Below are 281,150 nucleotides of genomic sequence, written 5' to 3' on the forward strand. Positions count from 1 at the left end.
CGACGTGGCTAGATTCGTTTTTCTTAGGCCCTACGCACATTGGTGGGAAGGCGTTGAGACCATCGCCGTGTTCTGTTTTATGTTTTTGCAAGGAGAACCTGAGAGGCACCACGACACCACTCTTAAGCAGCGCATCCTGGAGAGAGCCGGACGACTTGCCGCCTGTGTATCTTTTTGCCCATCTTAGAAACTGGTGGATGTCCGGCGATGGGGTTCGAACCTCTGACGTTCCGGGCCACCATATCCCCTCGTTAGCGGTTAACGTGCCGGCGATCTAAGCGGAGACCAACGCTTTTATTTCCGCAGTGTGTTCAAAGAGTAGCTTGGAAATTCGCCAATACCTTACTTTAAAGTTTAATCACACGTAAAACACGTCATTGGTACATCTACAAGTTGACACGCCACCAGTATTGCTCTTATTTCCTATGAAAAATTTGCAACTGGAATCATGCATGCTTCAAGATCTTCCGAATGTTGCGAATACTTTTATACTTCTAAGATTTGAATCGTGATTAAACGTTATAATGCCACTTTTTCAGTAGTCATACGGCCGTGTTTGCAAGTCAACATCACTTTTTTCTTTAATATTTATAGTTACATTCTAGGCTCCCATTTTCTATTGCTTTTCCTGCTTGATTTGCCATACTCGTCTAATTATCACGAGAGATCCGGATTTTAAGCTTCTATTCGGTGTTGTAGCGCGGGCTCCAGAGATAGCGCCACCATGCTGCCTCATAGGAATAACCCTTGCGTGTGTCGTAGCAGCCATAAAGTTTCGCAAGCATTGCGGCTGAGCCGGCCGGTGAACCTGAGGACAGGCCCTAACCCGTCCGCACGCTAGGAGAAAAATGTGGTGGAAATGACGTTGTAAGCTCTCCTTTTTTTCTATTTTATTTTATTTCTTTTGCTGTAGCGGCCATGCTTTCTGGCAACAATGACGGCTGTGTAATGGTTCTGCGCGCTCACGCGTGTTGCTCCGTAGGTTTCGTACCATGACAAAGGCGCCGTGTGGGCAGGTTGGCGTTAGTCTCCGTGTTTTGTGGCGCTGTGTCGTCTGGACCGTGCTCCCCCGGATGTTGAGGCGGTAGAGGAGGAACTAAAGATCGTGAAATGAACGCGCATGCCCTGCTGTACGCAATGTACCGCACCACGGCAATGGCAACGGCCGAAGGAATGTCACCGGGAAATTTTGCTATCTACGGCGGAATCATGCTAATGTGTCATCGCAGGCAGAAACCGATGCGTTTCAGAATCTGAACAATCACGCCTTGCAGCTCAGTGATTCCTGCTTTTGACAGATCATGGTGCATTTGCGGCACGTAGAAAGCATATTATGCAAGATTGAAGTCCTGATTTTAGAACATTCGCGTTCAGTAACAACTTGCTTTTGTGCATATTAAAACACATGTTGCTTAGCCGTTGCTTCTTTCTCGCAGTACTCGCGACAGCACAAAGTCTTTTAAGCAGAGCGTGTTCGACGTGCATGCACACCTGCACAGGTGTGCCACAGTACAGGTGCTGACAGAGCGTTAAGCAGAATGTGTGCATTTTGCTGCCGTCGGCACCGTGCGCCGGCCAGTCGACGCTTCATCCGGGATGAATATCGCCCTGCCGCAGGCGTATGATATCTGTGAGCCTGAGAAGCGCAGGGAAGTGAAGGTTAACGGATGCGCTGCAAGTGTGAGCAAGGCTCCACAGAACGAACGCCCGCGAACACATGAAACGGCTGTTCCATTGTCGCACCCCTTGCAAAAATCCCCTTGGACTGCCTATTGAAAGTCTACAGACTTTTTATAGACGATCTTGTCTTTCTATAGATTAAGACTTTTGTTGATACAAAGTCTACAGACTGTCTATAGACGAAAGTCAATAAAGTTTCTATTGATGTTTGTCTATTCACAGTCTATGGATGGTCTATAGAAAAAAGTCGATATGTTGTTTGTTTCTTTTTTGTCTTTTTCCCCTCTGTAGACTACCTACAGACAAAAGTCAATAGAGGCTCTATTTATTTTTCTGTATTATTTATCTATAAACTTTCTATAGACGAAAGTCAATAAAGTTTCTATTTATGTTTGTCTATTCACAGTCTATGGATGGTCTATAGAAAAAAGTCGATATGTTGTTTGTTTCTTTTTTGTCTTTTTCCCCTCCGTAGACTACCTACAGACAAAAGTCAATAGAGGCTCTATTTATTTTTCTGTATTATTTGGTATGGTATGGTATGGTAAAACTTTATTAATTAAAGTCCTGCAGATCGTGAGTCTTCACGAAGCGGGCCGCTCCCACGTGGGAACCGGAAGGCCGAGCCTCTCGGCCGCATCGTGGGCCTGCTGGACAGCCCAGAGTTGGTCAGCCAGAAGAGGGCTGCGGAGAACCGCCTCCCATCTGGCCGAGCTGTTAGCGATGATAGAGCGTGACCGAGCACACCGCCAGAGCATATGGTCTAACGTGGCTATATCTCCACAATCGTGGCAGGTAGCGTTGGTGTAAGTATGCGGATAGATTTTATTTAAGAGCGATGGATTCGGATAGGTATTCGTTTGTAGTAGACGGAGCGTTAATGCTTGAGCTCTATTGAGGCGCGGATGAGGAACAAAGTAGGTTCTACGGCTGAGATAGTAGTGTTTAGTTATCTCGTTGTAGGTGGAGGGCGTGTCCCTGTTCTCTAGTGAGTCGGCTTCCGATTGGTCGAGGGTAGCGCGGTGGGCAAGTTCACGCGCAGACCCGTGAGCCGACTCATTGAGGTTGGGAGGAGCACCCTTTATCTGACCCTGATGTGCCGGAAACCAATAAATGAAGTGGTGCGTGATTGCCTTGCCCCCAAGAAGTCTGAGGGCCTGTTTGGAAATAGTGCCTTTTTCAAATGCTCTGACTGCAGATCTTGAATCACTATAGATGGCATCCCGTGAGCTATCTAGCAGGGCTAGTGCAATAGCCATTTGTTCAGCTATTTCGGAGTCCCTCGTCCGAACCGAGGCAGCATTGGTGATTCCTTGGCGACCATCAACAGTGACGATGGTGAACGCCTGACGTCCCTTACAAGAAGCGGCATCCACAAAGCTGACCTGTCGCTGATCATTGTGTATTTGCCTAAGGAGGTTGGCCGCCCTTGCCCTCCTTCTACCGCGATTATGATCGGGGTGCATGTTCCTAGGTATTGGCGCGACCGTAATGTTCTCACGAATCGACGGAGGAACGTCAGAGAACTCTTCTGCTACTCTATCGGGGTGATATCCGAGTTCCTGCAAGATAGATCTCCCTGCCTTCGTTGTTGTGAGGCGAGATAGCTGTGCGCGCTCCTGGGCCTCTGCGATCTCTTCAAGAGTGTTATGAATGCCAAGCTGCATTAATCGCTCTGTACAAGTGTATACGGGTAACCCGAGAACCCGTTTGGTAATCTTCCTAAGCTGTGCATTCAGTTTATCCCTCTCTGCCCGTTTCCATCGATGCATGGCTGCCACGTATCTAAAGTGGCACAGAACGAAGGCATGCATTAGTCGAATGAGGTTATCCTCCTTGAGTCCATGATGCCGATTTGATACTCTCCTGACTAAACGAACAGCACTTTCAGTTTTAGTAATTAGCTTGCGTATAGTCTTGCCATTTGTACCCCCTGACTCAACGATCATGCCCAAGACCTTGATTGAATCGACTTTGGGTATACGACAACCGGTTTTTGTACATAAGTTAATATCTTTGTCTTCTAACGATGTCCATCCCTTGGGCCTTGGACCGCGTTTCTTGGGACTATACAACAAAAGTTCCGACTTCAAGGGGGAGCATCTGAGACCGATGGGTTCTAGATAGGTTTCAATAGTGTCTATTGCCTCCTGTAAGGCGCCCTCAACCTGACCGTCATTGCCTCCTGTGCACCATATAGTTATATCGTCAGCATACATAGTGTGTTTGATGCCTTCAATCTCGAGAAGCTTTCTGCTTAGGTCAACCATGGCTATATTGAATAAACAGGGGGAAATGACGGACCCCTGTGGGGTGCCCCTCTCGCCAAGTTCCAGTAATTGGGATTCGAGATCGGCCACCCGGATGGTAGCCTTCCTATCCGAGAGGAACGATCTAACATAGTTATAAAATCTCTCACCCAGATTGAGCCGAGATATCGAGGCTAGGATATGCGAATGTAGAACGCTGTCGAAGGCCTTTTCAAGATCAAGTCCCAAAATGGCTCGAGTGTCGCTAGAGTCGTTGTCTATGATTTGATTCTTAATCAGTTTCATGGTATCTTGTGTGGATAGGCCTGGTCTGAATCCTATCATACTATGGGGGTAAACGTCGTTATTCTCCAGGAACCGGGAGAGTCGATTCAGGACCGCGTGCTCCGCTACCTTACCCACACAGGATGTAAGCGAGATGGGCCTCAAGTTGTCAACGCTAGGTGTTTTTCCAGGTTTGGGTATGAGTACTGCGAGGGCAGTCTTCCAAGGTAACGGGACGGTTCCACTCCTCCAAATTTCATTAATGTCCTCTGTGAGGTATGCGATTGATTTTTCATCCAGATTTCGCAACGCCTTGTTGGAGATGCCATCCGGCCCTGGTGCGGATCTACCATTGAGTCCATGTAGAACACTTCGAATCTCCTCAACGCCAAACTCTGCATCCAGGTAGGAATTGGCCTGGCCCTGGTAATCGAGATGTACAGGAGACCGCCCTGAGCCGACTGGGAGATATTTGTTGGCAAGCGTGCGGATTAGTTCGTCCTCAGAGGTCATTCGTGCAGCCTCATGTATGGTTCTAGCAATGACATGCCTCTGATTGGACTTAGTATTGGTCTCGTTAAGCAGATGCTTAAGCAAGTTCCAAGTTTTACCATTGCGCATTTGGCCGTCTATCGAATTGCAAACCTCGTCCCACTGCTGTTTAGAGAGGGTTGCACAATACTCCTCAATGTGTTTGTTTAACTCAGATATCTTTTTGCGTAGCGTACGATTAAGTCGGTGACACTTCCATCTGTTGAGAATGGACTGTTTGGCTTCTAACAGATGGGCTAGCCTGCTGTCCATTTTCTCAACAGGAAGGTCGGTGCAGACCTTAGAGGTTGCACGCCGAACGTCATCTTGAACCTGAACCATCCATTGCTCTATAGTAGGTCGGGAATCTGAGGGAGGCCTCTCCTCCCGAAGCTTGCGGAATTTATCCCAGTCCGTGTACGAGAATTCGCGCTGTTTTTTACCCACGATAGGAAGCTGGGCCTCACAAATATAGTGGTCACTACCAAGGTTCTCAGCCAAGTTATTCCATTTGGCCTCAGTCACGTTCTTAACGAAGATGAGATCGGGGGTAGAGTCTCTACACGTGGATGTCCCGATTCGGGTAGGAAAGTTAGGGTCAGTGATCAGCGTCAGGTCCAGATCCATGGCATTCTGCCAGAGATGCTTACCCTTATTGGTATCATATTTATAACCCCAGGCATGAAACGGGGCATTAAAGTCCCCTGCGACAATAAGAGGGCTTGAGCCTGCCATGTCTATGGCCTTGCGGAGCAGAGTCTTAAATCTTTGCCTTTTTTCGTTGGGACTACTATATATGTTAAGAACATATATGCTGCCTCGGTTGACCCGACCAGGTATGACCTCTACCATAATATACTCAATATTACTACCAGCCAATTTGAGATCATGTGTCACATGAGTGAGTTTCTTACTAACAAGAGTACATAACCCCCCTCCCTCCCGACTGCACGGCGACCGAGCAAAACCCAGCCATCGAGATGCCAGGCGAGAGGGTTTCCTGTAATAAGATAACCTGGGGCATCTTTTCACAATTGCGTAGATATTGCTGTAGGGGAGCCTTCTTCCTAGAGAAGCCCCTACAGTTCCATTGCCAAATTCGGAATGTCTCAAGGGGCGGAGCCATCTCTTACGAGCTGAACGCCGACTCTAGGTGGGGCTAGAATCGGGGCTACGTTGCTAGCTGTTGGTTCAGAAAGACGTATCGGCGGGTTCGGTGGCGTTACCGGGCCCACCACAAACTCGAGAAAGGATTCCATTTTGGCCAACCGTTGGTTGGTGTTTGCTTCTAAGGTCGTCATCTTGCTTTGCATCTCAGTGATCCTATCACCTAACTGTTTCAGACTTTCGCTGAGAGCGGTTAGCATCTCGCGCACTTCTGATTTAGCTTTACGTGACACGTTCTCCTGATCACAAGCTATTGCCCTCTTCTTCGGTGGTCGTGACCCGTCGCTACCCTCGGCCATCGGGACCTCCAGAATTTCCGCGTTGATGGTAGCGGTGGGTTGCGAGTTCCTAGCGCCCTTAATCTCTGCTATCTCAGCCATTAGCCTATTAATGTTCTCTCTCATGGCCGCGTTCTCGCGCTCTAATCTCGTGATTTTTTCCAAACTATCATCATGCTCTGGCAGCGACCTCGACATCACCTCTGATGGTCCTCCACGGACCCGATCTGCCCAAGTGGGACGGCCCTCCTTGTGGACCACCTGATGCTGATGAGCATGTCCCCGGGCTCTGGATCTCGACCTGGACCGGTTTCTGGACTCGAAGCGAACCATGGAAGCAGATCGTCCCCTGGAGCGACCACGGGAATGGCTCCGGGATAAACTCCAGGAACGGTCACGATCCCTAGACCGCGATCTCGAGTGACGGCGACCTCCCTCGGGGGCTGTATGCTGGGACCGATGCTGGTCGAGCTCCGGGAACTGGAGCTCAGGACCGCGGTAATCCGGGGTAGGGCTTCTCATCCGGCTCCTTTCGGCTCTGGCTCGTTCTTTTCGGCGACGTCGAACGACGTATGGGATCTTAAAGCGTTGTCTGCATTCCTTTCCTGCCGTGAGATGGCCCTCACCGCACAACTTGCATTTAGGCGTGCACTGATGCTGCTCGTCTGGATTCGAGGCTCCACATCCTCTGCATACGGCTTCGCTGGGTGTCGGACAGACGTCGGCACGATGGCCAAGCCGTCCGCAAACGTAGCAGATGTCGATCTGCTTACGATATAAAGTACATCTGACCAATGCATTGTCATACCTGACGTAGTTAGGTACCCGGTATCCGTCAAAGGCAACTATGACGGTGCCGGTGTCCTTAATCCTCTTGGCTGCCAGCGCCAGGGGGTTTCTTGCATTAACAATCTTGCGCTGCAACACCTCTGGCCCGTCACAACGGGCAACGTCTCGTATTACACCTTTGCACGTAGCATGTGGTGTGGTGCGGTATGCCGCTACCTCGTGCAGGCGACCCGCCACCAAAATATTCTTGATTCTCACATATGTGGTTGCGTTCTCCTCTTCGGGAGTACTGACCACGACTATATTCTGTTGATAGTTAGGACAGATCGTGTCGGCTTCACGCTTCGAACCTTCGATGCAAGCAGCGGTGTTGATAGCATCAGCCACCACAGTCGGGCCTATCTTGGATATATTCAGGCCACCCCTCACTCTGATCACAATTTTGATGTCCTCCCTGGGAAGCGGCGGCATTCTTCCACGACGAATAATGCGGCTCTTGACACCAGCTCCAGTCCTGCCATGATTGTTGTGCCCGGGCACCGCGTTAGGCCTGGCTCCATTGCCGGGCCTGTCTATGGACGATTTCGTCAAATGGTGTCTTCGGCCAGCTAATTGCCAGCCGGAATCCTCGAGGAAATCGTCGGGTGGTAGCTCCTCCCCTTGCACTGTATATTCCATAAGAGGTCTCGCTGAGCGGCCAAAAGGCCGAGAGCGGTTTCCTGCCACGAACACTTATGGTCCACCGGCGACGCGGTCGAAGTGAAACGAGCCGTAAAATTTGAAAAAGTCCACTCACTGGCAACAGTCTGGTATCCAGTTGGAGCTCACAACTTCACGAATCCGTCGACGATGAAATTAGGCACCCACAAGCAAAAAATCCGGTCAGAAACTTCCCAAAAAACGGGAGCCGATGCGGACAAAGCATTGCGTGTTCTCTTCTTCTTCTTCTTCTGTATTATTTATCTATAAACTTTCTATAGACGAAAGTCGATAAAGTTTCTATTTATGTTTGTCTATTCACAGTCTATGGATGGTCTATAGAAAAATGTCGATATGGTGTTTGTTTCTTTTTTTGTCTTTTTCCCCTCTGTAGACTACCTACAGACAAAAGTCAATAGAGGCTCTATTTATTTTTCTGTATTATTTATCTATAAACTTTCTATAGACGAAAGTTGATAAGAGTTTTATTTCTTTTTGTCTATCCGCAGTCTATAGATGGTCTACAGAAAAAATTTGATAAGGTGTTTGTTTCTCTTTTTTTCCTTTTTTTTCCTCTAAGGTGTTTGTTTCTTTTCCTCTCTATAGAGTAGGAATAGACGAAAGTCGATACAGCCTGTATTTATTTTTCTTTGGTATTTGTCTATAGACTTTCAATAGGTGAAAGTCGATAACATTTCTATTTCTTTTTGTCTTTACGCAGCCTATAGACAGTTTATATAAAAAAGTCGATAAGGTGTTTCTTTTTGTGTACTTCCTCTCTATAGACTACCTATAGATGAAAGTCGATACAGCCTGGATTTTTTTTTCTCTGTTATTTGTCTATAGACTTTCTAAAGACGAAAGTCCATAAGATTTCTATTTCTTTTTGTCTGTTCGCAGTCTATAGACGGTCCCTAGAAAAAAGCCGATAGAGTTAATTTATTGTTGTTCATTCTTCGTCTTTAGACTGTCTGTAGACGAGAGTCGATAAGATTGTATACTTCTTGTCTATTCCCACTCTACCTAATTCTTCACAAACACGCACCCGCACACAATCACGTACACCGCACCCCCTCCAAATATATATATATATATATATATATATATATATATATACTTGCGCGAGCGTCGGCTCGAGTCACATGGCATGTAATCGCTGTCTTCTTCACGCTCGGACCAACTTTTCTATGGAGCTCGTATTGAGCAACAGAAAGCTGTATCGGGAGTTCCTAATGTTGTACTACAAGTTTATCATTGAGAATATTCATCTAATTAAAATCACTGAGAAGTTAATTAACACTAATTATCTAATCAGGGGAATGCAAAAAAATAATCTGAGTATCTCCAAGCGATGGCAAACAACATTGCCTTGGTTCTCTCCAGCTGCGTAGCATTTGCATATGTTAAAATCTGGCTGAAATTAAGTGAAACATCCTGTATACTTTGCAATTACATTTATTCGCCACGGTTTCCTATCTCACCGCCGATGAAGGCCACAGGGTGGGGCAACACCAAAGGTCAGGTTAACATGTGCGAACAGCCCGTATACCGGTTGTGGTAAGGCGAGAGGTGAAGTAGAAAACAGCCGATACTGTAAAATTCTTTTTGCTTCAGGTTTACATGCCGTCTACAGATGGAGAATAGACAAAAATCGTTTATCTGGGCCCAACCCGTGTACGCTGTAACAAAGCGGAGGTACCGGAGGATATAACGGAGCTGCGTTTGACATAAGCCACTGAAGTTGCATACTGTTGAGATTGCTGTAGAGCCTATTTGTAGACTTTAGTATACACCTCGCGTACACCTCCACATTTGTTGACCGCATGATATGATCCACGTAGTCGCTCTCAGCAATTCGAAGACAGTCTTCACAGTTGCCATAGCATGACTTTTGCGGCAGTAGAATAAAGATAGCAAAACACCGATCCAATTGCGATAATAGGTGGTATGAATGCCAACTTTAGCTACAAGCGGATTGCAAACAGGCATCAAGCAAACAGCACAGAGACTCGTAATGTTTGTAGCTGACAACGCGGACTTTGTGAGTGTGCGATTGACCGATGTCGCGCATGTAGTGTGCGCGTTGTGTGTCGTCCGATTCTGAGATGATTTTCACATTATTTATTTATTTATTTATTTATTTATTTATTTATTTATTTATTTATTTATTTATTTATTATTACCCTCAGGGCTTACAAGAAGCATTATAGAGGGGAGGGGCATTAGAATATCAGTACATATAAAATATATACAAGAAGAAGTGAAGAACAGTTATACCGCAAATAATATACAGCAACAAATACAATAGCGCAACAATAAAGCAACAAACAAGCAAATAAGCAACAATAAAGCACAAAAGTAACAAGGCAAAAATAAACACTTAAAAATCAAGTAACAAGAATATCAAAAACGAAAACATGGAATAATAGCAATGAAAGAAAACAATAGCAATAGGTGACAACGTGATAGTGACGCAGTTTTGAAGTAGGCTTATAATTCGTTTGACAGTGCTCTGCGAAAACGGTCTTCATATCTCGGCTGCATCACTTACATCGCGCGGTTTTTCGTTGACTGATATCCTGCACTATAAACTTATGAAAGTTTGTCGTTCACTTAAAATATGTGTCAAATTCTTTGAGCCCACCGAGTATTTTGCAGGCGGTAATGCCTGCGCGGCCACGCATATGAGTACCTCACTGGCGTACTGATTGCTTTGACCTATCATCAGAGCGGACAATTAGCACTAACAAACGTGCGGCCATCACATTTGGCGGTACGCTTGAAGATATGCTACAAATGCGCTGTATTACTTATCGTAGCAGGCGATAATGCAAGCGCTTGAGGGCCCTTAAAGGCTTTTAGAAACGGCGCATTCATCCATGTGGGCATTCCAGTCTCATACGACAGCCGACAGCGTTTGTAATGCAACCTGCCAGCGCATTTCCTTCGTTCATAGCAACAGGATGAAAAATGGAAAAGAAAAGCAACAAGTTCCGGTGCGCATGGCATGCAGAGAGAGAGAGAGAGAGAGAGAAGGAGACCAAAAAGAAAAAGGAAAAGGCGCCTACACTCCTCGGAGCGCGCACAACCGGCACGCGCAGCCCGTGCGCATGCGCGGAGCTCTAGCGCATGCGCAATGGTGCGCCCTCTGTCCGCGTCAGTTTGAATCACGGAGGAAGGAAGCTGAGGAGAGGCCTGACGTCACTCCTTGTGAAGCTAAAGTGAAGCCGGAAGTTGGTGTTGCTTATGGCGTTGCTCCGACTATCGGGCGAGCTCTCCTCTCTTGTTTACATTTCTCGCGAAACCACGCCACGTTGCGCGCAACCGGGCTGCTCGGACGCGCGCGCTCGGCGGCAATACCAAACATCGTTAGCACGGCGTTAGCAAGGCGTGGCCGCTACAGCAAAGAAATTAAAAGACAGCAAAAAAAAAGGAGAACCTACTACGTCATTTCCTACACACTTTTCTCATAGCGCGCGGAGAGGGCAGGGCCTATCCTCAGTTCGTTCCTCTATGGTTTGAATTATCAACGAGTGCGCCAGGCACGTAAACGCTTGTAGCAATGTGCGGTGTCTGCCTGAGCGTTGGTGCCTGTGTACGCGTGTCTTCTTTGTGGCATCACACCTCAACTACACTGAACGGTAAGCTTTAGCAAAGATGTTTTGCCTCAACAGATCATGATTAGGTAGGCGCATTTCGTAGCGCAAACCGGTTGCATGTAGCGCAGGCGACTCGTGTATAGTGTCGGTTTGTCGTTGACATGATATGATAACGCGCTCTTGTTCTCGCTTTTACGATACGTTACGTTGTACGGCGAGCGATCGCTCAGGCTTGTTGATATTAGCGTTATAGTTGATGTGCGTAAAAAAAGAAGTACCCCGTGGTTTAACTTGGTACTCAGCTGCCACTAAGCGTATTACTTATTTACATTATCGGGTTTTACGTGCCAAAACCACTTTCTGATTATGAGGCACGCCGTAGTGAAGGACTCCGGAAATTTAGACCACCTGGGGTTCTTCAACGTGCACCTAAATCTAAGTACACGGGTGTTTTCGCATTTCGCCCTTATCGAAATGCGGCCGCCGTGGCCGGGATTCGATCCCGCGACCTCGTGCTCAGCAGCCTAACACCAACTAAGCGTATTGTGTGTGTTGAGCAGCCAGTGTGGTAGATCTCATTTTGTGGCGCGTGATCAGGCCGCGATGAATGCTGCGCCGCATGTGTAATGTAATTCTCGTGAGGCGCTTTACGTATGTACCTGAAAATTGTGTTAGCATGACTTTTCAAACAGAGACGTGTAGTTCTATAACTGCTAGCGTACTCAGATGAAGGGCCGTGTTTGCGGGGCATGCTCCAGCAGTGCGTGTGCTGCCGTTTTCGTATAGTTTCATCGTAGCAGTATTTTTAAGCTTCCTCGCAACCAATCTAAATAATTTTGGTTAGTTACCGCAAGCAAAACGCGAGACTTGAAGAAATATCTAGCAGAGATATCTAGATTGACCCTATCTAAATATATGCAACCACAAACGCTTTTCGAGTATGAGACTTGCGATAAGCTCAGTTACTCGCAGCTTGGCAACTTAGGGGAAAAAATTAGAGAACAATAAATTAGTCGCTCCGGGAAGTACCTTTACACGTTTTAAACTGGATGCATTGTGTTTGACGGTAGTTAGGTTTTTTTTGTCCCTTTTATAAACAGTTTAGCAGCAGAAGTTATCTTTCGGGCTATATGAAAAGCGTTACGTGCCTTCCCATGCTTCGGCGTTACGCAGTTTACGTGCTGTTAATCACTAGGCAGCTGCTGGTGCAGATTCGCAGAGTGCCAGTCGTGCATGGTATGAAGCCCATGTCGTGCGTAATAAGTGTTCCGGTTTTCATTACTGTTGCATTTAGTGCCGTCGTCTTGGACAGACTGCATAATTTATGCGCTCTACAAAAAAAAAAACCAGACTATCCATTTGGTGGTGTTTTCTTAGTAGATAACGCACAGATTATTCAAATAGTTTAGTGGACATTGCACTTGCTCTACCCTTATCAACACACCTAAGAGCTCGTAATATGTTTTAGCTGGTAACCAACCTTATCAATACGTCTCCATTCATGTGCATTCTACTGAAAGTGTGGCAAATGTATACATCTCGAAGTATGACAAAAGAGACATTGCAGACTGTTCTAACCGGAAATAAATTGCAATTCTTATCGTGATTGTTCATAACTGCAGTCACTATGCTGAGCATATTCGTTCGGCACGGGCATATTGCATGAACACCTGAAAAATGTGCACAGTCCATCCGGGTATCTTTGTTCCAACAATTACTATTATAAGAATCGTCTGGGACTTTCGTATTTCTTTTATTTTTGTAAGTACACTGTGTGTCACATGAACGTGTCTTCAAAAGAAACGCACCGTTGCTGGCACCGGCGACCTTTACGGTTGTCTAACTGCTTATCATACTGTAATATACGAAAATGTAATAATGGTACTAATTCATATTGCCATGTAGTATTTAATCAGAGGTAAGCAAAGTTAACTAGAGGCAAAAGTGATGAGAGCCAATTGTAGAGAAAACTACTATTGAACCGTAAAAATAACTCACCGAATAGTTTTCCCTCACCTTCATGCATTTGCTTTACTTGTGTGTCTCAGTGTCATTGTCTTCTGTGCTGTACTCGTGTGGCCATTAATTACGAACTTGCCCAAGCGCTTGTCAGCTTTATTAAACAATATATTCAAGCCAGTTCGATTTAATACTGCATGTCAACCAAGACCTCAAGGAGCACAACGCAAGAGACTGAAATAGTGGCCGCGTCGCGGTAAAAGCTTGTCCTCCCTGCATGGAGGGAGCCTAACCAATTCTGCAGGCATTTTCAATAAAGCCGTTCTCTGTCTCTCTCTGTCAAGTGTATGATGTGTTATTCGTTTTATATAAATATTATGGACTGGCAGTACTTGGCAAGCAATAAATCACAATATTTTTTTATTGCACTTAAGCTGCAGGCGTCATAGATTGAGAGAAAAGTTTAATAAAATAGCTAGTGATGGCTTGGAAAAAGATCGTGATCGTGGCTTGAAGACCGTGATCGTGAAAATGACCACATAGGTTTGCTGTCTTGTTATATTTCATACAAAGTTTCCAGAGAATCGCTCTGGTAAATATATCTTTTAAAACGTTTCACCTCATAAAAGTTCAGGGAAATTTGCCCATCTACCGAAAAAAAAGAAAGTCAACGATAATACCATGGCATTTCTTACTGAATTTATTTTTTTTGCGTTAACTAAAAGTCCTTAAACTCGAAACCCTAGAAAACATTTTCATCTTTCAAAGGCCCTAAATAATTTACTGTAATAGAATTCATGCTAACTGTAGTATCAGTTCTGTTTCCTAGGAGGTGCATGTCTGTCGTGCGATGACACAAAGTGCTCGCGTGGTATTTCGGGTGCTCATGTAGTATTGGCCTCGAGCTCCACCACTGGAAAAGCTGGCGCCACCGTCGGCGTGACGTGCTAGGAGGGATCACGTGGACATAGCGGCCGCGTCGGCTGCTTCGGGCGCGCCGAAGCGAGCTGAAAAAGAGTTTAAATTCCCTCGTACGCTGCGGTTTTCATTTAGTGGCGAAATTTTCCCGCTTCGAGTGTCTCCTTTACAACGCTTGAAAGCACTACAATAGGTAGTGGCTGCCTTTGAAGGCGCGCAACATGGTAGGCTACTGCTCGGTGCCGCAGGGCCGGACGCACGTGACGGAGTCCGGTGTCGGCCTTATTCACACGTAGCCGCAGGACAAGAAGCTGTGTGAAGCTTGGCTCGCGAAACATAAAACCGGCAGTCATCGGCTACAACTCGGGTATGCAGCAAGCACAGACGCGAGGAAGATTTCTGCTACGGCGCCCGGTCTGCGATGTTCTCAAAACGCGCACTGAGACGCTCGCCTGAGTCCGCTGCCCGAATAATGTCATGACGGTTTGGTCTATGAACTTGTCGATACTATAGAGACTGTAAAGTTCAGTGGAGTGGAAAGGCAGCGGTGAGAAGCACATTTAAAGAATGCATAGCATATAGTCATGTTTGTGTTATGAATTAATGCACTGGATTACAAAAAAGGAGCAGCGGGAAATTGCACGCTGAGAACGCCGATAAACATACAGTGCGACGCAACTCGAAAAATAGTATTGAAAGGTCAAAGAATTTAGAAGAAAAAAAAAGATTGCATCGTCGCGACGGCACATCACAGTCCCCAGGCGTCGAAGTCTCTACAATGAAATTATTTTTGAACAGCTCTGATAGCGCCCACGCAACAATGGTTGCCTGTATACTGTCAAATGCTCGTATTCTGCGGCCTAAAGCTCATGGCAGGGTGCGAAAACGCGCGCGCGGAGAAAGCAAAACTGCGCGGACAAGCACGCAGACGCGCAGTCGGTCGCTGCGAATCTGCGCGATCGCTGCATTGAGGCTTCATTCTATTACGCTCCATTTAGTTATACAAACACTATAAGAACATATTTCACATAGTTTGCTCTCGGCGTTTACCTACCTTTCACGCAAGAAGCCGGTTCGGGAGACTCCATCGCGGCGACCGCGCCCAGTGGCGTTCACTGTACGTATTCGGTAAAGAAATAGCGGCTGTAAACGATTGTGTGCTTTCAGCTTGCCCAAGATTATTATTTAGACAGTAAGAAACTTCTCTCGTTTCGAAAGTACTTACAGAAATGTCCGGGAGAGCTCGCGCGTGGTGTTTTCAGTGAGCGCTGACAGCAAAACCTATGAGGAGCGCGTCACGTGATCCCTCATACTACGGCATCGAGGCGCTTCCGATAGAGGGCGACTCCGTAACTCCTCGCCGCCAATACATAACTTGGAAACCTGTTAGCATGCCCAAGAGGCCTCATTACCTGTAAGAAACTAAGTGATCATATCAATACAATCAATCCATCTGCCTTATGTTGAAGTTAGAGCCAAAGACCCATTCATTTAAGACTAGGAGCAAGAGGTTTATATGTGTGTAAAGCAAAATAAATTACAATCTTTGGCATGATACTGTGAATACTCCAGTCACGTCTTCTGAGCATATCCCTCTGCACGGGCATACTAAACTCCCAGCCAAAAAAATGTACAGACAGTCCAACTGGGTAACGTTTCAGCAATAAATAGCGAGATCATTTGAGAGAACCACATTATTGCATCATATATGAACTTGTCATAAAAGGGAACATACTATTGCTGGCATGAGCAGCGGTTGTGACTGTATTATTGTTCACCATACCATGAAATAAAACATTGTATAACGGTACTGATTTGTATTCACAAGCAGCCATCAGTCATAGTTAAACCACATGAATTATTATCTTATATGATTTGAGCAAATATATTAAGCTGCCTAATGAACATACAAAGAATACAAACTTGGTAATTTTGTCTCATATTGCTGCATCTACTTATTTGCAGCATACGCCTTCATCACCTTTGCGTGTAATGGCACAAAGGTCAAGGCCAGCCTGGCGACCATGCTTGCCACGGGGAAAAAGTAAATATTTAGTCTCTTTCCATAATAGCAAAATACATGTATTTTAAGAAATTCATCTATTCGCGCAATAAAAACAGTTATTTCATTGCCGGTGCATTTGTTTTCTTTCTTGTACTGCACGATTCAGCACTCAATTTTTTCTGTTTATTCAACATATATGAGAGTACAGCTGGTTCAGGAGCACTATTAATCTACCAGCAATAATGCGTAAGTTTAGAATAAAAGCAACAGGGGCACATGCATAACACATTCAAAATGTTATTGCTACCACATGTAAACAAAAATGTAAACTAAATTGTAGATAGCATATAGCTATGGACTTATGGCCTTACACACTCTTCGTAGGCTTGTCTATAAAATGTGTGTGTCTATTGAATAATGAAAATTCATGTTTGTTGAAAAATGTCTGCAGAATATTTTAGAAGTGTATAGGATTATATAGTTCTGTTTATAGACTCAAGTCTAAAGAATGTCGATACGCTATCTATAGACATTTCGTGGACTTACTCTACAAAAGTAGAACTACGCAACCCGATGCTTTTGTCTATAAACATTCTGCAGACATTTGTGTCAAACAAATTTTCATTATTCTATAGAGTCTATAGACTCAGACTCTTTATAGACTAGTCTATAAAAAGTGCATGGCCATAAGTCAATAGACTGGTGTACAGGAATAGTCTATAGATAATCTATAGCCACTGGTCTATAGACATTCTATAGACTTCAGTCTACAAAAGTACAACTGTAAGCCTTTACACTTGTCCGTAGACATTCTGCAGACAACTGTCTACAAACATGAATTTTAATTATTCCATAGACACTCTATAGACTCACACTATAGACTCATACTTTTTATAGGCTAGTCTATGATAAGTATGGCCATGAGTCTATAGAGTGTCTAGAGACAGTGTATAGACACTCTATAGACTCAGACTTTTTATAGACTAGTCTACAAAAAGTGTATGGCCATAAGTTTATGGAAAGCCTATAGACTCAGAGACTTTTTATAGACTAGTTTATAAAAATCGTATGGCCATAAGTGTATACACAGTCTATAGACTCAAACTTTTTATAGATACGTATATAAAAATATGGCGATAAGCCAATAGACTGTCTAGAGACAGTGTATAGACAGTCTATAGACTCAGACATTTTATAGACTAGTCTATAAAAAGTGTATGGCCATAAGTTTATGGAAAGTCTATAAACTCAGAGACTTTTTATAGACTAGTTTATAAGAAGCGTATGGCCATAAGTCTATTGACAGTCTATAGACTCAAACTTCTTATAGACAAGTCTTTAAAAGTATATTGCCATAAGTCTATGGACTGTCTATCGACTCGTCTATTGAAATGTCTGTAGCCAGTCTATAGACTTCATAGACAAATGTCTATAGGCTGTCTATGGACTTTCTATAAAAAATTTTGTAAGGGACTTAGGCTAGATCTACGCGCGTCCTGTTCTGCACCATGCGCCGGCTATCGTAAAGCTTCACTTACCATGGGAAGAAGGCACCTCAGGCCGCAGTCAATGAATCTAAACGCCTAGTCAGAAATAACATTCCGCCTACCCGCCGGGGCGCTGTAGTAGTGATGCGCGGCCACCCGGAATTTGTTCAATAAAGCCCGATAATTCCTGAAGTCACAGCGAGAATACTTGTTTGTGCTAAAAGTCCAAACGGATCGCAAATGGTTCGGTGTGTGCAGTGCGTTCCTTCAATGCATTGAGAATGCGTACATTTTTTTCGTATTGCCAGATGTCTTGCTCACAAGTCCTTGTGAGAGCCCCAGGAAACCCAAGCGCAGAAAATCAAGTTGACGGGAGCGATAAAGGTGATCGTTTTTAAAAACACGGAACAAGTGGAAAGCAATCGGTACCTGCTTGATAAAGTATGTGTATTTTTATAAAAGCCAGCAAAAGCGGCCCATTCGACCTCGCAGCTAAATTTGCGAAGTTCCTTATGAACTTCTTTCAACAAGACTTCGGCAACGGCAGTGCCATGAGACATCGCGAGAACAGCCTTTTTCTTTGGTATCGCTGCGGGGTGGGCGCGTCCGAGCGGCCCGTTTGCGCGAGAAATGTAAACAAGAGAACTGGCCCGATATGATGGCAGAGCAACGCCAACATCCGGCTTCACTTCCAAAGAGTGCTGTCAGGGCCCCTGTTCAGTTTTCCTTCCTCCATGGGAAGAACGATGGCTAATTATTACACGGATTTTCCTAAATATATTCTTGTTGTCTTCTATATCCTGTATTCTGTTGTCTATGTTCTCGTCATCGTTTTCCGGGAATACTGTATTAGAAAGCCAACTTGCGCCGATTATGCGCATGCATCTTTAGTCTTACTGGACCTCCTACGTTATATATAAAACATGTTCTGCAAAACTCCGTTCAATAACTGCCAATAGAAGGTATTGTACCTAGCTACAATAACGTCCAACCCCATTAGCACGAATAGCAATATATATATATATATATATATATATATATATATATATATATATATATATATATGTACTAACCATCATTTTCATGGTTCATAAAAGATCGCAGCGATGAACCTCCCTCTAGTACTTATTGTTGGAAACTCAATGATAGCAATGAAATTGGCGAGACGAAGTTTCTCTGTAAAGACCACGTTGTTCATGATGATGCTCATGTTGATGTGCCAAGGTGAGTCTTCCTTCAGAAGCTCTCGCATTGACATATTGACATTAACAGTCAAGGAAGATAGGACCAGTCGGTTACAAACGTCGTGGGACATGCCTTTCCTCTGGCTCAAATTAGGACAGGTCGAATTTTGAATCTCAAGTGGTATTTGTAGCCCAACGATACATGGCCACCAGTCGATCTGCACATCTTGTCAGTGCGCACAGCTTTTAAATTAATCAAATTACAATTACATTATTTAGAACCTGTTCACAGGGTTCGCGCACTCAAGCGAGGCATCATTTTGTTCACGTTTGCTGCTGATTTTCGACAAAACCATATAAGCAGTGCTAATACAGTTTATCTCCCTGACTTGTGCAATCGTCCTGAACTAATTCCCGTGGGTTTGCTTTTTGAACGCTATACGTGTGCCACCCCCCCCCTTCTTGAATCCGCTTTCAGCCCACACATACACACGCACACAGGAGGTACAATAAACCAAGTGATGTAAAGCTAGCATAAGGGTTCTTTTGTTAAAACAAACCGGATGTCGCACTAATGCGTCCGGAAAGACCTTGTTTCTTCGATGTCAACCACTCTTGAGTCGTGTTTCTTTCTTAGAACTGAGGTGAAACAGCGCAAAAAAGACGTGGACACAAGGAAAAAAATACCGCAGACAAGCGCTGACTGCCAACTGGAAGTTTATATGAATATCACCGGACATTTATAGCTTGATCATCGGAAGCATGCGCATATCATTCACAAAAACATCTGCAAATCATCATTTTATACTTTCTTCAAAAAATGTTATTTCTTTTCCCGAAAAGGCAAGAGAGGGAGTGCTTACACATTTATCGCCTTCCTTTCTTGCATGAAAGGCCTCCACTATTTCCCTTTCCTTCTTGCGCTTGTTTTTCCCTATGAATTTTGTCTTTTCAACTATGGGGGTGCATTGACACTTGTTACAGTGTCCAGCTTAATGACTCCCATAGCAATTCTTTAGCTTAGTGCTGTGCTGACGTAAATGACTGTAACAAGTGTCAATGCACCCCCATATTTGAAGAGACTAAATTCATAGGGAAAGGAAAGAGCATGAAGGAAAGGGAAATAGTGGAGACCTTTAATATAAGAAAGGAAGGCGATAAATGTGTAAGCACTCCCTCTCTTGCCTTGTCGGGAAAAGAAATAACATTTTTGGAAGAAAGTATACAATGATGATTTGCAGATGTTTTTGTGAATATGTGCGCATGCCTATGCTGATGAAGCTATAAATGTCCGGTGGTTTTCAAATAAACTTCCAGTTGGCAGTCAGCGCTTGTCTGTGGTATTTGTTTCCTTGTGCACTCGTCTTTCTCGTGCTGTTTCACCTCAGTTCTAAGTATGAACCAACTAGCTCTAATCAAGATATTACTACTGTTTCTTCCCTTCTCATGTCGGAAACACTTCTGGGTTTTACCGAAACTTTCCTTTTGATCTCACCATTCGAACACTATGTGTTCTACACTTTCAGGAAAAAACTTGCAAAACTAGTAGCGAAAGTGCAGCGAAAAATACCATCTTTATGTACGTTAAATAATAAAGTGCAAGAAACAAGCAGACAAACCGAAATGTTCTATTCGGTTGCCTCGCGACGGTATGAGATTTCAGGCGTGGGCTTCTCGCCTTGTCCAGCAACAAAGCGAGCTCTAGTGGTGACGGACAACTTGCAGCCGCCACCCCGGTGAGCGAACGAAAATGCCGCCTCACGTCAGCAGCTCGCTTCTTATGGCTTTCAGTCGAGGGAACTTTCCCTCGCCACAGCTGCCGCCGTAATCGTCCATGTCCACCCGATAGGCCATTATGCCCCCGAATTTGTCTGGAAGGGCAAATACCTTCCGAGAGCCGATCTGGGGGAAGGATCGAATATGAAGCCAAGTTAGCGCGATTGGCGTGAAATTAGTGCTAAACAGTCGATCTTTGCTATAAAAACGCAATCACAGCGAAAGGACCTGTGTAACGGAGGGTCCTGCATTTCCTGGCCGTATTCTTATCTTTATGATTCAGTTATGTATATTGAACGGCACTACAAAAAAATAATGTTAAAGGAGGATCACTACAGCGAATTTCTCTGTACTAGACAGCAAAATGGCGTCCCATATGAGCGCACGTAACTACGCAGACACTGCCCTACCATGGCCGCCTACTATATTCGGTGTGCCTAGGAAGCTCCCGTCGACAGCACCACGGGGATCACGCGGGAGGGCCGCTACTCCGCTGTAGCTGGGCTAGCTTGGTTTTGCAACAAATAGTGCTGCGAACCTCGATGCCAGGATGTAGTCAGGCGAGAGCGTTTTTCCAAAGAAATTTGCCACTAGAAAATTAGCCACTTTCCCTCTGTATTTCTTGAATTCACCTTTCAGCGCCTGGGAAAACTCCTATTGAAATATGCAGGCATTGCCCCAGACACATTCGTACCTACTGAAACAAGGAAAGTTAACAAGTACGCGACTTGGATAACACGTAGTATAATTTACCTCCAGGGCAAAAAAAAAACAACCTAAGAAGCCCCACCCACGCACGAGAGTTGTTACTGAAATAACAAACAAACTGACGTGCGCTGTAAGAGACTCAACAGATTTGTATTTTAATTCAACGTTGCCCAACTTGAAAAAGAACATGCCAGATAAGTTTACGGGATACCTATGTTGTAATAAGAAGTCTGTCACTAAAAGCTTAGTTGATGATACCGTCGGTAAAGAGTCGAATAGAATCGCACTAGCCTTTCGCCATTGTTCTCATAGTCTATCTTCTCGTGCAATAAATTCAGGGCTAACTTTGAATTCTGCTGTTTTTCAACCGCGTAAGTGAAATCTCATCTTTTATAATGTTGTTGTGTCTGTTGTATTAAATTTAAAATCCAATACATCCTCTAGCCCCGACAGCATTCCGAACGTCTTTAGGCGCTACGCTGAAACTGTTGCAAATTCTTATTTGTACTGTGCAGAAACGCAGCCACTGCAAAATTATGCAATAATATGCAAAATTTTCCGAAGATTGGAAGATATGCCAAGTCGTTCCATTTTCTAAGAACGGCTATCGCCTATTGCTGAAAAACTATCTTGAGGTAACGGTCAAATTACTGCTTTCTTTTTGTACTTAAGCAAATCGCTTGATTGGGTAATTCATGAAAAACATACAAACTTACGACGCACAAATCTTCCAACTATCATAATTTTTTGAATTACTGGCTATTTGGTTAATCATGAACGGTATGTTTTAGTCGATGGGAACAACGCAGGCTGTTTACCGCTTGCACTAGGTGTTTCACAAGGCAGTGGGCTGGGGCCACTGCTCTTTTCCGTAATTATGAGCTCTTTAATATTGCCAATCCTGGAACACGATTAGAGTGTCCTAAATGGTTCAGTTGTATTTCGCGCAATTGTGTGTAAGATCAGAGAAAAGTTCATGTAAGCTTCAATAAGATGTTTATCTGCTACAAAGATTGGGACATCGCTGGCAACACACATTTTCCTGCTTACATTTGCATAATGTGCAAAAATATGCATTGGAGCACTTCTAAATGATGGGGCCAATACCGAAAAATAAATTTCACAGTTGTCACCGTACCAACTCGCTTTCTTACAATCCTTGACCTCGTAATAACCAGACAAGTGGAAAATAGGAACAATTATGCACTTCAAAGTATAATTGATCTTAGAATGCTGCATTGTGAATTTTCTTCATCAAATCAAGTTTCCGAAGCAAAAAAAAAGCATATTTGGTTATTCGCCCGCTAAGTCTGAAATGATAAGCAACGAAATGTTATCCTTTGCGGTAGTCTTTTCGTGTTCATCTCATCTGAGCGGAATATATAAACACTGGGGAATTCTTCGAGACAAACTTACCTCATTAAAGCACAAATAGTTACCGAAAGTTGCAATCACATCATCTATACAAAACACCTGGTTAACCTGGAACGTTAAACATTGCATATACAGTGCTTATACTCAAAAGCCAAACTTATGGGGATCTGATTTATCTTGGAAACTGTACCGTGAGCACGCAGAGCTTTGTGAAAATGAAATTCAAATAGCTTAAAAAAGGTTCTACAATCACGAAATTTCCACCCTTCTACGATGTAACCCCCCAAAATTTTGGAAACTCAATAAACCAAGCTACTGTTCACAGATATCTATACTGATTAATAAGAATCGATAGTTTCTTCCCCCGGCATTGATAGCTGAGAAACTCAAAGTTTTTTTTTTCAGCTGCATACTTACTGATGAACTTCCCCTTTCTTTTGGCGTAACATGGATAACATAACCACCAACCTTCAGGGCATATCACTAGCTATAAATCGATTGCCATTTAACTCTTCACCAGGTCCTCATGGCATAAGCCCAAAACATCTAAAATTAACTCACCCTTCCGTGTGCCACACTTTGGCCGCTTCATTCCAGCAGTCTGTCGACTCCGGGCTTGTGCCAGATGACTGGCAGATCGCTCACGTTTTTCACGTAACAAAATCCGGTGACCCTTCACTAGCTTCGAATTACAGACCTATTTCGCTAACTAACATCGCTTGCAAGCTCTACAGCATATCTTATCATCAGCAGTTATGAAACTCCAAACGAAGCAAGATTTTTCCCCCCCATTATCAGCATGGCTTTCAGAAAGGACGTTCTTCCCAAAGGGCATGGTTCGAACTAAGTACTGATCTCCATATGGCGATACATTATTCATCGGAAATACGCGCCGAGTTAATAGATTTGAAAAGAGCTTTTGATAAAGTTTCACATACCCGCTTATTTAAAAAAAAATTCACACGTGAACATAAACACGATAACTATGAAGTGGATCGAAAGCTTTTTAACGAACCGCTCACAGAAAGTGTCTGGAAATCAACCCCTAACTCAATTCGCCCAAGTCAAACCTTGGGTGCTCCAGGCAAACGCACTTCGACCGATGGTATTTCTAATATACGTGAACAACCTAAACGCTAACTTATGCTCTACCGCAGGATTGTTTGCAGATCACTGCGCGATATAAACAGCGGTCACTAATACCGCGGATGTCGACACTTTCCAGGATGGTATGAACAAAATCAATAATTGATGCGAAAATGTCGCAAATGGAAATAAATGTTTTAAAAAGAAAAGCCATTGTGTTTACTAACTCAAACATCGCTGTCGAAATAGGTTACACTATATAAACCCTGCCTAACGAAGTGGTGCCTAATGTTAAACATTTAAGAATTATTTGACATGTACTTCGTGGAATGGCCATAAAGATAATGCGGTTAGAAAAGCATCTCGCGTACTTAAGTTCATTTGGCGCAACCTACACTCTGGTAACACCGATACGAAACTGTTAGCTTGCACTACGTTAACATTAGTACGTTCGAAAATAGTACGCATCCATAGTATGGAGACCTCGCCACTAATACCTAATCAACAAGCTGGAATCGTATAAGAAGAAAGCCGCTCGTTTCAAAGCAAGGAAGCAGTCTTGAACATTTAGCCTAATGGAAAACGTTCGAGAGTGTATGTCTTCTGTCGGTATCATGTGTTTTCTCATCAGACACCGACGTTGCAATGCAGTTTATTTTACTGACAGGCTGACTTAGATAGCCGGGGACGCGGGGCTAGTGAAGTCGTTTTGCTGCAGCTTTTTTTCCTTTACCCCAACCACTCATACGAATCTCCATGTATGTGGTAGATAAATGAATTTGAAATTAAAAATTAAGACATCCCTCAAATTATCTTCCCTTGCAAATCGCAGGCGCCAGGCACTGTTGTCTTTCTTGCAAAATATTTATCACAGTAATTAACCCTTCACCACCGGCTACATTACGTATGCTTGTCGCCTTTTTCCTCGACTAGACCTTACCTTTAATGTTCAGCCTTTACATGCACGGACCAACTTTTTTTCTACTCGCCACTTTTCTTAGCGATTAAGGAGCCATTCATATGAACATTATTGATTTTTGTTTCCTGATTCGGTCACTTTGAAATTCAGTTCACTTGTGTCATGTTAATGTTTTATTTCCTTTTCCTGAAATTTAAATTTCTGATACCCTCTTCGGTTGAGTGTACTGTTCCAAGTCACTGGAAACTGCAGACCGTATTATAGGTTTTTTGGTCATTGTAATTCTTGCTCCCTTGTTTTAAATTCACTGTAATGTGTATAGGATCGAATATTGCGACGTTTGCCTCATTGTGCATTTGCTGACACTTTCATGTCAGCTTTAGAGATTCATTTTCTTGTATCGTGCTTCCTCTACCTCCTTTTTCTGCCGTTATGCAATTATTCGCAATGAGTTACAGTGACTTTTGTTTTGTTATCATTTCCTCCTTATGTAGTGTCCCCACCTGGAATTAAGGGAAACTGAATAAATAAATAAATAAATAAATAAATAAATAAATAAATAAATAAATAAATAAATAAGCACATTGCCGTAACATTCACTAACAACTTTTCTTGAAAACTGCACCTTGACGACGTATATTGTTATGCCTTTCCGAGAACAAGGTTTTCTGCAATACAAGCTTAGAAATTCCCTTTGAAATGTTGAGCTACTCAATAACCTAACATTTATCCAGCCAAAGGCAGAACATACTTTGCACTGCATGGGGCCGGTAGTTTAAAGATAACGTTATCAATCTTGACAGTGTCCAAAGAAAGTCTGCACTTTATAAAGGTGAATCACTTTTTTTTGCGAACTATGGACGTTTTCAGTGTCTGTCTACTTAGAATTGTACGCCCGCCAGCTTGGCAGTGCCTACAAACTTGGGCTGCTGAGTACATGCTCATGTCCGTCTTCCTGGAGTGGTTGCGTCATCCGACTCTAGGCATCCGATACTCGCATCCACCGAGCCAGCTGACCCGCTTAAGAACATCCGGGTATGTCAGCTGCGGAACAACGTGTGTTTGCATCTGTACGCACAGCGATCCAAAAGTAAGTTTCCCACAACTGTGCACGCCAACCGGCTCTGGGCGCTCAAAAAGAAGCTCTTGGAAGACCGCAGCTTCGGCGAGAAATGTGTCAACTGGGACAAAGCGCTCGTCAGAGGGTTAGTTGAGCAGCTTGAGGATGGCGTACTACTGGAGTACTACTTATTCGCTGAGGAGGGCGAACGTTCGCAATAATCAAGCGGGTAATAAAGCAAGCGCAGGTTCTTTCTAACCATGAGCGTGAATTCACACATGAGCGCCTGCTCGAAGTAATGGAGATTGTCAAAGAGACGGTCGAGGTGCTCTGCCGCAGGGTATATGGCGGTAGCCAAGTGCCTGCAAAATAGTTGGCGCAATTTGGATTCTTGCGTTGAATGGGATTTTAATGAAGTTCATTTCATCTGCGTAAAGTAGTTAAGCTATAGTGACTACAGCAGGGAAAATTTCGAGTACACGTGGTTTGAAACTTTAGAAAATATTGCCAAAAACTTGGCACCCTCTTAGAAAAGAGAAAAAAAAATCACCGAAGAATATGATACTCCCTAATGCGAAATTGTAGTGCCGCTAGGTTTTCAATTTCGCGATACATTGCGTGGCGCGGTGAAACATCCTGTGAATTGGAGCGATGTGCGGCGCGAGTAACGTGCTAAATTGGAGATGCGAGAGCTAGCGCATAGATGACGCGTGGGGCGCAATTCGCAGTAGCCGCCGCTGACAGGCCATCCAGAAGACGCGTGCTACTCTGGCGCCATCTCTTAGCTAACATCGCTGCACTACGGTTTTAGTATTATAGCAATTATGTGGACACTCGAGGCGCATTTCGGCCGTCGCCATCGCCATGAGGTTCCTCTGAAGTCCAAGAGTTATGAAATCGCCGCAGCCTCCCTATGCGGTATGTGCGAGTGAAAGCGGGCGAGGGTAAGCCGGCAAACGCGGCCCAATGGACTCGATCTAACCGGCAAGTTGAGCCACTCGGTTGGGATTCGTGGTAAATATGTAACGGCGCAACATAAGACAAGGACAAAAGAAGACGTAAAATGACCAGCGCCATGTCGTCGTTTTATACCTTCTTTTGTCCTTGTCTTGTGTTGAGCTCTAACAAACTTCTTATGGACACGATCTAGCGTGCGCTAGCGAGGAAGGCGGGCCGAAAGCGTGCCCTCCCCTGTCGCGTGCAAAAGATGAGGGTCGGGGGGGGGGGCGGAGGGGGCTTATTTTCGGGCAGTTGCTACGTACAGTGCGGTAGCGCGGGCGCTGCATCTCGAAAGCGATCTTCGATGTGGTCAAATTGTGCGTCCTTAGAGGTTTATCTGCAAAGGGATCTGCGATGTTTACAGAATGCGCGTAGTGCCGGTAGGTTCCTATGCGCTGTGCTTTCGACGTTTCGTTCGCGCTGTAATGAGAGATCAGCAAGGTGAAATCGATCGCAGCGGTTGCAGCAATTCCGCAGTCCAGGGGCCCTATAACGTAAAACTATTTCAATATGTTTTTATTCCAAACTCCTGACGTCAGATTTGCGGAACCGCCGACGCAAGCACCGGCGGTCACCCAAAAGGTTGCCTGTACAGACCAATGAGACACTCTCCTCGTTCATAGGAGGTCACATTTGTATGCTTGAAAAACGAATACCATTGCCTACACTAAGCGGCTTGTCGTATCTAATTGGCTGACAAGAGGCGAGGAGAACGCTCAAGTGGAAAGGGATCCGCTGGGGCAGAGCCAGTGCATTGAAAATCGATAACCGGATGAAGAGGGTGCTGCCGAGGTCCGCGATCTGTCGGCTCTCCCTTTCTTGGCTTGTGGTGGCTGGTCGAAAATCGCGACGGCATGCAACGGAAGGTTAAGAATGACGTTAAAACTGACCCTCAGCAAAGAAGAGTAGGCAGAATGAGGTGTTAAACGTGCCGAAAGTGCTCTAAAACGTTACACGGCCACGCAAGAAGTTTTATTGTACGCAAATATACTCATGCTCTCCGGCAGGTGCAAGTAGCCAGCGTCTCGGCGATCGGCGGCAACCATCTTTTATTCCTTTGCGAACGGGGCAGCCTGCGGCTATTCCGAAGAAAATTCAATTTTTTTCGGCATATTAATGCATCTTTATCGCGTACACGTCACTTTGACGCGGTGAGTTTGTGCGGTTTTGTGACGTCACGTGACAGGCAGGTGTAGTGGGTGCAGCCCGAAAACGTTTTACCAATGGCCGAGGGCAAATGGCATAGAGGGGTCGAATCAGAAATATCTGTCTTTCTTTTTTTCTGTTAAATCATGCATAATCAGTGTGTACATATCATATTTGATGAGGATCTTTTGCGGTTTTCGTGACGCCGCGTGACAGACAGGTGAAGTGGGGGTGGTCGAAAAAAGTTTTTAACCAATCGTGGAGGACTGATAGCAGAATTGGAATCGAAAAGTTTAGAATAGTTTTACGTTATAGCGCCCCAGTATTTCGACCGCGAGTATCAGCGCTAAAAGAGTGAGGTTTGTTCATGTTTGCTTGGGCCCGCGTGACACCGTGCTTGTTGTTTTGTGAAAACACGCTGGCGGGCTAGTTGGTTGGATCGATGGATAGATGGAAAGCTTTATTGGGTCCTGCAAGGCTATAGGGTGACCCATAGGACGGCTAATCCCACGCCGGGACCGGAGGACGGAGCATCGCGGCCGCGCTGCGGGCTCGGTGGACTGCCCAAAGCTGGTCAACCAGATCCGGACTGCGAATGGCAGCCTCGAACTTGGCCAGGTCCTGAGTGTAATCGGCTTTGGTGGTTCGGTCGCACGTCCAGAGTATCTACGATATCTATGATATCTATGATAGCATGTGTAAGTGTGATTGAACGAAGACGTAGAAGCAGACACACATAGACAGCGTTGTTTCTGTCTGTTGTGTATGTCTGGGAAAAGGCATCCATCTAACGTATTCAGCTCGTCAACAGCAAAACCCGCGGTGTGCGCCATTTACTTTTTAAAGTTCGTGCCCGTAATCCTAAACGTACTGTGTGATCTCACTCACTGGAATTTCAAATCTCACAGCGTAGTGAGTTACTTCAACCATATTGAACTCCAGCACGGGGGGTTGGACCACACGCTCACATCTCACTTCGGTTATACAACGCGCCTGACAAAACCGTCTCCTCGGGCATACCAGAAATGATCCGCTTTCCAATACAGCTCGTGTCCCGCGATACATCGCTGCTGCCGCAACTGCGAACTCCAGACACGCCAAGAAACGCACACCTGCTGCAAGCGCGCAAACTCTCGTTGCCATTTCTTTCTACGTCCTCGTTCAGTCACGCTTACACATTCTATCATTGATAATTAAATAGAAGTGCATGTTTACAATATTATATGGCCAATAAAAAACAACTATCCTTTCTTTGTAGAGCTAACTACTAATTTTCTGTCGCAGACGGTGCGCCGCTTTTCGTGCGAAACTGCGTATTTTTCTAATGCTTTCGCCATACCATCCTCCATTTTCCGTCTTATGGTACAGCTGCACTTTCTTCTCCGCTTTCCTCCTCTCGTATTGCAGACCCCCCTGTGCTCCGCTTTCGCTTTCATCTTTCACTACGCTCGCTCGCTCGGCTACGGCGACGGTCTCCGCAGAAGGGGGTGCCTTAATAGTTGCGCTTTGAGACGAACGAATTTGGCACAAAGGTGCCAAATTCTTCACTGAAAATGTTCAATGATGATTACGACCCTTCCTACTGTGAAATTTGAGTGCTGCTTACACGTGTTTTTATTTCGCCATACACTGGCTGGCGCTGACAATCTGTCTATTGCGCCATGCTTGTAATTGAGCGATGTGTAGCGTGGCTGCCTCGCTAATCGGTTTATCGCGAGAGGCATAGCTTTGGTGACGCGTGGGCGCGATTCACAGTAGCCCCGTCAAACAGATCCCTGTTACTAGAGTTTTGTTTTCGTACATGGTATCGTTCGACGCGCTCACCGCGTGCCATCGCTGAACACACCACGCGTGCTACTGTGGCACCATCTTGTAGCCATTGTAACCGCAAAGCGGCACTACGCATTTCTCTTCCAGCTTTCGGTCATACCTTCCTCCTCCGCTTTCCTCCTCACGCTCTCTTCGCTTTTCATCCCCTGCTATTTGTTCCCTCTTTCCTTATTTGCTCAGTTACGTCGACGACGCTGGAGCCGGAGCACTCCGACGCTCAACGCAGACACGGGCGCTTAAGAGTAGTGCTCTGGAACAGGACATCACAGCTCTGCCAACTTGCGTCCAATGGAGCAATAAAAACGGACTAACTTGATATTGTCACGCTGTGGTAACGGTGAAGAACACAGAAGTGAAAACTGATTCACAAAACTGACTGTTATTTGGGCAAATCTGTGCACAGCAAAACAAGTGGACCTCGACGCACAACGATATCGGCGTGCAGAGTGTGTGATCGCGGAAAATCAGTTCTGCGGGTCAAGCGTGTCGGCTTTTATACACGACTATTTGAATGTTCCATCGTAATCGCTGGTGCCCGTGCGCTCTTCCGAAAGTACCACACAATTCGTGTCGCACATACAATTTGATTAGACAAAGTTCGGCGAGAATGTCCACAACAATAGAATCAACGATATCATTTGCGTAACGTATAAATCATGTTGGCGCGTCTTACCATGATCAGTGACATGTTAGTTGGCGGGTGAAGCACAGTCTCAATAAAAAAGGTCCTACCGCCATCTCATTGGCAGTAATCAGAGCGGGGTTAAAATGCATCAATTTTCTTCACACTACACTTATCCTTAGGTGCGGTATTCAGAATTAGCATATTTTTTATTCATTGTTGAGTGAATGAGTTGCAAACTTCATGGCTTCGTGCTTGAAGTTTTTCAGTTTTCATCACTTTTTTTCAAAGGACGCAATATATTAAATAAAAAGAAAGGTTCTCAATATCCATTTTATTTGCGTTTTTTCTTTTATATGCAGCATACCTTATACATTTTTGTGGTTGGCGAGAAAAACGATTGCTCTGTTCTTATGTATTTAGATGGGAGCCCCCCATTTATGAGCGTCCTCTAAGTCTTTCTTACGATTACACGGCGCCAGTTTGTATATATTTCAGTCATTCGTGAGGCATCATTTTTTTGGTGGGCAATGGCAGCAGTGTCAGAAGTATTCATAGTCACCGTAGCGTTGCCTGCCGTGTATGAAGGGCTACACTGAACATCTCCGTTGCCGGAAAGAGGAGGTGACCAGAAATACTGAACACGTATTCGCTCGCCGGCCGATTTTTTCAAAGAATGTAATGCTTGCTATAGGTTAGCCGTCGGTTGTCAAGACATCAGATATGCCAGCTACACAAATGCTAGCCTCACCTTCTCCGTTACATTCTGGGTGGTATCGAACACTGCCAGAAACTGGGTGTTCGTGTTCGCCACGCACGAGGAGCCGATGTCCCGGGCGTCCTGGGTAATTTTGCTGTGTTTGCATACCTGGAAAAAGCAACCCACGAATTCAAGAAGAACAACATTGATACTCTCTGTATGAAAATAACTGGTCTTCATGAAACATGAAACATGTACAAGCGTAATAAATGCGTTAGATCTATTTTATTTTTCGTATTGTTCTTAGCGCTAAAGGAGGTTCGGTAGGTGTAGTGCTCCTGCCATCGACGAGATTGGAGCTCGTGTTTGTCTAGGCCCGTCTTGAATGCTGTTCGTGCTCGATGTCGTGAACCGATTCCTTGAAAACGTTTCGAGGAGGCACTACGACCCAGCGACCTGTCGCGGTAGCTCACTGAATGTTGATTTCGCTCTGCTGAGTTTCTGGTCGCAAGCTCGCTCCCGGTCACAGAAGAAGCCGCATTTTGAAAGGGGCGAAAAGCGAGACACGCTCGTTCATTCGTTTCACACTTCTATCTGTCGTACATCTATCTATCTATCTGCCTTACTTCTATCTTCTATCTTCTATCTGTCGTACATATCTATCTGCCGTTGATATGTACGACATATCAACGACAGCCTGTCGGTGTTAGCGCTACACCAGGTGTGCTAAAGAAGTGTTTTAGTAGCGAAAAAGATGTGCATAGAACAAGACACTGCATTTATACTACTCGACAACGGCGGCTGTTGGCCTCGATGCGATGTGCGATATTACACAGACAAACTAATATAATTATTTTTGTTTTATGAGGTTAATTACACGAAATCATGCAGCCTATTGAACTACGTGTGTGTGTGTTTCCGTTCTCTAAATCCTTTGTGTTGTTCTTGAGTTGTTTGCCGCATTGCGGAAGTTCACGATCTTTGCTCAAAGTAAGCAGGGCGTGAGCCGCTATTTCGGACACCTACGCCAACTGGAGGCACGTTTCCATGGTTTCGATACTCGTCCACGCGAACGAGCGAGCCAGCGGCTGAATGATAGCGTTGAAAGGCCATGGTCTCGCGACACGCAGCGGGCACATAACAAGGCGTGAAATTGTATAGGCGTTACTTTTATTGTTAAATCATCGAGGCGTTTTGATTTATTGTGCAAACGGCTGCCTCTTCGAGCAATCCAGTTGGATGTTTAAACTTGGACGATCTGCAACAGGTAATTATTATTTTTTTCTAAATTAGGCATATTCTTAAGAGCGCCTTGCATGCCGTTTGGTTGGCGACTATTGACTTTCCCTTTCCACTCACCATCCCGTATTCCATGATGACGCCTTTTTGAGCGCGGGTGTTTCTATTGCGGGCGTCAGTCCACGTCTTCGGCATATGGTACGTCCGCGCGAACATGGCGAACGATAGCAGGGCGTAGCGCCGGCCGCTCTCGGTCAGTTCTTGCAGACGCTGCTGTACCTTACTGCCCAGTAACGGCTGGCGCAGAAAAAAAATCGAAACAAAAAAGAGCGTGAGAGAACCTAAATAAATGAAAACAACACGTACACATTCTACTCGCGTTGCGGGTGCAGCGCTAGCTGTGACTCTTACAAGTCATTGCTTATTACTACTATTATTATTACTATGGCAGTGGGTGGCGAAGCTGTCACCGAATACTCATCGCCAAGTTTGTCTTGGCAGGTGCTGCTGCGGTCGCTTTGAAATAACCTTGAACAAGCTTCTGCTGCTGCGCAATTCTTCGTCCCAGGCCTAGCCAGATCGTTCAGCTGGAAAGTTCGAGCGATGTTTGTGATAGCCCGCTGAGCTGCTGTCCAAAGTAGCCGGTGCTAGCTTCGACATCGCACCGAACCATGGCGCCTTGATCTTTCATCGGAACATAAAAGACGCTCCCGAATCAACAGTGCTTCGCAGTTGGTGGCGACGCTGTCACCGAATATTCATTGCCACTTTTCTCTTGGCGTGTTGGCGATTAATTTTAAGAGCAGTTGTTTGCCAGTGCTGCCGATGGACTACTGTCAAGTTATGTTGGACCTTGTACTGATGCTATAAGTATATCGTGCTTTATTGTGTTGAACACTGTGCTGACCGATATTTAAATGCGTACCGATATTTAAATGCGAAGATGCTTCGGAGCCAGAGAACCATCGCCCCATCTCTGGTCTTCCTATCTTAGCGCAACTGTTGGAAAGGGACGTGTTTTAAACGATTGAGGGGTTTGTTTTAAAATATGACATTTTATCATCTTCCCATTATGGCTACGGTTCTAGTAGAAGCACGCAGGCGCTTTTTGAAGATCTGTCTATCTACATTAAACATTTGAACTTAACCAGGTAGCCTGTGAGCTTTTTTTTAGATATATCTAAGACTTTCGATTCGGCAACCCGCAGTATTCTATGTGCTAAACTACCCAATTACGGGTTTCGGGGATATTTCCATTAATTTATACAAAACTACTTGGTACATTGGTCTCAGATTGAATGTATTGGCGACCAAAACACGTTTTTGCGGTTTCCTAATGAAGGGGTTCCACAGGGTTTCGTTTTGTCTCGGCTTCTTTTCAATTCGGACGTTTGCGACTTGGCACAGGTAATTAGATGTGCGATTTTCCAGTATGCAGATGATACGTTGCTTGTTTCTATGCACATGCAGAACGAAGCAGCTGTCGTACTTCAAAGCGACATAAAAAATGTGATGAACTGGGTTGGAAAAAACCGTATACAAGTCAGTGCTCGGAAAACTCGATTAGTATGTTTGAGAAATTCGTTTAAGGCTCTTGTAACAAGTGAACATGCCTTCCTTCACGGTTCTGATTGCTTAGTCTGTGTTTGTGCCCGAGTACAACATGTAGATAGTGTCAAAAGTATACTTTGATACTGACATATCATGTAATATTCAAATGGCTCGTATTTGCATGCGATTACGTAATGTTGCATGTGTCCTTTACCGTATAAGGAGTTATGCGCCTACCAAGATTAAAAAAGTGATAGTGCATGCCGTAGCCTACTCGCATCTAAGGTACGACATTTGCCGTTTTTCTTTATTGCAGCGGATTTTGGAAACATAAAATTGAGCGCCTATTAAGCTTAGTAAAAAGTGTTGCGTACAACCAAACCACGGATAACTTATTTCGAGATTTACAAATGCCGATTTCGAGTCTTTGTTTCGTTCGACAATTCTGATTCATTATTTCTGGTGAAATGCTTTCCGAGAACCTCTCCGTAAAAGTGTTGCTTTGCGTAGACATCCCATACATGTAGTTCCTTGGAGAATAACGCGCTAAGGAAAAGGGCAAAGAAGGTACTACATCCGCCACCTGTTTAATAACCAGTGCTCTACTGAATCAGACAAATTTGTCGGCTTTACAAAAGACCGTAGAGGCAATGATATAATTATTTTCACATGTACAAAGTCTATTGTGTAGTAGTGTGATCTTTGTGAAAATTAATGTGAGACTGTTTCCGGTGTTACCTCAATTTCTTTTCTTTTTTGTTCTCGATAGGTTGTAGCTTTGTTTACATATTGTGCCATGTTTACTAAGTTTTAATGTTTGTGGTTTGCTATGTGTTTTCATTTGAACATTAGATGTTGTTTACAGGGCAAGTTTAACTGAGGAACCTGTGATAGGTTCTTTATATTTTTATTTGCGAATCAGATTAAAGCATAAGCATAACTTGGGGCAGCACACCTGCTTATACGGCAATGAAATACCCCGCTTCTGAATTATTGCGATTCTGCTGTTATGATGGGCAGCATGTTACAATGCTCATAACTGCAGGGAGGAATACAAAGGCAGGGCACACAGGTAACCAGAAACCAGCAAAAAAGCAAATGGAATGGCGTGAAAAAGGAAAGCAAATGCTTATCGCACGATATGAACACCGGTTTAAGGACCCAAGTGAACGCGTTCCTGCTACTCCTAAATGTATCCTTATTGCCGGGCATTGCTGGAAATCTGCAAATTTTTAGGTCTTGCTTATTTGTGCCGTAGTTTGACGTTGAGTTTGTCTGTAAAAAGGTTATATAATGCAATGCCGTGGATGGCAGGTTTCTGCCATTCAAGCCCACAGGAGGCTTCGGCAGACCTAGCAAAATTATATGCACAAATTGATTATTTGTAATATAGGTTATTATTATTATTATTATTATTATTATTATTATTATTATTATTATTATTATTATTATTATTATTATTATTATTATTATTATTATTATTATTATTATTATTATTATTATTATTATTATTAATATTATTCCGGATTATTAACGGGACACTGATGAGAACAACTATTTTACTGTAGTCTACAATAAAAATTTATGTTGATGATTGGGTGACAGTGAGGACGGAAACGAAGAGAAACATGCTCATTTTGTCACCAATATTTGTGTCAATTTTCCTGCAACATAACCCAGTCATTAATGTTTTGATGGCCCACAGCTAGTGTACCTCTGTTCAGGAACCTGTCAAGAGGCAAGGTTGAGTAATGGAAAAAGTTACGTGTCCTGACACGCTGTGACATGATTGCTTTATCTGACTACAAATGTAAAGTTTATTATAGGACAATATGATGCATAGGTACAATTCATGCGAGCCACAGATCTGCTTTAGGGCCAGCACAAGCCACATAGTGTTGCCCACACACGTTATACTTCTTAGCAAGCTACAATGGTGCTCATGGTCATGGTCATGGTGCATTACAAAATCCCTCAGCTGCATAAATAAAGGAAAAGGGTGCAAATAAACGAGCGTTATCATCAAGTGATACAAATACAAACTAGTCGTTTTCGCATCTGTGCATGGGTGCTGCCTACTTGAGATTACGCAGACCTTGTGTCACAGTTCTGCTTTCTTGGCAGCAGATGTGTTGTGAAAGGTATCCATGACATGAGCCGCAGAACTTTTACTGCGGCTCAGGATAGAATTTTATCCTCATCCACCATTGGTTGTCACGTTTAACATTACAGTAGACTCGACATTTCGAACTCGAGGGGACGCCAGAATTTGGCTTAAATTATCAGAAATATGAATTATCAGATTAAAGCATAAGCATAACTTGGGGCAGCACACCTGCTTATACGGCAATGAAATACCCCGCTTCTGAATTATTGCGATTCTGCTGTTATGATGGGCAGCATGTTACAATGCTCATAACTGCAGGGAGGAATACAAAAGCAGGGGACGCAGGTTACCAGAAACCAGCAAGAAAGCAAATGGAATGGCGTGAAAAGGGAGAGCAAATGCTGATCGCACGACATGAACACCGGTTTAAGGACCCAAGTGAACGCGTTCCTGCTACTCCTAAATGTATCCTTATTGCCGGGCATTGCTGGAAATCTGCCAATTTTTAGGTCTTGCTTATTTTTGCCGTATTTCAGTATTGCTGACATCCGTGATGTCCAGGTGATACACACTGCCGAATCCGCATCTAACCTTTAAGATAAGCATGCAATATCATGAGCTCGCAAAGTGTTTTAAGAACCGGAACAAAGTTGTGCAATGACTTTTCTATGACCTCTGCTAATACACACTGTACACCTCCTAAGAATGACATTAGCTTGTTTATTACATTTCATGCTCATTCCTTTGATGACGCTTACTGCTTGCTTAGCAATGGCCACACTTAAGGCCTCAGCGCATGCTTTCTCACTACCAACTGCAGGTGCAGCAGTCCTGAAGCTCAATTCCATGAAAAGGCTGTGCCCTTATGTGTGCACAGACTTCCTTTAAAAGAAAATAGTGAATGTCTGCACACCTGCGATCATGTTTGGATTGTGCCGCCTTCCAAACTTGCTCTCCTCAGTTATGCTAATATTTCTCATGCCGCACACTACAAAAATTTTTGTGCAGTGAATACACATATGGTATTACGGCATAATTTAAAGTGAAATTTTGAGTTTTAGCATGTGCACTATGCTGACACAGCTAAAAATTTCCGCTTGATTTTCTTACATGATGCTTTGGTGTGTAAATCAATTTCTTTCATTTGTGCTTCTGTCGCCTAGAGCCCAAAGTTTGTCACCTACTGTTCGCAGCATAGCAAAAGTTTCACAGTTTGGCAGTCAAAGGCTGAACAGGCATGTCATCGGAAACCAGCCACTGAGAGGCTACTGTTGAGAGTGTGTCTTCCAATTAGTTCTCATACTTGCATTTGTTCTCTCATTGCTTGCCGAAAGCTATGGCTTTCATAATGCTGCACACAGTTCGTGAAAGTGAGTATGGAGCGTTATCACATGAGGTGCCGCTGATTTGTACAGATTGTATGTCTGTTCAATTGGAAGTCACCTTCTTGAGCTGCATCGACACCTGTATATCAGATTATTTTTCTGTTCGTAAGATTCACGCGCGCACTTGCTGTTTAACATGCTCCGGCTGAGCCCTCTCAAAAAACGCCACCATCTCCACCTTTGATCAGCTTAGGTCCTTAGCCACTGCCGCCAAGTGTTCCCACTCCATCTCTGCAACTCTTGATAATCGGTCTTTGAGCTGATGAATTCCTGGCAAGGCTTGCCAATGACATGGATCGGACACTTGTTTTGAACTTGCTCGTTATTGACACGTGTGATGTTCGCGTGTTGCTAAGTAGCGAAATGTGTTCTTCGTGCTTGTTTAGCTAGCGCTGAAAAGTTTCGTTAAATGACGCAATCAGTGCCAATAATAAATGCAATAGCCAGTGAATTATACGAATGACTCAATGCAACAGCTCATGCCACTATTTTACTCAAATTTATGCACTGTTCGCCTCATACTGCTGAGTGCTTGTAGCCTCTGCCTCTGGGGGCACAAGCCATTGCATTTGAAGGTATAGGCCATTCGTTATGATAGCTTTTTGTCTACGTTACACCATGAAGAAATCTCGTGATCCTAGCCACATACAGGTTAGCTGTAGATTAATGAAAATGGGGCAGGCCACGTTAGTGTACGTTCGCTACTAAAAATTCGCTTACCAGTGACAGCGTGAAGTAAGGTGTTAGCAACACATTGTCGGGGTTCGGTGAAACAGGGTACAGCCGACGAAGGTTTCCGGCTCTTTCCGTGTGTACTTTGATAACAATGAGCGTTATATTTGGGAAATCTCTGGAAGGAAAAACAAGGAAAGAAACATGGTGGCGACACAAATATAAGAGCGACAAGACGCTTCATATATATTCTTAGCGAGGTTTGCCCGCCGGCAACTTTGCGAATGTTTGTTATGAAGATAACAGGACATGGCAGGAGAAACGCGTGCAGATCGAGGGGGAAAAGGGGTTCCCTTTTAGCTTACGGCTTCATGCTGAAGTGAGAACTAAAAATTACATTTCTGATTTTATACTGAAACGGAGAGCTACGTATGACTAGTAACAACTGCGCACACGTATGGCATGTAAATGACACCCGATTAGGCGACTTTAACTCGCCCCGATTGCAGTCTTCAGTTACTGCGTGTTGCGGTTAGGGTGGCGTTGAAGGCGTGCAATCCACCAAGCCCATCGACCACGGCGTGAAGTTGTAGAAAATGCAGGAAAAACGGTTTATTACGATTTGTCATCTCGTGTTGAAATCCTTCCTCTATAGCTGCAGGAATAAAGACGTATGACCTCGTGATACACAATTCGGCTGGAGAAACCGAGATTTGCTTTAAAAGATTTAGGCTGGACGTCTGGATTCCGAGGACGCGTAAATGTAGTGCTGCGGCTTATTACCGTCTCAGTTTATTTTCCTTCCGCGGACAGAACAATGTCCATAGTACCTTGCATAGAAAGGGCCTTGAATTTCGGCAGTGTTGAAGCCTCCTGGCACGCCATTCGAGGCTTTATTGGTGAGCTGCATACTCGCAAAGTTCACGTTCTAACCTTACAGCGTCGGTCTATACAATCTCCGACATTTCCCGCCGACGAAAGGCCACGGGGAGCTCTAGCCACGCCCTCCTAGGGTTAACTACCATGCACATAAAAAATCACGTAAGAACGCGGTCGTGGGAACAGCAACCGACAATACACAAGTTGGCACTGCTAAGCATGCATCATGCGGAGGTTGTAGGTTCGAATTGCAGCAGTGGCATGCTATCAGTTTGTCATTTAGGCTTTAATTAATCAAAAAGGATGAAAGGCGCTGTTCACGCAAGTGGTCGCGGAGTCGGAGAAGGCGAAAGCTCGTCGAAGCAGGGGGCAATGCCGTTTTTGTATATGCCGTCTCTTCTAAAATGCTGCCGCCACAGCCGTGTAACGAACCCACGACCTCGAGTTCCCAACTGGTTTAGGTGACGACTCCCATCAGGCAGTTTATACTCACTTGGTGGCTAATTTGGCTTTTTCCAGGATAAGTGTACCTAGTTTTCCATTCGAGAGCCCTATTCCCAAGGCGCAGTGGTGGCCATCTGTAGTTTGGAAATCTCCCACAATCTGGACGAAGTGGCGGTCGAAAAAAGGGTGAAATGAGGCTTCATCCTCTCGTTCTCAATATTATTTTTCTTTAGCGCTTGTTTCATATTCTACGTATAGCGTGACGTACCTAACTGGCCCAGCATACATTTTACTCACGGGTACTATTTTCTAAAAAGAGTTCTACTCCTCAAGTTATTTCCTTCAATGCGTGACATAATCTATTAGCGGCACAAGCAATCAACATCGAGTACCATGCGCCCGCTACACATTTTCTTTGCGTACTTTTCTTTAACCGACCGAATCCGACAGGCCAGTTATTATTCTTTCCTGAAGGTCTCGCGGCAACTATGTTCAGCCAACAAGCTTTACTTTTTATACCGCATATAGTTCACAGAGCATGAGCACGTGGGATTCGGCTGACATTAACTGCTTTCGCGGCGTTTGTCGGCATAATACTTTGCCGATCGAATGAACGCTGGAGGATGTTCACTCTACAACTACGTGATTGCAACGCGGAAAGCTGGCGAAGGGCCCATTAGGACTCTCTCAAGTGCAGCTGCTAGCCTTAAGATTGATATTACTGTACTACTGCTCAGATTCCATTGACTTCTTCAGCCCCACCGGATGTCCTAAAGCGAATCATTAGGGAACGCAAACAGTGAATGTCGTTAACTAGAGCCATTGGGACTCCTGCATTTTAACCTTCCCGGAATAGACTGGAACAACTGCTCACATGACGGCCATGATGTCGCAAGTTCAGAGTCACTGCTAGATGTATCGTTTACGTTTTCACTGAACCAAACGGTAACTGATAAGACCCGTATCACTTTAACATCATCACGGTTAGTTGACTTAGTTCTTATAAGTAGTACAGTTAGAAGTGTATATATATACGCACTGACGTACTTTCTACGTCTTTGCGTTTCTGCGCTCAGGCTCTTTTATAAGCAAGCGGAATGGGTATGCCAACATCAGAGGTATTGTAGCACCGGCCATGGATTGCCATGGGTGTAAGCTGGCCGACTTTGCAATGCAGTCGTACAACCTCGTAAACCTTAGTCTACTTTTACGGCGTATACACCGTGCTGTACGGTCCTCCAGATTCTAGATATATAAATTTAGTTGGCCCAATATGAAAATAGGCATTCTGACGTGGACATGAATACACCATCTTCTGTAAAACTACTCAGTTCACCTCGGCTGGGCTGACGATTCGAATAATGAGCGCCTGCGGTGCGCAGTGCTGTGCGGCAGAGCTGTCTTTTGTGGGTTCGCTACTTTTTTATTTAACGAATAGAAATAGTTTCTTGCAGTACTGACCTTTTTTTTCGGCCATCATAGTGGAATGTGCCGCAATGCTAATAATCAATCTTAGTGCTTTCCTCCTTGTAAAGGGTTAGGTTAGGTTAGGTTCTTACGTAATATGCGTGATATAAATAAAAGTGAATAAACACAAATTGTAAGCGTGGGACTAGAGAAACAAAGCAACTTTATTCTGGTAAAGAAACTGAACCGTGCACCAACATATAAGTACATCGGTGCCCACATTTAATGCAACCTATTTTGGAGTACTCACATTTAATATGCCATTAAGAACACTTAGTGCATTCCATATGCTATTCTACGTGATCTGCAAGTTATGGAATATTGTATATACCGCATTCGGTCTACTTTAGGCGATTACGCTTTACAGTTAAACTGTTTGCATAGCTCGGTCTCCCAATGGGCCTGTCGCGTTCGCAGGCAAAAACAGTAGGCAGAGCTGGGTTGCAGAGCGTGCAGAGCTGAGTTGCTTGTAACACCACTAGATGACTCTCACTTCCTCGCAACCCACCACTGCGTTCCAAAAGGGGACGCTCATAACATCCATCCACCCATCCCCGGCAGCGGCGGCGCCGGTAGTGCGGGGGATAGAAAGAATTACTGCCCAAGCACTCCGTGCGGCGGCGGTGTTATTCACTGAGTTAATCCCTACGGTCCATCAAACGACGGCTTTCGAGGCTGCCACTCCTCGGTACGCAGGTGCTGCTTGTGCTCGGCTGCACGAACATCTTCTTTTGCCCTGGTTGCAGCATCCGTACGGCGCAGACCAGCTCGTTACCGCTTCTTCTCGCGGTGCTCCAGATCGAAAGCTGCCTGCTCCTCAGGAGTACATGTGTCGCGTGGCCAATCCATTAAGCAGCCGGAGAGAAACTGCTGCGCGCGCGCTCGACTGCGATGGAAAGCAACAGCGTCAATACTGGCTCAGCCAATCGCGCGGTTCATTTCTGTTTCGAGCGTGCGCATGGGGTTGCCAGGAGGAGTTTTCGCCGTACAGGCGACAGAGCGACGGACAGATGAACCTGCTAGGCAGATACATATACGCTGTAAGAAAAGAAACAGAAAGCTCGTGTTCGAGCATTGCGGTTGCCGCAAGAAATTTCCGATAAGGATTACGGTTGGATAAGCTACACTCACCAGAAAGCCTAAACTGCCGGGAGTGATTAACAACACTTTCCTATTTAAAAGAAGAACACACCTCGAAACTGATTTGTGTTCTAATATGCCATGAAAAGGCTGTGAAGATTCCTGAAGAAAAGTGTGCTCAAGAAGCACGACTGAAGCGAGGTAAAGTGCGAACCTCTATTCTTTGTTTCACTGCGTCGATGCACTTGCTAGCTGCGCAAGTGATGTCGCAGGCCGGTAAAACACGTTAGTCGAACACAAATTTCGCCATGTGAATAATTCCAGGCTATGTCTCAACGACCAATCGTTTAAGTTCTCGTTTAGGACTTCGCAGTCAGACTACCTTTACAGCGTGCATTGGAGACCAATCTCTTTTTTTCACAAAGTAGTGTCCGAACTGCAGGTGTCGGCCTATGATTGCTAGTGAAGATTTACCGTAACCACCAGGAACTGCCGATCACAGAAGCGCGAGCACCAAGACGAAGAAAAGCAAGTCACTGTTTCGCCCAAAAGGCGGCGCATTGCTAGCGATAGTAAGTTAATTGCCACTTACACCAAATGAAGACTCACGCTTTATCAGCCATACATATTGAAACAAACACTCGCTTACTAAGAAAAAAAATCTAATATCACGTGCGCACAGATAAACTTGACAATATCTCACTCGTTGAAAGCGTGTAGTCGCCGTGACAACGTTGGCACAATTAATAGCGTTGGCAGCGGGGGAAAAACGCTTCTCGCTAATTGGATATCACGTGAGCTTAATGGCGAAGCGGGGATGAAGCCAGAACCATCTCGACTGACCATTTGCCTCCGGACCCGCCGCAGATTACCTCGAAGATCAACGTGCGGGTCACGTGTATGCCGGAAATGCACTCAGGCGCGCGGACAGCTGCAGACATCCACAGTTAGGCTGAATAATGATCTAAGAGTATTGGCGGCACTCGACTATTCCGAAAATGCCGTGTCTCGAACGATGCAGGCGGAGGGTAAAACAGTGTTCTGTGGCTGGAAATCAGTGGTAAAGAATCTAGCGATGTCGATAAAGACGCGTAGTGAAGTTTTCACGTGCTTGCGACGAGCGTCGAAAACGGCGACAAGATGAATGTTTTCTCAGGCAAACGCCTTTATTTTATTGTGAAACGATACCAAATCGAAAGCCGGATCGGACGTTTCGAAACGTGGACTTAGCTTGTTCAAGGTGGCATATGTTTGTTTGTTTGTTTGTTTGTTTATTTGTTTATTGACAAAACAACGCTCAAGAGCGGTTTGTCTTGGTGGCAAGGCAAAAGGCGTCATTAAAAGCCATCTGACTAGGCCTTTGACACCAGGGAGCACGTGGACATGACATTTCCAGGGCCGCCTATACAATCCTTGTATATGCCTCCTTGAGGAAGAGAAGTCCACTTCTCGAAACGTTGGCTCCGGCTTTCACCTTGTTCGCGTTTTGCTCATCGTCTGGAATGTCCATCTGCCTTCTGCCCCGTGGTTTCCCTGCTTGTTTTTTCATGGCGATGCTGTGTACCTCTAGCCCTTGGGTGCATCCCCCGATTGCGTTTCCCGAGGGGGTACCCCAGCCGGCTTACTTCTGTGTGGGCGACAGTAATGTGTGAGCCCTGATACAAGGTACAAGTCGTCACATTGTTCAGCACGGGTGCACGAGGGTGCACGAGCTGGCCAGTTTGCCTTACGCCATAAACGCAGGAAAGAAATTATTAAATTTGGAGCATTTGAATTAACCTCTTCCCGAACGCTTGCTTAGCTTCCGTTGATTCTAAGGTGCGCATTGCATCTGCACTATTATGTTAAAAATTTTCTAACTTTCCGAAATTCGGCCTTCATCCTAGAATCAAGGCCAGCCTAGGTGCCTGTGCATTCGGTTTGACGCTTCTTCGTAGTAAACGTTAGTTCGCCGCATCGTGATGGGAGCTGTACCATGACCCAATTTCCTCGAAATGGTGCAGAATACCTCTGTCGTATTCATTTTGTCTTATCGGTCATATCGCTTGTATAACGCAAACAAAATTACGTCCTTCTCTAGCAAGCCTCGAAAATCGCCGTAGAATATCTCGCTTAGGGATCTGTGTTACCTGCGCGAGCGATTCGAGATAGCCATATTTAAATTCATATGTGCCCAAATATCGATCGACATTAATCACCTTTCCATATCACTCGTCCTTATGGAATGTGATAATGCATCTGTGAAAATATTAGTTACTATTGCATAATTTGATTATTAAATATTATACATGTTTTTCCCTGTTTCTCGTAATTCTTTGTTCTGTTCAATCAAGAATATTTCCCATTTGTGTATAAGCCTCACATTTCCCTACCCTCAATTATTATTAAATTACTATTACCAACAATGTGGGACCATTCCTTCTATAATAATACACCTTGATAGTTTATTAAAGAGTGAAAATGAATATAGTGGCCATGTATACGTATGCTTACCCTCAAGTACTGAAGTGGGCCATCTTTGAGTTTGTCGTAGTCCTCTATATTATCTACATTGAGCATGCCGAAGTGCACGAAGTTGTCGTTGAAGAGTTTGGTCATGGCGCTCTCAATATCCTGCTGTTTGTTGCGTACCAATTCACCGATGGTTCTGCGCAATAAATAAATGAATAAATAAATAAATAAATAAATAAATACACAAATAAATAAATAAATCAATCAAATAAAAAAAATAAATAAATAAAACAACGACAACACCGACACTTCCTTAAGCTAAAGCAGAGGTTCGAAGATCATGCGACCGACACAGATCCCAGGGTATTCGAGAACGCTTTTTTCACTCGGGCTCCACTTCGGCTGAAGAAAGTGCATGGTGGCGCCGCCACTCAACAGCAGTGTCAATGTTCGTCATCAGCGGCTTAAATAATACGCCTTAATATTGGCAGCAAGCTTTACTAGCGAGTGATGTCTGTTCGGTCTGCATTGTTTGCAGAAAATGGTGCGTTGACCCGCTCGGTCAAGCATGCCATAAGATAAATGGTCTTCTGCACCAGTTATGTACAGTCTGAAATGAACTGGAATAAATCGATGGATGCAAGAAACAAACTAATGTGAAGAGGAGTCCATGATATTCTGCCGCACCAGTATTGGACAGACTTGGCGAGAACTCGCGTGCACTTTTGCGTACAGTCCCCGCATTAAAGGTATATAATTTAGAAACAATGCTTTATTAGCCTTAAGAGAGAGCGTTGTCCGTTGTCCCCGAGATATGGCTATCACAAGACCTCTCCGAACCATCTATGCTACACCCGTTATCGACTTCCTAATGCTAGACGTCGTTTTACATCACCGTGCCCCTCGTCAGCTTTTCAAAGATCTGCGTCTGGTGTAAAGTTAGCGAAGCTTTACTTCTTTCTTGTGCCACCATACAAAAGCTTACGACTGCGTACCACACTCATAACAACGGTTTTTTCGAACGCTTGAATCGCACCATCACTGATATCTTGTGAATTTATCTTTCATCTGATAATCGTGACTAGGACACTATGTTACCTTTTCCTGCCTATGCGTATAGACCCTCAGGCCCTGACACCCACGGCTACTCTCATTTGAATCTTCTCTCCCGACAGAAAGCAATGGAGCCTTTTGCAACCTTGTTCCAGTCCCTTCAGAACTGTCGGGTGAATACGCTTCCGACGCCATTGCTACAGCAGAAGAGAAACGTCCGATTGCGCCCATCCATCTGTGCGCTGTGAACGCGCCGAAAGTTGTACAACTCCAACCACCGGGACGCCCACGTCAGTGCATGTAAACTTGACCCTTTCTGGTCCCCTTCTCAGCTCGTTGGCTTCACTCAAAAACAACTATCGCGGTAAATCGGCGCTTACCATGTCCTGCCCAGCAGTCCGTACCACGACAAGTGACAGACGTTACTTTCGGGATGGGCCCCGTTCGATGATACCACGCCCTCTGCTTCCTCACACATGATGTACATTTCCGCCTAAAGCTATACCCCTCACCTACGAACCTGTCTTAGACGCCTCGTCGACGCTTTTTCGGTCCGAGTCAATGTCATGTGACTGCAGTCAATATGACAAGGATTACATTAGTGACGGTGTAGAAGGAAACGAGGATTATAGAGATTTTCCTTCCACCACCTTGGCTGTGTTCGAGCTCGGTGAACAGAGATTTTAAATCTATTTTTATTTATACCGTTACCTGTTGCAGTTTAACCAAGAACATCTATACTAAAACAAGAAGAAAACATGCATCTCTTTTGGCACACGCTATACAGGGTGTTTTTCTTTAGGTGCAGTAAATGTTTTTGAAGATTGCCGAGGTTGATAGCCCAATTCTAACTTTTATTGTGAATTCCGCAATAGGACGGCCAGTACTTCTACGAGAACCAAAATGTTCTAAATATTAATTTTCAATGTGTCCCACAAAATGCATTGGCGTTCCAGTTACTTTTTCACGAAGGCGCTGTTTGCTTCTTTGAAGCAGAAAATTACCTGGAACATGAATGCATTTCGCCAGACGTTTTCAAAATTCTTAACTCGAAAAAGGTGCTTCCTTGACAATTCGTCCCAAGTGGGTACGCCATGTGAGCTTAGCGGCGATAAATCGTAGGTCGACATACGTGGCGTAGAGCGATTCAGTGAAATGTTAATTAGTCTACGTTAATTATTTCTCGTAGAAGCGATGGCCTCTTCATCAAATGGTTTAGACCAAACGTGAGAATTGTGTTACGTGCCATAGGCCTATATAAGAAAATTTGGCGCGGCTAAAAGAAACGCCCTGTATATGATGACAGCCTAGATTAAGAAAAAGCCGCATCACAAGGGCGAAATAGATGTAAAAAAAAAACAAACGAAAACTACAGCTTTCAGCGATACGTTCGGCTTTCAACTCATCTACTGCGACAAACTTATTTGCTCCTCTGTGGCGACCATTCTCTTCCTTTCGTTGCCAGTGTTTTCCGAAAAAGGGGCGGATGCCAGTGACACCGGAGTGGAATATGTTAGGATAAATGTGCGGTATAGCAAAACTAGGCGCATGCCTAGCCGCTATAAAACAATGTGATTTCCCCAGCTATCATATATCGGCTTATTACGTATTGAGGACTCTCTTATATGCTGCTGCTCTTTTCTTTAACTGACAGGCATCAACAGCTCACGCACTGTCATACGCTCGTAGTGAGAAAGCGAAAAAGTAAGGACTGGCGGGCAGGCTTCGCTGCTACAGTACAGGTTATACATAAAGTGAAAATACGCTACACCTTCAAATAGGCCATGATGTCGTGTCTTAGTCTTATACTGACGCATATCCCACTATGGCCTATAAGCTTGTACTCGATGCACGACTCTCCGCTTGTCCTGAACGAGTTCGTTCTTCTTCACGTATCACAGTTTCGCTGCCCTCCCTCACGGAGTTATTAGGTCACGTTACATTGAGCAGTGATAGATTCCTCATATTGCTGGCGGGCGTTTCTGTTCGTCACAGAAGCAAAGGAGATGGAGAGGCACGGACGAGCTCACCCCGGATACATCGAAGTTCCAAACGTTGTCTTCGAGTATGTCGCTGCGGCGGACCGGACCACCTTGAAGGCGGTGTCACTGTACAATGGTTCTATCTTGTTGGTCTTGTCGTTCAAGAAGACGTCCGTGTAGAATATGCTGTCGCATGTTCCATCGGGGGGCACCATATCCTTGATCACGGCCTGGTGCCCGACCGTGCAAGACAACACGGGCGGTTTTACTGCGAAACGCAAAAGCCCACTGTATACACTGTATCACTTTAATTGGCCATTTCGAGAACATTCGTTACCATAATCTGCACAGTGCTTATTGAGCTTTATTGAGTGTGGCCAGGTGTATAAACGAAGTAAGCGTTCAGAGCTTGTTGGCATGCTTTGCTGCGTTATAGCAGCGTGTTGGTATAGACATAATCACTGCGATAGCACCGAAATAACTGCCGATTAGGTTGTGGTAATGAATCTGGTGTTAAATATTAGTACCCTCGCGATGCTGCTAACTTAACCTCAATGAAATTAAGCGACTCTCTTGAATTAGCTTTTCGAAAAAGCTGCTCAATAATCTGCACTTGTGTGTTGCGGTGAAGTTCAACATGTGGCTGAAAGTTGCATGAATGACGTCTAGGCATGAAGGTTGCTGTTTCTACATTTCTTGAATTACCCAGAATATGTTTATATGTTTTAGGCCAACAAGGAAAACCCGTATTTTTCTTCGTCAAATGTAGCAAACAGAAGTCGCGCATAATCAGAACCCAATGAACTAAACCCCAATTGACTTTTCTTCGGGACGAGCCTGTGAATATGTACTATTTGGCAGCTTTGAGCCCCCCAATACGAAGAATAAAAGATTTCAAGGAATTTTCATATACGGTAACCCGCACGTGCGCGTTACTTCGCATCATAAACGTAGCACTTTAACTCTGGTAAACGAGTTTAATAGGAGCACTCTGGTGGAGGTTATTAGCAGTTATTAAGGGTTATATTAAGAGTTGTTAGGACCACATAGATGGGCACGCCGAGTTGTCCAGCTTTCAACCTTTGATGTTGTTATTGAACAACACTGAATTTCACATAAACATGATTTTGGTGTTGATCATCTCTTTCTTGTAGTAAGCTTGTGTACTACCGATAAGGTTAAGCCATATATAGAACCCAATGTGCTTTAGCTCGCCCGATAAGCTTGCGGTATACTTTCGAAATAATTGACTTGAACACCAGTCAGCATTTTCCGCAATATCGTCGCGCAGATGATTAAGGAAAAACTGATGATTACAGCTCAAGGTGAGCCTGGGCACATCAAACAGAGCAAAGCGTCCTAGATAGTGAAAGAAACGACACAAGCACCATTCTCAACTAATTGGAGATTGCAACAGAGCAGAACACATGCACGCCCAAAAAATAGCTTGTACAAGCGCATAATGCCTCGATTGAATAAAGCATAGAATCCGTGTGCCTCTTGAAGTGAATTCTGGAAACTGGTAGCAGCCTTAACTTATTTGATTAGAGCTTTTAAAGAACCGAAATATGGAAGAATAAAAGCAAGTCACGAAAGCAACATAACCTAACGCAGATTCCCACACCAGTCACTCCAGCGTGATGTCCAATGTCGAAGTGCTGGCGGGTACAGAAGCCTCAACTCCAACATGAAGTTTGCTCCAAGAAAAACGGTATCTGCTCAAAGGCGTACCTGTTTCCTCCACTTCATATCTTAATGAGAACCAATCTTCTTTGTAAAATTCGCAAATTTAAGTCTCGCACTGAAGTTATCGAGAATTCCACTTGCCCACAACACAATTATGTAGAGGAAGCATACAAAAGTCATTGCTTGTACGCATGAGGCGCAATTTCGAAGTTTGTTGATGAATCTAGAATGTGCATGCACATCGCATTGAGAAGCATTTCTATTGTTTTATTATTATTATTATTATTATTATTATTATTATTATTATTATTATTATTATTATTATTATTATTATTATTATTATTATTATTATTATTATTATTATTATTATTATTATTATTATTATTATAAGCCTTAAGGATCAAAATGTTGCGTAACTTGTATATATTTTATCAACTTACTCGTGGACTTCACCCCAAAGCGCATTGTTTTTCTATATCGGGACTTCGTCTCCTTTTCATAGTTTTAATATTTTTGAAACTGGGCTCTGCAGTGAAAGTTCATCTTCGGGCCTTTTTTTCTGCCCACTACGACGTCTTCCACAGTGACCGGGCCTTCTGTGAGTTGGAACAAAAAGGTGGTGGCGTATTGACTATCACTGACAATCCAGCGAGGCGCTCCCGGCGAGACAACATAGAAAGTTTGCAGGTGTCGATTTGTTTAGAAATCCGCCTAACGCGCGGCGTGAAGTTGTTCATTGTATCCCTCTGTGTATCGACGAAGAGTCCCCTGTTCCTTTTGGTGAGATCATCTATTGTATTGAAAGTGTATTATCTTTCCATAGCGCGAGTGGAGTAACCATTAACCGTAATTTTAGTATGGCCTGAATTGACTAAAGCAACCGTTGATGTTCTTATTACAAATGCCAAGTGCCACCTGCTATTGGGCTTTCAAGCCTTCTGCTACTTTACGCAGCATATTTCTATCACCAATTTCTCTGGTTACGTCTTAGACCAGTACTTGGTAAATTCTCAAGTTAAACAAAGATATCTCGTTCTGACATTTCATCCGTGCATCCTGTCCCGATATGTTTTGTTGGTTACTAAGAATAACTGCCTCTGTCTTAGCCCTCAGGCAGAGCTCCTCCAGTGGCATAATTGAATCTTTTCGGTTTGCTTTCAAGAGGCGTGGTTATGCTGATACAGACAAAACCAAGGTACAGGACCAAGCAGGTCAGGTAAAAGACCTATTTTGAACACGAGCCGAAATTATCCAGTACAAGGTCGCTCACTATAAATATCCCTTCTGGTTTTTGTCTAAGCATAAAACTGGCCTAAAGTACAATCATGGCGTGCACACAAAATCCAGAAATCCTGTGCCTAATGGGTGAAGTGAAGAATTCCGCTTTATTTTGCAGGCCCTCAGAAAACGCCTATACAAGACGGATCACGACTCATATATAATATTCTTGGAGAAAAACACCATGTGACCACATGGTGGAACATTCGAAGTATAGCGCCCGATTTATTTTGTCCATGGCACATCTATGACTTTTGAGCTTGCCTTTCGCATGTTACTATCTTTTACTGTGAAGATCTCGTTGATTTCGGATCATCATGAATTTATCTCTGGCCGCTCCGCTACGACAATCTCCTAAGTGCCCTGACGCAAAACTCCACACGGGTACTTTAGAGAGGGCAAGGTGAAACTATTTACTGTGACTTCAAGAAAGTTTTCGATGTAGTTTGCCACTCATTGTTTCTAATCGAGTTTCCGCACTGTGTTATTGACTCGTAGTCGGCAAAGCTCTCGCACAGTGATTGTCTCGATAAACGATGTCTTGTTAACGACAATGGTCAACCGTCTCCTTTATGCATGGTCTAGCGAGCTGGTACATGTTACAGGGAGGGGGTTTTCGCGAGATTCATCACAGTCTGCATGGAGCTAGAACCAGATCGACCATCAGAGTGGATCCGGCAGGGAACGCTAGATGATGTGCAACCCAATAACGGAAACTTAATATACCTTAAAACTTATTGTGCGCAACAAACAGGGACGAAGAATAGAAGAAACACAAGGACGAGCGCTTCTATTCTTCTATTCTTCGTCCCTGTTTGTTGCCCGCAATAAATTTTAAGATGAATTTGTTCCAACTAGGCCAACTCGCAGTCTTGCTTAATACACCACCACAGGTGAGCGATGCGCTCCAAGTCAAATGCAAAAAACGTTCGGTGTGCGTGCTCCTGTACGCAAGGGCTGAGATGATTTGTCTTCACGTAGCGTCTCGCTGGCCTTCTTATACCATCCACTATACGAACACTCTCATTTCCACTTACTCCACGATAGCGGGCCCTGTGAGGACACGACATGTCTGCTCACACAGACGGATTCGGGATAAACCATTCACTGACGAGGAGGGGTAAACGTAGGGCGAAAGAGTGTAGGATTTGCACTGGTGCATAATCCCGTCGCACGTCGTTGGTCACGTCGTGCCGGGGACGTTTGGCTTCCGTTGCATTCTTGGCCGAACAAAGTGAACAGTAGCAATGAAAACTAGCGGCGTCCCTCAAGGGTCTGTATGAGGTCTACTATTTTTGGAAATGTTTAATAATGACGTTCTTTCCATTATTGACAAGTCTTCCTTTCTTCTACATGACAATGACCTGAAGATTTGCAAGCAAATTCCTACGGTTTACGACTGTCGCATCGTGCAGCCTCACCACATTTCTCTTTGTAAACGGTGCAATGATAATAGCCAAACTTTCAATGCTCCCAAAATTTATGTGATGACTTTCGTTCGCCAAACAGCAAGAATTTTTTTTTATTTCGTAAGTTCTACATCATAGTTGTCAGAGCCCAAAAACGAGTTCCTTGTGACTTTGTATGTACCATTTACAAAGAGACAGACGACAAGCTGTCCAGAGACAAATATCTTTGGCGGAGCCCTGAGAGCTATGAACATGCTTGAGAACTGTCCTTTGACGGTGACCCAGCGTTCCTGATCTGGCAGGTAGTCCTGAGGAATGGCATTAAAGATGCACGAACTTTGGTTTCTCAGCGTTTTGGCAGAAATACGTCAAGAAAGAAGAAAAAAATTAGGCGCCTTACTTAGGTCACAGTAAACAGAGTCAAGTTCACTCCTGTCTCCGGACTGCGGGACCGCGATAAACCCATGTAGTACATTAGGTTGATCACTGCGCTGCATGCGAATAATGGGTGCAGGACAGACTCGAAGATTGTCTAGCGAAAGAATAGGAGAGATATCATTGTGTAGGTTTGTACGTCTGTTTTCAAACCATACTTGTGGATGAGAGTGAGACGACAGTTTTGCCATTGCATACGAAATATTAGTGCCTTGAGGCAGGTGTTATATATGGAAGTTAGGAATAAACTACGCCAATGTCTGAATGAAATAAATAAAGCCATGACATATTGACAGGTTGAAATATAGTCGAGGTAAAGGCAAAAAGTAAAGATGCGTTTGAGCAAAGGCACGTTTGTTCTAATGATAGAAAACTGAAATATGCATTATTGTTCCACATGACCTCCCTGTACATCAATGCACCTTGGCCAATGTTTCACATGTTTTTTTTTATTCCATCGGGAAAAAAAAAACAAGTCCATGAAGAGAAGTTACAACGCAATTCATGTTTGGATTTCGTTTCTCTAGAACCTATATTAAAAATAACAATAATAATTTATTAATTTTACTGTTGTACTAGCGCACTTACCCGGAGGAAGTGTGGTAGTTGGAGGAGGACGGGGTGGCGGAGGTGGGGGTGTAGGTGCGGGCGGCAGAGATGGGGGAGGAGGTGGGGGTGGAGGTGGAGGAGGAGGGGGTGATGGGGAAGGAGGTGGGGGTGGCGTTGTTGATGATGGTTTCGGTGATGCTGGCATTGTTGAGGATGGTGTCGTTGTGCCTGGTTTTGGTGATGTAGGGCTGGCGACGCCAGGGTCAAGTTCAGTGTCTGTGACAAGATAATGCGGCGTCATGAGAGGTTAAATCCTGTCACGTTTTTCCGTTACGGCTATCAATTATTACAATCAATCAATCAGTCATTCGATCAAATGGTTAGTCATACAACGCTTAGAACCACATGAATGTGTATGAGGCGTGTACGTAAGTATTTACATGTCATTAAATATTTGTACTAAAATATGCTCCGGTAATTTTGTAGTTCAACGATTATTTCGTTTACTCTTCAACCTTCCTAGAAGTTGAATGACTTCTTTATGTAACCTTATACATGCAACCAATTACCGTTTTGATGAAACAACCTACAACAGATGATGCTGTCGCGAGTTCTTAAATTTGGCAGGGACCTGAAATAAATGAGTGGTTTTGCGGGCCACAGATGCGCGCCGCAGTGGAGGACTCCAGAAATTTCGACCAGCTTGGGTTTTTTAGCGTTCACCTAAATCTAAGTGCACGGGTGTTTTCGCATTTCACCACATCTGAATGCGGACGCTGTGGCTGGCATTCGATCCCGCTACCTCATGCTCTGCAGCCAAGCACCATTGTCCCTTCGGCAGGAATAACAGTGTCCAAAGGGGGCAATATTTGCACATTGATTGCCCCCTTCCTGCGATCAGCGTCCAGTAGCTACGCCTGGGTCAACTAAACATTGCATGGGCATCTCTCGTGGAAGTGAAATTTTTGAGCTATTCTAATATATAGTAAGTTTATCTCTCTCTCTTTCTCCTGAAAGCGATTTTAGGTGGCCTTACCTAGCGGTAAGAGCTGCCACTCAATGATTAGTAACCGGAAAATGGATTTAAGAAGACACGGAAAAGAAGGCGACACACACGCTCTACCTTGCAACTACCTTATTTCCGAAATTTGGGGAAGATATAGAGTACAGTTGACACACGAAAATACGGCTACAGCTGCAACCACGCGCCCGTCCGTTTTGGCCGCTTAATCACAACTGCTGGTTTCTCTTAATGCACACGCCAAGAAGTATTTTGCGTTTTAGAGCGCAGTTCCTAGGCGCCTGTTCTTGCGCTGAGCTTCGGCGTCGGTGCCGTAGGTGGAGTAACCGAGAGAACGAGCACAGCGAAAGCCACGTGGGTGCTAGCGATTACATTGAAACCTTCGACGAGTCAAGTATGAAAGCCGACACGCGTGGCCCATAGATCGGATTTCCGATGATCGCCGACCCTGCTAGCCGCTGTCGTTGTGCTGGAGTGTTACGTGTATTGCTGAACAATTTCGCCCAATCAAGAGGGACATTTGTAACTCACAGTTTCGACACCCCCGTTCTTTGCTGTCATTTCCATGCGTGAGTATATTACGAAAAAGTGTCAGCCAGTTATTTCTGAGCAATGAGCTACGCGACCGCTGGAAGTTCTTCGTCTGCCGCAGCTGATAAACGAGATGCCCGAGCACAGGGTAGCGCCACCACCACGAGGACCCTGTCGTTCTGAATCAATATATTAGGAACAACATGTCGCTAATTCAAAGCACGCAAACAGCCTCCCTCGAAATTCGCATTAGACAGTATCGTAGTCGTCTCTGAATTTTTTTTCACTCAGCGTCAGAGACCCCATGCTTCGGCATGTGTCATCCATTTTTTCTATATTTGGTGCTCCGACTGTCACTCTTGTCACCTGGTCACAGGAAGAACTGTAGTACTATCGAAATTGGGTACGCATCCGCAATCCCGTCAATGTAATCCTGAATGCATGGAAATGGCTGCCTTTCAATTTACAACATCGGCCTTTTAATATTTCTTTTAGGCACCTACGAGTTTAAACAATGTATACTTTACCACATGACAGAGGCACAGAGTACACTGCGCTGCCCGTGAAAACAAAACGCGTTCGTAGCGGTGTAGAACAAGTGCCTTCCGAAATGATACTGATTTGAAGATATGCGCCATCAAACTACATGGCGGGTTAAATTTCTCTAACAAAAGGGTCTATTGCACTGAAGGGAAAGTAACCGGAACGCCCATTCATTCCGTCACATGCTTTAGGAAATGTCTGGTAACTGCTGTCATTCTGGCAGTTATTTTCAAGTGGATGAGTCTAGAAAACTCCGTCTACCATTCGTAAATTATAATATGTTGCATAAATTTATCAATTAGGTAGCAAATAATAATTTTCCTAAGTAGTGTTATATGTGTTTAGATATCTCTTGCTAGTGATGTCTGCCTCTTCGTATAACCTAGTTCACCGACAATAATTATGCCATCTGCCACAGCCAACGTTTAAACAATCCACGACAACTTAAATATGATGACCCTGCATACCTTACTCATTAATACGAATAGCATTATGCTGGTTAAATAATATGCAGCTGTATGTCGAAAAACACCACTAATTTTCACAACTTTTCAAGGAAGATGAACAGTTACTGGAGTGCATTACGAACGCTTCCCTTCCAAGGGAACGGAAGCATTGCAGGGGGCGGCAGAAAGTTAGGCGGGCGGATGAGATTAAGAAGTTTGCATGGACGGCATGTCCACAATTAGTACATGACCGGGGTTGTTGGAGAAGTATGGGAGAGGCCTTTGCCCTGTAGTGGCCGTAACCAGGCTGATGATAATAGTTGCGAACAGTAAGTGACACCGGCAGGAGGTGCATCACATGTTGGCGGGTAAATTCAATTCGAGCTACTACGTAGCGCTGACCCCCCTTCGATTGTTGGCCCCAAAGAATCTCCACTTGGCGATTTTTCTATTCTCGACTGGCGCTATCACGAGCGCCTTTCCCTAGCTCCGGTAACGAAGAAGTGCTTCGCTTCATACACGACACAGTTCCGAGCGTCGCGGAGTTTAGTGACTAAATCTCATGCGCGACGTATATTCTTGAGATAAAACGCAGCCCTTATCAACCGCCCGCTCATTATTCGGAGTTTCGCTGTTGCTGCGAATGTCCCCGCATACCAACAGACAGAGGGAGAGAGAGAGAGAGAGAGAGAGAGAGACGATTACCAATTAAAAATTTGAAAGACAGTTCTCATTGAAGATTAGTAAGGTGTGAAGGGCTGCACAGGATGCAATTCAAGAGGAGCGCCAGCTCGATCTATTTGCTGCATTTGTGTAATGGTAATAAAGTCGGCAGAAAAGTAACCGTAAAGTAATCGATTGCTTTTTTGTATTGACCCAATTTATTTTTGTGGGGCAGTAATTGGTAACCGTATTTGATTTGCTTGTTAAGAGGAGTAGTATTTACGATCCGTTAAATTTCTTTTTTTTTCTATAACGAGTAGGAGTGTGCAGCAAGAGATCCCACAGCACGAGGCCGTAAGACGACGTACTGTTACAATATGCAAAACCTGATTTAAAGAATACGGCGCAATATTACCTAGTATATGAGATAACGTTACATTAAAACAATTACACAGTTAATGCCAGTAAAAGTAGTACAAATGTTATAACGGTTACAAGGGTAGAACAGTGAAAAATAGCGGCATAGTTTTGAACACGGGACTTTCAAGGCGTTTGTGAATAAGACGAAAGTTCTTGTTTTTAATGTGATCAAACTCACAATTGCCTAGTACAAGGCTTGTGCAGAAAATTGAGATTTCCATAGCGAATCGAATAATCATTGCTTTTTGAATCGTGTTCAATGCATATTCGATTTCTATCCCATTCCAGAATTCTTTGGTCGAGCTTCTCGAATACCCGTTTCGTTCCAGTACTGTAAAGTAGAGGAACAGTTCTTGCTGCCTGCGTGTTGGAAATGTAGATTCGTTTGAAGGAAACTTTAGCGGGAGTGCTGCAGATGTTGCTAAGATGGTTCAGTTGTTGAACAAGCACGTACGGGCGGTCACGTGTGAATAATTGTTTCCAGCCGTTGAGTAGGCCTGTGTAGCCTTTCGGAGCCCAGGAATGCGGCGTCAATATTTAGATGAAGCAGTATGTCTAGTTCAATGTAAATCTCATCATGTTTGGATATGCTAAATAACAGTTCGGCAGTGTAGTATTGCCCTTCGTACTTTCCCCGAGCAGTTCACGCTACTACGTGGTTCTCGGACGCGCTGTTCCATTTTTTTTTCTTCTGCGCCGTCGTTGTGCCGCAACCATCATCGACTTTGCTTTGTTTAAAATTTTTGTTTTGTGCATAGATGTCATACTGCACTCGTTGTTTCGGATGTACAAGCTTGTAACTAGGTGATACATCATGTTTAAAACCTTGTTAGGGGTAAATATTGATTTGTACTGGGCTTTTGTTGCTGAACGGACTCCTTGGAGCTCACGATGTAATTTTTTAGATATTCTGAATGTTTGACATTCAATTTGCATGCGAAAGATCACTTTCTCGAACATTTGTAATCGGTTTGATATAAAAATTTGGTTACACAATTGCCCCTGCAAAATACGTAATAGGATTGTGTTAGGGAAGTTAGCAGCGTCAAAGGTCGCGCTGCGTTAGCCGCATTTAGTGCGTGCTGAAGCTAAAGTAAATTTAGAAGCAAACTTGCTTGGGTTGAAATGTATTGTACAGCCGTTACGACGGCACCGAAGGGGAAGCTTTGGTTAAGTGTTCTGCAAAGGAGGTTTCCAAGCTAAAACGGGGTTTGAGCTTTACGCGTCTGCTTTGACGGTCGTACCTGCCAAGAGGAACTCATCTGACGTTTTCCTTGACGTATAGAAGCTCTAATTTTCACACTTAGTGTTAACGCTGGAGTGTGTGCTTATGCGGGCTCAGACCTGTTAACGCTGCTTCCGTGGTCGGAGGTAGTGCGGGAGGCGTGCGGGGGACAAAAACGATGTCACCGCCGCGACCGTGGCTGCCACCGCTGCCTTCGGCATCCCCGCCGGTCGTCTCCACTGAAATTAAAACAAGCGATAGAGGAGATCATATCGATTGGCACGGTGTTTTACGGACCACTGAGGATTATTATAACCACCAGGGGTTCCTTAACGCGTCTCCGAAATTCACAACATGAGCGTTGTCGCATTTGAGATCGTCGATATCCGGCCGGAAATCGAACGCGCAGCCTCGTCGTACTCGCACAACATACATGCACACGCGCGAACACACGCCTATAATCCTTGCATCAGCTGCCAGTGAAACGCGCGCCGTAAGATGTAAGGTTTCATAAAAAAAAGAGGTTTAGGCTCATCATAAATTTTTAGGGTTTCTCGTGAAAGTAAAGATGAGGATTTGTAGTGGTTTAGCTGTCATTGAGCGTCCTGCGTCAAGAGCATGCCAAAATGCATCCAGGTTGAACAGATTCACTGAATTTCAATGAAACAGGCACTTAGAACAAACTTAAGAAAAATTAGTTGGGCTCATTTGTCTACTATGTTTAGTTATCACTTTACGTAAATGTAGGGAGACATATATACTCTGTTTAACCGTGTTCGCCTTAAAAAAGGATCGCCACATAGCCATGCTCACAATCTCATTAATTGACCAGTCACCAACTTTACAATAGTGCAGAAATTAGAACTAGTCCTAATTTCAGCACTACGGAAACTAGTGCAAATTTATGCACTCGAACACAGAAAAAGAAAAAAAGCGAGCGCGGAGTGCAGGGGGAAATGAAAAACGCGAGGAGTAAAGCGGAGAGGAGGGTGCACTGACGAAGAGGCGAAAGGGTGAGGTGGAAAGCGGAGGGCTGGCGAGGACGAGGACAAGGCATGGCGGCCAGCGCTGAAAAAAAGCACTGGTGTTGGCTTCGGCCACGCTGCGCATGCGCTACTTCGCTTGCAGTGCCACCGCCACCACTAAAGAATGCGCTCACCGCGAGCCACGCCGTCCAGTGTTTATGCTTTGTTTCGGACAGTGAGCAACGCAAGTGGTGAAAATGCTTTGTTTGCTGCTGCTGCTGAATGAGCTGCCCGAGAAGATAGCGCCACCGCCGAGAGCATCGTCTCATTCAGAATCAAATTCGTTGCCATAATACATCGCGAATTCAAAAGACAAACAGCTACGCTCAAAATTCGCGATAGGGAGTATCGTCTTCATCTGTGAACTGTTCATTGCATGGTTTGTGATTCTCACATCATTATCATTTGTGAGGGAAGGTATACGCATATCCATTAAATAGCCTCATGTTCCCAATCATATAGCAGATTTGTTTTCAAATGTGCTTGGCGCATGCATTTCTTGTTTCAAATTGGAAATCTTGCGATGACCCACCCTTAGTTGTGATTGACAACTTGTTCAACAAGTTGTCAACTGCGTTTTAACTGACCTCAACAGGATTATGACTTTCCGCGGAATTTTGAAGAAACGTTGTAAGATGCCCAAATCAATGTTATTATAGCCTAATATAGCCGTCTACCCTAAAACATGACCCAAAATAAGTTGCAAAGTGTGCGTTGTATCTGCATAATTTTTGTATTTCAATTCAATTGGTGCATTTTTGAAGCATGCTAAAGCATGCGTTCACGAATGAAATAAATAAATGGAAGAACTAACTACTACCATTCGATCGAATGAGAAAAAGTGGTTACACTCACCATCTGAACTTCCATAAAATCCAATAAAATAGATGAATCCGATTAGAAGCAGGAGTAGCACAAGTGCGATTACTATGTACCCCACCTTCGAATCATCCTTTCCCTCGCCGCCACCACCTCTGCGGGAAAGAGAAACGAAATATTTCAGACACTTCTCCCTGTGAAGGCGACTGGTCAGTGAGCAGTCATGACAAATGGCATCACAAAACGAAACACGCACACTCAGGCTTACAATGTTTAGAATAGTTTGATTGAAGAACATTGATTTCTGCTTTGTGATAACTATAGCAAGCACCGACAGGTTCCACCGTAACCATTTTATCGATATTCTTGCACGATGTTAGCCCAGTGCACGCGAGATTAAATGTGTTTGTACTCTCGATTGGTGCGGCAGGACGCTCCAAATTCCATAAAGGTTTGCTGATACGAAGGGTTGTCGCGCCTACGTGGTTGGGCCGATTTTGCAGATAGTTCAGTTTACATGTCAGAGACAGCACAAACAGGCGCACCAAACCACAAACCCGGAAAATGAATCTGTCCTGAAGTACCGTTGATTGTTTTACTGCGAGGTTCCATAGATAGCAGAGGCGTTGCTACAGGTTTTCTGTTGTAAGGTTTCTCCCTGATTCGAAGCTCTCGGCTGGTGAGTGGTGATGGTCGTCGGTTTGCTTTTTTTTTGCTGATAACGATGGTGACGACACAGAAAATTCCGACCAACGTACCACTAAGAGCTTTTGCTTTATAAGTCTAAACGCGTAGCCTTAAAGACAGGTCACGACGGGTTTCTCTATCCTGAATTGAGCCGGTGCAGACTCTTCCTGCTACATATTGTCACGAAAAGACAAAGTAAGATGTGCCTGGCGTCGGCGAGGCAGACCGTTGTACAAGATGGCGTACAATAAATTCAAGCCGGCGTCCTCAGCTTCTACTTCTTCTGCCCCAGCGCCCGTCTCCAGCTAAGCGCGCGTTCCAGTCCCAACTTCTTTTTCAGCGCTGGTTCGTGACCCCTAGTGGCATTATTCCCCCGCCAAAAGAAAGGCATCGACCCGATGCTTACCAAACTAGAAAACCTAGCGGCATTATTCCCCCGCCAAAAGAAAGGCATCGGCCCGATGCTTACTAAACTAGAAAGAGGAAGTGTGGAAGTCTTATGAGACCGGATTGGCGTCGCCTTAACGCTGGATATACGGTTTGAGGCGAATGACATGCACTATCTCCGAGTGATGCTGTCGACGTCGAGACGACGCGGCACCGTCGGGAATGACCTCATAGTTCACTTCACTAACGCGGCGTATCACTTTGTAGGGTCCAAAGTATCTACTAAGGAGCTTCTCAGACAACCCCTGGCGACGGACTGGAGTCCACACCCAGACTTGGTCACCTGGCTGGTACTCCACTTGCCGATGTCGAAGGTTGTAGGGTCGTGCGTCTGTTCTTTGCTGCTTCGCGATGTGTATGCGCGCAAGTTGACGAGCTTCCTCTGCGTGTTGAGTAAGTTGCTCGGCGTCGGCAGTAAGTGATGCGCTGGTGTCGTGCGGGAGCATAGCGTCTAGCGTGGTCTGGACCTCGCGCCCGTACACAAGACGGAACGGTGTAAATCGTGTGGTTTCCTGAATGGCGGTGTTGTACGCGAACGTAACGTACGGCAGGACTTGATCCCATGTTTTATGCTGGACGTCCACATACATAGACAGCATGTCAGCTATGGTTTTGTTGAGCCGCTCCGTCAGTCCATTGGTCTACGGATGATAGGCAGTCGCCTTGCGATGTTGTGTACAGCTCAGCTCGAATATGTCCTCTATCAGTTGGTCTGTAAAGGCAGTGCCTCTGTCGGTGATGACATGTGATGGCGCACCATGTCTGAGGACTATGTGATCGATAAAGAACTGGGCAACTTCGTAGGCCGTGGCACGCTGTACAGCTTTCGTCTCGGCGTAGCATGTTAGATAGTCCGTGGCGACTATAATCCACTTGTTTCCGCTGGCTGACAAGGGAAAGGGTCCCGGAAGATCCATGCCGATTTGATCAAACGGCGCGCTAGGTGGCGCGATGGGTTGGAGTAACCGCCCGGGCTTCAAAGACGGTGACTTCCTGCGTTGACACTCACGGCAGCTTTGCACGTATCGCTTCACCGTGGCAGAAAGTCTGGGCCAGTAGTACGTCTGGCGTACTCTTGCAAGAGTGCGTGAAAATCCCAAGTGTCCAGACGTGGGCTCATCATGGCAGGCTAAGAGAATGTCATTACGAAGGGCGGCAGGTACGACCAATAGATATTCTTTGTCGCTGGCACTCGAGTTTTTCTTGTAGAGGACACCATTGCGCAGGCAGAAGGTCGAAAGACTGCGAGAAATGTGTCGTGGGATTGTAGCATTTTTGCCTTCTAGGTGATCGATGACAGGGCGCATTTCGGCGTCCTCGCACTGCCGTATGATCAAGTCAGATTTGGTGAGGGCCCCAAAGAATGCGCCGTCTTCGTCCATGTCCTCATCACGAGTTTTGATGGGAGCGCGCGACAACGCGTCAGCATCTTCGTGTTTGCGCCCCGATTTGTATACGATGGTAACATCGAACTCCTGCAGACGGAGACTCCATCGAGCAAGTCGCCCGGATGGGTCTCGTAAGTTGGCTAACCAACACAGGGAATGGTGGTCTGTCACCACCTTGATAGGGCGACCGTAGAGATAAGGCCGAAATTTCATGATGGCCCACACAACCGCTAGACACTCTTTCTCGGAGGTGGAGTAGTTGATTTCGGCGCGTGAAAGTGTGCGACTGGCGTAAGCGATGACTCGCTCGACGCCTTCCTGGTGTTGAACGAGTACAGCGCCAACACCGATGTTACTTGCATCGGTATGCACCTCGGTGTCAGCATCCTCGTCAAAGTGAGCGAGGACAGGTGATTTCTGCAGGCGTTGTCGTAACTCGGTGAAAGCTGCGTCCTGCTCATCCGTCCAAACGAAGGGTGTGTCTTCTCTCGTGAGGCGTATGAGTGGTTCGGCGATGCGCGAGAAATTAGCGATGAAGCGACGATAGTACGCACACAGACCGAGAAAGCGGCGTACTGCTTTCTTGTCACGAGGAGTCGGAAAAGCAGCAACAGCAGATGTTTTGTCTGGGTCAGGCTGGACGCCATCGGCGTTCACGACATGCCCGAGAAACTTCAGCTCTTCGTAACCGAAGTGACACTTTTCTGGCTTTAGTGTGAGATTAGCGGAGCGGAGCGCCTCAAGTACCGCCTCTAAGCGCTTCAGATGCTCTTCGAAGGTCGCCGAAAACACAACGATGTCATCTAAGTATACTAAACAAGTGTGCCACTTCAGACCCGTCAGAACCGTGTTCATCATTCTCTGGAATGTGGCCGGTGCAGAGCACAGCCCGAATGGAAGTACTTTAAATTCGTACAGACCATCCGGGGTAACAAAGGCAGTTTTTTCGCGATCTCGTTCGTCAACTTCGATTTGCCAATACCCGCTCTTCAGATCTATGGATGAAAAATACCTGGTTCGCCGCAGTCGATCTAACGAATCATCGATCCGCGGGAGCGGATAAACGTCTTTTTTTGTGACGTTATTCAACTTTCTATAGTCAACGCAGAACCTAAGCGTTCCGTCTTTCTTTTTGACGAGGACCACCGGCGATGACCAAGGGCTTTGGGACGGTTGTATGACGTCATCGTTAAGCATTTCTTTCACTTGTGCATTAATAACGTTGCGCTCTTTCGCCGATACGCGATAAGGCAGTTGTCGTATGGGACGAGAATCGTCATACGTGATTATTCGGTGCCTCGTGATGGGCGTCTGGCGTACCTTAGAGGAAGATGCGAAGCACTCCTTGAACCGAAGGAGCAACTTGCGCAGCGCTTTCTGCTTTTCCTCCGAAAGGTCTGAATTGATGTCGATATTGCTGAGTGTCTGAGCTGGGTTCTCCTTCGTCATAGACGTGAAGCATTCAGCAACGTCGTCTATGGGCTCAGCGAAAGCGATAGTAGTACAACGAAATAGGTGCCGATGTTCCTGGCTGAAATTCGTCACGAGGAGCGCCGAAAGTCCATCTCGAAGCACAATGAGACTGCGGGCTGCACATACACCATGAGTAAGCATAAGAGAGGAATTGCCCTCTGCAACAGCTTCGCCGTCAGGCAGATCGTCGCATACGACCATTACCAGGACACTTGCGCGTGGTGGTACAGTTACACTGTCGGCGTAAACTCGAAGCGCGTTACGTCGGCAATTGTCGCGGCTGTTCGCTGCTCTCTCTGTCGAAAACGTCACTGTGCGTGCCCGGAGGTCTATAACGGCACCATACTCTCGCAGAAAGTCAACGCCCAAGATGAGGTCCCGAGAACAATCGCGGAGTATAAGGCAGCTGGCTGGAAACGTGGACCCACGAATCTGTACTCTGACCGTGCACACGCCCAACGGTGTTACGATGTGCCCGCCAGCAGTACGAATTTGCGTTCCAGACCAAGGCGTGATGACTTTTCTAAGTTCCTTCGCTAGTTTTCCGCACAAGATTGAGTAATCGGCCCCCGTGTCCAATAACGCACTAACGTGGCGGCCGTCGAGCACCACAGGTATGTCGAGCGAGAGTCTGTCGCTGAGTTCGGCTGCAGTCGTCGCTGAATCGCGCTGAATAGACCGTGCTCGCGTCGATGGGAGGTCTTCGGAAGGGCGATTATCAGCGGCCTCGCCCCCGAAGGTCGCTGTTCTTAGTTTTCCCGGTGAGGGCTTGGCCATCGTCCTTGCACTGCCATTGGAGGGCTTCTAGCAGCTGGGGAAGATCGCCTGGGGGACGGCGAGCGCGACTGCCGCCGCGGGAACAGTGGCATACGCTGCTGTTTCAGGTAGTCTTCAATCGCCCTAGGCCTTTCGCCATATCTGGGCCTTGGTGAATCCGCGGCAAAGCCTTGCAGTCCGAGGCGGCGGTATGGGCACTCGCGGTATACGTGACCGGCTTCTCCACAATGATAGCACAGAGGCCTTCTGTCCGGGGTACGCCAGACGTCAGACTTCCTTTCGAGCGGGCGCCGATCCTCCATACGTTGGATCGGTTGCACTGCTGGGAGCGGCGGGCCGTATGACGCGGCGTAAGACGTGGTGGGGTCGAAATGGGTCGGAGCGGGGACAGGGACTCGCCTCAAAACTTCCGCATACGACGGCCGCTGCAACTGTGCTGTCACATGTGGTGCATTGCTGCTTGGAACGAGACGTTGGATCGCTTGCTCCACTTCGTTCCTCACAAGGGCAGAAATGGAACTTAGCGAGGGCTGAGGCGGGCAGGTGAGCCGTTGAAGCTCATCACGCACCACAGAGCGGATAAGGTCTCGGAGAACGTCCACGTTTCCAAAGGCCATCGTGTCCGTCAGTGAAGCAGCATTCGCGTGCCTGTCAGACGGAGCTGAGCGCTGGTCCGAAGGTGAAGTTGCGTTCAGTTGCCTTTCATAGAAAGCTGAACGCTGGTGTAACATCTTTTCCATCGTGGTGGCTTCGGTTAGGAATTCAGCCACGGTCTTCGGCGGGCTTCGAACAAGGCCAGCAAATAGCTGTTCCTTAACTCCCCGCATTAGATGGCGCAGCTTCTTTTCCTCGGACATGGTTGGGTCCACCCGACGGAAGAGGCGCGTCATATCCTCGACGTACGACGTCACGCTCTCGTTCGGCAGATGAATGCGGGATTGGAGCGCCCGTTCGGCTCGTTCGCGGCGATCAGCATTGGTGTAAGTCTCTAGCAAGGCACAACGGAACTCGAACCACGATTTGATGAACCCTTCTCGGTTCTCGTACCAAATGCGGGCACCGTCCTCCAAGCTGAAATAGACGTTCCTTAACTTCGCCGCGTCACTCCATTCGTTTATTTCGGCAACGCGCTCAAATTGGGCTAGCCAGTCTTCTACATCCTCGAAGATATCCCCGTGGAACACTTTCGGCACTCGGAGATTCTGCAGCAGATACTGAGTTGCCGTTGTGGCCGTACCTTGCCTAGTGGTCGGTAGGGACGTCGATGTTCCTTCCATACCGGTGTGTGCGGGCGTCGATGTTGATGCGGAGAGAGGATCAAGCTCCGGAGGCAATCCTCGGATTCTCCTGCTTGCCCGGTGAACAGGGGTGTCCACTAGGATAGGGCTGGTACTCCTGCTACCAGGAGGGGTTTGTGGCATCGGATGAACCGTACCCCGCACCTCCACCAGTTTTGTCACGAAAAGACAAAGTAAGATGTGCCTGGCGTCGGCGAGGCAGACCGTTGTACAAGATGGCGTACAATAAATTCAAGCCGGCGTCCTCAGCTTCTACTTCTTCTGCCCCAGCGCCCGTCTCCAGCTGAGCGCGCGTTCCAGTCTCAACTTCTTTTTCAGCGTTGGTTCGTGACCCCTAGTGGCAATATGTATGAATGCTGCAAAATGGGAAAGGGAAAAATTCAAGTCCTCTTGTACTACGCTGAGCTGCTATCCATGCCTTCGTAAGGTGAAAGCCTGAAGTAGCTGATACCTGTGGTGATCTGGAAATCACGGAGTGCCGTCTAGAAACCCATGTGAGCTCGCCTCGGACACACGAGTGCTTATGCAACTGGTCGCACCCTCATCGTCGGCTTCTTCGACAGCTGGCTCTCATGCCGCTCATCATACAAAACAAAGGCAATTTTAATTGTGATAGAAGTGACTTATGCACTCGTATCCACTATCCTCTGTGGCCGTCGAACCCTCGAGCTCATGGGGAAGGCGATCCCACGGCGCTTCGTAATAAGTCGAGGTTATATAACTAGGTCACTGTTAATAAGAGGTAATGAAGCCACTCGGGCCCGAGACCTGTGGTGGGAGAAAAAAAAGTAACAAGATGTAAGAAAGCATCCGAGCGTAAATGTCGAGTAATTTTATGAAGGTCTCTTGTGTGGCCAGGCTTTTGCCTTCATATTGTTTGGCGTATGCTACAGTGACTGTTTATTAATGTGAAGATCGTTACATGAAAATGCTATATGTTTTGAAGAGAAGGCCTTCTTAGGCGACTTCAAGCGGGTTTGCCCTGCCTGGAATTTCAGTATCTACATCTGAACTCTCGATGATAAAAAATTGTCCCTTCGCTCCTCGAGAGAGCCGCAGAGAGCCGAGCTATGAAAATTTGGGTCTCAGCAAGCCATGCAGCTAGAATCGGTCGCGCCGTGGGTAAAATAGCCGGTACGTGTGTTCTTTGTCAATGTCGCCGAGAAGTACCCACTATGCACGACAGACTTCACCGTGTCCGGGATGCGCGCGCCTGTCCTCTTGGTAAAAAAAACAAAAGCAAAAGCAAGAATGAAAACATGGAAAGAAATGGTAGTCAACCGAAGTAAACGCCAAAAAAAAATGTCTGCGTGCATGCGCGTAAAGAAAAAAGGGAATGATAGGACTCCACAGGAATAACGGAAACCAAGGGGTCCGGCAAAAATTAAGGTCTGATAACAGAATGTACAAAACAATGCGAGTAATGAAAAAACATATCATGCAACTGTGCAACGTTGGATCTTCTTAATTATACCGCGATTTCTGCAAGTATACATACAGTACACCATGCACAACGGCTCGGCCTTTCTTTGACGTCGGCTTTGGTTAGCACGCCTTTCTATTTTCAGTATGCTGCCTAGGGAATGGGCGCTAGGGAATGCCCGTTTGTTCGTGCATGGGCTGGCACCGCCGCTTGACGAGCGGCTGCGAGAAGGCGTCGCTCGGTCTCTACAATAAATGCGTTACGGCTGCTCGGCGCCTATTGAACGCTTCGTCGCCGAGCAACGCCAATGATAGCATTACTCGTCACGTCCTGGCTTCAACCCTGTCAGTGTTCTTCTTTGACAAGGTATATAGCACTTGTAGAGAGACGTGTTGTGGTTTAGGCAGCAGTGTAATATGTCCATATACAGCCTTGGAAACTTGCGCGTTTAGTTAACATTTAAAGTGCAGCAAAAGAAAAGCTTTCACTTTAAAAGAAAGTATCGGCAGAGACACATAACACTGTTTACGTGTGGGAATGCGAAATATTCTACCGAGTGTATACCTCGGAACATCATGAACGCGCTCGATTGATGCACTAGTGACGTGGTTCCCCCTCCTCGCCATTTGCTGCACCTCACAATCACACTGGTGAAGGCAGTAGGCCACACCTTTACTCAGCTAGATGGCTGTGATGTGACGTTTGGAGTGACGCACGCAATAGGGACACCTTTAGTCTTCCACAACCATGGAGCCGTCGCAAGTCGGTGAAGCATGCTCGTCTCACACCCCGGATGCCCTGGTTCAGTTCCAACCCAGACCGAAACGTGCGAATTTTTACTTCCTTTAAAGGAACCTCCCTACGGATTTCGGCGTTAATCAGAGAATTTTTTTCGCTTGTTTTTACTCTTGCGCCGTCGGCCATTTTCGATATCATCTTTCTATCACTCAGATTCAGAAGTATTTTTGCGTGGTGGTGCATATGATGTTTTGGCATTAAAAAAATAAATGTTTCACTAATATGCAAGACATTGTATTTCATGAAACAGCCGCCTACGTCTTAGTATTTATCCAAGTTGGCATAGTATGACAAGAGTGTATGACGAGCATGCATGATCGGTCATGTAATGACTATCATGACACGTTTGACATGTGCGTCATCAGACAGGTGCCTACGTCTTGATGATCTCATGTTTGTCTCGTTAAGTTGTTATGTACCGGAATTTGTATAGCGTAATAGTTCTGCGGAAACTCGCGAGGAGGAGACAAGCAATTAATAAAGGGAAATTGACACATCCACGCAATCATAGCGACTCCTACAAAGTTCGACTTCGCATTGCGAACTGCTAGCCTCCTGGTGAGCTCAGATGGTAGAGGGGCTGCCCGGAAGGGCGATGGTGCCGGGTTGGAGTCCTGGACCAGGAGGAATTTTTCAACGGCGAGGCTTTCCGTTCGAGGAACCTGTATCGGTTTCCTTTGTAGCGACTGCTAAGGTTAGGTGGATGTCTCATCTTCCTTTATTAATCAAAATTGGCATAGTATGGCGGGAATGTATGACGAGCATAAATGAAAGGTCATCCCATGAATGTCATGACGTGTGTCATGTAGCTCTCATCAAACAGCCGCCTACTTCTTGCTATATACCAGAATTGTCATAGAATGACAAGCGTGTAGGATGAACATAAACGATAGTAATCACTTGAATGTCACGACATGTGTCATGTAGGTTAGGAAACCCCCGCCTACGTCTCGGTGGCCTCATTGTGCCTTTGATAACTTGGTAGGCTCCCCACGCACTGCTTCACGGAACACAGATACCCACACGGCGTGGGTTTTGCCGGCATTTTTCGCTCTTTCACCGTCCGCCATTTAGGGTGTAATCTTTCGCTCACGCAGACGCCAACAGATTTTCGCCCAGTGGGGCATGTAATACTTTCACATCAAAAAATAAATATTTGATTGATCCGCAAGAAATTTTTGACATTAGTTACCCGAAAGTGTTAGAAACAACTATCTCACGCTTTAATCATCATCATCAAATTTTTATGTCGCACACACATATGCCACATGCAGCGCTGACTTTAGCTTGGATCATTTTGTAATACTAATTACTACTTTAATGAATATGACGCAACATGTGAGAATGCGGTTTTCGATTTCCTATGCTCGAATACGCATGTAGTCTAGAAGCCACGTAATTATGAGCCGGCAGCTGCACTCGCAGTCAAAGCGAACACCAGCGTACTTGTAAGAATGATAATTCAGCTGCGTTAGTAAAACCTATTCGGTTTTACAACTGGTGGATGATCCCAGTTATTAGCTTGTTAATAACGTGTACTTTACGGTTATAAGCTGTCGCTAGTAGCAGGTGGCTTTTCTTTTGTTTTCATTTTTTACGGACAGTGCGTTAACGGACAACACGCACAACACGTAAATGGACAACACGTAAACAGACACAGTAATAAAGAACAAATGCTGTTCGTAAAATTTATGCTCACACACCTCGTCCAATCTCACGGAAGCCGCATGTTAGTAAGTACTGTGATTTTCTTTATTTAAACCGGCGCCACTGCTTTGGTGCAGGCAACAAACGAAAGAAAAATTTAAAGAAGGTAAAAGCAAGCAAGGTATCGCTTACTCGTTCACGCCTTGAAAGAGAGACAGAGAAAAGGATTTTAGCTAGCTTGGTGCAGCATACGCTTGCGACTAGAAAAAAACAAGTGTCCTTGTAAAAAAAATAAAGAAATGCCATGGTTATGTCTCCGCGTTGATTGTGGTTGACGAATATGCTGAGCGAGTGATTTTATTCGGAGCGAATAATTATTGCCGATCTAGGGGAGATTTCTTTTATCAAAATAAAACAAAGCAAAAGAGATTTGATTGAAAAGGAAATGGCTAGTAGACGAGCAAAAAGATAAATGCTGCTTTGCTACCCTAACTGAATAGACTCAAATTATGAAATAGAGACCATGCACTTAAAAACTATCCAGAGTCCATGACACAGGTTACGTTAAGCAATACTAAAGTAATTTCTGCGGGTATGTGGACTTTAGGAATTGTCAATCTGCCTTGGTCACACGCTGCTGTGAAGGCAGGATTGGGAGAGCGACCATTTCAAAAGTGCTTGGTCACCAGCGCATGCTATTCCGACTGCGACCAATGGTGTAGGTACGTCATATCGTGAAAAATAAGAAATATTGCGCGCTCGGAAACTAACTTCTCTCAGAAGTCATTACATGCACATGCTACATTGCCCCTTTCGCATAGCGGTTTTCTTTTTGATTGAAACTACACATTGCACCACAAGAGGCCCTCTGATCATCTATTACGTTTTAGGACTGGCACCTTTCTGACTTCTGGAATTTTGTCTGCTTGAATCATAAATTATACACAAAATACTCGTCAAGCCAAAAAGAACTATTACGTTTTACGTTATAGTCGAAGGCTTTCAGCTGCGCCTTTAATTATTCACCAAAGTTATTAGAAAGCGTTTCCTGAGTTTTCTGTAGCAAACTCTACAGTGCAGACAGAGTGTGAGAGGGGTTGAGTGTACCCCACCTGCACCGCAGAAAGTATTATATGTGATGTGCAAATCTACTTGCGACTTTCCTCGAAGTACGAAATTACAAGATCAGGCATGTACATCACACGCCATGGTTGCTTAGTGGCTTTGAAGTCAAATCTAATCCCGGCCACGGCGTCCGCAGTTTGATAGAAGCGAATCGCAAAAATCACCCGTGTACTTACGTTAGGGTGAACGTTAGCGAACCCCAGGTGCTAAAAATTATTCCGGCATGCCCCACTGCAGCATGCCTTATAATGAGATCATTTTTTAGGCACATGATCCCTCAGAATTCATTTTTTTCTCATGCCCATTGCCTCCACTTTATGAATAATTGCAAAGTACTATCCTCGTTTCACATAGTTTCGGGGCGTATATACATATTTTTTCATCATTTTACAATTCATCGGGACCTTTTGACAATTTTCTTGGACCAAGTGCACTGTGCAGTTAAAGCAAGTGTACATCGTAAATAAAGAGGGAGGCGGGGCGCGCATTGACTTGCTACCTCCCCCCCCCCATGAAAATAAGAAAAATTGCACCATTAAATGGAGCATAGCCGGAGCATGGAAAAGCCTTATGCAAAAGAACTCACCACTCATGAATGAAATCTCTGAAATTAAAAAAAAACAAAGACATAAAACAATCAATGTGAAGTAAACATATTGTATGGTAGCAACGGGAGTGCCGTAAACATTTCTACGCTGCTTCCAAGCTATAGTCTACATTTTCATACTAAACCCAAAGCTCTCGTGCTTAGATATGCTAGTCTTGTGATACACACACGCGCCTCCTTCAAGCGACACAAGGTGTTAGCAATCTTGTCATGCCCTTGCGCAATTTGAAGCCCTTACCTACGCAATAGTGGGTGTTTCAGCAGACTCTCTCAGAAAGAAATTTTAGCTGCCTGTGGTAGATCCGATTCTAGTCCATGAGCTGGTCTACTCGAAGAAGCGGGCATTACTTGTAGCAAAAGCTGAAATGCATAATCTGCTAATTGCCAAGAATTCACCAATAGCGTTGTAAGCAATTCGCTTTTGCGCATACCTAATTTATAGCGCATAGCAATTTCTGCGCAATGTAATTGCGCATAGCAATGACAGTAATAATTCGCCGTACTTACCTGACTGGGACACTTCGGAAATCATTGATTCTTCTAGAACACAAAGAGAACAGGTGACAGGTTAGACAACTTTAGACCAGATTTAGAAAGCGGATTTAAAGGTGAAACATGTGGAACGATTCTTCTTGCCCACTTGGCGAGGTACAACTGCAGCCGCTGTTGTCACCTTTCTTTAGGCCTGCAGTTTCTGTATCACGAACCAGGCTTTTGAATACGGTAGGCAGTATATGTATACATATATCTTCTTCTTTTTTTTCTTTTTTTGGGGTTTTACGTGCCAAAACCACTTTCTGATTATGAGGCACGCCGTAGTGGAGGACTCCGGAAATTTGGACCACCTGGGGTTCTTTAACGTGCACCTAAATCTAAGCACACGGGTGTTTTCGCATTTCGCCCCCATCGAAATGCGGCCGCCGTGGCCGGGATTCGATCCCGCGACCTCGTGCTCAGCAGCCCAACACCATAGCTACTGAGCTATATATATATATATATATATATATATATATATATATATATATATATATATACACATACATACACAGATAGATATACAAACATTGCTCGCGTATGGCACAACAATCTTCTACATGCGGAAGCATTACTTGATAAGCCAGTGATTACTTGCACAAGGAATCACGTTGAATTAGTCTGAAATTATTAGAATTTTAATAGTCGACCTGTTGGCTATAAGCATTGTAGCGTGCCTTGCAATTTGGAAACTCTTAGTACTAAAGAACAACCGAAATGGAGCAAAATTAGCAACAGACAAGTGAGACAAGTGGTGCCAATTATGTGGTAAAAATAAGCTGCTCTTCCACAATATCTTTTTTTGGCGAATGACACTTTTTTTGCATTAAAGCACGAAAAACAATAGTCAGGTCAATGTATTTCGTCGCATATTTTTTAAACGCATATGTTGAAACAGGTGTCATCATCAGAATTCCTTCCAGTTGTCTATGCCTTGTCAAGTCACCTGTTATGCATAAAACAATTAGGTAAAAAGCTAAATTGTGTTGTCTAGCAGTACAGGCATTTGCAGTTGTGCAAGAAATGTCCATTTCTTCAATTAATCCAGCTTATGAAGTATATTTCTGCTGCATATCGCAAACAATTGTAAAGTATTTTTACTTCCCTCGAAAAAGGAAAAGATTGGTATGTGATCTCCAAGGTGCACAACAAAACATTCAGCTGCCAGGAAACGCTTAAATCTCTGTGTCGTATGCATTTCTTTGCAGTCTATTAAAGTTCCGCACCGAATGGACAAGTCAAAGCCATCGCATTACAGGATATGTTTACGCTACTACAAAGACCAATGTGTGAGATAACGTGAGGCTAAAAACATACTCTGCGTATAGTTCACTACGGTAGATGTATATATTACATTGTCTAGTTTATTATTTCAAGGAAAGTGTTTTTTGTGTCTTCGTCGCATTTTGCGTGTTCTATCTATCCGATTTGTCAAGTGATTGTGCGACTTGGTAAGCCACACTGAGTATGTGACCGAATAGACAACTTGGTCGAACAACTACGCGGAACATGGCATGTGACACGGGGGGTGTGTGTCCATTCTCGGGGAATGACCCAGGATGGGTATCTGGCACTACGCATGCACCCGAACATACAAACAGAAGAGATAGGAAACAAAGAATCTTGCAACAGAACATTGAGGAAGTAGGCTACGCAGAAGGCGGCACTTTTCTGCAATCTGTTACACGCGTGAGATTGCGTTACCTTTGACTAAACACTGCGCTGCTTTTGCACCGATACCATTCAGTTTGCGTAGATATATATTCCAGTGACATCATTCAGTACACTTCTAACATTAGCGTTACGTTTGCATAAGACTCATTTTACCACACCAAGCAGCATCTCAGAGACCTTCGTGTAGCAGCAATGGTTCGCACATAAACACAGGATCCACTTTTTTTGTTGTTGTTGTTGTGAAGGCATTTTTTTCAGCGAAAAATGGCGTGACAGGCGGCTGCTACGCGGAGACTGCTGCTACCTAAAACAACACTGGGAGCGGTTATTGCACCTGTAGTGGAGCAGGGCTAAGCAGGTACCGGCCAGCTGGTCTCTAGTATCCCTAGTTCGAATGAGATGCCTTTTTCACTAGTGCTATTTAATTCCGAGAGATCATTTAACTTGCAGGAATACTCTTATCATTTCGATCCATTGAAACTCATAACTGATTATGGAATTGTGTCTTTTTGTTCTCAGAGAGAGCCCGAAGGCTGTAGGCAGAATCCACTGCGTCCCTAGTTCATGGTTTGCATAGACAGATCTCTACGCGCTGAATTCCAGGCTGGAACTCACTCTAAGACTGTAAGCTCAGCATTTGCAGCTCTTGTGGTGAGGGAAGCGTGAAGGCAAACATGTTGGACTCTTACCCATGGCGAATTGTGGAGAGCGTCAAGCGCTGCTGGAAGCTACTGTTCGGCGACCGTTGTCTTCTTTTGTCTCGTGTCCCAGACAGTGACGCGTACCCACTATCGGGGATTGGCCAAGAAGCAGGCGCTTTTACGTAAGGTTAGAAGTATAGAGAAACTAGATTAAAATAGTGGAGCGTGGGGCGATAGGACTGTAATTTAAACTTGCAATGAAAATATTGTTAAGAATTTTGATAAGATAATTTAACGTAAAGAAATGAAATAATAGAAACTATGGATAAATGTAGAAAATCAGCAAGGTACTCTTTTCGTCTCTCTAATAATATTGCAAACTGCAAGAAAAGCATCCCTATGGCTGTATCCCAGTGAAGTCGCCCCGAAAGAAAGAATAATAAAGAAAAATAATGTTCCATAGCTTCAGGTCCACTGCAAAAAGAACTAAGAGGCGACATTGCGAGACCGGACCTGTGTAAGTAAAAATTTAGAGGACGTATACGACATCTCAATTTTGTAAAAGATACTTCCAATTGAATTGAAGGACACCAATAAATATGACATGGGAAGCCAAGATGGTGGAATTCAGAACACGGTGTTAGCATGGATATTGCAGAATTTTGACATATAGTGAAATTTCTGTACCTAGCCGCGTTGACATAAGCTGATGTCGACAAAACAGATATGATAGGGCCGTTCAGGGATGCTCGCGCGAGTGAATTGGTCTTTTCATGCAAGTGCAACCCATGATGTCCCGTTACCCAAAGCAAACATACCTTTTGTAAGTACGGAGGTACCATCGAACGAAATGTTCTTTGAATTGCTGAATTTAAAGATGCAGTTAGTGCTGTGCATACAGATAGCGAGTCGGTCCCGATAACAGCTAATGGGTCTTTTGGAGGGAGTTTTCGCAGTGCTAATATATTCTGTAATAATTCTGCCTGAAATATAGGTGTGAAGTCGGGAAGGCGAAGGGAGTAGGACCATATAAGAGATTCAGAGAAGATCCCCACTCCTGCCTTCTCATTGCAAACAGAAGCGTCAGTAGCTATTACGCTATGGTCCGCGGCCAGCCATGCAAACAAGAAAAAAAGAAGGCGCGGCTTGACGCAGAGAGACATTAGAGTTTTAGAATGTCCGGTATTCCGAAATACGCAATGGCGTTGGCGCAAATACCGGCTTCAAGACCCTGGTAGCAACACCTTGTGAGGCGTCCACTAACCACATTCTCTTATGGACAAGTTTTCGTCAATAATGAGTGCACTTGTTCGAAAAAAAAGACATTTACTAAGGCAACGTGCCCACGGTTACGCGATTGTTGAGTATTTACACTAGCAGCGAAAGAGAACACACTTAGTTACTGCAATAATAGATCAATATCTGCAATAATCTGTGTTTCTCTGGTTTAGCTTTGCTTCACCAGGCGGCACCACCAACCGGCATCATACACCGTGCTTGGTTCACCTTAATGTTGAGGACAATGGCATGCTTACAGACTAACTAGCTGCTCCACGTCTAGACCTGGCGCAAGATAAAATTGTCTAAACATGCATGAAACATGAAACATGAAAAAGGAGAAGCACTTGACCTGTGTGGGGGCGTCGTGCTGATCGGCGTGTGTAACGCGAATTGAAGGAGACGGAACTGAGCTGTCCACGGTGGCCTGCGCCCGCGGAGATGTTGTTGCCGTAGGAGACGCACGGGAAGTAGACCACTACCGAGGAGGATAGAAGAGCACAACGAGAAGAAAGGACGATGCAGCGAAAGAGGGCCACCTCGCCGATCATCATCGACGTATAACCGATGCACAGAGTGCCGCTGATGATCGTCTGCCTAGTGGTCTTCGATTTGCCCTACACTGTAAAATAATTTACACCCCTAAGGGTTTTTTTCGGTGTCTATAACTAACCCCCTAGCACCCTTGAAAAAGCTGGGTTTTATAGGGAATTACACCCTTGTGATGGTTATTCTATATTCCAATAACACCCTATCCCTTGAGGGTGTTTTGAACAACATATTACCCTTCGACCCATGGGGTGTAAGGGTGCGATCAGGAATATATTACCCCTTCACCTATCGGGTGTAATGAGCAATATAATAGCCCTTGAAGTACGGCATGTGGAAGCGGGTACATATGCACTTCATTGTTTGTTTCTAAGTCTACAGTTAGGCTAGCACACAGAAATGTTATGTATGGTGTGCATACAATAGGTAATGTGTTTACAAACGCACTGCATAGCAACTTTGAGAGAAAACACATTATCACTTGTGAGTGTTGTGCGTGAAATGGTCCCATTTATCACAGATACAGAGTGACTGCATGGAGGGTCATTTATTCTAGCCTCCTGTACAATATTTTGAGCTTGCACTATGCCTTGTGGTGACAAGTCTTGCGGCCGTTCTACATTGAAGAACAGTCTCATTCAAACCAAAGTTCCAGGGCACAGGCGAGGATGATGATGCCTTTTTGTAGCTCCATTCCAATGTCCTAAGGCGAGCCATCATAGATGAAGCCATTTCTTCATTGATCACTGTAGCCATCTGCTTCTTTTCTACCTGCAAAATGATTTGTTGCAATTTAATGTCAGGAAAAGTACACGAAACATGACTAGCAGCGCTTCCCTGCATCATTCACTTTAATATTTCGAGATCACATGAAGAGCAGGTTAAAGAAAACAAGCACAGATAGTGCTTACTTCCAGGAAATCGTTATTTCGAAAGAATAAGGCATTTAATCTGCCACATCATGAATGTAGGAGAGACAGGCTACACAACTATATGAGGGCAATTCAGAAATTATTGCCTCCAAGCCCACTACTTTGCCAATATTACAGCAAACATTTTGAACTTTTTATCATTGATGCACTTATGCGTAAGCTATCGAATGTCGCTTGCCTCGCCTTCCTATCTCTTCTCGTTCCAGAGTAATCGAGCAATTCATGGCATCCAGTGGTGACGTCCAGTTGAAACAACAGGCTGTAATTGAATTTCTGACTGTGGAAGGTTGTGCGCATATCAACATTCATGGCCATTTGACTGCAGTTTACAGGAATGCCTGTGTTGACATCAGCACTGTGCAGAGGTGGGCAAGGACTGTGAAAGACCAAAATCCTACCACATCAAATCTCCCGGATCAGCACCGAAATGGATGGCCCACAATGGCTTCTAATGAGGGTCATGAACATCAGCGGATGAGTTGACTCGTTGCAATCGCAGGATCAAGCAACACCAGATTGCAACACTCGCCATTTCCATTGCCTCAGTGAACCACATCATTAAAGACCTGCATTACAAGAAGACTTGCGCTTGTTGGGTGTCACGGTAACTGACGACTGACATGAAAAAGTCGAAGCATAGCCAACAAGTTCAATTCTTGTAACCCAGGAGGTTTTTAATTATGTGGTTCACTGAACCAATGGAAATAGCGAGTGTTGCTGCAATCTGGTGTTGCTTGATCCTACGATTGACCCGATTCAACTCGTATGCCTGATGTTGATGATCCTCATAAGAAGCCATTGTGGGCTGTCCAGTTCGGTGCTGATCCTGGACATTTGATGCGGCTGGATTTTGATGTTTCTCAGTACTTGCCCACCTACGCACAGTGCTGATTTCAACACAGGCATCCCCGTAAACTGCTTTCAGATGGCAATGAATGTTGAAGGGCGCAGAACCATCCGCAGTGAGAAATTCAATTACAGCCCACTGTTTCAACCGGACATCAGCACTGGATGCCATGCATTGCTCGATTACTTTGTAACGTGAAGAGATAGGAAGATGGGGCAAGTGACATTGTATAGCTTAAACATCAGTGCATTAATGATAAAGAGCCAAAATGATTTCAGTACTACTGGTAAAGTAGTGGGTTGTGCATCAGTGCACAACCCACTTTTGTGCCTCAGGGCATAAAAGTACATTTTGTTAAAAAAGTAAGTGGAACAACAGTGCATTTTTCCGGCAAGTTTGATGGTGCATATCTCCAAACTGACGCCATTCTGGAAATCAATTCCAAGCAGATACACCTTGTAATCTCACTGGCTATGATTCGTAAATTACAATATGTGCCCCAGATAAGTGGTGGCGCTGGCAAACACTCCCAGCGTTCTACTAGGAAGCATAAATACCCAAGAAAGTGATGGGGAAACGGCGCCCGCAGTAGCTCAATTGGTAAAGCATCTAACGCGTAATGCAAAGACGTGGGTTCGTTCCCCACCTGCAACAAGCTGTTTTTTCATCCACTTTCATTTCCATTAATTTATCATTTCTTTATTTCATTTGTTAATCACAAGTAATTTACCCTAACTTGTCCTTGGTGTCAGTGTTTGCTGGCTTCTTAGGATATGATTAATAAACATCGGGTTTCTTGGTTAAGCCCCTTTCTTTTCGGTTATATTAGCTATAATGTAATTCATTCGAAAGATAATAATTTTTTTAATTAGTTTAATATGTTTCGATTTCTTGTGCTAGATATATCTGCGTGTTTGAATATTCCTGCTCAAGGACTAGAATTATGCTATATGCAACAGGACTATATTTAAAAATTCCACAAGACTGAAAATCATCACCCTGCATAAAAACAGTGTGAATTTAAAAACAAGCTTCAGTGAACCCTATTGAATCAGCAAATGGCCAGTGTAACTAGTCTGATCATCCTGGAAATCTTTTGTAGCTTATAAGCATAGTGAATTTCAATTCCACATTTAGGAGTGCAAATTTTTCTAGAAGTCAGCTTTTTCTTTTTAACAGCTAGCATACCTGCCAGTTTGCTTAAACATAATGTTGCATGACTTCAACAGTACTGCACAATCACTTTTTTCTGCTCACAGTGTCTAGTGATGTGTCTTTAGCAGCTGAGGTAACTAATGTTCATGCAGATAAACATCAGAAAACATTGCAATAACTGCCAAGAAAATGCAATCATGCGTTTTGTTTACAAAAGAGCATGTGCTCTACCTTCTGCCAGGTTTGTTTTCCGTGTCAGGCTAGAACGGAACTTGCACAAGAGGAACCTTTTGCATCCATGAAGATATTTTATGAGGTTATGGTGGTGTCGAAACATGACATCAACCATAACACTTTAAACTATTTTATGAAACAGGTATTTGTACAAAGATAGAAAAGGCACCAATTTTGAATTTATCACATTTGGTTTAGAGTACCATAGTATAAATGGCTCAACTAGTACAGGTACGCAAACGGGCTAGTTGGTATTGGTCGATGACAGTGGACAATGTGAACTCGACAAAGGATGGAGAAAGAGGCGATAGCATTTGTTCCATTTCTCGCCACTTTTGACGTCCCTTGTACAAGTCTGCGCTGTCTGTCGAACATCATGGATCAACTAGTACAGCCTGAAAAAAATATGTCATGAAAGAAAACTTGACTTTCAACCTCGACAATTCTGCCTGTTAGGTATTATGGTTTCTTTAGAACTTATTTCTTTATACAAAGTCAGACCCATCAAGTAAAGCTTACTGAGAAAGAAATGAAGAACAACGTCAACACCTCTCAAGGCACATGCATCAAAGGAGTCAGAGCATCATACACATTACCTTTAGGTGCAAGAGTATTCTCTTTCTTAGGCAAACTGCATTTCTAGTTTCTTAAAGCCTACATATTTATTTAAAGCCTACATATTATAGCTATGGGAAAATCACAAGGTGGAAAAGATGTGTTGGTGCAATTTCAACTATTATGTACAACAGCAAAAGGTAAAGCACAGGAAGTCTCACTGCTCCTCTGTATAAATGACATTCAGTTTCATTTGTCATGTCCACTCCTATCCTGATGGCAGCAGAAACAGTAAGACAGCAGCGTGGTTCAGAAAGTAGATGAAGGAGCTGATATCCTAGCTGACATAAAGAGTAAAAAAAGGGAGCTGGTCAGGCCATGTAGTGCAGACGTGAGACATTATTAACTAGCGCGAAAAAGACAACGGACGACAGCTAGAAGCACACAGGACAGAACTCTAGGCTTCAACTGAAATTTTGGCTACACAGAAACATAGGATTCAGGGGATGCGACGTCAACGCATGGAAGCAACATTTATCTTTCCTTTTCCCTGCCTGACACAGGAGGTATTGGAGCCAATCGATGGGCAGGTTCATTTCGAGATACGAACACTCTTTTTTGGCGAGAGCAAGGGAAGGGGTACTCACACACTTATCACCCGCTTTTCGATGCGAAGTGCTTCGAATATTTTCATGTCGACCTGCCTCTAGAGCCGCGTGGGCAGATGAGTGCTTTGAAACTGCTCAGTGCATGAGCACTTACAGCAATGATTGGCCAGATGGCCACCAGCCATGACAGCTGCCCTATCTTTGTTCCCCCAAGCGGTCGTTTAAACACCGACCTGTTTGGCTTGAGGACACGTAGGGCAGCTTTGAGTGCCTTGGTGGCTGGTGGCCACGTGGCCAATCATCGCCATATGTGCTCATGCACCGAGCAGTTTCAAAGCAATCGTGTGCTCGGGCAGCTCCAGAAGCAGGTACATAGGGAAATATACGAACCACTTTGCATCAAAAAAGTGGGGAATAGGTGTGTAAGCACCCGCCTCTGGCTCTTACCAAGAATGTTCGTAAGTGAAATTAACCTGTTCATAAATTTGTTCCGATAGCTCCTGTGTTGTTTCTTCCCGTCGACATTCTGTGCATTCCATGTTTCTGTGTAGCAAAAATTTCAGTTGAAGTCTAGACTTCTTTCTTATGTGCTTCTTGATGTCTTTTTCACGCTAGTTATTGATGTCTCAAGTCTGCAATGAGCACCAACTAGCCCAAGTGCCTTCTTCAACCATGTAATGCATAGGGCAGATAATCGGTGGCACATTCGAGTTACAGAATGGATGCCAAGAGAAGAGAAGGGTAGTCAAGGACGGTAGAGAAGTAGACTACGATGAAGTCAAAAAATTTTGCAGGCTTCACTTCGAATCAGCTAGCGCAAGACAGGGGTAATTGGAGCTCACTGGGGGAGGTCTTCATCCTCCGGTGAAAAAAATATGTAGGCCAATTGTGATGAAAAAAGTATACCTGTCGGGTCAGACGTCTTCACTGTCTTTTCAGCAACGTGTAGGCCCAAGAAAGCCAGTCAGTTCCCATGCAATTGCTTCATGCTGACTGCAATTGCTTCATGCTGACTGCAACTGCATGGGCACAAGAAAACAATCCACCATTAATACCATTCGAGATTGACGACTCAATAAAAGAACCTCTCAAAACTGCAAATACAATTAAGCATTTACCAGCTTAATAAATACATATATAAAGGCCAAGAATAGCTACAATAACCACACACTTTATAACTAGACATTAAAATAAGGTAGTGAAGCGTACAATAACCGTAGGACGCTAAGTGCAATTCATTTCAGAAATACTGTTGACAACTGACAGGACGCCTTAGGCAGGGTTCAGTCACACAACAAGAAAACAAATAGTAGTAATAATAAGCACGCCTGCGTGAAACCAAGAAACGAGTACAAGGACGAGAAAAAAATTGATTAGGCTCGGTGTGCTTATTTATACAAAAAGGTAAATTTATAAACAAATAGCGCAACCACGCATTCATCCGCAACAGCACGACAGCTTCTATAACAAACGAGCACAACTTAAAGCGATTGATAAGTACATAGCCGGGACGGTCGTGGTTCTTTTGTTTTGCATTAGTTCTAGTCATGAAACCACAAGCATTGCAAGCTGCCTGCGCCATTACCTACCACGGGACCTCCGACAAAAAAAAAATAACAATTGAGTGAAATTACACAAGCGACATTTAATACGGTTGTCACACTGCACACTTTTGGCCGCGATCGATCCTGACTGGAATCGAATTTCTGGACGCGTTTGGCCTCGTTGCACAATCGGTGGACGGGAGCCAATCGCGGCCGAAAATTTCGATCCAGAACGCGCTCAATCGTGCTCGAAAGTGGCCGTGTGACACCGGTATGAGTCTGCGCCCATCTTTGGTAACAGAAAGAACCAATTAGTCAAACCAAAGTATTATTTCCCTGCCTGCGCCGAATACTGACGCGTAGCAGTACTTAATTCTCTACAACTGTAGTTGAGGACACGTGAACAATGAAACATTCATTTTTTTTTTCTTTTTCACATTCGGTGCCCATAGGCTACGCCTGGAGTACATATACTACACTCGCATCCAACACACCTTGCGCTGTCCTTTAGATAAATTACGCGAAAATTACTACCACAATGACGCACCATAAAAAACGCGACGCTGAACGTCGCTACGTACGTACGTACCTTTTATATGAGCAGTTCATGCGCCTTGCAAAAGGCCCTCGGTTTGAAGGCGGAGCGCTGTCACGATCTGTACTCTGGGCACGCCGTTTCGTTTACGTAGTGGATGGACCATGTTGACGATGCATTCCGCCGAAAAACAAAACGTCCACTTCATCACTGCTCAGGCCGAATGCAAGATGTTTTCTCCTTCGCCACGAATGACGGCCGTCGTAGGCGTAGTAAACACACTGTCACAAAGAAACACCGATGTCGTAGGCCGCTGGTGCCCTTCTTTCTCACGCATAATCGCGTCGCCTTCACTCCGGACGCTCACTTCGCGTCGATGAGCACAAAAGTACACGAAAACAACGAGGTGGTACAACCTAAACGCAGCAAAAAACAATCTAATTACTCACAACTTCAAGAATGTCACGGAGAACACACACATGTGCTCCCGGCGGCCCGCCGCGAGACGCAGGAAATGACGTAGCGGCGATAGCGGCGACACCCGTCGGGGGAAGTTATTTCAATTTCGGTTTCGTTTTCAAGGCATAAAAAACAAATATTATTTTAAACTATGTGTGTGTATTACTTTCAAAGCTATTTATTTTACGCTACCTCTAAGCCATTTTCTGTGTTTACGGGTAGTTTCACTGGAAATTTATTTCCAGAAACATGGGCTGATATCAAATCAAATGGGGCAAAGGTGGGCTGGTAACTGCGTGTAAGTGAATTTATTTGTCGATGCTTTCTTTTTTGCTTGTTTGCTTGGACGTTTATTTGTAAAGAGACGTGGCCCTTCCTGATTGTATAAGATACAGAGGTACTTGCGAGTCTGTCTTTTCTTTTATGCACAGAGAAACAGAGAGAGAAAAAAAGCTTTAATTGGCATTTTCAAGAAGGTCACAATGCTCATATTTCTGAACTGGAGTGCTCACTCAAATTTTAAATAGCTTGGATTAACGGCAGATATAAAAGTACTTGCATAATAGCTTTCTAAACGTATAGGCGACACCACGAAATTTCACATGTGCAGAATTACACGAAAACCTTAAGTTTCCAAGTACGAAAAGTCTTTCTTTGCCTGCTGTCGTGAAAGTGCAACCGAAGCGAATCCAGATCTCGGGGTTTTTTTTCTTTGTTTTTATGAGCGGGTGAGCGAGTGGGGCCTATGACCGCTCAAAAGAAAGAACAAATATAACAACGATTCCCCTCTGGTGGACAGCACCGTGAGTTGTCGTTGTCATAATCTGATGTCGGTCTTTGTCTTACTGCAGTTGCTTATAATAACAGTTTGACGGGTAATGAGGAAGATATATTCAAAATCGAGGTATTTTGTGCATGCGGTAGACAAGTCATTTTCGACCCAACTACGCTCGCCCTCAAACTACCACGAGCAGAGCAATTTAGTATTGTTCCCATTCAATAGCTGTGCCTATACCATCGCCGAACCCCTTTGCTCGGCGAGGGTGCAGCTGTGCTAAAGGCTATTGAATGACAACAACAATTTCCTGGCAAAGTGTGGGAACTGTGATGACATTTCGTCTGGGTGTTGGCTTTAAGCATTCTCTTGTCTACCCTTAGTACCATACTGTCTCTCCTCTGCGCTGTTGCATGTGAGTACAAAAAAGTAAGTGCTGCACCTTCTGCACTACTTTTGCGGTGGGTGGGGGTGGGCAGAAGGGGGCTAACGCGTAATTAGTCTTCCAGAGGGCATTGTGTCGATGGCCAGGGTGTTTCAGTGGGCATTGTGACGGCCAAAGAGGTCCAAAGAGTATTGTAGCGATGCCCACGAAGTTCTCGCTAAAAGGACTCGCACACGCCTTCCCCGCGTCCCTCTCATGTTCATTATGCACGCTCTCAAACCACCCACCGACGCGGCTGGCAAGCCAGTGACAGCAGCAGCAGCAGAATTGGAAAAAGTGAGGGAGGAGGCATAGAAAGCTTCGCTTTAATATCTGGCAGAGCGCTCCTGTGCACGCTGTAACCTGCAATCCAGAGCTCTGGTGTTTTGACAAAATTCAATTTCATTCTGCAAAGTATTTCTTTCCCGTATTCAGCATGTGCACCTGTCCTACCCGTCTCGCGAGGGGAGACGGGCGAGTCTCGCGCAGGTCTACATATGCCAAGACATCGCGAACGTACTTGGCAGGTGGGCAGTAGCGCGCACACTTGAAAAATGCCTCACCACTGTTCCGTGAACAAAGACGGGTCTGCAAATGCCCCGCCAATTTCTGGAATCTTGTTATATCTACAATGATTGGCTTGATATCCTATTCATGCATGCAATAATACTGTCTCCAATTTGGGAGGGTAAATATTTCAGTAAATACCGTTGTTATTCGGTGTTGTAAATACTTTATGCATCGCAAGTTGTACGTTGGTTCTCTATACTTTCTTAGATTATTCTCCCTTTCTTTTTGAGCACTCCGTTCAGGCAGCTGTTTGTAAGCCAGTAGAACGTTCCTTTACTATACAACTACAAACTTAATAGTTTCTTTTTGTACAGCCAGCTTCGTAAATTGACGCAGACGCGAAGGCATGAGCGTTTTGCATGGCTCTTTCTGCAGATGCTGCTTGTGCAAAGCATTGTGGTGGGTGAGAAGGCTCAAGTTTGCCAACGAACCTACCTTGTTTATAAACTTGAGAGAAGCAGAACGAATTGGGGTTATTGATCCGGCGAAAGAAGGTCAGGTGGGCTCAAAGCTTCTCTAATCGGCGTATCTTTTGTCCGCGTATGGTTCGTCGCACCCTTTTCTGCCTGTTTTGTCATGCTTGAAAGAAACCTAGACGACCGTCCAGCTGCATGCTGTCACGTGGCCTATTCATTTTGCTAGATTCCTGGCGTCCCAAAAGCAAGAGCTGCACTAGTTCTGCCTTGCTGAAAACATTTTGAACATTTTTCTTTTGGTTAAGTATTCAATACTAGAAAAAGTAGGTGCGCGCTTTTGGATTCCGCGGAATTTGTGCGTGACGACATTTAGGAACTGTGTGCCACCTAGAACACTGTGACATAATAGATAGTAGTGCTTCAGCAACAGGTTTTTCCCAGGACATATTTAAAATGGCTTATCAAAACAGACAGTGAAACGGAGGGGGAATCTCTTCAGGAGTTTTATCGGCTTTGAAAGCCCGACATGTCTCGGGGGGGAAGGGCTTGGGGTAAGGCAGGGCCCATTTCTGGATCCGCCACTGGTTTTTAGTGCCGTGGGACACGCCGTCTCTTCGTGCAATTGTATGTTTGTGAATGTGATAAAAACAAACAAAAACACCCTTGCACCCACCCCCAATATTCTTAGTCAGTGCACCCTTTCGGTGGGTAAAAGGGTGTTATGGCATCTAGAACTGCCCTATGCTTCGCAAAAAGTCATGATGATGGGATGTTTCTTGAATGAAAACACCCTTCAAGGGTGTTATGATTCGCAATTCTCACCATCAAGGGTGTAAATTATTTTACTGTGTATGCCGGTCCTAATGTTCACGCTGTTCATCGAGAGTCCCATCTATGCATTGCCTACCCGTAGTGGTGCTGCAACAATACCGAAATCACTTGGCGCGCTGTTTCTTTATGTATATAAAAGGTCCATGAGTTCGCTCCTAACGTCGCGAGCTCCCATCGCCGCGGCAGAATTCGCAACACTGATCTTCCCCGTGAAACCTATCTTGGCAGCGTTACGTCCATCGAATTGTTATCAGGAGCGCGTTATCATCAAATATGCCGTTTGGATGCTTCTTTGACTTGTTCTTTATTGATACGAACGCAGGGCACTGCAGGCTGTATGCGTGATACCAAAGAATGTATGTACGTATCCCGTGAATAGCTGGGCCGTGAGAGGTCCCCACTAGCTAGAAGTTAACAGCGTCGCTTTAAACAGAATACACCCAAGTGTGCTAATTCAAAAAGAAGATAAATGTTAAATTAATACAGTGGATAGTATTTCGTACCTGACACAAGCAATTATCTGCAAACGAAAAAGCAAACGTTTCTTTCACGAAGACTAGTACACCGCGATGGGCATGATCACGTCAGCAAAGACATTCACACGTGAGTGCGTGCGTGCGTAACGCGTGCTGACGTCGCCAGCCAGGGTTACCGTGATCGCTTATCGCCTTCACAGGGTTATCAAAAATGCGTTTGTCACCGCCGATAGCGGGAACTGAACTTCCCTCGAGGATCGTTCGTCTTCCTGTGGGTATACCGTCACGTCGCGTTTGCAAAAAGCTTCTGTCACGTTATGCTTGTCCCTATACCGCATCATACGCAAGGTCACTAACGTGGCCTATGAGATCGCTACGCTAAATCCTACGCCAAGGTCTGCGACGATCCCGAGTTACATAGTCCGTGTCTCGCGCCCTAAAGCGCATCACTCTCGACATGAGCCCCAATTGCACCGGGACGGCCTTTCTGCCGGCACCGGGTAATGTGACGGGCGGCGGTCCTGTCGTCGGTGCTTGGACGATGACGACGACGGCGGTGTGGTTATTGGGTGTGTAAGCGCTAGCCCCACCACTGCGATAGCGTTGTGCGCCTTGCCATGTAAATACGTCCTCTGTCTGTAGTATATCCCTGAACATCCTACCCATGTTTGCAGTATGACGTGGGAAGAGGCCTTTTAACTGCATTCTGCACGCATTACATAAGCATAAGAAGAGGCATTGAGCCACGTACTATAGTGAGCAATATGAGCGTTAACGCGCGAAAGCGTGGCAATAGCCTCAAAATAACCTGAATAGCCTCTAGACCTAGAGCGATAGGCGGATGGCGTTGTCAAAAACAGAGGTGAAAGAGGACGTTCTTGCGGTAACTGTTGGCACTCTCATCACGTCTGCGTTTGTCGAAAACGGCAGCTTACGGAGTTTCACTGGCCGCCGATAGACGATAAGTTGGTTACGTGCACAGTAACCTACAGCGAGTAATTTTTTTCTCACGCTTTCTTTAGAGGGCAGGTCTTAGGCACTCGTTCCTGCACGTAGCGCAAGGTATATTCACATATACCCCGATAGGACGGTATGGATATCTTGTGGAGCGCATCTTGTGACGCTTTCCAGGCAGACGGACAGATTTCCCAGGGAAGTAGCTCTCGAATGTTTACGCTTTACAGGAGTGCTGCTAATGCCCACGCTTCAGTGCACAAAGTTATCGGTAACCGCAATATCAAACAGCTTTATTAATGTGGCCTGGCGATAGGAAGTTCCGCGCTTTGTATAAAGAGACGTATGGTGGGAGTGCCAACAGTTATTAGAATTGCGTCCTCCTTTCCACTTTCTTTGCGATAGTGGCCGCTACGTATCACCCAAAGCAGGGTTCGAGGCTATCTGATGAGGGCTCCTGTTCTCCCGCTCATATTGTTCCGATAGTACGTCCACGCCTTGTTCGTTTATATGTCCCTTCCTTAGTTCCGTCAGTAGTCACGTTTACATGAATAAAGTAGAAGCGTATCGTATGATCTTGCCGTATCGCATTCCGCTGATGGACCTCCGTTTAAATTTATGCGTATGCCACTGGCTGGCAAGCTAGCGCCATCTGGTGTCACATTTCAAACTGAGCCCCCTACTTCCGGTAAACATGCTTGCGCTGTCATACGGCCAAGCCGCTGGTTGGTTGGCCGGTTGTAGTCCCGCAGCGAATGCTTTCCCATAATTCCTGATGCGATACGCTTTTCTTTATATGCGCCGCTGAAATGCGCATTCTCCATCTCAACTACCCTTGTTTGCCGTTATGAAAGCGATACGCCTCCCTAGCGAATCACATCGTTTACATGAGATCCGATACGCTTGAAAGTTGATGCGATACGTTTGTGTCGTATTCATGTAAACGCCGCTAGTGTAACACTAAAGCAATGCAATCATAAACGTCCACTAATTACCACCGTTCATTGTTTTACTAAGGCGATGTAGCGGCTTATGGTGGCTTTAGCTCTAGGAAGCCACCAAGCCCATCGACGTATGCGTCAGGCTGTTGGAGGGAAGGAAAAAGAATTTTTTGGATCTGTTAAACGGCTTCAGTCACAGAAGCCCACTCCATGCAGGCACAACTTATAGGTCTGAATTCACATCAGGACTCACTGCCCGCCCCCCCCCCCCCTGCTCGCAATGTATCCGCTTTAAACACCGTCGTCTCCCCTAAGCAAGTCGGCTAGGGAATCTGAGAACTGTCTAGCAGCAAATCACGGTCGTCGAATCTGTTGCGATACCACGCCCATGCTTGCAACGCCCTGCAGTAACGCCACCTCCGAGCCCTATGGTATAGAATATGCGGCCAGATAGCAACCTGAGAATCCCAACTAGCAGTCGTTGTTCGGTAGCATTTGATGGTGACCACTCACATCATTAGTTCAGGCTGTGAGGTAGTGATGGGGCTTTGGGCCTTTTGTGGAACCATGACAGTCGGTGTCCACTCTGCGTTGATGTCTGGATAGGTGCTCTTGGATGGGTGGCTGTTTCCTTCGTGGTAAACGTCAAATAAAGCCTTTTTGGTGTTAAGACGTAACATCAATAAACAGGCAGATGATTTGTCAGTTACCTGCAGGAAACATTTCGTGGCTAAATAGACAATAAAAGAGAACGCCTAAGTCAGTTTAGACTTAGAATCGAAGATTCCACCAAAACTCTATATTCTTTCATTTGTTGGTAAAATGTTCATTATTAGAAGAGGAAGGCAAGTAAAAAAGTTGTGACGGAATGCGGAATACCACAGCGCCCACCTGGGAGCGTGAAGTCATTCATATGACTGTATTTGTTTTGGACGCAGGCCGTTGTAGCGATGGCGAGAACTCGTGACACCATGCAGTTCAGTATTTTACCTTTTCAATGTACAATGCAGTCTATGTTTAGTGATAAAATAATTACTAGGCCAAAGCAGGCAACGCAAAAAACCATGACGTCACGGTAGGCTGGTGCGAGATCTTCAAGGCTGTGTCTTCTCCCCGTGGGCGCTATTCGGGACATTGTCAATATACGCCATATTCTTCATTGTCGGCATTAGGAGATACCACAAGTTGCAGCCTTGAAGAGCTTAGGGATAACATGTGATGGCACGCTGAACTGGCAGCTGCATATCGAAAGAGATGCTAATAAAGGAGAACATGCAATGGGTTTGTTACGCCATTTAGGTAATAAAATGACTGGTATGCGTAGGGCTACGTTGCTGATTATTTATGAGCTTTACGTCCGCCCCATTCTGGAATTCGGCGGTGTCCGTTTTTCGGTATGTGCAGCAAACAAGGTAAGATCCTTATTAATATTAGAACGGCAAGCGCTGCTCTTTGCCTTGGGCTGCAAGTTTTGTGGGTAAGCATTTGATTTATCTGGAAGCTGGAATTCTTCCCCTTGAGTGCAGACTTAAGCAATTTACTGTCGGGACTTTCTCAAAACCTTTACAATGGATCCCTCTCCCGTTTGCAGTCCGTTTTCATAAATTCTCCCGATTCATCTTTAAGAACAAGTTGACGGCATTATCGGCAACCACAAGTTCGTTTACTTCAAACGCTGTTATCAAAACTTCATATTCGGCTGCCACGCTGAGTTTTCCAAAAAGTAATTCGTTAAAGCTGAAACGGATTTTTAAGATGTTTTCGAAAACACGCAGAACTTTCCGTAGCCACACAGCAAGGTCGCATTCAAGCGCGCCATCTCTGCTAATTTCCGTCTCACTTGGTGATATCTACGGATGCGATACAAAATTTAGAGGCGGCAGGAGTTGGCATAGTTTCAAGTAAGCTTAATTGCTCTTTTGCTCTCTGTCGCGCTGATTACAACACCCCAATGTTTCTTGCAGAATTTTAGGCGATTATTCTGGACATCAGAAAATTGTGTTGACAGACATCTAAAGTAATAATTATTACCGATGCGCTTTCGCTTTGTACAGACTTCAAATAATTGGTCCCAGCTGCTGAGCATATATTCGAGTCTTGCTCCCGACCGTTTGTCCGACGTTCGATTTGTCTGGATCCCCGGTCATAGTGAAATGCTTATTAAATAATTCGGCTGTCTCACTCGCATCGTCGTCACTAAATGGCCCAGTCTTAAATATTCTTTCTGATTTAGCTTTGATAACAGGAGCTAGATTTAAACGCCTTTTATTTCTAAAAGGCTATGAACGATGCCTACTTTACGCAGATCAATTTCGACAACTAAATTTCGGGCCGAACAGGGGCACATGCCTTTCAGGACAATGCTTCACAGATTTCGCTTATCCATTGCTTAACATGTGTTCCTTTTGCAATGAACCGGATACTATGGAGCACTTTTCGCCGTCTCTTCGTCTGCATTTCTAGAATGTTTCTTGTATTTCCAACCAGTAAGCTGGGATTAGCACTTACTGCACCAAACATATTGTGCATTGGTTCCTGTCAATTAGGAACAAGCCATGGCTGGGTGATTACTGCTATACGCAAGTTCATTGAAGCGTCGGGTGTGTTTCGGTGCAAGGGTACCTACCAACTGTGCGACACTTCATATTAATTTTTTCCCAAATTTATGTATATGCCCTCTAGAAAGTTCTACTAGCATGTATGCGCCAATTGTTTCGTTTTGATTGTTTGCCTCCACTCGTTTTAGTATTTTGTTGGATGGGCATTTCAATCAAACTCGTGTGGCCAATATCACCTGTGGGTAGGAGCCATGTTTTGAGGCAACTACAACTACTTCAGCGCTGTGCTTCGGTAATGACGGCCAATATGCAATGCCGTCAAATTTGTTTGGAGGTAGACAAATAAAGTTTATGCGAACCTTAGTTAATAGGTGTCATATATAGAAAGCTAATAATCATCATCACCGTCGTACTAGACGCCATTCGCATACAGGCTAAACCACCATGCTTGCAGCTGCCGTTTGCAGCTGAAAATTTGCGCGACCTTTTCTTTTTGCGGGAAGCTCTACTGGCCTTTCTACTTTCTATGCTATATTAAGGAGTTTTGTAACTTTTGTTTCGATTTATGGCGGGGGCCACTGTTCTCCTCAATTCTTATTTACTTGCGCTAGGAGGCATCTATGACTCTCACCCTAATGCTGCACCCCGCACGTATACCATTTATTATCAAATGTTGCGGCATTTGGTGCAATATATGCGAGATTAGATGCGAGAATTTAATCTTGAGCAACTTCACCCATTTCGGGTCTGTTCAAATTTATAGGAATTCCGGGCCGAAAACAACATGTTCCGCAGAATTGGAGGGAGAATTGAGCTAGTTTATTCAATAAAAAGGCTCGTTTCAGTCGCTGTATTCGGTCGCCGCAATAAATTAAGCTCCCGAAAGACGACTGTCGACGAAACAAAGCGTGAAAAGAAATCGCAAACAAGACTAGCACGTGATTCCACTGATGGTGGTATATATGTAGTGTACAGCCGAAAATCGCGTGCCTTCTCGTTGCGTTCGGGGCATCAGGGGTTGATACTGGAACCCTTATTGCAGTGAAACGCCGACACGAAGCTCGCGGTCCCTCGAAACCCCACGTTGCAGTCGAAGGAAATCCGCACCCTGCTCTGACTGTGACAGTAGCTGATGAAGAACATCATTTCCCGAGCGAATGCCTGGTCGTTGGCTAGCTGCTCCTTGTGCGCCTGGAAGGCGCGAAATGCCGGAAGGAAGCCCGGCGCTGCGGTCTCCGAGAGTGGATCTGGAGGTCCGGACATGGAGGCGGCTTTGTGCATTGTGGGCAGGCTTTCGTTCACCATGACCACCTCCTGAGTGACTGCCGGGTCCGCTGCTTCTATTTTAAGCGCTCCTGCTAGCAACGCTGAAGAGAAGGCGGCTCCCAGACCTCCGTAGTTGACGGCAACGTCACCGTCGGGATAGAAGAAAGGCGCTCGTGCGAGCAACATCGACACCGTGGCTTCGTTGAGAAGCGAATCGTAATAGATCGGTTCTTTCGAAAACAAGTGAGGCAGCCTCTTGTCTTCGAAGTAGGCGTCGCTTCCGATGAGCTTCGCGTTGGCTCGACGCTCACTGATCCAGTGGTCTAGCGACATCGCCTTGCTCGTGTAGTGCGAGGCATAGATTCGCTGAAGTTTCTCCCGGGAGCGGTACTCGGGCTTCGGCAACAAGTTGATGTTCATTCTTCGCAGCTTCTGTCTGACGTTCATGACGGCGAGCGAGCGCGACTTCTCGAACAGGGGGTGTTCTCTTCGCGAACGTTGCGGAAAATTTCGTCGACCTGCTGTCTGACTTGCTGGGGAAAGTTGAGGGCGACGTGCTTGCAGAAGAGCAGGATCATGAAGGAACTCTCCATCTGAGTCTCGCAGAATAGCCGTCTTATCAGGTCGGCCAGTTCTTTGGTGCCGTACTTTTGAACGAAAAAATTGGAGGACGCTTAAGCTTCGCCTTCAAGAGTGGAACGCGATAGCGTTCCCGTCGACCCGCCAATGGGTGTAAGACAATGGGCTACAGGGCAGCCATCACTTACGAGGCGCCCCGCATCAGACGCGGTGAGCGTCGAGCCATATGGTCGAGCAACGCGGCGTTCGGCGCAGCAACGAAACGTGCGCCTGAGCAAGCGGAGCGAACCAAAGAACTCGGTATCCCGGAGGGGGAAATGATGCACGCCAGCCAAACGCCGTGATCGGCACGGGCAGAGAGATAGAGAGATAGTGATCTAAAGAAAGGAAGGACGCTTGATTCTACAGAGGGAGCGAGCCGCGACAGCTCCAATGCGCGCGTGGCGCGCCATCTGTCGGGGCAGCGCCGTACATGGAGAGGAGGGGGTCTTCTGTGTTTGCCGCAAGATGGCTCTCCGTGTGCGGAAAGCGCAGAAGAAATGCAACGAAACGCACTTCGCTACTCGTGTAATTGCGACTTCTGTAAGTTACATGGTCATAATTACCGATATACACCACAGTATAACTTTCCACGGCTCGTTTCGAAGGCAACACCGCATTCACTAGAGGCGCGTTTGTACCTTATGGAAGCATCGAAATCGTGGCTGAGTGGTAGCGTCTCCGTCTCACACTCCGGTGACCCTGGTTCGATTCCCACCCAGCCCATCTTGGAAGTTGCTTTTTATTTATGGAGTGCATGCCGTGATTTATCGCTCACGGTCAACGCCGCAAAACGCTGACGCCGACACCGACGCCGACACCGACACCGACGACACCGGCTTTTCTGCGACACGAGCTCCTTAACGCTATCGCGTTAAAAGCGGGCGTCCGCGATCGGTGCGTAGATCTGGAGCACCCACCAGCCCATGTGACTGCGGAGAAGTGCGGAGTCGTGGTTGGCCGTGATGGAGCGCACGGCTTCGCTGGTGCCTCTTTTCTGGACGATGGCCGCATCACCTGGCCCGAGGGCTTTTGCAGGTCGAAAATATTCGTTCATTAGGTGAATAAAGTGATTGGGAGGCTGACCGAAGGCCGTCGCCAGCGACTCGAAAGTGTGGAGCTCGGGGCCGGCGTTTTTGTGAACGGCCTCCAGTATTAACGTCACGTTTCGCGTGAAATTGAACGTCAAGTAAGAGTCGATGGGTGCGATGCGTTTTCCCCGTAGTCCTCGTCGAGGTAGAGGAGGTGCTGGCCGACGTACTGGCGTATCTTGGCTTCGCTTCCCATCGACCTGTGCTGGCTGCCCTAGAACTTTGCGTACACGCAAGGACCGATGTAGACCGTACATCTGCTTTTGAGCGCGTCTTCCGGAAGGAGCCTGACGTCGAACCACAAGGGAATATTCCACCGAACACAGAGGCTGAAATGGACGTCGAACGGGTCAGCGTTTCCTGTGGGCACTTCGGGCCACGAAATGTTGAGGATTCGCAACAGCATCTTGAACATGGCGCGAGTATCGAGCACGTTCTCGGCGGACCGGCTTTTGCAGGACCTGAAGGACGACGCCACTATACTTTCCGGCAGTGAGGTGTAGTGCGGGCCGCTAATCTCTTCCGCCGACGAGCGCATCCAGATGTACTTGACGTCCCACCTGTATTTCCAGTACTCGGTCGCGTCGCTGTGTGGGTGCGGCAGCCAGCGTGACGTCACGAACGCCTTGAAGTCCTGGCACGGGTCCGCGCTAGTGTTGAGCATTTCGACGAGCCGCCCTCCGGCCGTGAAGCAGTCATGGCAGTCCAGGCTTCCGAGGTACTCCTGTCGACTGGAGTTGCCGAGTGCAACCGCGAAGAGGAAGGAGACCAGCAGTCCCGGGGACAGTGCGCATCCGGCCACGAAAGTGAGAAAGCTGCACGCCCAGCAGTTCAGGTTGCCGAGACACTTCCTTTCCATGTCGCTGTACCGTGGGGTACACTGTGAGGAAAGAGAAGGGGCATGGATCAACACAGCAAAGAGAGAGGGCGGCGAGAAGGGGCGGACCTTTGTCATGCTGGCACAAATCTGGGGTAAAGAAGCGATTGAGTAAATCAAAGAAAAGTTGAAAAGGATGAGCAACGGTGGAATAATACGATATCATAAGAATACGCTGTTCGATATATCAGATTCTGCCATGTGTCACTGACAACGACACCGCGATAACATTGGCGAGGAGACGTGTTTGTGGTCACCGCGTACCCTTCGTTAGCTGTGCGATCCATTAATTGCTCACTTGGCACCTAGCGAGACACAACAAAGGGATATATCGTAAAGGGGCCTTGTATAAATGGAAAACCAAAACAAATATATGCTGTCAATGTACATTACTTTTGAAATTTCACTTTGAAACACCTGCGTCGTTACCTAACTGTGACGTCATGGATGTTAGTGCCGTTCCGCATACTTGGGGCCCCTTTATGATGGACTGAAATCTCTGGAATATTGCTAAATTAGGTCTTTTGTTCACCCAAAATGAAATTCATATCATTTTACCATAAATATTTACTTGGGCCCAACAAGCAGGAGCCGTACATATTCACGTCTAGAAGGCGAGCTGGTGTCGGAACATCATATGGCGATGCCAGCCGCGTTTGGTTCTTGAACCTTATCTAGCTCCGAATTGCATGAGCATTACTTTGGAGCTTCATTCAGTTTGCGATTTGTCTCTACGTTTGTGCACGCCTAACATCTTTCCGGCCCACTTGTGTCACTGGGTAGTAAAGTGTCTAATGGGACGAGAATTGGGCTGCTGTTCAGAGGGAACCGGGTTTCTACCCACTTCCGGAACTTTTGGGTACGTCCCGCTTTTCGTTGACCCTCTTTGATGTCAACTTCGGCCAAAGTGCATTTGTCACTGTCACTCTCACTTCGGCCAAAGTGCAGCTCACCAATAAACTTCTCTGAAGCCAGCTTTGGTCATGGGGTATGTACCAGGGCTATATTCCGCCGTTTCTGGTTATCCTTAGTGATTGCAAAACTGCAATCCGCAACTACTCGAAAGGCCGAGTTCATTCTCAATCATCAGACCCCCCTCAGACCAATTAAGCTCATCTGGATGCCAGCGCACGCAGGCCATCCAGGCAATGAGATGGCCCATTCGGTCACTCGAGTAGCCGTCAACCGAGCCACTCCGTCCGATGACCTGGATAACGCCAGAAACCGATTTGTCGGATATCACGAGATCACCCTCCACTACCGCGAAATGCGGTTGAGATACCCTCCCCCAGATAAATCCTTAACAAAATTCCAACAAAGTACCTGGCGCCAGCTTCAGGCAAAATCTTTTCTTTCTCCAGCTTTTCTCGCCCTGGTTCTTCCAGGCCTATATCAACAGGAATGTACGTTCTGCGGCGCACCTAGAGCTAACTTCCATCACATTATGTTCTTATGCCCTGAGCTCCAGCCACCCTGTGAGTGGCAACTCACCGACGTCGAGGAATGGGAGACCGCGGTGTCTAGCTCCAACCCCGCCGACCAAATACGGCTGGTAGACTGGGCTCTGAGGGTCGCCGAGGGGTAGAAACTCCCGGACACCCTACGCGCTCCTGAGCCCCCTCACAAGTAATGTTGTAAAAAGGCTCAAGCAATAAATGTTTACCACCACCACCAGTAATCATGTTATAAAAGATATCATGAACAGTTACCCACCCACCATTAGACTGATGTCTAATGTCACTTATGTCACAAATCGTGCCTAAAAGGTGTACGTGTGGCCACTTTTAATGCGATTAGCATTCTTAAGGTATTTCACGTACTTTCCGGGGGTTAACTGTCGACGTCCCTAAATTTTTCGCGCCAACCTGACTTACTGTGCAGCCCGTGGCTATATGCTCCACTCTTTAAGGAACCTCCCTCACGCCGACATGAGTCACTGACGATTCAAAATCAGTATGTTCCATTAGGTATGCCCCACTTTTTAACGAACCTCTTTGATGCCAACTTGTGCCATTAGGTGGCTGCCGCTCTTCGGTGAACGTTTCTTACGCCTGCTTGAGCCATTGTTTATGCACCACTGGGAATTGGCACCTTTCATTGGCCCTCTCTGGCAGCTCACTATGGCTATGGCAGAAGAATTATTCAAAATGTCTACGCGGTTTGGGCGGAATCGCCCAAGTCATTGATCGAGTGTTAGCTAAAAAGGCGAACCATGTCCATTAAGCATATTTACATTACCTACACGGAATACAAGAGCTTACGCTAAAAATCACATTACCCTGCCTTCTTTTAAAAATTTTATATGGAAAGAGATCACTGAAACTTAATTGCACCATAGTTTGAAATTATACGCCGAATAATGTCATAGCTAATCGCTTTTTGCCAGCAATGACGGAAAAAAAATATTATATTATGGGGCTTTAGGTGCCAAAAACACTTTCTGATTATGAGGCACACCATGTTGGAGGACTCCGGAAATTTTGACCACCTGGGGTTCTTTAACGTGCACGTAAATCTAAGTACATGGGCGTTTCCGCCTCTATCGAAAGGCGGCCGTCGTTGCCGGGATTCGATCCCGCGACCTCGTGCTCAGCAGCCCAACACGATAGCCACTGAGCAAACCAGCAAGTTCTTATTCAATATTAGAATAAATATTATTTTTACTACGAATTATGAGCTTATGGTGCAGTTATTGCTATCTTTATAAGTTTTGGTTTGTGCCGTATAATATGTTGGGGCAAATAAAAAATACGGATTTCGCTGAATGGATCCACCATTAGCCGCAACGGTTCTAGGGTGCAACAATAATTTTTGTCAGTTTAGTGAATTCCTGGCCGGAAATAAACGAAAGGACCACCTGGGGCTCTTAATAAATTTGACCACCTGGGGCTCTTAAACGTGCTCCTAAATCAAAGTACATGGACGTTTTCGCATTTCGCCTCCATCGAGATGCGGCCACCGGGGCCGGGATTCAATCCCGCAACCTCGTGCTCAGCAGCCCAACACCATAGCCACTGAGCAAAGCAGCAATGACGAAGTTCTCATTCAATATTTTAATAAGTATTATTTTGACCACGAATTATGAGCTCATTGTGCAGTTATTGCTATCTTTCGGTATGCACCGTACATTACGTTGCTGCAAATAAAAAGTGCGCTTTTCGCTATTTAGATCCACCATTAGCCGTGAAGGTTTTAGGGTGCAAGAATAACTTATGTAAGTTTAGTGAATTGCTTGGTGGAAATAAGCGAAAGGAAAATAAAAACTGAAATTATTCGGCGATAAATCTATATAAATTAAAGTTGTCTGAATGTATATTCAGACAATCGTCACACGCGCGGACTTCGGGGCGTCGTCACTAAATGACCCTGCGTGTTCAGTCGGAAGCGCAAGGTTATCAATACGCACACACCTACGTCTCAAACGTAACGCGTATATGCGGCGGCAATACAGTGGATCGCCGCATTGCGTCAGTGCTCATCGCATTGCCGTCGACATTCAGCATGAGATGAGTTCTGCCGGACCTCCTGTTATTGTATCTTTAAGAAGCAGCTTAACTTTAGCCTGGTCTCTACACCAATTCCACACATTGAAACATTGTAATATGCAAAAATGCTTTTTCTGAGGTAACGTCCAGACCATTATTATTATTATTATTATTATTATTATTATTATTATTATTATTATTATTATTATTATTATTATTATTATTATTATTATTATTATTAATATTATTATTATTATTATTATTATTATTATTATTATTATTATTAGTTGCAATTCAGAAAGAAAGATATGTTGGAGTCACTGTGGGTAGGGCAATGTTGACTTCGGACATGATCGTTTTTACATAAGTAAGAAGTTTACGAATACCTAACTTTGCACGGAAAACAAATATTGTAGTTCTATAAACTCTATCCGGTAAATAAATTTAAAGCGCGCACATTTGGTGTACTAGTTATTGTTACGTGATTCTTTCACCACGTTTAGAAGGGTTTTGCAAACGTCCACTCATATAATATTGGTGTTATTAAGAACCATGTGTCATAAATCAAATGTCTCTGCTTTAGATGTACCGCTAGATGCAATTTACAGAGTTGTTATATCAGTATTCATCGCTGAGTTAGAGATTCAAACTTGGCAGTACCATTTTCTGAAAGCTTGCAATATCAAACAAATTTTTATTAAAATATTACGGCCTCAATAAAAAAAAATCTGCTTGCAACAATCACTACAGCCTATAACTCTTTTTTGTTTACACGCAAGAAATCTCGTCAAATTTGGTGGAGTGCTTAGTGAGAAAAGCGTTTTCTCATTTCCCATGTCTTTACATAGAAGCCCCGGGTCGAGAGCTTCGTCTCAAACTCCATGTGGAGATAGTACCGGTGGACGTTTTCTCGCCACGAACAAAGGGGTCGCAAATGATAAAGATACGTGGGGACGCAACCTCAACATTTGGGCGCCTACTCCCAGCGGCGTTGTTGTTTATGTCCTGTCTTGCCAAGAACTAATTGTGCACCCACAAGGTAGGCTTGCATTGTTATTCGAATGGTACCAGCTACTGAACATAGGTAGCACAGATAATTTTTTCTCGCACAATTTCCAACAATTATATAAAGATTTTGAAAGCTGTGACGTCACATTCACGTTACGAAGCAAAGGCTTGGGCGCAAGTGAAAAAAATCAAGCTAGGATCTCCATTTCTTTCCCCAGTACTCCGCTGTTGCCGCCGAAATAATTGCCAAAAAACTTTTAAATAATATTTTTCCCGATATTACTTTGCTTAGTGTTGCCGAATACCGTCCTTTTCGGCAACGACCCTGCTAGGTAGAGTGTTTGTCAAACGAAATAAAACAGCTGCTTCAGCTGCTCTTGTGACATCAGCTAGTTCTTAATAAAAAGAGCACAAGTCTCCCCCTTTTTCGTAGATAGTGATATCAGGACTGCCTTCGCGGCGTCATAGGGCAGAAAGGGCTCGGCAACAATCGCGCTCCCAGTGGCTTCACTTCTTTCTGTACATTATGTGTTACAAATGTGATAAAGCGACGTCACTTCGCATTCTCTTGAATTGCGAAGGTGGTGCTCAAAGTAATTCGTGGTTTTAAGTGCGGAGGTTTTCACAATTTGGCACGTAGTCGTAGAAGCGCAGCGTACAGAAGCAGTGTCACCTTCCGGAGCTGTGCTAGATCATTTTGAAGACAAGGTCTTCTTAGCCGATTTCACATGGTGTTGGTGCATCTGGGATCTGGTGACCTTGCAACCACTTCCAGATGAAAATCGGCACTTTTGCGCCCCCAGAACGTCGTAGCGAGTCGGAACAAATAGGAAAACGTAATTAGCGAATACAGTTGCGCTAGTCGGTGTTTATTGTAGACTTGAGACATTAACTAGCGCGAGAAAAACATCGGACGACAGGACGAAAGCGCACTGCCCTGTGTGGTTCTTGCTGTTGTCCGATGTTTCTTACGGTATAGTTAATGATGTCTGAAGTATGAAAATCTAGGTGCCAACGTGACAACAACAAAAAAGTAAGTCTTAGTCGCAAAGTAGGTAAAAGAAAATACGGTGCGCGCGTAATTAGCGCCAATATATTCGAAATTCACCGCATGGCATAATGCCCCTCTAAAGAATGCACCGCCGTAGACAGTGTCATGCAGAGGCAAAGCCGTCATACGGCATATTTTTATAAAATAGAGCGATCTCGTTTGGGCTAAGTTGGTTTCGCGCGAAGCAATCATATCTGGAAAGCAGCCCCGCCGGTGCCTTCATGAAGCGAGAATTAGTCGTAGAGTAAAAAAAAATTAACAGAACGGGCGTAATTTGCTCCAATATAGTAGAAATTTAAGCACATTGCACCATAGACTACATTATCTGCCGAATTGGCTTACCTGGCGGTCTCTTGGCAAGATAAATTTAGGTTCGACCAAGCACCCACACTAAGCAGGAAAGGTCGACGTAATTGCGAGTGAAATGAATAAGGTACGAAGTGAGCGAATCATGAACATGGAAAAGGAGACATAAGGAGAGACTATTGAGAGATATCGTCAACATCGAATCAGTAATCGAAGCATTTCAGCCGCCGCGTGCTTACATTAGGCCCGGGTCTATTACGATCAGGTGACCACGCCTGGCCCAACGCTCCCAATTTCGCCTCTTCGTCAAGAAACCTCAACAAGAAGCTAAGGGACTACAGCTTCCCTTGTTCCCTGTTGAACAAGCACGCACGCTGCCCTCGAACTTACTGGCATCGCCGATATCCGGCGGTGGTCGGGTCTCGTCACGGCAGCCGTTTTGATGATGATGATGATGATAGCCTTATATTATGGCTCATACCCACACTGGGGGATTGGCCAAGAATTTTGTGCTGAAACGTTCACCTACTTTTTTTGAAATGCCACTTATTCGATGATAAAATATATATATAACGAAAGAGAGATAAGAAAACATACAAAAACAAATAAAATACAAGACAAAAGTTAAACATTTATTCGTTTTGTTGACGTTATGTAACTGCAAACGGCATCAAATACGTCCCTGTGGCTGACCCCTATAGCTGACGCACCGAAAGATAGTATGGTTTCTGGCGATAACATTAACCCTAATTTTGCGAACGGAAGTTCTAGATGTCTTTTTCTTAACAATTTGTATCGTCGACATGCCAAAAAATAATGATCTAGTGATTCTGTTTCTTGACAGTGTGGACACAGAGGTGATAGCGTCAGACCAGTCTGTGTAAATGTAAGTTTAATGGAGGGACACGGCAGCGTAATCTCGTGACCGCTACTTCTGATTGTCTTGATGGACACCACTGGATTTTGCACGGAAATTTGAGGTGCTGATATTCTGTCCATGTTGTTATTGATTCACTGACATCTCTATGAATTGTATATTTTCTATATCTGATTGCTGTTATGTGGGCCACCAAAGGAAGAACCGGCATTATAGGTCCACTCAGGGATGCTCGCGCTAATGCGTCTGCCATTTCATTTAAATGTAAGCCACAATGTCCAGGTACCCATAATAGTTTTAGAGAATTCAATTGCGGAGGAACTAATGCTAGAAACGTCTTTATTGGTGGCGAATGGGGTGAAGCCGTAAGCGAAGTACAGACCGAAAGGGAATCTGTTATAATAACCACACTTATTGTGTTCGACGGTAGTTTCCGAAGCGCTAATAGAATTGCTAAAAGCTCGGCTTCAAAAACAGGTGTGAAGTCTGGCAGTCTCAGGGAGAATGCCCAGCCAAGCGGAAGCGAGAAGATGCCTAGGCCCGCCTTTTCGTTGTTCACTGAAGCGTCTGTAGCTATTATGTTATTTGTTTGCACGTGTGCTAGGTAATCTTGCAACAGGTTATTTAAAAAAGTGGCTGATTGAAACTTAGAGTTTGGGGGGAAAATGTCATCAAAATCTATCCTAATATTCTGATGTGATTCGGTTGACGGAATTACCTCTCGAATGTTCACATTCAGGCTATCTAATTGTTTTTGAACAAATATGATCTGTGGAGTGTGAAATCGAGGCCAATGAGCAAGGAAGAAGGAATTTGGATCATTAATCAATGTGTATTCAGATCGTCTAAGCGGCAAGCTGTAAAATTTCAGGAATGCTTGAACTGTTAAGATGCGAAATCTGCAGGGCAATGTTGGAAGGCGCGCTTCTTGGTAGATAACATTAACAGCCACAAACCTGGGGAGTCCCAGACACAGGCGTAGGGCCTCACGCTCCAAAAGAACCAGAGGCTTTATTTTATAAGCAAGGCCGCCTGAGAACAAGACACACCCATATTCCAATATGGGGCGCACATACATTTTACAAATCATCAACAATGTATCCCTACGTAGTCCATATTTCCGGTTACTCATTCTGCGCAGAATACCTAAAGCATGTTGTGCCTTACCTGCTACACTCTCTATGTGTGGACTCCAGTTGAGTTTTCCATTATATGTGATTCCCAAATATTTTAGAGACTCAACCTGTGTAATGGGTTTTTGCTTATAAGTTATAGAAATTGAAACCGGATCTATGACCGAGAACACTAAAATGGCGCTTTTGCTTACGTTTAATGACATACAAATTGTTTGAAGCCATACTTCTAGCATGCTCATGTATCTTTGCAATTTTTGGTATGATGTGTTAATAATAGTGGGGATAGGACAGATCCTTGGGGAACTCCGCGAGTTTGTCTGAAATTAGACGAAGAACATCCGTCCTTGAAGCAATAAAATTCTCTTCATCGCAAAAATTCTGCCACCCACGCGGTTATATAATTGGGGAAATTACGACGCTGCAGAATATCAAGTAGAATTGAATGTTCGACGCTGTCATAAGCTTTAGCTATATCTAATTTCATCAAAGCAGAATATTCTCTCCTTTTCCGGGCAAGTTGGATGCGGCTCTCTAAATCAGCATGGGCACACCATATTGAGCAATTAGCTCTAAAGCCTATTTGATTTGGACTTAATATTAAATTATCCGTCATCCAGATAGTAATTCGGCAGTATAATACCCTCTCTATGACTTTGACCATATTAGAAGTAAGAGAAATAGGTCTGATGTTTTCTATGTTATAACCTAGTCCTTGTTTTTTAGGTATCGGGATTACTTAAGCTACTTTCCAATCGTTAGGTATCCAGGCTTTGTGTAAGGAATAGTTTATAACGTTTAGAAGGCATCCAGGAGATGGATCAAATAAAATTTTTATCATGTGCACGGTAATTCTATCAGGACCAGGGGCTGACAAAGGTAAGTTTCGAATCACTTGGGATAATTCAGGCAATGTAACTTCAGTATACACTAAGGATGGGGCTACTTTTTGCAAATTGTACGACATCGATGGCGTGAATCTACTCTCCAAGCCTTCAGCCAGGAGTTCAAGAGATTTTCTCATTTCATCGGGAGACAGATTGACATAATCAATATTAGCTGGCGATGGCAGAATTTTTCGATATCTCATATATTTAAACAACGATTTTTTGTTTTTAGATTTAGAAAGGAAATCATTGTGTTTCCTATCATAATCCTCTTTAGCTTTAGCAACTGTACGTTTAAAGACTGCAGCTTGAAACTTGTAATCAAACCAATTTTTGGGGCACTTGTAGAGGAGCTGCTTCCAAGCCGCCTGTCGGCGTCGGTGGACTTGCATGCAGTCTGTATTCCACCAAGGGTTGTAAGATGTTTTCTTTGCAGATGTAACACTGAATTCAGCCTTTTTGTATGTTCTTTTAATTACCGCACAAAGTTTCATAGCCTTGGTGTCTTCCTGCTCTTCTGAATGAGAAGCCAAATGTACCTTAAGATCGGATTTAAATTTAACATAATCTACAAATACGCGTACCTGGGAGCACGATGGCATAATCGGGCAAGCAATTTCAACCATTATTGGAAAGTGGTCACTGTCGGTTGCACAGTCCAAGGCTGTCCAGGATGAGTTAGTGAAGGAAGAACTTACGAAACTTAAATCCAATGCGGAGCGGGACTGTTTACAAATATATGTAGGAATTCTAGAGTTCAGACAACACAGATTATTATCTGTTGTCCAATCCCACAAGCGTTTGCCACATTGGTCAGTTCGAAAGCCCCAGCACGTGTGATGGGAGTTGAAATCTCCAACCAGAATTTTAACCTTACACCATGAAGTCACTGCTGAATTCAAACATCGAGTGTTCTGTACACCCGCAGGAAAGAATGCGTTTACTAAGGAGAAAGGTAGACACCTTGGTATAGTTATATCTAATGCGAGAATTTAACTTTCGGGGGACATATGTTTATATGAAATCTTTGCTTTAAGGCTAATTCTGTTATTGATAAAGAAATCTAAACCTCCGCCCTTCGATGGACGGTCCAGTCGGAAAGATCGATAGCTCGTCAATTGAAAACTTTGATGTACTGAAAGCCATGTTTCTTGCAAAGCAATGTTATTCGGGGAGAATTTCGATGATAGATACAATAAATCTGTTGCTGCTCAGTAAATTGATCGGAAATTCCAATGAATAATTTTGAGGAGACCTATGGTTGCGTAAGTATGGACTCAGTAACTGCCTTACCTAAAATGTTTTCCTTTAAGAAATCTTCCATGGCAAGGCTGTCTTTCTGATACTTTTTTGTCACTGCCTGAGTTATAGTCGTAGCTTTTTTAGACAAAGGGGACCTACATCGTTTTAACGATCGAGGATCCATGTCCATTTCCTCTGCGCCCTCTGTATTATCGTTGGAGTCTGTACATTGGGTCTGGTTAACATCGACTGGTGTGATTACAATTTGGGCATCTTGCGACGTGTAATTGGCGGTTACTTCCTCGTTTGAAGTGCGTGGACACTCAGTAGTTCGCGAAGTAATACCAACTGCTGCTGTTGTTGCGAATATCTGCGCCATCTGGCTAGTTAGAATTTGTGTCAGGGACTCACAAAGGTTTCCAGCTAGGAGCTCCACAGATTTTTCCATTGCCCTTTCGATGGCATTAGCAATAGAAATTGAAAGAGACGTATCCGTTGCTGTCACCTGGCGGGCTGTGACGCCGCTGTATACCTGTGTCCTAGAATGAATTTCCGCTACGGCTTCTCTACGCGAACAACATCTTCGTTGAATGATTTCCAGAATTTCAATTTCCCGTGCCTTTGCTGAGCAATTAGAATATTCTGCAGGGTGCGCGTCATTGCAAAGGCAGCACGTCATCGCGTCATCGCTAGCATTGTGCTCTTCACCACAAATTCGGCATCTGGAAGCAGATCTACATCCTTTTAACGTGTGTCCATAGCGCCAGCATTTCACACATTGGAGGGGACGAGGGGACAAAGGTTCCACTCTGTAGATTAGAGGTCATGCCTTTATCTCTGAGGGTCGAAGTGTCCCTGCAAATGTGGCTATGATCGACTCAGTAGGGATCCTGTTTTTCTCGACCACACGGCCACACCTCTAAACTGAAATTACACCCGCGGATGAAAGCATCTCTAATACCTCTGTCGGTGTCATGTTCACGTCAACGCCGCGGACAAGCCCTTTCACAAATGCCAAGTGGGGAGGAATAAATGCGCTCACCGGATTGGCGGCAAACAGCGAACACTTTAACAGGTCTTGTACACAGGACTGGTCTGCCGAAAAGCAGAGGGCTCCACCTCTGCCAAACTGGCGGACCTCAGAGATGGTCTGAAAATGGGCCGTCGCCGAGCGCAATTCCGCCTGAATCGGTTTCGGATTCTTCATCCGTATGACTCCGTTATTGGTTGGGACAAGAGCCACAGGAACTGATGAGATGCCGTTGCGTAGAAACAGATCCACAGGTAACTCCTGCGGAGACCAGGGGAAGGCCCCTGGCCCTGGTGAAGAAAAGGACATCTGCGTAGTCTTATTAGCTAAATAATAATAGGACTAGCAAAACTGTTGAGAAGCGATAAAAGAGAAAAAAAAACAGCTATGCAATTCTAGGCCAAAACCCTGTGAGGCAAGAGCAGTTCCAATCGGACGACCACCCCTGACAGAGCGTTGTCAGAGCAGGCAGCGGCAGCTTCGCCTTCTTCTTAGTCTTCTTAGGCGCATAAGCGAAATATTCTTCTTCTTCTTCCGGAGCTGACGACAAACTTATTTGTATTTGTCTAGTGAACGCAGGGAATAGAACACTAGAGGTCAGTGGAAAAACACTTTAGTGGGGTATTGCCAAAAAGAAGGAATACCGTAGCCCTTATGTGAACCTTATAAGATAGTTTAGAACTAAACTAGATTAGAATACCGCGTACCAAAGTTACTAAACGCCTTACAGAATGTTGATATAACCCTAAATGATATTTCTAGGCGAACGTTGACAGCACAACTTTCGGAATACGGCGCATTTACGTGGAACCAGTGACGCAAACGGTTGAGCAATGATTAAAATGACTTATATAACGGTATTTTGCTTATATTTCTTGAGTATCCTTTGTACAAAAGCATGTTGCTGTACTAAATTATACTCTTATAAGTGGCTGTATAAATTACAATGGCATGTTTCTGAAAAATGAATGTTGTCAAAATGTTTAAAGAACAATGTTTCAAGAAAATGTTATAAATGTACTTGTCTTTTTTTTGTATTGGTGAATATGTGCGCACTTCTGTCTTTTTCTCTCTCTCTCTCTCTGTCTTATTGACAAATTAACAGAAAGTTTTTTTTGGTATGAGTGTGTGTATATGCATATATGTACTCTGAATGTCTGTATCAATCTGTGCCTGTTGCCAAGAAGAGGGGCAAGGACCTAGTCAAGCTGCTGTTTTGCAGCTTTTTGTTCTTGCCCTAGTGTTCTTTTTCTGCTGTAAAAAAGAATGCTGAAATAAAATGAAATGAAATGAAATGAAATAGTTGCAAGATAGTAGCAAGAGATAGTGGCAAAGAAGCTTGTCTTCTCTGCTACTATACACCCAGGTTTGTTGTCATGTAGCGACCTATGAAAAAATCCCTCTCACAGAGGAAATCATCCTTGTGTATCCATAAAGAGGCCAGACAGGCAAAGCCCCTTCAGCAGTGCTGTCAGCTTCAAAAGCCCCACTTCGCACTTCCTAAATGCTTCCTTCTTTGCCTTTGCTGGGTGCAAGCATTCTACTGTACGAAGGTTGTCATTGAGAGCACTGTTGGTTTGCTGGCAATACAGCTCAGAAGTGATTGCAACAAACCTCCCTTCCTTGTTTGTGTGGAGGCTCACGGTGCTTATGAAGCGACTCCATGAGACAAGCAAGGTGACCGGATGCGTCGAAGCCCTTGTTTATTTATCACACTTCTGCTAGTAACAACCACAAGATCTGAAACCAACAAGCTCAAGTTCGGCACTCGCGTGGTTACTGTGGAGGATCTGTAATAAAAAGCACAAAAACAGGAAACTCAAGAGTAAGGATAAGGCACCATTTAACACTTAGTATTGTTGCAGCCCACCCCCATAATTTATTTTGTCTGATCATGCTAAATTTCTTTCTGTAGATAGGTACGAACTTCTTCTGTTCACAGCTTGCTGCGGAGAGCATAGGTGATGTTCCGAATTGGTGTCTAATGTTTATATACACGATGTGCTGGCTCAAGGAGGGTCGAAACACTGCAATGGAAGCTTCTAGTAGAAAAGGTGCCTGGAAGAAAAACGAAAGCTGTGCTGCAGCTATCTTGGCAACATCTTGTGCCCTTAATAAGAATTCTGCTTCTATATGAACTTGAGCCCTCCATTAGAGTAATGTACCAGTGCACTTATGAACAACGAATCATTTCTCGAAGTGCATGCGTAGTCCAGCCAGAAGCATGGCCATGAATCCGGATTGTGATCCTGCATTGAAGGTGAAATATGTTACAAAATGGCGAATGTGCTTTAGTAAGCTTCCCTGCAATATGAACTTATAATGTACAAAGAATTGTCAATGAATGTTACCAAGAGCACAGATGCACTTGCACATTGTATCACTCTTGCATATAATCAGCACAGTGCAAACCCATGAGCTCTTTCCACTTTTAGTATGCTTTACCGCACGGAAACACAGTGCCATAAGATTGGTACATGCATTCGCCTTTTGCCACTTCTCGTACGTGGCTGGCATGCTACAGTGGACACAGGCTGATAAGAACAAGCTAAACGCTTTAATCAGACGACTTATAAAGACTGCACTAGGAGTTCCCATCAGCACGGCTAACGATAGCTTATTGCGCCTAGGGCTGCATAACACACTAGAAGAGATAGCTGAGGCTCAGCAGGTGGCCCACGAGGAGAGACTAATGGGGGCACGACCTGGAAGGGCGCTACTTGAAGAAATTGGCGTAGAAATTAACAACCACACCAACGAAGGAGAATTACTAACACAATTGCAAGCGGGACTGCGAGAAACAATAAAGACGACCCCGTTCCCTAGGAACATGCACCCGACACATAACCTCGAAAGACGAAAGGCAAGGGCGAAGGCACTCCTTCAAGACATAGATCAACATAAGCAGCAGGCGGTGTTCGTTGACGCTGCCTGGGTTAAAAATAAGGATGCGTATACCTCCGTTGTTGTAGACACTCAAGGTAACATACGGGATGCCATCACCGTCTATACCAAGGACCCAACAGTAGCAGAACAAGTAGCAATCGCCTTAGCCATTCGGGCTAATCGGTGGACACATATTTACAGCGACTCTAGAACAGCCATACGCTTCTTTACCAACGGATATGTGACACGGATAGCAACAAAATTACTAGAGAAGGTCAACAGTGAGAGGATTGAAATCCGCTGGTTTCCTGCACATCTGGGGGTAGTGGACGGAGCTCGGAGAAACCTCAATGAGGTGGCAAATGAAGCAGCACGAGGAATTTCTAGCCGTGCTCTTCAAGACCGAGCAACTTACACTTCACCCGGGGAACACAGGGATCGATTATTAACATATAACGAAATCAGGAAGCATTATTATTTAAGCAGAAGGGAGTACCCATTGCCACACGGTAAGCTTTGCAGAGCCCAAGCGGTCACATTACGTTTGCTACAGACTAGAACATACCCAAGTCAATATTTTATTAACAAGATCTATCCTGAGAGGGAAACTCAAATCAACTGTAATAAGTGCAATGGCATCATTACTCTTGACCACATGCTTTGGCAGTGCCCCGCGGTCTTCACAGGCTGTGACAAGGAAGAAGAATGGTGGCGGCAAATGCTACACAGCGAATCACTCTCTGACCAATTACGGGCAGTCCAGAAGGCCCGCGATGTGGCTGAAGGGCTCGGCCTGACAGTCCCAACGTGGGAGCGGCCCGCGTGAACCTATGGTTGACCTTCAGGACCAAATGAAGTTCCTCATACCATACCGCACGATGCTTATTTCCACCCTTGTATTGCGGCGTAGCAAGCTGCAAAAGAACCGCTGCGTAATTGGGATTTTTGAGATTACCCTTTTCGCAATACACCTATGTTTCGACGTAAAGCCTATAATTTACTGCGGTGAAGAATACCAAAAATGCAAAGGGGCCATTGTCAGTGGACATAATAAGAGTTATTTGATTATACACTAGCGCAGCCACCGCCTCTCCGGTCACATGAGTGGGCATACTATGCTGGCAAATAGCGGCCACCTCCCACTATTATGATGCTCCACCGCGTAACTAAAATGTACTGCGGCGCAGAAGCAGTACATCTGTATTTAGTGAATAAACAAATTGTTTTAACAACAGTACAGAAATAAACACGCACCATGCATCAGTCTACCACATCGAAGAGCCTCGCAGCAAAAGGTAGCTGATTCACACAGGCTGTGTAGCCGACTTATCAGTCGTAAAGGGTATTATTGGTAATTCAAAATTTCATACACACATAAATATATTTATATGTTTAGGTTCTTAATCCTTCCATAATATGCCTGCCCGAATTTGCAAAGGCAAAGAACAGAGATATGCCTCGTTTTCAACTCGGTCATCAGGCGAATAACATATAGCACGGAGAAACGTGAACATGTGTGTTAGCATCGTAAACATTATACTAGGCAAGTAGCGCACCACAGTCCCGCGGCAGCCGCTAATGAGACCGAAACGGGAGCACACATCTCTGAACGCGCCATTGGAGCCCCTAAGCCACTCTCCTCCTCCACCAGCCCCGCTGCACGGCTGCACAACTCGTTTCAAGTACAACACAACAAACACACATTCAGCACTGCATGGTGGGCGGTCGAGGCAGTCACGTTTACATGACTTGTAGCGAGCGGCACATCCCTCGATGTCCGTTAAGCAAAGTCGCACGCGGCCACGCCACATCGCCGTTCGCAGAACTTCACTGCCGAGGCGCTAGGCCACATCGACATTCCAATTGTCAAGAGAGCACGGGTCACACAACGAAGATTTTGTCCAGCCAGAGCAGGCGAAAGCAGCACTGCCGCACCACCACTACTCGCTGCTTTCCACCAAGTAACACAGAACTTACAACCAACACACAAGCAACGTAAGCACAATCACATAAGCAACGTTGAACAACGCGCAATCCGCGCAGGACAGAGAACGATCACGCCGTGAACGAACACGCCACGGCGTCGCTCGGCGCCATCTCCATGCCTTCTCAAAAATCCCTAAACGATTCTTTCCCTAGACACCCAGGATCAAGTCAGGTGAAGGATTTTTGTACGACATTTAGACGCAAGCGATGGGAATACACCTTGCGTGTGTCCTAGCAGCCGTGAAGCTTCGCAAGCATGCTGGCTCAACCAGCGGGAGAATATGAGGAAAGGCCCTACCACGTCCCCACGCTAGGATAAAAATAGAGGAAATGACATAGTAGGTTCTCCTTTCTTACTGTTTTTTTAATTTCTTTTGCTGTAGCAGCCATGCTTTCGGGCAACAACGATGGCTTTGTTATGGTCCTGTGCTCTCACACGTGTTGCTCCATAGCTTTCGTACCACGGCAAAGGCGTCATGTGGGCAGGTATACGTTAGTCTCCGTGTTTTGCTACGCTGTGTTGTCTGGACCGTGCTCTCCCGGATGTTGAGGAGGGAGAGGAGGAACTAACGCTCGTCAAATGAACGCGCATGCCCCGCTGTTCTCAATGTGTCGCGCTGCGGCAATGGCAACGGACGAAGGAATGTCCCCGGGAAATTTTGCCCTCTTCGTGCGGAATCATGCTAACGTGCCATCGCAGGCCAAAACCGGATGCGTTTCAGAATCTGTACAATGAACGCCTTGCCGCTCAGTGATTCCTGCTTTTGACAGCGCATGGTGCATTTGTGGCACGTAGAAATAATGCAGTTCTGGTTCTAAACACGAATGTTTTTAGAACCAGAATTGCATTCTTTTTACGTGCCACAAATGCACCATGCGCTGTCAAAAGCAGGAATCACTGAGCGGCAAGGCGTTCAGTGTACAGACGGCTAAGCAACAAAGGTTGCTTAGCCGTTGCTTGTTCCTCGCAGAACACGTGACAACAAGAATTCTTTAAGCAGAGCGCGTTCGAGATTGATGCAAACCTGCGCAGGTGTGCCACAATACACGTGCTGATAGAGCGTTACGCAGATTATGTGTATTTTACTGCCGTCGGCACTGTGCGCCGGCAAGTCGACGCTTCATCCGGGATGATAAGAAAGAAGCGGTAACTTATTAAGGAACGAATATCCCCCTGCCACATGCGTATGTTATATGTGCGCCTGAGAAGCGCAGGGAAGAGAAGGTTAGCGGATGCTCTGCGAGAGTGAGCAAGGCTCCACAGAACGTACGCCCACGAACAAATCAAACAGTGGTTCAATGGTCGCACGTGGGCCGGTTATATGCGCGTCCTGTTCTGCACCATGCGCCTGCTATCGCAAAACTTGTACCGTGAAGCTTCACATACCGTGGGAAGAAGCCACCTCAGGCCGCAGTCAATGAATCTAAACGCGGAGTCAGAAATGATATTCTGCCTTGTGGTGGGCGCGCTGTAATAGTGATGCGCGGCCACACGAAATTTGTTGAATAAAACACGCCGATTCCTCAGGTCACAGCGAGAATACTTGTTTGTGCTAAAACTCGAAATGGATCGCAAACAGGTCGGTGTGTCCAGTGCTTTCTTTCCATGCAGTGAGAATGAGTACATTTTTTTTTCGTATCGCCAGACGTCTAGCTCGCAAATCCGTCTGAAAGGCCCAGGAAGCCCAAGCACAGAAAAGCAAGCAGAACGGAACGATAAAGGTGATTGTTTTTAAAAACACGGAAGAACCGGCAAGTGGCCGGTACCTGTGGTTCACGGGAAGAGTCGACTGGTTTGATAAAGCATGTGTATTTTCATGAAAGCTGGAAAAAGCGGCCCGTTCTACCTCACAGCCCAATTTGCAAAATTCGTTATGAACTTTTTTCAAGATGACTTTGGAAACGGTAATGCCATGAGACATCGCGATTACATCCTTTTTGTTTGGTATCGCTGCGAAGCGCGTGCGTCCGAGCGGCCCGGTTGCGCGCAGCGTGGCATAGTTTCGCGAGAAATATAAGCAAGAGAGGAGAACTGGCCCGATATGATGGTGGAGCAGCTCCAACATCCGGCTTAACTTACAGATAGTGTTGTCACGGCCCCTCCTCAGTTTTCCTTCCTTCTTGGGGGAAACTTGGCTAATTAGTACACGGATTTTCCTAAATATATTCTTGTGTGAGAACGGCTTAGCAAGTTTGCAAATTTATTATTTTCCAGAAGTACTGTATTAAAAAGCGATTGCAACTTACGCCGATTATATGAATGCATGTTTAGTCTTACACTTTAACAAAAGTTTACACCCCTTGCAGTGCCCGTTCTGCTACACAACAATAATGGTCATCTGCCTTGATGCGTTTCCTTTCGTTAGCTTTCCAGTAACGAACAGCATGCGCGTTATCAGCATGGTAGCAGGGAAGTAGCGGGAGGCGCTTTCTAGAAAGGAAACGCATCAAGGCAGGTGACGATAATTTTTGTCTGGCAGAAGGGGCACACCAAAGGGTGTAAACATTTCTTAGACTGGACTGGACCTCCTAAATTAAATAGAAACAAGTACTGCGAAATTCGGTTAAATGACCGCCAATAGAAGGTATTGCACCAAGCTACAATAACGTCCGACCACACTAGCACGAATGTCATTATATCCATGTTATAACCATCATTTTCATGGTTCTTAAAAAATTACCGACGATTACGTTACTTCCTAATGCGAAATTTGAGCGCAGCAAATGCGAGCCTTTGTTTGCGTTTGGCCTCGTCCTCGGCCGCGCGAACGGTAGAGTCTTCTCTGCGACGGCGATGAACTTCTGCTTCAGCCTCGCTTACTGCTGGTTGCTCTCGACGGCGGCGATGAGCCTCCGCTTCGGCAGTGCGAACGGCAGGGTCTTCTCGGCGGCGGCGATGAGCTTCTGCTTCAGCCTCGCTTACTGCTGGTTGCTCTCGACGGCGGCGATGAGCCTCCGCTTCGGCGGCGCGAACTGCAGGGTCTTCTCGGCGGTGGCGATGAGCTTCTGCTTCAGCCTCGCTTACTGCTGGTTGCTCTCGACGGCGGCGATGAGCCTCCGCTTCGGCGGCGCGAACGGCAGGGTCTTCTCGGCGGCGGCGCTTAGCCTCTGCTTCGGCGACGCGTACTCCTGGATCAACTCGACGGCGGCGACGGTAAGCTTCTGCTTCGGCGGCACGCACCTCTGGATTCTGACGGCGACGGCGCTGGGCCTCTGCTCTGACAGCTCGTTTAGCAGCTGCAGCAGCAACAGCAGACGGAGGACTTCCATCGGTCGTCTCGCTCATGGCTCAGAAAGAACTGGCAGAAAATTTCGCTGTGGCGAACGGCAGCGGCAATTTCGGCTCGGGCGGTGCACATATACAGATCCGCCGCCACCAATCTCGCTCTCTGATTGCCACCGCACAGGGCGAACGGCAGCGGCAATTTCGGCTCGGGCGGTGCACATATACAGATCCGCCGCCACCGATCTGGCTCTCTGACTGCCACCGCACTGGGGTTGCATTGGAGGAGGAGCGAAGAAAGGAATTAAGTTCGAGCCGGCGCTTTGACAACCGGAGACTAGCCGGAAGAGGGGGGAGGGGGGCGACGTGTACACCCAGCGGCAAACGATGGGGGCAGAAGCGCGCGCAGCAAGCGGACAACACGATAAAGGGAGGAGGGAAGAGATAGCAGCGACTGACTGATGCCGCTGACGCCGATAGTGAGTCAACCCCAGCTGCGGAGTTGGTTTCAGGGACAACGCCACCGATGCCGACACAAACAATATGATACCCTCGCTTCCGCAGCGCTAAGAACCAGGTCTAGCCGCGGGAAGGTGGTCACGTATTCGTCGACGTGCCGGGGCCTACGTGAAATAACCGGCGCGTCGGCAACTGAAGAGCACCCTATCCGCCACACAAGAACAGGGGGGGGGGGGACCCTTTCCTCCTCTTTCTGCATGGCGGCGACGGTGTTTTATGCAGTCAGGTTATCTTGACTCTCTAGCGGCGTCAGCGGCATCCAGCGGTATCAGTCGGTCGCTGCTAGCGCTGGGGGGATGAAAGGGGGGCTTAGCTGCTTAAGAGGCCGACGACAACGCCGACGACGACGCGAAACCCAGGAACGGACGCCAAAGAGCTGCGCTCTAAAAAATCTCAGCGCCAAACTTCCCTCTAGTAATTACTGTCAGAGACTATGATAGCACCGAAATTGGCACGACAACGTTCCTCTATAAAGACCACGTTGTTCATGATGATGATGCTCATGTTGATGTGTCCAGGCGAGTCTTCTTTCAGAAGCTCTCGCATTGACATTCGCAGTCAAGGAAGATAGGACCAGTTGGTTACAATCGTTGTGGGACACGCTTTTACACTAGCTCAAATTCAGACAGGATGAATGTCGAATCACAACTGGTATTTGTAGCCCAACGATACACGGCCACCAGTCGCTCTGCGCAACATGTCACTGCGCACAGCTCTTACATATTTCAAATTACAACTACAATTACAATAACTAGAACCTGTTCACAGGATTCGCGCACCGAAGTGAGGTATCACTTTGTTTACCTATGCTGTTGGTTTTCGACAAACCATAGAAGCAGTGCTACTACAGTTTACCTTCTTGCCTTGTGCAATCGTCCTGAATTAATTCCCTTGGGTTTGCGTCTTGAACACTATACGTGTCCCACTCCCTCCTCCCCTTCTCCCCCACCCTCCCAGCAACCGCACCCACCCCGCACATACACACGCACATGAAAGGTATTATTAGCAAGTGAAATAAAGCTAGCTAAAGGATTCTTTCGTTAAAACAAACCCAGTGCCGCACTAATGCGTCATGCAACACCTTGTCTTTCTAAGATGTCAGCCGCTGTTGAGTCATGTTTCTTTCATTCTCGTGTCGCACACACCTCTGGTGTTTACCGAAGCGTTCTTCTCACAATTCCAAATCTATGCGTTCTACACTTTCAGGAAAGCACTTGCAAAAGTAGTGGCGAAAGTACATCGAAAAAGACCATTTTTTATATATGTTGAAGAAGGAAGGGCAAGAAACAAGCAGACAAACCGAAATGTTCTATTTCGTTGCCTCGTGAACCTCTGAGATATGAGGCCTGGGCTTCACGCCTTGTCCAGCAACAAAGCGAGCTCATGTGGTGACCGCCACCTTGGAGCTGCCACCCTGGTGAGCGAATGAAAGCGCTACGTCACTTCAACAGCTCGCTCTTGAGGACTTTGAGTCGAGGGAACACTCCCTCGCCGCAGCTGCCGGCGTAATCGTCCATGTCCGCTCGATAAGCCATTATGCCCCCGAATTTGGCTGGCATTTCGTATTTCTTGCGTAAGCCGATCTGCGGGAAGGATCGAATATGAAGCAGAGTTCGCACGACTAGCGTAAAATTAGTGCTACACAGTGGGTCTCTGCTACAAATAAGCCGTTAGAACGAAAGGACCTGTGTAACGAAGGATCCTACATTCCCCGGCCGTATTCCTACATTTATCAATCAGTTATTTATTGGGAACGGCACCCCCCAAAGAAAAAATAATATGGGAGGATCACTACAGCCGATTTCTCTGCACAAGGAAGGAAAATGGCGTCCCATATGAATGCGCGTAACTGCGCGACCACTGCCCTCCCATGACCGCCTTCTAGATTCGGTGGGCATAGGAACCTTTGGCCGAGAGCACAACGGAGATCGCACGGGAGCGTCACGACTCCACTGTAGGTGTGCTAGCTGGGTTTTGCAACAAATTATGTGGTCAACCTCGATCTCACGATGTAGCCAGACGTGGCAAATTCTGTTGGAAGAAATACCCTCAAGGAAATTAGCCACTTTCACTCTCTATTTCTTGGAGTCTACTTGCAGCGCCTGCGGAATGGCTTATTTATATATGCAGGCATTGCCCCATACATTCGTACCTACTAGAACAAAGAAAGTTAACAAAGACACTTCTGTGATAAGGCGTAGTATAAGTTAGCTACAGGGCAAAATAAAACAAACGAAGAAGAACCCACGTACGAGAGTTATTACTGGAATATACAACAAACTGAGGTGCGCTGTAACAGACTCAATAGATTTTTATTTTATAGCAACGTTGTGCGACTTGAAAACGATCGCGCCAGCTAAGTTTTCGGGATATCTAGGCGGTAATAAGAAGTCTGTCACTAAAAGCTTAGTTGATGATACAATCGTTAATGAGTCGAATAGAATCGCACAAGTCATTCACTATTGCTTTCATAGTCTATCTTCTGTACAAATAAGTTAAGGGCAAAATTTGGATTCTAGAGTTTTTCAACCGCTTTAGTCAAATATTATCTTTTTGAATGTTGTCGCGCCTATGGTATTAAATTTAAGATCCCATACATCCTCCAGCCCAAACAACATTCCGAACGTCTTTAGGCGCTGCGCTGAAACTGTTGACAAGTTTTAGGTTGTACTATATAGAAACTATTTGTTTCATGCAAAATTGTCTCGAGATCAGAGAAACGTTCACGTAAGCTTCAATAAATATTTGTGTCGCGAAGAATGGGACATGGCTGGCAACACAAATAAAATTTGTTAGCTTTGCATAACGCGCAAGAATATGCACTGGAGCACTTCTAAATGATGGGGCCAATACTGCTAAAGAAAGTTCGCAGTTGTCACCTTGCCCACGCGCGACCTTTACCTCGTAATAACCACACACCCAGAAAATACGAAAAATGATGCGTTTGAAGGTATAATTAACATTAGAGTGCTACATCGTGAATTTTCTTCAACAAATGAAGTTTTCAAAGCAAAAAAAAAATCATATTAGATTATTTGCCTACTAAGTCTGAAATGATAAACAACAAAATGTCATCCTTTGCGGTACACTTCTGTACATTCCATCTGAGCGGAATGACTGAAAACTGGAGAATTCTTTGAAACAAACTTACTCCTTTAAAGCAAAAATAGATTCCGAAGGTGGCAATCACATCATCTACACAAAACACGTGGTTTACCAGGAACGGTAAACTGAGCACAAGCGACAATTCGCAGTGGCTTAGCTCCGCTATGCCAGGATATGCGTAGCGAAAGCCAAGGCATAGGATGGGTAGCCTTGGTTAATCTTGAGTGCAAGTCCAGGTTTGTTTGCTGGTCGATTCGTTTCCTCTTCATCTCGTTCCGATGTCGATTCCAGGCCTCCTACTGCTTATCAGAATTATCGCCCTCCATACTGCCGCCTCAACTGTGATTGCGGCACGTGTGAGCTCTCCTTCTCAATCCTCCGACATGTTATCAGGCATGCGACGCAGCTGGCGAAGCGAGCGGAGGCCAGCACAACGAAGAGGAACGTGGTGTGACGTCATACCAAACGGCGGGGCGGAAAGGCGCTGCGCGGCGCAGCGGCAGAAAACCTGTGGCTCGGTGCAACTAATGGCTCATGCGCAGTGGTGATTAGGGAGCGAGCGGCAGAGAAATATCCGCGGTGAGACGCGGCTTGTGACGTCATGTGCGTCTTCGGAGCACCGCTATGGCGAAATCGCAAGTTCGCGGCCACTAAAGCTTTCGCTTTAAAAGTAAGTACTTATACTCAAAAGCGAAACCCGCGGGATCTGGTGTAACTTGGAAACTGTACCATTAACATGAAGAGCTTTGTTAAACTAACATTCAAACAGCTTAACATCAGTTCTACAGTCACGACATTTCCAGCATTCTACGAAGTAACCCAACTAAGTTTTGGAAACGGGTTAACCCAAACTACTCTTCACAGACATCTATATCTAATTATAAGGATGAACAGTTTCTTCCCCCGGCATGGACAACTGAGTAATTTAACAGTTTTTTTTTCAACTGCGTATTTACTGAGAAACTACCGCTTCCTTCTAAACTGCATTTTACATGTAAAAGTGCTAAAATGGATGACATAACCATCAATCTTCAGGGCATATCAGCAGCTATAGATATGAAACATATGATATGAGACAGCAGCAGTTATGAAAGACCTAACGAAGCACGATTTCTTCTCGCCATTGGGCAGCAGTGGTGGCAACTTGTTCGTCCGCCCTCTTCTCAGCACTTGTCATGCGCAGGTCATCGAAATTCTGGGCATCAACGGCGCAAGGCTCCATTGTCGAGCTATCGGCTGTATTACCGCCTTCTGCAACACATGTGACACGTTCCCCAGAACCACCCCTTCAATTCGCCTTTAAAAACGAGCACCGTTCTGGCCAGCTTTACACATCAGGCAGAATTGGCGGCAACTTGTTCGTCGGCCCTGTTCTCAGCACTTGTCATACGCAGGTTGGTTATGTTTGAATCTGAGCTGTATTTGTTGTCATTCCTATTGCTGCCCCTGCTGCACTTATTGCTTCGAATGCTATCATAGCAACCAACACATGTCTTTCGTGTTATGAAGAACTTTCAAATGATAAGGAATCTATCAAATGTGTTGAATGTTGTCAATACTACCAGCTAGGCAAATGTACCGCCATAAGCGGACGCGCGTTCAAGACCACAAATGAACAAGCAAAGAGCACACTGAAGTACCCAGAGACTGCTTTGTTTCTGTGTGTTGTGGACGCGTGAGAAATGTCACCCACCTAACGTATCCAGCTCGTCAACAACAGCCTCGAGCTGTGCGCCATTCATTTTTACCGCACATGCACGTCATCCTCAACGCACTGTGTGATCTCACTCCGTGGCCTTTCAAAGCTTGCCACGTAGTGAACTACTTCAAGCGTATTGAACTCCAGCACTGGGGTTGGTCCGCACGCTCAAATCTTACTTCCGTTAGAAAACGCGCCTGACAGAATGGTCTCCTCAGGCATACCAGAAACGATTCGCCTCCCAACGCACCACGTGTCAATCGCGGCATCTCTGCTGCCGCACCTGCGCACTCAAGTACACCAACACACACACACGGTCTACAAGTGCGGCAACTCGCGTTGCCATTTCTTTCTGCGTCCTCGTTATGTCGCGCTTACACATTCTACGATTGTAATTTAGTTATAAGTGAATGTTTACAAGTTTACACGACCAATAAAACCACTATCATTTCTTTCTCTGGCTAACTACTAAATTGCTGTCGCAGTCCGTGCTTCGGTTTTCGTGCGAAACTGCGTATTTTCCTCCTCATGCTTTCGCCACACCCTCCTGCGTTTTCCGTCCCATGGCACCCTTGCACCTTCCTCTCCGCTTTCCTCCTCTCGCATTGCTAACCCCCTCTGCGTTCGCTTTCATCTTTCGCTACGCTCGCTCGCTCGGTTACGCAGACGCTCTCCGCAGGAGCGGGTGTCTTAAGAGCTGCGCTTTAAGACGAAGGAATTTGCCACAAATTTGCAAAATTCTCACTAAAAGGTTTCAATGACGATTACTACACAAATTAGTGCGAGTGCGAAATATAAGCGCGGCTCTTCACCTGATTTCATTTCGCGATACATTGGCTGGCAATGACTCTTGCGCCATATTCTAGTGCAGCGCCATGCAGTGCGAGCGGAAGAGCGTGGGTGAAACGTGCGTGCGATTTACAGTAGCCGCGTCAAACAGATCCCTGTTAGTAGCGCTTTGTTTTCCTATATGGTATCGTTCGATGCGCTCGCCGCGTGCCATCGGTGAACACACCACGCGTGCTACTCTGGCGCCATCTGGTAACGCTTGTCGCCGCACAGCCGCACTACGCATTTCTCTTCACATTTTCGCCATACCTCCCTCCTCCGTTTTCCTCCTCACGCTCTATTCACCTTTCATCCCCAGCTGTGCTCGCCGTTCGCCCTTTCATCCTTCGCTCTGCTTATTTGCTCGGATATGTCGATGGTGCCGGAGCCGAAGCACGCCGACGCTCAACGCAGGCACGGGCGCTTAAGGGTTGTGGTCTGGAACCGGACACCGCAGTTCTGCAAACTGCGTCCGTTGGAGCCTCCAAAAACGGACTAACCTGGTATTGTCACGTTGTGGTCACGGTGAATAATACTGTATACCGAAAATTGTGATCCACGAAACTGACTCTTTTGGGCAAATCTGTGTCGAGGCATACCAGTCGTCCTCGATGCATAAGGATATCGGCGAGCACAGTGTGCGATCGTGGAAAATCTATACCACGGGTCAAGTGCGTCCGCTTTTATGCAAGACTCGTCAAACGTCCCATCGTAATCGCATACACCCTGATTAGAAAACGTTCTACGGGAACGTGCACAACAGATAGAATCAACGATAACATTGGCCTAACGTACAAATCGTACGGGCGCATCTTAGGCTGGTCGGTGACTTTTAGCTGGCGGGTGAGGCACAGTCTCCCGAAATAAATATTGATAAACAGACACGTCATTAAATCGTGCGTGAATTTGTTACGATATCTACCAAGGATTTGCAAGGTCCTACCGCTGTATTATTGGCAGTAATCAGAGCGATGTAAAATACATCATTTTGTTCATATTACACGTATTGTTAGGTGCAATATCCGGAATTAGCATAGCTTTTTGAGTGACGGAGTTGTAAACGTCGTGGCTTCGTGCTCGAAGTTATTCGGTTTTCAATATCTTATTTAAAAACAACCGTAATACATTAAATTTTAAAAAAATGCTGTCCCGAAATCCAGTTTATTTCTGTTTTGTTTTCTTTCATATGCAGCATACCTAATCAAATCTAGTAGAGCGGTTGGCGAGCGAAATGATTGCTCCATCCTTACGTATTGAAATGTGAGCTGCTGTGTTATAAGCTTCCTCTAAATCTAGCTTATAGTAACACGACGCCTATTTGCATATATTTCAGTCGTTCGTTATCCATCATTTTTTTGGTGACGAATAGCAGCAGTGTCAGAAGTATTTATAGCCTCCGTAGCGTTGCCTGCCGTGTATGAAGGGCTACACCAAACATCTCCGTTGCCGGAACGACGAGGAGACAAGAAATACTCAGCACAATGCGTTGGCGGGCTAGTTGGTGCGAATAAATGAATACTTTGATTAGCGCAAAACAGCATACGCAGGAAAGACGACAGGACAGGTCCTGTCGTCTTTCTTGTGTCTGTTGTTTGGCGCTAAACATAGTATTCTTGGATGCATTCGCTCGCCGCCCGATTTCCCGAGGAATGCAATGCTTGCTTTAAATTAGCCGTCGGTTGTCACTACATCAGATATGCGTGCCAAAGAAACGCCGCCCTCACCATGTCTTTTACGTTTTTGGTGGTGTCGAAAATTGCCAAAAACTTGGTGGTCGTGTTCGCCACGTATGACGAACCCTGGTACTGGTGCTCGTTGGCAATGTTGCTGTACCCGCATACCTGGAAAAAGCAACCCACGAAGTCAAAAAGAACAACATTGATAGTCTCTGTATGAAAATAACCGGTCTTCATGAAAGCATGAAATGTGTACAACTGTAATAAGTGTGATAGCTTTATTTTTTCCTCATTTTCCTATTGCTCTTAGCGATAACGCAGGTGTGTGAGGCGTAGTGCTCTTGTCGCTGTCGACGAGATTGGAGCTCGTGTTTGCCTAGGCCTGTCTGGAATGCTGTTCGTGCTCGATGACATGAACGGATTGCGTGAAAACATTTCGAGGAGGCACTGCGACCCCGAGACCTGTCGCGGTAGATCACTGAATGTTGATTTCGCTCTGCTATGCTCCTGGTCGCAAGCTCGCTCCCAGTCACTGAGAAGCCGCATTTTGAAGTCGTCGAAGTCCGAAAACCACTCATCCTGTCTGTTCCCTGTTTTCTCTCTCGGGTAGATTGCTGTTTTTTAATAAGTAGCATATTTATCAGTCGTACAGAGTACGATGTGCTGTGATACGTACGACATATTAACAACAGCCTTTTGGTGTTAGCGCTGCACATGGTATGGTAAAGAAGCATTTTAGGAGCGAAAAAGATGTGCATTGGAGAAGGCAATGCATTTGGACTGCTCGACAACGGCGCCTTTTGGCATAGATGCGATAAGCTATATTGCACACAGGAACGAAAATAACCATTCTTGTTTTATCAGAATATTTACCTGATATAATGCAGCTCATTGATGTGCGTGCGTGTGTGTGTGTATCTGTGCGTAATTTGGCATTAACTTTATTTATCTCTGCCTATACGTTTCGCCGCGGCTTGATAAACATTACTGGAACGAGATTGCCCGGTGTCCTCCGTTCTCTAATACTTTGTGTTGTTCTTGAGTTGTTTGACGCACTGCGCAAGTTCACGCTCTCTGATCAAAGTAAGCAGGGCGTGAACCGCTCTTTCGGACACCTACGCCCAATGGAGGCACGTTTCCATGGTTTTGCTTCGCCTCCACGTGAACGAGTGAGCCAGAGGCTGAATGATAGGGTTGAAATGCTATAGTCTCGCGACACGCAGCGGGCACATAACAAGGCGTGAAATTGTGTAGGCGTTACCTTTATTGTTAAATTATCGAGCCGTTTTGATTTATTGTGCAAGCGGCTGCCTCTTCGAGCAATCCAGTTGGATGTTTAGACTTGGGCGATCTGCCACAGGTAATTGTTATTTTTTTCTAAATTAGGTCTATTTTTAAGAGCGCCTTGCATGCCGTTTGGTTGGCGACTAATGACTTTCCCTTTCCACTCACCATCCGGTATTCCATGATGGCGCCTTTTTGAGCGGTGGTGTTTCTATCGGCGGCATTAGTCCACCTCTTCGGCATACGGTACGTCCGTGCGAACATGGCGAACGATAGCAGGGCGTAACGCCGGCCACTCTCGGTCAGTTCTTGCAGACGCTGCTTTACCTTCGTGCCCAGCAACGGCTGGCGTAGAAAAAAAATTGAAAGAAAAGAGAGCCTGAGAGTAAATAAATAAATGAAGACAACACGTACACAATCTACTCGCGTTGCGCGTTCAGCGCTAGCTGTGGTCCTTACAATTCATTGGTTAGTACTACTATTATTATTATTACTCAGGCTTATTAACGATACACTGATAAGAAACACCCAACGCTTAAGCTTCGCCTTTAGGAGTGACACGCGATACTATTCAAAGATTCCTGACTGCCTCTCAAGCGTTCTGGCAACTGCAGCTTATGTGGCCGTATTGTTCACCGTTGAACGCTGGCGGTGAAATCTATGCACGAGGACGAGCTTTCCGGTGGAAACGCGGCTTTTTGCGTGGGCCCATCTTCTGTTATTGTTTTGCAATTTTGATATTTCAGTCTGCGAAAACTTAACATAAAAGGCAAGCGCTGCCGGTTTTTCGTTTCATCACACTTTTCTCTGGGCTGTCATTCTCATAATGCGATGAATACCTTTGTCACGAATGTAACCCAAGGTATGCGCAACTTTAGTGACGGTATGTTGTGGCAGCATAACCCAGCTTTAACGCGTGTCCTATTGCAAGGGGTGGTACATGTAAATATACATTTACTTATACATACGCTTAAATATATACGGACGGTTTCGCTCATGGACAACTCCGCCGACACCGACACAAGATGTCTGTCGGCACGGGTCCCTCAACGCTCTCACGTTAGAAACTGATTTCCATAGTTTTGTAGAGTAAAGATACACTACGCAGGTTAGAGCCGAGGTTCGCGTGCTTCTGCGCCTGCCATACTGCGCATGCGCGAGAGCCGCGTGGCGTCATGAGGGGCGTAGCTGCGTCACCTTCGCTGCCGCCGACTGCGGCACATTTCAGAGGTGTGACGTCATAGTCCACACAGGTGCCGTCTGCGCTCCCTGCTGCATTTAAGGCCTCAACATAGTCTGACGTAGCCTGAACACACGCTACGTCAGACACGTGACGTGACGCGCGCAGGTTAAGTCACGTTGGCCAGAACAACAGCGCCGCTAGTTCGACCCATGGTTCGACGCACTGGCGCCGGCAACGTAACCAGGCACGGACGACCAGGCCAACCCGCTTCGATACCCACGACGTCTAACAACGCTCGCCCGCGCGCCCATAATTTACGCCGCGCCTTTACGATTGCGGCGCCACGCGGCACTGCGCATGCGCGAGGAGGGCGCACCATGCGTATTGGCCTCGAGCTACACCATTGGAAAAGCTGGCGCCAACGTCGGCGTGACGTGGCATGAGGGATCACGTACACACAGTGGCCGCGTCGGCTGCTTCGGAAGAGCCGAAGGTAGCCCAAAACGAAAGCTTAAAGTCGGCCCTGCACCGCGGTTCTGTTTAGGTGGTGCGGCTTTACCGCCTTGGGTGTCTGCTTAACAACATGTGAAACTACTATAATTGGTAGTGGCTGCCTTTTGAGGCGTGCAGCATGGTGGGCTACTGCTTGGTGCCGCAGTGCCGGACGTACGCAACACAGCCCGGTGTCAGCCTTATTTACACGTAGCCGCAGGGCAAGGAGCTGCTTAAGCTTGGCTGGCGAAATTTAGAACCGCCAGACAGCCATCGGCTAGAGCTCGCGTATGCAGGAAGAACACACGCCAGGAAGATGTTAGCTACAACGCCAGGAATGCGTGATGTTCGGTGAGCAGCACAAAACGCGCACTGAGACGCTAGCCCGCGCCCGCTGCCCAGGTAATGTCAGGACGGTTTGGTTTATGAACTTGTCGATGCTAGGTATACTGGCAAGTTGTATGGAACGGAAAGGGAGCGGTAAGACGCATATTAAAGAAATTCATGGCACATTGTCATGGTTGTGTTATGAAATGTTGCACTGAATTACGAAAAAACAAGCAGAAGGAAATCGCACGCTGAGAAGACCGATAAACACACAGTGCGACGCAAGATAAGAAATGATATTGAAATGCCCGCGAATTTAGAAGACAAAAAAAAAACATTGAGTCGTCGCGACGGCGCATCACAGCCGCCGTATGTACTGAAGTCTCTATAACGAAATTATTTTTCAACAGTTCTGATAGCGTACACGCAACAATGGTTGCTAGTGTGCTGGGAAATGCTCATATGCTGCGGACTAAAGCTCATGGCATGGTACGAAAATGCGCTCACAGCGAAAGCAAGACATTGTGCGCGGACAGGCATGCAGATGCGCAGTCGGTCGCTGCGAACCCGTGTGATGGCTGCACGCATTGAGGCTTCGTTCTGTTATGCGCTATTTGGTTATACAGACCACCCACTATAATAACATATTTCACATAGTTTGCGCTCAGCAATTGCCGACCTCTCACGCAAAAAGCCGGTTCGGGAGACTCCATCACGGCGACCGCGCGTAGTGGCGTTCACTGTATGTATTCGTTAAAGAGATGGCGTCTGTAAACGATTCTGTGCTTTAAGTTTGCGCAAGATTATTCTATCGACAGTAAAAAACTTCGACCCTGTTTCGATTCCCACCCAGCCCATCTTGCAAGTTGTTTTTTATTCATGAAGTGCCTGCCGGGATTTATCGCTCACGGCCAACGCTGGCGACGACACCGGCTTTTCTGCGACACGAGCTCCTTAACGCTGTCGCGTTAAAACTTCCCTCGTTTTGAGAGTACCTACATGAATGCCCAGCAGGGCTGCCGCATGGTGTTTTTATTGAGCGCCGTAAGCGAAACCTACCGGAAGTGCGGCGCGTGATCCGTCATTAGGCAAGGGAGGCGCTTCGGACAGATTGAGATTCCGTAACTCCTCGGCGCTAATCAATGCGCGGGAGGGACGGCTGATGGAGCGCGCTCGACATGGAGGTGAAAGAGAGTGGAGCCACTGCCAGTCGGCGCAAAACACTGGTAAATTAACCAAACATAACCGTACCTTTAGGTTACGTGTGTCATGGTATAGCTGATCTACGCCACTGCCAATTTGTTTCTGATAACACATACATTATTGGAAAAAAGGAAATAAAGGTTGACGCTCCACGTTATCCGCCGCGGTGTTTGGTGCATTTACTGCGGCGTTTAGCTGCTCAACATGAAGTTGCGGGCCTCATTCCAACGGATGCCAAATGCAAAATAAAAAAAAAGATCAACGAAACGCTCGGCATGCTTTGATCTAAAGATAATTCAGGAGCTCTCCAACGTAAACCCAATCACTCACTCACTCAGTCATACAAATTTCATTGTTTTTTCTACAAATGTGGTTAGCATTCATTGTAGAGAGAGAGAGAGATAACTTGATGTGACACGAAGACACTGCAGGGGTCCTTAATCCATGGTTGCCGCACCAGCTACCGTCTTCCGGAACCGCCGCACCAAGTGTGCGGGTTGTGCGGCTCCGAGATGGACACCGCGGCTTCGCAGTTTAAGAGGGAAAGGATGGGGGGTGGGAATGTTCTGTGCATTGGGGTACGCGCTCGCATGCCCACCGCAGTGAGGGCAGTGACGGTAGTAAAGTCCGGACAATGTGAGGTGTGGCTTTGTGAGGTACGAGAACGCCTGGAGCTGGCACCAGGCCACGGCATCCTCTCTCTCGTGGGCGTCCCACGACGGGTTGTGCGTGCGTCTGCCCTCACTTTAGAGTCGCTGTCATGAATCAGGCAATTCAGAAATATGCGGTGTGCAATCAACCTCTCTATCTTGCTGTCAGGGATTATGAGAAGACATTTGATTCGGAACAGATATCAGCAGTCGTGGAGGTATCGAGTAACCAAGGAGTACAGGAGCCTTAAAGAAATGTCTGCAAAATTGTGCAGCCACCATGTTTTTCTACAACTAGACATGATCTATCAAGAATAGGGTCAGGTAAGAAGACAGAATATTTCCAATGCTACCGACTGCGTACTGAGAAGCATTCATGCTATTAGACTAAGAAGGAGTAGGAGTAAAAATCAGCGGTACATATTCCAGCAACTTACCGTATGCAGATGACATTTTCCGATTTAACAACACTGGGGATAAATTAAAACAAATGATTGAGGACCTTACCGAGAAAGTGTAAGAGTAGGTTGAAGATTACCATGCCAAAGACAAAGTTAGTTCTCCGTAGCCTGGCAAGGGAGCAAGAATTCATGATCGCCAGTCAGCCTGTAGAGTCTTTGCAGGAGTACGTTTATATAGGTCAATTACTCACACGGACCCGGATCATGATAAGGAAGCTTGCAGAAAAATAAAAAATTGGTCTGAGTGCATACGGCCGGCCATTACCAAATCCTGACTGGGAGCTTACTACTGTCATTAGAAAAAAAAGTGTAAAATCAACACATTCCACCGGTGCTAAGATAAGGGACAGAAACTTTCAGATTAACAAGGAACCTCGAGAACAAAGTAAAAACTGCGCAAAGAGCGAAGGAATGAAGAATGCTAGGCGTAACTTTAGGAGACATCAAGAGAGCCATGTGGATCAGAGAGCAAACGAGCATAGGTAATATTCTAATTGACATTTGGTGAAAAAAGTAGAGATAGGTTAGAATGTAATGTAATGCCCGATGGACCATTAGGCTTACAGAATGGGTGCCAAGAGATGAGAAGCGCAGTCGAGGACGGACGAAGAATCGGTGGGGTGATCAAATTAGAAAATTCGCAGGAGCTAGTTGATATTGATTTGCGTCGAACAGGGGTAACTGGAGATCCCAGTGGGAGCCTTCGGTCCTAGGCAGTGGACATGAAATAGGCTACTGCTGATAATGATAATTATGATGATGATGAGCACCTCGGTTTGCGGTGCACGGATCACTTGCGCTCTGGCCACGGCGTGTGCTGCTTCTTATCCCTGTGAGGCTCGTGTCCAGGAATCCGGGAGTCGAGGATGCCGTATAATGTGCTCACGTGTGTGGAGTAGTCGATGCGTGTGCACGTATATGCATGCCCTCGCGAAGTTCCTGTGCTTTGTATCGGACGGGGATATTAGCGTTACGTGCTGGACAGACGGCGCAGAGACTATAACCAGGGCGATGGCCATGTCCTGCGCTTCGAGGACGTGTATGGTGCGCATGGACAGCGCTGATCTCCATTCGAGGTTCGGGTTAACCACGCAGTCCGCCGCGGTGTTTTTTGTCGGGAAGGAGAGGCATGTACAAAGCTGATTCATCGCGGCCCTTCTGTCGCTGGATGGCTCACACTCGTGCCTGATGAGGGGCCCTGTGTTGCTCGGGGTGCAGCTTGGGTGGTAAGGGAACTACGCTTATCCGTTCACAGGTGTGCGTTGGGAGCGCAAGCGTATTTCGGCGTCCCTGTTTCCAGTGTTGTGTATCTTAGGCGTGCCAGGATAGCTCTCTTTGATGTGGTGTGCACCAACCTCTGTCACTGATTGGCGAGGTGAGCTTCCATCATCTCCCGACTGTGTTGCACACGCCAGTGCCATGACTTTTAGAAATAATGTCAGGCGGAAAAAATCATAAGACATGGAACGTAATAAAAGACACGCATAGGCGCACACTCGCAAACGATTTTTATTTTGCCGATGCTTCCCTTATATACCTTCAAGCACATGAACAGAAACATATAGGTGATCTCACATGAGATAGAAACCGAGTCTTATGACATCTTATTAGCCAGGAAGCTAAACTCATTCTCGTGAAGAGAGAACGAGAGAATGCTGGTACACTTGTCACCAAACTTTCTGGTATACATCACCTCGGCCAGTTCCTGTGCCTCTGTACTTTAACTTTTTTCGTAATACGCACGTGTTAGCAAACGTTTACACGTGGACACTTTGCCCTGGGTCGCAAAGTGCGAGCCCGTTCCAGTCTTGATCGATAGTGCATGCTCTCGCAGGCGATCATTTACACAAAGCCCAGTTTGGCCGACGTAAAGTTTGCCGCAATCTAAACGAATGTCATACATGGCGCCAGTGGAAAATATTTTCAGCAAAGATATTATGTGTTTCTTTACACTCGCGCATCTTCTTGCGGAACACAGGAGCGCACAAATGCGTGAAAGGTTCCGAGGAGCCGAAAACACAAGCGACATTCTCTTACGAATGAGCAACTCTGCGTGTATAGGAGTGAGAACAGAACACGATTTTCCATTTGTTTTCGCATTCTTCCGAGGCACTGTTCGACTCACGCCAAAATTTCTTCGACAGAGCTTCGCTCAGCGAAACTAACAAAGAAGCAGGGAATGCCGCCGCCAAGCCTAGCGCCTGCAAATTAAAGCTTTCCTGAATGGCGTGGGGGCAAGACCTTGTTAGAGCCAACTGTAAGCTAGTACAGGCACTAACTCGTTTCACTGTTTTCGAATGGGCGAAATGAATCGGCGAGAACTATCTTTGTCCAGGGAGGCGGTACAAACAACAAACGTCGTTTTCATGAAGGGTGAGATGAAGTTTTAAAAGTTGCAGCTTGTCGCAACTGGAAGCTCATGGGTAAACACGAGCCATTTTCCTAGACCTTTGAAGTGTCTAATACGTCCTTAACAGAATCTGAGTAGGCACAGTCCTGTTGATTCTTCAAAAGAATCAAAAACTCATCATCATACCTATAGATCTGCAAAACCTTGTCCTTTAACAAAGCGGTTTCCAAGTGGTGGTCAATATTTGCAAGAACAATTACCACAGGTGCCACCCATGGCCCTATACATATACCATTCCTCAGGACAAACAGCTCATCTTCCAGCGAAATAAACGTAATGCGAAGATAATACTCCAAAAGAGGTAAAAAACTTTCTCCCGGAAGTTCAGCCTTGCTCTGAAAGGACACATACCCATTTTTTTAATACATTACCACACAGCTATAAAAACTCCCTCTGAGTTAGAGAATGAAACAGCTCTTCAACATCAATCGAGAAAAACACGCGACTGAGCGATTGTCCTCAAAGAACGCAAATACGTCACTAGAATTTTTTACTAAAGAAGGGTCGTGTAATAGAAGACTGTTAAACTGCTTCGACAAATGCAGACTGACCAGTCAATGCCAAGGATTGTTTTCACTGACTATGCACCTGAACGGCATTTCCACCAACTCTAGCAAAGTCATGTATATCGGAAAATTTGCTGACCGGTGTACCACCATTCTTTCGTTGTACCTTCACGAGAATTAGTTGAGTTTCTTGGCGGACAGGATATCATTAAGCTAGGTTTCTATCTCATTTGAATTCACCTGTGTATGTTCCTCTTCGCAGACCCAGGATATATAAGTGAAGCATCGGAAAAAATAGAAATCAATTGCGAGTGGGCGCCGGTGTATTTTTATTCTGTTGTCCGTGTCTTATTTTTTGCGTCTAAAGCTACTTCTAAAAGTCACGTATCAACGGGCCCGACAGCAGATGTTACCAAACTATCTGTCTTGTACAGCCGGCCTTCCCTTCCCTTCTTCCCCTCTTGGCTCTTCCCTTTTTCCGGATCCTTCGGTTATCGTAAGCCTCATCTCTACTACTTCATGGAGAGGAAGGACTGTTTCTTACTTCCTGAATAATGGCTTTCTGCCCAGAAAAGTGGTGAACCTGTTTTGATGCGTGAGACCAACTTCGGGATATGCCAAGCTCGTGTCAAAGATTGGGTGTTCGGATATCTGGCGTCAAATTCGGCTCCTGGTTGAATGGCTGCAGGTTCTATGTAGACAAGGGGCTCCTCAGGCTCTGGGAGGCTAGACGTGGGCTCACCAAGAGATGGAAAAGACAAAAGCTAAATAAGAAGCTAAAGAAGAAGATAGCGGACATGACTAGGCAGACGGAGGAGTACGCGACGCAGCTGGCCAGACAGGGGTGGCAACAGTTTAGCAACTCGTTGAACGGGACCCTAAGTACGGCCAAAACGTGGCGCATCCTGAAGGCCCTAATGGACCCTAGCAAGAACAAATCCGAAAGCGGCAAATCGATCCAAAGAGTGGTCCACCAGTACGAAGGTTCCGAAGAGCAGCTGCTGAAAGAAGTCCGAGAAAAATGCTACGGGAAAGACCAAATCGAAGGTTATAGAGGAGATTATTTCGGTGAGGAAAACCCGGAAATGGAACGACCCATCACAAGAGAGGAGGTCACCGAGGTCGTGAGAGCGGCCACCAAGAATACAGCGGCTGCAGCGGACAAGATTCGAAACTTGCTCATAAGACACCTAAGCGACGAGGCAGTCGATCAGCTGACGTCGTACCTCAACACGCTCTGGCAAGAGGGGAAGGTACCGGCGGAATGGAAACACGCCATCGTGGTCATGATACCCAAGCCGGGCAAGAAACTATAGATCGAGAATCTCAGGCCGATCTCGCTTACGTCGTGCCTGGGAAACCTGTATGAGAGAATAGTCACCAGAAGGATCCAGCAGCACCTGGAGAACGGGACGTGGTACCCTGACAGCATGTATGGCTTAAGGGCCAACCTATCGACGCAGGACGTCCTCGATCCTGCAACTCAAAGAGGAGGTACTCGACACAATGCCCAAGGCGGGTGAAAACGTTGTGATGGCGCTCGACATCAAAGGCGACTTCGACAACGTCGACCACGCGGCCATAATGGAGGTCCTCAACAACACCAACTGCGGAAGGAAAGTACACGACTACGTCAAGGACTTCCTAACCGACAGAACGGCAACGGTAGGACTGGGGGGGTTGAGGAGCGACACCTTCTCCACATCATGTAAAGGCACACCCCAAGGCTCCGTGATATCGCCCGTGCTATTTAATGTGGCGATGATCGGCCTGGCAAAACGACTCGGCGACATTCAGGGCATCCAACACGCGATGTACGCCGACGACGTCACGGTTTGGGTCACGCAAGGTTCACTGGGAGAAAAACAAGAGAAGCTACAAGAGGCTGCGCACTGTGTCGAAAAGTACACCAGAGAGAGGGGACGGTATGCTCCACAGAAAAATCCGAATTACTGAGAGTAGGTAGACACCCCACCCAAGCAACGCTGGAAGTAACGCTTGATGGTCAAAACATCCCGGAAAAGAATATGATCAAGTTCCTGGGCATGTGGCTACAGGGCAGCAGAAAATGCAGCCACACCATCAGCCTGCTGAGCAAAGTGACGGAGCAGGTGGGCCGGGTGATCAACAAGGTCTCCCAAAAAAGATACGGCATGAAAGAGGAAGACACACTCAAACTCGTCGGCAGCCTGGTCGTCAGCCGAGTCATCTACTCGCTACCGTACCACGCGATGACCAAAGGAGAGAGGGAACAGGCGGACACGATAATCAGGAAAGCATACAAGACGGCTCTCCATCTGCCAAAAAACACTTCAAACGAAAAACTGCTCCAACTGGGCATCAGCAGCACTTTCAGCGAACTGGCGGAAGCCCTGCTTGAAACGCAAAAAGCCAGACTCAAGAGCACCCCTGCAGGGAGAGCGCTCCTGACTAGGCTGGGACGGGACACGAGTGGACACGTAGATAGATACGCAGACCTGCCCGACTGGATAAGAAAAACAATAAGCGTTAGGCCAGTACCTAAGAACATGGACCCCAACCTCCACGAGAGCAGAAGGCAGGCGCCAGCCGAATACGTGGAAAAGACACTCGCGCTACTAGAGAACACGGTACACACGGACGCTGCCACGTACCCACGAGAAGGGAAGCGCACGGCCACGGCGGTGGTGGGGGACGGCGACGGGAATCTGATCACATGTGCCACGGCAAAGGCAGCCGACACAGCGGAGGCTGAAGAAATCGCTGTGGCGCTGGCGGCAGTAAAAGGATATAGGACAGGCAGGCCTCTAAACATATTAACAGACTCGAAGTAAGCGTGCAGAAATTACACGAGGGGCAGGATTAGCAAAGCAGCCCTCAGAATTCTTGGCGGAACCAACTTCGCCGAGAGGAACGTTACGCACAAGTCAATTTAGATTGCGGCCTACGCAGGCATAGAGGGTAACGAAAGGGAAGACATCCCAGCTCGAGAGACCACGTTCCGAGCAGAGCAGTCGCGCACCCCGGAGTATCACCCACACGCTTGTGAGGGAGGGTACACAGAAATCTTAAACTTATACAGAGGGACGAGAGCCAAATATCCCCCACCGCACAAAGCTCTAACGCAGGAGGAAGCAACGAGTTGTCGCAGATTGCAGACAAACGTCTTCCCAAATTTATGCATCCTAAACAAAATGTACCCAACACAATACAGAGACACCTGCCCTTGGTGTGGGGCCACACCCGCACTATACCATGTCACATGGGAATGTAAACACAATAAATCATTCCACCAACACCCGAGTGCGGAGCAATGGGAGAGTCAGCTTGCCAGCTGCGAGCTCACGGCCCAGAGGGCCTTACTGCAGCACGCTAGTGAGGTAGCTAGGCTCAGTGGAGCCCTGGAATAGGGGCCCACCCTTGCTCGAAGAGGCTCCAAGCCACCGGCGCCCAAGACGACCGAGACCTCGAGACGCTAAATCCTTGAAGGAACCAAAATAAAGTTTCTCTCTCTCTCTCTCTCTCTATGATTCTCACAAGAATGTTCCTGGATTGCGCACATGAACCTTCAAGATCTCATGAAATTGGCTGCTGAAACGACTGAATACCATTGGCAACGGCGTCTCCTGCATCTACCTAAACGTAGGGGAAAAGAAGATTCATTCTGCAGGTATGCAGGTTCTGGGGGACATTCAAGCACCAGATGAGGTTGCTGTGGTTCTGGAGAACGCGCTTAAATACAGTGTTCGGCCTGGAATTCCTGCCCACGAGCTTCTCCCGTGAATAGGCGTGTGGCCAGCAGAGCTAAGACAGAAGGTCAGAAAAAGTGCGTTCTTGATGGTACAGATAGCTTGTTGAGCACGGTTCTAAAAGAAAGTCGGAGTGGCCTTGCTCCTTTGGACAGTGCTATGTCTTTTCTGAGACACAATGACGTACGCCTCTTAGTGGCAGGCCAAGAAGGGGGCGTGCTCTTGAAAAAACGACAATTCGAACTAAAGGTTATGGAGGCTACACGGAAGAATTGCAGAATTGTGCGACTGTCAGCCCTCAAGGCAAAAGCTCAAACTGTTCGTTTGTGTAATATTCATGGCTTGCGTACGTTAGTTAGCAAAAAGCATCAGGGTGTGCAAATGCAGTATTCTGTGTGCGTTTTTTCAACACTGAAATTCAAACCGAAGATGCCGTTCAGGTGCATAGTCAGCGAAAACAATTCTTGGCAGGAACTGGTCAGTCAGTATTTGTTGAAAGCCTGGGACTAGACCACCCGTCTTTAGTAAAAAATTATTGTTGCACAATTTCATTCTTTCAGGATAATCGCTTTCTGGGGTATTCTTTCTCGACTGATGTTGAAGAGCTGTCTAGCTCTATATCTCACTGGGAGTTTTTTTATGCCTGTGTGGTCATCTATTGAAAAAGTGAAGATGGGTCATTTCAGCACAAAGCTAAAGCTCCCGTGGATCCTTTTAGCCATTTTGGAGTTTTATCTTGGGTTAGCGTTCATTTCGTTTAAACATGAGCTGTATGTTGAGAGGAACCATATATGTATAGGGTCTTGTGTGTCACCTGCGTTCTGCACTTTTTTTTTGCAAACATTGCCCAACACTTTGAAAGCCCTTTGTTCAAGGACAAGGTTTTGAAGGTCTTTAGGTATGTAGGTGACTTTTGGTTGTTTAAACAAATGAAAGGACTGTACGCAGACAGAGTGCTAAGGACACAGAGTGCGTGGATTTTCGCTGAAGCTTACCAATTCGCTTCCTGCTTTTGACAAGCTGGATATTTTAGACCTCCTCACCTTTCATGAAGACCGCGTTTTTTGGACGTGCCACCCCATGCACAGAAGGAATTCTTGTCATTTCATTCCACCCATTCGAAAACAGTAAAACGAGCTATTACCATTACTACCTTGCAGTTGGCTCTAAGAACGTCATGCCCCCACGTCATACAGAACAGTGTTACTTTGCAGGTGTCTAGGCTTGGCTTGGCGGGCTTTCCTGCCTCTTTGCAAGTTTCGCTGAGCGAAGCTTTGTTCAAGAAATTTCTGGCGTGAGGCTAACACTGCCTCGGAAGAATGCGAAAAGAAATGGAAAAACGCATCCTCTTGTCACCCCGTATGTACACAGTGTTGTTCATTCGTTTAACACTGTTGCTTCTAGGCACGAATTACCGTTAGTACTTTGGGCTCCTCGAAAACCCTCTCGAATTAGCTAGCGCTGTGTTCCTTAAGAAGTGCCGAGTTTGTAAAGAACCACGTAAGGGGTTTTTTGAAAGAAAAAAATTGTTCCGGAGACGTCGTGTATAAGGTTCGTTTTAACTGCGGCAAGGTATATATCAGGCAAAGTGGGCGTTGTATAAATTATCAATTGGGAGAGCAAGCTCTGTCAATCAAGAGTGGAGCAGGCTCGCATTTGCCGTATCGTTCCAAAGTTGGGACACCTGAGCCTTTGCTGGAAAACAAATGCATATTACGAAAAATCAGGATACGATACCACTGTATCAGCGTACCATTGTTGTCTCTTCACGAAAATGTGTTGTTTCCTGGATGCTAGGATATGATTAGGTTTTGTTTCTATCTCATGTGAAGCCACCTGCGTAGGCTCCTGTTCACATGCCTGAGGGAATATAAGTGAGACATCAGGGGAAAAAAATCAGTTGCCACTGTGCGCCTGTCCGTGTCTTTTATTCTGTTGTACATTTCTTATTATTTTTTGTCCCTAAAGCCATTTCTAAAATTCATGTGCCAACTCACCCGACAGCAGACATTTACCATTGCGATGAGTTTGCTCACCGACATGCATCACTTGCTGGTTTAGAGTCAAACGAGTAAAAGCATCCGGCTGCTGCGCTAATGGAATCGCCTCATGCAGGCAACCGTTGGACCACCATGGGTCACTTGGCATGTGCCCCTGTTCAATGAGCCTTTTTGACGCCAACGCAGAACACGGGCGACGCATGCATTTCAAAGCGGCGCCGACAGATGGCGCACCGCGTGCAGAGAGAAGCGGGACATGACGCGTTTCGGCGGAGAGAATGTGGAGTGTCGCTGCATCGCTTCAATCGTAATGTATTAACTTTGACATTCATGCTGAAATTGTGTCTGCCTGAATTTCGAGAATTTCGTACAAGGACCTTTGCGCGCGTAAGGGAATGTGACCTGAGGGCGCTCTAACGTAAAATTATTCCAAACTTTTTTATCCAAATTCTGCAATCAGCCCACTGCGATTGGTCAAAATCATTATTTGACAACCTCCCCTTCACCTGTCTGTCAAGCGACGCCACAAAATCCGCGATAGCTCCCCATCTGATATGGCGTGTACGCACTGATTATGCATAATTTGACCAAACAAAACAAAAATAGTTAATTCTCATTCGACGCATTTGTGCCATTAGCCCTGGGCTATAGGTCAAAAGTTTTCGGGCTGCACCCACTTCAGCTGCCTCTCACGCGACGTCACAAAACCGCAAAAACTTAACGAGTCGAATTGACACGTACGCGTTAAAGAGGCATTATTATGCTGAACAAAACTGAAGTTTCTTCTTAATAGCCGTGGGCTGCCTCGTTCCGAAAAGAATAAAAGATGGCTGCCGCCAACTGCTCCGGCACTGGCTACTCGCCCCTGCCGGAGAGCATGGGTGTATTTGCATGTAATAATGTTTTTTTCGTGGCCTTATAAAGTTTTCGTGAACTTTCGGCACGCTTACGACCTCGTTCTGCCAGCTCTTCTTTGCTGAGGATCCGTCTTAGCGTCATATTTAGGCTACCCTTGCACACTGTAAACGGAAATAACTCCGAGGTGGGAGTATACTGCTTGTCCTCTAGCGACCCCCCGGTTCGGAGTTTATTATGCTCCGTATGATCGGAGTAGAATTTTTACTCCGTACGAGCGGAATTTTTGCGTGGAATTATGGGAGGTTTTTTTCTGTCTTTTTTTTATTTTTTGCTTTGCAATTGACGGAGTTTTTTCGAGGTGCAACGGGAGTATAAAAATAGGCATCGCGTCAGTTTGCGCAAACATGTTTACATGCAGAGGCTGCTGGTCAAATTTCGAAATATGCACACGAGACCGCGTCAAATTCGATGAAACAAGTCAATGAAAGCACATATATCATGACATACATAAACATTCCAGAAACGCCCAATGCAGAAATTTGAAAGACATCCCACGTACACGCGATACTCAAGAGGCAACGGTGCCAGTATATATAGCCACGATACTGTGTGCCTCGAAACCGCCAAGGGAGCAGCTGTGCTGTTTTCAGAATTATGACTCACATGCTCGTTCATACGAGATCCGCCTCTTCGAAACTAACAGAATACCTTAATCAACACAAAACTGTTAATTCAAAATAGGGAGAGAAAAAAGTTAATGGTGTTATTTTTCAAAACTATGCCATTCTGTGAGTGCTGAAACGACTTCGCACACTGCCGGCGTTCGCGGCCAAAAAGTAGTGCGTTAGTTACAGTAAGCTAGAAAAATGTAAGTGCATGTGCTGCATAGCAAAATTACATTTTTTCGATATAGTGGTAGCGTAGCAAGAAATTATTGCGTGTGAGCATGACCCGCAGCAGCCGTCGTAACACCGAAAAATGCGCAGACATACATTTTATACACCGCACTACTTGCTCTGAGTACAAGCAATCTGTCTCGGTTGCGAAAAGGAGCTACATCGCTGATCTGTCGAGTGAACCTCTAAACTCGTAGGCAGCAGGCATGCGTCTAAATCAGTGTCTCGGATAGAGCGTAATGTTAATGCAATATCGGAAGCAACGACGTGACCAAAACCTATATGCGCGATAACCATTCGATTCACATCGCTCAATAAGAAGCTTTATTTTAAGCACACATATATACTTATGTCCTACCGTTTTTCTTCGGGCGAGGATATCCGTTCACAGGTAAATAAAAACAGTTGCTTGCACTCCGGTCTTTCTCACTGGCAACACAGCACCGCAACGAACTTGGGTTACGCCATTCATGCGCGACTAGCACGGATGTCGTCGCTCGAACAGTGGCTGCTGTTGCCATTGCTACGCGGTCCTTACAAACATTACACCGGACGTTGTCAGCATGTACTCAAAAGCACATAGAAGTGGCATTTCACGTACTGAAGAACACAAGACAGGGTGACGCAGCACGGAAACACAGCCAGAACGTGAGCCGACATCACGAGCCAGTGAGCAGCTTCGAGGTATACCTAAGCCTTTTTCCGCACTTGAAGACGTGGTTCTTGCAATCATCGTTGTCAGCAAAGTGATCACAGCTAATGTACTTGAAGCTGAGATACAGTGAGCTTCAGGCATGCCTTTAACACTTTCTGGAAGGAGATACGGGAAACAAATTGACGAAACGCTGTCACGGAACGACACTTCACAGACGTAAACAAACCGTCAGCCATGAGCACTGCCCGCTCCGCCGAACGCGCCCGGTCGCTGGCGAGGCGCACAGCCTCATGGGAAGCGCCACGTGACTAACCTGTATCGGCGGAGGGGAGTTTTTCAAAACTCCCTGTCGGAGTTTCACGGGAGAACAAAATTTTTAAGCGGAGTAAAATCGCGTCATGTCGCCTTAATACTCCGGCAGCTAGCCAGCGGAGTGAAACGAGGGAATGGCGCTGTTTTTGCTCCCATACATCGGAGTAAATATTTGAGGAGGGGAGGTTTTAGGGCACATCACCTCTTAAAAACTCTCAGCTGGGTTTATTTTCGTTTACAGTGCATGCCACCGCGATTTTGGACAAACCGCCGCAAGCTAAGTAAGAGAAAGCGGACCAATCGCAGACACCAGCATCCCCTCTTGCACCGGTTATCAGCAGACAGTGCTTCGGTAGGGCCCCATCGAATAGCTCTCCAATTGAGCATTCTACTCGCCTCTTGTAAGCCAATTATACAAGACAAGCCGCTCAGTGCTGGCAATCTTACTCGTTTTTCAAGCAAACTAAAGTGACCTCCCATGAATTAGGGGAGCATACAATTGGTTTGTTCAGACAACCCTGCGGATGAAATCGCCAGAAGGTTGCGTCAGCGGTTACGCAAATTTGACGTAAGGAGATTGTAATAAAATCATATTGTAATAGCTTCGCGTTATACGGCCCTGATTTTGAAGTATGTTATCGCCCTTTTGCGGCTGTGGAACAAGAAAATTCTCGAAATATATCGTGTTCAGTACTTGGCTCCTTCAGAATACAGTGCAGACTTTGTTTACCGAGAAAGAAGCAGCTGGTCAGGTTTTTGCCGGAACATGAAGGCGACGTTGCCACCCATCTTCCGTGCTCACACATTTTCAGGCTTATCGGACCTCCTGTTTCCGTAAGAGTGGGCTTTCTTTTGTTTTGTGGAAGTCTGAGAAGCTGAGACACCGACACTTAGTTATTTATAGCGCCTGTTTAATCATAATGAAAACCCAACAATTCATAGCTAAATCCCCCTTGTCCACTTTAACCAAGGCAGGCATATCGGAGATGTGGCTGTCCTGGATGTCTTTGGCTATCTGTTATTTTCTTCGGCTCCCCCCCGGCCTTCGTCCCCCTCTTGTAGTCTCCCATGTTCTACTTAACTAGCACGCGTATAGCGGCGGAGTTTACGGCTTCAGGTAGCGCCTGGACATTTATGCATAGCTATAGCAAAACGCCGAAATAAAATTATAAGGGTTCACCAGAAAAAGCGCAGCCCACCCAGCATTCCGCTGATAAAACGGAAAACCGAATTTTATTTAGCGGTGGTAGGTCTCTGGTCGCGCGAGTTCCTTGTCCGCTATCTCTTCACCTTGAACACGTCGTTGGCCTGAGCGTTGACTTCCTTTTTGCCCGCCGGCGTGGCCGAATGAATTTGCTGCTGCGCTGCTGAGCCTGAGGTCGTGGTATTGTATACTCGCCTGGGCGGCCCTGTTTTGTTGGTGCGAACAGCGAAAAATGGCCGTGTACCACACGCATTGGGTGCACGTCAAATAACCCCAGATAATCAATCCCGAGCCCAGCGTCACGACGTGCCTCATAATCATATTGTGCTTATTTCACATAAAACCTCAGAATTTAATAATGAACTTAGTTGCGGTCGGTGCACGTTAGGAAGATCAGTGCCGACAGAAATAGCTCCCAGCCGGAAATTCGGCTGTCTGTTAAAGATTTATGTTACTTATAGTGAGCAACGAATGCCGTAACCATAACGGGTACGTGTTTTTGTAAGAAACGAGAAGACGAATGCATTTTGACGGCTCCGGGATACGGGTTCGCATGCTTGCAACCTCGACTTCCGGTCCAGCTCCTTCGCGGGCAGCAGGCGACTCTCTCCGGCTGAAGCCCCATGTTTCACAACTCGGTGTACTGTTTTCTTTTAGAGTAAATCGGCGTTTCGAGAAACGCTATTGTCTCACTGTTTCCTTCCCCGAATTCACGTGGTGCCGTTTGCGCTTTAGCCGCTTGGGGCGAATATACGCGCGTGGGTATGCTACTTCAATTTGGATAGTCTTGGTCCACAGCGGCATATTCGCATCCACACTTCTCCAGACCGCATCTCTGTAATCAAGTATGCGGTTGAAAGATATTTTTAGCTAGGTAGCTTGTTTACACTACGTAGCATTAAAAAGTACCCCCATATCGGGATCATGGGAATCCAACAGATGTAGACCAAGGAAAACATACGGGACATTACTTTTTCTTACTAGTTGAATTGAATAAATGATAAATAAATGGCAACGAAAGTGCATGAAATGACAGCTTGTGGCAGGAGAGGAACGATCCCACGTTTTCGCATTACACTTACGATGCTCTAACCAATTCGAGTTACCGCGGCACGGATTCTCCATCCACTTTCTTGGATATTTTTGTGTTGTTACAAGAACTAACATTGAGAGTCTCAGCCAGACAGCATCTGAATTGCTGCGAATCTGATGTTATGATGAGCCGCACGCCATAATGTTCATAAGTGCAGGGAGGAATAAAAAGGCAGGGGAAGCATCTACGCAGAAACCAGCAGAAGAGCAAATGCAATGGCCTGAAAAAGCAAACCAAAACTGATCGCACGACATGAGCACCAGTTCAGGGACCCAAGTGAACACGTTTTTGCTTCGCCTAAATGTATACGAATTGCGAGGCATTGTTGTAAATCTGCAAATTTTTACTTCTTGTTTCTTTTTGCTGTATTTTAGGATTGCTGACATCCGTGATGTCCAGGTGGTTAAAACTGCTGAATCCGGCTCTGAGCATTAAGATAAGCTTGCATAATTATCAGCTTGCAAAGTGTTTTAAGAAACGGAACCAAGTTGCGCAATGACTCTTCTAAGACGTCTGCTCATACGCACTGTAAGCCTCCTAAGTATGAAATTAGCTTGTTTATTATATTTCATGCTCATTCTTTTGATGACACTTACTGCTTGTTTAGAAAAGTTGCTTTATATTGTTCACAGCGTTCTTGTGTAGTGCAAACTTAAGGCCCCTGTGCATGCTTTCTCACTATCAACTGCAAGTGCAGCAGTCCTGAAGCTCAATTCCAGGAAAAGGCTGTGTCCTTATGTGTGCACAGACTTGCTATAAAAGAACATAGTGAATGTCTGCACACCTGCGATCATGTTTCCATTGTGCCGCCTTCCAAACTCGCTCTCCTCAGTTATGCTAACATTTCTCATGCAGCAGACTACAAATAATTTTCGTGGAGCGACTACACATGTGACATTGCGGCATGACTTAAAGTGAAATTTTCAGATGTGGCCTTCGCAGTGTGCTGACAGAGGTAAAAACTTGCGCCTTGATTTTCTTACATGATACTTCCGTGTGTAAATCAATTTCTTTAACTTGTGCTTCTGTGCTTTTTTCATTTGTGCTTCTGAGGCCCAATAAGTGTTTCACCTACTGTTCGCAACATAGCAAAAGTATAACCATTTGGCAGTCAAAGGGTGAACTGGAATGTCCTCGGAAACCAGTCACTCAGACGATATGGTTGAGAGTGTCTTCCAATTAGTTTCCAAACTTGCACTTGTTCTCTCATTGCTTACCGAAAGCTATGGCTTTCATAATGCTGCACACAGTTCGTGAAACAGAGTATGGAGTGTCATCGCATGACGTGCTACCGAGTTGTGCAGATTGGATGTCTGTTCATTTCCCGGTCACCTTCTTGAGATCCATCGAAGCCTATAAATCACATCCTTTTCCTGTTCGTAGAAGTGGCAAGCAAGCTCCCTGTTTACCCTGCTTCAGCTGAACGCTCTCATAAAACACCATCATCTCCTCCTTTGACAAGCTTAGGTCCTTGGCCACTGCCGCCAAACGTTCCCACTCTGCCTGCAACTCCTGATAATGGGCCGTTGGGCTGCTGAAATCCTGGCAAGGCTCGCCAATGTCATGAATGAGGCGCTTGTTTTGAGCTTGCTCTTTATTTAAACATGTACTGTTCTTCACGTGTTGCTAAGTAGCCAAATGTGGGGCTCGTCGTGGTCGAGTTTGCACCGAAATATTACCTTCAATCATGAGTGAGTGTTGATAATCAATGCAATATGAAATGAATTATGCCAATGAAGGAATGCCAACGAATCATTGCAGTAGCTCATGCCACGATTTTATTCGCATTTATGCACTGTTCGCCTAATACTGCTGAGTGCTTGTAGCCTCTGCCTCATGGAGGTACTAGCCATTGCATTTGAACGTATACGCCATGTGTTATGATAGTTTTTTGTCTACGTTATACCCCGAAGAAATCTCGTGATCCTAGCCATAGAAAGGTTCACTGTAGATTAATGAAAATGGGGCAGGCCACGTTAGTTTGCGTTCCCTACTGAAAATTCGCTCACCAGTGACAGCGTGATGTAATTGGCTGTGTTCACAGAATCGGGGTTTGGTGCAATAGGGTACAGCCGTCCAAGGTTTTCGGCTCTTTCCGTGTGTACTTTGATGACCATCATGGTTATCTTGGGGAAATGTCTGGAAGGAAAACGGAGGAAAAAGAAAAGACACCATGGTGACAGAGAGTAGTTTCGAGCGAGAAGACGCTTCTTTTATATTCTTAGCGAGGTTCGCCCTCCAGCAACTTTTAGAATGCTTGTTCTGAAGATAAGACATCGCAGGAGTAACGCATGTAGAGCGAGGGGAGAAATACGTTTCCTTTTAGCTTACGTTTTCGTGCAAAAAGGGAGAACTGAAAATTGGATTTCTGACTTTAAGTTGAAACAGAGAGCTACATATGACTAGTAACAACTGCGCGCACTTGGGGCATGTAAATGCAACCCCATTAGGCCACATTACCTTGCCTCGATTGCAGTCTTTAGTTACAGCGTGTTGCGGCAAGGGCGGCGTTCCGGGCATGGAATCCACCAAGCCCATTGGCTACGACATGAAGTTTTAGAAAATGAAGGAAAAGGGATTTATTTAAAAAAGTTTCCCCTCTTGTTCAAATCCTTTCTTTATGGCTGCAGGAGTAACGATGTATGACCTCATGATATGCAATCTGCCAGGACAAACCGAGATTCGCTTTAAATGCTTTAGGCTGGGCGGCTTGATTCCGAGAACGCGTTAATGTAGTGCTGCGGAATAATTTTTACCATCCCACTTTTGTTTCCTTCCGCGGACAGAACAATTTCCATAATCCATTGCATAGAAAGGGCCTTAAATTTTGGCAGGGTTGAAGCTTTCTGGCACGGCATTCGAGGCTTTATTGTTGAGCTGCATGCCCGCAAAGTTCACCTCCTAACGTTACACCGTCGGTCTATACGATCTCCGACATTCGCTGTCGACGAGATGGCACGGGTGCCGCGGGAAACCCCCTGTTAGGGATGAACACCGTGCACATAAATTAACCCGTGAGAACGCGGACGTGGGAACAGCATGCGACAAAGCACAATTGTCAGAGCTAAGCACGCATCATGCGGAGGTTGTAGGTTCACATTCCAACAGTGGCATGCTATCAGCTTGTCATTTCGGGTTTAATTACGAAAAAGGACGAAACCTCTTGTTCACGCAAGTGGACGTGGAGTCCCAGAATGCGAGAGCTCTTCGACACAGGGTACAACGCCGTTTTTGTATACGCCGCCTCTTCTGAAATGCGGCCTCTGCTGTCGTGCAACGAACTCGCGACCTCCAGTTCAATACAGGTTCAGGTGACGACTCCCATTCGGCAGTTTATACTCACTCGGTGGCTAGTTTGGCCTTGTCCAGGATAAGTGTACCTAGTTTTCCATCGACGAGTCCTACTCCCAAGGCGCAGTGGTGGCCAGGTGTAGTTAGGAAATCTCCCACAATCTGGACGAAATGGCGGTCGAAAAACGGTGAAATGAGGCTTCATCCTCTCGTTGTCGTTAATATTTTTCTTTTGTGCATGTTTTATATTCTACGTATAGTGCGGCGTACCAAACGGCCCCAGCATACATTTTACTCACTGGTACAATTTGCTAAAAAATGTTCTGCTCCTCAAGTTATTTTCCTGAATGAGCGACTGAATGAATTAGGGACACAAGCATTCAAGGTCAAGTACGGTGCACCCGTTGGACGTTTTTATTACCTGCTTTTCCTTGTTTCCCCGACTGAATCCGTTAGACCATCTATAATTGTTGCCCTAAGGTATCATGGCAACTGTGTTCAGTCAAGAAGCTTTACCTTGTATACCGTATAGAGTTGAAAGAACATGGGCGCGCGGGATTTTGCTGACATTAACTGCTTTCGCGGCATTCTCGGCGTAATATTTTGCTGACCGAATCAACCGCCCATTATTTTCACACTACAACTACGTTATTGTGATGCCCAAAGCTGGCGAAGGGCCCATTAGGACTCTCTCAAGTGCAGCTGCTAGCCTTAACATTGGCAATACTGTACTAATGCTCAAATTCCATAAGCTTCTTCAACTTCAGCAGCTGTCCTAAAGCCAATAATTAGGGAAACCAAACAGTGAATGTGTTTTACCAGAGCCATTGAGACTCCTGCAGTTTATGTCCACCTCTTGAGGCAATCCAGCAGAACAGGACAAATTGGGCCGCGTAAATTGTTATTTCCTTATTTCTTTCCTTCTTTATTTATTTATTTATTTATTTATTTATATGAAGATACCTTACAGGCCCTAGAGGCATTGTGTAAGGGCGGTGAGTGCACTCAAAGGCTAAACAATAATTAAGATACATAAGTGAATACATATACAAAAAACCAGTGTAACAAATGCGCTAACATACACTAATCTAGTGTCAACATTCTACAAAGGACAAACAATTATTTCCAACGCTTGAGCTCAATGTACAAGACACTGTCTCAAAGTAACGTAGAATCAATAGAATGCCTATAAGTAACAGTATTCAAGGCATAAAAGCACAATAATAACGAAAATAATATATATATATATATATATATATATATATATATATATATATATATATATATATATGGCTTGAGCAAGTCACGCTGCCCCCTTGAAGAAAGAGTACGGCGCACGTTGACTATAAGCACAGTATATTGCAGTATTGCAGTGACTTTTCGGCCGGTGGACCAGCCCGTGACTTCGACAAGGGCTGCGTATATATATATACGAAATGTCGTGATTTGTTCATTGTGGGTTTGTGCGATCGGGCTCTTTGTATAAGCAAGTGGAATGTGTGCGCCGATACCGGAGGTAGTGTCACACCCGGAAGCGATTGCCAGGCGGGTACGCTGGCCGGCTATGCAGTGCAGTCGTAGTACCTCGTACACCTCAGTCTACTTTACGACGCATACACCGAGCTAACACCTCCTAAAGATTCAGATATGCAGATATGCAAACTTAGTTTGCCAAATCTGAAAATAGGCTTTCTGAGGTGGACATGAATGCAAGATTTTCTGTAAAACTACTCAGTTCACCTCGGCTGGGCTAAAGATTCAAATAATGAGCGCTTGCGGTGCGCAATGCTGTATCGCAGTCCTCTCCTTTGTAGGTCCATGACATTTTTTTTAAATGACGAATAGAAAGTATTTCTTGCAATAATGATTTTTCTTATTGGTGATCATGGCGGAATGTGGCGCAAAGCTAATAATCAATGTTAGTGCATTCCTCCTAGTCAAACATATATGCCTAATATAAGTAAAAGTGAATAAGCACAAATTGCATGTGTGGGACCAGAAAAACAAACCAACATTACCCTGGTAAATAAACTGAACCACACACCAAAATAAAAGTACACTGGTGTCCACATTTCATGCAACCTGTTTTGGAATACTCACATATAATATGTCATTAAGAACGCTAAGCGCATTACATATACCCTTTCTACACGAGCTTCTGAGCTACGCAAGCTGCCGTGTCGTGTCGTGGCACCACAAGACAGGGCCTGTCGTGTTCGCAGGCAAAAACTCAAAACAGTAAGTGTGAGGCGCCCAATGCGTGCAGAGCTGGGTTTCTTGCAGCAGGCACTAGATGCCGCTCGCCTCCTCGCATCCGTAGTGTTCCTGTAACGTAACGTAACACTACGCATCCGGGGCAGCGGTAGCGCCGGCAATGCGGTGTAAAGAAAGAATCACCGCCCAAACATTCCGTACAGTTAACCCGCGAAGCCGAAACGTGCGGCGCTGGTGTTATTCACCGGGGTAATTCCTGCGGCGAATTAAACAATGGCTTGGCTTGCTAGGCTGCCACTCATCGGTGCACTGGTGCTGCTTCAGCTTGGCTGCGCGAGCCTCTTTATGTGTCCCCGCTGCTGCATCGTTACGGCGCCGACGAGCTCGTTGTCGGTTTTTCTCACGGCGCTGCAGATCGAAAGCTGCCTGCTCCTCAGGAGTACATATGCCGCGTGTTCAACCCATTTCGGAGCTGGAGAGGAACTCCTGGGCGCGCGCTCAGCTGCAACGGAAAGCACCGACGTCACTACTGGCGCAGACAATCACACGCTTCTCCTTTTCTTTGTTTGCGCGTGTGCATGGGGTGTCGGCGCAGGAGTTTTCGGCATACAGGTGACAGACGGACGGGCAAATGAAGCTGCTAGCCATGAGGATACACGTTGGCTGTGAGAAAATATTCTGAATGTTCGCCTTTGCGCATTTCGGTTGTCGCAACTTTCCCCGGTAAGGATTACGGTTGGATATGCTGCAGTGGCCAGGAAGCAGCAATGGCAGGGACTGATGTAACAACACTTTTGTATGTAAAAAAAGAAGCCGTCTGCAAACTGGTTTGTGTTCGCATATGGTATGAGAAGGCCATGAAGATTCATGAAGAGCAGTATGCTGAAGAAACTCCACGAAAGGGTGGTTAATTGCATATCTGTTCTATCTGGTTCATTCTGTTGCATGAACTTGTGCAGCAAGCGAAGTCGCAGGCCGGTAAAACGTCTCAGTCGGATAACAATATAGCCATGTGATTAATTTGAAGCTACCTCTCAACGGGCAACCGTTTTAATTCTGGTTTAAGGCTTCGCTGCCCAACCACCGCGTGGATTGGAGAACAATTTCTTTTTCACAAAGTACTGTCCGAATGGCGAATGCCGGGATATGATCCATAGTGAGGGTTTAACGCAACCACCAGGAACTACCGATCACAGAAGCACGAGCATCACGACATAGAAAAGAAAGTCACTGCTTCTGCCAAAAGCCGGCGCATTGCTAGCGATATTAAAGTATTAGCCACTTACACCAAATTAAGTTTCACGCTTTATCAGCCGTGCATATTGCAGGAAACAATTGCTTGGTATCACTTGGTATCATCTTGGTATCATCTTGGCAAATCACTTGCGCAGAGATAAACCTGACAGTATCTTACTCGTTGAACGCGAGTAAACGCCCTGTCAACGTTGACATAATTAAGAGCCTCGGCAGCGGCTCTTAATTAGCTCTCTGGGTAATTTGAGATCACGTGACCTTCAAAACCAAGCGAGTATCAAACCACAAACAATCTCGGCTGACCGTTTGCCTTCGTAACCGCCGCACATTAGCTCGAAGTTACGACGTGCGTTTTGCTCAGGCGCGCAGACAGCCTTGGGCATCTGCAGTTAGGCTAAATAATCTTCTAAGGGTGTTGGTGGCCCAGAATAAACTTTACTGATAATTTGACCATTGCGAAAGTGAAGTGTCTCGAACAATCCAGGTGAAGGTTAAAAGAGTGTTGTGTTGCTAGAAATCAGCGGTAAAGAATCTAGCGATGTCCATGAAGACGCGTGGTGAAGTTTCCGCCTGCTTGCGACGAGCGTCGAAAACGGCGACAAGATGAATGTTTTCTCAGACAAACGCAATTTTTATACTGTGAAACGAGTCCAAATCGAAAGCCGGATCGGAGGTTTCGAAACGCGGACTTAGCTTGTTCAAGGTGGAATATGTGGACATGACATTTCCAAGACTGCCTATACAATCCTTGTATATCCCTTCTTGAGGAAGAGAAGTCCACTTCTCGAAACGTTGGATCCGGCTTTCACCTTGTTCGCTTTGTGCTCATCGTCTTGAATTTGCATCCCCCGCCTGCCCGTGGTTTTCTTGTTTTTTCTTCACGGCGAAGCTGTTTACCTCTAGCCCTAGGATACATATACTGATTGCGTTTACGGAGGGAGTACCACGGCCGGCTTTACGTCTGTATGGGCGACAGTAATGTGTGAGCCCAGATACAAGGTACAAGTCATCACATTGTTCAGCACGGGTGCACGAGGGTGCACGAGCTGGCCAGTTTCCCTTACGCCATAGACGCAGGAAAGAAATGATCAAATTTGGAGCATTTGAAGTAACCTCTTCCCGAACCCTTTGCTTAGCTTCCGTTGATTGTAAGGTGTGCATTCCATCTTCACTATTTTGTTAAAAAGTTTCTAACTTTTTGAAATTCGGCCGTTATCCTTGAATCAAGGCCAGTCTAGGTTCCTGTGCATTCGGTTTAACGCTTCTTCGTAGTAAACGTTAGTTCGCCGCATCGCTATGGGAGCTGTACCATGACCCAATTCCCTCGAAATGGTGCAGAATACATCTGTCGTATTCATTTTGTCTTATCGGTCATATGGCTAGTATAACGCAATCAAAATTACGTCCTTCTCCAGCAAGCCTGAAAAGTCGCCGTAGAATATTTCGCTTAAGGATCAGTGTTACCTGAGCGAGCGATTCTAGACAGCCATATTTAAATTCATATGTGCCCCTATATCGATCGACATTAATCACCTTTCCATATCACTCATCCCTATTGAATGTGGTAATGCATCTGTGAAAATATTAGTTACTATTGCATAATTTGATTATTACATATTATATATATTTTTCCCTATTTCTCGTAATTCTTTGTTCTTTTCAATAAAGAATAATTGTCATTTGTGTATATGCCTCACATTTCCCTACCCCCAATAAATATTAAATTATTATTACCAACCATCTGGGACCATTTCCTTCTATAATAATACACCTTGATGGTATAGTAAATAGTAAAAATGAATATAGTGGCCATGTATACGTATGCTTACCTTCAAGTACTGAAGTGGGCCATCTTTGAGTTTGTCGTAGTCCTCTATATTATCTACATTCAGCATGCCGAAGTGCACGAAGTTGTCGTTGAAGAGCTTGGTCATGGCGCTCTCAATATCCTGCTGTTTTGTGCGTACCAATTCACCGATGGTTCTGCGCAATAAATAAATAAATAAATAAATAAATAAATAAATAAATAAATAAATAAATAAATAAATAAATAAATAAATAAATAAATGAGTAAATAAATAAGTAAATAAATAAACAAACAACGACAACACCGACACTTCCTTAAGCTAAAGCGGAGGTTCGAAGATTATGCGACCGACACAGATCCCAGGGTATAGGAGAATGCTTTTTCACTCGAGCTGCACTTCGGCTGAAGAAAGTGAATGGTTGCGCCGCCTCTCGACAGCAGTGGTCAGAACTCGTCATCAGCGGCTCAAAAAATACGCCTTAATATTGGCAGCAACCTTTACGAGCGAGGGATGTCTGTTCCGCCTGCATTGTTTGCAGAAAATGGTGCGTTGACCAGCCCGGTCAAGCATGCCATAAGATAAATGGTCTTCTGCAGCAATTATGTGCAGTATGAAATGAACTGGAATGAGATGATGGATGCAAGGGAGAAACTAATGTGAAGAGGAGTCCATGCTTTTCTGTCGCACCAGTATTGGACAGATTTGGCGAAAACTCGCGTGCACTTTTGCGTACAGTCCCCGCATTAAAGGAATATAATATAGAAATATTGCTTCATTAGCCTTAAGAGAAAGCGTTGTCCGTTGTCCCCGAGATATGGCTATCACAAGACCTCTCCCGTCACAACAATTCTCAGAACCATTTACGCTACAGGCGTTATCGACTTCCTAATGTTAGACGTTGGTTTACATCACCGCGCCTCTCGTCAGCTTTTCAAAGAGCTGCGTCTGGTGTAAAGTTAGCGAACCTTTACTTTTTTCTTGTGCCAGCATACAAAATCTTACGACTGCGTACCACCCTCATAACAATGGTTTTATCGAACGCTTGAATAGCATGATCACTGATATCTTGTGAATTTATATTTCATCTGATAATCGTGACTGGGACACTATGCTACCTTGTCCCGCCTATGCGTATAGACCCTCAGGCCCTGACACCCACGGCTACTCTCATTTGCATCTTCTCTCCCGACAGAAAGCAATGGAGCCTTTTGCAACATTGTTCCGGTCCCTGCACAACTGTCGGGTGAATACGCTTGCGACGCCATTGCTACAACAGAAGAGAAACGTCCGATTGTGCCCATCCACCTATGCGGTGTAAACGCGCCGGAAGTTGTACCACTCCAACCACAGGGACGCCCACTTCAGTGCGTGGGAACTTGACCCTTTCTGGTCCCCTTCTCAGCTCGTTGGCTTCTGTGAAAAACTACTTTTGCGGTACTGCGGCCCTTACCATGTCCTGCCCTGCACTGCTTACCACGAAAGTGACAGACGTTACCTTCGAGATAGGGCCCGTTCGATGACACCACGCCTTCTGCTTCCTCGGACATAATGCAAATTTCCGCCTAAAGCTACACACCTCACCTACGAACCTGTCTTAGACGCCTGGTCGACGCTTTTCCAGTCCGAGTCAATGTCATGTGACCGCAGTCAATATGATAAGGAGAACATTAGTGACGGTGTAGAAGGAAACGACGATTATAGAGATTTTCCTTCCAACACCTTGGCTGTGTTCGAGCTTGGTGAACAGAGCTTGTAAATGTATTTTTATTTATACCGTTACCTGTGTTAATTTAATCAAGAACATCTATACTAAACGAAGAAGAAAACATGTACATCTTTGTTACACGCTATACAGGGTGTTTTTCTTTAGCTGCAGTAAATGTTTTTGAAGATTGCCCAGGCTGATAGCCCAATTCTAACTTTTATTGTGAATTACGCAATAGGACGGCCAGTACTTCTACGAGAAACAAAATGTTCTAAATACTAATTTTCAATGTATCCGACAAAATGCATTGGCGTTCCAGTTACTTTTTCACGAAGGCGCTGTTTTCTTCTTTGAAGCAGAAAATTACCTGGAACATGAATGCATTTCGCCACAAGTTTTCAAAATTCATAACTCGAAACAGGTGCTTCCTTGATAATTCGCCCCAAGTGGGTACGCCTTGTGAGCTTAGCGGCGATAAATCGTAGGTCGAAATACGTGGCTGAGAGCAATTCAGTGAAATGTTAATTAGTCTACGTTAATTATTGAATTGAAAGTTTTGATTTCTCGTAGAAGCAATGGCCTCTTCATCAAATGGTTTAGACCAAACGTGAGAATTGTGTTACGTGCCATAGGCCATTATGAGAAAATTTGGCGCGGCTAAAAGAAACGCCCTGTATATATCAGCCTAGATTAAGAAAAAGCAGTATCACAAGGGCGCAATAGATGTAAAAAAAAAACAAACGAAGGCTACAGCTTTTAGCGATACGTTCGGCTTTTAAATCATATACTGCGACAAACATATTTACTCCTCTGTGACGAGCATTCTCTTCCTTGCGTTGCCAGTGTTTTCCGAAAAAGGGGCGGATGCCAGGGACACCAGAGTAGAATATGTTAGGATAAATGTGCGGTATAGCAAAACTAGGCGCATGCCTAGCCGCTATAAAACCATGTGATTTCCCCAGCTATCATATATCGGCTTGTTACGTATTGAGGACTCTCTTACATGCTTCTGCTCTTTTCTTTAACTGACAGGCATAAACAGCTCACGCACTGTCGTACGCTCGCAGGGAGAAAGCGAAAAAGTAAAGACTGGCGGGCAGGCTTAGCTGCTACAGTACAGGTTATACATAAAGTGAAAATACGCTACACCTTCAAATAGGCCACGATGTCGTGTCTTAGTTAGTCTTATGCTGACGCATATCCCACTATGGCCTATATGCTTGTACTCGATGCACGACTCTCCGCTTGTCCTGAACGAGTTCGTTCTTCACCTATCACAGTTTCGCTGCCCTCCCTCGCGGAGTTATTAAGTCCCGTTACACTGAGCAGTGATAGATTCCTCATATTGCTGGCGGGCGTTTCTGTTCGTCACAGAAGCAAACAAGATGGAGAGGCACGGACGAGCTCACCCCGGATACATCGAAGTTCCGAACGTTGTCTTCGAGTATGTCGCAGCGGCGGACTGGACCACCTTGAAGGCGGTGTCACTGTACAATGGTTCTATCTTGTAGTTCTTGTTGTTGAAAAAGACGTCCGTGTAGAATATGCTGTCGCATGTTCCATCGGGGGGCACCGAATCCTTAATCACGGCCTGGTGCCCGACCGTGCAAGACAACATGGGCGGTTTTACTGCGAAACGCAAAAGCCCACTGTATACACTGTATCACTTTAATTGGCCATTTTGAGAACATTCGTTACCATAATCTGCACAGTGCTTATTGAGCTTTATTGAGTGTGGCCAGGTGTATAAACGAAATAAGGGTTCAGAGCTTGTTAGCATGCTGTGCTGCGTTATAGCAGCGTGTTGGTATTGACATAAGCACTGCGAGAGCACCGAATTAACTGCCGATTAGGTTGTGGTAATGAATCTGGTGTTAAATATTAGTACCCTCACGATGCTGCTAACTTAACCTCAATGAAATTGAGCGACTCTCTTGAATTAGCTTTTCGAAAAAGCTGCTCAATAATCTAACCTTGTGTGTTGCAGTGAAGTTCAACAAGTGGCTGAAAGTTGCATGAACGACATCTCTGGGCATGAAGGTTGCTGTTACTACAGTTCCTGAATCACCCAGAATATATTTATACGTTTTAGGCCAAATAGGAAAACCGGTATTTTTCTTCGTAAAATATAGCAAACAGAACTTGCGCAAAATCAGAACCCAACGAACTAAACCTAAATTCACTTTTCTTGGGGACGAGCCTGTGAATATGTACTATTTGGAAGCTTTGAGCCCCCCAGTACGAAGAATAAAAGATTTCAAGGAATTTTCAAATATGGTAACACGCACGAGAGCATTATTTCGCATCATAAACGTCGCACTTTAACTCTGGTAAACGAGTCCGATAGGAGCACTCTGCTGGAGGTTATTAGCAGTTATTAAGAGTTATATTAGGAGTTATTAGGAGCACATAGATGGGCACGCCGAGTTGTCTAGCTTTCAACCTTTGATGTTGTTTTTGTACAACATTGAATTTCACAAAAACATGATTTTCTTGTTATTCTTCTCTTTGTCGCAGTAAGCTTGTGTGCGACCGATCAGGTTCTGCCATATATAAAACCCATTGTGCTTTAGCACACCCGATAAGTTTACGGTATACTTTCGAAATAATGGATTTGAACACCATTAGGTATTTTCCACGCTATCGTCGCGGAGATGATTAAGGAAAAACCGATCATTACAGCTAGAGGAGGGCCTCGACACATCAAACAGAGCAAAATGTCCGAGATAGTGAAAGAAACAGCGCAAGCACCATTCTGAACTGATTGGCGATTGCAACAGAGCAGAACACATGCACGCCCAATAAATAGCTTGTACAAGCGCATAATGCCTCGATTGAATAAAAGCATAGAATCCGTGTGCCTCTTAAAGTGAAGTCAGGAAACTAGTAGCAACCTTAACCTAATAAATTAGAGCTATTAAAACAACGAAATCTAGAATAATGAAAGAAAGAAAGCCACAAAAGCAACATAAGCTAACGCAGATTCCCACACCAGTCACTCCAGCTCCCGTGATGTCCATTGTCGAAGTGCTGGTGGGATCAGAAGCCTCAACTCCAACATGAAGTTTGCTCCAAGAAAAACGGTATCCGCTCAAAGGCGTACCTGTTTCCTCCGCTTCCTATCCTAATGAGAACCAATCCTTGTTGGAAAATTCGCAAATTAAGATCTCGCACTGAAGTTATTGAGAATTCCACTTGCCCACAACACAATTGTGTGGAGGAAGCATACAAAAGTCATTGCTTGTACGTATGAGGCGCAATATCGACGTTTATTGATGAATCTAGAATGTGCATACATATCGCATTGAGAAGCATTTCTTTTGTTTATTATTATTATTATTAATATTATATTACTATTAAACTTTAGGGATCAAAATGTTGCGTAACTTGTATATATTTGATCAACTTACTCGTGCACTTCGCCCCAAAGCGCATTATTTTTCTTTATCGGGACTTCGTCTCCTTTTCACAGTTTTAATATTTCCGAAACATGGCTCTGCAGTGAAAGTTCATCTTCGGGTCTTTTTTCTACCCACTGCAACGCCTTCCGCAGTGACCGGCCCTTCTGTGAGTTGGAAGAAAAAGGTGGTGGCGTATTGATTATCGCTGACACTTCAGCGAGGCGCTCCCGGCGAGACGACATAGAAAGTTTGCAGGTGTCGATTTGTTTAGAAATCCGCCTAACGCGCGAGGTGAAGTTGTTTATTGTATCTCTCTGTGTATCGACGAAGATGCCGTTTGATGAGATGATGAACGTTCCCTGTTCCGTTTGATGAGATTATCTCTTCTATTGAAAGCGTATTAACTTTCCGTAGCGCGAGTGGAGTAACCATTACCCGTAATTTGAGTATGGCCTGAATTGACTAAAGCTTCCGTTGATATTCTTATTACAAATGCCAAGTGCCGAGTGGTATTGGGCTTTCGAGCCTTCTGCTACGTTACGCAGCATGATTCTATCACCAATTTCTCTGGTAATGTCATAGACCAATGCCTGGTAAATTCTCAAGTTAAACAATATATCTCGTTCAGCCATTTCATTTGTGCGTCCTGTCCCGACATGTTTCGTTCGTTACTAAGAATAACTGCCTCTGTGTTAGCCCGCAGGCAGAGCACCCCCCGTGGCATATTTGAATCTTTTCGCTTTGCTTTCAAGCGCAATGATTATGTTGATTCATACGATATATTGTCCGCTACCGAGTGGTTATTAGATACAGGCAAAACAAAGGTACAGGGCCAAGCAGGTCAGTTAAAAGACCTAGTTTTGAACACGAGGCGAAAATGTGTTCTCCATTACAAGGTCGCTCACTCTAAATATCTCGTCTGGTTTTTGTTTAAACATAAAACTGGCCTAAAGTCAGTCATGGCATGCACCCAAAATCCAGAAATCACGTGGGTAAGGGTGGAGTGAAGAATTCCGCTTTATTGTTCAGGCTCTCAGAAAACCCCTATACAAGCCGGATAACGACTCATATATTGTATTCTTGGAGAAAAACATGCTGTGACCACATGGTGGAACCTTGGAACTGTAACGCCCGATTTATTTGTTCCATGCCACGTCTATGACTTTTCAACGTGCCTTTCGCAACTTACTATCTTTTATTGTGAAGATCTCGTTGATTTCGGATCATCATGAATTTCTTTCGGACCGCTCTGCTACGACGATCTCCTAAGTGTCCTGACGCAAAACTCCACACCGGTACTTTACAGAGGGCAAGTTGAAACTATTTACTGTGACTTCAAGAAAGTTTTTGATGTAGTTTGCCACTCATTGTTTCTAATCGAGTTTGCGCGCTGTGTTATTGACTCATAGTCGGCAAAGATCTCGCACAGTGATTGTCTCGATAAACGATGTCTTGTTAACGACAATGATCAAACGTCTCCTTTATGCATGGTCTAGCGAGCTGGTACATGTTACAGGGAGGGGGTTTTCGCGAGCTTCATCAGAGTCTGCATGGAGCTAGAACCAGATCGACAATCAGAGTGCATCTGGCAGCGAACGCTAGATGATGTGCAACCCCATAACGGAAGCCTAATACACCATTACGGGTGAGCAATGCACTCCAAGTCACATACAAAAACGTTCGGTGTGCGTGCTCCTGTACGCAAGCGCAGAGATGATTTGTCTTCACGTAGCGTCTCGCTCGCCTTCTTATACCACCCACCCTCCGGACACCCTCATTCCCTCTTACTCCAAGGTAGACGGCCATGTGAGGACACGCCGTGTCTGCTCACACAGAGGGATTCGGGATAAACCATTCACTGATGAGGAGGGGTAAACGTAGGCCAAGAGAGTGTAGCATTTGCACTGGTGCATAATTCCGTCTCACGGCGTTTGTCACGTCATGCCTGGGATCTTTGGCATCCGTTACATTCTTTGCCAAACAAAGTAAACCGTAGCAATGAAAACTTGCGGCGTTCCTCAAGGGTCAGGACGACGTTTACTTCTTGTGGAAATGTTAATAATGACGTTGTTTCCACTATTCACAAGTCGTCATTTCTTCTACATGACAATGACATGAAGATTTGCGGGGAAATTCCGACGGTTTACGACTGTCGCATCATGCAGCCTCACCACAATTCTCGTTGTAAACGGTGCGATGATATTAGCCAAACTTTCAATGCTGCTAAAGTTTATGTGATGACTTTCGTTCACCAAACAGCAAGTATTTTTCTTTATTGCGTACGTTCTACATCATACTTGTCAGAGTCCAAAAACGAGTTCCTTGTGGCTCTGTATGCCCCATTTACAAAGAGACAGATGACAAGTGGTCCACAGACAGATATCTCTGGCGGAGCTCTGAGAGCTATGAATATGCTTCAGAACTGTCCTCTGACGGTGACACAGCGTTGCTGATCTGAAAGGTAGTCCTGAGCAATGGCATTAAATTGGGAACAGTGGTTGCGCTTACTAGACAACCACATGAAAGAAGACAGGACAGGCGCAAACGCTGATACTTGGCATGATGGAGGGAGAACACAAAAGGAAGAGCCCGATGTAGAAGAAATGAAGTTGAGCAGGATGCGTTGTTGGGCAAGTTGGTTCATTGTAATTGGGAACAGTGGTTGCGCTTACTAGACAATCACATGAAAGTAAGCGCCACCACTGTTCCGAAATACAATGAACCAACTTGCCCAACAACGCATCCTGCTTAAATGGCATTAAAGATGCACGAACTTTGGTTTCTCAGCGTTTTGGGAGAAATACGCCATGAAAGAGAAAAAAATTAGGCGCCTCACTTAGGTCACAGTAAACAGAGTCAAGTTGACTCCTGTCTTCGGACTGCTGGAACGCGATAAACCCATGTATATTAGGTTGTTCAGTACGCTGCATGCGAATAATGGGTGCAGGACCGACTCGAATATTGTCTAGCGAAAGAATAGGAGAGATATCATTGTGTAGGTTTGTACGTCTGTTTTCAAACCAAACTTGCGGATGAGAGTGAGACGACAGTTTTCGCATTGCACACGAAATATTAGTGCCTTGAGGCAGGTGTTGTATATGGAAGTTAGGAATAAACTAAGCCAATCACTGAATGAAATAAATAAAGCCATGAGATATTGACAGGTTGACATAATGTCGAGGTAAAGGCAAAAAGTAAAGACGCGTTTGAGAAAAGGCACGTTTGTTCTAATGATAGATAACTGAAACATGCATTATTTTTCCACATGACCTCCCTGCACATCAACGCACATTGCCCGACGTTTCACATGTTTTTTTTTTCATTCCATCGGAAAAAAAAACAAGTGGATGAAGAGGAGCTACAACGCAATTCATTTTCCTCAGAGCGCTAATATTCTGATACTAAATGTTTGGATTTCGTTTCTCTAGAACCTATATTAAAAATAACAATAATAATTCATTATTTTACTGTTGTACTAGCGCACTTACCCGGAGGAAGAGTGGTAGTTGGAGGAGGAGGGGGTGGCGGAGGTCGGGGTGCAGGTGCGGGCGGCAGAGATGGGGAAGGAGGTGGCGGAGGAAGGGGTCGTGGTGGAGGGGGTGGGGGTGGCGTTGTTGATGATGGTTTCGGTGATGCTGGCATTGTTGAGGATGGTGTCGTTGTGCCTGGCTTTTGTGATGTAGGGCTGGCGACGCCAGGGTCAAGTTCAGTAGTGTCTGTGACAAGATAAAGCGGCGTCATGAGAGGTTAAATCCTGTCACGCTTTTCCGTTACGGCTATCAATTATTACAATCGATCAATCAGTCATTCGATCAAATGGTTAGTCATACAACGCTTAGAACCACATGATTGTGTAAGAGGCTTGTACGTAAGTATTTACATGTCATTAAATATTTGTACTAAAATATGTTCTGGTAATTTTGTAGCTTAGGGATTATTTTGTTTACTCTTCAACCTTCCTAGAAGTTGAATTACTTCTTTATGTAACCTTATACATGCAAGCAATTACAGTTTTGATGAAACAAGCTACAACAGATGATGCTGTCTCGAGTTCTTTTATTTGGCAGGAACCTAAATTAAATTATTGGTTTTGCGGGCCAAAAGCACTTTCTGATTATGAGGCATCGCTCAGTGGAGGACTCCGGCAATTTCGACCAGCTTGGGGTTTTTAACGTTCACCTAAATCTAAGTGCACGGGTGTTTTCGCGTTTCACCCAATCGGAATGTGGCCGCTGTGGCTGGCATTCGATCCCGCTACCTCATGCTAAGCAGCCAAGCACCATTGTCCCTTCGAAGGAATAAGAGTATCCAAAGGGGGCAATATTTGCATACTGATTGCCTCCTTCCTGCGATCAGCGTCCTGTAGCTACGCCTGGGTCAACTAAACATTGTATGGGCACCTCTCGTGGAAGTGCAATTTTTGAGCTATTCTAATATATAGTAAGTTTATCTGTCTCTCTTTCTCCTGAAATCGATTTTAGGCGGCCTTAACAAGTGGTAAGAGCTGCCACTCAATTAGTAACCGTATAGCGGATACAGAAGACACGGAAAAGAAGGCGACACACACGCTCTGACTTGCAACTACTTTATTTCCGAAAGTTTCGGGAAGATATGGACTAGAGATGACACACGAAAATAAGGCAACAGCTGCAACCACGCGCCCGTCCGTTTTTGCCGCTTAATCACAACGGCTGGTTTCTCCAAATGTACACGCCAAGAAGTATTTTGCGTTTTAGAGCGGAGCATCCATGCGGCTGTTCTTGCGCTGACCATCGGCGTCGGCGCCGTAGGTGGAGTTATCGAGAGAACGAGCACAGCGAAAGCTACGCGGTGCTGCAATCTGGGTCGCAAGCCCCAAGGGTAGCGTTGGCCTGGCGGCCTGGGGCACAACTGGAAGCATCCGAAGGTGCTGGCGACGCATGAGTTGACTGCTAACAGAACAACTTGTTTATTCTAGCATCGCAAAAGTGCGGCCGGTCAGGTCGACCGAAGTGGAGAGACGGGAGAGCACGTCACTCGACGGAAGAAATCGGAGCCTCTCTCTTGGTGTCCGGGGGCAGCTGCTTTTATACTCTCGGATTTGAGGACAAAAAGGAACGCCTCGTCAGAGGCGCACGTGATGCGGGGCACGGACACGCTGAGAGACCCGTTGAGACGAGTAGGTGACGCATCCACCGGGCCGACGCCGCTCAGACCTCCTCGCTTCACAGTTGGGGGAGCTCCTCTCCCCGGCTGCCGCGCTTTGACAAGCGTGGGCACCAACATGCACACACACACGCACACACGAAAACACGTGGAATTGAAACATGCCTGAACGCGCATGGCAGGAGGCGTTACGGCAGCGCTGAACGGGCCAAAATGTCCGCCGCTTTGAATGAAGCTTCGGCGTCCGTTGCATCCGCGCCGGCTATACCGCGCGTCGTAGGCGAAACGTAACAGACCGCCCCGCCGGGAGAAGGAGATCCCGATGGTCAGGGGACTGCATCCACTGTCCGGAGGGATGTCGCTCGATGATGCTCATAACCGAAGTCGGCCGTCCTTCGGCGTTTCTTGAGCGCAGCGCACAGAGAAGGCCTCGTTCTCTCGTTCAGGTTCACACAGGACACTGCAAAGTGACTTCGGGAGAGTTGACATTTTTGTTCTCTCTCCCGGCAAGCGTTAGAACTACGCCGAAACTCAACCGCTCAGTCAGCAAGCACGGCACAACCCTCACTAAGTCCTGCCAGGCTCTTTACGCTTTTATACCACTGCCTAGTTCCTTACAGTAGTCTAGCAGCACTCAGAACGCCTCCACAAATTGGAAAATTGCACTAGAAAGGATGTCATGACTTTGAAAGACTAAAGAAAAGCAATATCTTAAAAATCCTGCCTCAGGAAGAAAAACATCAGTAACAAACAACTTTGAGGCTGACTCCTACGTTAGGGGATTCGACTTAGGCCATCGGCGTTACCGTTGAGACTCCCATTTTTGTAACGCACCTCAGAGGAATATTCTTGCAAAGCGAGGCTCCAGCGCAGGAGGCGGCCATTTTTGGGAGAGATGGTCTGCAGCCATTGGAGAGGGCAGTGATCCGTCTCAATGATAAACCTCGAGCAGGCTAGGTAGCATGACATTTTCTGAACGGCCCTTACGAGACACGCACACTCTTTCTCGGTGGCACTGTACGCCTGCTCACGACTGGTCAGCTTACGACTAGCATACAGGACGGGGTGTTCCACTTCTCCATTTGCCCGTTCGCACAGTACAACGCCCATGCCTTGCTCACTAGCATCGCACTGAAAGAACCCTTTTGTGCAGTCTGGCGATCGTAGCACAGGCTGGCTTGTTAGGGCGCTCTTTAGGGCACTAAAACCTCTTTCCTTTGTCTCATCCCAGACGACTGTTTGGGGCTCTGTTTTTCTGAGAGCATCCGTCAGGGGAGCCGCGATATCAGAGAACCTGGGGATGTACCGCTGATAGTAGCCGGCGACACCTAACAACGACCGAATATCGGTCTTCGTGCGCGGTTGCGGGAAGTCTCGCACAGCGGCCACTTTTACTTCAGAGGGGTGGCGATGACCCCGTCCAATCATGTGACCGAGGTAGACAACCTCAGCCTGTGCTAATTGGCACTTGAGAGCCTTGACTGTCAATCCCGCTTCGCGCAGGCGGGTTAGCACTGCCCGCCAGTGTGCCATATGCTCAGACCAGGATGCGGAGAATATCGCTACGTCGTCTAGATACGGTAAAGCGAATTCTTGCTGTCCCCGCAACACTTTATCCATGAGGCTTGAAAAGCAGTATGGCGTGTTCTTCAAACCAAAACTCAAAACTTTAGGACAGAATGTCCCCATTGGGAAATGAACGCCGCATACCTACTAGCCTCTTCTGTAAGTGGAACCTGCCAATAACCCCTGACAAGATCTAGGGTGGAAATAAACTGAGCGCTACTCACTTTCTCAAGGCACTCCTCGATGTTAGGGATCGGATAAATTTAATCCTTAGTGATGGAATTAAGCCTGCGGTAGTCGACGCAAGGACGAGGTTCCTTGCCCGGTACCTCAACTAAAATCAAAGGGGAGGTATAATCACTCTCACCCGCCTGAATAACACCAAGCTGTAGCATTTTCTTTACCTCAGCCTCCATAATATCGTGCTGGCGGGGTGATACCCGGTACGCCTTGGATCGTACTGGCTCTGGGGAGGTAAGTTCTATATCAAGAGTAAGGACAGAAGTCCTACTAGGCCTCTCAGAGAACTGACCTTGAAACTCTTGTAAGAGCTGGTGTAGTTCGGTTTTCTGCTCAGGCGACCGCGGTGCTTTACTGACTAAGCCACTAATGACTTGATCGGTGTCTTCCCTGTTCGTCACTCAGCCTAGTCCCGGAAGCTCGACCGGAAGTCTTCGGGAACGTTTACCATCATACACACCACTGATTCCCGTCGTCTATAGGGTTTGAGCAGATTACAGTGGTAAACTTGCTGTGCTTTCCATTTTCCTGGGAGACTCACCACGTATTTAACGTCCGACAGTTTTTAAACAATCCGTGCTGAGCCCTCCCACTGCACGTCGAGTTTGTTTTTTAGCGATGTGCGCAATATCATGACCTCATCGCCCACCTCAAAACGACGGGCCCTGGCTGTCCGATCATAATAAACCTTGGCCCTGTGCTGGGCCTTTGCCATTGCTTCACCTGACAACTCCTGTGCCCTTCTTAAGCGTTCGAGGAGCCTAAGCACGTACTCCATCACGAATGGGTCGTCGCCACTGCCTTCCCACGATTCTCGAAGCATGCGAAGCGGAGACCACAGCGAGCGACCGTACACCAGCTGAGCTGGCGAAAACCCCGTAGCCAAATGCGGAGCGGTCCTTAATGCAAACATCACCCCAGGCAGACAGCTCCCAGTCAGTTTGATGTTCAAAACACAATGCTCTCAACACGCGCTTCATGACGAAGTGGAGCTTCTCAACGGAATTCGACTGGGGGTGGTACACTAAGCTGTGTAACAGCTTTACCCCGCACATTTTGAGAAAGGCTGTCATCAAAGCGCTAGTAAACACTGTGCCCTGATCTGATTGGACTTCCGCAGAAAAACCAACTCACGCAAATATGGACAGTAGTGCATCGACTATCTCAACTGAGCTGAGTTCTTTAAAGGGAAGCTGAAACACTTTTCGAAAAAAATGAGTTCTCTGCGGCATTCTACAGTTTTGAGTCCCCTGAACACGAATATCAGGTTCAAAAAGGGCGGAAACAAGCGCAAGCACCTGTTTTTCCAAGAAAACGCGCGCCAGCGCCTCAGGGCATCGCGCGAACGCCGCCGTTGCCCGTGATTGGTCGAGGCCGCTGTGACGTCGTTGGCGGTAGTCGCCGGTCGGCGCCGCCGCATGTCTCCGTTTCAGAGCGTAGCACCATTCCTTTCTCTCTGGTAGCACGCGGTTCTGCTGTTCTGGCTAGCTGAGTTGCAAGATGGAACGTTCTCGCTGTCTCCAACAGCTTGTATTGTCCCCCTACATGTTTGAACCTACAGCCGATACGGAAAACGATGGCGGCAACAGAGTCAACGACGATAGTGAGTGTGCCAACAGCGAGAGCGGTGTGTGCACCTTCTCGCGCGCTGGAAATCTTAGCTGGTACGTATGTTTTTTTTTTTTTTTTCATGTAGCTGCACGTTGCAATGACGGGAGAAAAAATGCGCTAAAGTGTCACTGGGAACATGCTGCTGGAAGAATGCCGAAGCACTAACTTCTCATTAGATTCTAAACACGGGTGCAATTCCGCGATGTCTAAAGTCCCGTGGTTTTTTCAGCGTTGATACACAATCGCGAACATAAGTGCCGCGTTTCAAAGCGCGCACATGCAGTGCTGTGAGGTACAGTCATGGATGTTGCTTATCATACACATCCAGAGATGACCAGAGGTATTATATGTGCAATATTCATACTATGGTTCGACGACTTTGCGAGTGTGGCTCGATCAAGAATCGGTATGCGTGCTCCATGCTAGTGTTGATATAAAGATATTAGGCAGTTTTAGCACCGCCGTGTGGTAAACACGATAACTGAACCGTACGTCGAATGTCACTAGGCAAGCCTACACTCCATTTGATACCTCGGGTGCATCGCTGTGGAAGCTACGCTCGAAGTCCGGTCACCAAAGTTTATTACTGCGCGAGTTTCCGTCTATGCTTCCCAGCGTGCCAGCGGCGTTTGCTCGCGCGATCATGCACGTGAAGCTGCCGCGACGGGCTGCAATTGAAAAATACTGAAAAGAAATTTTTTTAAAAGAACGTGTTAGTAGCCGTGTATATGTATACGGATGGTTTCTATGGGTAAATTCTTTTTTTTTTTCATTCAGAACTGAGCTTATATATGGAAAGCTTTCTGAAAAATTGGGTCAAGAAACACCGAACTTTGTCTAAGTGCGAACGCAGCCACTGCAAGAAGTATCTCAAGCCTCCACAGCATTGCACCTGATGTATGAAACGGAGTATAGCAATGCTAGCAACAACGCGTTTTCGCATTTGTCGTAAGGCTATCCGGCTACGCTAAAACTGTTACCAGGCTGCAAATACCGATTGCCCGCATCGTTTTCAAGCTCCGATGATAGTCACTGTCGCGGAAATGGTCCGAGCACAGCACAGTTGATTTCGTCGGCACGAACTTATCTCTCCTCACCGCACGCACCCACTGCACTGCAAGCTTCTTTTCCTTCGGGAATTTGTGAAACACCACATCGTCTCGCCCGCCTGTGTTCGCGCAGCCGAATGCTGCACAGAACGAGGGCATGTTGGGCGCCCTTGGCTGTAGGCACTCACGCAGCACAGAAGGAAAGAACAGTTCACGAAAATCGCAAAACAAACGTGAGCGGCGGCGGCGGCGGCAGATCTCTCGTAGCGTCGTTCAGTAAAGCGCAGGCCGGAAAGAGACATGTCAGCACGCCGGTCCGCAGCTCGGTTGGCTCGGTCTCCGCCCCTGACGTCATTCTCCGCCTCTCTCCCCTGGCAACGTCCCCACCCGGCGCTCCGGGAAGCGATGGGGGGCGTGTCCGCGCGGGCGATTTAGAAAGCGATTTCCGCCCGTTATATTAACAATACGAAAAAAAAATTTCGGAACCATAAATTATTAAGTCTGCTCTTCCCAATCCCAGAAATTCATGGAACTTGAAAACCGTTTCAGCTTCCCTTTAAGCGGCATTGCTTCAGGGAACTTTGTCGCTGGGCAGATCCCAGTCAAAATGTGTCTGAACCCGGGGCTTTTACCGGCAGAGGTCCAACTGTATCAATAACGAGCCGTCTAAAAGGCTCCGTAATGATAGGTACCAACTTCAACGGCGTCCTCGATTTGTCCCCTAGTTTGCCCACCCGCTGACAGGTGTCCCATGTCCTCACAAAGTGATCTGAGTCCCAAAAACTCCCTGGCCAATAGTACTCTTACAAGAGACGGTCCTTAGTTTTCTTAACTCCTAGGTGTCCGCACCACGAACCCCCATGCGACAAGCGCAACAGATCCTAACGGTAGCACTTAGGCACGATCAGCTGATCAAACTCCACCCCCTGCGGTCTAGATACTTCCGGTAAAGGACCCCACCTCTTTCCACAAAACGAGCATTTTTCTTGGCGATACCTTCCTTCACATTGCAGCGTATGTTTTCTAGGCTGCCATTCTTTTTTATGCGAAGCATATTACGAGAGCTCAACCCAGCTCCTCAGGCGCGGCGGTGTCGCCTTGAAACCACGTGACACCGTGACGTCACGACAGAGGAGAAGTGGCTTTGGCTCAACTCTTGCAAGATGGGCTGGGTGGGAATCGAACCAGGGTCTCCGGAGTGTGAGACGGAGACGCTACCACTGAGCCACGAGTACGATGCTTCAAAGCGGTACAAAAGCGCCTTTAGTGAATGTGTTGCCTTAGATCTTTCTAAGGCTCAGGCGTGCGTCGCTTGCCCAGGCACACATTTCGTTGCCGCGCCGAACGCTGCGTTGCTCGACGCTCACCGCGTCCAATGCGGGGCGTCCAAGGCGAAGCAGAGTAACGCATGAGTTGTTTCTTCGTCTAGCCGAACCAAATATAGCCAAGCAACAGCAGTTCACCAAGCTAAACAGTGGTTCAACAACTAAAATAAAGGCTAGTATGCTTCGCATCCTGGGCTTAACCTTACCTAAGCCACAGCCATTTTTTTTTTGCTCGGCTATCAAAGCCGACCGGCTGACTTTTAGCAACCTATTAAGTCCGTCTGACGTAGGCGCGATGAGCAAATCTGCAGATAGCTCTTCTAACTTTCCCCTGTCGGGCATTTGCTCTCCAGTATCTGGTGCCTTCAACGCTACAGGCTCAATTTTATTCAGTTTGGACGTGCTCTGAATATCAGCTTGCTGCGCCTCTGACCCTTTCTCATTGTTCGACAACGTCGGCCGCGCGACTACCGCCTTTGCAGCGAGCTCCCGAACCTTCGATCTGGTTGAGGCCTGAACGCTAGCCTCACCAAACAAAAGCCACTTCTCGCGCAGGAGGTGATCGGACCTGTTCGAAAATAGGTACGGGTACTGGGGGGGCAGCACAGATGACACTGGGGCCTCCGTCTCAACCGCTCCGAAAGGTCCTTCAATAGAGAGTTTTAGTATTGGGGACGCAAGGCGTTGGGGCCCCAAGCTCTTGGGTGCGTTTGCGTTTGCGTACGCAAGCAGAAACGTGTTATAGGTTAGCGGCCCCAAACGCAAACCGCAATGAGGGCGGATGCGCTCGCAGCACCACCAACGTCTGATCGTTGCTGCGTTATCATGTTATAAAATATCAAATGAAGCATTTGAAGTGAAGTACATTGAACTCTTTTTATTAGAAGCAGTTAATAGAGAGGTTTACAGCGTCCGGTAATCGGATACACGCAGGCTGGGGCGTTGGGGCGGAGCCATGAACTAGAGCGGTCTGCATGGTGCTGCCACCTGGTGGCGCAAAGGTCAAACAGGCAAAAACAGCTCATATTGCAGTAACCAAGTGTATTTTACTTTGCTGCGGGTATAAATTTTTGGCACCAACGCAGTTATGCCAGTGCCGATAATTTACTCCAGCAGTGAAGTAGAATAGACTTGGTTACACCAATATTAGCTGCTTTTGTCGATTTGAGCTTTGCGCCGCCAGGTGGATGCACCAAGCAGGACGCTCCCGTTTATGGCTCCGCCCCAACACCCCAACTGCGTTTATCCGAATACCAGACACGCTAAACCTCTCTAATACACATAAAAACAACGTCTGTCGACACTTGACGAAATATTTATTTAATTATCTACCCGCTAGCTACTTGTAAGCTCTCCTACAGCGCAAGAGTCACGTGGGTAACGTGACCTCTTAGGGGCAGCGATGTCTTCGGCCGCTCCAACCACCCAAGGACGCAAGTAGACGTAGCGGTCTGCGCAAGCGCAGTAACGTCGCCCCTAGTTCTTGCGTACGCAAGCCGCTTGCGTCCCCAACACTAAAACTCCCTAATAAGCACTTTTGTTACGGGCAGGCACGCTATGAGCTTCCATGGCTTGCTTGATCCATGCGCACTCGCTCGTGAACATATCGGGTTCTATGTAGGAGGGGTGAACTACATCCATCGTAGCTGCGGAATCGCGAAGCACTCGGCACTCTTTCCCGTTCACGAGGAGGTCTCGCATGTAAGGCTCGAGAAGCTTCATGTTCTCGTCAGTGCTGCATAATGACAAAAACACGACTTTTGTTTTTGTTTCTGGACACTGCGCCAAAAAGTGACCCGGCCTCTGACATGTATAACACACGCGCGCTTTCCTCGTCTCGAACCGCTTTCTGCGTTCGGCTTCGGCTGCCGCCGTCTCCTTACGTTCGGTCGGACTGATTTCACTGACATCCGCACTACGTGTGTCCCCCTTTGCTCTCATGGGTGTGAACTTCAGCCTCTCAAACTTGGAGCCAAATTCACCCTTTTGACCGTCCTTAGCTCCGCGAGCCCGACGCGTCACAAAATCCTCGGCTAGCTCGGCGGCTTTAGCCACCGTACTAACGTCTGGCTTATCCAAGACTCAGTACCGCACGTTCTCCGGTAACCGACTATAAAACTGTTCCAGCCCGAAACATTGCAGAACTTTTTCGTGGTCATCAAACGCTTTCTCTTCTTTGAGCCACTCCTGCATGTTTGGCATTAGCCTGTAGGCGAACTCTGTATATGACTCACTTCTGCCTTTCTCATTTTCCCGAAACATCCGACGGAACGCCTCCGCTGACAGCCGGTACTTCTTTAGCAGACTCGATTTCACTTTGTCGAAATCCTCTGCGTCCTCTCTCTTCAAGCGAGCGACTACGTCGGCCGCCTCGCTGGGTAACAAAGTGAGCATGCGCTGTGGCCACGTTTCCCGAGAGAACCCCTGCTTCTCGCACGTTCGCTCAAAGTTAACCAAGAACAAACCAATATCCTTTCCAAACTTAAATGGCCGCATCAGGTCAGTCATTTTGAACAATACTCGTTCTCCTGCACCATGTTGCCTAACTTCCATTACGAGCGTGTTCCATCTCTACCTCGCGACGCTTCATTTCCAAAGTGTGTTGACGGTCGCGCTCTTCTTTCTCTTTCTCTTTTTGTTCTTTAGGTTCGCGCTCTTGTCTTTTTGCCCTCTCCTCAATGGTCTCAAGGCATTCAGACAGCTCGTCATCCTCAGCTTTTAACTCAAGAATAGCCCTCAGCAGTTCCGGTTTTCTGAGTTTGTCTGAGAATTCCAGACCCAACTCTCTTGCAAGCTCCAGCAATTTCGGTTTGCGCAACGACTTCCAATCCATGGCTGCTCTGAATGCTGCTTTCCCTACAGCCTACTATTGTCTTGCCGCAAACTAACCCGGCAGCAAGGACAACCACAATTACCAGCTCTGTTTCTGACACTAACAAAAGCCTGGCAGAACTCAGAAGATGAAAGTCCCGCACTCACCAAACCTCGCAGCCAAGAATTCAGCGCAGTCGTTTCGCTGCAGGCAACCAGTCATCACACAGGGCTCGTTGCACTGCTCCCGGATGGTCGTTGTGCTGCTCAGCATAGAGTCAACCGCATATCTTCGCCGCTGGCCTCCGTTGTCGCGATCTCACCGCTGGCAAACAGTTGTTGCAACCTGGGTCGCAAGCCACAAGGGTAGCGTTGGCCTGGCGGCCTGGGGCACAACTGGAAGCATCCTAAGGTGCTGAAAAAGCATGAGTCGACTGCTGACAGAACAACCTGTTTATTCTAGCATCGCAAAAGCGCGGCCGGTCAGGTCGACCGAAGTGGAGAGACGGGAGAGCACGTTACTCGACGGAAGAAATAGGAGCCTCTCTCTTGGCGTTCGGGGGCAGCTGCTTTTATATTGTCGGAGTCGAGGGCAAGAAGGAATGCCTCATCAGAGGCGCACGTGATGGGGGGCGCGGACACGCTGAGAGACACGTTGAGACGAGTAGGTGACGCATCCGCCGGGCCGGCGCCGCTCAGACCTCCTCGCTTCACAGTTGAGGGAGCTCCTCTCCCCGGCTGCCGCGCTTTGACAAGCGTGGGCACCAACATGCACACACACACACACACACACACACACGCACACACGAAGACACGTGGCATTGAAACATGTCTGGACGCGCATGGCAGGAGGCGTTACGGCAGCGCTGAACGGGCCAAAATGTCCGCCGCTTTGAATGAAGCCCCGGCATCCATTGCATCCGCGCCGGCTATACCACGCGTCGTAGGCAAAATGTAACAGCGGGTACCAGCGATTACATTGAAACCTTCGACGGGTCAAGTATGAAAGCCGACACGCTTGGCCCATAGATAAGATTTCCGATGATCGCCCACTCTGCTAGCCGCTGTCGTTGTGCTGGAGTGTTACGTGTATTGTTGAACAATTTCGCCCAATCATGAGGGACATTTGTAACTCACAGTTTCGACACCCCCGTTCTTTGCTGTCATTTCCATGCGTGAGTATAATACGAAAAAGTGTCAGCCATTTATTTCTGAGCAATGAGCTACGCAACCGCTGGAAGTGCTTCGTCTGCCGCAGCTGATAAGCGAGATCCCCAAGCGAAGGGTGGCGCCACCACCACGAGGACCCTGTCGTTCTGAATAAAGTTATTAGCCACAATGTATCGCTAATTCAGAGCACGCAAACAGCTCCGCTCGAAATTCCCATTAGTCAGTGTCGTAGTCGTCTCTGAATTTTTTCATTCAGCGTCAGAGACGCCATGCTTCGGCATGTGTCATCCATTTTATCTGTATTTGGTGCTCCGACTGTCACTCTTGTCATCTGGTCACAGGAAGAACTGTAGTACTAACGAAATTGGGTGCGCATCAGCAATCCCGTCAAGGTATTCCGGAATGCATGGAAATGGTTGCCTTTCAATTTACAACATCGTCCTTTTAATATTTCATTTAGGCACCTACGAGTTTAACCAATGTATACTTTACATATGACAGAGGCACAGAGTCCACTGCACTGCCCGTGAACTCAAGAAAACGCGTGCGCAGCGGTGTAGAACATGTGCCTTCCGAAATGACACTGATTTGAAGATATGCGCCATCAAACTACATAGCTGGTTAACTTTCTCTAACAAATTGGTATTTTGCGCACTGAAGGAAAGTAACTGGAACGCCCATTTATTGCGTCACACACTCTAGGAAATGTCTGGTGACAGCTGTCATTCTGGCAGTTCTTTTCAAGTGGATGAGTCCAGAAAACTCCGTCTACCATTCGTAAATTATAATATGTAGCATAAATTTATCAATTAAGTAGCAAATATTAATTTTCCTAAATAGTGGAATATGTGTTTAGATTTCTCTTGCTAGTGATGTCTGCCTCTTTGCATCCCCTAGTTCAACGACAAGAATTATGCCAACTGCCACAGCCAATGTTTAAACAATCCGCGACAACTTAAAAATGATGACCCTGCAGACCTTACTCATTGTTACGAATAGCATTATGCAGGCTAAATAATACGCAGCTGTACGTCGAATTACACCACTAATTTTCACAACTTTTCAACGAACATGAACAGTTGCTGCATTGCGTTACTAACGCTTCCCTCCCAAGGGAAGGGAAGCGTAGCAGGGGGCGGCAGAAAGTTAGGTGGGCGGATGAGATTAAGAAGTTTGCAGGGACGGCATGGCCACAATTAGTACATGACCGGGGCTGTTGGAGAAGTATGGGAGAGGCCTTTGCTATGCAGTGGGCGTAACCAGGCTGATGATGATGGTTGCGAACAGTAAATGACACCGGCAGGAGGTGCATCACATGTTGGCGGGTAAATTCAATTCGCGCTACTACGTAGCGCTGGCCCCCCCTTCGATTGTTGGCCCTTAAGAATCTCCAGTTGGCGATTTTTCTATTCTCGACTGGCGCTATCACGAGAGCCTTTCCCTAGCTCCGGTAACGAAGAAGTGCTTCGCTTCATACACGACTCAGTTCCGAGCGTCGCTGATTTGAGTGACCACAATCTCGTGCGCGACGTATATTCGTGAGATAAAACGCAGCCCTTATCAACCGCCCGCTCATTATGCGCAGTTTCGCTGTTGCTGCGAATGTCCCCGCATAACAACAGACAGAGGGAGAGAGAGAGACGATTACCAATTAAAAATTTGAAAGGCAGTTCTCATTGAAGATAAGCAAGGTGTTAAGGGCTGCACAGGATGCAATTCAAGAGGAGCGCCAGCTCGATATAGTTGCTGGATTTGTGCAATGTTAATAAAATCGGCAGAAAAGTAACGGTAAAGTAATCGATTGCTTTTTTGTATTTACCCAATTTATTTTTGTGGGGCAGTAATTGGTAACCGTATTTGATTTGCTTGTTAAGAGGAGTAGTAATTATGATCCGTTACATTTCTTTTTTTTTCTATAACGAGTAGGAGTGTGCAGCAGGAGATCCCACAGCATGAGACCGTAAGGCAACGTACTCTTACAATATGCAAAAACCTGATTTCAAGAATACGGCGCATTACCTAGTATATGAGATAAGTTTACATTAAAACCATTACACAGTTAATGCCAGTAAAAGTAGTACAAATGTTATAACGGTAACAAGGGTAGAACAGTAAAAAGTAGCGGCATAGTTTTGAACACGAGATTTTCAAGGCGTTTGTGAATAAGACGAAAGTTGTTGTTTTTAATGTGATCAAACTCACAATTGCCTAGTACAAGGCTTATGCAGAAAATTGAGATTTTCATAGCGAATCGAATAATCATTGCTTTTTGAATCATGTTCAATGCATATTCGATTTCTATCCCATTTCAGAATCCTTTGGTCGAGCTTCTCGAATACCCGTTTCGTTCCAGTACTGTAAAGAAGAGGAACAGTTCTTGCTGCCTGCGTGTTGGAAATGTAGATTCGTTTGAAGGAAACTTTAGCGGGAGTGCTGCAGATGCTGCTAAGATGGTTCAGTTGTTGAACAAGCACGTACGGGCGGTCACGTGTGAATAATTGTTTCCAGCCGTTGAGTAGGCCTGTGTAGCCTTTCGGAGCCCAGGAATGCGGCGCCACTATTTAGATGAAGCAGTATGTCTAGTTCAATGTCAATCTCACCATGTTTGAATATCCTTAATAACAGTTCGGCAGTGTAGTATTGCCCTTCGTACTTTCCCCGAGCAGTTCATGCTACTACGTGGTTCTCGGACACGCTGTTCCATTTTTTTTTTCTTCTGCGCCGTCGTTTTGCCGCAGACATCATCGACTTTGCTTTGTTTAAAATTTTTGCTTTGCGCATAGAGGTCATACTGCGCTCGTTGTTTCGGATGTACAAGCTGGTAAGTAGGTGATACATCATGTTTAAAACCTTGTTAGGAGTAATTATTGATTTGTACTGGGCTTTTGTTGCTGAACGGACTCCTTGGAGCTCACGATGTTTTTTTTTAGATATTCTGAATGTTTGACATTCAATTTGCATGCGAAAGATCACTTTCTCGAAGATTTGTAATCGGTTTGATATAAAAATTTGGTTACACAATTGCCCCTGCTCAATACGTAATAAGATTGTGTTAGGGAATTTAGCAGCGTCAAAGGTCGCGGTGCGTTAGCCGCATTTAGTGCGTGCTTAAGCTAAAGAAAATTTAGAAGCCAACCTGCTTGGGTTGAAATGTATTGTACAGCCGTTACGACGGCACCGAAGGGGAAGCTTTGGCTAAGTGTGCTGTAAAGGAGGTTGCCAAGCTAAAACGGCGTTTGAGCTTTACGCGTCTCCTTTGATGGTCGTACCTGCCAAGAGGAACTCATCTGACGTTTTCCTTAACGTATAGAAGCTCTAATTTTCACACTTAGTGTTAACGCTGGAGTGTGTGCCTATGTGGTCTCAGACCTGTTAACGCTGCTTCCGTGGTCGGAGGTAGTGCGGGAGGCGTGCGGGGGACAAAAACGGCGCCACCGCCGCGACCATGGCTGCCACCGCTGCCTTCGGCCTCCCCGCTGGTCGGCTCCACTGAAATTGAAACAAGCGATAGAGGAGATCATATCGATTGGCACGTTGTTTGACGGACCAATGTGGATTATTATAACCACCAGGGGTTCCTTAACGCATCTCCGAAATTCACAACATGAGCGTCGTCGCAATTGTGATCGTCGATATCCGGCCGGAAATCTAACGCGTAGCCTCGTCCTACTCGCACAACACACATGCACACGCGCGAACACACACCTATAATCCTTGCGTCAGCTGCCAGCGAAACGCGTGCCGTAGGATGTAAGGTTTCATAAAAAAATAGGTTTAGGCTGATCATAAATTTTTAGGGTTTCGCGTGGAAGTAAAATAAGGCACTATAGTGGTTTAGCTGTCATTGAGCGTCCTGCGTCAAGAGCATGCCAAGATGCATTCAGGTTGAACAGATTCACTGAATTTCAATGAAACAGGCACTCAGAACAGACTTAATGAAAATTAGTTTGGCTCGTTTGTCTACTATGTTTAGTTATCACTAATGTGTTGGTTGACCCTTTACGTAAATGATGGGAAACATATATATTCTGTTTAACCGTGTTCGCCTTAAAAAAAGCTTCGCCACATAGCTATGCTCACAATGGCATTAATTAACCAGTCACCAACTTTACCGTAGTGCAGAAATGAGAACTAGTCCTAATTTCAGCACTACGGAAATTAGTGCAAATTTCTGCACTCAAACACAGAAAAAGAAAAAAAAGCGAGCGCGGAGTGCAGGGGAAATGAAAAACGCGAGGAGTAAAGCGGAGAGGACGGTGCACTGACGAAGATGCGAAAGGGTGAGGAGGAAAGCAGAGGGCTGGCGAGGACGAGGACAAGGCATGGCAGCCAGCGCTGAAAAAAAGCACTGCTGTTGGCTTCGGACACACTGCGCATGCGCTACTTCGCATGCAGCGCCACCGCTGCCGCTGAAGAATGCGCTCAGCGCGAGCCACGCGGGCCAGTGTTTGTGCTTTGTTTCGGAACAGTGAGCAACGGAAGTGGTGGAAATGCTTTGTCTGCTGCTGCTGCTGGCTGCTGCTTAATGAGCTGCCCGAGACGATAGCGCCACTGCCGAGAGCATCGTCTCATTCAGAATCAAATTCGTTGCCATAATACATCGCGAATTCAAAAGACAAACAGCTACGCTCAAAATTCGCCATAGGGAGTATCGTAATCATCTGTGAACTGTTCATTGCATGGTTTATAGTTCTCACATCATAATCATTTGTGAGCGAAGGTATACGCATACCCATTAAATCGCCTCAAGTTCCCATTCATATAGCAGAATTGTTTCCAAATGTGCTTGGCGCATGCATTTCTTGTTTCAAATTGGAAATCTTGCGATGACCTACCCTTAGTTGTGATTGATAACTTCTTCAACAAGTTGTCAAGAACTGCGTTTTAACTGACCTCAACAGGATTATGACTTTCCGGGGAATTTTGAAGAAACATTGTAAGATACCCAAATCAATGCTAATATGGCCTAATATAGCCGTCATCCCTATAACTTGGCCCAACATAAGTTGCAAAGTGTGCGTTGTATCTACATAATTATTGTATTTCACTTCAATTGGTGCATTTTTGTAGGATGCTAAAGCATGCATTCAAGAATGAAATAACTAAATGAGAGAACTAACTACTACCTTTCCATCGAATGAGAGAAAGTGGTTACACTCACCATCTGAACTTCCAGAAAATGCAATAAAAGAGATGACTCCGATTAGAAGCAGGAGTAGCACAAGTGCCAGTACTATGTACCCCACCTTCGAATCATCCTTTCCCTCACCGCCACCAGCTCTGCATGAAAGAGAAAAGAAAATTTTCAGGCACTCATCTCTGTGAAGGTCAGTGAGCTGTCATGACCAATGGCATCACAAAATGAAACACGCACACTCAGGCTTACAATGTTCAGAATAGTTTGAAGAACATTGAGTTCTGCTTTGTGATCACTATAGGAAGCACCGACAGGTTCCGCCGTAACCATTTTATCAATATTCTTCCACAGTGTTAGCCCAGTGCACGCGAGATTAAGTATGGTTGTGCTCTCGATTGGTGCAACAGGACGTTCCAAATTCCGTAAAGGTTTGCTGCTTCCTAAGTATGGACAGCTGGGCTAGTTTGTCATGATTAGCATTATGAAACATCGTACCAGCGCACAAGTGAACACGGACGAGGAGAGAAAGACAACACGAACGCCGGATATGCTTCAAATATTTCCCGATGTTTCTAATTGCTATATTTGCGCAACATGCGTGTTCGTTCGAAAAACGCCTTGCATGCTGGCTTGTGCGAGCAACCGCGAATGTGGTCGGATAAATGACCACGCGTTTTTCGAACGAACACGCCTGTTGCGCAAATATAGCAATCAGAAACACCGGGAAATATTTGAAGCGTTTTGTATCTCCAATGAAAACGATCACTGTGTCAGTGCTCCTTCTGTTGTACTCGGGACAAAAGAAATTGATTATCTCAGGGCAAACGGGTGTGTCGAATCAGCTAGGTAGGGCGGAAGATGAGCACGATTGTACTGAGTGATGTATAAAAGTGAGGGAAAAGTTTTTCTTTTTAGTATTATTTTGGTTTGTCAAATCTGATGACCTTTGCCTAGACCAAGGAAATATTTTTGAGTGGTCCTGCGCACTACCAGTCCCCCACTTCCTCAACCCTGTGTACATAGAGCCCTGTTTTCCCTGAATAAAATTCAGTTGAAGTCCGGCGTTCGTGTTGTCTTTCTCTCCTCTTCCGTGTTCAATTGTGCGCTGGAATGGTGTTTCATAATGCTTTGCTGCTTCCGAAGGGTTGGCGCGTCTACGTGTTTGGCCCGATTTTGCAGATAGTTCAGTTTACATGTCAGAGACAGAACAATAAGGCACATCGAACCACAAACCCGGTAAATGAGTCTGTGCTGAAGTACCGTTGATTGTTTTACTGCGTGGTTCCATAGATAGCAGAGGCGTTGCTACAGGTTTTCTGTTGTGAGGTTTCTCCCTGATCCGAAGCTCTCGGCTGGTGAATGGTGATGGTCGTCGGTTTGCTTTGTTTTTTGCTGATAACGATGGTGACGACACAGAAAATTCCGACCAACGTACCACTAACAGCTTTTGCTTTATAAGTCTAAACGCGTAGTCTTAAAGACCGCTCATGACGGGTTTCTCTATCGTGAATTGAGCCGGTGCAGACTCTTCCTGCTACATATGTATGAATGCTGAAAAATACGAAAGAAGAAAATTCAGCTTCTCTTGTACTACGCTGAGCTGCTATGCATGCCTTCGTAAGGTGAAAGCCTCAAGTGGCTGATACCTCCGGTGATCTGGAAGTCACGGAGTGCGGTCTAGAAACCGAAGTGAGGTCGCCTCGGACAGACGAGTGCTTATGCAACTGGTCGCGCCCTCGTCGTCGGCTTCTTCGACAGCTGGCTCTCATGCCGCTCATCATAAAAAAACAAAGGCAATTTTAATTGTGATAGAATTGACTTAGGCACTCGAATCCACTACCCTCTGTGGCCGTCGAACCCTCGAGCTCATGGGGAAGGCGAACCCACGACGCTTCGTACTAAGTCGAGGTTAACTAGGGCACTGTTAATATAGAGTTAATGAAGCCACTCGGGCCCACGACCTGTGGTGGGAGAAAACAATAGGATGCAAGAAAGCATCCGAATGTGAATGTCAAGAAATTTTATGAAGGTCTCTTGTGCGTGCAGGCTTTTGCCTTCACATTGTTTGGCGTTTGCTACAGTGACTGTTCAATAATGTGAAGATTGTTACATGAAAATGCTATATGTTTTGAAGAGAATGCCTTCTTAGGCGACTCCAAGCGGGTTTGCCCTGCCTGGAATTTGAGTATCCACATCTGAACTCTCGGTGAAAAAATGGTCGCTTCGCTCCTCGAGATAGCCGCAGAGAGCCGAGCTATTATAATGTGGGTCTTAGCAAGCCATGCAGCTAGAATCAGTCCCGCCGTGGGTAAAATAGCCGGTACGTGTGTTCTGTGTCAATGTCGCCGAGAAGTACCCACTATGCACGACAAACTTCACCGTGTCCGGGATGCGCGCGCCTGTCCTCTTGGTAAAAAAAAAGCAAGAATTAAAACATGGAAAGAAATGGGAGTCAACCGAAGTAAACGCCAAAAAAGACAATGTCTGCGTGCATGCGCGTAAGGAAAAAAAGGGAATCATAGGACTCCACAGGAATAACGGAAACCAAGGAGTCCGGCAACAATTACCGTGTGATAAGAGAGTGAACAAAATAATGCGAGTAATGAAAAAACATATCATGCAACTGTGCAACGTTGGATCTTCTTAATTATACCACAATTTCAGCAAGTATACATACAGTATACCATGGACAACGGCTCTGCCTTTCTTTGACGTCGGCTTTGGTTAGCACGCCTTTCTATTTTCAATATGCTACCTAGGGAATGCGCGCTAGGGAACGCCCGTTTGTTCGTGCATGGGATGGCACCGCCGCTTGATGAGCGGCTCCGGGAAGGCGTCGCTCGGTCTCTACAATGAATGCTTTACGGCTGCTCTGCACGTATTTAACGCTTTGTCGCGGAGCAACGACAATGATAGCATTGCTCCTCACGTCGTGGCTTCAACGCTGTCAGTGTTCTCCTTTGACGGGGTATATAGCACTTCTAGAGAGACGTGTTGTGGTTTAGGCAGCAGTGTAATATGCCCATCTAGAGCCTTGGAAACTTGCGCGTTCTGTTAACATCTAATGTGCGGCCAAAAAAAGCTTTGACTTTAACAGTAAGTAGCGGCAGAGACACCTAACACTGTTTGCGTGTGGGAATGCGAAACATTCTGCCGAGTTTATACCTGGGAACTTCATGAACGCGCTCAATTGATGCACTAGTGACGTGGTTCCCACTCCTCGCCATTTGCTGCGCCGCACAATCACACTGGCGAAGGCAGTAGGCCACACCTTTACTCAGCTAAATTGCTGTGATGCGACGTTTGGAGTGACGCACGCAATAGGGACACCTTTAGTTTTCCACAACCATGGAGCCGTCGCAAGTCGGTGAAGCATGCTCGTCTTACACCCCGGATGCCCTGGTTCAGTTCCAACCCAGACCGAAACGTGCGAAATTTTACTTCCTTTAAAAGAAGCTCCCTACGGATTTCGGCGTCAATCAGATAATTTTTTTCGCTTGTTTTTACTCTTGCGCCGTCGGCCATTTTCGATATCATCTTTCTATCACTCAGATTCAGACGTATTTTTGCGTGGTGGTGCATATGATGTTTTAGCAATAAAAAAATAAATATTTCACTAATCTGCAAGACATTGTATGTCATGAAACAGCCGCCTACGTCTTGGTATTTATCCAAGTTGGCATAGTATGACAAGAGTGTATGACGAGCATGCATGATCGGTCATGTAATGACTATCATGACACGTTTGTCATGTGCTTCATCAGACAGGTGCCTACGTCTTGGTGCTCTCATGTATGCCTCGTTAAGTTGTTATGTACCAGAATAGGTATAGCGTAATAGTTCTGCGGAAACTCGCGAGGGGGAGACAAGCAATTGATAAAGGGAAATTGACACATCCATCCAATCATAGTGATTCCGACAAAGTTCGACTTCGCATTGCGAACTGCTAGCCTCCTGGTGAGCTCAGATGGCAGAGGGGCTGCCCGGAAAGTCGATGGTGCCGGGTTGGAGTCCTGGACCAGGACGAATGTTTCAATGGCGAGGTTTTCCATTCGAGGAAACCATATGGGTTTCCTTTATAGCGACTGGTGTGATGAGGTAGAAGTCTCATTTTCCTTTATTAATCAAAATTGGCATAGTATGACGGGAGTGTATGACGAGCATAAATGAAAGGTCATCCCATGAATGTCATGACGTGTGTCATGTAGCTCTCATCAAACAGCCGCCTACTTCTTGCTATGTACCAGAATTGTCATAGAATGACAAGCGTGTACGATGAACATAAACGATAATAAATCGCTTGAATGTCACGACATGTGTCATGTAGGTTAGGAAACTCCCGCCTACGTCTCGGTGGCCTCATTGTCACACTGCTTCGCGGAACACAGATACCCACAGGGCGTGCATTTTACCGGCATTTTCCACTCTTCCGCCGTCGGCCATTTAGGGTTTATTCTTTCGCTCACGCAGACGCCAACGCATTTTCGCCCAATGGACCATGTAATATTTTCACATCAAAAAATAAATATTTGATTGATCCGCAACAAATTTTTGACATTAGTTACGCGAAAGTGTTAGAAACAACTATCTCACGCTTTAATCATCAGCAACAAATTTTTATGTCGCACTTACATATGTCACATGGAGCGCTGACTGCAGCTTTGATCATTATGTAATACTAATTACTACTTTAATGAATATGATGCAATATGTGAGAATGCGGTTTTCGATTTCCTATGCTCGAATACGCTTGTAGTCTAGAAGCCACGTAATTATGAGCCGGCAGCTGCACTCGCAGACAAAGCGAACACCAGCGCACTTGTAAGAATAATAATTCAGCTGCGTTAGTAAAACCTATTCGGTTTTACAACTGGTGGATGATCCCAGTTATTAGCTTGTTAATAACGTGTACTTTACGGTTATAAGCTGTCGCTAGTAGCAGTTGGCGTTTCTTTTGTTTTCATTTTTTACGGACAGTGCGGTAATGGACAACACGCACAACACGTAAATGGACAACACGTAAACAGACACAGTAATAAAGAACAAATGCTGTTCGTAAAATTTATGTTCACACACCTCGGCCAATCTGACGGAAGCCGGATGTTAGGAAGTACTGTGATTTTCTTTATTTAGTGCTGCGCCACTGCTTTGGTGCAGGCAACAAACGAAAGAAAAATTTAAAGAAGGTAAAAGCAAGCAAGGTATCACTTACTCGCTCGTACCTTGAAAGAGAGAGAGAAAAAATTTTAGCTCACTTCGCGTAGCATACGTTTGCGATAAAAAAAAGAAAAGAAGTTACTTTAATTTAAAAAAAAGAAAAGCCATGGTTCTGTCTCCGCGGTTATTTTGGTTAACGAATATGCTGAGCTGTTAATTTGATTCAAAGCTTAAGAAGTGGTACCGATCTGGAGGAGATTTCTTTTATAGAAATAAAACAGAGCAAGAGAGGTTTGATAGAAAAGAAAATTGCTAGTAGAAAAGCAAGAACAGAAATGCGGTTTCGCAACCCTAACTGAATAGACGCAAACTTAAAAATAGCGACCGCGCTCCTAACAAGCTATCCAGAGTCATTGACACCGGGATTTGTTAAGCAATACTAAAATCATTTATGCGGGTATGTGGACTTTAGGAATTGTCAATCTGCCTTCGTCACACGCTGCTGTCAAGGCAGGATTGGGAGAGTGACCATTTCAACAGTGCTTGTTCACCAGCGCATGCTATTCCGACTGCAACCAATGGTGTAGGTACGTCATATCGTGAAAAATAAGAAATATTGCGCGCTCGAAAACTACCTGGTGACCAAAGTTTTGCATGCAAATAGTGCGTTGCCCCGTTCGCATAACGGTTTTCTTCTTTAAATGAAACTACACACTGCACCAAAAGAGGCCCTGTGATTATCTATTACGTTTCAGGACTGGCAACTTTGACTTCTGGATTTTTGTCTGCTTAAATCGTAAGTTATACACGAAATACCGGTCAAGCCGAACAGAACTATTACCTTTTACGTTACAGTCAAAGGCTTTCAGCTGCGCCGTTATTTATTCGTCAAAGTTATTAGAAGGCGTTTTCTGACCTTCCTGTACAAAACTCTACAGTGTAGACGGCAGAAAGTATTATATGTGATGGGCAAATCCGCTTGCGACTTTCCTCGACGTACCAAATTACAAGATCAGGCATGTCCATCACACGCCGGGGTTGCTTAGTGGCTTTGGAGTGAAATCTAATCCCGGACACGGCGTCCGCAATTTGATAGAAGCGAATTGCAAAAACAGCCCATGTACATACATTAGGGTGAATGTTAATGAAACCCAGGTGCTCAAAATTATTCCGGAGTGCCCCATTGCAGCATGCCTTATAATGATTTCACGGTTTAGGCACATGTCGCCTAAGAATTCATTTTTTTCTCATGCCCATTGCCTCGACTTTATGAATATTTGTTAAATACTATCCTCGTTTCACATAGTTTCCGCGGGGTATATACATATTTTCCCATGATGTTACAATTGTTCGGGACCTTTTGACAATTTTCTTGGACGAACAAAATTGTCTAAAGTGCATTCTGCAGTTGAAGCAGGTCTACATCATAAATTAAGAGGGGGATGGGGCGGGCACTGACTTGCCACCCCCCCCCAACAAAAAGAAAAAAAATCGCACCATTATATGGAGAATAGCCAGAGCATGGAAAAGCCTAATGTAAAAGAACTCACCACTCGCGGTTGACGTCTCTGAAATAAAAAAAAGCAACAATGAATAAATAATGACAAAGAATGTGAAGTGTGCATAATGTATGGTAGCAACGGGAGTGCCGGAAACATTTCTACGCTACTTCCAAGCTACACTTTACATTTTCCTACTAAACCCAAAGCGCTCATGCTTAGATGTGCTAGTATTCACATGCTATATTGCCCCTTTCGCATAGCGGTTTTCTTTTTAATTGAAACTACACATTGCACCAAAGAGGCCTTCTGATCATCTATTACGTTTTAGGACTGGCACCTTTCTGACTTCTGGAATTTTGTCTGCTTGAATCATAAATTATACACAAAATACTCGTCAAGTCAAATAGAACTATTACGTTTTACGTTATAGTCGAAGGCTTTCACCTGCGCCGTTAATTATTCACCAATGTTATTAGAAAGCGTTCCCTGAGTTTTCTGTAGCAAACTCTACAGTGCCGACAGAGTGTGAGAGGGGTTGAGTGTACCCCACCTGCACAGTATTATATGTGATGTGCAAATCTACTTGCGACTTTTCTCGGACTACGAAATTACATGATCAGGCTTGCACATCACACGCCATGGTTGCTTAGTGGCTTTGAAGTCAAATCTAATCCCGGCCACGGCGTCCGCAGTTTGATAGAAGCGAATCGCAAAAATCACCCATGTACTTACGTTAGGGTGAACGTTAGCGAACTCCAGGTGCTAAAAATTATTCCGGAATGGCCGACTGCAGCATGCCTTACAATGAGATCATGGTTTAGGCACATGTCCCCTCAGAATTCATTTTTTTCTCATGCCCATTGCCTCCACGTTATGAATAATTGTTAAGTACTATCCTCGTTTCACATAGTTTCGGGGGGGGGGGGGGGTATATACATATTTTTTCATGATGTTACAATTATTCGGGACATTTTGACAATTTTCTTGGACCAAGTGCACTGCGCAGTTAAAGCAAGTGTACATCGTAAATAAAGAGAGGGGCGGGGCGTGCATTGACTTGCTACCTCCACCCCCCCATGAAAATAAGAAAAATTGCATCATTAAATGGAGCATAGCCGGAGCATGGAAAAGCCTTGTGCAAAAGAACTCACCACTCATGAATGACATCTCTGAAATAAAAAAACAAATAAATAAAACAAACAATGTGAAGTAAACATAATGTATGGTAGCAACGGGAGTGCCGGAAACATTTCTACGCTGCTTCCAAGCTATAGTCTACATTTTCATACTAAACCCAAAGCTCTCATGCTTAGATATGCTAGTCATGTGATACACACACGCGTCTCCTTCAAGCGACACAAGGTGTTTGCAATCCTGTCTTGCCCTTGCGCAATCTGAAGCCCTTACCTACGCAATAGTGGGTGTTTCAGCAGACTCTCTCAAAAAGAAATTTTAGCTGCCTGTGGTAGATACAACGATTCTAGTCCATGAGCTGGTCTACTCGAAGAAGCGGGCATTACTTGTACCAAAAGTTGAAATGCATAATCTGCTAATTACCAAGAATTCACCAATAGCGTTGTAAGCAATTCGCTTTTGCGCATATTTAATTTATAGCGCATAGCAATTTCTGCGCAATGTAATTGCGCATAGCAATGACAGTAATAATTCGCCGTACTTACCTGACAGGGGCACTTCGGACATCATTGATTCTTCTAGAACACAAAGAGAACAGGTGACAGGTTAGACAACTTTAGACAAGATTGAGAAAGCGGATTTAAAGGTGAAACATGCGAAACGATTCGTTTGTCCCACTTGGCGAGTTACAACTGCTTCTGCTGTTTTCACCTTTCTTTAGGCCTGCCGTTTCTGTATCACGAACCAGGCTTTTGAACACGGTAGGCAGTACATATATATATATATATATATATATATATATATATATATATATATATACAAACATTGCTCGCGTCTGGAACAAAAATCTTCTACATGCGGAAGCATTACTTGATAAGCCAGTGAGTACTTGCACAAGGAATCAAGTTGAATTAGTCTGAAATTATTAGAATTTTAATAGGCGACCTGTTGACTATAAGCATTGGAGCGTGCCTTGCAATTTGCAAACTCTTAGTACTAAAGAACAACCGAAATAGAGCAAAATTAGGGACAGACAAGTGAGACAAGTGGTGCCAATTATGTGGTAAAAATAGGCTGCTCTTCCACAATATCTTTTTTTTTGGCGAATGCACTTTTTTTGCATTAAAGCACGAAAACCAATAGTCAGGTAAATGTATTTCGTCGCATATTTTATAAACGCATATGTTGAAACAGGTGTCATCATCAGAATTCGTTCCAGTTGTCTATGCCTTGTCAAGTCACCTGTTATACATAAAACAATTAGGTAAAAGCAAAATTTTGTTGTCTAGCAGTACATGCATTTGCGGTTGTGGAAGAAATGTCCACTTCTTCGATTAATCCAGCTTAGGGAGTGTATTTCTGCTGCATATCGAAACAATTGTAAAGTATTTTCACTTCCCTCGAAAAAGGAAAAGATTGGTGTGTGATCTCCAAGGAGCACAACAAAACATTCAGCTGCCAGGAAACGCTTAAATCTCTGTGTCGTATGCATTTTTTTTCGCAGTCTATTAAAGTTCCGCACCAAACAGACTAGTCAAAGCCATCGCATTACAGGATATGTTTACGCTACTACAAAGACCAATGTGTGAGATACCGTGAGGCTAAAAACATACTCTGCGTATAGTTCACTACGGTAGATGTATATATTACATTGTTTAGTTTATTATTTCAAGGAAAGTGTTTTTTGTCTCTTCGTCGCATTTTGCGTGTTCTATCTATCCGATTCGTCAAGTGATTGTGCGACTTGGTAAGCCACACTGAGTATGTGACCGAATATACAACATGGTCGACCAACTACGCGGAACATGGCATGTGACACGGGGGGTGTGTGTCCATTCTCGGGGAATGACCCAGGATGGGTATCTGGCTCTACGCATGCACCCGAACATACAAACAGAAGAGATATGAAACAAAGAAATTTGCAACAGAAAATTGAGGAAGTAGGGTACGCAGAAGGTAGCACTTTTCTTCAATGTGTTACACGCGTGAGATGGCGTTACCTTTGACTAAACACTGCGCTGCTTTTGCACCGATGCCATTCAGTTTGCGTAGATATATATTCCAGTGACGTCATTCAGTTCACTTCTAGCATTAGCGTTACGTTTGCATAAGACCCATTTTAACACACCAAGCAGCATCTCGGAGACCTTCGTGTAGCAGCAATGGTTCGCACATAAACACAGGATCCGCTTTTTGTTGTTGTTGTTGTGAAGGAATTTTTTTCAGCGAAAAATGGCGTGACAGGCGGCTGCTACGCGGAGACTGCTGCTACCTAAAACAATACTGGGAGCGGTTATTGCACCTGTAGTGGAGCAGGGCTAAGCAGCTACCGGCCAGCTGGTCTCTAGTATCCCTAGTTCGACTGAGATGGCTTTCTCGCTAGTGCTATTTAATTCCGAGAGATCATTTAACTTGCAGGAATATTCTTATCATTTCGGTCCATTGAAACTCATAACTTATTGTGGAATTGTGTCTTTTTGTTCTCAGAGAGAGCCCGAAGGCTGTAGGCAGAAGGCACTGCGTCCCTAGTTCACGGTTTGTATCGACAGATCTCTACGCGCTGAATTCCAGGCTGGAACTCACTGTAAGACTGTAAGCTCAGCATTTGCAGCTCTTGTGGTGAGGGAAGCGTGAAGGCAAACATGTTGGACTCTTACCCATGGCGAATTGTGGAGAGCGTCGAGCGCTGCTGGAAGCTGCTGTTCGGCGACCGTTGTCTTCTCTTGTCTCGTGTCCCAGACGGTGGCGCGTACCCACTATCGGGGATTGGCCAAGAAGCAGGCGGTTTTCCGTAAGGTTAGAAGTATAGAGAAACTAGATTTAAATAGTAGAGTGTGGGGCGATAGAACTGTAATTTAGACTTGCAATGAAAATATTGTCAAGAATTTTGATAATATAATTTAACGTAAAGGAATGAAATAATAGAAACTATGGATAAATGTAGAAAATCAGCAAGGTACTCTTTTCGTCTCTCTAATAAAATTGGGAACTGCAAGAAAAGCATCCCTATGGCTGGATCCCAGTGAAGTCGCCCCGAAAGAAAGAATGCTTGTCGAGGATAGTGATAGGCCAAGTTCGGTGAATGAGTATTCTAATAATTTTCTTTGTCTTAGAAAGCGGCGGCATGAGAGAAAATGATGTTCGTTAGCTTCAGGTCCACTGCAAAAAGAACTAAGAGGGGACATAGCGAGACCAGACCTGTGTAAGTAAAAATTTAGAGGACGTATACGACATCTCAATTTTGTAAAAGATACTTCCAATTGCCTTGAAGGACACCACTTAATATGACATGGGAAGCCAAGATGGTGGAATTCAGAACACGGTGTTAGCATGGATATTGCAGAATTTTGACATATAGTGAAATTTCTGTACCTAGCCGCGGTGACATATGCTGATGTCGGCAAAACAGATACGCTAGGGCCGTTCAGGGATGCTCGCGCGAGTGAATCGGTCATTTCATTCAAGTGCAACCCATGATGTCCCGTTACCCAAAGCAAACATACCTTTTGTAAGTACGGAGGTACCATCGAACGAGATGTTCCTTGAACTGATGAATTTAAAGATGCAGTTAGAGCTGTGCATACAGATAGCGAGTCGGTCCCGATAACAGCTAATGGGTCTTTTGGGGGGAGTTTTCGCAGTGCTAATATATTCGGTAATACTTCTGCCTGAAATATAGGTGTGAAGTCAGGAAGGCGAAGAGAGTAGGACCATATAAGAGATTCAGAGAAGATCCCCACTTCTGTCTTCTCATTGCAAACAGAAGCGTCAGTATCTATTACGCTATGCTCCGCGGCCAGCCATGTAAACAAGAAAAAAAAAGCGCGGCTTGACGCAGAGAGACATTAGAGTTTTAGAATGTCCGGTATTCCGAAATACGCAATGGCGTTGGCGTAAATACCGGCTTCAAGACCCTGGTAGCAACACCTTGTGAGGCGTCCACTAACCACATTGCCTTATGGACACGTTTTCGTCATTAATGAGTGCACTTGTTCGAAAAAAAGACATTTACAAAGGCAACGTGCCCACGGTTACGCGATTGTCGTGTATTTACACTAGCAGCGAAAGAGAACACACTTAGTTACTGCACTAATAGCTCTGTGTTTCCCTGGTTTAGCTTTGCTTCACCAGGCGGCACCACCAACCGGCATCTTACACCGTGCTTGGTTCACCTTAATGTTGAAGACAATGGCACGGTTACAGACTAAATAGCTGTTCCACGGCCAGACCTGACGCAAGATAAAATTGTCTAAACATGCATAAAACATGAAACATGAAAAAGGAGAAGCACTTGACCTGTGTGGGGGCGTCGTGCTGATCGGCGTGTGAAACGGGAATTGAAGGAGATGGAACTGAGCTGTCCACGGTGGCCTGCACCCGCGGAGATGTTGTTGCCGTAGGGGACGCACGGGAATGAGACCAGTACCGAGGAGGATAGAAGAGCACAACGAGAAGAAAGGACGATGCGTCGAAAGAGGGCCAACTCGCCGATCATCATCGACGTATAACCGAGGCACAGAGTGCCGCTGATGATCGTCTACCTAGTGGTCTTCGATTTGCCCTATGCCGGGCCTACTGTTCACGCTGTTCATCAAAAGTCCCATCTATGCATGTTGCCTACCCGTAGTGGCGCTGCAACAATATTGAAATCACTTGGTACGCTGTTTCTTTATGTATATAAAAGGTCCGTGAGTTCGCTCCTAACGTCGCGAGCTCCCGTCACCGTGGCAGAATTCGCAACACTGATCTTTCCCGTGAAACCTATCCTGGCAGCGTTACGTCTATCGAATTGTTATCAGGAGAGCGTTATCATCAAATATGCCGTTTGGATGCTTGTTTGACTGGTTCTTTATTGAAACGAATGCTGGGCACTGCAGGCTGTATACGTGATACAAAAGAATGTATGTACGTTTCCCTTGAATCGCTCCGCCGTGAGAGGTCCCCACTAGCTAGAAGTTAACAGCGTCACTTTAAAGAGAATACACCCAAGTGTAGCCTGTTTTGTGGGCACAGGTTCGCCCAATAAAAGCTAGTTTCGTATTCCACCTTACTGCTTCTTTCTTCGCCGTCACAACCACGTGACATCTGGTGGAGGTGCTTTACGTCCATGTACCGGACGCCCCCGACAAGCCGTAATACAAGCCCGGACCGCAAAGACAACACCAGCGCCGTCCCGGAACATCGAGCAAGCCGCCGTCTTCAACAGCTGCCCCCGGAGCACGGACTTCTACCTGAGAAGCCCAAGAAGATTGTGGACAAGGCAACCCCAATGGCAGCCCCAGCATCCCCCATCGTGCTGCAGCAGCCCAGGGAACCTCCGACGTTCCGCGGATCAACATTCGAGGACCCGGAAACCTGGCTCGAAACGTATGAGAGGGTCGCTAAGTTTAACAGTTGGGACAGCGACGACAAGCTGCGGCATGTCTATTTCGCATTGGAAGACGCCGCCAGGACATGGTTCGAGAATCGGGAAGCCACCTTAACGACGTGGGACCTTTTCCGAAGCGGCTTCTTGCACACGTTTACAAGCGTCGTGCGAAAAGAGCGAGCCCAAGCTCTACTAGAAACCAGAGTGCAGCTGCCAAACGAGACGATCGCGATCTTCACGGAGGAGGTGGCCCGTCTTTTCCGGCACGCCGACCCGGAAATGTCAGAGGAGAAAAATGTCCGCTTCCTGATGCGGGGCGTCAAGCAAGAACTTTTCGCAGGACTTATTCGTCACCCACCGAAGACCGTAGCAGAGTTTTCTGCAGAGGCATCGACGGTCGAGAAAACTCTGGAGATGCGCACCCGGCAATATAACCGCCAGGGGCTCACGCCGCAGTACGCCATCCAAGGACTGCATTCCAGCGACCTTCAGGAGACCATCAGGGCCATTGTGCGCGAAGAGCTGTGCAAGGTCCTGCCTTCGTCTCAGCCTCAAGTGGCCTCTATCGCCGACATCGTGAAGGAAGAGGTGCACGGATCCCTTGGAGTTCCTGAGATGCAACCAGAACCACCGCAGCCGGAAGCAATGACCTACGCCGCCGCCGTCGCCCGCCGTCAAGGCCCCCCTGCGCGACCGCGCCAAGGTCCTGCAACACCGCAATTTCGTCGTCCACCGTCGCCGCCGCCAGCGCGCCCACCCGTCGCCCAGCGCACCTATACGAGGAAGACGGACATTTGGCGAGCCCCCGACCACCTCCCGCTCTGCTATCACTGCGGAGAAGCCGGCCATGTGTACCGCCGATGCCCATACCGCGACATGGGACTGAGAGGGTTCGCCGTCAACGCGCCGCGACCACAGCTTGGGGAGCGCCCACATGACATTGCCGATTACCTAGCCGCCACTCAGTGGAACTCTCGACGACCGTCCCGTTCGCCGTCACCAGGCCGCTACCTGTCGCCGCAGCGCCGTCCATACACTGGCCCAGCCCGGGGCCGCTCTGCGAGCCCATACCCGGAAAACTAAAAGCAGCAACCGATGGAGGTGCGGTTGCTGTTCGTCGAACTGACGAAGATCCTCCGCCACCGACGAAGACGACGAAGAGACCATCTCGACGACATGACGACACGCCGCCGTCCCGACGAAGTCTGGAAGCCAAAACTACACCGACAAAAGACGACTTGACGCGACGTTCCAACCTCAGTTCAACACGACGCAGCCGTGATCCAACGCCAAGACCTAACTGCAATGCCAGACAAAGAACAACCGACCTCGACGTGCTTCTCGACGGCCACGCAGTCACTGCCTTAGTCGACACAGGGGCCGATTACTCCGTAATGAGTGGACACATCGCCGCCCAGTTGAAGAAAGTTAAGACCACATGGGAAGGCCCTCAGATTCGCACCGCTGGAGGACACCTCATCACGCCGACTGGGATCTGCACGGCAAGAATAACCATTCATGACCGGACTTACCCTGCCTTCTTCGTTATCCTCCAACAGTGTTCACGAGACGTCATTCTCGGTTTGGACTTCCTGGACCAACACGGCGCAATCATCAACCTGAAGTCGAAGTCAGTAACGCTGTCGGAAGATAAAGCAATGCCGCCGGAGAGCCCTCGTAGTCACCACGCCTTGAGTGTGCTCGAAGATCAAGTGAGCGTCCCGCCTCGCTGCAGCACCGTTATTTCGGTCAGCACCGAAACACCCGCGGACGTAGAAGGCGTCATTGAAGGCGACCAATGTCTACTGCTAGACCATGAAATTTGCGTCGCAAGAGGGATCGCTCGACTGCATGGAGGGAAAACTGAAGTGTTGCTGACAAACTTCAGCCAGGAGTTCAAGCACATCAACAAGGGCACGACGATCGCGTACATCGAGGAAATTCTAGAAACAAGTAATGCACTTGTCCTCTCGGATTCCGCCGCATCTACCCCGACGACCATGGTTCCCGAACCAGACTACGACATTAATCCAAATCTCCCTATGATTAAGCAACAGCAGCTCAGAAGTCTGCTCCGACGATACAAAGGCTGCTTTTCGACGTCATCGAGGATTCGACAAACACCAGTCGCCAAGCATCGCATAATCACCGAGGAATGCGCTCGCCCACTCCGTCAGAGCCCTTACCGAGTTTCGGCGCGAGAACGTGAAGCTATACGAGAACAAGTCGACGAAATGCTGCGCGACGACATCATCCAGCCGTCGAAAACCCATGGACATCCCCTGTTGTCCTGGTAAAGAAAAAGGACGGAACCCTACGTTTCTGCGTCGATTATCGTCGTCTGAACAAGATCATGAAGAAGGACGTATACCCCCTCCCACGGATAGACGACGCATTGGATCGGCTCTGCAACGCTACATACTTCTCGTCCATGGAGCTAAAGTCTGGCTATTGGCAAATAGAAGTCGACGAAAGAGATCGCGAAAAGACCGCCTTCATCACCCCAGACGGCCTCTACGAGTTCAAGGTTATGCCATTCGGACTGTGCTCGGCGCCTGCAACGTTCCAGCGCGTGATGGACACGGTTTTAGCAGGATTGAAGTGGCAGACCTGTCTCGTATACTTGGATGACGTCGTCGTCTTCGCCGGAAATTTCGACGTTCACCTTAGGCGGCTGGCAACAGTACTAGAGGCCATCAGGTCATCAGGACTTACTCTGAAGCCGGAAAAGTGCCGCTTCGCTTACGAGGAGCTTCTATTTTTAGGCCACGTCATCAGCAAATCTGGAGTCCGCCCCGACCCACAGAAGACAGCTGCCATAGCAAAGTTCCCACAGCCCATCGACAAGAAGGCAGTGCGTAGATTTCTTGGCATGTGTGCCTACTACAGGCGATTTGTCAAGAACTTTTCACGCATCGGTGAGCCGCTGACGCAGCTAACTAAATGCGACATCGAGTTCAAGTGGGAAACGCCGCAGGCCGAGGCATTTCAAGAACTCAAACGACGCATGCAGTCGCCGCCCGTACTTGCGCACTTCGACGATCACGCCGATACCGAAATCCACACTGACGCCAGTAGCCTAGGCCTCGGTGCCGTCCTGGTCCAGAGAAAAGATGGACATGAACACGTGATAGCTTACGCTAGCCGGTCGTTGTCAAAAGCGGAAGGCAATTTTTCTACAACCGAAAAGGAATGCCTCGCCATCGTTTGGGCTACAGCGAAATTTCGCCCTTACTTATATGGCAGGCCATTCAAAGTCGTCAGCGACCATCACGCCTTATGTTGGCTAGCGAATTTAAAGGATCCCTCAGGACGGCTGGCACGGTGGAGCCTCAGACTACAAGAATACGACATCACCGTAACATACAAGTCCGGACGAAAACACTCAGACGCCGATTGCCTATCCCGCGCCCCCATTGTCCCGCCACCGCACGATGACGAGGATGACGACGCCTTCCTTGGAGTAATAAGCGCGGAAGACTTCGTCGAACAACAACGAGCGGACCCGGAACTTAAAGGCCTCGTCGATTATTTGGAAGGGCACACCGACGTTGTCCCCAGGGCATTTAAGCGCGGATTATCTTCCTACACGCTTCAAGACAGTCTACTCGTGAAGAACTTCTCGCCAGTCCGCGCCAATTACCTTCTTGTTGTCCCGTCAGGACTTCGTCCAGAAGTAATGCATGCCCTACATGACGATCCGACCGCTGGACACCTCGGATTTTCCCGGACACTATCAAGGATACACGAAAAGTATTATTGGCCGCACCTGACCGCCGACGTCGCCCGTTATGTCAGAACATGCCGAGACTGTCAGCGACGCAAGACACCGCCGACAAGGCCAGCCGGATTACTACAGCCAATCGAGCCTCCTTGCCGACCATTCCAGCAGATCGGGATGGACTTGCTGGGACCCTTTCCGACGTCAATAACCGGAAATAAGTGGATCGTCGTGGCAACGGACTACCTCACCCGCTTCGCTGAAACAAAAGCACTGCCAAAACGTAGCGCAGCCGAAGTGGCGAAATTCTTTGTCGAAAACATCCTGCTGCGACATGGCGCCCCAGAAGTCCTCATCACCGACAGAGGAACGGCCTTTACAGCGGAACTCACCCAAACCATTCTGGAATACAGTCAGACAAGGCACAGGAGGACAACGGCTTACCACCCGCAGACGAATGGTCTTACGGAGCGGCTGAATAAGACCCTTGCCGACATGCTAGCGATGTACGTCGACGTCGTACACAAGACCTGGGATGCCGTCCTGCCGTACGTAACATTCGCTTATAACACGGCGGTGCAAGAAACAACACAGATCACGCTGTTCAAGTTGCTTTACGGCAGGAACCCGACGACGACGCTTGACGCCATGCTGCCGCACGTAACTGACGAAGAGAATGTTGACGTCGCTAGCTATCTCCAGCGCGCCGAAGAAGCCCGACAACTCGCCCGCCTACGGATCAAAAACCAGCAGCGTACGGACAGCCGACACTACAACCTCCGACGACGCTTCGTCGAGTACCAGCCCGGCGACCGTGTTTGGGTATGGACCCCGATACGCCGACGAGGATTGAGTGAGAAACTATTGCGCCGCTATTTCGGACCTTACAAGGTCATTCGACGTGTTGGCGCACTGGAATATGCGGTCGTGCCAGACGGCATCTCGCATTCACAGCGGCGCCGCGCACGACCTGAAGTGGTCCACGTGGTGCGTCTTAAACCGTTTTACGGACGCTAACGAACTTCCCTTATTTTGTTGTTTTCATTGCTACGAGTGCCTATTTGTTACTTTCGTTTGTTTGCAGCATCGGGTCGATGCTTTTTAAGAGGGGGGTAATGACACGTGTACTTGTCTCTATCGGGCGACCACGTTTAGCCGCCTAACAAATGTTATCGCACAGCGCGGGACGCGCTTGCATGTATCCGAACTTTCTGGAAAGTTATCGATGCTTCTATCCGCTGTCTGTTGTCGCCGAACCTTGTGTTATCTGATTCCATCGCTTGACGCGAATGGTGTAGAACTTTGTAGAAGGCATGCGGGTCCCAACGTTTAGTCTGGAACATTCGATGACTGCTGTATAAAAGCCGACGCGCTTGACCCGCTGATCAGATTTTCGACGATCGCCGACTGTGTTCGCCGCTTTCATTGTGCTATAAGTGTAGCCTGTTTTGTGGGCACAGGTTCGCCCAATAAAAGCTAGTTTCGTATTCCACCTTACTGCTTCTTTCTTCGCGGTCACAACCACGTGACAATATCATAAGCACCGGCTGTTCGATATATCAGATTCTGCCATGTGTCGCTGACAAAGACACCGGTATAAGATAGGCGAGGAGACCTGTTGGTGGTCACCGCGTACACTTCGTTAGCTGCGCGATCCATTAATTGCTCACTGGCACCTAGCGAGACACAACAGAGGGATATTTCGTAAGGGGGCCTTGTACAAATGAAAAAACAAAACAAATACATGCTGCCAATGTACATTACTTTTGAAATTTCACTTTGAAACCCCTGCGTCATTACCTAACTGTGACGTCATGGATGTTAGTGCCGTTCCGCATATTTGGCGCCCCTTTGTGATGGAGTGAAATCTCTCGAATATTGCTAAACTTCTGTTCACCCCAAATGCAATTCATATCATTTTTACCCATAAACATTTACTTAGGCCCAACAAGCAGGAGCCGTACATATTCACGTCTAGAAGGCAAGCTGGTGTCGGAACATAATATGGCGATGCCAGCCGCGTTTGGGGTTTGAGCCTTATCTAGCTCCGAATCGTATGAGCATTACTTTGGAGCTTCATTCAGTTTGCGATTTGTCTCTACGGTTGTGCACGCCTAACATCTTTCCGGCCCACTTGTGTCACTGGGTAGTAAAGTGTTTAATGGGAAGAGAATTGGGCTGCTGTTCAGAGGGAACCAGGTTTCTACCCACTTCCGGACCTTTTGGGTACGCCGCGCTTTTCGTTGAACCTCTTTGATGCCAACTTCGGCCAAAACATTTGTCACTGTATGCGTGCAGCTCGTCAATAAATTTCTGTGATGCCAGCTTTGGTCACGGGGTATATACCAGGGGTATATTCCTGCGTTTCTAGTAATCATGTTATAAAACATATCATGAGCAGTTACCCACCCACCATTAGACTGATGTCTAATGTCACTAAAGCCACAAATCGTGCCTAAAAGGTGTACGTCTGGCCAGTTTTATTGCGATTAGCATTCGTAAGGTATATCACGTAATTTCCGGGGGTTAACTGTCGAAGTTCCTAACTTTTTCGCGCCAACCTGACTTACTTTTCAGCCCGTGGCTATATGCGCCACTCTTTAAGGAACCTTCCTCACGCCGACATGAGTCACTGAGGATTCAAAATCAGTATGTTCCAGTAGGTATGCCCCACTTTTCAACGAACCTCTTTGATGCCAACTTTTGCCATTAGGTGGCTACCGCTCTTCAGTGAACGTTTCTTACGCCTGCTTGAGCCACTGTTTATGCACCACGGGGAATTGGCAGCTTTCATTGGCCCTCTCTGACAACTCACTATGGCTATGGCAGAAGAATTATTAAAAATGTCTATGCGGCTTGGGCGGAATCACCCAAATCGTTGATCGAGTGTTAGCTAAAAAGGCGAACCATGTCCATTAAGCATATTTGCATTACCTACACGGAATACGAGAGCTTACGCTAACAATCACATTACCCTGCCTTCTTTTAAAACTTTTTATGGAAAGAGATCACTGAAACTTAGTTGCTCCAAAATTTGAAATTATACGCCGAATAATGTCGTAGCTAATCGCTTTTTACCAGCAATGACGGAAGAAATATTAGATTATGGGGCTTTAGGTGCCAAAACCACTTTCTGTATATGAAGCACGCCATGTTGGAGGACTCCGGAAACTTTGACCACGTGGGGTTCTTTAACGTGCACCTAAATCTAAGTGCATGGGCGTTTCCGCCTCCATCGAAAGGGGGCCGCCGTTGCCGGGATTCGATCCCATGGCCTCGTGCTCAGCAGCCCAACACGATAGCCACTGAGCAAACCAGCAACGACGAACTTCTTATTCGATATTTGAATAAGTATTATTTTGACTACGAATTATGAGCTTATGGTGCAGTCATTACTATCTTCATAAGTTTTGGTTTGTGCCGTATATTATGTTGCTGCAAATAAAAATTACGCGTTTCCCTAAATGGATCCACGATTAGCCGCAAAGGTTTTAGGGTGCAAGAATAATTTATGTAAGTATAGTGAATCCCTTGGCGGAAATAAACGAAAGGAAAATAAAAACTGAAATCAATCGGCAATAAATCTATATAAATTAAAGTTGTCTGAATGTATATTCATACAACCATCACACGCGCGGACTTCGGGGCGTCGTCACCAAATGACGCTGCGTGTTCAGTCGGAAGCGCAAGGTTATGAATACGCACACACCCACCTCTTAAACGTAACGCGTCTCTGCGGAGGCAATACAGTGGATCGCCGCATTGCGTCAGTGCTAATCGCATTACCGTCGACATTCATCGTGAGACGAGTTCTGCCTGACCTTCTGTTTATTGTGCCTTGAAGAAGCAGCTTAACTTTAGCGTGGTCTCTACTCCAATGCCACCCATTTAAACACTGCAATATGCAAAAATGCTTTTTCTGACGTAACGTCTAGGCCAATATTATTAGAATATTATTATTAATAATATTATTAGTTGCAATTCAGAGAGGAAGTTATAGTGGAGTCACTGTGGGCAGCGGAATGTTGACTTAGAAAATGAATGTTTTTACATAAGAAGTTTACGAATACGTACTTTGCAACGAAAACAAATATTGTAGTTCTATAAACTGTATCCGGTAAATACCGGGGTTGTTGGAGAAGCATGGGAGAGGCCTTTGCCCTGCAGTTGGCGCAACCAGGCTGATGATGATGATGATTATGATGACGATGATGATGATGATGATCCGGTAAATAAATTTAAAGCGCGCAAATTTGATGTACTAGTTAATGTTACGTGATTCTTTCAGAACGCTTAGAAGGGTTTCGCAAAGGACCACTCATATAAGACTGGTGTTATTAGGTGCCATGTGCCATAAATCAAGTTTCTCGGCTGTAGATGTACGAATAGATGCAATTTACAGAGTTGTTATATCAGTATTCATCGCTGAGTTGGAGATTAAAACTTGACAGTACCATTTTCTGAAAGTTAATAAACAATAATAAACAATTTTAAACTAATTTTTGTTGAAGTAATATGGCCTCAACAGAAAAAAAAAGATCTTGCAACAATCCCTGTAGGCTAAAACTCTTTTTCGTTTACACGAAGGAAATCTCGTCAAATTTGGTGAAGTGCTTAGCGAGCAAATGGATTTCTCATTTCCCATGTATTTACATAGAAGCCCCAGGGCGAGAGCTCCGTCTAAAACTGCATGTTGAGATAGTACTGATGGATCTTTAGTCACCAAGAACAAAGGGGTCGCAAATGACAAGATACTTAGGGACGCCACCTTAACCATTCGGCGCCTACTCCCAGCGCCGTTGTTGTTTATGACCTGTCTTGCCCAAAACTAGTTGTGCACCCACAAGGAAGGCTTGCATTTTTATTCGAACGGTACCAGCGACTGAACCTAGCTAGCACAGATAACTTTTTCTCGCACGATATCCAACAAATATATATGAAATACTTTGAAAGCCGTGACGTCACATTCACGTAACGGAGCAAAGGTTTGGGCGCAAGTGGAAAAAGTTAAGCTAGGATCTCCATTTCCTTCCCCAGTACTCCGCTGTTCCCGCCAAAGAAACTGCCCAACAACTCTTAATTAATGTTTTATTTCCGATATGACTTTGCTTAGTGTTGCCCAATGCTGTCCTTTTAGCCAACGACCCTCCTAGGTACAGTGTTTGCCAAAAGAAATAAAACAGCTGCTGCAGCTGCTCTTGTGCCCTCAGGTAGTTCTCAATAATAAAAGTGCTCGTCTCCCCATTTTTCGTAGCTTCTGACATCAGCATTGCTTCCGTCGCGTCGTAGGGCAGACAATGTTTGCAACAATCACGCTTCCAGTGGCTTCACTTCTTTTTGTTCATTATGTTATGGAAATATGATAAAGCGACGTCACATCGCATTGTCGTGAATTGCGAAGGTGGTGCTCAATATAATTCGTGGTTTCAAGTGCGGAGGCGTTCACGATTCGGCACGTACTTCTAGAAGCGCAGCGTGCGGAAGGAGTGCCACGTTCTGGAGCCGTGCTAGATAATTTTGAAGACAAGGTCTTCTAAGCCGATTTCACATGGTGTTGGCGCATCTGGGTTCTGGTAACCTTGCAACCACTTCCAGATGAAAAACGGCCCTTTTGGGCCCCCAGAACGTCGTAGCGAGTCGGAACAAATAGGAAAACGTAATTAGCGAATACAGTTGGGCTAGTGGGGGTTTATTATAGACTTGATGCACTAACTAGCGCGAGAAAAACATCGGACAACAGGACGAAAGCGCACTGTCCTTGTGGTTATTGCTATTCTCCGATGTTCCTTACGGTATAGGTAATGATGTCGGAAGTATGAAAATCTAGGTGTCAACGCGACAACATAAGAAAAGGAGGACTTAGTCGGAATGTACGTAAAATAAAATATGGTGTGGGCGTAATTAGCGCCAATATAGTCGAAATTCAAAGCATGGCATATTGCCCCTCTACAGGGTGCACCGCCGTAGACAGAGTCATGCTGAGGCAAAGCCGCCATGAAATATAGCGATCTCGTTTGGGCTAAGTTGGGTTCGCGCGAAGCAATCATGTCTGGAAAGCAGCCACTCCGGTGCCTTCATGAAGCGAGAATTAGTCGCAGAGTAGATGAACTTAAGAGAACAGGCGTAAATTGTTTGAATATAGTCGGAATTTGGGCACATTGCACCATAAACTACATTATCTGCCAAACTGGCTCACCTGGCGGTCTCTGGGCAAGACAAAGTTATGTTCGACCAAGCGGCCACACATATCAGGAAAGGTCGACGTAATTGCGAGCGAAATGAATAAGGTACGAAGTGAGCGAATCATGAACATGGAAAAAGAGACATAAGGAGAGAGTATTGGGAGATATCGTCAACATCTACTCAGTAATCGAAGCATTTGAGCCACCGCGTGCCTACTGTTGTGTCGGCAGCGGCAGGCAAGCGGGGGGCCCCGACCAGCGAACGCCCGGCTAACGCCGGCGCAGTAAAGGAGACGTGAAGCGAACTGCTCCTGTTGAAAACCGTAACGAAGACTCAGCGACCCTTGGCCGTTTATTGCTAATAAAGGGTTCACACGCCAGATGACACCTCCCAATTGGTCCAATGCTCGTCACGTGACAGAAGGGGGGTGCGCCATCTAGCTCAACAACTACAAAACATATGCGATGGCACATAGATCTGACAGGGGGCGACACTATACTACATTATCCCCCCCTGGAAACAAAGTAACATACCTGTGAAACGCGCACACACGACGCGCACTTAAGTCCAAAGATTTCAGTTCATTCCCCCCATGTTCACACACGCGCACCAGTTGCACACAAGCACGCACTTAGGTCCACAACAAATTCAATCCGTCCCCGCCCAAGTTCACATACACGCGCACCAGTCTTGGGCACTAAAACACAGGCAGTCACTGAAACAAAGTTCAACAAGGAACACGGCACAAAGCTCACTGTACCGCAACAAGGAACACATTTTACCTGTGTGAACGAAAAATGTGAACTACCTCCTAAATGTCACAGCGAAGCCCCTAGCCGTGGCATTTCGAAGACGGCAAAACGCTCTGCATTCAGGAAACATAATCGTCAAGCCGCGGAGGCCATTTTTGACACGATGAGGACGCGTGCGTACCTCAGAAGAACTTTGGGGGTTGCGACGCGTTTCGGTCGACTTTAAAGACCCAGTCGTCCCACTACTATTTCCCTCCCCCTGGTTGGAAAGTTGAATGTGGTTGTCGCTCGAAGCTGGAGAGGGTTGCCCAGGACGCTCCTCTCGAAGTCCCAACAAGTCCTGGGATACTACCGATTCCCCCACGGAATCTGAAACTATTTCTGACTGTGTAGACTCGGAAGCGATATAGTCAGATGCACTACTTAAGCGGTGCCTATGAAAGGACGATGTCACGCCAGACGAGTCATCGGAATGACTATCCAGGTTTGATTACGAGTACAAAAAATCTTTGTTAGTCGTGGACAATGTACTATGGTTTGAATCATCTACTACTGTGGTTAACTTAGACGCATTCCACGTCTTCCCATCACTGAGTACAAAAGAGGATGGTCCTACCTGGGCCTCAACTGTACGAGGCGTACTGTACTTAAAAAATCCTTTCTTGGCAAGTTTTACTTTGACGGTGTCTCCCACCTTGATACGAGTTGCCTGAGCACCTCTACGTTTGTCTACATACTGTTTAGTTTGCCGCTGTTTCTGCAAGACTCTCTCGCGAACTTGCGGAAGAGAGCTGTCCTGAACCGTTATGTGCTTATGCAACCTGAAGTTGCTAATATCTATCTTTGAACGAGGTTGACGACCATGAAGTAGGAAAGCTGGGGAGAGACCCGTTGTAGCATGTGGCGTAATCCTATAAGAACCCAAGAATTCTGAAATGCTTTTCGAAGCATCTCGACCTTCAAGCCTGGCTACCTGCAGGTGTTCCTTAATGACTCGGTTGAACCTTTCTATTTGACCATTTCCCTGAGGATAATAGTTGGAGGAGAAAAAATGAGCGATTCCTTTTTCCTTTAGGTAATCTTGGAATTGTTTTGAGACAAACTGTGGACCATTGTCTGTAACTATAGAGTCTGGCAACCCTTCACGGCTGAAAGCCCAGTCAAGAAGCTTATTGACATCATCTGTGGAGATGGAATTAGTACCAAGTACTTCTGGCCACTTTGAGTAGTAGTCAACAAGGGTGACTAGATACCTAGGGTAGGACGTGTTTAATTGGCCAATGATGTCCATTCCCAATTTCTGCCAAGGCCCGTTCGGCCATTCAACTGGTTGCAATGGAGCTACATGAGGCTTTGCAGACTTGTCTGCCAGCTTACATACATGACAATGCTTTACATACTGTTCAACAGTGCTATCCATCTGGGGCCACCAATAGCGTTCACGAAGAAGCTGCTTAGTACGTACTATGCCCTGATGATTTTCATGTGCCAGCTGTAGGAATGTAGGTATGAGGACACTGGGTATTACCACACAATCACCACGCATGAGTAATCCATCTACAAATGACAATTCTTCATTCACATGAAAATAAGCTATTAAAGCATTGTCTATGTTTTTCTTAGAAAGCCAACCCTCTGCTAGGCATTTACTGACCTTCTGAAGCGTCTCATCCGTACTCGTTGCAAGTTGCACTGTTTCCTTGTCAACGACTGATGTGACCAAGGATACTATTTCTTCCTCCTGAACTACATTCTGCGAATCCTTTACAGGAAGTCTAGACAAGGCATCAGCGACTAGGTTTTCTGATCCTTTGCAATATTCAATCTGAAAGTTGTAATACAGGAGCCTGGCTGACCATCTTGAAATGCGAAGAGGTCGACGACCTGAGTCGCCAGCGAACAGTATTGCAACTACTGCTTGATGGTCAGTTCGAAGAGTGAACCATCTACCCCAGAGGTACACATGCCATTTTTCACATGCAAACAGACATGCTAGCGCTTCACGCTCTCCTACAGAATACTTTCGTTCAGCTACAGACAATGTCCTAGATGCAAAAGCTACAGTTTCTAGCTTAGAACCATACGGTTGCTGTAACACAGCACCAACACCAACATCAGATGCATCAGTCGTGACTACCACAGGCAATTCAGGGTGGAAAATCTTAATGACAGGGGAACATGTGAGACGAGCTTTCAACTGATTGAAGCTACGTTGTGCATCATCAGACCAAGCAAAATTTTGCCCTTGCCTGAGCATGAGGCGAAGCGGTTCCACAAGTTCTGCATAATGATCAATGAACTTGGCATAGTAACCAGCTAATCCTAAGAAGGATTGCAATGACTTAATATGTGTAGGAGCAGGCACATTCAGGATTGCTTTTACCTTGCTCTCTGTAGGCGAAATGCCTTCAGCTGAAATTTTATGGCCCAGAAAAGTCAGTTCTCTCACAGAGAAGACACATTTTTCATTCAGTTTCATACCACTGTTTGAAATACAAAGCAAGACTTCTCTTAAGTTAGCATCATGCTCAGGTTTTGTTCGACCCCATACCAAAATGTCATCAAGGTAACAGACAACATTCTTACAACTCTGCAAGATTTGTGACATCATTTTCTGAAACACTGCTGGCGCGGATGCCAAGCCAAAACAGACACGCTTGAACCTGAACAAGCCTTTATGAGTTATGAATGTCGTGAGATCTCTACTACCTTCTTCCAGTAACAGCTGGTGGTAAGCAGATGCTAGATCCAGCTTAGAAAAATATGTGGCACCATGAAACATTTGCAATAACTCTTCTACGTGCGGCAAAGGATACCCATCAATGACAATTGCCTTATTCGGTTCCCGTAGGTCAACACAGAGCCGGATGGCTCCATCCTTTTTGCGCACCACGACGAGTGGAGACACCCATTCAGAAGCCTCGACGCGCTCGATGACGTCGCAGTCCTCGAGACGTGGCAGTTCATTCGTCACCTGGTCACGGAGAGCCAGGGGTAGTCTGCGCAACTTTGATGACACTGGTTTCATACCTTGCCATGGATGTATTCGGTGCACGAAGTTTTTGACGAGTCCAAACTCGCCACTGAAGAGGTGATCAAAACCCGGAGGCACACCTGTGGGGCTCTGTACTGGAGGAAGCGTAGCCAGGCAGCATGTCAGCGACGTACCGTCGATTTGTATTCCCAAGCGCTGGATGGCGTCAAGACCCAGCAGTGATGTTCCTGTAGACGTTACATGGAACGTGACTGAGCACGACCTTTGAAGAAACTGGACAGTGGCTTGGAAAAGGCCTTGAATGTCGATGCGTTGCCGGGAGAAATTCCTCAAGTCCACTGCTGTTTTTGACAGTCTGTGCTGTCGACCAAAGTGCTTCCCAAAATCCTCAGCAGTCATCAAGGAGACAGACGCTCCTGTGTCCACGAGCAGCCGCATGGCGACGTCGTTAACCACGACCGGGACTTGTAAATCCCTTTTAGCTTCCGAAGTGCTCACCGTCAAGACAGACGCGGACGGCTGTCCTGCGGAAGTTGACGACAGCGTCTCTGCGGAAGAGACGTGCTGAACAGTACGGGTTTTTCGGCATACGGATGCAAAATGGCCCAACGTATGGCAGGCGTTGCACCGCCGGTTCCTTGCGGGACAGTTCCTGTATGCGGCAATATGCTTCGTGCTGCCACACCGGTCGCATGTACTGCGGTCGAAATTAGGGGCCTTTGCATCCTGTGCTTCATTGCGGGTCCCGGAGGAGCCTCGCGGAAAATGTTGATAATCTGGGCGGCCTCTTGGAAGACGTCGGCCATCTTGGCGGCTCCTCGGAAAAAGTCGGCCATCTTCATGGCCTCCCGGACTGCGTCGGCCATCTTCATGGCCTCCCGGACTACGTCGGCCATCTTGGCGGCTCCCCGGAAGAAGTCGGCCATCTTGGCTCGTCGACGGAGCACCAAGTTGAGCTGCCTCGATTCTCTGAATTTTCTCCGAGTCGAACGCGCGGTTCGCTCGATGTAGGGCTTCTAACGAGCGTCCAATGTCTTCTGCCTTGTCCAGGGACAAGGTTTCGCCATGGGCCAGCAACTTTTCGTGAACGCTGGCGTTCGCTATCCCGTGTATGATTTCGTCTCGGACGCGCTCGTCATAGCTTGTGCCGAAGTTGCACTGTACCGCCTTCTTCTTCAATGCGGTCACGAATTCCAGGAAGCCTTCTCCCTCGAGTTGCTTTCGGCTGGTGAACTCGTGCCGTTCCGCCAGGACATTTGTTGACGCGGCGAACAGCCGGTCAAGCCGCTGCAAGAGTCTCGGAAACTCTGACGCTGGCGGGACCGCATTACTTGTCGTTGACGCTGCGCCGGTCGACTGCCTTGCTGCTTCGCTTGAAGCTGGCGCTGCGCTGGTTAACTGCCTTGCTGCTTCCTGCTCCTCGGCTGCGAAGTGCTTCCGTTGTTCACTCACGAAGCTCGTTGGTTTCCCGGGGCTTCGGTCGGAACCGCTGCGGGAATCCCATCCTCGTCGCCAATGATGTTGTGTCGGCAGCGGCAGGCAAGCGGGGGGCCCCGACCAGCGAACGCGCGGCTAACGCCGGCGCAGTAAAGGACGCGGAGCGAACTGCTCCCGTTGAAAACCGGAACGAAGACTCAGCCACCCTTGGCCGTTTATTGCTAATAAAGGGTTCACACGCCAGATGACACCTCCCAATTGGTCCAATGCTCGTCACGTGACAGAAGGGGGGTTCGCCATCTAGCTCAACAACTACAAAACATACATATGCGATGGCACATAGATCTGACAGGGGGCGACACTATACTACACCTACATTAGGCCCGGGTCTATTACGATCAGGTGACAGCGCCTGGCCCGACGCTCCGAATTTCGCCTCTTTGTCAAGAAACCTCAACGAGAAGCTAAGGGACCCCAGCTTCCCTTTTTCACTGTCCAACATGCATGCACGCTGCCCTCGTACTTACTGGCATCGCCGATATCCGGTGGTTCTCGGGTCTCTTGTCGTGTCTTGTCTTGTGGCCTCGAGAGTGGCGCGTACACACTATTGGGGATTGGCCAAGAAGCAGGCGGTTTTTCGTATGGTTAGAAGTAGAGACAATCTAGATTTGTATAGTGGAGCGTGGGACGATAGTACTGTAAATTAGAAGTTTAATTGATTATTGTTAGGAATTCCAATACATGCTCGGGTCTCATCACGGCAGCCGTTTTTCCCTGCTTCGCTTTACTTTCTTCTGAGACTGGCTCACACCCACTATGCGGTATTGGCCAAGAATGGGGTGATTTAAGAAAGAGATCGTCAGAGACTCAAAAGATCTACCATAGAGAAATTTTGAATGAATAAAGAAATGAATTGCAAAAAAATAATTTAAAATTGAAGGAGGAACTCGTCCTAATTCAATTATATACCCCATGACAGCTGCACCAACATCCCCATGATAATATTCTCGTTCCTGGTCTTGTTTCCTAGGGAAATGGAGCAACCCACCTACCCACCTTGGTTGATCGGCCGTGAATCGCGCGGTGGATGAACTGTTAGCATTTTTTAAAATACGTTAGGTTGAAGGGGGGGGGGATAAGTATCTTGCAAATGACATTTAAGGTGTCTACTGTTGCAGGTATGATTGAGAGCATAAGTATTTAGAAAAATACTGACATGCAATACGTTTTCTCTCATGCAGAAAGATTCAGATGGCTTCACAAACGTTCCTGTGGCTGTAACCCAGTACTAGCCCGCCAGAAGGAGTTACAGGAACAGTCAAATTAAAGCCAAATTTTCCAAGGGTCCTTCTCAGAAATCTTTTCCTTTTATTAATGAAACGGCGGCATGTCAAAAGGAACTGTTCCGGAGATTCGCTCTCATTGCATAAAGGGCACAAGGGTGATATAGCCAGACCACACCTGTGGAGTTGAAAGTTCTTTCAGGGGACTCGGCACCGTTGACTTGTAATCATTAATTTAATTCTTCTAGAGGAGCACCATTTGTTGTTACAAGAAAACTACGATGTGGGAAATCAGATGTTGCTATTATATATGAGTGCGCGAATTCATTTGTAGTAGTACATTTTCTTAATGGCGCCGAGTGATAAAAGCTGACGAAAGTAAAGTGGGGATTATACAACCATCGTGGGATGCTACTGCGAGGGTTTCTGCATATTCGTTCAAGGCTAGAGAAGAGTTTTTGGGCTTGGTCTTCTACTTCAGCAAAAGCTATGGCGCATGCCCACGGCGGCAGGTTGCCGAAAATGAAGTACCAAACTCTTCAAAAGCGGCACGATTGAAACGGAGGATGAAGAACATCATGTTAGCTTTAATTTAAACGGCGAAATAATGAGGACGGCGTAACAATGAAAGTGGAGGGAAACATGCGTTGCCGCAGTCGGGCGCCGAATCCGAATCACTCGCACGCATCCCTTTTACGCGAATCTGGCCTCTCTTTAGTGATTAAGCTATCGCGACTGCTACCCCTACCATCAACTGTCCTGGGTATTTCTCTATGCGCAGAAGATTCAGTAGCGGAGTTTTAACTGGGATGCAGAGAAGGAACACAGCTTGCGGATGTCATAGTCGAAGGAAAGGTTCAAATTGGCACTGACGATTGCCTTCTGGCAGCATGGTAACAGGACAGCTAGTTCTCCCCTTCTTTACTAATGAATTACGTCTTCGAATTAAGGTTATAGTATATATATATATACTATAACCTTAATAACTATACTTATACTATAACTTATACTATAACTATAACTATATATATATTATATTGAAAGATATATTTCGATGAATCTCTTCTGGGACGGCATTTTAGAGCTTATATTGTATAACTGAATTTGCAGTGGGGCGTTTGAAGTTGCCCTTTAACCGCAGGCTGCATGTAGTAGGTCCGTGTAACAACAGCCAACCTATCGGTCAGTTACCTGTTTGAAGCTCATTTATTGGTTAAATAGACACTAAAGATGAACGCTTAAATGTTTAGCGATAAAGTACCTACTACGCCCAAACAGGAAATGTCAAAAATGCGTGACGTCATAGCAGGCTCGTGCGGTAACATCAAGACGGTGGCGCGGGTCGTCTTCTGTTCGCAGCCGCTATTCGAGACCTTGTCAGAATCCACCATATTATTACGTTTCGTGATGGCGGCAGTTTGAACCAATCAGAGAGGCCACAGCAGCCACCTGGGCCTGTTCTTGGCCAATGAGAACTGAACGAGATGATTTTTTGTTTTGCTACTTGTCGTTGGGCCAGTTGGCGTATTCCTGTGTGTAGTAGGATACGACAATGGATTTTTGTTTTGCTACTTGTCGCTGGGCCAGTTGGTATATCCCTGTGTGTAGTAGGATACGACAATGGATTTTTGTTTTGCTATTTGTCGCTGGGCTAGTTGAAGTATCCCTGTGTGTAGTAGGATACGAAACGGGACACGAAACTGTCGCGGTGATTATTTATTCGCCGACCCATGCGCACGCGGCACATCGATCATGGCTATGGTCGCGCATCGAGTGACGTCGTGGCTCCATTCGTTTTTTCTTTAGCCCCAACGCACATTGGTGGCAAGGCGTTAAGACCATCGCCATGTTCTGTTTTAGTTTTTGCAAAGAAAACCTGAGAGTCCCCACGAATCCACCGTTAAGCAACGCATCCTGGAGAGAGCCGGACGACTTGCTGTCCGTGTATCTTTTTGCCCACCTTGCAAACTGGTGGGTGTCCGGCGATGGGGTTCAAACCACTGACGTTCTGGGCCACCATATCCCCTCGTTAACGGTTAACGTGCCGTCACTCTAAGCGCAGACCAACGCATTTATTTCAGCAGTTTGTTCAAAGATTAGCTTGGAAATTCGCCAATACCTTACTTTAAAGCTTAATCACACGTGAAACACATCATTAGTACAGCTACAAGTTGATACATCACCAGTATTTCTCATATTTCCTATGAAAAATTTGCAACTGGAATCATGCATTCTTCAAGACCTTCCGAATGTTGCGAATACTTTTATACTTCTAAGATTTGAATCGTGATTACACGTTATAATGCCACTTTTCCAATAGTCATACGGCAGTGTAGGCAAGTCAAAATAACTTTTTTTCCTTAATATTTATATTTACATTCTAGGCTCCCATTTTCTATTGCTTTTCCTACTTGATTTGCTGCACTCGTCTAATAATCACGAAAGATCCGGATTTTAAGCTTCCATGCGGTGTTGTAGGCCGAGCTTCAGAGATAGCGCCACCATGCTGCCTCATAGGAATACACCTCGCGTGTGTCGTAGCAGCCATAAAGCTTCGCAAGCATTGTGGCTCAACCGGCGGGAGAACCTGAGGAGAGGCCCTACGCCGTCCGTGCGCAAGGAGAAAAGTGTGGTGGAAATGACGTTGTAGGTTCTCCTTTTTTCCTGTTTTCTTTTATTTCTTTTGCGGTAGAGACCATGCTTTCCGGCAACAATGACGGCTGTGTTATGGTTCTGTGCGCTCACGGGTGTTGCTCCGTAGGTTTCGTACCATGACAAAAGCGCCGTGTGGGCAGGTTTGCGTTAGTCTCCGTGTTCTCTTGCGCTGTGTTGTCTGGACCGTGCTCTCCCGGATGTTGAGGCGGTAGAGGAGGAACTAAAGATCGTGAAATGAACGCGCATGCCACGCTGTACGCAATGTACCGCGCCACGGCAATGGCAACGGCCGCAGTAATGTCCCCGAGAAATTTGGCCCTCTACCGCGGATTCACGCTAACGTGTTATCACTGGCGGAAACCGATGCGTTTCATAATCTGTACAATAACGCCTTGCAGCTCAGGAACTCCTGCTTTTGACAGCGCGTGGTGCATTTGCGGCACGTAGAAAGTACATTATGCAAGAATGAAGTCCTCGGTTTAGAACATTCGCGTTCAGTAACAACTTGCTTTTGTTCATAATCAAACACATGTTGCTTAGCCGTGGCTTCTTTGTTGCAGTACTCGCCAAAGCACAAAGTCTTTTAAGCAGTGCGTGTTCAACGTGCATGCACACCTGCACAGGTGTGCCACAATACAGGTGCTGACAGAGCGTTAAGCAGAATGTGTGCATTTTGCTGCCGTCGGCACCATGCGCCGGCCAGTCGACGCTTCATCCGGGATGACAAGAAAGAAGCGGCTGCTTTCACTTGTTAAGGAACGAATATGCCCCTGCCGCAGGCGCATGTTATCTGTGCGCCTGAGAAGCGCAGGGAAGTTAAAGTTAAAGGACGCGCTGCAAGTGTGAGCAAGGCTCCACAGAACGTACGCCCGCGCACACATGAAACAACTGTTCCATGGGCGCACCCCTTGCAAGAGTCCCCTTGGACTGTCTATTGAAAGTCTACAGACTTTTTATAGACGACCTTGCCTTTCTATAGATTTGGACTTTTGTTGATACAAAGTCTATAGACTGTCTATAGACGAAAGTCGATAAAGTTTCTATTTATGTCTGTCTATTCGCAGTCTATAGATGGTTTATAGAAAAAAAGTCGACGTGGTGTTTGTTTCTTTTTTGTCTACTTCCTCTCTATAGACTAGCAATAGACGAAAGTCGACAGAGCCTGCATTTATTTTTCTCTGGTTGTCTATAGACTTTCAATAGATGAAAGTCGATAACATTTCTATTTCTTTTTGTCTATACGCAGCCTATAGACAGTTTATAGAAAAAAGTCGATAAAGTGTTTCTTTTTTGTCTACTTCCTCTCTATAGACTACCTATAGACGAAAGTCGATACAGCCTGTATTTATTTTTCTCTGTTATTTGTCTATAGACTTTTATAGACGAAAGTCGATAAGATTTCTATTTCTTTTTGTCTATTCGCAGTCTGTAGACGGTCCCTAGATAAAAGCCGATACAGTCTATTTATTGTCGTTCAGTCTTCGTCTTTAGACTGTCTATAGACGAGAGTCGATAAGATTATATACTTCTTGTCTATTCGCACTCTACCTAGTTGTTCACAAACACGCACCTGCACACATTCACGTACACCGCGCCCCCTCCAAATGTATGTATATATATATATATATATATATATATATATATATATATATATATAAATATATATATATATATATATATATATATATGTATGTATATTTGCGCAACCGTCGGCTCGAGTCACATTGCATGTAATCGCTGGATTCGCGCTCGGTCCAACACTTCCATGGAGCTCGTATTGAGCAACAGAAAGCTGTATCGGGAGTTCCTAATGTTGCTCTTCAAGTTATCATTGAGAATATTCATCTAATTAACATAACTGAGAAGTTAATTAACACTAATTATCTAAGCAGGGGAATGCAAAAAATTTATCTCAGTATCTCCAAGCGATGGCAAACAGCATTACCTTGATTCTCTCCAGCTGCGTAGTATTTGCATATGTTAAAACCTGGCTCAAATTAAGTGAAACCTCCCGTATACTTCTTTGCAATTCCATTTATTCGCCACAGTTTCCTATATCACCGCCGACGAAGGCCACAGAGTGGGACGTCACCAAAAGACAGGTTTACATGTGCGAACAGCCCGTTTACCGATTGTGGTAAGGCGTGAGGTGAAGTAGAAAACAGCCGATGCTGTAAAATTCTTTTTGCTTCAGGTTTACATGCCGTCTATAGATGGACAATAGACAAAAATCGTTAATGTGGGCCCAACCCATGTTCGTTGTAACAAAGCGCAGGTACGGTGGATAAAACGGAGCTGCGTTTGATATAAGCCACTGAAGTTGTATACTATCGAGATTGCTGTAGAGCCTATTTGTAGACTTTAGTATACACCTAGCGTACACCTCCACATTTGTTGACCACATGATATGATCCACTTAGTCGCTCTCAGCAATTCCACGACAGTCTTCACAGTTGTCATAGCATGACTTTTGCGGCAGTAGAATAAAGAAAGCAAAACGCCAATCCAATTGTTATAATAGATGGTATGAACGCCAACTTTAGCTACAAGCGGATTCCAAACAGGCATCAAGCAAACAGCACAGAGACTCGTAATGTTTGTAGCTGACAACGCGGACTTTGTGAGTGTGCGATTGACCGATGTCGCGCATGTGGTGTGCGCGTCGTGTGTCGTCCGATTCTGAGATGCTTTTCACATTGTCTTCATATCTCGGCTGCATCACTTACATCGCCCGGTTTTTCGTTGACTGATATCCTGCACTTTAAACTCATCAAAGTTTCTGATTCACTTAAATATGTGCCAAATTCTCTGAGCCCGCCGAGTATTTTGCAGGTGGTATGCCTGCGCGGCCACGCATATGAGTAGCTCACTGCCATACTGATTGCTTTGACCTATCATCAGAGCGGTCAATTAGCACTAACGAAGGTGCGGGCATCACATTTGGCGGTACGCTGGAAGATATGCTACATATGCGCTGTATTACTTATCGTCGCTGGCGATAATGCAAGCGCCTGAAGGGCCATCTAAAGGCTTTTACAAACGGCGCATTCATCCATGTGGGCGTTCCAGTCTCATACGATAGCCGAGAGCGTTTGTAATACAACCTGCCAGCGCATTTCCTTGGTCCATGAAAAAAGGCTGAAAAATGGAAAAGAAAAGCAACCCGTTCCGGCGCGCATGGCGCACAGAGAGAGAGACAGAAAGAGACCAAAAAAAAAGGAAAAGGCGCTCACACTCCTCGGAGCGCGCACAACCGGCACGCGCAGCTCCTGCGCATGCGCGGAGCTCTGGCGCATGCGCAATGGCGCACCGTCTGTCCGCGTCAGTTTGAATCACGGAGGAAGGAAACTGAGGAGAGGCCTGACGTCACTCTTTGTCGAGCTAAAGTGAAGCCGGAAGTTGGTGTTGCTTATGGCATTGCTCCACGTATCGGGCGAGCTCTCCTCTCTTGTTTACATTTCTCGCGAAACCACGCCGCGCTGCGCGCAACCGGGCTGCTCGGACGCGCGTGCTCCACAGCAATACCAAACAATTGTTAGCACATTAGCATGATTCCGTCAAAGAGGGCAAAATTTCCCGCGGATATTCCTTCGTTCCTTGCCATTGCCGTGGCGCGGTACGTTGCGTATAGCGCTGCATGCGCGTTCATTTCGCGAACTTTAGTTCGTCTTGTCCTACCTGGCCACAGCAACACCCGCTAGAGCACGGTCTACATAACGCAGCGCAGCAAACCACGAGACCAACGCAAACCTGCCCGCACGGCGCCTTCGGCACGGTACAAACCCTACGGAGCAACACGTGTGAGCGCACAGAACAATAACAAAGCCGGCATTGTGGTCTGGAAGGCGTGGCCGCTACAGCAAAGAAATTAAAAGACAGCAAAAAAAGGAGAACCTACTACACCATTTCCTCCACACTTTTCTCCTACCGCGCGGAGGGGGTAGGGCCTCTCCTCAATTCCTTCCTCTATGGCTTGAATTCTCAACAAGTGCGCCAGGCACGTAAACGCTTGTAGCAATGTGCGGTGTCTGCCTGAACGCCGGTGCCTGTGTACGCGTGTCTTCTTTGTGGCATCACACGTCAACTACAGTGAACGGTAAGCTTTAGCATAGGTGTTTTGCCTCAATAGATCATGATTAGGTAGGCGCATTTCGTAGCGCGAACCGGCTGCATGTAGCGCAGACAACTCGGGTATAGTGTCGGTTTGTCGTTGACATGATATGATAACGCGCTCTTGTTCTCCCTTCTACGATACGTTACGTTGTATGGCGATCGCTCGCTCAGGCTTGTTGATTTTAGCGTTATAGTTGATGTGCGTAAAAAAAGTACACCACGATTTAACTTGGTACTGAGCTGCCACTAATCGGATTGTGTGTGTTGAGCAGCCAGTGTGGTAGATCTCATTTCACGGCGCTTGATCCGGCCACGATGAATGCTGCGCCGCATGTGTAATGAAATTCTCGTGACACGCTTTACGTATGTATCTGAAAATTGTGTTAGCATGACTTTTCAAACAGAGACGTGTAGTTGTATAACTGCTAGCGTACTCAGATGAAGGCCCGTGTTTGCGGGGCATGCTCCAGCAGTGTGTGCGCTGCCGTTTTCGTATAGCCCAATAGTAGCAGTATTTTTAAGCTTTCTCGCAACCAATCTAAATAATTTTGGTTAGTTACCGCTAGCAAAACGCGAGACTTGAAGAAATATCCAGCAGAGATATCTAGATTCACCCTATCTAAATATATGCAACCACAAACGCTTTTGGAGCATGAGACCTGCGATAAGCTCAGTTACTCGCAGCTTCGCAACTTAGGCGAAAAAATTAGAGAACAATAAATTAGTCGCTCCAGGAAGCACCTTTACACGTTTTAAACTGGATGCATTGTGTTTGATGGTAGTTAGGTTTTTTTGTCTCTTTTATAAACAGTTTAGCAGCAGACGTTATCTTTCGGGCTATATGAAAAGCGTTACGCGCCTTTCCATGCTTCGGCGTTATGCAGTTTACGTGCTTTTAATCACTAGGCAGCTGCTGGTGCAGATTCGCAGAGTGCCAGTCGTGCATGGTATGAAGCTCTTGTCGTGCGTAATGAGTGTTCCGGTTTTCATTACTGTTGCATTTAGTGCCGTCGTCTTGGACAGACTGTATAATTTACGCGCTGTACAAAAGAAAAAAATAGCCAGATTATCCATTTGGTGGTGCTTTCTTAGTAGATAACGCACAGATTATTCAAATGTTTTAGCGGACATTGCACTTGTTCTACCCTTATCAACACACCTAAGAGATCGTAATATGTTTTAGCTGGTAACCAACCTTATCAATACGCCTCCATTCATGTGCATACTATTGAAAGTGTGGCAAATGTATTCATCTCAAAGTATGAGAAAAGAGACATTGCAGACTGTTCTAACCGGAAATAAATTGCAATTCTTAACGTGATTGTTCATAACTGCAATCACTATGCTGAGCATGTTCGTTCAGCACGGGCATATTGCATTAACACCTGAAAAATGTGCACACTCCATCCGGGTATCTTTGTTTCAACAATTACTAATATAAGAATTGTCTGGGATTCTCGTATTTCTTTTATTTTTGTAAGTACACTGTGTGTCACATGAACGTGTCTTCAAACGAAACGTACCGTTGCTGGCACCGGCGACCTTTACGGTTCTCTAACTGCTTATCATACTGTAATATACGAAAATGTAATAATTGTACTGATTCATATTGCCATGTAGTATTTAATCAGGGGTAAGCAAAGTTAACTAGAGGAAAAGTGAGGGGAGCCATTTATACAGAAAACTAGTATTGAACCGTTAAAATACCTCACTGAATAGTTTTACCTCACCTTGTTGCATTTGCTTTACTTGTGTGTCTCAGTGTCATTGTCTTCTCTGCTGTACTCGTGTGGCCATTAATTACGAACTTGCCCAAGCGCTTGTCAGCTTCATTAAACAAGGCATTCAAGCCAGTTGGATTTATACTGCATGTCAACCAAGACCTCAAGGAGCACAACGCACGAGACTGAAATAGTGGCAGCATCGCGGTAAAAGCTTGTCCGCCCTGCGTGAAGGGAGCCTAACCAATTCTACAGGCATTTTCAATAAAGTTGTTCTCTGTCTCTTTCTGTGAAGTGACTGATGTGTTATTCGTTTTATCTAAATATTATGGACTGGCAGTATTTGGCAAGCAATAAATCACAATATTTTTTTATGTCACTTCAGCTGCCGGCGTTATAGATTGCCAGAAAAGTTTTATAAAATAGCCAGGGAAGGCTTGGAAAAAGATCGTGAAATTTTAAAATGACCACATAGGTTTGCTGTCTTGTTATATTTCATACAAAGTTTCCAGAGAATCTCTCTGGTAAATATATTTTTAAAACATTTCACCTCATAAAAAGTTCAGGGAATTTTCCCCATCTATCGAAAAAAATGAAAGTCAACGATATTACCATGGCATTTCTTACTGAATTTTTTTTGCGTTAACTAAAAGTCCTGAACCTCGAAACCCTTGAAAACATTTTCATCTTTGAAAGCCCCTTAAATGATTTACTGTAATAGAATTCATGCTAACTGTAGTATCAGTTCTGTTTCCTAGGAGCTGCATGTCTGTCGTGCGATGACACAAAGTGCTCGCATGGTATTTCGGGTGCTCATGTAGTATACATAACTTGGAAACCTGTTAGCATGCCTAAGAGGCCTCATTACCTGTAAGAAACTAAGTGATCATATGAACAAAATCTATCCATCTGCCTTCTGTTGAAGTTATAGCCAAAGACCCATTCATTTAAGAGTAGGAAAAAGATTTTATTGTGCATTAAGCAAAATAAATTAAAATCTTTGGCATGATACTGTGAATACTCCAGTCACGTCTTCAGAGCACATCCCTCTGTACGGGCATACTTAACTACCAGCCAAATAATGTACAGACAGTCCAACTGGGTAACGTTTCAGCAATAAATAGCGAGATCATTTGAGAGAACTACATTTATGCATCGTATATGAACTTGTCATAAAAGGGAACATACTATTGCTGGCATGAGCAGCGGTTGTGACTGTATTATTGTTCACCATGTCATAAAATAAAACATTGTATAACGATAATGATTTGTATTCACAAGCAGCCATCAGTCATAGTTAAACCACATGAATTATTATCCTATATGGTTTGAGCAAACATATTAAGCTGCTCAATGAACATACAAAGAATACAAACTTGTTATTTTTGTCTCATATTGCTGCATCAACTTATTTGCAGCATACGCCTTCATCACCTTTGCGTCTAATGGCACAAAGGTCAAGGCCAGCCTGGCGACCATGCTTGCCAAGGGGAAGAAGTAAATGTTAAGTCTCTTTCCATAATAGCAAAAGACATGTATTTTAAGAAATTCTTCTATTTGTGCAATAGAAACAGTTAATTCATTGCCGGTGCATTTGTTTTCTTTGTTGCACTGCGCGGTTCAGCACTCAATTCTTTCTGTTTATTCAGCATATATGAGAGTACAGCTGGTTCAGGAGCACTATTAATCTACCAGCAATAAAGCGTAAGTGCAGATTAAAAGCAACAGGGGCACATCATAACACATTCAAAATGTTATTGCTCCCACATGCAAACAAAAATGTAAACTAACTTGTAGATAGCAGATAGCTATGAACATATGGCCTTATACACTCTTCGTAGGCTTGTCTATAAAATGTGTGTGTCTATAGAATAATGAAAATTCATGTTTGTTGAAAAATGTCTGCAGAATGTCATAGAAAAAGTTTATAGGATTAAATAGTAGTTTTTATAGACTGAAGTCTATAGAATGTCGATACGCTATCTATGGACATTTTATAGACTTACTCTACAAAAATAGAACTACGTAACCCTATATGCTTTCGTCTATAATTATTCTGCAGACATTTGTATCAAAGAAATTTTCATTAATCTATAGAGTCTATAGACTCAGACATTTTATAGACTAGTCTATAAAAAGTGCATGACCATAAGTCTTTAGACTGGTCTACAGGAATAGTCTATAGATAATCTATAGCCATTTGTCTATCGACATTCTATAGACTTCAGTCTACAAAAGTACAACTGTAAGCCTTTACACTTGTCTGTAGACATTGTGCAGACAACTGTCTACAAACATGAATTTTAATTGATCCATAGACACTCTATAGACTCACACCATAGACTCATACTTTTTATAGGCTAGTCTATGATAAGTATGGCCATAAGTCTATAGACTGTCTAGAGACAGTGTATAGAGAGTCTATAGACTCAGACTTTTTATAGACTAGTCTTTGAAAACTGTATGGCCATAAGTTTATGGAAAGTCTATAAACTCAGAGACTTTTTATAGACTAGTTTATAAAAAGCGTATGGCCATAAGTCTATTGACAGTCTATAGACTCAAACTTCTTATAGACAAGTCTATAAAAAGTATATGGACATAAGTTACAGTGTCCAGCTAAATGACTCCCATAGTCATTCTTTAGTTTAGTGCTGTGCTGTCGTAAATGAGTGTAAGAAGTGTCAATGCACCCCTATATTTGAAAACACTAAATTCATAGGGAAAGGAAAGAGCATGAAGGAAAGGGAAATAGTGGAGGCCTTTCATGTAAGAAAGGAAGGCGATAAATGTGTAGGCACTCCCTCTCTTGCCTTGTCGGGAAAGGAAATAACATTTTTGGAAGGAAGTATAAAATGATGATTTGCAGATGTTTTTGTGAATGATGTGCGCATGCCTAAGCTGATGAAGCTATATATGTCCGGTGATTTTGAAATAAACTTCCAGTTGGCAGTCAGCGCTTGTCTGTGGTATTTGTTTGCTTTTGTACTCGTCTTTTTCGCGCTGTTTCCCCGCAGTTCTAAGTATGAACCAACTAGCCCTCATCAAGATGTTACTAGTGTTTCTTTCCTTCTCATGTCGGAAAGACTTCTGGGTTTTACCGAAACTTTCCTTTTCTTCTCACAATTCGAACACTATGTGTTCTACACTTTCAGGAAAAAACTTGCATAAGTAGTAGCGAAAGTACAGCGAAAAATACCATCTTTATGTACGTTAAAGAATTCAGAGCAAGAAACAAGCAGACAAACCGAAATGCTCTATTCGGTTGCCTCGCGACGTTCTGAGATTTCAGGCGTGGGCTTCTCGCCTTGTCCAGCAACAAAGCGAGCTCGCGTGGTGACGGACAACTTGGAGCCGCCACCCTGGTGAGCGAACGAAAATACGGCCTCACTTCAGCAGCTCGCTTCTTATGGCTTTCAGTCGAGGGAACACTCCCTCGCCACAGCTGCCGCCGTAATCGTCCATGTCCACCCGATAAGCCATTATGCCCCCTAATTTGTCTGGAAGGGCGTATATCTTCCGAGCGCCGATCTGGGGGAAGGATCGAATATGAAGCCAAGTTAGCGCGACTGGCGTAAAATTAGTGCTAAAGAGTCGATCTTTGCTATAAAAACGCAATCACAGCGAAAGGACCTGTGTAACCGAGGGTCCTGCATTTCCTGGCCGTATTCCTATCTTTATGATTCAGTTATGTATATTGAATGGCACTACAAAAAAAATAATATTAAAGGAGGATCACTACAGCGAATTTCTCTGTACAACACAGGAAAATGGCGTTTCATATGAGCACACGTAACTACGCAGCCACTGCCCTCCCATGGCCGCCTACTAGATTCGGTGTGCGTAGGAAGCTCCCGTCGACAGCACAACGGAGATCACGCGGGAAGGCCGTGACTCGACTGTAGCTGGGCTAGCTTGGTTTTGCAACAAATAATGCCATGAACCTCGATGCCACGATGTAGTCAGGCGAGAGCGTTTTTCCAAAGAAATTTGCCACTAGAAAATTAGCCACTTTCCCTCTGTATTTCTTGAATTCACCTTTCGGCGCCTGGGAAAACTCCTATTGAAATATGCAGGCATTGCCCCAGACACATTCGTACCTACTGAAACAAGGAAAGTTAACAAGCACACGCCTTGGATAACACGTAGTATAATTTACCTACAGGGGAAAATAAAACCTAAGAAGCACCACCCACGCACGAGAGTTATTACTGAAATAAAAAACAAACTGACGTGCGCTGTAAGAGACTCAGCAGATTTGTATTTTAATTCAACGTTGCCCAACTTGAAAAAGAACATGCCATATAAGTTTACGGGATACCTATGTGGTAATAAGAAGTCTGTCACTAAAATCTTAGTTGATGATACCGTCGGTAATGAGTCGAATAGATTCGCACAAGCCTTTCGCCATTGTTCTCATAGTCTATCTTCTCGTGCAATAAATTCAGGGCTAACTGAATTCTGCTGTTTTTGAACCGCGTAAGTCAAATCTTATCTTTAATAATGTTGTTGTGTCTATTGTATTAAATTTAACATCCAATACATCCTCTAGCCCCGGCAGTATTCCGAACGTCTTTAGGCGCTACGCTGAAACTGTTGCCAAATTCTTAGTTGTACTTTGCAGAAACGCAGCCACTGCAAAATTATGTAAAATTTTCTGAATATTGGAAGATATGCCAAGTCGTTCCATTTTCTAAGAACGGCTATCGCCTATTGCTGAAGAACTATATTGAGGTAACGGTCAAATTACTGCTCTCTTTTTGTACTTAAGCAAATCGCTCAATTGGATAATTCATGAAAAACATACAAACTTACGAAGCACAAATCTTCCAACTATCATAATTTTTTGAATTACTGGCTATTTGTTTAAACATGCACGGTATGTTTTAGTCGATGGGAACAACGCAGGCTGTTCACCGCTTGCACTAGGTGTTTCACAAGGCAGTGGGCTGGAGCCACTGCTCTTTTTCCTAATTATGAGCTCTTTACTATTGCCAATCCTGGAACACGATTAGCGTGTTCCTAAATGGTTTAGTTGTATTTCGCGCAATTGTGTGTAAGATTAGAGAAAAGTTCATGTAAGCTTCAATAAGATATTTATGTGCTACAAAGAATGGGACATCCCTGGCAACACAGATTTTCATGCTTACCTTTGCATAACGTGCAAAAATATGCATTGGAGCACTTCTAAATGATGGGGCCAATGCCGAAAAATAAATTTCACAGTTGTCACCGTACCGACTCGCTGTCTTACAACCCTTGACCTCGTAATAACCGGACAATCGGAAATTAAGAACAATTATGCACTTCAAAGTATAAATGATCTTAGAATGCTGCATTGTGAATTTTCTTCAACAAATGAAGTTTCCGATGCAAAAAGAAAATCATATTTGGTTATTCGCCCGCTAAGTCTGAAATGATAAGCAACGAAATGTTATCCTTTGCGATAGACGTTTTGTGTTCATTTCATCTGAGCGGAATAGATAAACACTGGGGAATTCTTCGAGACAAACTTACCTCATTAAAGCACAAATAGATACCGAAAGTTGCAATCACATCATCTATACAAAACACCTGGTTAACCTCGAACGTTAAACGTTGCATATACAGTGCTTACACTCAAAAGCAAAACCTATAGGGATCTGATGTAACTTGGAAACTGCATCGTGAGCATGCAGAGCTTTGTGAAAATGAAATTCAAATAGTTCAAGATAAGTTCTACAATCACGAAATTTCCACCCTTCAATGAAATAACCCCAAAAAGTTTTGGAAACTGAATAAACCAAGCTACTGTTCACGGATATCTATACTGATTAATAAGAATCGATAGTTTCTTCCCCCGTCATTGACAGCTGAGGAACTCAAAGTTTTTTTCAGCTGCGTACTTACTGACGAACTTCCCCTTTCTGTTGGCGTAAAATGGATCACATAACCATCAACCTTCAGGGCATATCAGCAGCTATAAATCGATTGCCATTTAACTCTTCACCAGGTCCTGATGGCATAAGCCCAAAACTTTTAAAACTAACTCACCCTTCCGTGTGCCACACTTTAGCCGCTTCATTCCAGCAGTCTGTCGACTCCGGGCATGTGCCAGATGACTGGCAGATCGCTCACGTTTTTCACGTAACAAAATCCGGTGACCCTTCAATAGCTTCGAATGACAGACCTATTTCGCTAACTAACATCGCTTGCAAACCTCTAGAGCATATCATATTATCAGCAGTTATGAAACTCCAAACGAAGCAAGATTTTTCCCTCCCATACTCAGCATCGCTTTCAGAAAGGACGTTCTTCCCAAACGGCGTGGTTCGAACTAAGTACTGATCTTCCTGTCGTGATACATTCTTCATCGGGAATACACGCCGAGTTAATAGATTTGAAAAGAGCTTTTGATAAAGTTTCACATATCCGCTTATTCAAAAAATTTTCACACGTAAACATAAACACGATAACTATGAAGTGGATCGAAAGCTTTTTAACGAGCCGCTCACAGAAAGTGTCTGTAAATCAACCCCTAACTCAATTCGCCCAAGTCAAACCTTGGGTGCTCCAGGCAAACGCACTTCGACCGATGGTATTTCTAATATACGTGAACAACCTAAACGCTAACTTATGCTCTACCGTAGGACTGTTTGCAGATCACTGCGCGATATAAACAGCGGTCACTAATACCGCGGATGTCGACACTTCCCAGGATGGTATGAACAAAATCAATAAATGATGCGAAAATGTCGAAATGGAAATAAAAGTTTTAAAAACAAAAGCCATTGTGTTTGCTAACTCAAACATCGCTGTCGAATTGCGTTACACATTAAATACCCTGCCTAACGAAGTGGTGCCTAATGTTAAACATTTAGGAATTAATTTGACATATACTTCGTGGAATGGCCATAAAGGTAATGCGGTTAGAAAAGCATCTCGCGCACTTAAGTTCATTTGTCACAACCTGCACTCTGGTAACACCGATACGAAACTGTTAGCTTACACTACGTTAACATTAGTACGTTCGAAAATAGAGTACGCATCCAAAGTATGGAGCCCTCGCCACTAATACCTAATCAACAAGCTGGAATCGCTTTAGAAGAAAGCCGCTCGTTTCAAAGCAAGGAAGCAGTCTCGAACACTTAGCCTAATGGAAAACGTTTGAGAGTGTATGTCTTCTGTCGCTATCATGTGTTTTCTCATCAGACACCGACATTGCAATGCATTTTATTTTACTGACATGCTGACTTAGATAGCCGGGGACGCGGGGCTAGTGAAGTCGTTTTGCTGCAGCTTTTTTTCCCTTACCCCAACCACTCATACGAATTTCCATGTATGTGGTAGATAAATGAACTTGAAATTAAAAATTAGGACATCCCTCAAATTATCTTCCCTTGCAAATCGCAGGCGTCAGGCACTGTTGTCTTTCTTGCAAAATATTTATCACAGTAATTAACCCTTCACCACCGGCTACATTACGTATGCTTGTCGCGTTTTTCCTCGACTAGACCATACCTTTAATGTGCAGCCTTTACATGCACGGACCAACTTTTTTTCTACTCGCCACTTTTCTTAGCGATTAAGGAGCCATTCATATGAACATTATTGATTTCTGTTTCCTGATTCGGTCACTTTGAAATTCAGTTCACTTGTGTCATGTTAATGTTTTATTTCCTTTTCCTGAAATTTTAAATTTCTCATACCCTCTTCGGTTGAGTGTACTGTTCCAAGTCACTGGAAACTGCAGACCCTGTTATTGGTTATTTGTTCATTGTAATTCTTGCTCCCTTGTTTTAAATTTACTGTAATGTGTATTGGATCCAATATTGCCACGTTTGCCTCATTGTGCATTTGCTGACACTTTCATGTCAGCTTTCGAGATGCATTTTCTTGTATCGTGCTTCCTCTACCTCCTTTTTCTGCTGTTATGGAATTATTCGCAATGAGTTACAGTGACTTTTGTTTTGCTATCATTTCCTCCTTATGCAGTGTTTCCACCTGTAATTTAGGGTAACTGAATGAATGAAAAAATAATAAATAAATAAATAAATAAATAGGTAAATGAGCACATTGCCGTAACATTCAATATAACTTTTCTTGAAAACTGCACCTTGACGACGTATATTTCTATGCCTTTCCGAGAACTAGGTTTTCTGCAATACAAGCTTAGAAATTCCCTTTGAAATGTTGAGCTACTCAATAACCTAACATTTATCCAGCCAAAAGTAGAACATACTTTGCACTGCATGGGACCGGTAGACTAAAGATAACTTTAACAAACTTGAGAGTGTCCAAAGAAAGTCTGCACTTTATAAATGTGAATCACTTTTTTTGGCGAACTATGGACGTTTTGAGTGTCTGTGTACTTGGAATTTTACGCCGGCCGGCCTGGCATTGCCTACAAACTTGGGCTGCTGAGCACATGCTAATGTCAGTCTGCCTGGAGTGGTTGCGTCATCCGACTTTAGGCATCCGACACTCGCATCCACCGAGCCAGCTGACCCGCTTAAGAACATCCGGGTATGTCATCTGCGGAACAACGTGTGTTTGCATCTGTACGCACAGCAATCCAAAAGTAGGTGTCCCACAACTGTGCACGCCAACCGGCTCCGGGCGCTCAAAAAGAAGCTCTTCGAAGACCGCAGCTTCGACGAGAAATGTGTGAACTGGGACAAAGCGCTCGTCAGGGGGTTAGTTGAGCAGCTTGAGGATGGCGTAAATTTGGAAGTGGGCCAGGGTATATGGAGTACTACTTAATCGCAGAGGAAGGCGAACGTTTGCAATAACCAAGCGGGTAATAAAGCAAGCGCAGGTTCTTTCTAACCATGAGCATGAATTCACACACGAGCGCCTGCTCGAAGTAATGAAGAGGGTCAAAGAGACGGTTGAGGTGCGCCGCCGCAGGGTATATGGCGATAGCCAAGTGCCTGCAAAATACTTCGCGCAATTTGGATTCTTACGTTGAATGAGATTTGAGTGAGATTCATTTCATCTGGGTAGAGTAGTTAAGCTATAGTGACTACAACAGGGAAAATTTCGAGTACACGTGGTTTGAAACTTTAGGAAATATTGCCAAAAACTTCGCATGCTCTTAGAAACGAGAAAAAAAAATCACCGACGATTATGATACTCCCTAATGCGTAATTGGGGTGCCGCTAGGTTTTCAATTTCGCGATACATTGCGTGGCGCGGTGAAACATCCTGTGAATTGGAGCGATGTGCGGCGCGAGTAACGTGTTAAATTGGAGATGCGGCAGCTAGCGCATAGATGACGCGTGGGGCGCGATTCGCAGTAGCCGCCGCTGACAGGCCATCCAGAAGACGCGTGCTACTCTGGCGCCATCTCTTAGCTAACATCGCTGCACTACGGTTTTAGTATTATAGCAATTATGTGGACACTCGAGGCGCATTTCGGCCGTCGCCATCGCCATGAGGTTCCTCTAAAGTCCAAGACTTTAGAAATCGCCGCAGCCTCCTTATTCGATATGTGCGAGATGTTTCAAAAGCTTTCGATTCCCTCAATCATTTTATATTCAGCGATAAATTGCTTTGTTACGGAATTAATGGAATACCTTTGACGTTAATTCGCAGTTATTTAGAAAATCGTCAACAAATTGTTCAACTAGGCGATTTTCAGTCCTACAGCACCGTACAACCCAGGGATCCGTACTTGTACCTTTATTTTTTTACTCTATATAAATGACCTGCCTTCGCAGCTTGTGTGTGTTATCCCCGTACTCTATGCAGACGATACTAACCTTATTATAGCAGAATATGAAGAATGCAACCTAATAAATAAACTTAACTCTGAATTACAAATTTTGCACCATTGGTGTACAATGAATGCCCTTCACCTTAACCCAACTAAGACAGTTTTTATCTCATTTCACTCTGAAAAAAGGAAAACGGCTATTCATTCAGATGTAGTTTACAATAACATCCGATAAAACAATCTAGTGAGACAAAATTTCTTGGTGTTATTATCGATAACCATTTAAAATTCCGCCTTCATGTGCGTTCCGTAGTTCAAAAGGCTTCATATGGCTTCCATGTGCTGTCGAAATGTCGATACTATTTCCCTCCCCACATACTTATCGATCTTTACTACGCATTTGTTCACTCTCACATTAATTACTGCTTAGCGAGCTGGGGTTGCACATACAAAACTCATCTGTCACCAGTGTTTACACTTCAAAAAAGAGCTCTTCACATTATAGCACCCAACAGTATGCATAATAACAGTGAAGATTTATTTAAAACCCTTAACATTCTCAACATTTACGTTTTGACAACATAAAACATCGCCTCGGTCATGCACCAAATAGTTCATGAAAAACTGGCCTTGACAACAGTCTCGCTTCATCCCTCAATTCGCAATGTTGGAAACGCACCTCGCTGTCGTTTTTTATTGCCTAAGGTAAATACTAATTACGGTCGCTCTACACTACAGTTTACAGGTACCTCAGTTTGTAATAAGCTTGATAGTGAGCTAACCACTCTAAGAACATTGCATACATTTCTTAAACGATTAAAACTCTCACATTTTAACCATGCGCAACACTGCGGATGCTTGCACATGCCCTCACTTTTCTTTTCTTTATTTTGCTGTGAAGGTGTTTTTGATGACGTAATAAAAAAATTGTAAAAAAATATATCTCATTTGTGAAATGTTCCCTACTACTCTATTTTCTTGTTTTACTTATTCAGCTATTTAGGTTTAGTGTTTTCTTGCAGTATAAAAAAAAACAGCTGCCATAGAAGTGTTTTTTCCCTGATAACAATCGGTAGGGACCCTTTAACAAATTTGTTGGGTCCCAAAAGTGTGTACTTTGCAATTGTATACATTCATTATGTTCAATAAACTTTCAGACTATCAAACTTTGAAAGCGTGCGAGGGTAAGCCGGCAAACGCGGCCCAATGGACTCGATCTAACCGGCAAGTTGAGCCAGTTGGTTGGGATTCATAGTAAATGTGTAACGGCGCAACTTAAGACAAGGACAAAAGAAGACGTAAAATGACCAGCGCCGTGTCGTCGTTTTATACCTTCTTTTGTCTTTGTCTTGTGTTGAGCTTCAACAAACTTATTATGGACACTATCTAGCGTGTGCAAGCGAGGAAGGTGGGCCGAACGCGTGCCCTCCCCTGTCACGTGCAAAAGATGGTGGGGGGGGAGCTTATTTTCGAGCAGTTGCTACGTACAGAGCGGTAGCGCGGGCGCTGCATCTCGAAAGCGATCTTCGATGTGGTGAAATTGTCCGCCCTTAGAGTTTTATCTGCAAAGGGATCTGCGATGTTTACAGAATGCGCGTAGTGCCGGTAGGTTCCCATGCGCTGTGGTTTCGACGTTTCGTTCGCGCTGGAACGAGAGATCAGGAAGGTGAAATCAAACGCAGCGGTTGCAGTGATTCCGCAGTCCAGGAGCCCTATAACGTAAAACTATTCCAATATGTTTCTATTCGAAAATCCTGACGTCAGATTTGCGTAACCACCGACGCAAGCACCGGCGGTCACCCAAAGGGTGGTCTGTACAGACCAATGAAACACTCTTGTCGGCTCGTCGCTCTAATTGTCCTATCTCTTGTCGGCTTGTCGGCTCGTCGTATCTAATTGGCTGACAAGATGCAAGGAGAACGCTCAAGTGGAGAGGGATCCACTCGGGCAGAGCCAGTGCATTGAAAATCGATAGCCGGATGAAGAGGGTGCTGCCGAGGTCTGCGATCTGTCGGCTTTCCCTTTCTTAGTGTGTGTTGGCTGGTCGAAAATCGCGACGGCATGCAACGGAAGCTTAAGAATGACGCTAAAACTGACCCTCAGCAAAGAATAGTAGGCAGAATGAGGTGTTAAACGTTTCGAAAGTGCTCGAAAACGTTACACGGCCACGCAAGAAGTTTTATTATACGCAAATATACTCATGCTCTCCGGCAGGTGCAAGTAGCCAGCGTCTCGGCAATCGGCGGCAGCCATCTTTTATTCCTTTGGGAATGGGGCAGCCTGCGGCTATTTCGAAGAAAATTCAATTTTGTTCGGCACATTAATGCATCTTTATCGCGTACACGTCACTTTGACGCGGTGAGTTTGTGCGGTTTTGTGACGTCACGTGACAGGCAGGTGTAGTCGGTGCAACCCGAAAATTTTTTACCAATAGCCGAGGGCTAATGGCGAAGAGGGGTCGAATCAGAAATATCTGTCTTTCTTTTGTTAAATCGTGCATAATCAGTGCGTACATATCATATTTTATGGGGATCTTTCGCGGTTTTCGTGGCGCCGCGTGACAGACAGGTGAAGTGGGGGTGGTCGAAAAGTTTTTGACCAATCGTGGAGGACTGATAGCAGAATTGGAATAGAAAAGTTTGGAATAGTTTTACGTTATAGCGCCCCAGTATTTGGACCGCGAGTATCAGCGCTCAAAGAGTGAGGTGTGTTCATGTTTGCTTGGGCCCGCGTGACACCGTGCTGGTCGTTTTGTTAAGACACGCTGGCGGGCTAGTTGGTTGGATGGATGGATAGATGGAAAGCTTTATTGGCTCCTGCAAGGCTATAGGGTGACCCATAGGAGGGCTAATCCCACGCCGGGACAGGAGGATGGAGCATCGCGGCAGCGCCGTGGGCTAGATGTACTGCCCAAAGCTGGTCAACCAGATCCGGACTGCTAATGGCAGCCTCGAACTTGGCCAGGTCCTCAGTGTAATCGGCTTTCGTGGCTGGGTCGCACGTCTAGAGCATCTACGATAGCTATGATATCTATGACAGCATGTGTAAGTGTGATTGAACGAAGGCGTAGAAGCAGACACACATAGACAGCGTTGTTTTTGTCTGTTGTGGATGTCTGGGAAAAGGCATCCATTAAACGTATTCAGCTCGTCAACAGCAAAACCCGCGGTGTGCGCCATTTACTTTTTAAAGTTCGTGCCCGTAATCCTAAACGTACTGTGTGATCTAACTCAGTGGAATTTCAAATCTCACAGCGTAGTGAATTACTTCAAGCACATTGATCTCCAGCACGGGGGGTTGGACCGCACGCTCACATCTTACTTCGGTTATACAACGCGCCTGACAAAACCGTCTCCTCGGGCATAACAGAAACGATCCGCTTTCCAATACAGCACGTGTCCCGCGATACATCGCTGCTGCCGCAAGTGCGAACTCCAGACACGCCAAGAAACGCACACCTGCTGCAAGCGCGCAAACACTCGTTGCCATTTCTTTCTACGTCCTCGTTCAGTCACGCTTACACATTCTATCATTGTTAATTAAATAGAAGTGCGTGTTTACAATATTATACGGCCAATAAAAAACTACTGTCCTTTCTTTGTACGGCTAACTGCTAATTTTCTGTCGCAGACGGTGCTCCACTTTTCGTGCGAAACTGCGTATTTTTTTAATGCTTTCGCCATACCATCCTCCATTTTCCGTCTTATGGTACAGCTGCACTTTCTTCTCCGCTTTCCTCCTCTCGTATTGCAGACCCCCCTGTGCTCCGCTTTCCCTTTCATCTTTCACTACGCTCGCTCGCTCGGCTACGGCGACGGTCTCCGCCGAAGGGGGTGCCTTAATAGTTGCGCTTTAAGACGAACGAATTTGGCACAAAGTTGGCAAATTCTTCACTGAAAATTTTCAATGACGATTACGAAACTTTCTAATGTGAAATTTGAGCTTTGCTCTTACACGCGTTTTCATTTCGCCATACACTGGCTGGCGCTGACACTCTGTCTATTGCGCCATGTTGGTAATTGAGTGATGTGTAGCGTGGCTGCCTCGCTAATCGGTTTATCGCGAGAGGCATAGCTTTGGTGACGCGTGGGCGCGATTCACAGTAGCCCCGTCAAACAGATCCCTGTTACTAGAGTTCCGTTTTCGTACATGGTATCGTTCGACGCGCTCACCGCGTGCCATCGCTGAACACACCACGCGTGCTACTGTGGCACCATCTTGTAGCCATTGTAACCGCAAAGCTGCACTACGCATTTCTCTTCCTGCTTTCGGTCATACCTACCTCCTCCGCTTTCCTCCTCACGCTCTCTTCGCTTTTCATCCCCTGCTATTTGTTCCCTCTTTCCTTATTTGCTCAGTTACGTCGACGATGCTGGAGCCGGAGCACTCCGACGCTCAACGCAGACACGGGCGCTTAAGAGTAGTGCTCTGGAACAGGACATCACAGTTCTGCCAACTTGCGTCCAATGGAGCAATAAAAACGGACTAACTTGATATTGTCACGCTGTGGTAACGGTGAAGAACACAGAAGTGAAGACTGATTCACAAAACTGACTGTTATTTGGGCAAATCTGTGCACAGAAAAACAAGTGGACCTCGACGCACAACGATATCGGCGTGCAGAGTGTGCGATCGCGGAAAATCAGTTCTGCGGGTCAAGCGTGTCGGCTTTTATTCGCGACTATTTGAATGTTCCATCGTAATCGTTGGTGCCCGTGCGCTCTTCCGAAAGTACCACACAATTCGTGTCGCACATACAATTTGATTAGACAAAGTTCGGCGAGAATGTCCACAACAATAGAATCAACGATATCATTTGCGTAACGTATAAATCATGTTGGCGCGTCTTACCCTGATCAGTGACATGTAAGTTGGCGGGTGAAGCACAGTCGCAATAAAAAATATTAATAAACAGACGCGTCAATAAATATTTTGTCATTTCTTACGATGTCTACGAGCGATTTGCAAGGTCCTACCGCCATCTTATTGGCAGTAATCAGAGCGGGGTTAAAATGCATCAATTTTCTTCACACTACACTTATTCTTAGGTGCGGTATTCGCAATTAGCATATCCTTTTTTTTCATTGTTGAGTGAATGAGTTCAAACTTCATGGCTTCGTGCTTGAAGTTTTTCAGTTTTCATCACTTTTTTTCAAAGGACGCAATATATTAAATAAAAAGAAAGGTTCTCAATATCCATTTTATTTGCGTTTTTTTCTTTTATATGCAGCATACCTTATCAAATTTGGGGGGGGTGGTTGGCGAGAAAAACGATTGCTCTGTTCTTATGTATTTAGATGGGAGCCCCCCATGTATGAGCGTGCTCTAAGTGTTTCTTAGGATTACACGACGCCTGTTTGCATATATTTCAGTCATTCATGATGCATCATTGTTTTGGTGGGCAATGGCAGCAGTGTCAGAAGTATTTATAGTCTCCGTAGCGTTCCCTGCCGTGTATGAAGGGCTACACTGAACATCTCCGTTGCGGAAAGAGGAGGTGACCAGAAATACTCATCATGTATTCGCTCGCCGCCCGATTTTTCCAAGGAATGTGATGCTTGCTATAAATTACTCGTCGGTTGTCAATACATCAGATAAGCCGGCCACAGAAATGCTGCCCTCACCTTGTCTTTTACATTCTGGGTGGTGTCGAAAATTGCCAGAAACTTGTTCGTCGTGTTCGCCACGCACGACGATTTCGGGTCCCGGCCGTCGATGGTAATTTTGCTGTGTCTGCATACCTGGAAAAAGCAACCCACGAAGTCAAAAAGAACAACATTGATAGTCTCTGTATGAAAATAACTGGTCTTCATGAAACATGAAACATGTACAAGCGTAATAAATGCGTTAGATCTATTTTATTTTTCGTATTGTTCTTAGCGCAAAAGGAGGTTCGGTAGGTGTAGTGCTCCTGCCATCGACGAGATTGGAGCTCGTGTTTGTCTAGGCCCGTCTTGAATGCTGTTCGTGCTCGATGTCGTGAACCGATTGCTTGAAAACGTTTCGAGGAGGCACTACGACCCAGCGACCTGTCGCGGTAGCTCACTGAATGTTGATTTCGCTCTGCTACGTTTCTGGTCGCAAGCTCGCTCCCGGTCACAGAAGAAGCCGCATTTTGAAAGGGGCGAAAAGCGAGACACGCTCGTTCATTCGTTTCACACTTCTATCTGTCGGCTAGATTGCACTGTTGTTTATGTTTTTTTTTTGTAACATGCAATATATTTATCTATCGTCCAGCGTACGATGTTCTGTGATGTGTACGACATATCAACGACAGCCTGTTGGTGTTAGCGCTGCACCAGGTGTGCTAAAGAAGTGTTTTAGTAGCGAAAAAGATGTGCATAGAATGAGACACTGCATTTATACTACTCGACAACGGCGGCTGTTGGCATCGATGCGATGTGCGGTATTACACAGACAAACTAATATAATTATTTGTTTTATCAAGTTAAAAACACGAAATAATGCACCTTATTGAAGTACGTGTGTGTGTGTATTCTTTCTCTAAATCCTTTGTGTTGTTCTTGAGTTGTTTGACGCATTGCGGAAGTTCACGATCTTTGTTCGAGGTAAGCAGGGCGTGAGCCGCTCTTTGGGACACCTACGACCACTGGAGGCAGGTCTCCATAGTTTCGCTTTCGCCCCCACGCGAACGAGCGAGCCAGCGGCTTAATGACAGCGTTCAAATGTTATGGCACTTGCCTCGCCACACGCAGCTTGCACGTAATGAGGCGCTGAAATTGTATAGGCGTTAATTTTATTATTACATCACCAATCCATTTTGATTTATTGTGCAAGCGGCTGCCTCTTCGAGCAATCCAGTTGGGTGTTTAGATTTGGGCGATCTGCCACAGGTAATTATAATTTTTTTTCTAAATTAAGTGTATTCTTAAGAGCGCCTTGCATGCCGTTTGATTGGTGACTAATGACTTTCCCTTTCCACTCACCATCCGGTATTCCATGATGACGCCTTTTTGAGCGCGGGTGTTTCTATTGCCGGCATCAGTCCACCTCTTCGGCATACGGTACGTCCGCGCGAACATGGCGAACGATAGCAGGGCGTAGCGCCGGCCGGTCTCGGTCAGGTTTTGCAGACGCTCCGGTACCTGCTTGCCCAGTAACGGCTGGCGTAGAAAAAAAATCGAAAGAAAAGAGAGCGTGAGAGAACCTAAATAAATGAAGACAACACGTACACATTCTACTCGCTTTGCGGGTGCAGCGCTAGCTGCGGCTCTTACAAGTCATAGCTTATTACTACTATTATTATTACTATGGCAGTGGGTGGCGAAGGTGTCACCGAATACTCTTATCGAAGTTTGTCTTGGCAGGTTCTGCTGTGGTCGCTTTGATATAACCTGGAACAAGCTTCTGCGGCTGCGCAATTCTTCGTCTCAGGCCTAGCCAGATCGTTCAGCTGGAAAGTTTGGGCGATGTTTCTGATAGCCCGCTGAGCTGCTGTCCAAAGTAGCCGGTGCTAGCATCGACATCGCACCGAACCGTGGCGCCTTGATCTTTCATCGGAACATAAAAGACGCTCCCGAATCAACAGTGCCTCGCAGTTGGTGGCGAAGCTGTCACCGAATATTCATTGCCACTTTTCTCTTGGCGTGTGGCCCATTAATTTTAAGAGCAGTTGTTTGGCAGTGTTGCCGATGGACTACTGTCTAGTTATGTTGAACCTTGTACTGATGCTATAAGTATATCGTGCTTTATTATGTTGAACACTGTGCTGACGCAATAGGTATTTAGCGAACAGTATATTGGCCCTTGTATATTTTTGTGTGTGTATGCGACCATGCCTGACCGAACCAAATGTCAATTCGTGCTCGGAGTAGCTGCCAGGCGATGGCAGATTCCTCAGGTGTTTGGATTACAAACTAGGCTATCACCTTCTCAAAAGTGTTCGGGTGTGGCTGAAAATACGTTTTTGCATCAATGGGCGAGGCCAAAAGAGAGGCTTGGAAATGTAAGCAATGCAGAACACGTGCAAGCGATAACAGCTTATTGAGAGCCCATAATCCTGAAGGAACTGCACTGGCTATTGATCCTGGCTCTTTCGCTAAGGAATTAAATGCTCTCAGAGAAGAACTGAGGGGTATTAAAGACATGATGGTTGTTCTTTTGCCTCCTCGAGAAAAGCTCGACGAGCGTCTAGCTCTCAAACGGCATCAGTTAAAGAGACTGTACTGAAAACTTAAAAACTGTGTACAGTTTCTGGGTTCATCCTATGACACTGTTGTGATAGAGACAAAAAAGTCTGACTCGGCCTTGAAAAGCCTAGAAACTAAAGTGGTGTGGCTGAGGCAAACACTGAATACCCAATCTACTGAGATTGTTCAGTTACGGGTCGATATCAATGACTGTGAGCAGTATAACAGACTATCGAACCTGGAGATACATGGGCTTTCATTTTCACCGGGAGAAAACTTGCGAACTGCCATCGCGGATCTCGCGCTGAAGCTAGAAATAATGGATTTAGAACCTTGTGACATAGTTAAAGGACACTTGGCTGGAGGCTCATGGCAAGCTTCGTGCCTTGGCACAGAAAAGAAAAAACAAACGTACCTGCTATATATCTCAATGCAAACCTGACCCAAGTTACTAAGGAACTTTTTCAGAAAATTGATCTAAAGGCAAAGAAAACAGCTATAAGTTTGTCTGGGTAAGAAATGCAAAGACCTTTGCACGAAAGGAAGACGGAGGCCCTGTCATCAGGATTGCCTCTGTCACTGGCATCGATAAGATGCTTGAAACTCATGGCGATAAACTATTTCTCTCCCGGACGTCGGTTCATTGGGATCTATTTTTCAAAACTGTGATAAGCCTTCTTTTTCAGTTGTTGACATAAACATAAGAATCGTAAGAGAATACTGGGATCAGTTCCTTGTCGATGTTGATGAGGTCATGGCCTTAGTGGATGCATTTACACTGTCGGAGCTAAATGTTCATAATGATATGTTGTCACACTTTGGTCTACCGAATTTACAAAAACAATTTTTTACGAGAACGGCCAGGAGAGGTGGTGGAATAGGAGTATTCATCAAGACTAAGTGGGTGTCTACAATTACGAGGTTTAGTTTTATGGGGGCGGAAAGCCTCGACTTCCCCATGGAAAGTTCTAACGTAACGTGGCCTTGTTGTTAGCTGCGATTTATCGTCCCCCCTCCGAACATATGCAAACATTTTTGAATGAACTAAAGCAAAATGTCAGTTGTTTCCGTTGTCGAACGTTTGTCTGTTTGGAGACATTAACATAGACATTTTAAACTCAGAGAAATCCACGGTTACAATTTACTTGAACATCTTAGGTGACTATGACATTGAGTCAGTTGTTAACGAGGCTACACGAGAGGAGCTTCTTTTGTCTCGTGTTGTGACTTCCTGTATTGACCACGTGATGGTCCGTTCAATAGATTTGTCAAATAACAATTTCGTCCGAGTGACAAAAAGCTGGCAGACCACTATTTTATAGGTAGCCAGCTTTTATTCACAAGTTCCCAGCAATCCAAAATAAAGAATCCCAATACATTGAAATATTTGATTGCTTTAAGCGGGAACGTCTAGTTTTACTCTCACTCACTGAGAGAAAAACTAGACACACATTACTTTCACATTACATTACTTTCACAGTTTCACATTACTGAAAAGTAATGTGAGGAAAGAGCTTTCCAAACAGTGTACATATTAATTTTAAAGCACTGATTTCCGATTCAAAGAAGGCATGTAGGAAAACAGTCTTGGTCCGAAAGAGAAGACCGCACCTATACTGGCTGAGCAATCGGATAACAAAAGCTACTGAAGAAAAGCAAAAGTAGTGGATGCGATGTCGACACCACCCTGTTGACGAAACTGCCTCCATCGAGAAGCCCGGAACAAAGTTACAGCACTGATGCACTGTTCTAAGAGGAACTACTATCGCAATAAATTTTTTTCTTCGCTTTAAAAACCCCCTAAAATTTGGTCCATGGCGAATGGGCTTAGAGGCTCTTATTCAGGTACGTATTTGGACCTGATAACAATGAGTTTTGGAAGTATCATAAAGATTGGGCGGACAGCTTCAATGATTTCTTTTGTTCGGTTTGCGCTGATAATAATGGACCCACCGATCCTGTTGGTCTCAACGGTGGCTTTGGTTCAATACTAGATTCGGCTTTTCTTCCACCATTAAATATAAAGGCATATCGATTGTTGCATCGATCTAGAAAAAGCCGCGCTGTCGGACTTGATGGCATATCAGCAGAATACATATGTAGCAACGTCTAAGTTCTGGTCGATCCGCTTTTTCTTATCTTTAATAGAATCCTCATCAATTGCGTAATGCCAGATGCATTAAAGAGCACGCGTGATACCGATATTTAAATGCGAAGAAGCTTCGAAGCCAGAGAAACATCGCCCCATCTCTGTTCTTCCTATCTTAGCGCAACTGTTGGAAAGGGACGTGTTTTAAACGATTGAGGGGTTTGTTTTAAAATATGACATTTTATCATCTTCCCTTTATGGCCACGGGTCTATTTGAAGCACGCATGCGCTTTTTGAAGATCTCTCTATCTACATTAAACATTTGAACTTAACCAGGTAGCCTGTGAGCTTTTTTTAGATACATCTAAGACTTTCGATTCGGCAACCCGCAGTATTCTATGTGCTAAACTACCCATATATTTCCATTAATTCATACAACACTACGTGGTAAATTGGTCTCAGATTGTATGTATTGGCGACCAAAACACGTTTTTGCGGTTTCTTAATGAAGGGGTTCCACAGGGTTCCGTTTTGTCTCGGCTTCTTTTCAATTCGGGCGTTTGCGACTTGGCACAGGTAATTAGATGTGCGATTTTCCAGTATGCAGATGATACGTTGCTTGTTTCTAAGCACATGCAGAACGAAGCAGCTGTCGTACTGCAAAGCGACATAAAAAATGTGATGAAGTGGTTTGGACAAAACCGTATACAAGTCAGTGCTTGGAAAACTCGATTAGTATGTTTGAGAAATTCGTTTAAGGCTCTTGTAACAAGTGAACATGCCATCCTTCACGGTTCTGATTGCTTAGTCTGTGTTTGTGCTCGAGTACAACATGTAGATAGTGTCAAAAGTATGCTTTGATACTGACGTATCATGTAATATTCAAATGGCTCGAATTTGCCTGCGATTACGTAATGCTGCATGTGTCCTTTACCGTATAAGGAGTTATGCGCCTACCAAGATTAAAAAAGTGATAGTGCATGCCGTAGCCTACTCGCATCTAAGGTACGACATTTGCCGTTTTTTTTAATTGCAGCGTATTTTGGAAACATAAAATTGAGAGCCTATTAAGCTTAGTAAAAAGTGTTGCGTACAACCAAACCACGGATAACTTATTTCGAGATTTACAAATGCCCGATTTCGAGTCTTTGTTCGTTCGACAATTGTGATTCATCATTTCTAGAGAAATGCTTTCCGAGAACCTCTCCATAAAAGTGTTGCTTTGCGTAGACATCCCATACGTGTAGGTCCTTGGAGAATAGCTCGTTATGGAAAGGGACAAAGAAGGTATTACATCCGCCACCTCTTTAATAACCTTCCCAGTGCTTTACTGAATCAGACAATTTGTCGGCTTTAAAGAAGACCGTAGAGGCAATGATAAAATTATTTTCACATGTACAAAGTCTATTGTGTAGTAGTGTGATCTTTGCCAAAATTAATGTGAGACTGTTTCCACTGTTACCTCAATTTCTTTTCTTTTTTGTTCTCGATAGGTTGTAGCTTTGTTTACATATTGTGCGATGTTTACTAAGTTTTAATGGTTGTGGTTTGCTACGTGTTTTCATTTGAACATTAGGTGTTGTTTACAGGGCATGTTTACCTGAGGAACCTGTGATAGGATCTTTATATTTTTATTTACGTACTTTAGTTTGACATTGAGTTTGTCTGTAAAAAGGTTACATAATGCAATGCCGTGGATGCCAGGTTTCTGCAATACAAGCCCACAGGAGGATTCGGCAGACCTAGCGAAATTATATGTACAAATTGATTATTTGTAATATAGGTTATTAATATTATTATTATTATTATTATTATTATTATTATTATTATTATTCCGCCTTATTGAAAGGACACTGACGAGAACAATTATTTTACTTTAGTCCACAATAAAAAATGTATGTTGATGATTGGGTGACAGTGAGGACGGACACGAAGAGAAACAAGCTCATTTTGTAACCAATATTTGTGTCGATTTTCCTGCAACATAACCAAGTCATTAATGTTGTGATGGCCCACAGCTAGTGTTCCTGTGTTCAAGAACCTGTCAAGAGGCAAGGTTGAGTAATGGAAAAAGTTACGTGTCCTGACACGCTGTGACATGATTGCATTATCTGACTGAAACCACTGCTTCCAGGAACGTCCATGTATTGTGTACAAATGTAGAGTTTATTATAGGACAATATTAAGCATAGCTACAATTCATGTGAGCCACAGATCTGCTTTAGGGCCAGCACAAGCCACATAGTGTTGCCCACACACGTGATACTTCTTAGCAAGCCACAATGGTGCTCATAGTCATGGTCATGGTCATGGTGCATTACAAAATCCCTCAGCTGCATAAATAAAGGAAAAGGGTGCAAATAAACGAGCGTTATCCTCAAGTGATACAAATACAAACTAGTCGTTTTTGCATTTGTGCATGGGTGCTGCCTAGTTGAGATTACGCAGACCTTGTGTCACAGTTCTGCTTTCTTGGCAGCAGATGTGTTGTGAAAGGTATCCATGACATGAGCCGCAGAACTTTTACTGCGGCTCAGGATAGAATTTTATCCTCATCCACCATTGGTTGTCACGTTTAACATTACAGTAGACTTGACATTTCGAACTCGAGGGGACGCCAGAATTTGGCTTAAATTATCAGAAATATGAATTATCAGATTAAAGCATAAGCATAACTTGAGGCAACACAGCTGCTTCTACGGCAATGAAATACCCCACTTCTGAATTATTGCGATTCTGCTGTTATGATGGGCAGCATGTTTTAATGTTCATAACTGCAGGGAGGAATACAAAAGCAGGGGACGCAGGTTACCAGAAACCAGCAGGAAAGCAGATGGAATGGCGTGAAAAGGGAGAGCAAATGCTGATCGCACGACATGAACACCGGTTTAAGGACCCAAGTGAACGCGTTCCTGCTACTCCTAAATGCATCCTTATGGCTGGAAATGGCTGGATTTCCAGCCATAAGGATGGATGGATTTCCATCCTTATGGCTGGAAATCTGCAAATTTTTAGGTCTTGTTTATTTTTGCCGTATTTGAGTATTGCTGACATCCGTGATGTCCAGGTGATACACACTGCCGAATCCGCATCTAACCTTTAAGATAAGCATGCAATATCATGAGCTCGCAAAGTATTTTAGGAACGGGAACAAAGTTGTGCAATGACTTTTCTAAGACCTCGGCTAATACACACTGTAAACCTCCTAACCATGACATTGGCTTGTTTATTACATTTCATGCCCATTCCTTTGATGACGCTTACTGCTTGTTTAGCAATGCTGCTTTATGTTGTTCACAGTGTTGGTGTGTGCTGCACACTTAAGGCCTCAGCGCATGCTTTCTCACTACCAACTGCACGTGCAGCAGTCCTGAAGCTCAATTCCAGGAAAAGGCTGTGCCCTTATGTGTGCACAGACTTGCTTTAAAAGAAAATAGTGAATGTCTGAACACCTGCGATCATGTTTGCATTGTGCCGCCTTCTAAACTCGCTCTCCTCAGTTATGCTAACATTTCTCATGCCGCACGCTACAAATAATTATCGTGCAGTGAATACACATGTGGTATTACGGCATCATTTAAAATGAAATTTTCAGTTTTAGCTTTCGCACTATGCTGACACAGCTAAAAATTTCCGCTTGATTTTCCTACATGATGCTTTGGTGTGTAAATCAATTTCTTTCATTTGTGCTTCTGTCGCCTAGAGCCCAAAGTTTGTCACCTACTGTTCGCAGCATAGCAAAAGTTTCACAGTTTGGCAGTCAAAGGCTGAACAGGCATGTCGCCGGAAACCAGCCACTGAGAGGATACTGTTGAGAGTGTGTCTGTCTTCCAATTAGTTTTCAGACTTGCACTTGTTCTCTCATTGCTTGCCGACAGCTATGGCTTTCATAATGCTGCACACAGTTCGTGAAACAGTGTATGGAGCGTTATCCCATGAGGTGCTGCTGATTTGTACAGATTGTATGTCAGTTCAATTGGAAGTCACCTTCTTGATCTGCATCTACACCTGTATATCAGATTATTTTCCTGTTCGTAAAATTCACGCGCACACTTACTGTTTAACATGATCCGGCTGAGTCCTCTCAAGAAACGCTATCATCTCCACCTTTGATCAGCTTATGTCCTTAGACACTGCCGCCATGTGTTCCCACTCCATCTCTGCAACTCCTGATAATCGGTGATTGGGCTGATGAAATCCTGGTAAGGCTCGCCAATGACATGGATCGGACACTTGTTTTGAACTTGCTCTTTATTCACACGTGTGATGTTCGCGTATTGCTAAGAAGCGAAATGTGTTCTTCGTGCTTGTTTAGCTAGCGCTGAAAATTTTCCCTAAATGACGATATCAGTGCCAATAATCAATGCAATAGCTTGTGAATTATACGAATGATTCAATGCAATAGCTCATGCCACTATTTTACTCGAATTTATACACTGTTCGCCTCATACTGCCGAGTACTTGTAGCCTCTGCCTCTCGGGGGTACAAGCCATTGCATTTGAAGGTATAGGCCATTCGTTATGATAGCTTTTTGTCTACGTTACACCATGAAGAAATCTCGTGATCCTAGCCACATACAGGTTAGCTGTAGATTAATGAAAATGGGGCAGGCCACGTAAGTGTACGTTCGCTACTAAAAATTCGCTTACCAGTGACAGCGTGTAGTAAGGTGTTAGCAACACATTGTCGGGGTTCGGTGAAATAGGGTACAGCCGACCACTGTTTCCGGCTCTTTCCGTGTGTATTTTGATAACAATAAGCGTTATATTTGGGAAATCTCTGGAAGGAAAAACAAGGAAAGAAACATGATGGCGACAGAGATAATTGTCGAGCGACAAGAGGCTTCTTATATATTCTTAGCGAGGTTCGCCCGCCGGCAACTTTCCGAATGTTTGTTGTAAAGATAACAGCACATCGCAGGAGTAACGCGTGTAGAACGAGGGGGAAAAGGGGTTCCCTTTAGCTTACGGTTTCATGCTGAAGTGAGAACTAAAAATTACATTTCTGATTTCATACTGAAACGGAGAGCTACGTATGACTAGTAGCAACTGCACACACTTAGGCATGTAAATGACACCCGATTAGGCGACTTTACCTCACCCCGATTGCAATCTTTAGTTGCAGCGTGTTGCGGTTAGGGAGGCGTTCAAGGCGTGCAATCCACCACGCCCATCGACCACGGCGTGAAGTTGTAGAAAGTGCAGGAAAAAGGGTTTATTACGAAGTGTCATCTCTTGTTGAAATCCTTCCTCTATTGCTGCAGGAATAAAGACGTATGGTCTCGTGATACACAATTCGGCAGGAGAAACGGAGATTTGCTTTAAAAGCTTTAGGCTGGACGGCTGGATTCCGGGGACGCGTTAATGTAGTGCTGCGGCTTCATTCTAACCGTCTCAGTTTATTTTCCTTCCGCGGACAGAACAATGTCCATGGTCCATTGCATAGAAAGGGCCTTGAATTTCGGCAGTGTTGAAGCCTCCTGGCACGCCATTCGAGGCTTTATTGGGGAGCTGGATACTCGCAAAGTTCACGTTCTAACGTTACAGCATCGGTCTATACGATCTCCGACATTTCCCGCCGACGAAAGGCCACGGGGAGCGCTAGCCACGCCCTCCTAGGGTTAACTACCATGCACATAAATAATTACGTAAGAAAGCGGTCGGGCGAACAGCAACCGACAATACACAAGTTGGCACTGCTAAGCACGCATCATGCGGAGGTTGTAGGTTCGAATTCCAGCAGTGGCATGCTATCAGCTTGTCATTTAGGCTTTAATTATTCAAAAAGGATGAAAGGCACTGTTCACGCAAGTGGTCGCGGAGTCGGAGAAGGCGAAAGCTCGTCGAAGCAGGGTGCAATGCCGTTTTTGTATACGCCGCCTCTTCTGAAATGCTGCCGCCACAGCCGTGTAACGAACCCACGACTTCGAGTTCCCAACAGCTTTAGGTGACGACTCCCATCGGACAGTTTATACTCACTCGGTGGCTAATTTGGCTTTGTCCAGGATCAGTTCACCTAGTTCTCCATTCAAGAGCCCTACTCCCAAGGCGCAGTGATGGCCACGTGTCGTGTGGAAATGTCCCGCAATCTGAATGAAGCGGGGGTAGAAAAACGGCGAAATGAGGCTTCATCATCTCGTTGTCATTATTATTTTTTTAGCGCTTGTTTCATATTCTACGTATAGCGTGACGTACCAAACTGGTCCAGCATACATTTTACTCACGGGTACGATTTTCTAAAAAGAGTTCTACTCCTCAAGTTATTTCCTTCAATGCGCGACCTAATCAATTAGCGGCACAAGCAATCAACATCTAGTATCATGCGCCCGCTACACGTTTTCTTTGCGTACTTTTCTTTAACCGACCGAATCCGACAGGCCCGTTATTATTCTTTCCTGAAGTTCTCGCGGCAACTATGTTTAGCCAACAATCTTTACTTTTTATACCGCATATAGTTCACAGAGTATGAGCACGCGGGATTTGGCTGACATTAACTGCTTTCGCGGCGTTTGTCGGCATAATAGTTTGCTGATCGAATGAACGCTGGAGGATGTTCACTCTACAACTACGTGATTGCAACGCGGAAAGCTGGCGAAGGGCCCATTAGGACTCTCTCAAGTGCGGCTGCTAGCCTTAAGATTGATATTACTGTACTACTGCTCAGATTCCATTAACTTCTTCAGCCTCACCAGATGTCCTAAAGCGAATCATTAGGCAACGCAAACAGTGAATGCGGTTAACTAGAGCCATTGGGACTCCTGCATTTTAACCTTCCCGGAATAGACTGGAACAACTGCTCACATGACGACCGTGATGTCGCAAGTTCAGAATCACTGCTAGGTGTATCGTTTACGTTTTCACTGAACCAAACGGTAACTGATAAGACCCGTATCACTTCAACATCATCATCTTTACTTGACTTAGTTCTTATAGGTAGTACGATTAGAAGTTTATATATATACGCAATGTCGTACTTTCTACGTCTGTGGGTTTCTGCGCTCGTGTAGTTTGTATAAGCAAGCGGAATTGGTATGCCAACACCAGAGGTATTGTAGCACCGGCCATGGATTGCCACGGGAGTAAGCTGGCCGGCTTTGCAATGCAGTCGCACAACCTCGCAAACCTTAGTCTTCTTTTACGGCGTATACACCGTGCTATATCCTCCTCCAGATTTTAGATATATAAATTTAGTTGGCCCAATATGAAAATAGGCATTCTGACGCGGACATGAATAAAATATCTTCTGTAAAACTACTCAGTTCACCTCGGCTGGGCTGACGATTCGAATGATGAGCGTCTGCGGAGCGCAGTGCTGTGTGGCAGAGCTGTCTTTTGTGGGTTCGCTACTTTTTTTATTTAACGAATAGGAATTGTTTCTTGCAGCACCGACTTTTTTCCGGCGATCATAGCGGAATGTGCCGCATTGCTAATAATCAATCTTAGTGCTTTCCTCCTAGTAAAATGTTACGTTAGGTTTGGCTAGGTTCTTACGTAATATGCGTAATATAAATAAAAGTGAATAAACACAAATTGTATGCGCCGAACTAGAGAAACAAAGCAACTTTCTGGTAAAGAAACTGAACCGTGCACCAACATATAAGTACATCGGTGTCCACATTTATTGCAACCTGTTTTGGAGTACTCACATTTAATATGTCATTAAGAACACTTGGTGCATTCCATATGCTCTTTCTACGTGATCTGCAAGGTATGGAATATTGTATATACCATATGCGGTCTACTTTAGGCGAACACGCTTTACAGTTAAACTGTTTGCATAGCTCGGTCTCCCGATGGGACTGTCACGTTCGCAGGCAAAAACAGTAGGCAGAGCTGGGTTGCTTGTAACACCACTAGATGACTCTCACTTCCTCGCATCCCAGCAAGCAAGAGCTTGGTTGGCAGATGGCGCTCACTTCCTCGCAACCCACCACTGCGTTCCAAAGGGGACGCTCATAACATCCATCCATCCATCCCCGGGAACGCCGGCACCGGCAGTGCGGGGGATATAAAGAATTCCGCCCAAGCACTCCGTGCGGCGGCGGTGTTATTCACTGAGTTAATCCCTACGGTCCATCAAACGACGGCTTTCGAGGCTGCCACTCCTCGGTACGCTGGTGCTGCTTGTGCTCGGCTGCACGAGCCTCTTCTGTTGCCCTGGTTGCAGCATCCGTACGGCGCAGACCAGCTCGTTACCGGTTCTTCTCGCGGTGCTCCAGATCGAAAGCTGCCTGCTCCTCAGGAGTACATATGTCGCGTGGCCAATCCATTTAGCAGCCGGAGAGAAAGTGCTGCGCGCGCGCTCGACTGCGATGGAAAGTAACAGCGTCAATACTGGCGCAGCCAATCGCGCGGTTCATTTCAATCGCGCGTGCGCATGGGGTTGCCAAGAAGGAGTTTTCGGCGTACAGGCGACAGAGCGACGGACAGATGAACGTGCTAGGCACATACATATTCGCTGTAAGAAAAGAAACAGTAAGCTCGTGTTCGAGCATTGCGGTCGCCGCAAGAAATTTCCGGTAAGGATTACGGTTGGATAAGCTACAGTCACCAGGAAGCCGAAACTGCAGGGAGTGATTAACAACACTTTCGTATTTAAAAGAAGAACACACCTGGAAACTGATTTGTGTTCTAATATGCCATGAAAAGGCTGCGAAGATTCCTGAAGAACAGTGTGCTCAAGAAGCGCGAAGGAAGCGTGGTAAAGTGCGAATCTCTATTCTTTGTTTCACTGCGTAGATGCACTTGCTAGCTGCGCAAGCGATGTCGCAGGCCGGTAAAACACCTTAGTCGAACACAAATGTCACCATGTGAATAATTTCAGGCTACGTCTCAACGAGCAATCGTTTTAGTTCTCGTTTAGGACTTCGCAGTCAGACTACCTTCACAGCGTGCATTGGAGACCAATCTCTTTTTTTCACAAAGTAGTGTCCGAACTGCAGGTGTCGACGTATGATTGATAGTGAAGATTTACCGTAACCACCAGGAACTGCCGACCACAGAAGCGTGAGCGCCAAGACGAAGAAAAGCAAGTCAGTGTTTCGCCCAAAAGGCGGCGCATTGCTGGCGATAGTAAGATAATTGCCACTTACACCAAATGAAGACTCACGCTTTATCAGCCATGCATATTGAAGCAAACACTCGCTTACTAATAAAAAAAGTCGTAGTATCATGTGCGCACAGATAAACTTGACAATATCTCACTCGTTGAAAGCGAGTAGTCGCCGTGACAACGTTGGCATAATTAAGAGCGTTGGCAGCGGGCGAAAAACGCTTCTCGCTAATTGGATATCACATGAGCCTAATGGCCAAGCGGGGATGAAGCCAGAACCACATGGCTGACCATTTGCCTCCGCACCCGCCGCAGATTACCTCGAAGATCAACGTGCGGGTCACGTGTATGCCGGACATGCGCTCAGGCGCGCGGACAGCTGTAGACATCCACAGTTAGGCTGAATAATGATCTAAGGGTATTGGCGGCACTGAAACAACTTTACTGAAAACTCGACTATTGCGAAAATGCAGTGTCGCGAACGATGCAGGCGGAGGGTAAAACAGTGTTCTGTAGCTGGAAATTAGTGGTAAAGAATCTAGCGATGTCGATAAAGACGCGTAGTGAAGTTTTCACGTGCTTGCGACGAGCGTCGAAAACGGCGACGAGATGAATGTTTTCTCAGACAAACGCCTTTATTTTACTGTGAAACGAGATCAAATCGAAAGCCGGATAGGAAGTTTCGAAACGTGGACTTAGCTTGTTCTAGGTGGTATATGTTTGTTTGTTTGTTTATTTGTTTATTGACAAAACAACGCTCAAGTGTGGTTTGTCTTGGTGCCAAGGCAAGGCATTAAAAGCCATCTCACTAGCCCTTTGACACCAGACAGCACGTGGACATGACATTTCCAAGGCCGCCTATACAATCCTTGTATATGCCTCCTTGAGGAAGAGAAGTCCACTTCTCGAAACGTTGGCTCCGGCTTTCACCTTGTTCGGGTTTTGCTCATCGTCTTGAATGTCCATCTCCCTTCTGCCCCGTGGTTTCCCTGCTTTTTTTTTCGTGGCGATGCTGTGTACCTCTAGCCCTTGGGTGCATCCCCCGGTTGCGTTTCCCGAGGGGGTACCCCAGCCGGCTTACGTCTGTATGAGCGACAGTAATGTGTGAGCCCTGATACAAGGTACAAGTCGTCACATTGTTCAGCACGGGTGCACGAGGGTGCACGAGCTGGCCAGTTTCCCTTACGCCATAGACGCAGGAAAGAAATTATCAAATTTTGGAGCATTTGAATTAACCTCTTCCCGAACGCTTTGCTTAGCTTCCGTTGATTCTAAGGTGCGCATTGCATCTGCTCTATTATGTTAAAAACGTTCTAACTTTCCGAAATTCGGCCGTCATCCTAGAATCAAGGCCAGCCTAGGTGCCTGTGCATTCGGTTTAACGCTTCTTCGTAGTAAACGTTAGTTCGCCGCATCGTGATGGGAGCTGTACCATGACCCAATTCCCTCGAAATGGTGCAGAATAATTCTGTCGTATTCATTTTGTCTTATCGGTCATATCGCTAGTATAACGCAAACAAAATTACGTCCTTCTCTAGCAAGTCTCAAAATCGCCGTAGAATATCTCGCTTAAGGATCAGTGTTACCTGCGTGAGCGATTCTAGATAGCCATATTTAAATTCATATGTGCCCAAATATCGATCGACATTATTCACCTTTCCATATCACTCGTCCTTATTCAATGCGGTAATGCATCTGTGAAAATATCAGTCGCTATTGCATAATTTGATTACTAAATATTATATATGTTTTTCCCTGTTCCCTGTTTCCAGAATAGTTCCCATTTGTGTATAAGCCTCACATTTCCCTACCCCAAATTATATTAAATTACTATTACCAACCATGTGGGACCATTTCCTTCGATAATAATACAGCTTGATGGTATATTAAAGAGTAAAAATGAATATAGTGGCGGTGTTTTCGTATGCTTACCTTCAAGTACTGAAGTGGGCCATTTTTGAGTTTGTCGTAGTCCTCTATATTATCTACATTCAGCATGCCGAAGTCCACGAAGTTGTCGTTGAAGAGTTTGGTCATGGCGCTCTCAATATCCTGCTGTTTGTTGCGTACCAATTCACCGATGGTTCTGCGCAATAAATAAATGAATGAATAAATAAATAAATAAATAAATAAAAAATAAATAAAACAACTACAACACCAACACTTCCTTAAGCTAAAGCGGAGGTTCGAAGATCATGTGAGCGACACACATCCCAGGGTATTCGAGAACGCTTTTTCACTCGGGCTCCACTTCGGCTGAAGAAAGTGCATGGTGGCGCCGCCACTCGACAGCAGTGTCAATGCTCGTCATCAGCGGCTCAAATAATACGCCTTAATATTGGCAGCAAGCTTTACTAGCGAGGGATGTCTGTTCGGTCTGCACTGTTTGCAGAAAATGGTGCGTTGACCCGCCCGGTCAAGCTTGCCATATGATAAATGGTCTTCTGCACCAATTATGTGCAGTTTGAATAGAACTGGAATAAATCGATGGACAGACTTGGCGAGAACTCGCGTGCACTTTTGCGTACAGTCCCCGCATTAAAGGACTATAATAAAGAAATATTGCTTCATTAGCCTTAAGAGAAAGCGTTGTCCGTTGTCCCCGAGATATGGCTGTCACAAGACCTCTCCTAACTATCTATGCTACACCCGTTATCGACTTCTTAATGCTAGACGTCGTTTTACATCACCGCGCCCCTCGTCAGCTTTTCAAAGATGTGCGTCTGGTGTAAAGTTAGCGAAGCTTTACTTCTTTCTTGTACCCCCATACAAAAGCTTACGACTGCGTACCACCCTCATAACAACGGTTTTATCGAACGCTTGAATCGCATGATCACTGATAACTTGTCAATTTATCTTTCATCTGATAAACATGACTGGGACACTATGTTACCTTTTCCCGCCTATGCGTATAGACCCTCAGCGCCTGACACCCACGGCTCCTCTCATTTGCATCTTCTCTCCCGACAGAAAGCAATGGAGCCTTTTGCGACCTTGTTCCGGTCCCGGCACAACTGTCGGGTGAATACGCTTGCGATGCCATAGCTATAACAGAAGAGAAACGTACGATTGTGCCTATCCACCTATGCGGTGTAAACGCGCCGGAAGTTGTACGACTCCAACCACCGGGACGCCCACGTCAGTGCGTGTGAACTTGACCCTTTCTGGTCCCCTTCTCAGCTCGTTGGCTTCTCTCAAAAACAACTTTCGCGGTACTGCGGCGCTTACCATGTCCTGCCCTGCAGTCCGTACCACGACAAGTGACAGACGTTACTTTCGGGACAGGCCCCGTTCGATGATACCACACCCTCTGCTTCCTCACACATGATGCACATTTCCGCCTAAAGCTATACCCCTCACCTCGAACTTGTCTTAGTCGCATGGTCGACGCTTTTCCGGTCCGAGTCAATGTCATGTGACTGCAGTCAATATGACAAGGATTACATTAGTGACGGTGTAGAAGGAAACGACGATTATAGAGATTTCCCTTCCACCACCTTGGCTGTGTTGGAGCTCGGTGAACAAAGCTTGTAAATGTATTTTTATTTATACCGTTACCTGAGGGAATTTAACCAAAAACACCTATACTAAAACAAGCAGAAAACTTGTACCTCTTTTGTCACACGCTATACAGGGTGTTTTTCTTTGGCTGCAGTAAATGTTTTTGAAGATTGCCTAGGCTGATAGCCCAATTGTAACTTTTATTGTGAATTACGCAATAGGACGGTCAGTACTTCTACGAGAAAGCAAAATGTTCTGAAATAATAATTTTCAATGTGTCCGACTAAATGCATTGTCGTTCCAGTTACTTTTTCACGAAGGCGCCGTTTTCTACATTGAAGCAGAAAAGTAACTAAAACATGAATGCATTTCGTCAGACGTTTTCAAAATTCATAACTCGAAACAGGTGCTTTCTTGACAATTCGTTCCAAGTGGGTACGACTTGTGAGCTTAGCGGCGATGATTCGTAGGTCGAAATACGTGGCGTAGAGCAATTCAGTGAAATGCTAATTAGTCTACGTTAATTATTCAATTGAACGTTTTGATTTCTCGTAGAAGCAATGGCCTCTTCATCAAATGGTTTAGACCAAAGGTGAGAATTGTGTTACGTGCCATAGGCCATTATCAGAAAATTTGGGGCGGCTAAAAGAAACGCCCTGTATATGATGTCGGCCTTGAATAAGAAAAAGCAGTATCACAAGGGCGAAATAGATGTTAAAAAAAACAAACGAAGACTACAGCTTTCAGCGATACGTTCGGCTTTCAACTCATCTACTGCGAGAAATATATTTACTCCTCTGTGACGACCATTCTCTTCCTTTCGTTGCCAGTGTTTTCCGGAAAAGGGGCGGATGCCAGGGACACCGGAGTGGAATATGTTCGGATAAATGTGCGGTATAGCAATACTAGGCGCATGCCTAGCCGCAATAAAACAATGTGATTTCCCCAGCTATCATATATCGGCTTATTACGTATTGAGGACTCTCTTATATGCTGCTGCTCTTTTCTTTAACTGACAGGCATCAACAGCTCACGCACTGTCGTACGCTCGTAGTGAGAAAGCGAAAAAGTAAAGACTGGCGGGCAGGCTTAGCTGCTACAGTACAGGTTATACATAAAGTGAAAATACGCTACACCTTCAAATAGGCCATGACGTCGTGTCTTAGTGTTATACTGACGCATATCCCACTATGGCCTATATGCTTGTACTCGATGCACGACTCTCCGCTTGTCCTGAACGAGTTCGTTCTTCTTCACGTATCACAGTTTCGCTGCCCTCCCTCACGGAGGTATTAGGTCACGTTACATTGAGCAGTGATAGATTCCTCATATTGCTGGCGGGCGTTTCTGTTCGTCACAGAAGCAAACAAGATGGAGAGGCACGGACGAGCTCACCCCGGATACATCGAAGTTCCGAACGTTGTCTTTGAGTATGTCGCTGCGGCGGACTGGACCACCTTGAAGGCGGTGTCACTGTACAATGGTTCGATCTTGTAGTTCTTGTTGTTGAAGAAGACGTCCGTGTAGAATATGCTGTCGCATGTTCCATCGGGGGGCACCGAATCCTTGATCACGGCCTGGTGCCCGACCGTGCAAGACAACACGGGCGGTTTTACTGCGAAACCCAAAAACCCACTGTATACACTGTATCACTTTAATTGGCCATTTCGCGAACATTCGTTAGCATAATCTGCTTATTGAGCTTTATTGAGTGTGGCCAGGTGTATAAACGAAGTAAGCGTTCAGAGGTTGTTGGCATGCTGTGCTGCGTTATAGCAGCGTGTTGGTATTGACATAATCACTGCGATAGCACCAAAATAACTGCCGATTAGGTTGTGGTAATGAATCTGGTGTTAAATATTAGTACCCTAACGATGCTGCTAACTTAACATCAATGAAATTGAGCGACTCTCTTGAATTAGCTTTTCGAAAAAGCTGCTCAATAACCTACACTTGTGTGTTGCAGTGAAGTTCAACAAGTGGCTGAAAGTTGCATGAACGACATCTCTGGCCATGAAGGTTGCTGTTACTACATTTCTTGAATCACCCAGAATATATTTATACGTTTTAGGCCAAATAGGAAAACCGGTATTTTTCTTCGTAAAATATAGCAAACAGAACTTGCGCAAAATCAGAACCCAACGAACTAAACTTAAATTGAGTTTTCTTCGGGACGAGGCTGTGAATATGTAATATTTGGAAGCTTTGAACCCCCCAATACGAAGAATAAAAGATTTTAAAGAATTTTCAAATATGGTAACACGCACGTGAGCGTTATTTCGCACCATAAACGTCACACTTTAACTCTGGTAAACGAGTCCGGTAGGAGCACTCTGCTGGAGGTTATTAGCAGTTAGTAAGAGTTATATTAGGAGATATTAGGAGCACATAGATGAGCACGCCGAGTTGTCTAGCTTTCAACCTTTCATGTTGTTATTGAACAACATTGAATTTCACATTAACATGATTTTGTTGTTACTCTTCTCTTTCTTGTAGTAAGCTTGTATGCGACCGATCATGTTCTGCCATATATTCAACCCAATGTGCTTTAGCACTCTCGGTAAGTTTACGGTATACTTTCGAAATAATTGATTTGAACACGACTAAGCATTTTCCGCACTATTGTCGCGGAGATGATTAAAGAAAAACGGATCATTACAACTCAAGGTGAGCCTGGGCACATCAAACAGAGCAAAGCGTCCGAGATAGTGAAAGAAACGACGTAAGCACCATTCTCAACTAATTGGCGATTGCAACCGAGCAGAACACATGCACGCCCAATAAATAGCTTGTACAAGCGCATAATGCCTCGATTGAATTAAAGCATAAAATTCGTGTGCCTCTTGAAGTGAATTCTGGAAAGTAGTAGCAGCCTTAACTTATTTAATTAGAGCTAATAAAGAAACGAAATATAGAAGAATAAAAGTAAGTCACGAAAGCAACATAACCTAACGCAGATTCCCACACCAGTCACTCCAGCGTAATGTCCAATGTCGAAGTGCTGGCGGGATCAGAAGCCTCAACTCCAACATGAAGTTTGCTCCAAGAAAAACGGTATCTGCTCAAAGGCGTACCTGTTTCCTCCGCTTCATATCTTAATGAGAACCAATCCTCTTTGTAAAATTCGCAAATTTAAATCTCGCACTGAAGTTATTGAGAATTCCACTTGCCCACAACACAATTATGTAGAGGAAGCATACAAAAGTTATTGCTTGTACGTATGAGGCGCAATATCGAAGTTTATTGATGAATCAAGAATGCGCATACATATCGCATTGAGAAGCATTTCTTTTGTTTTATTATAATTATTATTATTATTATTATTATTATTATTATTATTATTATTATTATTATTATTATTATTATTATTATTATTATTATTATTATTGCGCTTTAAGGATCAAAATGTTGCGTAATTTGCATATATTTTATCAACTTGCTCGTGGACTTCACACCAAAGCGCATTATTTTTCTATATCGGGACTTCATCTCCTTTTCATAGTTTTAATATTTTTGAAACTTGGCTCTGCAGTGAAAGTTCATCTTCGGGTCTTTTTTCTACCCACTGCAACGCCTTCCGCAGTGACCGGGCCTTCTGTGAGTTGGAACAAAAAGGTGGTGGCTCTTTGATTATCGTTGACACTTCAGCGAGACACTCCCGGCGAGACGACATAGAAAGTTTGCAGGTGTCGATTTGTTTAGAAATCCGCCTAACGCGCGGCGAGAAGTTGTTTGTTGTATCTCTCTGTGTATCGACGAAGATTCCCCTGTTCTGTTTGATGAGATCATCTCTTCTATTGAAAGTGTAATATCTTTCCGTAGCGCGAGTGGAGTAACCATTACCCGTAATTTTAGTAGGCCCGGAATTGACTGAAGCGACCTTTGATGTTCTTATTACAAATCCCAAGTGCCGCCTCCTATTGAGCTTTCGATCCTTCTGCTACTTTACGCAGCATAATTCCATCACCAATTTCTCTGGTAATGTCTTAGACCAGTACCTGGTAAATTCTCAAGTTAAACAAAAATATCTCGTTCTGACGTTTCATTTGTGCGTCCTGTCCCGACATGTTTCGTTCGTTACTAAGAATAACTGCCTCTGTGTTAGCCCTCAGGCAGAGCACCCCCCGTGGCGTATTTGAATCTTTTCGCTTTGCTTTCAAGCGCGGTGATTATGTTGATTCATATGATATCTTGTCCGCTACCGAGTGGTTATTAGATACAGACAAAACAAAGGTACAGGGCCAAGCAGGTCAGTTAAAAAACCTAGTTTTGAACACGAGGCGAAAATGTGTTCTCCAGTACAAGGTCGCTCACTCTAAATATCTCTTCTGGTTTTTGTCTAAACATAAAGCTGGCCTAAAGTCAGTCATGGCATGCACCCAAAATCGAGAAATCACTTGGCTAATGGGTGGAGTGAAGAATTCCGCTTTATTTTTCAGGCTCTCAGAAAACGCCTATACAAGCCGGATCACGACTCATATATTGTGTTCTTGGAGAAAAACATCCTATCACCACATGGTGGAACCTTGGAAGTATACCGCCCGATTTATTTTGTCCATGCCACGTCTATGACTTTTGAGCGTGCCTTTCGCAAGTTACTATCTTTTACTGTGAAGATCTCGTTGGTTTCGGATCATCATGAATTTCTTTCGGGCCGCTCCGCTACGACAATCTCCTAAGTGTCCTGACGCAAAACTCCACACCGGTACATTAGAGAGGGCAAGTTGAAACTCTTTACTGTGACTTCAAGAAAGTTTTTGATGTAGTTTGTCACTCATTGTTTCTAATGAAGTTGGCGCACTTTGTTATTGACTCATAGTCGGCAAAGCTCTTGCACAGTGATTGTCTCGATAAACGGTGTCTTGTCAACGACAATGCTCAAACGTCTCCTTTATGCATGGTGTAGCGAGCTGGTACATGTTACGGGGAGGGGGTTTTCGCGAGCTTCAGCAGAGTCTGCATGGAGCTAGAACCAGATCGACACTCAGAGTGGATCCGGCAGGGAACGCTAGATGATGTGCAACCCAATAACGGAAGCCTAATACACCGTTACGGGTGAGCGATGCACTCCAAGTCAAATGCAAAAACGTTCGGTGTGCGTGCTCTTGAACGCAATCGCAGAGATGATTTGTCTTCACGTAGCGTCTCACTGGCCTTCTTATACTACCCGCCATCCGGACACCCTCATTCCCTCTTACTCCAAGGTAGCGGGCCATGTGAGGACACGCCGTGTCTGCTCACACAGAGGGATTCGGGATAAACCATTCACGGACGAGGAGGGGTAAACGTAGGACAAAAGAGTGTAGGATTTGCACTCGTGCATAGTCCCGTCGCACGTCATTGGTCACGACGTGCCTGGGACGTTTGGCATCCGTTACATTCTTGGCCGAACAAAGTGAACAATAGCAATGACACCTAGCGGCGTCCCTCAAGGGTCAGTATGAGGTCTACTACTTTTGGAAATGTTTAATAATGAAGTTCTTTCCAGTATTGACGAGTCTTCATTTCTTCTACATTACAATGACATGAAGATTTGCAAGGAAATTCCGACGGTTTACGACTGTCGCATCCTGCAGCCTCACCACATTTCTCTTTGAAAAAGGTTCAATGATAATAGCCAAACTTTCAATGCTGCTAAAATTTATGTGATGACTTTCGTTCGCCAAACAGCAAGAATGTTTTTTTCGTACGTTCTACATCATAGTTCTCAGAACCCAAAAACGAGTTCCTTGTGACTCTGTGTGCAACATTTACAAAAAGATAGACGACAAGCGGTCAGAAAACAGATATCTGTCGCGCAGAACTGAGAGCTATGAACGTGCTTGAGAACTGTCCTCTGACGGTGACACAGCGTTGGTGATCTGGCAGTAGTCCTGAACAATGGCATAAAAGATGCACGAACGTCGGTTTCTTAGCGTTTTGGGAGAAATACGTCATGAAAGCGAAAAAAATTAGGCGCCTTACTTAGGTCACATTAAACAGAGTCAAGTTGACTCCTGTCGTCGGACTGCTGGAACGCGATAAAGCTATGTACATTAGTTTGTTCAGTACTCTGCATGCGAATAATGGGTGCAGGACAGACTCGAAGATTGTCTAGCGAAAGAATAGGAGAGATATCATTGCGTAGGTTTGTACGTCTGTTTTCAAACCATACTTGGGGATGAGAGTAAGACGACAGTTTTCCCATTGCATACGAAATATTAGTGCCTTGAGGCAGGTGTTGTATATGGAAGTTAGGAATAAACTAAGCAAATCACTGAATGAAATAAATAAAGCCATGACATATTGACAGGTTGACATAATGTCGATGTAAAGGCAAAAAGTAAAGATGCGTTTGAGCAAAGGCACATTTGTTCTAATGATAGAAAACTGAAACATGCATTATTTTTCCACATGACCTCCCTGCACATCAACGCACATTGCCCAACGTTTCACATGTGTTTTTTTATTCCATCGAAAAAAAAACAAGTGGATGAAGGGAAATTACAACGCAATTCATTTTCCTCAGAGCGCTAATATTCTGATTCTAAATGTTTGCATTTCGTTTCCCTAGAACCTATATTTAAAAAAAATATATAATTTATTAATTTTACTGTTGTACTAGCGCACTTACCCGGAGGAGGTGTGGTAGTTGGAGGAGGAGGGGGTGGCGGAGGTGGGGGTATAGGTGCGGGCGGCAGAGATGGGGGAGGAGGTGGGGGTGGCGTTGTTGATGATGGTTTTGGTGATGAAGGGCTGGCGACGCCAGGGACAATTTCAGTGTCTGTGACAAGATAAAGCGGCGTCATAAGAGGTTAAATCCTGTGACGTTTTTCAGTTACGGCTATCAATTATTACAATCAATCAATCAGTCATTCGATCAAATGGTTAGTCATACAACGCTTAGAACCACATGAATGTGTGTGAGGTTTGTACGTAAGTATTTACATGTCATTAAATATTTGTACTAAATTAGGTTCTGGTAATTTTGTAGTTTAAGAATTATTTTGTTTACTCCTCAACCTTCCTAGAAGTTGAATTACTTCTTTATGTAACCTTATACATGCAACCAATTACAGTTTTGATGAAACAAGCTACAACAGGTGATGCTGTCGCGAGTTCTTAAATTTGGCAGGAACCTGAAATAAATGAGTGGTTTGGCGGGCCAAAACCACTTTCTCATCATGAGGCACGCCGCAGTGGAGGACTCCGGAAATTTCGACCAGCTTGGGTTTTTTAGCGTTCACCTAAATCTAAGTGCACGGGTGTTTTCGCATTTGACCCGATCGGAATGAGGCCGCTGAGGCTGGCATTCGATCCCGCTACCTCATGCTCAGCAGCCAAGCACCATTGTCCCTTCGGCAGGAATAAGAGTGTCCAAAGGGGGCAATATTTGCACACTGATTGCCTCCTTCCTGCGATCAGCGTCCTGAAGCTACGCCTGGGTCAACTGAACATTGTATGGGCACCTCTCGTGGAAGTGCAATTTTTGAGCTATTCTAATATATAGTAAGTTTATCTGTCTCTCTTTCTCCTGAAAGCGATTTTAGGCGGCCTTAACAAGCGGTAAGAGCTGCCACTCAATTATTAGTAACCGGAAAACGGATTGAGAACACACGGAAAAGAAGGCGACATACACGCGCTGACATGCAACTACTTTATTTCCGAAAGTTTCAGGAAGATATATAGCACAGATGACACACGAAAATAAGGCAACAGTTGCAACCATGCGCCCATCCGTTTTGGTCGCTTAATCACAACGGCTGCTTTCTCCAAATGCACACGCCAAGAGGTATTTTGCGTTTTAGAGCGCAGCTTCCATGCGGTTGTTCTTGAGCTGACCATTGGCTCCGTAGGTGGAGTAACCGAGAGAACGAGCACAGCGAAAGTCACGCGGGTACTAGCGATTACATTGAAACCTTCGACGAGTCAAGCATAAAAGCCGACATGCTTGACCCATATGTCAGATTTCCTATGATCGCCGACTCTGCTAGCCGCTGTCGCTGTGCTTGAGTGTTACGTGTATAGCTGAACAATGCCGCCCAATCAAGAGGGACATTTGTAACTCGCAGTTTCGACACCCCCGTTCTTTGCTGTCATTTCCATGCGTGAGTATAATACGAAAAAGTGTGAGCCATTTATTTCTGAGCAATGAGCTACGCAACCGCTGGAAGTGCTTCGTCTGCCGCAGCTGATAAACGAGATGCCCAAGCGTAGGGTGGCGCCACCACCACGAGGACCCTGTCGTTCTGAATCAAATTATTAGGAACAACATGTCGGTAATTCAAAGCACGCAAACAGCCCCACTCGAAATTCGCATTAGTCAGTATCGTAGTCATCTCTGAATTTTTTTCACTCAGCGTCAGAGACGCCATGCTTCGGCATGTGTCATCCATTTAATCTATATTTGGTGCTCCGACTGTCACTCTTGTCATCTGGTCACAGGAAGAACTGTAGTACTATCGAAATTGGGTACGCATCCGCAATCCCGTCAAAGTATTCCTGAATGCATGGAAATGGCTGCCTTTCAATTTACAACATCGTCCTTTTAATATTTCATTTAGGCACCTACGAGTTTAACCAATGTATACTTTACCACATGACAGAGGCACAGAGTCAAATGCACTGCCCGTGAACTCAACAAAACGCGTGCGTAGCGGTGTAGAACAAGTGCCTTCCGATATGACACTGATTTGAAGATATGCGCCCTCAAACTACATAGCTGGTTAACTTTCTCTAACAAAAGGGTCTTTTGCGTACTGAAGGAAAGTAACTGGAACGCCCATTTATTCCGTCACACACATCAGGAAATGTCTCGTAACTGCTGTACTTCTGGCAGTTCTTTTCAAGTGGATGAGTCTAGAAAACTCCCGTCTACCATTCGTAAATTATAATATGTAGCATAAGTTTATCAATTAAGTAGCAAATCATCATTTTCCTAAATAGTTTAGATTTCTCTTGCTAGTGATGTCTGCCTCTTCGCATAACCTAGTTCGACGACAAGAATTATGCCATCTGCCACAGCCAATGTTTAAACAATCCGCGACAACTTAAAAATGATGACCCTGCATACCTTACTCAGTATTACGTATAGCATTGTGAGGTGTAAATATTATGCAGCTGTATATCGAATTACACCACTAATTTTCACAACTTTTCAAGGAACGTGAACAGTTGCTGGAGTGCGTTACGAACAGTAAATGACACCGGCAGGAGGTGCATCACATGTTAGCGGATAAATTTAATTCGCGCTACAACGTAGCGCTGGCCCCCCTTCGATTGTTGGCCCTAAATAATCTCCACTTGGCAATTTTTCTATTCGCGACTGGCGCTACCAGGAGCGCCTTTCCCTAGTCCCAGTGACTATGAAGTGTTTCGCTTAATACACGACACAGTTCCGAGCATCGCGGCTTTGAGTGACCCCAATCTTGTGCGCGACGTGTATTTGTGTGATAAAACACAACTTTTATCAGCATAGTGCTCATTGAGCGATGTTTCGCTGTTGCTGCGGATGTCCCCACATAGAGAGAGAGAGAAAGAGAAGATTACCAAATAAAAATGTGAAAGGTAGTTGTTATTGAAGATAAGCAACGTGTGGAGGGCTGTAAAGGACCCAATTCAATAGGAGAGCCAGCTCTATCTAGTTGCTGTATTTGTGCAAGTTGATAACATGGCTAGAAAAGTAACGTTAAATAATCGATTGCTCTTCTTGTATGTAACCAATTTATTCTTGTGGGGCAGTAATTGGTAACCGTAATTGATTTGGTTTCTAGGAGGAACAGTAATTATGATCCGTTACATTTCTTTTTTTTTTCTATAACGAGTAGGAGTGCGCAGAAGGAGATCTCACAGCACAAGGCCGTAAGACAACGTACTGTTACAATATACAAAACCTGATTTCAAGAATACGGCGCAATATTACCTAGTATATGAGATAACGTTAGATTAAAACAATTACACGGTTAGTGCCAGTAAAAGTAGTACAAATGTAATAACGGAAACAAGGGTAGAACAGTAAAATGTAGCGGCATAGTTTTGAACACGATACTTTCAAGGCGTTTGTGAATAAGACGAAAGTTTTTCTTTTAATGTGATAAAGATAACAATTGCCTAGTACAAGGCTTCCGCGGAAAATTGATATTTCCATAGCGAATCGAATACTCATTGCTTTTTGAATCGTGTTCAATGCGTATTCGATTTCTATCCCATTCCAGAATTCTTTGGTCGAGCTTCTCGAATACCCGTTTCGTTCCAATACTATAAAGAAAAGGAACAGTTCTTGCTGCCTACGTGGTGCAAATGTAGATTCGTTTGAAGGAAACTTTTGCGGGAGTGCTGCAGATGTTGCTAAGATGGTTCAGTTGTTGAACAAGCACGTACGGGCGGTCACGTGTGAATAATTGTTTCCAGCCGTTGAGTAGGCCTGTGTAGCCTTTCGGAGCCCACGAATGCGGCGTCACTATTTAGATGAAGCAGTATGTCTAGTTCAATGTAAATCTCACCATGTTTGAATATCCTAAATAACAGTTCGGCAGTGTAGTATTGCCCTTCGTACTTTCCCCGAGCAATTCATGCTACTACGTGGTTCTCGGACACGCTGTTTCATTTTTTTCCTCTGCGCCGTCCTTGTGCCGCAGACATCATCGACTTTGCTTTGTTGAAAATTTTTGCTTTGTGCATAGGTGTCATACTGCACTCGTTGTTTCGGATGTACAAACTTGTCTGTAGGTGATACATCATGTTTAAAACCTTGTTAGGAGTAATTATTGATTTGTACTGGGCTTTTGTTGCTGAACGGACTCCTTGGAGCTCACGATGTAATTTTTTAGATATTCTGAATGTTGGACATTCAATTTGCATGCGAAAGATCACTTTCTCTAACATTTGTAATCGGTTTGCTATAAAAATTTGGTTATACAATTATCCCTGCTCAATACGTAATAAGATTGTGTTAGGGAAGTTAGCAGCGTCAAAGGTCGCGTTGCATTAGCCGCATTTACTGCGCGCCGAAGCTAACGTAAATTTAGAAGCAAACCTGCTTGGGTTGAAATCTATTGTACAGCCGTTACGACGGCACCGAAGGGGAAGCTTTGGTTAAGTCTTCTGTTAAGGAGGTTTCCAAGCTAAAACGGGGTTTCAGCTTTACGTGTCTCCTTTGACGGTCGTACCTGCCAAGAAGAACTCATCTGACGTTTTCCTTAACGTATAGAAGCTCTAATTTTCACACATAGTGTTAACGCTAGAGTGGGTGCTTATGAGGGCTCTGACCTGTTGACGCTGCTTCCGTGGTCGGAGGTAGTGCGGGAGGCGCGGAGGGGACAAAAACGATGTCACCGCCGCGACCGTGGCTGCCACCGCTGCCTTCGGCCTCTCCGCCGGTCGGCTCCACTGAAATTAAAACAAGCGATAGAGGCGATCATATCAATTGGCACGGTGTATGACGGGCCACTGCGGAATATTTTAACCACCAGGGGTTCCTTAACGCGTCTCTGAAATTCACAACATGAGCGTTGTCGCATTTGAGATCGTCGATATCCGGCCGCAAATCGAACGCGCAGCCTCGTCGTACTCCCACACCAAAGCACACATGCACACGCGCGCGCACACACCTATGAAGCGCGTTTATAGTCCAACAATATTGGCGTGCAGGCGAGCGTCGTCAGACGCCGGGCGCGTCGGAGCGCGTTGGCAGTGTCTGGTTGCGTTGACTGCGCCAGTGCGTCGAACCATAGGCAGAACTATAGACGCTGTTGTTCTCGCCAACGTGACGTAACCTGTGCGCGCGCTCACGCTACGTTGCAGTGTATTTAGACCGATAATCCGTGCATCAGCAGGCAGCGAAACGTGTGCCGTAAGATGTAAGGAATGATAAAAAAAAGAGTCCTAATTTCTGCACTACGAAAACTAGTCCTGATTTCTGCACTCGAGCACAGAAAATGAGGAAAGCGAGCGCGGAGCGCAGGGGGAGATGAAAAACGCGAGGAGTAAAGCAGAGAGGAGGGTGCACTGCAACGAAGAGGCGAAAGGGTGAGGAGGAAAGCGGAGAGCTGGCGAGCACGAGGACAAGGCATGGCGGCCAGTGCTGAAAAAAAGCACTGGTGTTGGTTTCGGACACACTGCGCATGCGCTACTTCGCAGGCAGCGCCACCGCCGCCGCTGAAGAATGCGCTCAGCGCGAGCCACGCGGTCCAGTGTTTATGATTTGTTTCGGAACAGTGAGCACCGCAAGCGGTGGAAACGCTTTGTTTGCTGCTGCTTTGTCTGCTGCTGCTGCTGCTGCTGAATGAGCTGCCCGAGAAGACAGCGCCACCACCGAGAGCATCGACTCATTCAGAATCAAATTCGTTGCCATAATACATCGCGAATTCAAAAGACAAACAGCTACGCTCGAAATTCGCCATAGGGAGTATTGTAATCATCTGTGAACTTTTAATTTCATGGTTTGTAGTTCTCACATTATAATCGTTTGTGAGGGAAGGTATACGCATATCCATTAAATAGCCTTATGTTCCCAATCATATAGCAGATTTGTTTTAAAATGTGCTTGGCGCATGCATTTCTTCTTTCAAATTGGAAATCTTCTGATGACCCACCCTTTGTTGTGCTTGACAACTTGTTGAACAAGTTGTCAGCAACTGCCTTTTAACTGACCTCAACAGGATTATGACTTATCGCGGAGTTTTGAGGAAACGTTCTAAGATACCCATATCAATGTTAATATAGCCTAATATAGCCGTCATCCCTAAAACGTGACCCAAGATAAGTTGCAAAGTGTGCGTTGTATCTGCATAATTCTTGTATTTCACTTCAATTGGTGCATTTTTGTGGGATGCTGAAGCATGCTTTCACGAATGAAATAACCAAATAAGAGAACTGACTACTACCCTTCCATCGAATGAGAGAAAGTGGTTACACTCACCATCTGAACTTCCATAAAATCCAATAAAATAGATGAATCCGATTAGAAGCACGAGTAGCATAAGTGCGACTACTATGTACCCCACATTGGAGTCATCCTTTCCCTCACCGCCACCAGCTCTGCGGGAAAGAGAAAAGAAAATTTTCAGACACTTCTCCCTGTGAAGGCGATTGGTCAGCGAGCTGTCATGACAAATGGCATCACAAAACGAAATACGCACACTCAGGCTTCCAATGTTTAGAATAGTTTGATTGAAGAACATTGATTTCTGCTTTGTGATCATTATAGGAAGCACCGACAGCTTCCGCCGTAACCATTTTATCAATATTCTTGCACAATGTTAGCCCAGTGGCACGCGAGATTCAATGTGGTTGTGCTCTCGACTGGTGCAACAGGACGCTCGAAATTCCATAAAGGTTAGGTGCTTCCGAAGGGTTGGCGCGCCTACGTGGTTGGGCCGATTTTGCAGATAGTTCCGTTTACATGTCAGAGACAGGACAAGCAGGCGCGCCAAACCGCAAACCCGGTAAATGAGTCTGTGCTGAAGTACCGTTGATTTTTTTACTGCGAGGTTCCATAGATAGCAGAGGCGTTGCTACAGGTTTTCTGCTGTAAGGTTTCTCCCTGATTCGAAGCTCTCGGCTAGTGAATGGTGATGGTCGTCGGTTTGCTTTTTTTTTGCTGCTAGCGATCGTGACGACACAGAAAATTCCGACCAACGTACTACTAACAGCTTTTGCTTTATAAGTCTAAACGCGTAGTCTTAAAGACAGGTCATGACGGGTTTCTCTATCGTGAATTGAGCCGGTGCAGACTCTTCCTGCTACATATGAATGAATGCTGCAAAATAGGAAAGAAGAAAATTCAGCTTCTCTTGTACTACGCTGAGCTGCTATGCATGCCTACGTAAGGTGAAAGCCTCAAGTGGCTGATACCTCCGGTGATCTGGAAATCACGGAGTGCACAGACGAGTGCTTATGCAATTGGTCGCGCCCTCATCGTCGGCTTCTTCGACAACTGGCTCTCATGCCGCTCATCATAAAAAACAAAGGCACTTTTAATTGTGATAGAATTGACTTGGGCACTCGAATCGACTACCCTCTGTGGCAGTCTAACCCTCGAGCTCATGGGGAAGGCGAACCCGTGACGCTTCGTACTAAGTCGAGGTTAACTAGGGCACTGGTAACATAGAGTTAATGAAGCCACTCGGGCCCACGACCTGTGGTGGGAGAAAACAACAAGATGGAAGAAAGCATCCGAATGTGAATGTCAAGAAATTTTATGAAGGTCTCTTGTGCGTGCAGGCTTTTGCCTTCACATTGTTTGGCGTTTGCTACAGTGACTGTTCAATAATGTGAAGATTGTTACATGAAAATGCTATATGTTTTGAAGAGAGTGCCTTCTTACGCGACTCCAAGCGGGTTTGCCCTGCCTGGAATTTGAGTATCCACATCTGAACTCTCGGTGAAAAAATGGTCCCTTCGCTCCTCGAGAGAGCCGCAGAGAGCCGAGCTATTAAAATGCGGGTCTCAGCAAGCCATGCAGCTAGAATCAGTCGCGCCGTGGATAAAATAGCCGGTACGTGTGTTCAGTGTCAATGTCGCCGAGAAGTACGCACTCTGCACGACATACTTCACCGTGTACGGGATGCGCGCCCCTGTCCTCTTGGTAAAAAAAAAACAAAAGCAAGAAATAAAACATGGAAAGAAATGGGAGTCAACCGAAGTAAACGCCAAAAAAGACAATGTCTGCGTGCATGCGCGTAAGGAAAAAAAGGGAATTATAGGACTCCACAGGAATAACGAAAACCAAGGGGTCCGGCAACAATTACCGTCTGATAACAGAGTGAACAAAATAATGCGAGTAATGAAAAAACATATCATGCAACTGTGAAACGTTGGATATTCTTAATTATACCGCAATTTCAGCAAGTATACATACAGTATACCATGCACAACGGCTCGGCCTTTCTTTGACGTCGGCTTTGGTTGGCACGCCTTTCTATTTTCAATATGCTGCCTAGGGAATGCGCGCTAGGGAACGCCCGTTTGTTCGTGCATGGGCTGGCACCGCCGCTTGACGAGCGGCTCCGAGAAGCCGTCGCTCGGTTTCTACAATGAATGCTTTACGGCTGCTCTGCACGTATTTAACGCTTTGTCGCGGAGCAACGACAATGATAGCATTGCTCCTCACGTCGTGGCTTCAACGCTGTCAGTGTTCTCCTTTGACGAGGTATATAGCACTTCTAGAGAGACGTGTTGTGGTTTAGGCAGCAGTGTAATATGCCCATCTAGAGCCTTGGAAACTTGCGCGTTCTGTTAACATCTAAAGTGCGGCCAAAAAAAGCTTTGACTTTAACAGTAAGTAGCGGCAGAGACACCTAACACTGTTTACGTGTGGGAATACGAAACATTCTACCGAGTGTATACCTCGGAACATCATGAACGCGCTCAATTGATGCACTAGTGACGTGGTTCCCACTGCTCAACATTTGCTGCGCCTCACAATCACACTGGCGAAGGCAGTAGGCCACACCTTTACTCAGCTAAATGGCTGTGATGCGACGTTTTGAGTGACGCACGCAATAGGGACACCTTTAGTCTTCCACAACCATGGAACCGTCGCAAGTCGGTGAAGCATGCTCGTCTTACACCCCGGATGCCCTGGTTCAGTTCCAACCCAGACCGAAACGTGCGAAATTTTACTTCCTTTAAAAGAAGCTCCCTACGGATTTCGGCGTCAATCAGAGAATTTTTTTCGCTTGTTTTTACTCTTGCGCCGTCGGCCATTTTCGATATCATCTTTCTATCACTCAGATTCAGACGTATATTTCGTGGTGGTGCATATGATGTTTTAGCATTAAAAAAATAAATGTTTCACTAATCTGCAAGACATTGTATGTCATGAAACAGCCGCCTACGTCTTGGTATTTATCCAAGTTGGCATAGTATGACAAGAGTGTATGACGAGCATGCATGATCGGTCACGTAATGACTATCATGACACGTTTGTCATGTGCGTCATCAGACAGGTGCCTACGTCTTGGTGCTCTCATGTTTGTCTCGTTAGGTTCCTATGTACCAGAATTGGTATAGCGTAATAGTTCTGCGGAAACTCGCGAGGGGGAGACAAGCAATTAAAAAAGGGAAATTGACACATCCACCGAATCATAGCGATTCCTACAAAGTTCGACTTCGCATTGCGAACTGCTGGCCTCCTGGTGAGCTCAGATGGTAGAGGGGCTGCCCGGAAAGGCGATGGTGCCGGGTTGGAGTCCTGGACCAGGACGAATGTTTCAACGGCGAGGCTTTCCATTCGAGGAAACCATATGGGTTTCCTTTGTAGCGACTGGTGTGATCAGGTAGAAGTCTCATTTTCCTTTATTAATCAAAATTGGCATAGTATGACGGGAGTGTATGACGAGCATAAATGAAAGGTCATCCCATGAATGTCATGACGTGTGTCAGGTAGCTCTCATCAAACAGCCGCGTACTTCTTGCTATGTACCAGAATTGTCATAGAATGACAATAGTGTACGATGAATATAAACTATAGTAAATCACTTGAATGTCACGACATGTGTCATGTAGGTTAGGAACCTCCCGCCTACGTCTCGGTGGCCTCACTGTCCCTTTGTTAACTTGGTAAGCTCCCCGCGCACTGCTTCGCGGAACACAGATACCCACACGGCGTGGGTTTTGGTGGCATTTTTCGCTCTTGCGCCATCCGCAATTTATTTTTTAATCTTTCGATCACGCAGACGCCAACGGATTTTCGCCGAATGGGGCATGTAATGCTTTCACATCAAAAAATAAATATTTGATTGATCCGCAAGAAATTTTTGACATTAGTTAACCGAAAGTGTTAGAAACAACTATCTCACGCTTTAATCATCATCATCAAAATTTCATGTCGCACTTACATATGCCACATGGAGCGCAGACTGCAGCTTTGCTCATTATGTAATACTAATTACTACATTAATGAATATGATACAATATGTGAGAATGCGGTTTTCGATTTCCTATGCTCGAATACGCTTGTAGTCTAGAAGCCACGTAATTATGAGCCGGCAGCTGCACTCGCAGACAAAGCGAACACCAGCGCACTTGTAAGAATAATAATTCAGCTGCGTTAGTAAAACCTATTCGGTTTTACAACTGGTGGATGATCCCAGTTATTAGCTTGCTAATAACGTGTACTTTACGGTTATAAGCTGTCGCTAGTAGCAGGTGGCTTTTCTTTTGTTTTCATTTTTTACGGACAGTGCGTTAACGGACAACACGTACAACTCGTAAATGGACAACACGTAAACAGACACAGTAATAAAGAACAAATGCTGTTCGTAAAATTTATGCTCACACACCTCGGCCAATCTGACGGAAGCCGCATGTTAGTAAGTACTGTGATTTTCTTTATTTAGTGCTGCGCCACTGCTTTGGTGCAGGCAACAAACGAAAGGAAAATCTAAAGAAGGTAAAAGCAAGCAAGGCATCACTTACTCGCTCGTACCTTGAAAGAGAGAGAGAAAAAAATTTTAGGTCACTTCGCGTAGCATACGTTTGCGACAAAAAAAAGAAAAGAAGTTACTTTAATTTTAAAAAAAGAAAAGCCATGGTTCTGTCTCCGCGGTTATTTTGGTTAACGAATATGCTAAGCTGTTTATTTGATCCAAAGCTTATGAAGTGGTACCGATCTGGAGGAGATTTCTTTTATCGAAATAAAACAGAGCAGGAGAGGTTTGATAGAAAAGAAAATGGCTGGTAGAAAAGCAAGAACAGAAATGCGGTTTCGCAACCCTACCTGAATAGACGCAAACTTAAAAATAGCGACCGCGCTCCTAACAAGCTATCCAGAGTCATTGACACAGGTTATGTTAAGCAATACTAAAGTCATTTGTGCGGGTATGTGGACGTTAGGAATTGTCTATCTGCCTTCGTCACACGCTGCTGTGAAGGCAGGATTGGGAGAGCGACCATTTCAACAGTGCTTGTTCACCAGCGCATGCTATTCCGACTGAGACCAATGGTGTAGGTACATCATATCGTGAAAAATAAGAAATATTGCGCGCTCGGAAACTACCTTGTCACAGAAGTCATTACATTCACATGCTACATTGCCCCTTTCGCATAGCGGTTTTCTTTTTAATTGAAACTACACATTGCACCAAAGAGGCCTTCTGATCATCTATTACGTTTTAGGACTGGCACCTTTCTGACTTCTGCAATTTTGTCTGCTTGAATCATAAATTATACACAAAATACTCGTCAAGCCAAATAGAACTATTACGTTTTACGTTATAGTCGAAGGCTTTCAGCTGCGCCGTTAATTATTCACCAATGTTATTAGAAAGCGTTCCCTGAGTTTTCTGTAGCAAACTCTACAGTGCAGACAGAGTGTGACCTGTGTGTACCCACCTGCACAGTATTATATGTGATGTGCAAATCTACTTGCGAATTTTCTCGAAGTACGAAATTACAAGATCAGGCATGTACATCACACGCCATGGTTGCTTAGTGGCTTTTAAGTCAAATCTAATCCCGGCCACGGCGTCCGCATTTTAATAGAAGCGAATCGCAAAAATCACCCATGTACTTACGTTAGGGTGAACGTTAGCGAACCCCAGGTGCCTAAAATTATTCCGGAATGCCCCACTGCAGCATGCCTTATAATGAGATCATGGTTTAGGCACATGTCCCCTCAGAATTCATTTTTTTCTCATGCCCATTGCCTCCACTTTATGAATAATTGTTAAGTACTATCCTCGTTTCACATAGCTTCGGGGGGGGGGGGGGGGGGGCATATACATATTTTTTCATGATGTTACAATTCTTCGGGACCTTCTGACAATTTTCTTGAACCAAGTGCACTGTGCAGTTAAAGCAAGTGTACATCGTAAATAAAGAGGGGGGCGGGGCGTGCATTGACTTGCTATCTGCACCCCCCCCCCCCGATGAAAATAAGAAAAATTGCCCCAGAAATGGAGCATAGCCGGAGCATGGAAAAGCCTTATGCAAAAGAACTCACCACTCATGAATGAAATCTCTGAAATAAAAAAAAATAAATAAAACAAACAATGTGAAGTAAACATAATGTATGGTAGCAACGGGAGTGCCGAAAACATTTCTACGCTGCTTCCAAGCTATAGGCTACATTTTCATACTAAACGCAAAGCTCTCATGCTTAGATATGCTAGTCTTGTGATACACACACGCGTCTCCTTCAAGTGACACAAGGTGTTTGCAATCTTGTCTTGCCCTTGCGCAATCTGAAGCCCTTACCTACGCAATAGTGGGTGTTTCAGCAGACTCTCTCAAAAAGAAATTTTAGCTGCCTGTGGTAGATAAAACGATTCTTCTCCATGAGCTGGTCTACTCGAAGAAGCGGGCATTACTTCTACCAAAAGTTGAAATGCATAGTCTGCTAATTACCAAGAATTCACCAATAGCGTTGTAAGAAATTCGCTTTCCCGCATACTTTATTTTTATAGCGCATAGCAGTTTCGGCGCAATGTAATTGCGCATAGCAATTACAGTAATAATTCGCCGTACTTACCTGACTGGGGCACTTCGGACATCATTGATTCTTCTAGAACACAAAGAGAACAGGCGACAGGTTAGACAACGTTAGACAATATTTAGAAAGCGGATTTAAAGGTGAAACATGCGAAACGATTTTTGTTGCCCACTTGGCGAGGTACAACTGCTTCTGCTATTTTCACCTTTCTTTAGGCCTGCAGTTTCTGTATCACGAACCAGGCTTTTGAATATGGTAGGCAGTATATATAACATAAAAAATAAATAAGTATATATATATATATATATATATATATATATATATATATATATATATATATATATATATATATATATATACATATATATACTAAAATCTTCTACATGCGGAAACATTACTTGATAAGCCAGTGATTACTTGCACACGGAAATCACATTGAATTAGTCTGAAATTAATAGAACTTTAATAGTCGACCTGTTGGCTATAAGCATTGGAGCGTGCCTTGAAATTTGGGAACTCTTAGTTCTAAAGAACAACCGAAATTGAGCTAAATTAGGAACAGACTATTCAGATAATTGGTGCCAATTATGTGGTGAAAATGAGCTGCTCTTCCACAATATCTTTTTTTGGCGAATGGCACTTTTTTGCAATAAAGCACGAAACACAAAAGTCAGGTCAATGTATTTCGTCGCATATTTTATAAACGCATATGTTGAAACAGGTGTCATCATCAGAATTCGTTCCAGTTGTCTATGCCTTGTCAAGTCACCTGCTGTACATAAAACAATTAGGTAAAAAGTAAAATTTTGTTGTCTAGCAGTACATGCATTTACAGTTGTGCAAGAAATGTCCACTTATTCGATTAATCCAGCTTACGGAGTATATTTCTGCTACATATCACAAACAATGGTAAAATATTTTTCCTTCCCTCGAAAAAGAAAGAGTTTGGTATGTGATCTCCAAGGTGCACAACAAAACATTCAGCTGCCAGGAAACGCTTAAATCTCTCTGTCGTATGCATTTTTTTTTTGCAGTCTATTAAAGTTGCGCACCAAACGGACTAGTCAAAGCCATCGCATTACAGGATATGTTTACGCTACTACAAAGACCAATGTGTGAGATAACGTGAGGCTAAAAACATACGCTGTGAATAGTTCACTGCGGTAAATGTATATATTACACTGTCTAGTTTTTTATTTCAAGGAAAGTGTTTTTTGTCTCTTCGTCGCATTTTGCGTGTTCTATCTATCCGATTTGTCAAGTGATTGTGCGACTTGGTAAGCCACACTGAGTATGTGACCGAATAGACAACTTGGTCGACCAACTACGTGGAACATTGCATGTGACACGGGGGGTGTGTGTCCATTCACGGGGAATGACCCAGTATGGGTATCTGGCACTATGTATGCACCCGAACATACAAACAGAAGAGATAGGAAACAACGAAACTTGCAACAGAACATTGAGGAAGTAGGGTACGCAGAAGGCGGCACTTTTCTTCAATCTGTTACACGCGTGAGATGGCGTTACCTTTGACTAAACACTGCGCTGCTTTTGCACCGATGCCATTCAGTTTGCGTAGATATATATTCCAGTGACGTCATTCAGTACACTTCTAGCATTAGCGTTACGTTTGCATAAGACTCATTTTACCACACCAAGCAGCATCTCAGAGACCTTCGTGTAGCAGCAATGGTTCGCACATAAACACAGGATCCACTTTTTTTGTTGCTGTTGTTGTGAAGGCATTTATTTCAGCGAAAAATGGCGTGACAGGCGGCTGCTACGCGGAGACTGCTCCTACCTAAAACAATACTGGGAGCGGTTATTGCACCTGTAGTGGAGCAGGGCTAAGCAGGTACCGGCCAGCTGGTCTCTAGTATACCTAGTTCGACTGAGATGCCTTTTTCGCTAGTGCTATTTAATTCCGAGGGATCATTTAACTTGCAGGAATATTCTTATCATTTCGATCCATTGAAACTCATAACTGACTATGGAATTGTGTCTTTTTGTTCTCAGAGAGAGCCCGAAGGCTGTAGGCAGAATGCACTGCGTCCCTAGTTCATGGTTTGCATAGACAGATCTCTACGCGCTGAATTCCAGGCTGGAACTCACTGTAAGACTGTAAGCTCAGCATTTGCAGCTCTTGTGGTGAGGGAAGCGTGAAGGCAAACATGTTGGACTCTTACCCATGGCGAATTGTGGAGAGCGTCAGGCGCTGCTGGAAGCTGCTGTTCGGCGACCGTTGTCTTCTTTTGTCTCGTGTCCCAGACAGTGACGCGTACCCACTATCGGGGATTGGCCAAGAAGCAGGCGGTTTTACGTAAGGTTAGAAGTATAGAGAAACTAGATTTAAATAGTGGAGCGTGGGGCGATAGAACTGTAATTGAGACTTGCAATGAAAATATTGTTAAGAATTTTGATAAGGTAATTTAACGTAAAGAAATGAAATAATAGAAACTATGGATAAATGTAGAAAATCAGTAAGGTACTCTTTTCGTCTCTCCAATAAAAACTGAAAACTGCAAGAAAAACATCCCTATGGCTGGATCCCAGTGAAGTCGCCCCGAAAGAAAGAATGCTTGTCGAGGATAGTGATAGGACAAGTTTGGTGAATGAGTATTCTTATATTTTTCTTTGTCTTAGAAAGCGGCGGCATGAGAGAAAATAATGTTCGATAGCTTCATGTCCACTGCAAAAAGAACTAAGAGGGGACATAGCGAGACCGGACCTGTGTAAGTAAAAATTTAGAGGACGCATACGACATCTCAATTTTGTAAAAGATACTTCCAATTGAAGGACACCAATTAATTTGCAATGGGAAGCCAAGATGGTGGAATTCAGAACACGGTGTTAGCATGGATATTGCAGAATTTTGACATATAGTGAAATTTCTGTACCTAGCCGCGGTGACATATGCTGATGTCGGCAAAACAGATATGCTAGGGCCGTTCAGGGATGCTCGCGCGAGTGAATTGGTCTTTTCATGCAAGTGCAACCCATGATGTCCCGTTACCCAAAGCAAACATACCTTTTGTAAGTACGCAGGTACCATCGAACGAAATGTTCCTTGAATTGCTGAATTTAAAGATGCAGTTAGTGCTGTGCATACAGATAGCGAGTCGGTCCCGATAACAACTAATGGGTCTTTTGGGGGGAGTTTTCGCAGTGCTAATATATTCGGTAATAATTCTGCCTCAAATATAGGTGTGAAGTCGGGAAGGCGAAGGGAGTAGGACCATATAAGAGATTCAGAGAAGATCCCCACTCCTGCCTTCTCTTTGCAAACAGAAGCGTCAGTAGCTATTACGCTATGGTCCGCGGCCAGCCATGCAAACAAGAAAAAAAAGGCGCGGCTTGACACAGAGAGACATTAGAGCTTTAGACTGTCCGGTATTCCGAAATACGCAATGGCGTTGGCGCAAATACCGGCTTCAAGACCCTGGTAGCAATACCTTGTGAGGCGTCCACTAACCACATTGCCTTATGGACACGTTTTCGTCATTAATGAGTGCACTTGTTCGAAAAAAAGACATTTACTAAGGCAAGGTGCCCACGGTTACGCGATTGTCGAGTATTTACACTAGCAGCGAAAGAGAACACACTTAGTTACTGCAATAATACATCTGTGTTTCTCTGGTTTAGCTTTGCTTCACCAGGTGGCACCACCAACCGGCATCTTACACCGTGCTTGGTTCACCTTAATGTTGAGGACAATGGCACGGTTACAGACTAAATAGCTGCTCCACGGCTAGACCTGGCGCAAGATAAAATTGTCTAAACATGCATGAAACATGAAACATGAAAAAGGAGAAGCACTTGACCTGTGTGGGGGCGTCGTGCAGATCGGCGTGTGTAACGGGAATTGAAGGAGACGGAACTGAGCTGTCCACGGTGGCCTGCGCCCGCGGAGTTGTTGTTGCCGTAGGAGACGCACGGGAATTAGACCACTACCGAGGAGGATAGAAGAGCACAACGAGAAGATAGGACAATGCGGCGAAAGCGGGCCACCTCGCCGATCATCATCGACGTATAACCGATGCACAGAATGCCGCTGATGATCATCTACCTAGTGGTCTTCGATTTGCCCTATGCCGGTCCTACTGTTCACGCTGTTCATCGAAAGTCCCATCTATGCGTTGCCTACCCGTAGTGGTGCTGCAACAATATTGAAATCACTTGGTACGCTGTTTCTTTATGTATATAAAAGGTCCATGAGTTCGCTCCTAACATCGCGAGCTCCCGTCGCCGCGGCAGAATTCGCAACGCTGATCTTCCCCGTGAAACCTATCCTGGCAGCGTTACGTCCATCGAATATTTATCAGGAGCGCGTTATCATCAAATATGCCGTTTGGATGCTTGTTTGACTTGTTCTTTATTGAAACGAATGCTGGGCACTGCAGGCTGTACGCGTGATACTAAAGAATGTATGTACGTTTCCCGTGAATTCCTGCGCCGTGAGAGGTCCCCACTAGCTAGAAGGTAACAGCGTCACTTTAAAGAGAATACACCCAAGTGTACAAATTCAAAAAGAAGATAAATGTTAAATAAATACAGTGGATAGTATTTCGTACCTGACGCAAGCAATAATCTGCAAACGAAAAAGCAAATGTTTCTTTCACGAAGATTAGTACACCGCGATGGGCATGATCACGTCAGCAAAGACATTCACACGTGAGTGCGTGCGTGCGTAACGCGTGCTGACGTCGCCAGCCAGTGTTACCGTGATCGCTTATCGCCTTCACAGGGTTATCGAAAATGTGTTTGTCACCGCCGATAGCGGGAACTGAACTTCCCTCGAGGATCGTTCGTCTTGCTGTGGGTATACCGCCACGTCGCGTTTGCGAAAAAACTTCTGTCACGTTATGCTTGTCCCTATACCGCATCATACGCAAGGTCACTAACATGGCCTATGAGATCGCTACGCTAAACCCTACGCCAAGGTCTGCAACGATCCCGAGTTACATAGTGCGTGTCTCGCGCCCTAAAGTGCATCACTCTCGACATGAGCCCCAATTGCACCGGGACGGCCTTTCTGCCGGCCCCGGGTAATGTGACGGGCGGCGGTCCTGTCGTCGGTGCTTGGACGATGACGACGACGGCGGTGTGGTTATCGGGTGTGGTTATATGTGTGGCGACGGGAGCGCCACACTTATCACTTCCACCTCCACTCTTGCTTTAGCGTTCGGCCGGAGGCGTTGTTAACGACGTTGTCAAATCGCGCCTTGTTGTGTAATGCCACCTTGTTGCTGCTTTGAACCAACGAGAGAGAGGCGTTGAGCAACCCTAAGAGCCAATCAAAAGTAACAAGATGGCGAACCCCACGACGACACCGTGGCGCAATTTGTCGATGTTCGGGAGAGATCTTCGGATAGTATCCCAACAATCGTTTGTCTCACGAAATTTGACGACCGACAAGCGTGTACTTACTATTGGCGCGACTATGCAATTAGCGATTTTCTCAGCTCTTACTGGTCCCGTAGGTGCCGCATTAGCGACCGCCTACGAATGAATAATGACAAGTTGTCACTGTGAATTCGCTTAGTGTTAAACATTCAACTGCGGTTTATGTTGAAGTTTCCCGTTCATGCCTGTACGGCGAATATTGAGAGCGTGCCCACGAGGCCTGCCCTGCTGCCGTCTCCGACAACCGTGCCACTGGCTGGTACAGGAGACGCACTATCAAGCGGCAAACCTGATATTACGTGGACCCCAGTGAAACGGGCCAACCGCTAACGGCAAACGACTGCCACTTCGCTAGTATAGACTCTGTATGGGCCGCTATGATTTCGTTTAGACGTATCCTTTAGGTGGCGGAAGGTAGAAAGCGCGTCGTCCTCCGCAGTATGTATGCAAAGAAACGTTTAAAAGTAAGATTCCGTTTTAAAAGAGAACCCAGATTTACATTTGGGACTTCTTCGGGATTAGGTAAATGCTAGACCGAGAAAGAAGCCTTCGTCTGTAGTTTACCTGGCTACACACCTTAGCCTATTCATCGTATGTGTGTTGTCTTCAGCGGCACGAGCGCCGTTGAGGAAGGCGATCGCCATCCTCGTCTTCCCGCCACAGGAGCCCTCTCCCGAAGCCGTTATGGGGGGGAGAGGGTGGCGGGAGAAGGAAATGACTGCCCTTAGTGAGCATTACCCCACAGCCACCTAAGCAGTTACACTCCACAAAGCCTTCCCGCCACAGCAAGTTCGGTGGCCAAAGCGCGCTGCAAATCGGTTGCGCAAGCACGCGCCCCCTTTCCGTCGGCGCCTTCGCCTCGACGCGGTGAAATTCCGGCGACCACGAACCGCCGACTAGTACAAAAATCGGTCAAAGAGCCGAATACAGCCATTCACTTCAAAAGTAGCTCCGAAAAAAAAAACACACTCCAATGTTTATGTTTGAAGGGGCTCGTGTGTTAAATTAATTCCCGGATAATATGGGCAGTGAAGAGAAGGCTATCATCTGTGCGATACGGTTTAAGGTGATGATGATGATGCTCTTGATGCTCTTGATGAGTTTGGCGTATGCCCACTCACAGGGATTGGCCGAGAGTCGGGCAGATTTTGCTTATGTGTCCAGGTAATGAATTTAAATATCTATAACTTCTTTTGCATGAGTTTAAGCGAGGAAAATTCGAAATGGTTCAGTAGACTGTAATTCAATCAACAGAAACAAATTATGTATAATATAAACGAGGCAAAAAAGTTGTAATGAAATGAAAAGTATGGTCACTAATCAAATCGGTTTGATTCAATATAGAATTCTCCAAGGTGATGCACACATTCCTGTATCAGTGCCCAAGCACAGACGCTCCGAAGAGCAGCAGTACCGGAGTATTCAATGCAGGCCGAGCTGTTGCACTGCAGTTTCTAACGTCATTTCTTTCTCAACGATGAGAAACGCCAGCATTACAGTAAGTATTGCTTGATCGTCTCTAATGAACTGCAAAAATGGAACAAAGCGGATATTGCCAGACCAGATCGGTGCACGCAAAAGTTTAGAGATGGGACTCGAGAATGCAGTCTCGTTAACATTTCAATTTGTCTTGTTTTGCAAAGTTTCCTGCTCCAAGGGAATTGTAAGTGGTGTAGTTCCGAGGATGATTGAAGATTTGATTTTATAGCTAAAAGGATGTATCTTCTGAAACTGACAGACGTGATAAAACCAATCGTTGGAAGAAGGGTAAGCATCGGCCCGCTTATAAAAGCCTTCGCCAAGCTGTCTGCCATTTCATTCATACATAAGCCTTTGTGCCCCGGTACCTATAATAATCGTATACTCCGTAAATCACTTCGAGCCGGTGAGTACAAAGTTCTTAACATATGCGGGGAGCAGTAAGTCAGATACACAGCGACAAAGAATCTGTGATTATTACCGCGGTGTTCCTGGAAAATTGTAGCTTACGTAAAGCTAGGAGAACAGCTAGGAATTCCGCTAGATATATTGGAGTCAGGTCGGGAATCCGAGTAGAAAAAGATGAATACAATGATGATGAAAAAATTCCAACTGCTGCCTTTTCCTCACTCTGCGAAGCACCTGTTGCTATAATTACGTTAGTGTCGACTTGATTCAAATGATCCTGATGTAAGCCGTTAAGGATATGCGAGGAAATCTGCTTTGCATTATTTGGGTATAAGTCATCATAAGTAATAACCAATGAATTTGAGGTGCTGTTTGCCATGATTGCATCATTTATATTCACGACTAAAGGATTCAATTATGATTGTGATATAATGACTTGTGGCGTATGAAACCGAGGCCATTTGACTCACAGCCGAACTCTAGGCTGGATATACATGCGGTAAATCATTATGAGTGTGCCTCTGTGCATGCACCTTCGTTTATTGCTTATCCTTAATATCCCCATTGCACGGGAAGCTTTCGAAGTTATATGTTCAATATGATGACGCCAATTAAGTTTTCCATCCTAAATATATCCAAGGTACATGACATTTTCCACTTGTGGGATACTGGAATGGCGGTATGAAAGGGCTATTATGACTGGTTCTTGTAGAGGAAAGATAGGGATGGCACTCTTATTTACATTAAGGAACACGCGAATACTGTCCAGCGATGCTTCTAGCTCGCATAAGTCTACCTCTAAGCAGTCGTACAGTGACGGAACATTACTTGCTGAAACAAAAAATGCTATATCATCTGTGTAAACGTACGTGCTTACATTCTGACGATAAGGAATGGGGCTGAGTAGGATGTTAAATAGCGGGGATAAAATTACGTCTTGAGGAACCCCGCGCGTTTCTCTGAATTTTCCCTATGAAATTCCACTTTGTGCACAGTAAAACTCCCGGCCTTGCAAAGCTCAGCAGTCCGCGTTACGAAGTATTCCGGCAATCCAATATCCTGGGTCCTATTTATTAATATAGTTATGTACACGCTATCACATGCTTCAGAAATTTCTAATGTAATTAGAGCTGCATAATGTTTTTGGTAACGAGCCAACTGAATTCGGCTCTCTAGGTCGACATGTGCGCACCAAATTGACATCCCTTGTCTAAATCCAATTTGGAAGGGGCTCAATCATTCTCTTGTGGTCACAAACTTAACCATACGTCCGTTTAATAATCTTTCTAATAATTTTACAAAATATATAGTTAGAGAAATAGGCGGAATATTGTCTAAAACATACCATTTGGTGTGTTCTTTCAGCAGAGGAATGACCTTCGCAATTCTCCACACAGAACGGATTCATGCATATTTTACTGAGTAATTTACGGCATCTAGCAAGTTAGGAGCGACTTCAAAACGAAGTTTATTCATGTTAGTAGTGAGTCCATCGGGACCTCGGGCTGCAGCTGATGAGCTGGAAATAGCTTGGGACGATTCTGACATAGAAAGCTCTTCGAAATTTTCTGAAGCGCCCTGCCAGTGAGGAGTGAAGAAAAGAGAGGTAGCGAATCGGATTTCTAACCCTCTGTCAAGTTCAAGGGGGCATGGAACCATTTATTGGGATTTTGTAAAACAAAATACTGCACGTTTATTATTTGCTTTTGAAAGGAATTTGAAAGGTCAGATATTGTAATCTTTTGACTTAGGCACCGTTCTTAGAAATGTTCCAGCAATAATTTATAGTTGCTCAATTTTTTCGGAGACTGGCTATGCATGAGTTGTTCCTATGCATCTTCACGTCGCTTGCAGTCTCGAGAACAATCTTCATTCCACCAATTTGTAGAAGCAGTGTCTTCGTGCACCTTTAACTAGAACACGCGAAGTATCTTTGATTGAGTAAATATCGTCAGCTTTCAATGAAGAATAATAAATTGATTGGGAAGTGGTCTGCAAGAATTTTTTAAATGCACGGTAATGCATAAAAGAGTGGATTCGAACCTTCCCGGTGGACGGCGGACCTACCACTTCAAACACAAGCAGAAAATGATCGCTGGTTGTCCCGATTTGCCGTTTCCCATGCGGATATGGAAAGACCTGGATACAAAAATGTAATATCCAGCACAGATCGAAACTGTCCGTGAATAAATGTAACTGATCCCGAATTTTTACACGAAAAGTGATTTCTTTTCGCCCACTCCAATAGACGCTTTCCGCGTTGGTCTGTCCTGGATCCCCATGATACATGATTACAGTTGAAGCCACCAGCCAAAACTATATCTTTACCACATTGTGCTATCACTCAGTCTGTATAACTGTATCCTGCACAACCAAGGGGAAGTATATAGTATACGAGAAAGGCCTACTGCCTGGGAGAGTAATTTCTATTGCTACAATTTCCCATTCTGGTGACATCAGCTGGAATGATATACTTGCCCTGTGGCAAAACTTGCTTGAGCCCATAATAAACAGTCGCCCACCTCTAGATGGCCGATCTAGGCGAAAGGTTCTACAATTGCGCGGACAAAATTGTTTTTCGAGGATAACCAAGCTTGTTGCTGTAAAATTACATCTGGAGAAATTTGAGAAGATAGAACTTTTAAATCAGTAGAAGCAGCGAAGATTTATCGGCAGTTCCACTGTAGCACCTTCATCTACCTTCCAGTGATGAGAGCACCGCAGAGGCAACAGCCTCCCCCAAAATATTGCATTTCGGGTTTACTTCAGGCAGTATTTTCTTTGATTTACTAACTGAGTGTGAAGCGGTAGCCTCAAGGGGAGAACACCGCCTTTTCTGTGCCCTCACGTCAACTTCCATGTTTGAGGTATCTTGATAATCAGAGTTGTCTGGGCTAGTAGTGGGCTTGTTTGAGGAACCTGGAACAGGCCTGACTTTCTCTATACGGCTTGTGGACGCAATTGCCCCATCTTCACGAGAGTGGGCTAAGCAAACATTCATGTCAGAGCTTGATGGCAGAGCAGTAGTACTCGGTAATAATAAATCTAACTTTGAGGATACCAGTTCATTAAACTATTCCGTGACGCTTTCTACAATGCGCTCCGTAATTTTAGCCATAGATGTTTCATTAGCTTCTGCAATTACCTCTGACAGGCTTCCATGAACGACAGCCTGGTGTCGTGCTGCCACACTCGCATAAACATGGGCTCTTTCCTTTACCACCGCAATGGCCTCTTCTCATGGGGAACGCCTTTTGTTCATAAATTCCAATATGTGGACTTCTTAAGTTCTAGCCGGGCGGTTTGAGCTATCAACCTTGTGGGCTCCACCGCAGACGGAGCAAGAGTCCGACTCGGCCGAACAATCACTACTGGAATGGCTCACGCCGCAGACGAAAAAACGAAGGCTGGATATACAACCACCCATGCTATGACCATAGCGCCAACAATTGCGACATCGTAATGGGCGCGAGGCAAGCGGCTCCACTCTGAATATTAGAGGCCAGACTTTTATCTCAGTAGGACAAGATGTACCTGCAAATGTGGCAATTACTGACTCAGTAGGGACACATGTGATGTTCACCATTCTGTTTCACCGTTAAACAGCAATTACCCCACCCGCGGATAGATTTTCTAGAGTCTCTGCAGGACCTAAAGTGGAGTCTACACCACAAACTATTCCTTCAGTGCAGGCAAGATGCGCGGGACTGAAGGCACTCACTTGCATCGATCCAAATGATGAGCACTTAAGTCGTACACACACGCCTGGTTTGGCGAACGGCAAACAATCCTACCTCTGCCAAACTATCTTACATCAGTGATGTGCAATTAGTGTTGCGTTGCCGCCTGAAGTTCCGCCTGCACTGCCTTCGGGTTGCTGAGCCGGATGGCTTCTCCATGCAAAGGCATCAGCCCGATAGGAATGTTGCACACCCCACGACGAAAGAGAGCTTCAAGAGGAATTTGATCTGGTGGTAGGCAGGCCGACCAAAGCGGAGATCGCCCCAGGCCGTCGCCTGGAGAACGTTTCGTCATTTGTGGCACCATTTCCGTATCAGACAATATACATTTTTCTTAAAACACTACATGGTATCTACAGAACCGGACTAAAGACACCCGACACTCAGCTAAAGCCTCGAGAGAGCTCGCTGTTGCGATCCGAACCCGACGAAGCCAGGCGCATAAGCGAAAGATTCTTCTTCTTCCGGAGCTGACAACAAACTTCTTCGCATTTGTCGAGTGAATGCAGGCAATAGAACACTAGAGGTCAGTGAAATAAAACTTCAGTGGGGTATTGCCAAAAAAAGGAATACTGTAGCCCTTATGTGAATTTGATAACCTAGTAGCAAGATAGTAGTAAGATATAGTAGCAAAGAAGCTTGTCTTCTTTGCTACTCTAAGCCCAGGTTTGTTGTCATGTAGTGACCTATGAAAAAATCCCTCTCACAGAGGAAATCATCTTTGTGTATCCATAAAGAGGGCAGACAGGCAAAGCCCCTTCAGCAGTGCTGTCAGCTTCAAAAGCCCCACTTCGCACATCCTAAATGCTTCCTTCTTTGCCTTTGCTGGGTGCAAGCATTCTAGTGTACAAAGGTTGTCATTGAGATCACTGTTGGTTTCGTGGCAATACATTTCAGAAGTGATTGCAACAATCTTCCCTTCATGGTTGGTGTGGAGGCTCACGGTGCTCATGATGCGACTCCATGAGACAAGCAAGGTGACCGGATGCCTCCAAGCCCTTGTTCGTTTATCACACTTCTGTTAGTTGCAACCACGAGGTCTGAAACCAACAAGCTCAAGTTGGGCACTCGCGTGGTTACTGTGGAGGATCCATAATAAAAAGCACAGAAGCAGGAAACTCAAGGGCAAGGATAATGCACCATTTACCACTTAGTATCGTTGCAGCCCACCCCCATCTTTTATTTTCTCTGGTCATGCTAAATTTCTTTGTATAGATAGGCATGAATTTCTCCTGTTCACAGCTTACTGCAGAGAGCATAGGTGATGTACCGAATCGGCGTCTAATGTTTATACACACGATGTGCTTTCTCAGAGAGAATCTAAACGCTGGAATGGAAGTTTCTAGTAGAAAAGGAGACTGGAAAAAAAAAAAAGAAAGCTGTGCTGCAGCCATCTTGGCAACATCTTGTCCCCTTAACAAAAATTCTTCTTCTATATCAACTTGAGCCCTCCATTAGAGTAAAGTACCAGTGCACTTATAAACAACGAATCAATTCTCGAAGTGCATGTGTAGTCCTGCCAGTAGCATGGCCATGAATCCGCATTGTGATCCTGCATTGAAGGTGAATAAAGGTCATTAAGGGTTACGGACTGGATCCCAAGGGAAGGGAAGCGCAGCAGGGGGCGGCAGAAAGTTAGGTGGGCGGATGAGATTAAGAAGTTTGCAAGCATGGCATGGCCACAATTAGTACATGACCGGGGTGTTTGGAGAAGTATGGGAGAGGCCTTTGCCCTGCAGTGGGCGTAACCAGGCTGATGATGATGATGATCTCATCATCATCATTAACAAAATGGCGAATGGGCTTTAGTAAGCTTCCCTGCAATATGAATTTGTAAGGTACAAAGAATTGTCAATGAAGGTTACCAAGAGCACAGATGCACTTACACATTATATCACACTTGAATATAATGAGCACAGTGTAAACCTATGTGCTTTTTCCACTCTTAGTAAGCTTTACTGCACGATGCTTATTGCCACCCCTGTATTGCGGCGTAGCAAGCTACAAAAGAAATGCTGCGTAATTGGGCTTTTTAAGATTACCCTTTTCGCAATACACCTGTGTTTCGCGGTAAAGCCTATGAGTTCCTGCGGTGAAGCACACCAAAAGTGCAAAGGGGCCATTGTCACTGGACATAATACGAGTGCTTTAATTATACACTTGCGCTACCGCCGCCTCTCCAGTCACATGAGTGGTCATACTCTGCTGGGGGATAGCGGCCACCTCCCACTTTTAGGATGCTTCACCGCGTAACTAAATTGTACTGCGGCGCAGAAGCAGTACATTTGTATTCAGTGAATAAACAAATGGTTTTTACAACAGTACAGAAATAAACGCGCACCATGCACCAGTCTACCACATCGAAGAACCTCGCCGCAAAAGGTAGCTGATTCACACTGGCTGTGTAGCCCACTTATCAGTCGTAAAGGTTAATATGGGTAATTCAAAATTTCAGACACACATAAATATGTTTATATGTTTAGGTTCTTAACCCTTCCATAATATGCCTGCCAAAATTTCCACAATCAAAAGTAATTTACAACACAAATGCAAAGAACAGAGATATGCCTCGTTTTCAACTCGGCTGTCTTGCAAATAACATATAGCATGGAGAAACGTGAACATGCTGTGTGTTAGCATCATAAACTTTATACTAGCCAAATAGCACACCACAAATCCGCGGCAACCGCTAATGAGACCAAAACGGGAGCACACATCTGTGAACGCGCCAATGGAGCCCCTTAGCCACTTTGCTCCTCCACCACCCCCGCTGCACGGCCGTACCACTCGTTTCAAGCACAACACACCTAACACACATTCAGCGCTGCACAGTGGGTGGTCGAGGCAGTCGCGTTTACATGACTTGTAGCGAGCGGCACTCCCCTCGATGTCCGTTAAGCAAAGTCGCACACGGCCACGCCACATCGCGGTTCGCAGAACTTCGCTGCCGAGGCGCTAGGCCACTTCGACATTCCAATTGTCAAGAAAGCACAGGTCACACAACGCAGATTCTGTACTGCCAGAGGAGGCGAAAGTAGCTTTGCCGCACCACCACTACTCGCTGCTTTCCGCCAACTAACACAGGGCCTACAACCAACACACAAGAAACGCAAGCACAATCACATAAGCAACGTTGAACAACGCTCAGTCCGCGCGTGCCAGAGAACGATCACGCCGTGAACGAACACGCCACGGCGTCGCTCGACGCCATCACCATGCCTTCTCAAAAATCGCTAAACGATTGTGTCCCTAGGCACCCAAGATCAAGTCAGGTGAGGATTTTTGTGCGACATTTAGACGCAAGCGATGGAAATACACCTTGCGTGTGTCCTAGCAGCCGTGAAGCTTCGCAAGCATGCTGGCTCAACCAGCGGGAGAATATGAGGAAAGGCCCTACCACGTCCGCACGCTAGGATAAAAGTAGAGGAAATGACATAGTAGGTTCTCCTTTCTTAGTGTTTTTTTTTATTTCTTTTGCTGTAGCAGACATGCTTTCAGGCAACAATGATGGCTTTGTTATGGTCCTGTGCGCTCACACGTGTTGCTCCATAGCTTTCGTACAACGGCAAAGGCGTCATGTGGGCAGGTATATGTTAGTCTCCGTGTTCTGCTACGCTGTGTTGCATGGACCGTGCTCTCCCGGATGTTGAGGAGGGAGAGGAGGAACTAAAGCTCGTAGAATGAACGTGCATGCCCCGCTGTTCTCAATGTGTCGCGCTGCGGCAATGGTAACGGACGAAGGAATGTCCCCGGGAAATTTTGCCCTCTTCGTGCGGAATCATGCTAACGTGCCATCGCACGCCAAAACCGATGCGTTTCAGAATCTGTACAATGAACGCCTTGCCGCTCAGTGATTCCTGCTTTTGACAGCGCATGGTGCATTTGTGCCACGTTGAAAGAATGCAGTTCTGGTTCTAAACACGAATGTTTTTAGAACCAGAATTGCATTGTTTTTACGTGCCACAAATGCACCATGCGCTGTCAAAAGCAGGAATCACTGAGCGGCAAGGCGTTTAGTGTACAGACGGCTAAGCAACACAGGTTGCTTAGCCGTTGCTTGTTCCTCGCAGAGCACGCGGCAACACGAAGTCTTTTAAGCAGAGCGCGTTCGTGATTGATGCAAACCTGCGCAGGTGTGCCACAATACACGTGCTGATAGAGCGTTACGCAGAATATGTGCATTTTGGTGCCCTCGGCACCGTGCGCCGGCCAGTCGACGCTTCATCCGGGATGATAAGAAAGAAGCGGCAACTTATTAAGGAACGAATATCCCCCTGCCGCAGGCGTATGTTATATGTGCGCCTGAGAAGCGCAGGGATGTGAAGGTTAGCGGATGCTCGGCGAGAGGGAGCAAGGCTCCACACAACCTACGCCCGCGAACACATCAAACAGCTGTTCAACAATGGCCGCACGTGGGCCGGTTGTATGCGCGTCCTGTTCTGCACCATGCGCCGGCTATCGCAAAACTTGTACCGTGAAGCTTCACTTACCGTGGGAAGAAGGCACTTCAGGCCGCAGTCAATGAATCTAAACGCGGAGAAAGAAAGGACATTCTGCCTCCTGGCAGGCGTGCTGTAATAGTGATGCGCGGCCACCCGAAATTTGTTGAATAAAACACGCCGATTCCTCAGGTCACAGCGAGAGTGCTTGTTTGTGCTAAAACTCGAAATGGATCGCAAGTAGGTCGGTGTATCCAGTGCTTCTTTCCATGCAGTGAGAATGCGTACATTTTTTTTCGTATCGCCAGACGTCTAGCTCGCAAATCCGTCTGAAATGCTCAGGAAGCCCAAGCACAGAAAAGCAAGTACAACGGAACCATAAAGGTGATTGGTTTTAAAAACACGCAAGAACCGGGAAGCGGCCGGTACCTGTAGTTCACGAGAAGAGTCGACTGGCTTGATAAACCATGTGTATTTTCATGAAAGCTGGAAAAAGTGGCTGACTCTACCTCACAGCCCAATTTGCAAGAATCATTATGAAATTTTTTTCAAGATGACTGTGGCAACGGTAATGCCATGAGACATCGCGATTACATCCCGTTTGTTTGGTATCGCTGTGAAAAGCGCGCGCCCGAGCGGCCCGGTTGTGCGCAGCGCTGCGTAGTTTAGCGAGAAATGTAAGAAAGAGAAGAGAACTGGCCCGATAAGATGGCGGAGCCACTCAAACATCTGGCTTAACTTACAGATAGTGTTGTCAGGGCCCCTCTCACTTTTCATTCCTCCATTGGGGGAACATTGGCTAATTAGTACACGGATTTTCCTAAATATATCCTTGTGTGAGAACGGCTTAGCAATTTTGCAAATTTATTATTTTCCAGAAATACTGTATTAAAAAGCGATTGCAACGTATGCCGATTATATGAATGCATGTTTAGTCTGACACTCTAAGAGAAGTTTACACCCCTTGCAGTGCCCGTTCTGCCACACAACAATAATGGTCATCTGCCTTGAAGCGTTTCCTTTAACTTTCCAGTAACGAACGGCATGCGCGTTATCAGCTTGATAGCAGGGAAGTAGCGGGTGGCGTTTTCAAGACAGGAAACGCATCAAGGCAGGTGACGATAATTTTTGTTTGGCAGAAGGGGCACACCAAAGGGTGTAAACATTTCTTAGACTATACTGGACCTCCTACATTAAATAGAAACAAGTTCTGCGAAATTCGGTTAAATGACCGTCAATAGAATGTATTGCACCAAGCTAGAATAACGTCCGACCACACTAGCACCAATGTCATTATATCCATGTTCTAACCATCATTTTCATGGTTCCTACAAAACTCTCAGCGCCAAACTGCCCTCTAGTAATTACTGTCAGAGACTATGATATCACCGAAATTGGCACG

The 281,150-nt window shown here is 45.5% G+C and overlaps 4 protein-coding genes and 2 long non-coding RNA genes across 6 annotated transcripts; all 6 read right to left on the minus strand.

The window, feature by feature from the left end:
• Positions 1 to 20,387: 20,387 nt before the first annotated feature.
• Positions 20,388 to 74,027, minus strand: LOC135902260 (uncharacterized). The gene is made up of 11 exons (XM_070522228.1): positions 73,978 to 74,027; positions 59,447 to 59,565; positions 57,686 to 57,805; positions 52,757 to 52,993; positions 47,409 to 47,628; positions 44,368 to 44,521; positions 39,377 to 39,486; positions 38,053 to 38,182; positions 32,410 to 32,586; positions 31,102 to 31,218; positions 20,388 to 20,732 (listed from the first exon to the last, which is right to left on the minus strand). Exons 4-11 carry the CDS (start codon positions 52,920 to 52,922, stop codon positions 20,589 to 20,591), a joined length of 1,218 nt encoding a protein of 405 aa, XP_070378329.1. The 5' UTR covers positions 52,923 to 52,993; positions 57,686 to 57,805; positions 59,447 to 59,565; positions 73,978 to 74,027; the 3' UTR covers positions 20,388 to 20,588.
• A 2,229-nt stretch (positions 74,028 to 76,256) lies between these two features.
• LOC139047426 (uncharacterized) lies at positions 76,257 to 82,373 on the minus strand. Its single transcript, XR_011507147.1, has 3 exons — positions 82,221 to 82,373; positions 80,994 to 81,106; positions 76,257 to 76,527 (listed from the first exon to the last, which is right to left on the minus strand). It is a non-coding gene; the product is annotated as an uncharacterized lncRNA (long non-coding RNA).
• A 10,963-nt stretch (positions 82,374 to 93,336) lies between these two features.
• Positions 93,337 to 100,695, minus strand: LOC135910111 (uncharacterized). The gene is made up of 2 exons (XM_065442149.2): positions 100,663 to 100,695; positions 93,337 to 94,425 (listed from the first exon to the last, which is right to left on the minus strand). The coding sequence occupies exons 1-2, from the start codon at positions 100,666 to 100,668 to the stop codon at positions 93,760 to 93,762; spliced, it is 672 nt and encodes a 223-aa protein (XP_065298221.2). The 5' UTR covers positions 100,669 to 100,695; the 3' UTR covers positions 93,337 to 93,759.
• Positions 100,696 to 115,181: 14,486 nt separating this feature from the next.
• On the minus strand, positions 115,182 to 174,494 carry LOC135910150 (uncharacterized). Its single transcript, XM_065442185.2, has 10 exons — positions 174,377 to 174,494; positions 172,585 to 172,704; positions 157,787 to 158,014; positions 152,307 to 152,526; positions 149,214 to 149,367; positions 143,969 to 144,078; positions 142,635 to 142,764; positions 122,816 to 122,992; positions 121,412 to 121,528; positions 115,182 to 115,638 (listed from the first exon to the last, which is right to left on the minus strand). Exons 3-10 carry the CDS (start codon positions 157,938 to 157,940, stop codon positions 115,495 to 115,497), a joined length of 1,206 nt encoding a protein of 401 aa, XP_065298257.2. The 5' UTR covers positions 157,941 to 158,014; positions 172,585 to 172,704; positions 174,377 to 174,494; the 3' UTR covers positions 115,182 to 115,494.
• A 6,563-nt stretch (positions 174,495 to 181,057) lies between these two features.
• Positions 181,058 to 184,917, minus strand: LOC139047989 (uncharacterized). The gene is made up of 4 exons (XR_011507406.1): positions 184,803 to 184,917; positions 182,691 to 182,723; positions 182,163 to 182,180; positions 181,058 to 181,077 (listed from the first exon to the last, which is right to left on the minus strand). It is a non-coding gene; the product is annotated as an uncharacterized lncRNA (long non-coding RNA).
• Positions 184,918 to 215,557: 30,640 nt separating this feature from the next.
• On the minus strand, positions 215,558 to 266,559 carry LOC135910151 (uncharacterized). Its single transcript, XM_070522227.1, has 13 exons — positions 266,466 to 266,559; positions 264,316 to 264,348; positions 263,788 to 263,805; positions 257,761 to 257,879; positions 256,110 to 256,229; positions 251,476 to 251,625; positions 246,258 to 246,477; positions 243,294 to 243,447; positions 238,289 to 238,398; positions 236,960 to 237,089; positions 229,018 to 229,194; positions 227,695 to 227,811; positions 215,558 to 215,904 (listed from the first exon to the last, which is right to left on the minus strand). The coding sequence occupies exons 4-13, from the start codon at positions 257,819 to 257,821 to the stop codon at positions 215,761 to 215,763; spliced, it is 1,383 nt and encodes a 460-aa protein (XP_070378328.1). The 5' UTR covers positions 257,822 to 257,879; positions 263,788 to 263,805; positions 264,316 to 264,348; positions 266,466 to 266,559; the 3' UTR covers positions 215,558 to 215,760.
• Positions 266,560 to 281,150: the final 14,591 nt, after the last annotated feature.

This window comes from Dermacentor albipictus, chromosome 7, assembly GCF_038994185.2.
Source record: "Dermacentor albipictus isolate Rhodes 1998 colony chromosome 7, USDA_Dalb.pri_finalv2, whole genome shotgun sequence".
Classification (NCBI taxonomy): domain Eukaryota; kingdom Metazoa; phylum Arthropoda; class Arachnida; order Ixodida; family Ixodidae; genus Dermacentor; species Dermacentor albipictus.

Bases quoted from the DNA above. Each gene is read 5' to 3' on its own strand.
- LOC135902260 (XM_070522228.1), bottom strand. From the start codon at position 52,922: ATGCCAGCATCACCGAAACCATCATCAACAACGCCACCCCCACCTCCT. The intron at 47,629-52,756 runs GTAAGTGCGCTA...TGCGTTTCGCAG, and splicing joins AACTACCACACTTCCTCCGG to TAAAACCGCCCGTGTTGTCT. The intron at 38,183-39,376 runs GTGAGTATAAAC...TTTTCCTTCCAG, and splicing joins AAAGCCAAATTAGCCACCAA to AGATTTCCCAAATATAACGC.
- LOC135910150 (XM_065442185.2), bottom strand. From the start codon at position 157,940: ATGCCAGCATCACCGAAACCATCATCAACAACGCCACCCCCACCCCCT. The intron at 152,527-157,786 runs GTAAGTGCGCTA...TGCGTTTCGCAG, and splicing joins AACTACCACTCTTCCTCCGG to TAAAACCGCCCATGTTGTCT. The intron at 121,529-122,815 runs GTGAGTGGAAAG...TGCTTTTTCCAG, and splicing joins CCATCATGGAATACCGGATG to GTATGCGGGTACAGCAACAT.
- LOC135910151 (XM_070522227.1), bottom strand. From the start codon at position 257,821: ATGCTACTCGTGCTTCTAATCGGATTCATCTATTTTATTGGATTTTAT. The intron at 229,195-236,959 runs GTAAGCGAATTT...TTTCTACGCCAG, and splicing joins CTTACTACACGCTGTCACTG to CCGTTACTGGGCAAGCAGGT. The intron at 227,812-229,017 runs GTGAGTGGAAAG...TGCTTTTTCCAG, and splicing joins TCATCATGGAATACCGGATG to GTATGCAGACACAGCAAAAT.